Source organism: Drosophila melanogaster, chromosome 3L, assembly GCF_000001215.4.
Source record: "Drosophila melanogaster chromosome 3L".
NCBI lineage: Eukaryota > Metazoa > Arthropoda > Insecta > Diptera > Drosophilidae > Drosophila > Drosophila melanogaster.
Window position 1 is genome coordinate 24,069,018 of NT_037436.4, and position 252,701 is coordinate 24,321,718.

General features: G+C 39.1%; 1 protein-coding gene and 1 long non-coding RNA gene across 3 annotated transcripts, besides 6 other annotated features; one reads left to right on the forward strand and one right to left on the reverse strand.

The window, feature by feature from the left end:
• The first annotated feature begins 5,162 nt into the window (after positions 1–5,162).
• On the forward strand, positions 5,163–230,188 carry Snap25 (Synaptosomal-associated protein 25kDa). Of its 2 annotated transcripts, none has more exons than NM_001043176.2 (8): positions 5,163–5,293; positions 10,448–10,541; positions 62,179–62,220; positions 92,114–92,162; positions 141,004–141,121; positions 184,776–184,904; positions 189,475–189,619; positions 228,664–230,188. In NM_001043176.2, the coding sequence occupies exons 2-8, from the start codon at positions 10,449–10,451 to the stop codon at positions 228,724–228,726; spliced, it is 639 nt and encodes a 212-aa protein (NP_001036641.1). In that variant the 5' UTR covers positions 5,163–5,293; position 10,448; the 3' UTR covers positions 228,727–230,188. The 2 variants fall into 2 exon arrangements, with proteins under 2 accessions (NP_001036641.1, NP_001036642.2); NM_001043177.3 differs by lacking the exon at positions 92,114–92,162 and adding an exon at positions 98,746–98,794.
• Positions 63,886–69,034: a mobile genetic element.
• Positions 128,617–134,477: a mobile genetic element.
• Positions 203,131–210,740: a mobile genetic element.
• Positions 211,495–212,577: a mobile genetic element.
• Positions 217,125–218,230: a mobile genetic element.
• lncRNA:CR45159 (long non-coding RNA:CR45159) lies at positions 221,273–221,847 on the reverse strand. Its single transcript, NR_125058.1, has 2 exons — positions 221,594–221,847; positions 221,273–221,530 (listed from the first exon to the last, which is right to left on the reverse strand). It is a non-coding gene; the product is annotated as a long non-coding RNA:CR45159 (long non-coding RNA).
• Positions 223,018–224,030: a mobile genetic element.
• Positions 230,189–252,701: the final 22,513 nt, after the last annotated feature.

The window sequence follows — 252,701 nt, forward strand, 5'->3', positions numbered from 1 at the left end:
GGGAAACCGGCCCTATCATCGATGTCTTCGAAGCAGAGAGAGGCTACATCTTCGCGTTCCATGTAAACAATATGAAAATATCCCTAACTAACGGCTCTGAGCTCTGCATAACGGGGTCAGCCATCATCAGATATATTAATGAAACGATACAAATTAACGGTATCGATTACGATGGCACAGATGACACCTTTCCCGAACAACTGGATTTTGCCCTTCCACCTGTGCGCGAAATAACTAAGAATACCACCATTATGGTACTAAGCTTAGAGAAACTTCATCTCGAAACCGCTCAAACAATGGGTAAAATCCTGCCTGTCCATAACATTACAACACGACATACCTGGACACTCTATACTCTGCTTGGACTGGTAGCATCCCTGGCAATAATCTTATGGCTACACCGACGAACGAAACACATCGTCCACGTCCATGAAGACCACCGCCTACCGATCTACGCGCCGTCCATACCTTCCCTATGGCCGTCGCTTCGAACTGGGGAGGGAGGAGTTACCACCCCACCCCCTAAACCTCCACGCCTCTAACGTTGTCGGACACCGAACCGGGAAGGCGAACAACTAGAGCACCGCATCCGGCCAAGTGCTGACTTCGCGTACAAAGTTGCACAGCAACATTGTCTGCAAGGGACTCGGTCAGCCGAATGCTGAAGCGGCACAAAAATTATGTTTATGTTTACATTTAAGAACCTATGTACTCTTAAGAACAAAACACTTATGTACAAAACAGAGAACTAGAGGAGACTTCTCCAAAAGAATAAACTTCACTCTGGTTTTGAGCTCCAACAGACTCAGTCGTGTTCATCTTTTCCCCGTTTGCCAATAACTTCCATTTGTGCCTACATATATACATATATGCACAACTAAAACCCTACATACTTACCAACCATACACACTCATCAACCAAAGGACGTAGGACGCCCCACTGGCTTCCCCCTCGTGTCCACACTGATAACTCGCTCGTAATACCATTGAGCTAAGCGTTAGAAGGCAGTGCATCGCCATGGCTGTCGCAGATTTGCTTCGCTGGCATCACGTGGCCACAGTTTAAAGAACTGTTCATACAGCGATTCGTAGGGATTGAGACGTCGGCTGCCATCCTTATGAACGTTTTGAACGGATGTCCAAAACCTGGAGAGAGCTTTGCCCAGTATGGAAGTCGCATCGTCACCTTGTTGCTGTCTAATTGGAAAGCCAAGGATTTGGAGGAGATTGCGGTTTCGGTAGCGTTGGCTCACATGGCACAAATCGATAATAATTTGTTGCGTTGGGTGTTTACGACTAATGTGGCTACGCGCAATGAGCTTCAGCAACAACTGCAAGCTTACGCCTTCAAGAAACGTAACAACGAAGATGACTCTGGCCCAGAAAAGAAGTTAAGAATGCAGTTGCAGACCATGTGCCATTTTTGTGGGAAAGTTGGACACCACGCGGCCGAATGCCGCGCCCTAAAAGAAAGTACAACAAATATAAAAGGAAGAAGCTACAGCGGTAGCAACACAGGGTTAAAAGATCGTTCGAACATAAAATGTTTTAAATGCGACGAAATGGGACATGTGGCGTCTGTATGTCCCAAAGGCCACAACAAATACATCGAAAAGCGAGTTGACGTGTGCGAAACTAAGTGAGCCAAGTGGACTGTTCTTTCAATTGGGTGAGCCATTCGTTCTTATTTTTCGATTCGGGCGCCGAATGTTCTTTAATAAAGGATAAATTAAGTAACAAATTGTCTGTCAAGAGAATTGATAACCTAGTTGTTTTAAGAGGAATTGGTGACAATGTAGTTAAGAGCCACTTGTAAATACTATAAACAGTCCAAATGTCTCAATTGAATTTAGAAATTTTGTTTCATGTTGTAGTGGACAACTATTTAAAGTACGATATAATGATTGGCCAAGACATATTAAGGCTTGTTTTCGTTTTATTGATTAAATCTAATAAATTTAGTATGTACAAATCCAAAGTTATCAATGCCGTTCAAAATAATGTACCTGAGAATAGTTTGGAAGTACTTTTTGACATCAATACAGAAGTAAGCGATAATGATAAATGTGAATTAAGAAATATATTGGAAAAGTATGCCGATAGTTTCGTAACTGGGATACCAAATAAGGTGCATTGGAAAAAAAATAATAATAAAATAATAAAAATAAAAGTGTTCAAGGGCGCCCATATCGACTCAGCGCAGATGAGAAGCTTTCTCCATTTGCAAGTCCAGTCAAAAGAGAAGGACAGTTGTGACAGATTGTGTATTGATTATCGTGAACTAAACTTAAATACGATTTCTGATAAGTTTCCATTGCTACTGATTTTTGATCAAATAGATCGTTTGCGGTGTGGTAAATATTTTTCCATTTGTTTTAGACATGGCCAGCGGATTTTATAAAATACCGATTCATCCAGATTCTATAGAAAAGTCAAATATGTCTTTCCTTAGAGCTCCCAGTCGCATCAAAGTGGATCAAGGCAGAAGCTTTGTCAGCAACAAGTTCCGTGAGTTTTGTTCAACAAACAGGATTGAGTTGTTTTCAATAGCTACAGATGCCACATGCGAAACATGCGAAAGGATGTAGTAGTTCGGTATAAGGTCATGTGTTAAGTGAGAAGCATCATCGAGTGATTAATGTACTAGATGGTCATCGATACAATTTGAAGTCGTTAGTTATTAAGCGAACATATAAATTATTCGGATTTCGGAACGAAAATCGTCTTCTAGCACAACACGCACACATATACGCGTTCTCGTCTCTTGTTTTTACTCACAAGAGCAAGCAAATTCTATTTTTAGATTTCTTACGTTCTCAGCGTAAGCGAGCAGAAAGAGAGCAATTTTGGCCGTCACTAAAAAAGTGGCTGCATAGTGCCAAACCAATGTATGGCCGTTACGCATCTTGTTATTCTAGTGTCTTTGATTAAACATTAGCTACTGGGCATACGAGCCCCAACCACTATTAATCTGAACAGTAGGCGAATTTTTCCAATACTACTATAGCAGTTTGTTCAGCAGTTTGATCTAGTTTCAACAACAAAAATATGAGTTATTTACTCAAAAGGTAGACTTAAGAGATAAGAAAAAATAACCACTATTAATTCAAACGCTGCGTAATATAACAAATTTATTAATATTAGAATTGTATAACGTCGCCACACGTTTTGGCGTTGATTTTAAAAAGTTTTGGCAATGTCCTCGAGAAATCGAGTCTCACATCGCTTACAACTTCGTTTAAAGACCGAAATGTTCCTTTGTGGCTCATTTCAAAGATCTCTCTTTATTAGCCACCAAAATTGTTTATGGGACTTAGATCTGGACTATTTGATGGCCAATCTAAAGCGTAACTTTTGTATATACAGCTGCGTTTAAAACAATAGCACTACTGCAGGTGGAAAGTTGATTTCGTAAAAAAAATTATTAAATGTTTATTTTTTTTTTTAAGTCAGATTGTATGAATAATAAGTACCATATGTTGCATCTCTGAGCAAGAAATTTTTACTCTTTCAATGTAACGGTTCTTTTTTGTTTTTGGGCACTTGCTGCAAAAGTGCCCAAAATGAGGCGGTAACAAAAATAGCACTGACCACGTATTTGCTGAATAAAATTAATAGGGGTGATTACTTTGGTTTTTTTTCGACAAATTTTGAAAAACGGAGTTGCACTAAAGGTTTTAATTGAATTTTTTCCAAACGAAGACCAAAAATTCTCTAGTCATGGGTCGCGGAAAGCATTGTACCGTCGAAAAAAGAAATTTGATTAAAAACATGATCTCTGAAGGTAAAACCTACTCTGAAATTGGTCGCATTGTCGGTTGCTGAAACAAAATGATCCGCAAAGCACTGCTGTTTGTCGAAAAGAACGAAACATGGAAGAAGGAGCTTCAGATAGCTAAAAGCGTGGAAACTGTTCGCAAACGCTTAGGACAAAGCAACCTTAATGCGTGCAGCCCCAGAAAAGTCCCGCTTTTGACTGTTAAGCATGTGGCAAAGCAATTTGAATATGACAAGATACACAAGGACGGGCCTGTGGAGAAGTGGCGAAACATTTTTTGGTCAGATGAAAGCAAAATTGTGTTGCTTGGTGGGAAAGGCTCTCGGTCTTATGTTCGGCGTCCACCACGAACTGAATATAATCCTCGTTACACCTTTAAGAAATTTAAAAATTGTTTAAAAGGGTGGGCGTTTTGTTGTTGAAAGTGGGGGGTGGGCCACAGTGTTACGTTGCTGTTTGGGTTAATAGTTTCATGATACGCACTTTGAAAAATGGAAAAGTCACTGTCACTATCTATCTATCACTATCTATGTATCTGTAAATAGAAAAATATTTTATAAAAAGTCTTGAAACTATTAACCCAAACAGCAACGTAACAGTTTTTATAATTAAATTAAAGGACATTAACTATTACGCTGAATTCAACACATAAAGGTATCGAAAAAATTATACGAGTTTTTGAAAAAACCCACTATTTTCCCGACTATAATACATATATTCAAAAAATCATTGATGTTTTCAAAGTCTGCAATCTTGCAAAAACAGTACGTAGACCAACGAAACTTATTTTTAAACTCCAGAGACAAAAAACTGAAGAGAACTTTACGTTATTGATATTAATGCTAGACAATAAAGAATATTTATCCTGTATTGACGTCTACTCAAAATGCATCCCCTATAAAAACAAAGAGATTGGTTGGAGATTGTTTGTCTTTCAAATTTTTACCAAACACTGTGGCCACGTTCCTCCTTTCACCTACACAACGCCCAAAACGGTAACGCCCACACTTTCAAACATATTTTTTTAAATTTTTTCTCATTTCATTCCCCAATATCTATCGATATCCCATACAAATGACGAAATTTCGCGTTTGCATTCCCTCAAGCTGAGTAACGGGTATCTGATAGTCGGGGTAACCAACTATAGCAATCTCTCTTGTTCCATTTCCAGACTATTACATCTGTTTATTCGAATTCGGAATATCATCAAGAGTAGCTGGGAGTATCATATCATCAAGAGTACGGGTATTAATTAGTCACGGGAGTGGACGGTATTTGATGGTCGAGGAAGTGGACTATTGCGTTTTCTCCTGGTGGGAACAATATAAATAATACACTTAAACATTCGTATAAGCCCTGCGCGCGCACGTGTTTAAGGCTAAAAGTGTCATAGCTGAACCACCTGATTTTGTTTCAATTTGGTGTTTAATATTTATACAGTTCTGTGTGTTTTGGTATCAAAAGATACGGGAAAAATATTCGTTTTTATTCTTCTAACAGCTATTTAAAAAGTCAGGTACTACAAAAGAAAATGCATATATTTTTTTGTGTACATCGCAAGCAAAACACGGCCTAAAAATGGCATGGCATAAATTTAGCATGTCAAAACTATTTGTAAAAACAGTATGGACTAGTGTGATTTCGATGGTTTCTTTTATTTTTGAAATCTTTCGCAAGAAAATAAATCGATTTGTATAATGTTAAATGGAAATACAGTTTAATAATTGGTTTTTGATATATGACCACGAATAAAAGCTTACAATAATAATCAAAAACTAGAGAGAATGCTATAGTCTAGTTACCTGACTATCAGCTACCCGTTACTCAGCTAGTGTTAATGCGAACTCCAAATTTTTTCTTGGATATCGATAGATATTGAGGAATAAAATGAGAAAAAATTTTAAAATTGTTCCAAAGTATGGGCCTGACCGGTTCGGCGCCTTTAGGGCGTTAGATAGAAATTTACAAGACTAATAAAAACGCAAAAAATATCAACACATCCTTTAAAAGTTTCTGAGATCACGACATTCATACGGGCAGACGGACATGGCTAGATCGACTTGGCTATTGATCATCACTACTCGTAGAGTAATTTAATAATAGTAATATTTTAATAATTTTATTTGTCTGGTAAATTTCTATCGATTTGCAAAAAATCTTTTTGAAACGCCCACTCTAACGCCCTAAAGCCACCGAACCGGTCTTGGCCCGAACCACTTTGGACCAATTTTTAATTTTTTTCATTTTATTCCCCAATATCTATCGAATTCCCAGAAAAATGATGCAATTTCGGGTTTGCTTTCACACTAGCTGAGTAACGGGTATCTGATTGTCGGGGAACTCGACTATAGCATTCACTCTTGTTTTATTTAACTACGATAAATCTGTATTAATTTCAGTTGCTATGTAGGTATATTTTGGTTTCTTATATTTTTTAAGGAAAGACAAACACATGCAAGAAATACATAATAATTTAATTTAAATTACAAGCACTAGAAAATCTTAAAAACAATTTGCAAATTAATTACAGTAAAATAACATTGCTGTTAAGCTTAAATATTGGTAAAAATAAAATAGAAAGAAAGCGAAAAACGCATTATTAATGTAAATTTATACTTATTAAAAAAACTCTAATACAATCCCTCATAAGAAAGCCATTACTAAATATCTTAGATACCAGAAAACATTGACGATCGTAACGATCCTAATTTAAAAAAGACAGAATGCTAGAGCAGAGGTTAACGACCTCCAGATACCCGTTATTTAGAGTGCGCGCTTGAGTATGCGTGGCTAAAAGTTTTTTGGCATGGAAGAAAATATTAATCTATCACTAAGGAAATCAATTCACTTCGACGAAATCAAGGCAATCGCAAATGTAGGATCATCAGAACTGCAAGCCCAACTACTCAATGGCGAATGCCTTGTTATCTCCACCCCGTGGGAAATCACAACTTTCAATACAACAAGTATGACCACATCAAGCATATCCACTGCATATCCACACATATCCATTTCACCGATCTCCCCGGTTCTGCCTAGAGCATGCCAAGAAGTACGCCACAAAAGCGACTCCATTCTTTTCCCCAAAATAACACATGGAACACGCCTTTGCAGTCGCTAAAGGCTTATAAACGATTTGTGCGGTTATCGCCCTGCAGATAAGGATGCCCCCCCACTTCGCAAGCCGCGATCGATCTTGGCAAACTGAAGCCTGCAATAATTAATACACCTGCTCCCGGCGCACCCCCACCTACTCGCCGTCTACCTAAAGTACTGCGGATCACGGTCCCCGGCGTGGTCAACTTTTTGACGTTCTCCAGCGAGCTGGACGCCCTCATTGGAGATTCATGCACAATACAAATATTAAATTTATATATATAAAATAAATATTAGTTAAAGATTAGTGATTTACTGACGTGATCCTGCGGCCTCATGATATCCAAATCAAAGGAAACAAAACCGGCAAAGGTGAACGAATTGATGACGAAACTAGGAAATGATGAAATTGATACTGATGTTTACGAAATATTGGATCAAAACGCAAGCACAAGTATGCAAACTCAAATCAATGATTTAAAGGAGATGCGTGGAGTTGCAAAAACATGTATGAATGCACAGCAGGTATATCGATCATTCAAAATCATTCAAATCGGCATTCGCACTTGATTTTCCAAGTGTGATGAATACAGCCGATGTGCAAAGAGATTTATTGCGACGATAGCGACGCAATAGCGAGTCATTCATCGAATACTTTTATGCGATGTTATGTATCGGACGACGTGGGAGTCATCAATAAATTCATATATTTTCAGCGGACTTAATTCACAAGAACTCACGAAAGCCTTATTAGCAATGGACATACGCACTTGAACAAGGTAACAGCAATGAAAAGCAACAGCAAAATGAACGGTGTTCCAAATGTTCTAGGATTGGGCATAATGAACAGGATTGCAAGGTGAAAACATCGTCAAAGAATGCTCAAGTGCATGAGGCAAAACATAAGGAGTATCCGCCAATAGTAAAAACAGTTCTGATTGGAGATCAAAAGTTTAAAGCGTTCATCGACACGGTCAACTCAACGTTAATACGAACATTAACAATCTGTTAAAATCCTATGAAGAATGTTTTGAAAAAGATTGGATCGAAAATTGGCAGGTGCAAGACGACGACGATGGTTATAGTGGTATCCATTACGAGTGCCTATGCGTGGACTACCGGGCTTTAAACGCTCTATTTGATGCCAATCGTAGAGGAACAATTGGCCCTGCTATCCGGAAGCATATACTTCAAGACGCTGGACCTCTGGTTATTACCAGGTCCCGATGGACGAGAAAAGCAAGCATTTAACGGCATTTATGACACCAAGTGGACTGAATTAATTTTATGTGATGCCCTTTGATCTGGTGAACGAACCTATGGTCTTTCAGTATGATTGCTTATCCAATGAGCAATTTATTGAAAAAGGATGTGGAGTTCGTATGGGGAGAAGATTAAAGGAAGCCTTAGCAACGAAGCCGGTGTTCACCCAGTAAAGAAGTACACACTGATGAGAGTAAACTGGGAATAGCAGGAATTATGCTCCGACGAGAAGAAGACAGCACGAAGCCTGTATTTTATTATTGCTGGCTATGCAGCGATGCAGAGAGAAGATACTCATGCTTTGCGTTAGAAATATTAGCAATTAATGAGATTCCGTATATATTTACTAGGATCTCTTTTTCTGGTGCTGTCAGATTGCTACGCTGAAGGAATCAACAGAGCTACTGCCACCAATAGGAAGATGGTGGGTCAAGCAACAAGAGTTTGATTTCACTTGTAAATATCGACCAGAAGCGGATATGCCACACCTGGATGGCATGAGCAGACAACCAACACTGCCACAACGGGAAATATCTCTAACAGTAGCAGACAACGTTTCGATGAAGATTAGGCGTATGCGATGCACAGGGAAGAGCCAATACTGGCGCAGGTATTTGAAGCACGGCAACGGCAAGAAATTGGTTGTACTCCGCGGATAAAACAATCCAACGTATTCAATGGAAGTTTTGGTTCCCTCGCATGAGGAGTCAAAGAAATGTGAGAATTTTATAAAAGACCGAACTAACGTTATTAAATGCTTTAAGGAACAGCACAAAAAAGACTTAAGAATGGGACCCGAAGACATTTAAGATACAGTGGGGCATTAATTCACAGATAAATGTCACCACTAAATTTTCTCCAAGCGATTTAGTCTTCAAACTTTCACTCAAGAGACGTGACGAACAATCGCCGAAGAATCGACAGTAAGCAGAAGCAAATATTACAAACGAGCAGAAGAAGTGGAAAATTATGTTCGACGCAAAGATTTACCAACGACTACAGGAGTCACATAATTTTGATGCTGCTTATAAAGGACCGTATGTAATAACAAAGGTCATGAAAAAAGATCGTTATATTGTTGAAGATTAGCCAGACCACACTATCACTCAACGACGTTATTGTAACGTAATGTCAAGCGACCATATAAGGCCAGTGTTTCTTAAGTCCAGACCTGAATATCGACGACACGATATAACGATGATAACTGCAGAATGTCTGGAGAGGCCTGGTGTCACGAGGTGGTATTCGAGATGTCAGCGAGGGCGGACGTATGTTGGCTTGCTGCGGTATATTTTGTATTGTACTTCGACAAATATATCTCAAAGGGCTTCAGACAGCAAGTAAGAGTTCTTACTGAGCTTTTGTCTGACTATCTTTCGCTGCTCTTTGATCTAGACCAGGAGGCTCAATACTTTCAAGCTGCCTCTGCATGCAAATGTTGATATTTTTTTAAGACACACGTCGAGGATGCCGTCATGCTGAATACGCCTGTCAACGCTAGCGATGAAGTGTATGTTGAGTGCTTCACTGCTATTGTCGTTTAGGCTGGACGACGGGCTACGTCACCACCTCTCCAAGTAGGCCCAAAAACTATCTTTTTAACCTCGAAAGGCACCTCAGGAGGCAGTTCACAGCACCAGATGATCGGATGCTTGCCAAAACCGCCAGGAAAACAACCATGTTCGAAGGATCGAAATCTTATCTGGAGGGCCCATATCACAGGAATAAAGACAAAGTTTCTTCAAAAGCTACACAAGGTGGACTGGCTCCGGCGGTCAAGCAAACTTCAGGTCTCAGGTCTCAAACAAGTGCTGATCGGCGTGCGTTCCTTGGTATATCTCCAATTACATTACCTAAGGGATCTATAGACAACTGTGATTGGTGATCAGATCAACCTGCACAGCAGCCGATACGCAGATAGGCTGGCAACACACCCAAAAACATTGGCGAGTAGTCTCGCCAGTCCTCTTCCCGTCTGACGTCTGAAATGGACGTCTGACGTCTGAAATATTTAAGCGTTTAAATATTACTAAATAACTTTTAAATAATGTAATGTACTCAAGACTCGTTGTAACATACTTAAAGTTTGCATATTTTTTGCCTGGTTGTGTTCGAAAGGCACTGAATGATTCCGACGCAAATAGATTTGAAAAAAGGAACCAAAAATGATTAATATTTTTCCGCGACCTGACCTGTCCTTAGAGTTCATTTTTTTCGATTATATTGTGGCTTTTACCGATTGAAATGGAGCTTTTAGATTTGTCACTAAACTTCAATTAATTTAACTAACTGAGATTATGTGTATTTTTAGAATGCCAGCGGATCCATCTGAAGAAGTTGCCCCTCAGGTCCCGAAGACCGAGCTAGAAGAGCTGCAAATTAATGCGCAAGGAGTAGCCGATGAGGTAAGTACGACAATTAGTTGTACTCCGCTAAAGGTATTCGAAGCAGAACCACTTAATGCTGTTTTTTCCGAAAAAAATTTTAAATAATACTTTAGTATAATTGTTGGCCCTCGCAGCCGCCAGCAATTCCTAATATGTTTTTTGTTGACATGCTAACTTCAGAGACTCAGTTCAACTTTACTCCACCTCAGCTGTGTAGCTATATCATCGTTATTAAAGCAAATAAGTTGCGCGAGCATCTAAGCTCTCCCCTCTCTCGCGAGCTCTCTCTTGTACTCCCTGTCCCACTAACACTTTTAGCTTAGTGTCTTGCTGATCACCCTGCAGTCGCTCATGACCATTCGCTTTCGTATCATTGTATGTATGCATATAAGTTAAGACTAGCATCCAATCTGCCGAAATAAATACAAGCGCCCAAGCTTTCAAGATAAGAGTGAAGCCTTGATTCAAGGTGTAGGGATAGCTCGTGAGATAATAATTGTATTAGTCAGTTGATTTCTGGATATTAAACGCGCAGGTCATCGTCACGCAAAACGAAACTTGAATACTCATTTAGCGCAGACCGCGGTAATTATAATGTTTCATCGGCCATCGTCACGAACATAAATAACAATAATAGCATTTCATAATTGGCGCCCAACTTATTTTCGAAGCTAGGGTAACTAATTAATAATAAAAAAAATAAAATATAGAACAATTGGAGCAAAAGCACTCAGACAACAACAATCCAAATGCAACGCAAAACATCAGCAGCGGCTATACTTAAATTCATAAGTATAAAAAAGTATAAGTGCAAACACAAAATTTGTAAGACCAACGCCTATCGGTTTAATTAAATTTTCACTGCTAAGGTTATTGCAAGGTTATTGGTGTTATTTAAATGAGTGAGAGCGATAAAGCTTTAGAAAACCTCGTGTCACACAGCGATTCGACAATACAAGTGTAAGAAACGAAAATAGTGATGATTGGTGGGAAGTCAATCAGCTTGCAAGCGTGCAAGCTTGCAATATGCTTTCAGTAAGTCAATAGAAGGAAAAAGTAAAAAGTGCCGTTGCCGCTGCACTCAGCAGTCAAAAAGAATTATGTGATATGCAGTTAAAAAATATGACTGCAGTTCAACATATTATCAAGCTCTTGGTACATCCGAAATAAAGTTAAAAACTCTGCAAATTGTGTGCTGGCTTCATTTAACACACCGCCGAATTTTAAGGCAATCGTCTTGATTTTACGTATGCCGACAAAAGACCGATTTATATAATCGAGCAGAAGTTATCAACGTTAAGACAGGGCGACATGACACTGACCGAATTCTACGACGAGGTCGAGAAAAAATGACTCTTCTTACGAACAAAACATTAATGACATGCTATAGCGATTTGTCACTTAATTAAAAGTACAGGCTAAACGCATTACGTGTATTTATAACAGGAACTAAAAAGTAATTACGCGATGTCTTATTTGCCAAAGACCCAAAGACTTACCAACAGCCCTTGCTTTAGCACAAGAAGTTGAGTCGAATCACGAACGCTACCAATTTACCCTGAATTACTCCAGAAGCTTAGGAGACAGAGGCCAGAAGGCCGAAAACAAACTGAAAGAGATAGGGATACTAATATGCCTCAGCAGAAAAACAAAACCCTATTTTAACAAACACCAGTCTGTACCCAGCTATGGCAGACAAGTACGTCAAACAACAGCTGAAAGGCCAGTTCAGTCAGTGGAAACTGACGTATCAAGGCGATCCATTCGAACTGGCCACTCTTGAATCAGTGTACCTTACCTTTACATCAAAATATTTGGCCAAACCAGCAGTATCAGACTACCTGGCCAGCTTAGGTACAAATGAATAATGAGCATGCCGCGAAAAGACCGTATGGTGGTCCCATGTAAAAAGAAAGATAGCAGGGAGAACCATAAAACTTTTTATCGATACCGGGTCTTCAAAAAACTACATACAGCCCCTTTTACAAATAAAGTACATAATCGCTTCATGGTCGTTCTTTATTCTCCCAGACCTCTCAAGCTTTGACGCCATAATAGGACTCGACATACTGACACAGACAACGCGATATTCGATTTAATAAAAAAAATAATTTTAATAAAACTTTAAGGGTCGACAATCCTGTCGAACAAATTCAATGATATTAAAGATATGGTGGAACCAAAACAAATAACCGACAAATTCTATGCTATGCTAAGAGATCGAGCCAGAAGAGGCACTGCCTTATAATACGAACATTATTACTACCATACGTACCGAAGACAACCGACTCAAAACTTTATCCATACCCCAAGGGTGTGGCGAATTTTGTTTGGTTGGTAATAGATTTTCGAAAATTAAACTCAAAGACAGTTGACGAAAAATATCCAATACCAAATGTGGTATCCACCCTGTCTAATTTTAAAAAAAACCAGATAATTTACCACTCTGGACCTTAAGTCAGGATTCATCCAAAACCTCCTCGCCGAAAATGATAGGGAAAAAACAGCTTTCTCAGTTGCGAATGGAATATACGAGTTCCGCAGACTTCCCTTCGGTCTTAAAAACGCACCTAGTATAGGTGCCGTACTTAAAGACAAATCGGAAAATCATGTTACGTTGACGTAGACGACGTAATTAGTTTTTCAGAACGATTCGAGGACCATTTAAATCACTATGTTTGGGTGCTAGATAGACTGTTCAAGACCAACATGAGGGTGTCCAAGGAGAAATCTCACTTTTTCAAAGAAAAGGTCGAATATTTAGGATTCGTGGTATCCAGGGGTGGTATTACAACCAATACCAGTAAAGTAGAAGCTACCTATAGTTATGAACCAACAAATTTGTTTAATGTTAGATCGTTTTGGGGTTAGCGAGTTATTATCGGTGCTTTATAAAAGACTTTGCCTCTATAGTTAGACCGCTGAATGACATTCTAAAGGGAGAAAACGGTAAGGTTTCAGCCAGTCGCTCTAAAAAGATACCAGTTGCCTCTGATGACAAGCTTTTGAAAAACTTAAAAATGTCCTTGCGTCGGAAAATGTATTGTTCGCAGGATGACAAGCCTATTACTATGATATCTAGGACTTTAAAGGATAGAGAGCTTAGTTTTGCAACGAACGATCGGGAACTTTTGTCCATTGTATGGGCTTTGATGAACCCTTTGTATGGTGTTCAAAATCTGAACATTTTCACAGACCACCAGCCGTTAACGTTCGCCGTGTCAGATAGGAACCGGAACGCTAAAATCAAAAGGTAAAAGGCGTTCACAGACGAACACAACGCTAACATTTTTAAAAAGCCGGAAAGGAAAATTATGTTGCAGATGCACTATCCAGGCAGGCCCTTAATGCTTTGAAAACCGACCTTCGGTCTGATATGGCAACAATACATAGCGAATTTTCACTTTCGTATACCATCGAAACAGTCGACAAGCCCATCAACTGTTTTAATAACCAAATTCTTATAGAAGAAGGAACAGCAGTTCGTACTCGCCCCTTCGTTATATTTGGGAATAGGTCAAGACACGCGATACAATTCTTGAACAATGAATCATTAGTCGACAGAATCCGTGATGTAGTTAAACAAGGTGTAACAAATGCAATATACTGCAAAATGCCCATTCTGGCATTCAACCAAAACCATCTTGTAGAAGAGTTCCGAGCAACGACATTCCGACATACTAATAAAATGGTTACCGACATTTATAATAACGATGAACAGAGCACATAGGGCAGCACAAGAGAATGTTAAGCAAGTTTTACAAGATTATTTTTTCCCTAAAATGTCTCAGCTTGCAGCCAGTATTGTGGGTAACTGCTCGGTCTGTAAAAAAAGCCAAATATGATCGTCACCTGATCACTTTTATCAAATCAGTTCGAAGTTCAAATTGAAAATGCACCGCCACTCCATAGTATTTCGAATGGGCAGGTGGAATGTTTCCACACTGTTAAAAATTACAGCTGGAAAGAGGCATAATTCAACCTCATACTTCAGGCATCCGTAGAATACAACAAAACAGTTCATTCAGTCTTTAAAAAAAGGCCGATCGATATTATTCATAAAATACCTTCCGATCTTGCACAGGAAATCACAGGCAAGATTAATATTTCACAAGAGGTATAATTGAAAAGAACGAATGAATCGAGACGCAACAGATCCTTTCAGGTCTGTTATGGTAAAGCCAAAGACACAAGAATAATATTCTAGTGTCTTTGGTAAAACTTAACAAACGCCTTGGAAACAAACTCACCCCACGGTATAAAGAGGAAAAAATTTAAGCAGACATTGGGACAAGTGTTCTTGCAAAAGGTTTATAATTTGATCGGGATGGCACTGAAGGTCAATGCCGGTACTCCTGACTTAAACGATTGGGAAGAAATAAAATTCAATATAGACCACTTGCTAAAAACAAAAGAAAGCCAAACAAAATTAAATATCAAATTCCAACTTGCAACAGCAATAAATCAAATTTCTAAAACTGAAACAGATAAAGAACACACTTACTCGAGATCATTTTAGCTAAAAATAGAATTGTTATTAACCCTAGCAAAACTAAACTTTGTAAGTCCATCAATTTTAGACGAAACCGATATTGGCGAATTTAGAGACAGACAGCCTATTGACATTAGTCTAATAGAGCTACTAGAAGTATCTAACATAAGCGTATTCCAAAATTCAGAAATTAGAAAATTTTTTAGTTAAATTCCCTAACCCTAAGATTAAATGTAAGAAAATTACAATCTTCCCGATCCAGTACAACAGCAAGATCTTGAACTTCGAGGACGGAAATCTGGTGGCGGAATACAAATCCCGGAACATCAACATCGGGCACTGCAAGACGACGGTCGGCGCCACTTTCTAGAAAGAACTGCATAATGGCACTTGCCCTCATCAGATAATCTCCGGGGCCTTTGCACCTGGATTCGGTGACCAAGCCAAGGGAAAGACCAGAAAGTGTCGGGTACCGACCTGGTAACATACACCGAAAAGGTAGCCCTCAATGGGACTTGGTACATTAATCAGCTAGGATATTCAGATAAAAACCCTTCTGTGTCGGTCATGGCCGTTGTAAACGTCACGACTCATCAGAATAGGTTAAGCCTTCCACTTCCCCACGAACTAAGTCTGAGGAACCTTCACTGGTAGACTGCACGCGCACTAAACAAACTGCTGATCGCGTACTCCAGGTGCAATTGCCCGGAGCTCGCACGGAGCACTCGCGGAGCGAGTGATCGGCCTGACCTGGCGTTCTGCCAGCAGTTCTGCGAACCAGAGGCCTGGAGTTGCACTGGGACCGGATTCTAAAGTTAGTTTTTAATCATACTCCGAGGCTTACGCCTTGTAATTATAAATACCCGAATATTGTGACCCTTGCCCTAAAGCCCTAACGCCCTAACATGAGAGTGGGAAAAAAATATCATTAAATTAACCAACGACCTTTAATTTGCATATATATGAAAAAAGAATTCTTCTTATGTACTACGTGGCTATGTGCCTGCCTAGTGGCTGCTAGTGGCAATTTTTATTTTATTATAATTAAATATTTTATTGGTGATAGACTTTTTCACTTATACAAGACACTCTTTTTATTGATTTATCTTTCATTTAAAACTGTTCACGATCTCCACCCGATTCAGACTGATCTTCTAAATCTTAATCCTAATCCACTCAACCTCGGCCAGACGCTTTTCTTTGGAATTTTCTTGAACTTTCAAATATGTTTAGGATAAAATCTTTATAAAGTCGAATGTTAACAATCGTAAACGATGTTTTCGTAAAGGCAATTCTTGATCAATAAAAATGTGTTTAAAATGATCGGAAAGTGATTTTATCTCGTTAAACAATTTGAAAGTAATAATAAATTGTTCGTTATTGTTTTCAGTCATTTATTTTTTATTATTATTTTGTATTTAAAAATCATTTATTTATTCTGTATTTTAATAAAATCATCGTGATCCAGAGTTCCAGCGACTTCCATTTACAAACAGGACCTAACTCATTTATTCCCCTTTTTGATCTAGTTGATATCAGCTGTGACAAAATAACTTCTATTAATTGCAGTTCGTAAGTAATAATGAATTGTGAACTTTTATTTGTATCCTTTTTTATATATCCTGATTCTAGATCGATTATTTCTTTATAAAAAGTTAAATTAGTTACGTGAATTAAGTTGGAATATGAATTATAAGTAAGAACATTCTTTTTGTCTTTAAACAGGAAAAATTCGTGATTGCTGTAATCAATTATTTCTAAAGTGGCTATCATTAGGAATGGTGTTAAAAGTAATAAGTAATAAAATAATAATTTTCTGTAATTTTAAAAGAAATATAATATTTGTTAAAAATTAATGTTGTCTTTGTGAATAATTCTGTTTCTACTATTGATTATTATTTTGTTAAGTAAGTTTTCCTTAACAACCTGCTTCTTATATCTTGTTTTTAGCTTATTTCTTTCTCCATGTTTCTTTTCAAAAACCATTTGCCCTACATGATTTTTATGTGTTTCCATTTCTTCATTATGTCTTTCTAACATTTTTTCTTGAGTGTTATTTAGAATTTTTGAAATGTTTTTGTGTTTAGTTTTATTAAAAAGAACATTAAAAGGTTTTTGATTTATCGTCGAATGAATGCTCTGATTGAATTCTTTCGTTGCAAATGGTACAATTTTAATAATATATAATCTATTGATTTGTTTGTAATTTTCGACTAGTCCTCTATGAGCTCGACTATGTGTTTCTTCTATTATGATAGCCTTATCTTCATTATTCTCTTCGTCTTGCAGAAATATTTTGGTAAAAAGAAATTTGTTAGTACAATTTTTTTTAAAGGTAATATATGTAACATAGGTATGATCTTCTAATGTGCAATGAATTCCTACCGTTGTGTTTGGTGGTAGATATTCTCATAATATTCCTGTTAAATTTTCTGGCGTATCATATTCGATTATATGTCGTGTCTTATCAAAAACTCTCAATGACTCATGTATTGTATACCTCCCCGTTGTAAATAACAGTTGTTGTTTAAACTGACTTAACGGTTTACGGGTCTCATGTATTACATTTTCAAAACTACTTTCAGCAGAATGCTGTGTATTTTGATGTGAGCTTGATTGTTCTATATCGCTGCTTGTAATATTATATATTTTTATTCGAGGTAATGCGTCAGCTACGGCATTTGTTGTTCCGGGCTTACATATATTTCTTTTTTGGGTGAAACTTTATATGAAAGAATACAATCTTTTCATTTCTCGTTCGTGTATTTATCTGTATTGTAAGGGCTTCTACTTGGTCTTATAATTTGTTCTTTTAGCATTCTATCGATTTCATTATTAACGAAATCTGAGACTGACATAGCATAAGGATATTGTTTGCTATAAGTAGCCCTATTATTGTCAGTATTTATTTCTCCTCAAATATCTGTTCAAACAGGGAGTTGCATATTTATTTTAGAATGCTCCTTTTCAATTTTGTTCATAATCTTATTTTCGAAATCTTTTATTTGATTTGAAATTAATATTAGATTATACATTTTTTCTTTGTCGGAAAATTCGTCATGATTCTTTGATCCCAAGCTATATAAGCCTCTAATAAATTTTTTGAATGGAAGATCATTTTGTTCCCCAATCAAACACAAATCCGTTTTTTCCTCATTGTCATAATATTCGAGCTTGTATTTTTTTTCCATTATATTCCATAATACCCTTTTCTGCATCTATTTCAGCTCCAATTTTCCTAATAGTGTGTACGGATTCTAAACGTTCAATATTATAAAATATATGTTTTGTTTCAAATATTGTCAATATATGGTAATATTTCATAGTTGAGCATCCCTTTTTTAGTATAGCAAGATGTGGTTCCTGTGTCAATTATTATTTTTAGTTTTTTTGTTTTGTATTTTTGCCCCTTCTTGCTGTATGAGGCCATCCCCTGTAGACTTCTGATTAAAAAAATAATCTTAATTTATTTATTCTCATACCTTTCTGGGCTGCTGGACTTACGGTCCCAGTTGCCTCAATTTTTAATGGGATTTGTTTAGTTTTTTGTGCTAGATATCGTTTAAATTTATTTCTTTGCGAAAAATTATTATAATTCTTCCCGTTATAATTATTACTCTGACGATAGTAATTATTAATTGGATTTTGGTACCTTATGGAACTATCTACCTGCATTGGTCCTGGTGGTGGTTGTACAGTAAAATTGTTATTTGAATTCAAATTATTATTTTGTCCAAAGTTCCCGTTTGGTGGCCCATTATTATTCTCAAGATAATTCTGATTGATATTTAAATTATTATTCATTCTATGTGATGTATTATTATTCGGTCTATTATGTGCAAGAAAAAAGTAACGGGACAAATGCAACGGTAATTCGGAATTTAGCTTTCATCGTGAAATTCGCTCAATGTGTGCACTATTTTCATCTGAATAGGTTTTACACTTTTGACTTCAGTTTTTGTTTGATCGCGTGATTGTAAAGAGTTAAATTTTTTTGTATTCTAATATTTAAATCATTTTTTATCATCTTTTTCTAAAATGGGCCGCGGAAAACCTTTATCCGATTTTGAAAAAGGTCAAATCAAAGGCTATATTGAATCTGGCTTAAAACACTGTGTAATAGCCCAGAAAATCGGCCGAAGTCAAAACGTTGTAAGTAATTTTCTCCGTAATGAAGCCGACTATGAAAAAAAAAATGAAAAGACGAAAAAAATATGCAACAACACCATCAGAGAGGCGACTTATTCTACGAACTGCCTCAAATTCTGACCTTTCTGCTGGAATAATTAAGGAAAAATGCGGTGTAAATGCTAGTGTGGCCACGGTAAAACGAATTATTGAAAGTTCCAAATACTTGAAGAGATTAAAAATTAAAAAGAAAAAATTAATCTAAAATGAGCGCAAACGTGTATAAGACTGTGCTTCAAAAGGCTTTTCCAGAGTTTTCTGAGACTTATGGTCATATTCAATGGACGTACCAACATGACAACGCTTGGATTATAAAACAGTGGATTAAAGACCGAAACGTTAATTTGCTCGAGTGGCCGCCTTACTCCCCTGACATTAACATTATTGAAAACATTTGGGGACTTTTGTCCAGGAGAGTGTACGAAGGAGGAAGACAATTTAGTGACACTGGGACCCTAGTTGAAGCAATTAAAAAAGCCTGGGCAACAATTTCACTAAATTAAATTAAAAAATATTATGATTCCTTATCAAACCGTATGTTTGAAGTAATTAAAAACAAGGGTGGCCATACCAAATACTAAATAATGCTAAAACAGGGCCTTTTATTATTTAAACTATCCAGTGCCTTAAAATTTTTTGAGCCAAAAAAGATCTATTCATACATACAAATTTATTTCGCTTAAATTGGATTGCATACAACTAAGTTACAAACCTAAACAAATAGTCAAACCTATTCAGTTGAGCGGCACTGTATGTCCCAGGTGCAAGTACTCATCAATGAAAGCCTTTCATTGGGCCTTTACTGCTAGACGATCCTCTAGTTTTCTATCAAGAGATAAGAATCTTTCCAGAGCTTCCTGGTAGGACTTCCGAACAGATCTAAACTAAGCCTGGGTGGCAATCGAACATAATACTCTCCAGCCGGCAAGCGAGCAAAGTTTTTAACGAAGTGAGCTTCTCTGTGAAGCTCCTCCTTCGTAGCACGAACAATGGGCTCCGCGCAACCCCACACCTTCCAAAACCGCCGAAGCAGCACCTCAAAACGATCTGGTTTGGTACTCTCATTGGGAACAACCGAGCGACTGCAGCCTCCGGAAACAACCCAGCCCAAACGACTCTTTTTAATTTGAGGCAATCCCGGCCGAAAATGGACTTGACCAACGCACAGCAGGTCGTAAAATAGACTGGCGCCAATCAATAAACCTACGCCTGATTGCAATCTCCGCAAGCTTAAAGTGTTTGGGTATGATTCAGTTATAAACGTCGATGTGAAAGTTGGCTGTATTGGAAGCAATAACAGCAGTGATGGAAGTGAAGTATTCGAAGATTCGAAGTTGATTGGCAGACCATCTGTTTCGAAACTATTGAAGTTTATTCCCGCTTAAGTAAAAACACGTCCGCTTTGGTTGAATGATCTTTATTCGATACTTTTATTGACTGCTTTATGTACTATCGATACATGTTATGTGTTAGAAATTACAGTGCTATCTGATAGTTTCAACAGAATCTTTTCCTGTGACACAAGCGGATGATTTCATTTTCTTAAGTTTAAGCAAGTTTAGAAATCGGGACGTTACCAAGTGCAGCTGGGAGCTCTAGTCAAGTAAAGCACGACAAGGAACAAAGGTTCCGGAACAGTTTTTTACTAACACGGTATCAGGGGCTAACAGTACCATTTTCTTGCCTAAATCGTGCGCTATAAGAGATGACGGAGGGCCAGGCAATGCAGAGGGTTCTGTCGCATGATTAAATGAATCTGAGGTCATCGATGCAGTAAGCTGCGATTTATTGTGACTGTGGTACTTAGATACGCAGGCACGGAAATTGCCGGAGTTAAACTCATTTTATGCCTGGCGCATAGCTTGCTATGGCGAAAGCCATAGTCTCTAAAGTCCCTCATCGCTTCCCCACAAATTATATAGGAAAAGCTATAGCATAGTTGCCTTCCGAGTGACCTTTTGACCTATTTTTTTCATTTTTGCGCGAGAGTCCCATGGCCACACCTCCCGCCCAACCGACCGAGGAGGCGCGATATAGAAAAAAACACAGAAACGAGGAAAGAAATAAAATGTCAAAAAGTATAATAGTTTGGGAAGGTTAATCAAATAAAAGAAGTCTACTGGAATTAGGAGGTAATATAAGGCTTGCATCCCAGAAGAACACTAAGATCATCAACCCATGTTATTCTGTCCAAAGAGCAACCCAATAAAAACTTAACTTAACTTAAACATAACTTTACACTTGGAGTCATGTCATATAAGCTAGTCCACATATAAAAAATATATTCACTTGCGTAGCAAACGGAGTTTAATTAATTATATAAAATAAACACAAAGGTAAATTCGGAGAGCAGAAACGACCGTTCGCTGTGAAGCTGGGGAGGCGTTTTGAGGTTTTTTATATAAGACTTGAAAATGTCTATCGATTTGCCACGCCAACTCTAACGCCCTAAAACCGCACAAAACTGCCACGCCCACGCTGTTGGACAATTTTAAGTATTTTTTCATAATTTAAATAATCTTGTAAATTTCTATCGATTTGCCAAAAAACTTTTTGCCACGCCCACTCTAATGCCCTAGAACCGCACAAAACTGCCACACCCAAGCTTTTGAAAAAGTTGTAGGTATTACACTTTTGAACAATTTTTAAAATTGTTGTCTCATTTTATGCACCAGTATCTATCCATACACCAGAAAAATTTTGAAATTTCACGTTCGCATTTTCAATAGCTGAGTAACGAGTATCTGATAGTCGGCGAACTGGACCATAGCATTCGATCTTGTTTTTTTATTTTTTATTAGTCTACATAAGTTATTAGTCAAAACAAAATTCTGAAGGGGTCATGAAAGTCATGTTAGATCAGGAATGATTTTAGATTAGGGGTATATAGTTTCTAGTGACTCTGACAGCCCCAAATACTATAAACTAAACCACGAATAAGATTACAAAATTGGACTGTTTCAAGCATTTTTTTACGGAAAGCTATAGAAGGTAAATAAATTAACATTAGTCTATTGGAATAAGGAGATAATATAAGGCTTGGGTCCCAATTTAGGCGCCGCAAGGCAAGCCGTAGCGATGTTTTTTTGAACCGAGTGAACTACGTATTCCGGTTTGACTAAGCTACATATTGTGGACTCCAAACAGATGATCCATACTCAAGAATAAAATGTATTGGTGATTTAAAGATTATCAAATTCTATTGAACTCCTTTTTATAAAACCAAGCGCACCCCTAACCGATAGTCGCAATATGGAAATTGAAAATTTTAATTTAGAGTCTAGAAGAACGCCAAGATCAACACGTGTGTTTCTGTCCTAGGAACACCCACATAGAGTGAAAGCCGCGTGTATTGGGTTGATAAGACTAAAGGTCATCTCTTTACACTTGGAGCCATTTAAGCTAAGTACGTTATCATATTTGAAAGTTATATAGATCCGATGGTAAGTCCAAATGTCCTTATACTGACGGCATAATTTAATATCGCCTGCAAACATAAGTACACGCGAATTTTTTTTAATTTTTAAATGAGGTAGAAAGGTGGCTGCCTTATGGGACACCCGATGGGACTCGGGGAATACATATTCCATACATATAACTTCAAATCCAATTTAGAAGATTAATTGTAAAACCTAATCAAATTTCTATACTAGAATGAAACAATTAACTCAAATGCTTTACTGAAATCAGTTTAGATGACATCTGTTTGAATTATTTTTGAAGCCCTGTATTACTTAAATTTAGAGATTCCTCTCCAATATTGCATCCAATATGCTACCTTTTGTATGAAGAGGAATTATGAGGACTCCTTTTTATATAAGTGGGAACTGTGAAGATTCCAGAGATAAGGTAAAGGTTTTAAATCCTGGGCGAACTGGAACTTACAACGGATTAAATAGTTTTTGAGACTTAAATATTTACACAGGATAGTTTGAGAATTGGTATTTTTTTTAATTTTGTTTAACGTCTGGACATTAAATTTCTTATGTTTGTTAACTTTTTATTAAACCAAGGAGGTTTGTTAGAGATTGTCGGATAGATTGATAATTTTTTTATTTAGCCTCAGAACGTTTGCGTTGCGAAAGCAATGAAATATAAGCAATTCGCTTGGTTGACTTATCCGATTTCTCTTTCATTACGGTACCTAAGTCGATTGCCACCTCGAAAGTAGGATAATATGGATATTCAGGTTGAGTTAGTGGTGGTACTCTGGACAGAAACACACTTGCAGGACTTGTTACAAGATTATAATCCAATAATTGACCGATCGAAGATAGTTTCGAAAATAAATAACGTGCGACAACGATGAGTCGAGCAAGCCGTCAATGATGTCATGTGAAGTCCAGGAATTCAGAAGACGGCGGAATGTAAGAACAATATATTCTGATCTCTAATAAAATTACAGCTTTCAAATAGTACCTCTTCTGACGTGAGGGTAGACCTAACCGCATTGAAAACTCCACCTCCCCGCGTGGAGGGACCATCATACCTGTATATTGTGTATATACCTGGGAAAACTTCAGAGTTCGAGATCTCAATTACTACAAAAGCAAGAAAGTATCAGTATTCAGATTCAGTATACAGGTTCTAGAGGCATAGACGCAGCGCAAGTTTGTTGACCCATGTTGCCATGAACACTCTAATACGGAAAAACCGCACAAAACTGTCACGCTCACAATTTTGAAAAAATGTGTTGATATTTTTTTTTACATTTTTATTAGTCTTGTAAATTTCTACCGATTTCCAAAAAAATCGTTTTGCCCCGCCCACTCTAACGGTCTTAACCCGCCCTAAACCTCCACGACCACACTTTTGCAATATGTTATGTTTTATAAGTCGTGTCAATTTCTATCGACTTACCAAAAAACTATTTGCAACGTTCACTCTAACGCCCTAAAGCCGCCCAACCGGTCACGTCCACACTTTTGAACAATATTAAATTTTGTTTTCATTTTATTCCCCGATATCTATCGATATCCCAGCAAAATTATGAAATTTTGCGTTCGCATTCACACTAGCTGAGTAACGGTATCAGATAGTCCAAGAACTCGACTATAGCATTATCTTTTGTTAATATTAGCTTCGAACTCTTTTGCCATCAGACTATCAGACCAAAAAACACCATTTGCAGACACAAAATTTTGTCCAACAACGCACTACGCAGCAACAGCGATATAATTAAAATTAAAGCTTTAAACAACTTTGTATGAATTGCTATACTTTTGCAGCAATTGCCCAAAAACATAAAGAACCGTTACATTGAGAGAGTAAAAATTTATTGCTCAGAGAGACAACATATGCTACTTATTATTCATGCAATCTGACTTTAAAAAAATATACATTTAATACTTTTTTTTTAGGAAATCAACATTCCACCTGCAGTAGTGCAGTAGTGACAACAATTTTGATTATTGCGATTTATTATGCGACTATGCGCGTTCTGATGAGTTTTTAAACTAAAGACAGAAAACTTAAGCTTAATATGAAGTAGCCCGTCTTCTGAAGCAGCGCTTACGGCAGAATGCTGACATGGCGCTTCACACGCTCCGGGCAGTAGAATGTTGGAATGCAGGAGTCATATTTCGCGACTTAGTTGCAGTCGCGCTGACGTTACTGCGGCCGCGTCCGGTCTTATCGTGGAGTTAGCGATTTTGGCCCTGCGCGTGATAACTCCTCCCCGCGTTAGGTTAAAGTCGTCCTCGGCTTTACGGGAAGTTATCGTCATCTCGACGCTGGAGTCGGGGTGTCGTCTTTTGACTCGACAGTAACGGATGCTTTGGATGATCCCATAAACAATTAGGACCACGGCGATGGTGACGCCGCTGCTTAAAATGGGTCTCGAAATGATGTCAGATTTCAGACTACCAATATGTTGGAGGTTCTGCAGCGACAGCTCGTGCAAGAACGGCAAGCTTAGTTGATCTCGATGGCTAGTCACATTGATCTGAGAGGCCACTGCCGCAGCGGATTTCTTCTTTAGGACGCCTTGGTGGTTTTCGTAGTGGGTGCCGTTTAGAGATATACGATCGTCATATGTGGCTAAGTAGGTTCCCGAGATCATCTTACTGCTGCCTAGGCTATCTTCGACCCTGAAGGTTGCGTCGTTGATAATCAGGACACCTTCTTCAACAAGTGTCGCCGGATCCAGATGGCCAAGGAGAGTGGTGCACTGTGCGACGGTTCCAGACACCAATTGTTGAGCGCAAGTCGGGTTCTGCAATCTCTTGCAGAAGGTGGTACTCATGGCTGCGTTACATTCCTTGACGGCGTAGATTCGTGCACCGCATTCGGCTACTACATTATTATTCTCAAAGTCTAATATTATCTTATTATGTTGAACTGGGAAAACGTTAATTTTTTTACATACTGTTTCTGGTTTAGGATATTTGATTAAGAAATACAATAAGTCGTTGTTCTGAAAGGCTTTAACGCTAGATACTCTTAAAATATCTGCTAAGCTCGTATTTGTGAGAAGTTCATTGGCCAGCTCATGAATGTCAACACTATCCAAAATAAGGGGGCTTATTAAATTTATTTTAGCTAGAGTTACCGACAGTATCAAGTCTTCTAGGTTTGTAATAATTATTCCATTTTTAGCAAGTATACTTTCAAATAGGTGTTCTGAGTCCGCGTTGTCTGTTTTACTTATTGCATTCATTGACCTTGTAATTTCGTTTAGTCGAGATTGAAGTTTCGTATTTATTTCGATCTGTCTATTTGCTGAATCTATTAATAGCCCTTGTTTAAATTTAATCTGTTCCCTGTCGTCGAAGTCTGGGGTTCCGGCTATTACCTTGAGTGCTGTACCTAGTAGATTTATACTGCGAGCATGTCTATAGTGTACCCTAATCGTAGCTATTAGTGATTCTATGTGCCCCAAGTCAGTAGTTATTAAATTTCGCATATGGTCTTTTCCAAAGTAGTTCAGTTGCCGTCTGGTATCTTCAACATAAGTTTCATATGAAGTTATGTTAGAAGTGTGTCCGAGATATCCGTATCTGTCCCATATCGTTAAGTCACCGTCTATTATAGGTATGTAGTCTGCGTGTGTAGTCATTAAGTTTCATAGTCGTTATTGTCAAGGTGATTGCGGAAGCCAGCACACACAAATAATAAATAAAAATATTAAAATTAAAAGTACTATAAGCGATGAAATTTTTTATTTATTTATATTTGCTTTTAATTTTTTTTTTTTTTTTTTGGGTTTCCTTATGGACCACCCTCCCTTTTATTAGAACCGTCGTACCTAAGTCAGCATCAATGGCTTCTTCCGTGCACAGTGGTGACAGTTTATTACCCAATCGTTTGTTTGATTTTAGCCATACTTTTTCGCCTACTTTATACTTTTTATGGATTCTATCTCGGTTCATGTACCCAAGTTGTTTTTCTTGCGCAAGTACAATTTTATCCATAGTTTCTGTTAATAAATCCGAAGGGGCGGAGTAAATTAATTCTGTCGGTTTTCTGTTTGTTACTGAGTGAATTGACCTATTATACTCAATGGTCGCCAAAAGAATTATGTCCCTGGTTTCGTTAAGGTGTTTATCTATTTTTAGACAACGGGCTATTTCTGTAAGGGTACTGTGGAATCTTTACACTTGACCATTAGAGGTGCTGTGGAGTGGTGGGGCATTACAAATCTGAATATCAAAATTGTTTAGTATATTTTTTATTGTTTCGGAATTTAAAGATTTTTCGTTGTCGCAATAAATGATCCTTATTTTGGGAAACAGGTTTACCAGCTGTAAAATCGTTGCCTTTACGTCCACAATTGCGCGTGAAGTAATATATTGGACGTCCGCAAACTTTGAGAGTTTATAGACGCATGTTAAAAAAAATGTTTTGTCGGTACTAAAAATGTCAACATGCAATATTTCCCCAACATATGATGGGATTGGGGTCTCACCCATCGCTTGCTTGACCGGTGTCGATTATATTTACCCATTGAACAAACCTTACAGTTTACGACAATCTCTGTTGCCAGCGAATTCATCTTTGGGAAAAAATAGTCCCGGAGAATTTGCTTCACATTTTTCCTGCGCTGCTCGGTGCGCTCGGTTATGCTCTGCAATAATTATTTCTCTCTGTTCGGTACTACTTTGGCATTTACGACGTCTTGTACTGTTTGCAAAAGTGTGTTACGGTCAACAAATCTTATAACGTGCTTGGTTTTTTCCCTGAAGATTCTTAGATAGATTCTTCAATTACGATCTGGTTCCTAAAGCAATTTACAGGCTTTTCGGTCGTTTCGATAGTATAGGTAAGAAATTCTTCGCTATGTATTGTGGCAATATCAGAGTTTGGGCAATCTTCGAGTACATTTACATTCTGGCGAGATAGGGCGTCTGCCACGAAATTCTCTTTGCCAGGCTTGTAAAAAATATTTGCGTTGTGCTCGTCAATAAAAGCTTCCAGCGTTTTATCTTCGCATTTGGGTTCCTATCCGACACGGCAAAAGTCAACGGTTGATGGTCCGTGAAGATATTTAAATTCTTTACGCCATATAAATAATTTCGAAGATTTTTTAGGGCCCAAACAATGGCCAAGAGTTCCCTCTCATTTGTTGCAAAGTTTACTTCGTTTTCTCGTAATGTTCGAGAAATCAAGGTAATTGGACGTCCGTCCTGAGACAACACAGCTCCAAGACCGTGCCCTGAGGCATCCGTAGTTAAATCGAATGGTTTCTTAAAGTTTGGGTATGCTAAAATAACGTCCTCAGAGGCTAATACGTCTTTTAGTCTATTAAAAGCCTTTAGTTGATCTTGTGTTAATTCAAGGTTTACTTTCCTTGAATTGTTGGCACTTATTTTACCATTTTCGCCTTTTAAGACGTCCGTTAGGGGTCGTGCGATGTTGGCAAAGCCTTTTATAAAGCACCTATAATAGCTTGCTAGCCCCAAAAATGATCTGAGACTAAACAAGGTTTTTGGCGGTTTGAAGTCTTTTATGGCCTGAACCTTACTTGGCGAAGTTTGAATCCCGCCGCGGGATACCGTGAATCCCAGATATTCCACGCCCTTTTTGAAGAACTTGGATTTTTCTTGAGACACCCTCATGCCAGCCGTCTGAAGACTGTTTAACACCCAATCGATGTGTTTAACGTGGTCTTCTTTGTTGTTAGAGAAGATAATTACGTCGTCGACGTAGACATAGCAGGTTTTCCCTATCTGCTCTCTTAAGACATCATCAATGGCTCTTTGAAATATGCTTGGCGCATTTTTCAAACCAAAAGGGAGTCTACAGAATTCATATTTTCCGTTGTTTACGGAGAAAGCGGTTTTTCCCGGTCCCTTTCCGCTAATTCGATTTGATGAAATCCCGATTTGAGGTCAAGAGTAGTAAAGTACTGTGCCTCGCCCATATTTGATAATATGGTTGAAATATATAGTAACTTATGTAGTTACCGCTTTATTTAATTACTAAGTACAGTATCTTGTTGTTTTATGCCGTAAGCTTGTTGCGCGCGGAGCTGAAGTTCCAGTGTCCAGTCTGACGATATCAGAAGATATCGTCCTCCAGGAAAGGTCTTGGCGTTAGTACCTGTTTTCGCCGTGATGCCAGACCGGGCTTCAGTCTGGGCGCCACATCTACTCCCCCTCCAGTGACTTCGCCAGGTGGTGAAGGTAACGGTATAAATTATGGAGCTGCAGGTGCAGGGCTCGGCGGTTTAGGTGGCTGCGAAATCTGTTGGTCAGTCGGTAGATCCTCGTGGTGGTCTTCGCAAGCGTCAGCTTCAGCTAAGAAGGCAGGCTTGAGGAGATCGACTGATATGGCCTTCTCTTGTCCATGAATGCTGATGATGTAGAACTTGTCATCAACCCGGCGTATTACCCGATGAGGTCCCGTGTAAGGCGGCTCGAGTGGTTTCTTAACAGATGCCACTCGCTTGAAGACGTGCGTACAAGTTCTTAGGTCCTTACAAATGAAAACAGGTGGTTTAGCATGATGCGCTGCAGGAGTAGGTCGGGCTGCCCTGATATGTTGACGTAGTTGCTCCGTTAGTCGGTGATCCTTGCTGAAGGCGGTTGGAGTGTGCGATTCAAAAGATTCGTTGGGGAAACGAATTTTTTTTTTTTTTTTTTTTTATTTTACTTTGCTTTTATTTATTGAATCTTCTTGTATAAGAACTAACAATAAGTTTAAAAATCTTAACTATAACAAGTATTTTTTGAACAGTTGTATTATTTTTCCAACTGTTCTATGATTAAACGGCCCTAATAATTTATTCGCTGGGTTGGTAGGTCCTTTCGCCGGAGACGGGAACGGCTGCTGAGCTGGATTAGACCTCGCGCTAGGTGGTTGGGGTGCGTGTGAAGCTTGCTATGGTATTTTTCCTTAAGTTCCGTGATTGCGTTGGTAACTGATGGGATATTTAAGTCTCTATGGATGTCTTCACTCCGAACGTACCACGGTGCCCCAGTGATGGTTCTCAGAATCTTTGATTGTGCTCGCTGAATGATGTCAATATTGCTGTTGCTGGCATTGCCCCATAACTGTGAGCCATAGGTCCAGATTGGTTTCAATATAGAATTGTAGAGCAAGACCTTGTGATCTAGGCTGAGCGGAGAACCAGAGTTGATGAGCCAGTGTAAGTTGTTGGCTTTGAGTTTAAGTTGGGTTTTTTTGGCTTCAATGTGCCTGCGCCATGTGAGTCTTCTGTCAAGGTGTACTCCTAGGTACGTTACCTCGTCTGCTTTCGGGAGTGGTATGCTGTTCAACAAGAGCGGAGGACAGTCTTGTCTGTTTAGCGTAAACGTCACGTGTTTGCATTTTTGCTCGTTTACTTTTATTCGCCAGTCAGAGAGCCACTTCTCAATGTCGATGAGGTACAGTGCCAACTGTGCAGTAGCTTGGATAGGGGACCTTGAACGGCTAAGGATAGCTGTATCGTCGGCAAATGTGGATACCGTTAAGCGACTATTTGTAGGGATGTCGGCTGTATAGATGAGGTATAAGGTTGGCCCAAGAACGCTGCCTTGGGGGACTCCAGCCTCAATTGTATGAACAGTGGAAGTGGCAGTGTTGCACCGCACTGCAAACTTTCTGTCATAGAGGTAAGACTTTAGAAGTTTGTGTGTGCTTTCGGGTAGGGATGTTTTAATTTTAAACATTAGGCCGTCGAGCCAGACTTTGTCGAATGCTTGGGATACGTCTAAAAATACTGCTGTACAGTATTTGCGATATTCAAATGCAGTTCTTATTTCCGTTGTAATACGATTCACCTGTTCAATGGTTCCATGGCTTTCGCGAAATCCAAATTGGTGGGCTGGGATTATATTGTGGTATATCAGATGTTGATTAAGTCGGATCAGCAGGCATTTTTCGAATAGTTTCGAAATGCATGAGAGTAGACTTATTGGTCTGTAAGATGAAGCGACTGTGTGGTTCTTACCAGGCTTTGGAATCATTATGATCTTCATCATCTTCCATCGTTGTGGAAAGTAACCAAGTTTGGTGATGGCATTAAAGAGCTTGGTTATGTAGCGAACTGCAGAATGTGGCAGCTGGATGATCATTTCCGGTGTTATAAGGTCGTAGCCGGGGGATTTTTTCGGGCTGAGATTGTCTTTGATTATTTTAGTTATTTCTTTAGGACGAAACACAATTGGGGTGTGTTGCTGATGGCGGTTTACGGGATAGGACGGTAGCGCGAATGTGCTAGTAGCCTGGTTTGGCGTGAACACATTTTGTAGGTGAGCGGCAAATGTGTTGGCTCTGTCTTCATCACTACGGGCCCAGCCACCTGATGAATTCCTTATCGGCAAAACGGTTTCAGTCGGTGGGCGAAGAGTTGAGTGGGCTCGCCACAGTGACTTTTGTTTTGAGCCTGTTGGTGTGAGTTGCCTGAGGTGTGAGTTCCGTGTGGCTACTTTTAGCTTTTGTTTTGCAGTTGGGGATCTGGAAGATTGCCATTCTCTGCGTAAGCGACGTTTTACGTGGACGAGTTGCTCGATTTGTACGTTGGTCTTTTTTGAATTAATTGTATTATTTGTTATTTTGGGTGTTGCAGTAAGAGCTGCTGCAGTAAGGATGGATTGCAATGCACACGTGCAGCTCTCTATATCAGATTCAGTATTGAGTTTTGGGCTTAGCTCAATATGTGAACTTATATATTTTTTATACCTGAGCCAGTTTGTTTTGCTAGAGGTCAATCTGGTTGGTGGTTTCACGTTTTCTGCGTATCGGCGGAGGTGAATTAGTACAGGCGAGTGATCAGATGACAGATCCGGCAGACATTCAGCTTTAACCAAACTGCGGGAAATATTTTTCGTAACTGCGAAGTCGATCAGGTCTGGCAGCTTATTGAGGTCTGATGGCCAGTATGTAGGACTCCCGGGGGAAACATGGTCAAGTTTATTAGCGGCTTTTATTATAGTCTTATAAAGCTGTTTTCCTTTTGGGTTCACAAGTCGCGATCCCCAGTGAGTATGTTTAGCGTTGTAGTCGCCTGCTGCAATGAAGTGTGGCCCTAGTGCTTGGAAGAAATCCAGGAATTGAGCTTCTAATGAGCTTCTACGGCCGCTAGTGTAAGGAGAGTGTTGTCATCCAGCTGAATGTTGATAGATGTGGCCTGAAGATGATTTTCCGCAAATTCTTTACGGTTCCTTATGAGTATGGCGGTGCCACCGTGTGCTTTTCCGTCGGGATGATTTGTACCGTAGAAATGGTAGTCTCTTATTTGAAAATTGTATTTGCTTGTGAGATGAGTTTCCGAAAGAAGCATTACGTCGATATGCTTCTCATGTAGGAATTGAGCTAGCTCAAGTTTGCGCTGTGAAACGCCATTGGCGTTCCACGTAGCTATGCGTAAGGTAGCCATTATTTATTTGATTGTTGGGCTACAAGCATTTGTATCAAAAGGTTTTGATTACGCATCATGTCTTGAATGGTGGTCTTCATAAATGTCATAAATTCCATCATGCTCTGTTGTAAGGCTTGCATCATAGCTTCAGTTTTGGTTTCCTGCTGCGCAGCTGGGTGATAGTTTTGTTGTGTGTCTAATTTTGTGTGCACTTCATGTGGAGTTCGGGAGTTTTGGGTTGGAGGCGTCATACCTGATTTTAAAACGTTAGCAAATGTTGTCTTGTTAGTGTTGAATGTAGGCCAGGGAGCGAAACTTGCTGCTTTCGAGAAAATTACTTCAGGATTTGTCTCTGATGGTATCAGGGTAGCTGATCCTTGGTGTGCCCGCGCCGTGTTCATTCTTTTGTGAAGACGGATTTTCAGCTCTTTGTAGATTGGACAGCCTCTGTAGTTTGCTGTGTGATTGCCCCCACAGTTATTGCATTTTTTCTCGCATGCATTTTCTTTGTTAATTTGACACTGTTTGGAGTCGTGGAGATCTCCACAGACTACGCACACCGGGCGAAGTGTACAATATGACCTCGTGTGGCCATACTCTTGGCAGTTTGTACATTGTACAGGAGCGTTGCGTTTGTGCGGCTCTTCTACCGTGATCCTACGGTGCAAAAGGAGCTGGAGTTTGTAAATTGGGTGAACCTCGTTTTTTCTAGGAGGCTTGTTTTCTGGTTCAAGCTCAATCTTGAAGAGTGGTTGGGGCTGCCTGTTTCTGTTTTTGATATTGAACACGTTTTTGGCGTAAAATCCCTTTTCCTTTAGCGCCTCAGTTATCTCTTCGGGCGTTACATCAGACTCAATGCCCTTCAGGACTACTTGCAGGCCCTTGCTGCTTTTAAGCTGGTAGGTGTAGAAGCCTATTTTTTGTGCGGTAAAATAGTTTGTGACTTTTCTGTAGTCGTCCTCCGTTTTCGTCTGAAGTTTGATTTCGTTGATAGTACCTCTTACGAGGGGAATTATATGAAAGCTATCTTTCCCAATAAGGCCAATCAAAGTATTTACAAGACGGCTTGTGCTCTTCTCGCGGATGTATATTGGCGGAGGCTTTGTTTTCTTCGGTTCGATATCAACGGATCCCAGCGGCACGTCCTCAGCGCTATCTACCAGCAAGGCAAATCTGTTGGTATTTGCAGGGGCTACATTTTTGATCGAGGTAGAGTTGTCGCGTGTATTTTTCGGCTTGTTTCCCAAATCTGAATTTTCCGGGCTGAGCTTTCGCTTTATTGTAATGTAGCGGTCCATTCCAGTCTGCCAGGTCGACCCAGCTTTTTTGTTTACGTTTTCGTTTTGTTTTGCTGGCAGTGCAGCAGTACCGTTTATTGCTAGCGGTTTTGCTTTCGCTGACTTAGTCAGACCGTGAGCGGGTGCAGCCGATGACGAGGCAGAGCGGGCTGCCGGTCCCTCTCCAGCTGTTGTTGTTGGAGGTAGCGGGGCTTCTGTCGGAGCCAATAGAGCGGGAGAGCAGGAGCGCGCTCTTTCTTGATTTGTTGGTAGAAGAAGGTTTCCTGGGCTATGGGTTATTGACCGCTCGATGTCTGCGTTTGGGATTGTCGGTGAGACGTAGGAGAAGTACGCGTTGTTGCGCTGAATTGAGAGTCGGCGTTCGTCATGCTCGCGCTGACGCTGGGCGCGAGTGTCATTCTGACTCATAGTTTTATTATTTAAGATAACAATTCACTATGTATTTAAGCGATCTTGCATCGCATAGAGCGTCTCTTTCGCTTTCAGATTTTTTATTAAGTTTATTTTATTTGGCGTTCACTTCACTCAAAACAACCGATTTTGTGCGGAGCACGATAAAAACGTCTTCACACGTCGGCGATCGATTCAACTGTATACGAATAGTGGTGCGAAAAAGCATTTCGGCTGGCGATGACTGGAGGTCCGCCTTAAACGCCGAGCGCAGCCCCAACAGGACTGTAGGCAGGAGATCCGGCCATGCTATGTGAGACTTACACATCAGGGCGGCCTTGAGGGTTCGGTGCCATCTCTCCACGATGCCATTTGACTGAGGGTGATATGCGGTTGTACGAATCCTTTCGGCTCCCATTAGTTTAGCCAGCTCAGCAAACAATGAGGATTCAAATTGAGTTCCCTGGTCCGTTGTTATAGTGAGAGGGCAGCCAAACATGCAGATCCACTGTGTATACAGAGCTGTCGCGACAGTCTCCGCGGTGATATTGGATAGTGGAATAGCTGCAGGCCATCTGCTGAAGCGGTCGATGATGGTAAGACAGTAGCGTAAGTTACGGATTGTGGGAAGTTCAATCAGATCGACGTGAATGTGCTCGAAACGATTGTCAGAAACATCGATCTTCTCCACCGGGCTGCGTGTGTGGCGATGGATTTTGGCCCGCTGGCAAGGAACGCATTGTCGAGACCAGAGGGTGGCATCACGGTTAATTGCTGGCCAGACAAACCGCTGTTTAAGTAATTTTGCAGTTGTACGGCCGCTGGGATGCGCCAATCCATGTACTGCATCAAAAGCTTGGCGTCTCAGACTTTTGGGTAAATATGGCCGCTCGCGTCCACCCGAGATGTCACACCAGATGTCTAGGTTGTCGATGTTCCTAACTCGTAAACCCAGGGACGTGGTTTGAGAGAGCTCAGCCATTTCATCGTCGGTTTGTTGGGCCTCGAATATCGCTTGAGCACTGAAGCTAGACGGCATGCTTATGGTGTTGATGCGTGAGAGGGCGTCTGCCACTGCGTTGTTTTCCCCGGGATTGTACACTATCTCCGTTGAGAATTGGGAGATAAAATCCAATTGGCGGAGTTGTCGAGGCGATGCTTTGCTTGCTTTCTGCCTGAAAGCGTATTGCAATGGTTTATGGTCGGTTTGGATGATGAATGGACGACCCTCTAGAATGTGCTTGAAATGGATGATACCAACGAGGCTGTAGCCTTGCTCTGCCGGAGATAGTTTCCGCGAGAAAAACCCGATGGGACGCCAAATGTTGCCGACTAGTTGTTCGAGAGCAGCACCGATCGCTGTATCGGAGGCGTCCGTTTTTAGGGCGAGGTGAGCCGATGGGGAAAGGAACGAAGAGCACGTGGCACGTAAAATTCCTTACTTGCAGGCCTGGAATGCACTCTCCGCAGGGCCGGTCCAGGCTATTTCGCGCTTGTCATTTTTGGTTGCGCCTTTTAGGTAGTCTGTGAGCGGGATTTGAGCCTGAGCTGCGTTTGGGATGAGATGTCGGTAATAGTTGACCATTGTGATAGGTTCAACAAGTAGTACGGTATTTTGGTAGTTGATGAATAGACTATGACAAAGTGTCACAATGTATTGACGCTATGTTATACCCAATCACTTATTATATTCTTAGGGTAGATTAGTCCAATATGCTACACCATTCCCAAAAACCGGCGCAATTCCATGATAGTTTGAGGCTTAGGAAAATTGTTGATTGCTTGCGTGCGCTCAACACGGGGCTTGAATCCGCTCGCGTTGACTTGGAACCCTAAGAAAATAACCTCACTTTTACCAAATTGGCACTTTTTAGGGTTAATTTGGAGGTGGTTCCTCTGCAAAATCTCAAAGATTGTCTGGAGGTGCTTCAAATGCTCCTCATGCGTTGTGGAGAACACGATGATGTCGTCCATATAGCATCCTACGAATGGAATGCCACGAAGCAGGTTGTCCATGTGGCGCTGGAAGGTTTGCGCTGCATTGCGGAGTCCGGGTGGCATGCCGACAAACTCGAAAAGGCCGAACGGTGTAGTGACGGCTGTTTTCGGAATATCATCTGGAGCGACTGGGATCCTGGTGGTAGGCACGCACCAAATCGATTGTGGAGAAAACCGAGCATCCATGCAGACGTTGAAGAATGTCTTCCCCATGGGGAATCGGATAACGATCTGGAATAGTGGACGCATTAAGTTTGCGATAATCCCCAGTAGTACGCCATTCGTTGCTCCCCTTGGGGACCAAATGAATAGGACTGGCCCATTGACTGCTGGAGGGACGAATCACTCCTTGCTGGAGTAAGAGATCGAAATCTCGGCGTACCGCTTTTAATTTTTCGCCTGTAAGCCGTCTTGGCTTGTCGAAAACAGGTGGGCCAGTTGTTTGAATGCAATGCGCAACCTCCTTATGAATGCGGATTGCTAAAGGCACATTAGGACGTGTGATCTGCACAAAGCGACTAAGAAGATTGGAGTACGGGCGATCTAATCCACTGGAACTTTGCACGTTGATTGTAGAAACGTTGTAGAGTTTTGCTTCTGCAACTTCTCCTTTGGTCGAAACAGCTTTTGAGGGATCCATAAGACGTTTACCCTTGAGGTCGAGGATGAGGCCGTGGTGCGTGAGGAAATCTGCTCCGATGATTGCTGATTGGACGATCGCAACGACGGACGACCAGGTGAAGTTACGCCGTAAGTTGAGACCAAAAGTTAGATTTAGCGTGCCGTAGGTATCAATTATAGACGTGTTGGCCGCGTAGAGTTTGAAGTCGTCTTTGCGAGGATGCAATCCCTTGATTATCGAAACAGGTATAAGTGAGATGACTGATCCGGAGTCGATAAGGAATTTTATGTGGGTATTACGATCGATTATGTGAAGTCGGTACTCCTTTGAGAGGCGAGTGCTTGGAGGTCTGCTGTCACCAGTCGCCTGAACAGGTGACAGCTTCTTTAGTTTCCCTGCTGTGGCACCCAGGCACAGGGCGAGGAGCATTTTCGTGCATTAGGTCCGAATTTGGCATGATAAAAGCAGACACGTGGTGCTCGGAGTTGCTGCTGGTTGCGATCGGCTGAGCGAGAATGGCTGGGAGGCTGCATGTTCTGCAGAAGAGGCCTTGATGGCAGCGATGTCGCGTTTCAAGTCGTCCACGACACTTGTGCCAGCAGCCGGCGCGTATTCGCGGGTGTTACCTCTGAATTGTGCCGAGGAGGACCCAGCAGCCATGACAAAAGAACCCGATTCCTCTTCCATGAGATCGTCAGCGAGTGCAGTTTGCTCTTCCAAAGTTGCTGAGCGTAGGAGCTTCAAGCCCCGTTGTACGTGCTGCGGTAGCTGAGAGAGCCAGCGGACTCGCAAGGTGTCTGCAGACGCGCGACCATCAGAAAGTGTTGTCATTTGCCAAAGGAGCTGCGAGGGCTTCTTGTCCCCAAGGTCAAGCTCCAGTAAAGCGCGCTGCAACTGTCTGTCCGGCGATTCCGTAAATCGCTTGATAATAATCTCCTTCAGGTGCTCGTATTTGTTTACTTCCGAGGGTTGCGCCAGAACATCAGATACTTCAGTCATTATATCAGCATCCAAAGCACTGATTAAATGGTAGTAGCGCGTGTTATCTGAAGAAATGCGGCTGCATTGAAATTGCGCTTCGATCTGCACAAACCATAACCGCACATTTTGCTTCCAAAATGGCGGTAGCTTGATGGTGGCAACCGACTCAACGACAGGAATAACGGTGCCTGCGCTGTTGCCGCGTTGAATTTCACCAGAGTCAGGCGAAGTGGGCGGTGCAGGCAAACAATCTCCGGTGTTCTGCATTTTGCTTATTGCGGGGTCACCAATATAGTAACTTATGTAGTTACCGCTTTATTTAATTACTAAGTACAATATCTTGTTGTTTTATGCCGTAAGCTTGTTGCGCGCGGAGCTGAAGTTCCAATGTCCAGTCTGACGATATCAGAAGATATCGTCCTCCAGGAAAGGTCTTGGCGTTAGTACCTGTTTTCGCCGTGATGCCAGACCGGGCTTCAGTCTGGGCGCCACAAATACTTGGGATGGGGTACTTATCATCAGTCATTTTTTGGTTAAGTTTACGAAAATCGATGACCATACGCTTTAGCTTTTGGCCCGATTGGTCTACCCCCTTTTTATCGACAACCCAGACCGGGTTGTTGTAAGGTGATTTGGACGGTCTTATTATGCCATTCGCTAGAAGTTGTTTAACCTCTGCGTTGACAAACTCGGATACGCCCATTGGGTAAGGGTACACTTTAGAATATACTGGCTCCCCGTCAGTTCGTATTGTGGCAACTGTATTGATATTGTAGGGCAGGGATTCATCTGCATCTGCAAATGACCCTGTTCTTTTATTAATCATTTTGTTAAAATCATCTTTAATGACTTCAGGAACATCGCCATCGTCTATTTTAATGAAGTTTACGTTCTGGCATTTTGTAAACTTGATTGGCTCTGAACCGCGATCGTAAGTGATACAATTTTTTTCGAAATCAACATTGGCGTTAATCTTTTTTAGTAAGTCTAGGCCAATAATGCCGTGAAAATCACTTAGATTTTCTAAAATAAAAAAATATGTTTTAGTTTTAAAAAGTTGAATTTGGCACTTCCGTTCAATTCTTGTATTCTTGTCGACTGGCACAAAGTGTGGCAGCCCTAGAAGTGGCTTAATGTAATTTTTCGAAGTCCCTGTATCGATAAGAAGTTTTATGGTCTGCCCTGCTACTGTACGTGTGATGTGCGGAAGCAGGGAGTGACCCCTAAAAAATAACAGCTTTCGAACTCAGACAAATTGTCTTCAGCCGCATTTGCCTCGGATTCTGCCTGTTCCTCGTATTCGGTTTTTTGGTCTTGGGGCATGTGGTTCAATGATTGGCGACTTTTCGCTAACCACCTTTAAAATTTGTTGCTTGAGTGGGCTGTCTAAAGCGCGATGAGGGGTTTCATGGGTTCGGAAGTTGATTCTTGTGGCTTCTGGTTATTATCTCTGTCTAGCGCTACCTGAATGTTCGGCTTTTGACCGTTACCTTTCTGGTAATGGGGATTTTTCCTAAAGATAGTGGGAGCGTCGCTCTCTTGCTGTGGGTTTTGACGCGAACCTTGGTGGACCTCTGATTCCCAGATTTTTGCGCTTTTTCCTCAATGTGCCGAGCAAAGTTTGCGGCAAAAATGCTTCTCTCGTTACTTGATTCTGCCTCTTGTGCTAATGCCATGGCAGTCTGTAAGTCTCGAGGTTGGGCTGGAAAAACTGCCCATTTTAGAGATTTCTTCAGGCCTGAGATAAATGTGTGAAGTGCATCGTTTCTATATTTGTCATTTAACACAGCTGCCGAAGCTGCGTCGTGGGTCATGAGAGTTTTGTTAGTTAAAAGCGTCAGCTTTCTTTCTATTTCATCGTAATATTTCAAAAGGGGCTGGTCACCCTGCCTTAAAGTACTTAAATCTTGTTGAATTACGTGAACCGGAGTTTTGTCTGAATATGTGAAATCCAGTCTAGCAATTATCGCGTGAAAATTTAAAACTGTATTAAATGATGCTAAGATCGCATCTGCAGATCCCCTAACCTTGTTGCGTATTATGGCAACAGCCTGATAATGCCTAGAACTTCCGTCATAAGCTTCGAAGACTTTATATGCGGCGTTGGCCGCTTGGCGCCAAGAGATATAATGTTCTTGTTTGCCGTCGAACTCAGGAATAGATTTAACTATGTCTAGGGGCTCTTCACATCTAACTTCTGGTATGATTTCTATAGGCTTATAAGCTATCACCTCTGGCGCAGTAGCCTTTAAAGCGTTCAGTTGTTCTGTTAAAGTTGCTATTTTTTGGTCAAATATTTGTGCTTGCTCTGCCAGACAATTTCGTATGTGAAGGTCAATCTGTACTGATTCTTGTTGCGTCATTGTGCGGTTTTTGTATTCTCGGTAAGAGAGTAGTTGTATTCTAAACTACTGTCGCTAAATCTTTTCTGCATTTATAATGGCACAATGAACAAATCACTTACATGTATTTCATTTCTGGGTAACTGCTTAAACTACCGATGCGTGCACTTGTTGATTTGTTGATTTTTTCTTTACTCTCTCAACACTTCGTGTTGGGGTTCTATTTTTTTAACTTGTAACCGTTTTCTTCTTTTTAATTTGTATGTTGTTTTAACCGTTTGTTTAGCTTTTTTTATTTTTATTCTTGTTTTCACTTTGTTTGCTGGTTTGTTGTGTTCTTGGTCGGAAAAAATACTTCACTTTGCACTTTTTCGTTTATTTGTCACAGCTTTGGCTGGTGAACAAATATTCTGAGTTTTATAATTAGCTTTGCACTTATAATTTGTTTGTCACAGTTCGCTTCGCACTTTTTCGTTTATTTGTCACAGCGTTGGCTGGTGAACAAATATTGTGAGTTCTATAAGAGTGCCGTGGGCGCCAATTAACAGACAACAATTTTGATTATTGCGATTTATTATGCGACTATGCGCGTTCTGATGAGTTTTTAAACTAAAGACAGAAAACTTAAGCTTAATATGAAGTAGCCCGTCTTCTGAAGCAGCGCTTACGGCAGAATGCTGACATGGCGCTTCACACGCTCCGGGCAGTAGAATGTTGGAATGCAGGAGTCATATTTTGCGACTTAGTTACAGTCGCGCTGACGTTACTGCGGCCGCGTCCGGTCTTATCGTGGAGTTAGCGATTTTGGCCCTGCGCGTGTTAACTTATATACAATGCGCGTCATCAGATTAGCGCCCTCTCTTTGTTTCTTGTATTTTGCCATTGTACGAAAATTCCTCAGTGCTGTTGTTTTTTGTTTACTTATAGTCTCTCTCTCTCTCTCTCTCTCTCTCTGAGAATAAAAAAGTGGTCCTGAGGAGAACCGGGCTTTTTTTTAATTCTTAAAAAAAAAATGGAAAGAACATTGTTATCCTTGCAGGAAATATCCAAAATCTATCAATTCATAAAATTGCAGAAACAAAAGGCCAATTTTATTAAAAACAAGGAAGCTAATGGAAATAACTATAAAAGTGGCAATAATTGTCTCGTTACCGAGGCAGATAGCAGCCCCATACTTCAAATAGATTCCGATTCAAGGAATCAAAGGCTGATTAAGAAAACTGAAAATTTAAAACAAAAAAAACACCTCTTATAAAGTTGCAAAAAGAAGCACACCTGAGTTTTGCTCGAGAGCATATAAGCTGGAGTGGCATTATGTTGTGTTTTCGGACAAGAAGAAATGTAATCTGAAGGGACCAGGCGCCTATAGTCATTACTATCATGATTTGCATAAAGAGAATTACATTTTCGATCGCATACAAGTTATCCAACCCGTAAATTTAGCACTCTATCCCAATTTATAAACAAATTTCAAATTCCAATCTCGGCGGCATTTCCTTCGTCTTTGTTTTTGAAAATACTTTTAAAAAGTGTTGGCAAGGCAGTTTTGGGTGGTTTGTGGGCGTTAGAGTGGGAGTGGTAACACTTGGAAACTAGAATCTCTAGAATCTGTATGCTTAATATTCTGAACCTTCTATTTTTTATATTTCCTGAGATCTCGACGTTAATATGGACGACCAGTCGGACAGCCGGTCAAACGGACAGGGTCAGATCGACTTGTCTATTGATCCTAATCAAGAATATATAAAGTAAAATTAGTTGTAATACTTTTTTATTTGAGTCGAATAAATGTCCCTTCAGTTGACGCCGAGAAGAATTATTTTACGAAGGTTTGTTGTTGAACTTCTTTATTCGGATATCAGCTTAAGACTAAAAATCAAATGAAAATTGTTTCGAGGAGAAGCCTCAGCACTCTAACCACATTTGTATTGTATTTCGGGAGAGCCTCGCTCCTGGATTCTTAAGACTAGGAAAGGTTCAAAGAGAGCAGTCAAATCTGCTTAGGTCAGGCTTTAGTATGTTTACAAGAACGGCTGAGTGCCGCTGCCACAGAATTCTTTATTAGAAACGGATGCTGCGCAGCTGGGATACATTATGGAAAATCACTAAAGTGCATTACTGTTTTCTTTGAAATAATTCAAGTGGCCGGTTTGGACCACCCAAATACGTCACTTCCCTTCCCTTAAAGAAAAGCCAATACTTGGGCTGGGATTGATGGATATAGTATGGGAATTGGAGTTTCTTCTATTTCTATTTGTTGTGGTGAGTTTTTATTTTGATTTTTTCTTATTTTAAGTTTTGCATACAGCAACATAAATGGCTTAAATGATACATATCTTAAATATAAGTACAACAAAATTAGAAAAATGGTCATTAGTATGTAGTGTTCTCTGAAATCATCTCAACAATGTCGTTGAGTTTTACAATTTTTATTTTTGTTATATTAAGTGGTGTGTATGGTGGTGTCAAATCTATTTTTGACAGGTTTTAACAGACTTTCACTTAATATTATACTATTGACTTCTAATTTGCATTGCGTTACTTTTATCATTTTGTTTCCTTCTATTTTTATATTATTAATTGTATTATGGCAATTTTCGTAAGAATGGTTTGGGTTAAGTTCCAGGTTACAATTGTGTTTGGCTCTATGCATTTTATTATTTCGTTATTTTTTTATTTTTTTTATTTTCGGTACTGTAAACTTTATTTTCTTTTTTAAAATATGATTGTGTGTCTGTGTAATCCAGTTGATAGCTGGAGTCTTCTGGGTAAGGGATTATATTTATTGTGTTTATTAGTGAAAAGTAAATAGGTATGTGGGATATGATTAATAATTGGTTATAATTGTAGTTAATCCAAGTGGTTGTTTTAGTGTTTAAAATATTTTGGTTGTTTACATTCTCAAGTTTGTCATAGTAATTTGGGGTTAAACAGTCAAAGTCTGGGAAGCTGTATAGCCATTTCCAAATCTTCTACGTATTCTGTAAACTGCATTAGTTCGAACAAAAGACTGTCAATGATGGTGTGGTTATTTTCATACAATAGTTCTGCATATTTTGCATTCCGTCATTTATTAATCGTACAGCGTCGTTGAGTTCATGTCATTTTACTGAGTTATGGGGGTTGATATCAAGTTTTTTCTGTATTTCTGTTCGATCATTTTCATAAAGTGTGCGAAATAGGTATTTAAAAACTGAACCCACAATGTAATAAAACAACGTTTGTTTCTATGTTTCAGGGTTATTTCGGCTAGTTATCCTTTTATTTTATTGTATAAAAATTTAATCGGGGTGCACGGTAATCATTCGTAGTCTTTGCTCAAAATAGTCAACCACGATGTCTATTTCAGTTAAATTGATTTTTAAGCAATGATGTTCAAAGGACATCAGAAAAAAGGAGATATCAGTGGTTGGTGTCGTTATTATTAGTTTGAATTTGTTGTCCATGACCCTGTGATCAGTATAAGCAATAGTGTAATCGGTGCCTGTGAAATTGTGAGTTTATTATCTTTCTTTTGTTTTTTGAATAGTGTGATTATAATGATTTTGTAAAAGTAAGGGTCTGTCTGTTCTGCATTTTTTGTTGGTTTAATTGGATTTTCTAATTTTCTGTACCTTTTTTGTAATTAGTGTCAATATTAAATTCCTGTCGGTCTTCAATTATTTTATCTATTTTCTTCTCTTTAATTTTTTGAGTGTCTAATATTGGATGCACCGTATAAGAAAATTTGAGCAGCTGCCTGGCCAGTAGTGTCATGTTTAATTTTATGCTTGTATATGTAAAGGATTGTTTCTATCTTGCTTAATTTTACTTCTTCATCATCAGATGAATTCATTATACAAATTTTTTCATTTATTGTTTTGGGTAATCTTTCGACGTCTGCTATCCCGTTTTTTGCTGTATTGAGCTGTAACACGGAGAAAGCTCCGTGCCTGTCTGCCGTTAGTAATTTGGGATTACCTAATGGATTTAAAAGGCGCATTAATGCGTTTCTGCATTCTATCCAATCCTTAGTTTTAATTTTCTCAAGTGTAGCGAATTTAGAATAAATATCAATGCAACTTTTGTAATGTTTTCCCTCAGATGAATAAATATCTACTACAAATTTTTCTCGGCAATGTTCCGGTTTAGGTGTGGTTTTTAAAAGCATTTTGGTGTTTTGGCCAAATTGCATATGTTGCATTCGTTTATTATATTCTAAACTAATAGTTGGCTATTTGGAAAGAAGTGATTTTCTTTAAATAATTTTGTCATTTTCCGTATACCAGGGTGTAAAAGTTTTTCATGTGATTGAAGTATGATTCCTTTGAATTCTTCAATAGGAAAGGACTGCGAATTACTTTTGTGTAGGTGGTATTAATAATTTTGAGCTGTGCTCTTTGAAAAATTTAAAAATCTACATTGCTCTCAATATAAGTGGTAATGTTTCTATGGATAAAGTGATCGAGTAAAATTTTTTTGTCCTTTTCAAGTGTCATTACATCATATTAAATTGTGGTATATTTATCGGATTTAATAAAGATTATTTGTTTTTTAAATAATTTATTGGTATTTCTGTTAAATGAATAAGGTTGCTATTGACTTCTTCTGCAATATGTTGAGTAGCTTCACTATAATGATTTTCTTCAATTTTAATTCTCGATAATGCATCGGCAAATGAATTTTCCTTCCCTTTAATATAATCGATTTTAAATTGGTATTCGCTAAGTCTAACTCTCCATCTTTCTAACTTAGCATTCGGTTCCTTTAAGTTATGAAGCCATCTAAGAGGTTGATGGTCACTAGCAATGAGAAATTGTCGCCCTAGTAAATAACGTTAAAATGTTTTTGTGGCCCAAACTATGGCGAGCAATTCTTTTTGGATAGCACTGTAATTTAATTCGTAATCGTTAAGTGTTCTACTAATAAAATATATAGAATGACCTTTTTGAGAAAGGACAGCACCGAGGGCCAAGTTACTTGCGTCTGCGTCTATGGTTAAAACAAATTTCTTTTCAAAATCAGGTAATTGTGAAATTGGGTCTCGAATTATCAAAGTTTGCTTATCTACCTTTGCTCCGTTTTTAAGCGGATGGCCATGGGTTTTGCTATGTCTTCGTAATTTTGAATAAATATGCGATAATAACCTTTTAATCCAAGGAAAGCTCTAGTCACTTTTACTTTTGTCGGAATTGGGTATGAAACTATGGCTTTAACTTTAATAGGATTTGGTTTAATACCATCAGGAGTTACTATGTGACCAAGAAAGTTAGCTTCTTTTTTTAAGAACTCACATTTGTCTAGTTTCAATTTTAAATTTGCTTCTGGAACCTTTGAAAAAACTTATTGTATTGAATTTAAATGTTTTATAAGGGATGTTGAAAAAAATATAATATCATCCAGATACACCAAAGGATATTATTCATGCAACTTTGAAAAGTAGCGGGTGCATTCCCAAAGCCAAATGGAATTCGAAGGTATTCGTAATGACCGCTTTTGGTGGAGAATGCAGTTTTAATAATTGATTTCTCGTCCATTTCTATTTGAATTTGAATTTCTAGTGAAATCTTTTTGCCAGATCGATTGTTGTAAAATATTAGCTGTTTAGCTATTGAGCTTTTTCAATAGCTGTTGCGAACAATAAATAGCCAAAGAAAGTTTGTTTATTTTACGATACTGTTTATTTCGCGAATTGTTTACAGCAGCTAGGGCCGACAAAGAGCTATATCGAATGCACAAGTTTAGTCTCTTCCGACAGACGACGAAGTGGCAATTGGCGGGACAGACAGCCGAAATGCAGCGCCCAAGCTTAACGTAGGTAGATAACAAAAAGAACAAGGAATGAGCGCCGTACAGATAAATGCGTGCGAGAACAGCGGCTTGCACTATGGGCATCGCAACTGCTACCACTGACTACTTCGGCTTACAATATGAAAGAGTATGAGATTAGTCTAATGCACAGTTTTGACGGCTGCATGACCCAACATCCTCCCCCCGTTGGAAGCTTGGAATCCAACAGAGTCCTCAAGGGGAAGCAGACACAGCTTGTTCACAGCCCGCATTATTACTCCAGACGCGGTCCTCAATTCTGCAACTCGAGCGACGCCGTCTCTGCCAGGAATCAACTGCATGACTCTCGCCAAAGGCCATCTCATTTGGGGTAGATTCTCGTCCTTAACAAGAACGACCAAAATATTTGCTGAAGAAAGGAGATGCGCTGCCAAGAGTCAAGCAAATTATAGTTTAGGCCCGTTATATCTGGCTCGTCAAACGACGAAGGCGGACCGCCATTGAGAAAATGCGCCGGAGTGAGGACGTCCAGACCGGCAGGGTTCTCTGAAATGGGAACTAAAGGTCTAGAGTTAATAACTGCCGAGATGTGGCACACCAGCGTCCTCAGCTCGTCGAAGGTCAGAACCGCCGTACCCACAGCGCGGTAAAAATGATGTTTGGCCGTTTTAACCGCTGCTTCCCAAAGTCCACCGAAATGGGGCGACCGTGCAGGGATGAACCGCCAGTCAATCGTCTCCGAAAGGCAAAAATTCTGAACGGAGCCTTGATGCTCGCTGCTGAAAAATAACCTTCGAAGTTCCATAGGTTCACTTTTGGCGCCGACAAAGGTGGTGTCGTTGTCTGACCAAATTTGCTTCGGCTTCCGCCGGGTGCATATGAACCTCTTGAGTCCGCACAGAAACGCAGCTGTCGAGAGATCCTTGATCAGCTCCAGGTGCACTGCCTTGGTTGCAAAACATATAAATACGCAGACGTAGCATTTAACCGCGGGCTTGTTCCGAGTATCCGACTTCTGAAAGAAGGGTCCACAGAAGTCTATACTAGCAACCTCGAAAGCGTGAGATCCTTCCAAGCGCTCCTTGGGAAGGTCCGCCATTATGTGCTCTATCAGCCGCGGCTTAATCCGAAAACATCTGATGCACCTGTTCACGGCCTTGGTAACCATCTTCCTCCCCCCAATAGGCCGATATTGGGATCGAATTGCACCCAGAAGAGCTCGAGGTCCGGCATGAAGATTGCTTTCATGGTAATGCGAAATAATTGCCAGAGTCACCGGATGGGACCTTGGAAGGATTTTCGGGTGGCGGCCATCAAAGTCCAATGACGAATTCCGGAGGCGACCGCCTACTCTAAGAAGTCCAAATTGATCCAGGAACGGCGAGACCGAGGATATGGGACTAGACGAGGAAACTCTCCCCAGCGTTTTTAGGGACTGCAGGTCCTCCCATAACTGCTCGCGCTGCACCAACCGCAGCCTCATATGAGTACCCTCTTGAGTGTGTGCGACGGTGAGCCCAGGATGACGAATTCCATTACAAAATTTGTAAATGTATGCAAACACTCGTTGCAGTGAGGGGTAAGAATTTGCAAACTTGGAGCTAGCAATTACATCCACGTACGGCGACTTTACGATGAACACACTTCGACGAAGCTCAAGCACCGGTTTGTCAGGACAAACAGCTGTTGGCCAATCTCTTTAAGGCTCCGTAAGATAGGCGGGTCCATGCGCCCAGAGGGACGATTCGCTAAGCTCAGACGGCAGGGATCCTCTGGATAAGATGTCAGCCGGATTTAACGCTGTTGGAACATAACGCCAAGCCGTGACATCTAGCTCCTGAATGGCAACTGGGTGTGAGCGAAATCGAATTAGGATGTGAAATAGCTTGGGCTGGATGACCGGGCCAGCCATTAACACATCGTTAAGCGAGTAACCAGTGGAAGTGGCAGCTGATCCGTCAAAGACAACGCGAAGCTTGGTGGTAGTGCTATCCTCCTTCATGACGCAGTGATGTTGTAAAAAATATCGGCACGAGCTGACCTCGGAGGCAGGCACAGGCGACATATGTCCCGGATCACGATATTCCTTCATGAACGCCGCATATTTAACCCTCAAGCCAGGGTGCTTTGTAAGCTTCCTTTCCAGCGACAAGAATCTCCGCAAAGCTTGAGGATAGGAATCTCCTAAAGAGTCCAAATGGAGTTTTAGCGGCAACCGTACCGAGTAATCGCCAGCTGGCAGTCGGGTGTAATTTTTAACAAAGTGGGCCTCGCAATCTAACTCCTCCTTAGTGGCTTGAACTATTGGGCCGGGACAATTTTCTACCTCCCAAGAGCGCTGCAGAAGTGAATCAAGTTCAACATCAATGCTGTTTTCCTTGCTGGCTGAAGAAGGAACGCGTGAATCTATTAAGGCGCTACCGCAAGGGCGCTCGTAGCCTCCAGACACAACCCAGCCCAGACGAGTTTTTTGAAGCAGGGGCAGTCCTGGCAACAACTTTATCTGACCCACGCACAGCAGCTCATAAAACAGGCTAGCTCCTATTACCAGGTCAACACGCTGAGCTTTATGAAATTCCGGGTCAGCGAGCTGCAGGTTTTCTGGAATCATCCAGTCCCCAATGTTCACATTAAAACTTGGCTGGCGATCCGCGATATTGGGAGCGATAAGTGCTGTTATGATCGTTGAGAAATCCGAAGTGACAGACCGAATCGCAATTCCTACCGAGAATCCATCAGTCGCGAAATTGGAATCCCCGATTCCAGTGACGGAGCCGGACGACCTCGACCTCTTAAGTTGCAGTTGATTTGCAAACCGAGAGGTGACCAAGTGCAGTTGAGAGCCAGAATCTAACAAGGCCCTGCAGGAAAGGAACAGTTCCGACCGATTCTGCACTAGAACGGTTGCAGTGGCTAGCAGCACAAGGTCACTACCGAGATCCTGGGCAATTAGAGTAGAAGAAGTCGAAGAAGGCTCAGTGTGGGAGCTTGAAGACACCGGAACATGTGGCTGCGAGGAAGGCGGACCACCTAGATGGAGCACTATGCACTATGATGCAGCGATTTGCTCAGTGGTGCCCAAACCCTTCAACGCACGAATGTGAGCGATGCCACTGAACCATTCCGTACTACCTTTAAACCCAGAATCTCGGTGATGTGCGCCGATTATCAAACCTTTTTTGAAGCAACTCTAAAGCCGCTTCGTAATTGCTGTTTGAAATCTTCAATGATCGGATAGTGTCCAGTGCTGAATCCCTCAAACATGACCGCAGGCTGTCGATTATGCTCGTGAACACAGAGTAAAAATCCAATCAGTTTGCGTAGCCTCCGCCAAACGTTGGCAGCTGCACAGGCGGCAACGGCATCGGCCTCGGCCGCGGCTGCGTTTGAGGTCCACTACACTGGTGGGGCACACCACCTTCAGCAAGCGTTGAGTGCGTCGCGAAATGCACATTACGTTTGGCTATTTCCGCGCGCACACTGGCCTTGAATTCAGCGATGAATTCATCGAAACTCTTGCTCATTTCGCTGCCAATTTCGTCGAAATCCAATTCCTCCAGTTCTGTATGTAGAACATTGAAGGCACTTTGCAGCTCATCAATCTGCTCCAGCCTCACCGTAAGAGTGGGTTCGTCGTATTCGCTTAGCGTCTCATTAGACAGCGACGTTTGTAGCCTCTGCAACCTGCTGAACAGCGCATTGGCTTTGCGCTTTAAAAAGGTCACCCTGTTTTTTTCACCTTCAGCGGGCATAGCAACAAATCACCTTTAATTCGGTTCAGCGGGAAGATGAGCACAAAAGAAATGCCGAAAATGCAAGCGGAGTCAATGCACGTAACGATATATGTAGCTATGTATGTATGTATATATGTAATGCTAGCTCGCTTAAACACAGCCACTATCACCGAAATCACCACTCACTTGTCCAACCGATTGCGATTTAATGTATTTATATTTATTTATAAACGGGATAAGTGCATTAATTAATGCATGCAAATTAACACTATCAGGTCGGGCTCACCAACGTTTAGCTATTAAGCTTTTTCAATAGCTGTTGCGAATAATAAATAGCCGAAGAAAGTTTGTTTATATTACGATACTGTTTATTTCGCGAATTGTTTACAGCAGCTAGGGCCGAAAAAGAGCTATATCGAATGCACAAGTTTAGTCTCTTCCGACAGACGACGAAGTGGCAATTGGCGGGACAGACAGCCGAAATGCAGCGCCCAAGCTTAACGTAGGTAGATAACAAAAAGAACAAGGAATGAGCGCCGTACAGATAAATGCGTGCGAGAACAGCGGTTTGCACTATGGGCATCGCAACTGCTACCACTGACTACTTCGGCTTACAATATGAATGAGTATGAGTACAAAGAGTATGAGATTAGTCTAATACGCAGTTTTGGCTGCTGCATGACCCAAAAAATTGCCAAGAATTTCGTTCATATTTGGAATTGGATACCTGTCAGGTACGGTTATTTCATTTAGTTTTCTATAATCAATTACTACCCTGTACTTCATTATGCGAGAAACATCCGGTTTTTTTGGTACGACCAAAATAGGACTATTGTATGGCGAATTACTTTCCCTAATTAATCCCTGATTTAGCATTTCATGTACTTGGTTTTATACTTCAATTTCGTGTGTTTGCGCAAGTGGGTATTGTTTTGAATAAATTGTGGAGTTATGTGTTGAATTTAGTACGTGTTTAATGGTATTTGTAAATGTTAATTTGTGTCCTTCCTTATATTCAACACTTCTAAATTTATTTAATAAGCCTTTCCTTCTGATTAGGTGATCTCATCGAAACTGTGAAAAATCTTATTTTTTATTGATTCCTGATCTGAGTTTGCAATTGGTTCTGGTGTCTTTTGGATATACAAATTTCGAATTCTGAAGTAATTAATTTGTATGTTTGACCAAAAGGGGTAACTGTATTATATTAATAACCGATTCAGCATTTTTCAAAAATTTTCTTCTAGAGGGATATTGTAGTCGAGGGTATCTAAAATGTGCCATTTGGGGATTTTGGGCTTTGTTGGGATGTTGTTGGAAAAATTTTTTTTTAATAATGGGTTGTGTGTTTATGTATTGGTTGGGTCTGAAATATTTAGGTGCGTGCCACATTGGTGGGTTGTTAGTCATCTGCTGTGTGGAGGGTTGGGAATATTGTGGGTAACTTGGTCGATATTGAACTTGAACATTTGTATTGAATTTTTGTGCTTTCGAAATCTGATTAGAATTTAAATTTTTAATACGATATTCTGAGTTTTATTAAAATTCAAAATGAATGTGTTCTTCATAAATTTCCTAATTTTGTGCAATGGTAATTAAGGATCTTATGTCTGTAATATCGTGATGAGCTAAAATATTAAATAATTGTATTGGTAGTTTCCTTATCAGTATCTTAATAGAGTCTTTAATAGCCTGAATAAAGAAGAAAATCCGATTGGTTACCTTCCAGGTGTGGTTTTAAAATTAATAATTGACGTCGTCTTCGCGCTTCTTCGCAGAAAGCTCTTAGGTTTCCTCTGTATGGTGTTTCCCTGAAGTTCGCCAGAAGTTTGTAGTTTGGTGTTTGAGTTTTAGATTCCGCGATGAGTCTTGCTTTAAGGGTAGGCCGATCTGCGATGGTCGGAAGTCCCGAAGATCGTAACCTGTCCGTCCAAGTTCCTTTCGATAGCTCCAAGTAGAATCCTCTGTTGTCGGACATCATTGGTTTGGTAGAGCGAAATTACGTAATACACTCTGCTGACGAAGGTGTGAAGGGTTTCTGGATCACCCTTGAATGGCATAATGTCTTTTTAGCTGCCGACGGGCAGTAGCCAGCCTGAACAGTAATCACAATTATCCGGAGATCCCTTAGGATAGCGTTATTGGAGACGTGCCAAGGAAGCCCTAACGCACGTCGAGCAGCACTTGTTTGAATAGTTTTCAGCCTCTCCAGTTGGTGTTTGGATGGTATAGGTGACATGTGGGACGCAAGCATAGCTGTGTTGTCAGTGTTCGTTTAGAATTCGTTCAAAGACTTTTGAAAGGTTGGAAGCAGGCTTTTTAGGAGAAGCATAAGCAGAATTTGTACTAGGGCCAGAACTCCATTGCGTGGGAGGTATTTGGCTGCACGGTTGTCGATGTCATAAGGTCCTGATAGGCTGATTGAGTAGGAACATCCAAAAAGATGCAACTGCCTCTCGATGGGTGTCGTCCGTCAGATGCAAGGGGGTTAAGGTGGAGAACAATTGGACAACAAAACCTTTCGCTTTGTCACTATCCTTTTTGAGCCCTATGCCATTGTTTTCATATACGGGCGATTTGCAGAGCGGCTGCTTTTTTATTCCTGTCGTTAATTTACAGACTGAGAAGTCGCTGACCAGACCAGATCCTTCGAACAGGGTGTCGAGGTTTTCCTGGCGATTTTTGGCAAGCATCCGATGCAATCTGCTTGTGACAGTTGACAGGGACTGTTTAGTTGCAGGATCCCCTGGTTCTATGAACTGCCTACTGAGGTGCCTTTTGTGGTTTAAAGGAGCTTTTGCCTCAGGATTTAGGTGGAGTTTTTTAATAGTTCTTGGGCCTACTTGTAGCGGTGGTGGCGTAGCCTCAAAGACAATAGCAGTGAAGCAGTCAACATACACTTCATCGCTATCGTTGATAGGCGTATTCAGCATGACGGCATCCTCGACGTGTGTCTTAAAAAAAGAGCAATATTTGCATGTAGAGGCAGCCTGAAAGTATTGAGCCTCCTGGTCTAGATCAAAGAGCAGCGAAAGATAGTCAGACAAAAGCTCAGTAAGAACTCTTACTTGCTGTCTGAAGCCCCTTGAAATGCCAAAGTGCTGGGAGTGGTGGCCACACGGAATGCTCTCGTACGCTAAAGCAGAAAACAAAATCCTGCCTCTGGCACACGTTCTGTGGTTGTCCCATCACCTATGCTGAGCGTTCCAATCACCTCCAGCAAGGTATTTTCTGCCGAGGTGAGAGAGAAATGTCAAATGTGCCTCCGCCCACCTGTATGCTGGCGGTCAGTATACCGAGACAACATTTAATGATCCTCTGCTGCAGGCAGCTTGATGTCGACTGCTTGTATGTAGTCTTCCAAAAGTATAAAGGAGGTTTGTTGGGATATTGTAGTGTCAGGTTGTATTAAAATATGGCTCTCTTACCGCTGTGACACCCGTGAAAGATAATTTACGGCTGTGAAAAATCAAGCCAACTGTGACAACTAAAGCGTTGGAAGTCCATAATCGAAGAATATAATTGTATATTGACATACAAACCAGGGAGATCAAATGTCGGCGCAGATGCCTTGTCGCGATTGCCCTCGCAAATCACCTATCTTGTTTTCGGCATAGCCAACGCGCCTGAAGGCTATGCCGATTCCGTGGCTAAAGTCTGAACCCAGAATTCATTCGCACCCAATTTCAATCGAATACTCCCTCGACAGCCGGCTTGTAGACGTGTCCCACGCAATTACAACCCACACCTGTTACAACATATCCGTGTGAAATACTTTGCATTGATATCTTCTCATTGGAGGAAAAGGTGTATAAACAATTTCGAAATCTCCGGTAAATCTGCGCGAAGGCGTGGCAAAGGCTCTCCGCTATTTAACTGTCCCAAAATCGGTATTGTCGGACAACGAAAGGAGACTTTTGTGCCCAGTCAAAAGTTAAAAGGTTTCACTCCACCTTTTTAAAATCTACAGTTGTCTCAGACGCGACTAAGCAACCTGCAAGGATGCTGATCTAGTCCAAATAGCACTCTTCAGATACAACACTTCTGTCTATTCAATGGCTAACAGGTAGCCAGCCAGACACCTTCTTTGATATATCTAGCAGGGAAAACTACCAGGAATTGGTTGGCTTTAAAAGACAAACAAACAAATCGAAATTTGAATAAGGGAAGGCAGAACCTGCCACATAAAATCCAGTTGAAAAAGTTTACGTGGCCATTAAGGAGATTAAAACTAAGACGAAGCAGCGGTTCAGGGCCGAAGAGGTTTTAGAAAACAACACATTATCAATTAAAACAAAGTCCGGAAAAATGTTTCATAAGTCCGATTTAAGGCAGTGAATCAAGAAATCAGGGCTTTCACCAAATTTAAAAATCTTTTTTAAAAGGAAATAATGAGATACGTTTCAACAGCTTCATGTAACTAACTAAACCAACGAAGAAGAAATTTAACAAGGAACAAACGAACACAACAACATAATCATTCGAAAACGTGAGAACTCCATATAACAAAAAAAAACTCGGCTCACTGGAAAATTGAGACATTGGTCGAGTATTATCTCAAAGATGCAACTTATGGTATTAACCGGATAGCCAGTGCGCCCGTAACGAAACCTAGTTCGATAAACTAGCTGGGATCTGTATGGAAATGGGTCTTTTGACGCAGCTGACTGGAACGCGATACTGGCAACCCAGGAGGTAGCCTCGAAAAATAGTGACCAACAACTAAGAATCAAATAATTCAGCAATTCGCCCCCGCGATACTAACGAAATACTGGGCGGTTGGCTGTCCATTGGCGGAGTACGTTCATGACGTTAGTTTAAAATCTTGGAGAAGATATCTAAGGTGACCGGGGAGGCTCTGCTCATCTATTCGCTTTTGTACTTCCTGTAAAGGAAATTTACCTTTACCCATGGACTGCCGAAGCCCGGCAATATCACTGTGATCCCGGCCGTTACCTCCGGGCAGACCAAGGCTACTTAATCTGCACAGATCTTGAAGGGGAAGGAGTTAACACGCAGAACTGGATTCCCCCACCTCTAGCCTCTCTTCACGACATTTCGACCTGTTATTTAAAATGAAAAAGAAGGCTATATTAGTCTTAATCTAAAAAGATTCTTCTTAATTATCAAGTTAGATTCTTCTTCTTTTTCATATAGCATTCCTTGTCATATTTTATTTCGCCATTTTTCTTGCAAAACTAATATTAACTTTATTAAAATGTTAAGAGGCCTTCATTCTTTTCCACTTAACAATTCTAAAGGGCTAGGTTTGGTTACGACATTAATGGTACAATTAATAGCTATTTGTATTTCAGTCAAACCGTTCTAAGAAACTCATAACCCGTTCTACCTGCCTATTTGAGCGAATTGCGCTTGTTGCTATTAAGTGCAATTCTACACTGATCTGCAATGATTCGCGAAGGAATAAAAACAAATATTGATATTGCTGACTTTACAGCGTCTATACAGCTTGCGCAATAAATATTTATGTGGTATTAATAAACATATCAAGTTAACGCGTCTACTTGAACTACAACATATTCTTATTGGTCCTTGTTTGCCCCTCAGCTACCGGTAATATAGATATGTAAGTTAACAACTGAAAGAGTGCTCAATATATTTCAGTCAGCAGCTAAATAATTAACTTTATCGGCAACCCCAGCAGCAGAAGCACGTGTTGTGAGCAACGAGAGAGAAGTCCAGAACTCTGGCGCAAACAGCAAATAGTGATCTTCCAAGTCACTATCAGTGAAATCATACTGAAACGTAAACAATTTAAATAAAAAAAAGACACTGTAAATTTATTCGAGGTGGGGCTCCGCTGCCCAGCTGCCACGCGGTCGCACAAGCATTTTTTATAAATGTGGCAACCCCAGCAGCAGAAGCTCGTGTAGTAAAATTAAGGTCGCTAAGTGCTCCTCGCACTCGGATCCGGGCGAGATTAAACGCTAACCGGCTAGAAAAGCGCAAGGAGAGGACCCGGACGATAAGCCAAGCACAAGCGCAGCCCTTCGTAAAAAGCTGGACAACAACACCTTTGCCATCCTTACGAGCAAAGAAGACGATCTAAGAGTCATGATGCCAGACAAAGAATCCTACACAGCCCTACGTCAGCAACTTCGGGCCAAAAACAAGAGGCACCACACATTCCAACCAAAGGACGAGAGAGCGTATAGGGTGGTCATCAAAGGACTTCATCATACAACGGACCACACAGAGATCAAAGAGGACCTTCAGAGACACGGCCACACTGTAAGGGATCTGCATAATCCTATCGGCAGAAAATCCAAAGAACCCCTGGAGATCTTCTTTGTGAATCTGGAAACAGCGAGCAACAACACCGAGATTTACAAAATTAAGATGATTTGCAGGTCGGTTGTCACCGTTGAGCCTCCACTGAAGTTCAACGATGTACCGCAGTGCTTCAGATGCCAAGGGTTTGGACACACCCAGCGCTACTGCTTCCTCGAAATTCGCTGCGTTAAGTGTGTTGGCCCTCACGACTCCAGAGCTCGCGATAAAAAGGAAGACGAAAAAGCATGCTGCCTGCATTGTCAAGCCGATCACCCTGCGTCGTTCAGCAACCAACACCCCTAACCCCACCTGAAGCCCCACAACCCAGCCATATATAGGCTATGATCACCCGATTTGAAGGCATGATCGAGAGAATGATGGAGAAGATGTTCGCTCAGATGACCCAGCTTGTTGCTTCCATCCTCAACAGCAAGTCCTGCAAATAAGTCTCAACTTAGTCTTTTGGAACGCAAACGGCTTGCTGAGAAGCAAAGCCGAAGTTGAGCACCTCATTAAAACTGACAACATCGACCTACATTTGGTCTCTAAATCCCATTTTTGCCCCTGATCCCACTTCAACATCTGCGGATACGATCTGGTCAAAGCCAACCACCCATCTGGCAGAGCACGTCGAAGAGCGTCCATGCTCATCAAGAGTGGCATCCAATACACCGAACTACCTGCGATTCAGGAACACTGGGCACAGTGTGCCTTCAGTGTGCCTTCCAGCCTTCAGGCATCACTATTGGAGCAGATTGATTCCCCCCAGGCACGCGTTAACAGAGACACACCTGCACGAATTCTTCGAGTCCCTTGGATCTCGCTTCATAGCAGCCGGAGACTTCAACGCAAAGCATTCCCGGTGGGGGTGCCGCACAAACAACCCCAAAGATTAAACGCTTCACAAATACGTGCAGCGCAAAAATCTGGACTGCCACTCAACTGGAGAGCCCACACCCTGGCCCTCGGACCCTTCAAAGACGCCGGATCTGCTGGACACTGCCGTCTCCAAAGGCATATGTCGCACCAGACTAGTATGCACCACCCATGACAAGCTTCTCGCGGATCACAGCGCCGTCAACCTACTCCTCAATTTCCCTGTCCTCAGGAAAACACCGCTCAGAAGACTCACGGGGAATCACACCAGCGCCAATAAGTTCACGTTCTGGATGTTCTCCTTCCTAAACCTAGACCCAGACCTCTCCACACCAAGCAACATAGATGTGGCCATAGAAAAACTCAACAAGGAGATGCACAATGCTGCTAAGTTTGCAAACCGTCCCCCTCCTACGACCCCAAGAACTTTCGAAACAGACTTGCGCCTGTGGTCCCCAGAAATCGCAGCCATTGTGGCCGAAAAAAGCGCCTAAGAAGAGTCTGGTTCTTCTCGCGCAACCCCAGGGATAAGACCGTGCCACCAAGGAACTTAAGGACAAGTTAACCACCCTACGGCAAGACTCCTTCAATAGATTCCTTGAACAGCTGGAACCTGGAGACCCGCAGAACATCCTGTCAAACGTCCCGCGGTATATTAAAAGATCTGTCAAGAAGCTGGCACCAGTGCGAAAAACGGACGGCTCCTGGTGTCGGTCTGAGGCAGAAAGATCTGTCGAATTTGCTGACCTTTTGCATACTGCTTTCACCCCTTTCGACCGATGCACAGCTAAAGAGCAAGCTGCCACCATAAGGTCTGTAGAAAGCCCAAGTGCTCCTGGACCACTATTACAGCCCGTCGCACCAGAAGGGACCGCGCAGAATATTGCTTCACTGAGAAACGGCAAGTCTCCAGGCCCTGATCGCATCGACGCAATAGCTTTGAAAATGTTGCCCGTATTTTGCTCCAAATTGTTGGCCAACATTTTCAACAGCTGCTTCCGGCTTGGGTATTTCCCGAAACACTGGAAACGCGCCGAAGTAATCACCATCCTCAAGCCTGGTAAACTGATAAGTCTGCTGGCAAATACTCTAAAGAGTTTTTTCGCGCAGAGTGTTGCCAGTAGAAGAGGCCGGTCTGATCCCCGATCACCAGTTTGGATTCAGACGCTGCCATGGAACACCAGAGCAATGCCACCGGCATGTTGAGCGCATACTGGAAACGTTCGAAAGGAAGCAATACTGCTGCGCCGTAATGCTAGACATCAAACAGGCGTTTGACAAAGTCTGGCACCCTGGTCTTCACTTCAAAATAAAGATGCACCTTCCCAGTTCCCACTTCGCCTTCCTCAAATCTTTTACGGAGGGTAGAGAGTTCCAAGTCAGACGCGGATCAACAACCAGCACCCCTAGGCCCATAAGAGATGGAGTACCTCAAGGTATCGTTCTTGGACCAATCCTCTACACGCTGTACACAGCAGACCTTCCTATCACACCCTCCCGAAACCTTACAGTGGCCACATATACTGATGACACCGCCTTCCTAGCCTCCGCCTCAGACCCCCAAGAAGCATAAGCCATCATCCAAATCCAACTGGATGCCCTCGATCCATGGTTGAAACTATGGTACATCGCAGTGAATGCAGAGAAGTCCCACCCCACATTCCCCCAGTCATGCTTAACGGAGAAACCATCCCATCGTCAAGCTCCCCGAAATACTTAGGGCTGACCCTAGATCGCAGGCTCACATGGCGCTCTCACCTGATCTCCAAGCGACACTAGGATGGCCTGCGCCTAAAGCAACTGTACTGTCCCATCGGGAAAAAGTCCAAACTGAAGGAAAACTTAAAACTTCTCCTTTACAAGGTCATGCTGAAGCCAATATGGACATACGGGATACAGCTGTGGGGCACTGCAAGTGTATCAAACCGCATCCGTATCCAGCGCTTCCAAAAGTGCCTGAGGTTAGTCGCAGACGCTCTCCCTTACCACGAAAACTCCACAATACACAAGGAGCTTGGAATGCCATGCGTAGCAGCCTCAGTGAGAGATACACAAAAAGACTGAAGAACCACCAAAACCATTTGGCCATAAACCTCCAACAGTCAACAACAGACAACAGTCAAACCCTCAGACGTCTGCAGCGGAAACATCCCCTAGGTGCCCCCCACCAATAACTTATAATTATTGAACACTCCGACCCATCTCCATCTATATAATCTCTTAACTTAATGTCCTCAATCCAAACACTTGTCGAAAATGCCGTCAGACAGGCCATTCTTTTTGTTTTCAATTAGAGTATCCATTCGTTTTACTGCGTATTCAGAACACATGCCATTCAGTTGGTCGCGTTCTCTTTTCGTTCTCTTCGTATGTGTTCGAACTTTTTGGCGTCCAATCGAAATAAACTAACTGAATGTGTTCAAATAAAGCCAATCAATTTCGCCGACAAAAGCACAATTTTGGAAATGCCAAAGGAAGTCGTGAACCCCGAGGTCGTAAATGCGATACACTGCGATCTACCCACCCTGGCAAGTTTTCAACATGACTTAATAGCTCATTTCCCGGATACGCAGTTTCGATATTGTAAGAATATTGTAGTAGACGTTACCAATAGAAACGAGCAGTTAGAAATTTTCACGACATAACACAATCGTGCACACAGGGCGGCTCAGGAGAATACCAAGCGGGACCTCCGCGATTACTATTACTATATAAAATGAGCAGATTAGCAAAGGAAGTGGTTGCACATTGCAAAATATGCACCAAAGCCGAATATGAAAAGTGCCCAAAAAACAGGAGCTTGGAAAACACCCATACCAAGCTACACCGGCGAAATTGAGATCTTCTCAACCGATAAGAAACACTTCTTAACATGCGTTGACAAGCTCTCAAAGTTTTCATTAGTGCAACTAGTGTTGTCCAGAACAATAGTGGATGTCACAGGGCCCTTGCTTCAACATGAAAACTTGTTCCCCAAAATCAGAACAATATATTGCGACAATGATGCCGCCTTCAATTCGGAAACTATCTCCTCTTTACTTAAAAACAGCTACCACATTGACATTGTGAACGCGGTCCCGCTACATAGCTTGTCAGACAAAGTGGATCGATTCCACAGCACCTTGACAGATAAAAAAATCAGCGATACGGTAGAACTTATCTTGAGGGCAACGATAGAATATAATAAGACTCTACATTCTGTCACTCAGGAGAAAGCGGTCGAGATCCTCCACACGGGTTCCGATGATCGCTGCCTAGGCATTAATGACAGGTTGATAAAGACCCAGCAAATCAATATCGAAAGATGTAACCAAGCTAGGCGAAACCGTGTTTTTGAGGAAGGAGAAGAGGTTTTTGTCAAAAACAATAAAAAGTTAGGAAACAGAACAAAAAGTGCAGGCAGACCTGGGAACGTCTGTTCTTATTAACGGGAGGGTTCATAACGACAACCTCAAATAAATTCCCCCACTTTTAATTTGCTTTTGGTTGCAGCTCTCAAGGTAGTTGCAGGAACTCCTGATGCCTCAGATTTATCATCCTGAAATCAGGATGACAGAAGCTCAGCTAGTGGACTCAAACTCCTGGCAGAATAACATAGACTTAGAAAGTGAAAAACAAAGATAAACAAGCTGACCGACACAATTAATAAAATTATTAAGTCCAGAAATACCGATTTGGTTGACACCCAGCAGCTGTACGAGGCACTACTAGCGGGGAATATAATGCTGAAGACAGAAATACTAAATTTAATTAACAAATTAATAAATTTATTACAATTTTAATTTTAATAAAAAATAATCCATAACATTGGCTAGGCTGACAAATTTATTCCTTCTATCCTTAATCAAGCCGGTCTGAAATGACTAATTGAACAAGACACTGCAATAGTTAGTTTTTAAAAGCAGCTAAAATAAGGGTTCTTCAGTCCGATAAAATTATCCATATACTAATAGCCTACTCAAGAGTCAAGGTCAGATGTAATAAGTCCTCATATACCCGGTATCACATTATAAAGTAATCCTACGGCTCAACGAAGACACTTTGGCAGAATGTTTCGGTCACCGAGTGCACGGAAACCCCGCACAAAACCTTCTGCGAGCGGTCTCGACGCGAAGCCTGTGCCCGCTCGCTCCATGCGGGAAACGCAGCCCAATGCCATACTCAACCCATTTACCTGAGAGCAGTAATGCCTATAGATGACGGCATCGTTATCATTAACGAGGCAATAGCCCACGTCAGCACGAACGGCGGCCAAGAGGTACTCGTCAAAGGGACGCACCTGTTAACCTTAGAGCGGTCAGCTACCGTCAACGGATTGGAGTTCGTAAATTTTCGAAAAACATTAGACAAGCAGCCTGGCGTAGTCAGATTACCACTACTGAACATCGTCGGCCATGGCCCGGTACTGAGCATGCCCTTGCTACACTGCATGAACAACTGCGCCTTATCCAAGGGTTCAAGGACGAGGTTGACGCCGCGGGCTCCCCTAAACTTTGGTTTGTGGCTGGAGTAATCATGAACGTTAGTCTGATTGGTTCACTCATCCTTCTATTGGCATTAAGGAGAGAGCGAGCCTCCGTCGAGATACAACAATCCATCTATAAGCTTAATATAACCGAGGACGGTCATGATCTGAGGAGGGTGAGGGGTGTACTTAACAACAGAAAGGGCGCTCAATATATTTGAGTCAGCAGCTAAATAAGTTTACGTTAAAAATACCCTAGCAACTAAGTAGCTTCACACGAACAATGCTGATGCGCCCCAACTGAGTTCAGCGCTCTGCGCTAAGAACGGTCAGCAGCGGCAATCGGACACCCATTATCCGGGGTACCGAACTGCGCTGCATAAGTGCTGAGCTGGCTTGCCGACCATGGGTTTATGGCGTGATGCATTGAAGCTAGGGAAGATCCATATTTGCTCCATTGTATTTGTATTCAGTTTTAAGCTAGCACTTTAACAATAAAGAACAGCTACTCCGGCACTTGGTCGTAAAAATACTATTTGTTTAATTTGAACATTCTCTCTGAGCCAACAGGCCAGCGATCGACCAAGGGGGTTAAGTCACGCCCTCCTTAATAATCTCCATAAGAAGTCGTCACCCTCTGGCTTAGCAGCCGGACACACTGAGGACTCAGGAGGAAAACATTCCCAGCGTCTGGAGACGCAGAAGACATCCGGACCAGAGCAATAACTTAATTTGTATCGTAGGCTATGGAATGTCTGCTTTGTATGGGGTGGGGTATGGGGTGAAGCTCAATTACTAGGAGCTTATCGTTTAACATAACATGGACATAAGTTTCTGTAATAGGAGACAACCAAGCATTCCTGGGCATACTTTGGGTCAATTGCTTTTCCTTTTCACGTGTTATAATTTGCTTTTATTAAAAGTTGAATTTTAAAAGCAATTTTATTGTATTTTATTTTAAAATACACTGGATTTATTTATAAAATGTTCGCATAATATTTTAGTTAAGAATTTGCAGTAATTACCCATTAATTAATGAGAATATGCTGCTAATGGATATCAAAATATAGAATATATCTCGAAGAAGAAAAATGAGATGGTTATGTGTAGGTAGGCCGATATTAAAACTCCGTTTTTTGTTTCACATCACATTAAACTTAACGGGGTATAACGGGATTTAATTTAATGCATTAATTTATTTTCCGAATATGATTTCTATTTAATTCCAATAATACCCAAAATATATCATATCAGTCGTCTGTGTGCCCCCTCTAATGCCTATCTCTCATTCTATGTGTTTAGATGATTTGTGCACATTCTTAAATGGTTTACCGTCCTTTACGTATATATTATTATATATTATATTTTCTGTAAAACTGGTAACAAACTTATTTTTCATTTCAGTCCCTGGAAAGTACGCGACGTATGCTTGCTCTGTGTGAGGAGGTAAGAAAATATCATAATTTATATAATACGTTTTATTAAAACACTAGAAATAAGAAAGAATTACACAAAAATACTTATATATGTATTCTTGAGTTACCGTATTTGCCTAATTTTGAAATTCTTTAAAAGATGGTCTAGATATACCTGATGGTTAAGGCCATTTTGGATAGTTTTTGATGTCTACTTTTGCAGTCTACCTCTTATTATATTAATACGTCTATGAATTCATAAATCGTTTGATAAGCACATTTAATTATAATTTAATATCAATCCCACTTTATTTTGATATATTTTTCTTTCTATACATTGTTGTTCCCGGGGATAAAGGCCTTACGATTTCTCAAGACTATCATGTGGGATAAACCAGCAATAGCACCGTCTTAATTCTTGATAAAGGTTGATATAAATTCAGTAAAAATGGTGAAAATAATGAAGAATATGTTTCATGCTTTATAACGAACTGTTTTTCTTGGTTCGGCTCGCTACGAGTTGCAGCGGCTATCTCATAGAGTTTGTGTGTTCGCCCCACCAAATTTAGGATTTGTGTGATTGCCATACCAAGGAGCAGACAGAGCTTCGGACTTAAGAAGTAGAGTAGTGGAGTATTTTACAGTTCAAGGTCTGGCGCATAGCTTGCTATGGCGAAAGCCATAGTCTCTAAAGTCCCTCATCGCTTCCCCACAAATTATATAGGAAAAGCTATAGCATAGTTGCCTTCCGAGTGACCTTTTGACCTATTTTTTTCTTTTTTGCGCGAGAGTCCCATGGCCACACCTCCCGCCCAACCGAACGAGGAGGCGCGATATAGAAAAAAAAAAACAGAAACGAGGAAAGAAATAAAATGCCAAAAAGTATAATAGTTTGGGAAGGTTAATCAAATAAAAGAAGTCTACTGGAATTAGGAGGTAATATAAGGCTTGCATCCCAGAAGAACACTAAGATCATCAACCCATGTTATTCTGTCCAAAGAGCAACCCAATAAAAACTTAACTTAACTTAAACATAACTTAACACTTGGAGCCATATAAGCTAGTCCACATATAAATATAATATATATTATAAATATATATATAATTACAACTTCGCGGTTTGTTGGTTTATAAAAAAAAGTATTTTTATTGATCAAAAACTTAAGCGAATGTCGGAGACAAATTCACGTCTTACACAATTGAAGTATGAATAAAATCTAAATCTAATTTGCAAAGCGAACGCTTAGCAATCCCTTGGCTGAGCTTATTTACTTCTTCATATTGAGCGTACATAGGCTCTCATTTATGTTTACGTTAATTAGGCGCTCTCTTGAGTGGATTGTGCATGGATATAGATCAGCCGAGTTTGAGCTACGTGGGAAGTTTCGACCCTTAAAGCTGTGTAAGCAGTTTTGACCCTCTGGTGGGAGTCGCGAATGCGGCTGCGGATGTTTATGTCTGTTGGATTGGGTGCCTTCTTGAGTGGATCACTCATGGGTACTGATCAGCCGAGAACTTGAGCTGCGTAAGCGGTTTTGACCCTTTGGTGGGAATAACTGATTCGGCAGCGGATGTTAATGTTTACATTAGGGTAGGCTGCATTTGTTATTGTCACCAGAATTTGGGTTCTTATTGGATACATGATTTTATGACTTATATCCTAAGGCATTCTATGATTTTGTGTATGGCTGTTCCCATATACGGCAGGAAAATGAAATCTTCTAAAGATACCATCTAATGTCCTTGGATGGCATGCACGATTCATAACCCTCAGCTGAGGGCTTATGCCTACGTACTAAACAAAAACCTCCGCTCTCTCTCCTGTCCTTGTCAAGCTCACCGGGACTGCCAGTCAAGGTATTTCATCGGTGAGCAGGATGTGGTGCCAAGTTGCACACCATCTTCTTTTGCGGTGCACAGCAGCGCCTTTTTACGACCAACTGAGCGTACCAGTCGTAGAGTTCTTGCCCCGCCAACATACGGGGGTACTCCTTATCTATAGTTCCGATTGGCCATCTCGTCCTTACGGACACGCTTCATCATGGTGACGATGATCACGTGAGCCCCATCCCAAACGATTTTGTCCGCCATCATAGCAGCAACCAAGCCTCTCGGGCTGAGAGGTGACCCAGCGAGCGCCACGAGTTGCGCCCTCTCCTCGGCGAACCTGGAGCAGTGCAGTAGGATGTGCTCTGCGGTTTCCACTGCGTCTGTGCAATAAAGGCACTGGGCTGTATCCACGTGGCGGAACCTACATAGGTACCCTCGAAAACAGCCATGGTCCGTGAGGAACTGGGTCATGTGGTAGTCCACCGTTTTGTGCTCGCAATCAGCCCACTCCGTTAGTTGCGGAATGAGTTTGTAAGTCCAGCGTCCCCGTTGTGACTCTTGCCACCTGGTCTGCCATACTCCTCGAATCCACTCTTTGATCTCTAATTGAGTGTATCCCTCACTCGCAAGGTATTTGCCCTTTATGTCCAGGTCAATGGGTGTAATGCCTGACAGAGCGTGCGCTGCGTCGTCCGATATGGTTCTAAAGCCTCTGATTAGCCTGAGAGCCATTGTCCGTGATACTGCGCGGGCACTATCTAGATAGGTTTTCTTTGTGGAAACGCAGCTCCAGATAGGCGCAGCATAAAGCAGCGTTGCCTTTGAAACCGCCACTAACAGTCTCCTAGCCGGCAGTCTGGGTCCTCCCACGTTGGGCATGATTCTCGCCAAGGCTGCTGCTGTCATTGCCGCTTTTTTGCTGGCATACCTTGCGTGAGCCTTGAACGAGAGCCTTCGGTCTATTAGAACACCAAGGTATTTCAACGTTTCTGCTGAGGCGATTTCAACTCCTTTGACTTCTACACGCATGCACTCAACGGACTTTCTGCTGCTCAGCAGGACTACTTCGGTCTTATGCGCAGCTATTTTAAGTCCGACTTTCTCGAGCCATTCTATGGCCGCCGTGATTGCCACGTTACTTATGTCCTGGAGCTCCGGTATTGTCTTGGCGACCGCTGTTATCGCAACGTCGTCGGCGAAGCAGTGCAGCTCCACACCTCTGGGCTTGCTAATGCTCAGTATTCCATCATACATAATGTTCCACAAGATCGGTCCTAGTACCGACCCTTGGGGAACGCCTGCAGAGACTTGGTGGCTTCTTGGACCATCTTCTGTTACGTACCATAACACACGGTCCCTGAAGTAGTTGCCAATTACGCCTCGTATGTAGTCGGGAACGCCCAAGTTGCGCATAGCCCCGAGGATAATGGGCCATCTCGCTGTATTGAATGCGTTCTTGACGTCTAGCGTGATGATGGCACAGTACTTCTTACTGCCGCCTAACCATCGGTTACCGTCGAGTGCTTTCCTGGCAGCGTCTGTTACGGATTTGAGAGCGTCGAGCGTACTTTTACCCTTTCGGAAGCCATACTGTTGGCCCTGAAGGCCTGTAGGACTTTCAGTGATTAGCTCAATGCGCGCGTACAGTATGCGCTCAAAGAGCTTGCCAACAATGTCCAACAGACACAACGGTCGGTAACTGCGTGGAACATTTGCGGGCCCCTTGCCTTTCGGCAGAAGGACCAGCTTCATCTTTTTCCAGCGCTTGGGGAAGACTCCGTCCAGCAGACACTGTTGGAATGTATCCCTGAAGACCTCCGGTCTTGCGGTGGCGGCTGCTTTGACGATCACGCCCGGGATACCATCAATGCCGGGAGCTTTGTTCGGTCTGATCCTCTTTGCTGCTTCGACGACTTCGCATGACGTGATGCACGGGAAGTCAGAGGCGGGGGGGTCAACAGCGGGTTGCCATAACGTGTGTTGGCTTGGAAATAGTTCCGACACGATGTTGGCCAGGGCGGCTGGGTCCTGAGGAGATCCTGCACCAGCGGAATTGAGTTTTTTCCTTACGACTTTGTAGGCGAGACCCCAGGGGTCGTCGTCTACGCTATCAATCAGGTCCTTAAAAGCATTCGCCTTTGCTGCTGATATGCCGTTCTTAAGCTCAGTTCGCTTCGCTTTATATACCTCAATGCACTGGGAGTGGTGCGGTTGCCCTCTAGATCGCTGCGCTTGCCTCCTCGCCTTGATGCATTCCGTCCGAAGCTGGTGCAATGAGTCACTCCACCAGTAGACAGGGGGCTTTCGTTTCGTGTTCCTTTTTCTCGGCATCACCGCATCACACATTGCTCTAAGCCTATCCATGAGCGCTGTCACCATGGTCTCCGCGTGTCCAATTATGGACTCCATGCCCTCGATCTGGTATGCTAGCATGTCTTCATCCAGTTTCCTAATGTCCCATACCGGACCTAGCGCACATCTTCGCTGTTTGGGTGACGGCCTCATTGTTCGGGCACCGAACGTGATTAGGTTGTGGTCGCTCAGCGTTATGTCCTCATGGACCATCCAGTTCGAGCTAGCCACTAGAACTCTGCTAACAAAAGTGACATCAATGAAAGATGTACCTCTGTCATTATTGAACGTCGGTTTGAACCCGTCGTTTAGCAATACGAGATCTAGCAGGTTCATGGCATCGATCACTGCTCGTCCTCTTGTGTTAGAGATTCGACTGCCCCATTCTGTAGCCCAGGCATTGAGGTCACCTCCGATGACTGTTGGTCTGCGCCCACTTGCATGGTTAACCAGCTTTTCGAGCATGTCCTCGAATTGCTCGGGACTGTCGCTAGGTGGAGCATAGCAGCTGTAGAAGTGGATTCCTCTAATTTTGGCGTATGCTATGCCGCGCATTGGTACGGTATCCCACTCCTCTACCAATAACCTGGATGTACATTTAATGGCCGCCTTGCCTGTCTCATCGAGTAGCACTCCTGAGTTACCCACACCAGGTAGGTATGGTTCACTCAAAAGCACTACGTCCGCATGGCGCTCCTTCGCTGTTTGAGTCAGGAGGTTCTGTGCTGCTGCGCAATGGTTAACGTTGAGCTGGATGATGTTAATTTCTTCTGGCATCATTTTGACGGCTATTAGCTCCTTTGGTGTTGGCTTTGTAGGTGGGGCATGCAAAACCACCCGTCGCGTGGTTCTTGTCCACGTCACTGCTGCAGATCAGGCATCTTGGTGGGGCTACGCAGCCCTTTGCCTTATGCCCATGCTCGCCGCACCGTAGGCAGCAGTCAGAGCGATCGACTGACTTGCAGTAGGGAGCTCGGTGGCCGAATTCGAGGCATCTGAAGCATCTTATTGGGCGGACGTCTTGGGCTATGCGGCAACGCGACCATCCCACAGTTACAACGCCCCGGTTGATGACCGCAATGGCATCGTTCGCGCACATTAGCACAGAGGCTATCTGGGTCCCGTCACGCATCCTGCGAAGGCCTCTTACATCCTCTGGTTCCAGGCGGATGCCCTGAAATTGGGAGACCAGGGAATTGTGAAGGTCCTGAGCCGTCGTTGTCTCGTCTAGTCCGCTGCAGATTAGCGCAGTCCTATGCGCGCCCGTGCGAACCGAAGCAATCTCTTTGAGCGTCGCTTCTAGTTCATTTTTAAAGCTGGGGATGACCTCCGAGGCTTTACCTTCTAATTCAAGAAGTAGTTCTCCCTGTTGCGTCCTCCTTATTTTACGCACGTGCTTGCCGAATTCGGTCAGACTCGGTTCTGCTTTCATCTTCCGGAGCATATCCGAGTACGTAACCTCACCCGTTTTTTTCAGGATTAGCGCCTCAGGTTTTTTGCGCAGGCGCTTGGGCTTCACCTTAGCCCATTCCTCGTCCTTGTTAGCGTCCTTGGCGACAGACGCATAACTTTCCGGTTTGGAGTCAGCCGTCGTGGGTAACGCCTTCCCGGTGGATTTCGCGGCAGATCGATGGTTGTCCGTTTTGCGGACCTGCACATTCGGTAATGCCTGTCTGGGTGGCGCCACCTGGCTACGCTTTGTCTTTTCTGCCTCAGTCTGTGTGGCAGTACTCCTTGGTGGGGGCTTCTTGTTGATACCCTCCTGTAACTCAATCGCTCTGTTATTGAGCGCCGATAGGTCCACTAGCACGCCCCTATCCTCGCTGGTTACGTGACGCCTAGTCTCGAACGAGGATAGAATGGCGGTGATCTTGGCTTTCATCATGTCCAGGATGCCCTGCAGGTCCTCATTCTGGAGCGTCGTGGTCAGTTCTGGCGAGCGATGCGGCGATCCTGATGGGGACTTCGCTCCCGCCCTTTGGGCCGGCACGCTGATGAAATCCATTGTCTTCAGGCTTGTGGCTGTCGTGGAGACTGTAGTGGCCAGAGTCTCCACCTCCACAGCTGCACTGCAGTCGCTAGCTTTCGGCGGCGGGGGGCCTGCTTGCTCACCTCCCCCTCCCTGGATTTGGGTTCCGACTCCTCTTATAGGGGATCTCGATAGCCTACCACTCCTCCTAAACGGGTCGTTGGGGTCGGGGGCACTGCCCCCCCCTGTTCTGTCCATCAGATATAAAAGGGGGACTTTGGCTTGTTGGTCCCCAGCGCTCCGTGGGAAATAGAACTAGCTTCAGTTCTTAGGTTATATTTCAAATTTTTGTTCAACTTAATTAGTTCAAATTTGAATTTGAATTCGAATTTCGCGCCCAACGAGCGCGCGGCCGAATGACGATCGCACCGCTGATCTGGCAACGCCAGTCTTACCAGCTCGTCGACTGCGAAAGGTTGGCAATGCTATCAGCTGTATTGTCTGATGCAGCTGATCTGATTTATTACCAGTTTACTGGATCACTCGTGAATTCCGGAACGACACCGTGACGCTCAGAAACGCGGCGCAAACCCCAGAGTGGATTTGCAGGTTTATGTTGCAGTTTACGGCTGACCGGACTCGTATATGACGAAATTCGCGCAGCGCAGCAAAAAGACGTGCGAAATACGCGGGAACTCGACACACCCACACCCATGTGGTTATGTATGTGTGTGTGTGTGTGTAAGTATATGTGGTCTTATACTATGGCACATATGCTACTTCCCCATCCTTTAAATTTAGCCTGTCCTCAGGCGGATATTCTAGGATACAATACAGGATTAGTATCAAGTACTGTATTTATATTTTCTGTTGTTGTGTTATTTTGTTGTTCTATTTGTTTTGGATTCTCTTTTTTATATTTAACAATTAGTTTTTTGGGAATGCCTTTATATTTATAAATAAAATATAGTATAAGTGTAAGTATTATAATAGCAAGTATAGTTAATGTAATAATTTGTAATGTGTTGTATGTATTAGTGTGTTCTTTAATTATTTCTTTAGCATTTAGATATGATAATGGTTCTAATTTTGTTACATTGTTATTGATATAGACCGTTTGTGTGTGGTCTAGTGTTGTGCTTGTAAATTATATATTTTCTATTTGAACAGAACAATTAAAAGCTTTTATTATATTGTCTCCTTCTATTATAATTTCTCTATTAATTATACAGTTTTAATTTAATACAATTTTTGATAATTTCCAAGTTAAAATTATGTTTGGTTCTACATAAGTTATTCCAATATTGTTATGTGTTTTTGAATATCTGCATTCTGTTGGTATTTGATTTAATATTCCTGTAATACATTGGTTTATTATTGGTTTTCCTGAGTTTTGTTTGTAAACTTGATTATCTTGAATATAATATTTATCATTTACATTTTCTATAAGTATATTATTATCTTTGTCTGGATATGGTACGATGATAAAAATGTGCAGTTTTTATAATGTCTCTAGAAATATGGGAAATAATAAGTATTTCATTTGCATCTGATTTTAACCACGTAGAAGTTTTTATATTTAGCAATTTTTCGGAATTTACATGTGATAATGGATCATGTCTTAATAATTTGGGATTAAAAATACCAAGTCTTGTTAATTGCATACCAAGTTCTATATCTTCAATGTATTCGGTAAACTGTTGTAAATTAAATACTAAAAGTTCTAGTCTTCTGTCACCTTCACTTATTGCGCTTAAATGGTTGAATACTTCAATGCCTCTATTGACTACTTCTATAACTTCATTCAATTCATTAATTTGAATACTATGTTGAGAAAGATCGTATATTTTTTGTTCTAATTCTTCTTTGTCATTTTGATCTAAAGTGCCAAAAAGGTATTTATATGCGGTACCTATAATATTAATTAAACCACGTTTATTGCGTTTTATTATTCTTATTCCATTCATTTCTCTGTCTAATTTTTCAGTTAAATATTGGATTTGGGCTATAGTACCATATTCTTCAGCTTGTTTAATTAAATTTGCAAAAGTTTGTTCGGTCTTTGTTAAGTTTACGGACAAATAGTGATATTCATAGTTTATAGGTATATTAATTGATCCTGTTTTAAATATAAGATATCCATTTTTAGCTTGTATCGGGTTCACCTCTAGGCTTTGACCACGGACGGCACGGATGAAACATATTATGAGTGTTATTATAAATAACTGTTTAATCGGACCCCACTTGATTTTCGAGAGTTGAGCTGGAATTGTATTTACTTTTATTAATTCTCTTTTGTTTTTTAAATTTAGATTTATAATGTTCAACTTTTCTTCCTCTATTTCTTTCTTCGTAATGTTTCTCATCTATTTGTTCTACGTGTCCTGTTTTCTTAAATGGGTTAGTTGTTTTACTTTTTACCAATGGTGCTTGTTTATATCTAGTATCTACTTCATAGGTATGTCTATCTTTATTCAACTTATATATTTTTGATTGTTTCTCTTTTTGGGTGTCATATGCAGGTGTTCCTGCATAAAGGAAAATATCAGCTGGTGTTCTCCCAGTTGTATTGTGTTTAGTTTTGTGGTTATATACATAGAGAATAGTTTCAAATTGTGTTATCTTATTTTCTGGGTCGGACTCACTATTAATGATTCTTAACTTTTCATTGAGTGTTTTATGGAATCTTTCAATGTCAGAAATTCCATTTTTACTTGTTGTGATATTTATATTCACATTCTCGGACCTAAGCCATAAATGTAACGCGGAACATATAAAAGCTGAATCTTTATCGGCCTTTATTTCGGACGGTTTTCCCATTTCATTGAAAATTTTAAGAAGAGCTCTTTTTGCTTCCAGCCAGTCTCTACTACTGACTTCAATCAAAGCGGCATATTTTGAATAAATGTCAATGCATGACAGGAACGTTTTATTATTGATTAAATAAAAATCTATAACATATTTTTCTCTGGGATTAAAAGTTTCTGGTGTTAACTCATATCTTAGTTTAGTATCTCTATGTTCTGTTTTGGATATGTTACATACTTCGCATTCATTAATAATGTTCTGTATTAACTTTTGGTAGTCTGGGTAATAATATTTTTCTTTAAAAAGGTTAGTTTGTTTCTCTATTCCTGGGTGTAAAAGTTCTCTGTGACTTTTTATAATTATTTCTTTAAATTCGGAATATGTTTCAATGTCTTTTAATTTGATGTTTGATTTCATAACTTTAGTTATGTTATTCGGACTGACAATTTCTATGTAAGCGTTTTGAAATGTAAGGAAATCTATTTCGTTATGAAAGAAAATTACGCTTCTTTTGGTACATAAGTATTCTTTAATTAATTCCTTGGCATGGACATTTGTCATTTCTATGTAATGAATTTTAATTTTTGTTTTATGAAAGTATCTTTTAGTTTCTACGTTATTATTATTGTCTTTTATAAATTCTATCTGCCTGTTGTAGTAATTAATTGGTCTTTCCGTTAAGGAAATATAAGATTGGTTATCTTATCTCGTTACTGGAAGTTTCTCCTAGGAAGTTTTCTTCAATTTTTACTCTCGATAGAGCATCTGCTACATGGTTTTCTTTACCAGGGAGGTATTTGATATGATAGTCAAATTCATTTAATTTGATTTTCCATCTCTGAAGTTTCATGTTTGGCTCCTTAATTGAATCAAGCCAAACCAATGGCCTGTGATCACTATGGATCCCGAATTTTCTACCAAATAAATAGGACGTGAAATATTTAGTGGCCCAAACAATAGCAAGGAGTTCCTTTTCTATTACGGAATAATTAACTTCATGTTCGTTCAGAGTTCTGCTAGCATAGCATATAGGTTTATGCTCTTGCGATAATACCGCGCCTATAGCAAAATTGCTAGCATCAGTAGTTAATGAAAAAGACTTTTTAAAATCTGGGTGTATTAATATGGGATCGGACGTTATTAACACTTTTAATTTTTCAAAAGCTAAGTAATAGTCTGAATCTTTGATATTTATTATTGAGCCTTTTTTTAGTCGTAATGTCATTGGTTTTGCTATTTTAGCGAAGTTTGGAATAAATTTGCGGTAAAAACCGCAAAGACCAAGAAATGATTTTATTTCCTTAGTGGACTTTGGTATAGGGAAATTAACTACGGCTTTAATTTTTGCGGGATTTGGTTTAATACCATCTGTTGTAATTATGTGCCCTAGGAATTCAGTTTCCTTTTTAGGAATTCGCATTTATCTAGCTGTAATTTTAAATTTGCTTCTCTGAGCTTTAAGAATACCTTTCGCAAAGACATTATGTGTTCTTCCAATGAAGTGGAATACACAATTATGTCATCCATATATACGAGACAGTTTTTGTATATTAAATCTGCTAAGAGATTATTCATGAAACGTTGAAAAGTTGCGGGTGCATTTTTTAAACCAAATAGCATTCGAGTATATTCAAAATGACCATTTTTGGTTGAAAAAGCTGTCTTCGCTATAGAATTTTCATCCATTTGTATTTGATGAAAACCTTTTGCGAGGTCAATGGTTGTAAAGTATTGGCAATTTCCAAGCGTATCCAATATTTCATCCATTACTGGTATTGGGTATTTGTCATCAACTGTTATTTCGTTGAGGTTGCGATAGTCAATGACTATGCGAAATTTCGATTTTCCCGATGCATCTGGCTTTTTGGGTACTACCCAAACAGGAGAGCAATATGGAGAATTCGATTTTCTTATGATTCCTTGTCGAATCATGTCTTTCATTTGGTTTTCGACTTCTTCGTCGAAGCTTTGTGGGTACTTATATGGACGTCTGTAAATTGGGTCTTCGTGTTTAGTTGTTATGACATGTTTAGTTGTACTTGTGAAGGTCAAATTTTCACCTTCTTTGTACTGTATGTCACTAAACTCGTATAAGACACTGGTGAGGGCTTTCCTCTCTTCATCGCTTAGATGATCAAGTCGAAATTCATTTGTTTCATTGAGTTCGTTGTCAATTACATAATTGACATACTCAATATTTGGGGAATCTAATAAGTTTTCTTTTAAACTCTCTTTAGGTGTTTCCTCTTCTTCGTTAATATCTTCAAGTCGCAATTTAAATGTGTATTAATTTAAAGTGACTGTATTGGATGTATAGCATATAGTTGCTTTGGAATCTTCCAAATATTCCCTGCCTAACAAAATGTCGTATTTTTCTGAGAATTTATGTAAATAAAATGTTTGCTTTGTCGGACATAATTTACTAGGTTTTAATGTAATTTTTGATTTTAAAATAATGTGACCGTTTATTGTGTGTACATCTAATGGAGCTTTTGAGTTGATCGGACAATTGAAAAAATTTTTACTCATCAAATTTATTGATGAACCTGTGTCAATCAAACATTTGAGTTTGATATCGTTAATGGTTATTTGTATGAATGGGTATGTTCTTCTTCTACTTCTGATTCCGATCCCGATGCAAGTTGATGAAAATTTTCACTGGTATTCATTTTAGACTGACCACTAGAACTTTCACGCTGCCTTTTTTGGGGCTGGTTAGTAGTAGAATAAGATGTGGGTTTTTGAAAATTTAGAGCGTTTTGCGCTCTACCTTGTTCTAACTTTTGTTTGAACTCATTGTATGTCGCTTGGTTGCTTTCAACTTTTTTTGAATTATTACTTGTATAATTATTTCGATTTTGACTTTGCTGTGCTTGAATGTAATAAGGTTTTATACATTGGTCATTATTATTTCCTTTATTCTTCTGAGAATCATTATTTTTACTACTGCTTTGTGGTGTAGATGGACTGTTTAATTTAGCTTTAGCTTTTTCTGTATTTAATACAATTGTATCGTAAAGGCCTTCCCTTTGAGCTACTTGTCTTAATAATGTTGTTGTTGTAATGTCATATCTTGCTAATGTCATGAACATTCTGTCTGGAATTCTTTTATAAATTACATCTTTAATGGTATTAGCCATTGCGGCGGTATAAAGAGTTGTATTTGTATAATTATTTTCTAATGCTAATTTACTTGAAATTTCGAACATCTTATTTTCTAGTTCTTCTAGAAACTTACGAATACTACCACTCCAGTAGGTGTTGTAAAGTCTTCTTAGCAACTCTTCGTATGGGATTTGGGTTTTAAATTCATCAATGAGGACTGATCGTAGTTCAGCCCAAGTGTTGCACTGTTGTAGCTGGGATACTTCTTGTGCATGTTGGGACAGCTGCCTCTCGATGGCACTGTAGAGTACACTATGTTGCCTCTTGTCTGTTGTAGGGTATAGGGACATCACGAAGTCCACACGTCTCACAAATGATGCCAGTTCTCTTGTGGAACCGTCAAATGTTGAGATGTGACGAATCTGGCCCAAAGCCTGATTCAAATGTAATTCAGATAGAATCATAATTTGTTCTCTGGATTGTGCCATGTTGTTGGCTATTGTTGATTTTTCTTTGAATCACTTGGTAGATTGATACCGGGGTTTTAATTTCTTTTTTTTTTTAATTCGCACACCTTTGTAGCAGTCCAATCAATGCTAGATGGGCTACACAACACTGACCTGGTAACAGTCACACCTTTTATTTATTTTTGTGGGTCACACTTTAATGGTCACTTGCAGTTTTTTAATTTATATTTGTATTAATAGTATCCAACATCGAGAGTTAGATAACTGTTCACAAATATTTTGTCACATAAGTTCTTTTGCGGATCTGCTTTGTATAAACTGAAGCACAAGCGAAACTTTGTTCGTCACGAGTTGCGCTTTATTAATCTCGAACTAATCTATTAGCTCTAAGAGATTATGTTCACACGCGGATCCTACCGACTGCGCCAATTACAACTTCGCGGTTTGTTGGTTTAAAAAAAAAAAAGGATTTTATTGATCAAAAACTTAAGCGAATGTCGGAGACAAATTCACGTCTTACACAATTGAATAAAATCTAAATCTAATTTGCAAAGCGAACGCTTAGCAAACCCTTGGCTGAGCTTATTTACTTCTTCATATTGAGCGTACATAGGCTCTCATTTATGTTTACGTTAATTAGGCGCTCTCTTGAGTGGATTGTGCATGGATATAGATCAGCCGAGTTTGAGCTACGTGGGAAGTTTCGACCCTTAAAGCTGTGTAAGCAGTTTTGACCCTCTGGTGGGAGTCGCGAATGCGGCAGCGGATGTTTATGTCTGTTGGATTGGGTGTTGGATTCTTGAGTGGATCACTCATGGGTACTGATCAGCCGAGAACTTGAGCTGCGTAAGCCGTTTTGACCCTTTGGTGGGAATAACTGATTCGGCAGCGGATGTTAATGTTTACATTAGGGCAGGCTGCATTTGTTATTGTCACCAGAATTTGGGTTCTTATTGGATACATGATTTTATGACTTATATCCTAAGGCATTCTATGATTTTGTGTATGGTTATGTGGTTATGTATGTGTGTGTGTGTGTATATACATATATTATATAATATATAATATATATATATATAATATATATAAATATTATATAATATATAATATATTATATTATATATAAATATATTCACTCGCGTAGCAAACGGAGTTTAATTAATTATATAAAATAAACACAAAGGTAAATTCGGAGAGCAGAAACGACCGTTCGCTGTGAAGCTGGGGAGGCGTTTTGAGGTTTTTTATATAAGACTTGAAAATGTCTATCGATTTGCCACGCCAACTCTAACGCCCTAAAACCGCACAAAACTGCCACGCCCACGCTGTTGGACAATTTTAAATATTTTTTCATAATTTAAATAATCTTGTAAATTTCTATCGATTTGCCAAAAAACTTTTTGCCACGCCCACTCTAATGCCCTAGAACCGCACAAAACTGCCACACCCAAGCTTTTGAAAAAGTTGTAGGTATTACACTTTTGAACAATTTTTAAAATTGTTGTCTCATTTTATGCACCAGTATCTATCCATACACCAGAAAAATTTTGAAATTTCACGTTCGCATTTTCAATAGCTGAGTAACGAGTATCTGATAGTCGGCGAACTGGACCATAGCATTCGATCTTGTTTTTTTATTTTTTATTAGTCTACATAAGTTATTAGTCAAAACAAAATTCTGAAGGGGTCATGAAAGTCATGTTAGATCAGGAATGATTTTAGATTAGGGGTATATAGTTTCTAGTGACTCTGACAGCCCCAAATACTATAAACTAAACCACGAATAAGATTACAAAATTGGACTGTTTCAAGCATTTTTTTACGGAAAGCTATAGAAGGTAAATAAATTAACATTAGTCTATTGGAATAAGGAGATAATATAAGGCTTGGGTCCCAATTTAGGCGCCGCAAGGCAAGCCGTAGCGATGTTTTTTTGAACCGAGTGAACTACGTATTCCGGTTTGACTAAGCTACATATTGTGGACTCCAAACAGATGATCCATACTCAAGAATAAAATGTATTGGTGATTTAAAGATTATCAAATTCTATTGAACTCCTTTTTATAAAACCAAGCGCACCCCTAACCGATAGTCGCAATATGGAAATTGAAAATTTTAATTTAGAGTCTAGAAGAACGCCAAGATCAACACGTGTGTTTCTGTCCTAGGAACACCCACATAGAGTGAAAGCCGCGTGTATTGGGTTGATAAGACTAAAGGTCATCTCTTTACACTTGGAGCCATTTAAGCTAAGTACGTTATCATATTTGAAAGTTATATAGATCCGATGGTAAGTCCAAATGTCCTTATACTGACGGCATAATTTAATATCGCCTGCAAACATAAGTACACGCGAATTTTTTTTAATTTTTAAATGAGGTAGAAAGGTGGCTGCCTTATGGGACACCCGATGGGACTCGGGGAATACATATTCCATACATATAACTTCAAATCCAATTTAGAAGATTAATTGTAAAACCTAATCAAATTTCTATACTAGAATGAAACAATTAACTCAAATGCTTTACTGAAATCAGTTTAGATGACATCTGTTTGAATTATTTTTGAAGCCCTGTATTACTTAAATTTAGAGATTCCTCTCCAATATTGCATCCAATATGCTACCTTTTGTATGAAGAGGAATTATGAGGACTCCTTTTTATATAAGTGGGAACTGTGAAGATTCCAGAGATAAGGTAAAGGTTTTAAATCCTGGGCGAACTGGAACTTACAACGGATTAAATAGTTTTTGAGACTTAAATATTTACACAGGATAGTTTGAGAATTGGTATTTTTTTTAATTTTGTTTAACGTCTGGACATTAAATTTCTTATGTTTGTTAACTTTTTATTAAACCAAGGAGGTTTGTTAGAGATTGTCGGATAGATTGATAATTTTTTTATTTAGCCTCAGAACGTTTGCGTTGCGAAAGCAATGAAATATAAGCAATTCGCTTGGTTGACTTATCCGATTTCTCTTTCATTACGGTACCTAAGTCGATTGCCACCTCGAAAGTAGGATAATATGGATATTCAGGTTGAGTTAGTGGTGGTACTCTGGACAGAAACACACTTGCAGGACTTGTTACAAGATTATAATCCAATAATTGACCGATCGAAGATAGTTTCGAAAATAAATAACGTGCGACAACGATGAGTCGAGCAAGCCGTCAATGATGTCATGTGAAGTCCAGGAATTCAGAAGACGGCGGAATGTAAGAACAATATATTCTGATCTCTAATAAAATTACAGCTTTCGAATAGTACCTCTTCTGACGTGAGGGTAGACCTAACCGCATTGAAGACTCCACCTCCCCGCCTGGAGGGACCATCATACCTGTATATTGTGTATATACCTGGGAAAACTTCAGAGTTAAGTATCTTCGACTTTAACCAAGTCTCTGTAAACACAATGATATGGGATGCAAAGGAAAAGCTACGCAAGCCGCATTTTTATATTTAGAAATAAGTTAGAAATAGAAATAGAAATAGTTAGAAATAAGTAGAAGAGGCGGATGGGGCAGTGCACTATGGGGCATTTGGCCTGTTTTTTTTTTTACAAAAATTAATACCTCCTAAACTATTGGAGATATTTGGATGCATTTTTTTTTATGCGTTACACCTGCCTCCAGGAATATTTTGGAAAAGTCCGCCACAAAAATTTTTTTTTTTTTTTTTAAATATATTTTTAAAGTTTATTTTTAATTTCAATATTGTATAATTCATAACCGTCTTCCTCTTTACAATCAGCAGAGTCTGAAGAATTTTTATCAGGTTCAAATTCGCAAGCTAACATTTGAATGACTTCTGGTGGAAGAGATAGTCGCTTATGTTTTCGCCTCTTTAAATTTATTGATGATATTATGGGATCCGAAGTATCCATTGCTCTGTAAAAGACATCTGCGAAGCTACTAATGGTTTCTGCCTTGGTTGCAAGATCCCGCAGGCCGCGTTTAGGTGCAGCTTGAACCAAAAGATGTTCGTTGTGATTCTGCGCCCTTACGAGTTCATTTGCTTGCTGTCTTCGGCCACTCAAACTTTTTAAATAATATGACGTTTTCGGGAGTAAAGCTTATTGACTTTCCTTTTTATTTTTCTTTTTTAACTTCATGACTAGGTGTTCTTCTAACCAACTTGAAAAAACTTTTAAAAATTCATTTATTTTTCGATTGCATTTTCTCAAATTTCGCAAAAGATTGACTGAAATCATTCGTTATTATTATTATTATTAATCGTTCATTAAAGTCTAGCTTGCTATCAGAAAAATGCCCACTGATAAAAGTGCAAATAGAATTTTCCTTTTGACGAACACCCTTTTGCTTGCGCCACACTTCCAGCAGGGCAGCATTGGAAATCGAGATATTGCTCCCTAAAAAATGAAATTTCTCAAAAAACCGCAAAAAACGCACATAGAGACTACCTGATATGAGTTAGGAATTGAACACACTACAACATGGATATAAACACATACTGAACAAATTTGAACAAATTGTTGTAGCTCTATTCAAAGTTGAAAATTTTTTCAAACATCTACATGTTGACACCACTTGCTAAATGTACAAATAGTTGGAACTGGGCGCACACAATAAACAATATATTAATAACAACACATAATAAAAACCTAAAGATTGATTATCCATTTCAAATTATACTCTCCTTCTTCTTCTTTTTAAATTTTAACACTTTGAAAGTTAAGCTAAATTTTGCGCGCAAAGCAGCCACGTGGTATATGCTCGCAACAGCCGACTTTAACAGCTGTTATTATAACGGTGCATTGTTAAATTAACTTATGCGGGCTGTATCATAACAGTTTAACGTATTTCCAATGTATTAATACTAAAATACTTCAAATTTGCATACTTGTGAAAAACACATTATTGTAAAAAAAACAGGCCAAATGCCCCATAGTGCAGTGGTCTGATCACGGGGAATTTACTGGCACGTAGTGCAATAATAACACGAAGTCAGTGCTTATCCTCTACAGAATAAAGGTTTTCAGACCGGCAATTGTAGAGCAGGCGATCCCGTTTTTCCCCTTTCTCTTCCCTGTTCGACCGCGCATAACTTTGGACAAACATAAAGATAAGCGTTTAGTTGGCGCATTTATGGCTTACATATACAGTCTATTAATGAATTTTGCGTCCGGAAAATTAGAAATTGATTTTGTGAAACGCTGAGACATAGTTTTAAAATAATAACGTGTCTATTGCTGATGTGCCTACCTTATCATCGGCTTCTTAAACGCAAAACCGAAGTTTATATTGACCGGCTTAGGGGTATTGCCAGAGAAGTTAGTCAAGTTTGTTTTGTCACTTTGATTGATTTAGATGTGGGCTTGCATTTGATTGACTTTAAAACGAATTAAAACTCCATATGCAAACAGATTTGCATAAAGCTATCGATTTTAATAAAATCGACAGCCAACGAAGAGTTGAATTTGATGAAATGTCTGTACATCTTGAGTTTCGTTTCATCTTCGGCGCATAAACTTCGGGAGCTTTAGGACCTGGTCAACGCACACATGCGCGCTTTGGAAATATTAAGAACGCCTCAGAAAATTGCCGATTGCCGATTGCCTCAACATATTCCAGAAACTAGAGAACCTTCAACATGGCATGGGAAGTTATACTCGAACATCTCATGTGGGAAGAAGTAGTAGAATTACTTCTAACACCAGTAGAAGAAGGTTTGTGGCCCCGTTCAATATTGTTTAAATTATCGCTGCGCGGGCCGTGTGTGTCAAAGTAGGCACGTATGGTGCCTACATACGAGGCCAACATTTGCTACATTTTGAGGCCAACCCTTCGCAGCCAGCTATTAATACTTATTCGACCAATACTCTTAATATTAATTCTTGTGGCAGAATGTGTTGGGTCTCGGCGAGGCAGGTACACCTGCCGAAGGATTTACAGTCGTTATTTGCTTCAAATCTCGTAGAGGTATTTAAATTGCGTTGCCCTCCACCAGAAACCACCCAACGACCCAGGCGAGTTTTTTGAAGAAGTGGCAGTCCAGGAAAGAGCTTGATCTGTCGCACGCATAACAAATCATACAATATGCTTGCTCCAATCAGCAAGTCTATACGCTGCGGCCTGTTAAAGGCAGGATACACTAACCGAATGTTGGCTTCTGTCGCACCATTGAGTGTTGAAGCAGGATAGTACAACAATTAAGCCTCGCGTGGTGTTTCAATCCCTTAATAAGGCGCTCCTAGCAGGTCCTGTCATACAACCTAAGCTGACATTTTACATTTTAATGAAATTTTGATCATTTGCAGCTGCTCTCACTGGAGACATATGGAAAATGTGTCGCTGTGTCCGTATCATGGCTCGAGATAATTATTACCAAAGCATCGTGTGGAGAGACTCTCTTAAGGAGGAGTTAAGTGCGTTCAAGTTGGACCCAGGCACCAAGCCAGCTTCCTTCTTGTCGGAGTGGGTAATGCATCAGCTTGCTGAAGGCAAGAGGATTTTCTCAATTTCTGAGGTTATAAACAAAATGCAACAAACTTCAAAGATTCTGTTCTGTGCCAATTTTAAACTCCGCAAATGGTGTTTTGGAGAGCGTTGCTGGAGGGGACAAGGTGCAGTTTTATGACGAGAGTGACTTAACCAAACTAAAAAACCTAGTAAGCGTTCTATCTTATCGACTATTGCTCATATCTACGACCACCTTGGTCTCATTGGACCTGCAGTTGCTATATGCCAGATCTTCTTGCAACAATTGTGGAATGCTGAACTCAACTGGGACAAAAGTCTTCCTTTAGAAGTGCAATCGACCTGGATGGACATCCCCAGAAATTGTGTGAATGTAACCCGTTTAACCTATCCCAGATTAGTACTAAACCCAACGGTCAGCATGGAAGCGTGCGGAGCGATATGAATTACGTGCTAATTCATGTAGGGATACGCCTCGGTTGGCTAGACCGGCGGAGTTTTGTTTAGATCAAACGTGTGCTCAAAAGTCGACTGGTGTTGTCTGCATGATCTTGGCAACTCTGTTGGCCACAAACGTGTTCCAGTTGCAAGCAGGCAGCGGATATATAAACTGCCATTTGGCATCTAGGCAAGGATTTCAGTCACCATTACGGTTAACAGCATGGTACCACAGAGATCTAGTCAGGGAAGGGATACGGTTTTTACCGGAGCCACTCGTCTAATGACGAGTGAAGATCTTTTGCCCCACATCGGATGTAGATAGCCGCCAAATAGGCTTTCTGAAACGCGTCACAGAATCCGTGATGCTCTATGGTTACCTCCGGCTGATACCAGACCCATCGCGGATCGCGAAACTGCTTGAGGTCGGAATACTAATCTTAAAACGATTGCCACCTTTGCCAAATTTCGGTGGAAAGCTTATCGTCCCAGCCTAAGTCCTGTGACCAAATCTCCAATATAAACATTTCGGAACGGATGCTGAACGGAGCGAGTCAGCAGGCAGGATCAAACAACCTAGCGATTTGGGACAAAACTTGTCGCTTTGTATAGGTTGCACAGCTATTCCAGGAGGTACGAAATAGAATTCGACAGACCTTGCCTTCCGCCGAGCGTCTTGGCCGTGATTTCGGTATCGATGTGGTAAAACTCGATATGAAGGAGGTGCCCGGCCGGGAGGTCTTTCAGTGCGCCCTTATGGAAATCCAGTAGAACTTAGGATAGCTTGCAACTCTTGAATGGAACTTTAGGCTTTGTTCATGGAATTTTCTCCAGCTGCTTTATGATACGGCCGGCTTTTGAAAATGGACGACGACTTGGACGTCCTATGCCAGCTTTTTCAGTACTTAATTCTCCTTCCTTATTTCTGAACAGAATTCTGTTCCGAAATCGGGTCTACCCAGATCTGACGATACATTTGTGTAATTTCCGACTGAAGACGTGTTGAAAATACCGCCACTTCAGGATATGGATCGAAAGATCGGATTATAGGTCTGAGCCAGCATGAAGGATATCATTCAAGCTGGTTCCATTTGCCGAAGGACTTAAAAAATGGTTTTATATTTTTTCCTATGTCTTATTAGTCTTCTAAATTTCTAATAATTTGCCAAAAAACTTTTTGCCACGCCCACTCTTACGCCCCATTTTTTGGCCCTTGGCACTTACATCGCGGGTACCTAACCCTTAAAACAGTTGGAAGTGTTAATATATCCGTTTTAATAGATGATATTCCAATGTAAGTAGAATTTCCTTTGGTTCAAGATCAGGATATAGGTTTCGATGCTATTTTAGGAAGGACAATTTTGGACACTGTCGATATGAAGGTTACCAAAAGTGGTACTCACTTTATTATCAGGATTAAAACCGAAGATGGAGGTAAAATTAGGGATACACAGATATTTGATCGCCAGGTGAATGATGAATTTAGAAGCATTTGTGTGGAAGAGCTTATAGCAACTTCTAAGATAGATTTATCTCAACTTAGTCAGCCTGAAGCTAAAAAGGTATTGGAGATGATCGAACAATATTGTCCAATCCGTAACACAAATGCCCCTGTCGAGATGGAAATTGTTTTGAAAGATGATGTTCCAGTTTATCAGCATCCCAGGCGACAGTCGTATAGTCACCAAAACTTTGTCGATGAGCAGGTGCGGCAATGGTTAAAATTTGGTATAATACAGCCAAGTTCATCCGAGTATGCTTTGCCCGTAGTCCTGGTGGGAAAAAGCGTCGATGCTGCGCCTATCGCGAATTAAATGAGAAAATTATAGGAGATAATTTTCCGATGGCACACATGGACAATGTCTCAGACAAACTTCAGAGTGCAAAGATAAATACAACATTGGATTTAAGCAATGGGTTTTCCATGTGCCCGTAGAAGCACGTACACTTTGTTCGTGACTCAGAGTGGGCAATACGAACTTTTGTTTGTACCGTTTGACATTTCGAATTCGCCTGCAGCTTTTACTAGGTTTATAATATCCGTTTTACGAGAGTTGATGGCTAGTGGCATTGTTAAGTTAATGACTGGAGTAAATATGCGCGTTTCTGATAATAAGGAGCTAAAGGATTTAGTAACCGAATTCATGATTAGAGAGTTAAAAGAAAAGCGTAAAAATTTGCGGCAAGAAGTTCGTGAAAACATTAAGAATATACCGGAAGAAAATAAAAAAGCAATTGATTTAAAAAGAAAGCAACAGAAACAGTATAAAATTAATGATTTGGTAGCCATAAAAAGGAAAGGTAATTTTTTAAGCCCATATAAAGTGGTTGAGATCAAAGATCATGGGAGATATGAGGTTGAGAAGATAGGAGACCTGAAGGTCCTATAAAAACAATAACAGTTCCAAAGTATATGAAACCATGACATGATCCATTCGAGGCGAATGTCCTGTCAGGACGGCCGATTGTGGGAATTTGTTTGAGTAAGAATACTCGCAGTGGTAATAGGTATTAGATCTTTCCATACTTCTACATTGCAGCCCTGATTAAAATGCAACCCTAGACCCTAGATCGATAAAAATGGAGCGGGGGTAGAGTGAAGGAGAGTCGAGTGCAAAAGTTGCCAAGAGCGGTTGTTCGTAAGTCTAAATAATTAAATGTGAAATCTTGAAGAACATAAATAATTTGTAATACTTGTTTAATAAAAAGTACATAATCGAAGAACTATATATATATTATTAATAATATTTATACACTATTCTATTTCTACTATTATTGTTGCTTGATTTTTATCCAGTCAAAAAGAAAACTTATACATTTATAAAGTTAAATATGTGAAGCAAACATTAAGAACTAATAATATTATATATAAGAAAGGAATGCAAATTTCGTGTTATTTAAATTTTTTAAAAAGAAATCAAGAAAGGGGGTTATCTAAAGCTATCTATAGATATCTACTTCGTTATTCAGTAATTATGTTACCTTCTATGGTAAACAGTCTCTCAGCTGCTGCGCTTCTAACTGGTAAGGGTAACACTTTTCAAACTTTTCCACCAAGACACTCGAGTGCCTATGAGACACCCAAGTCTTAACGAGACACCCAGGTCATAACTGTATGATTTGTAACTCATCTCTGCTTGCGCACTTTCCTTTTTCTGACTGAGATTGCTGAGGTCATCGCCAAACAAAACCCCCCAAAAAAAAGCTCCAGGACATGATACTATCTGCAACTCCATCCTAAAGGCACTTCCGAGATGTGCGATCCTCTACATTTCGTTGTCATTCAACGCTATGGTAAGGCTGCAATACTTCCCTCCACAGTGGAAGCTCGGTATTATTTCCATGATTTACAAGCCTGGAAAGCCTGAAAAGAACCCTGGGTCCTACCAGCCAATCAGTCTCCTGCCTTCGATGTCGAAGGTGTTTGAGAGACTGATTGCTGCTGGGATGGTCAGGATTATGGAAGCGAAGGGTATCCTGCCCGAGCATCAATTAGGTTTTCGTGCTGGTCACTGTACGGTAGAACAAGGAGTACGTGAGGCGTTCGATCGAGTGTGGCACTCCGGTTTCCTGCTTAAAATTAAGCTTACGCTGCTTGCACCATACTTCGGCTTCCTGAGGTCGTATCTCGAAAAGAGAAGATTTGCGATACGATTCCACTCGGCCCTGTCAATTGACCATAATGTGGCGGCCGGAGTACCAAGGGAAAGTATACTTGGCCCGCTGCTTTAATGCCTGTACAGCGACGACATGCCTCGGCCAGACGTTAGCCTACCCGGGACGTCAATGTTGGCCACATTTGCTGACGACGTGTATCACCTACAGGTCCTACAGCAAATTATAGCGCCAATATAGAGGTATGGTTGTCAGATGTGGGGCTTGTCTTGCGACAGTCAAATTCGCCGCATTCAGGCTGTCCAAATCGATAAGGAACACAAAGACCTCATGCTATCTACTGCCTTTGAGGCAATAAACACACACTCCAGCCGGTACCAGGACAGACTAGAGCGGCACAGAAATCGACTAGTTAAGGCACTGTCCAGAGCTCGCCCACCAAGAAGGCTCCACAGAAGACAGCCGAAGGACCTCATCATACGGTCCCTTGAGGAGAACCAGGAGATGATGATATTCTCATAATTGTTATAATGTTAATTGTTATATTTGTATTATTGTTTGTACAGCTAACTCTTGTTAGCCGGCGCGCCTGCAAGGGCTGAATTAATAGAGACCAAGATGACAAAGGGGTGTTTAGCTACCCCGTATGCCTTAATAAAGTATAAATAAAATACAAAAAACAAAACAGGTTCTGTTGAGATAAATGTTTACAAGAGTGCAGTACAAGTACAAGTCGGCAGTTCTAGTATCTTTTACGAGATCTTTACGATCAAAACGCGGTGTCAGCATCGCAACTAAGTATTGCCATCAGCAATGCAACAAAGTATTGCCCCAAAATTGTGGTCCCACGGTTCCGTTTAATGACCAGAATTTCGGCGACGATGTTGTATTCATATAATAGTTAATTATTAATATTAGCAAAACGTGCGTGTGTAATTTTAATATTAAATGCATTTACAAAAGTGTGTGTGTTCAGTGTGTTACGCTTGAGATCTGGGCACCGAGTGCTCGTCAATTTTATTGATCTATATTCTCCCTGTTCTCACACGCTCCCTTGTGGCGTTTTTAAAGCCGATGAAAACTCCGCGTCTCTTGGCTCACGTGCTCTTCTGGCTTGTTTACGATTCCTACATATAAAGTCATATACTAACCATGTGCTCCCTTTTTCACTAATCCAAATAGTAGTAATAATAGTCATCACAAATTTGAGCTGGCCCAATTCTGTACGAGGTGCGCATGGGATTAATGCTTCTATCAGTTCGCATTTTACAAAGAAATAAAATTTACCATCACCTCGATGATAAAGCCCACGGCGGGACCGGCCCTCTTAAACTGTTTGAAGCACAACTTACACAAAGCGTTTGTTGATTGTCATCTTCAGACTCATCTATCAAGAGAAATAAATATAGTAATACGGAAATTAGAACAGCTTTCGAAAATCGAAAATACTGTACAGCAGTATTTTTAGATTTTTTCCACACATTCCACAGAGTCTGACTCAAGGGAGTTTTGAATCAAAAAAGTTCATACCTCTACGACAAGAAGTTTGGAGTCCGGTGCAACGCCGCCCCTTCTCCATCAAAGCAGCGTTCTTTGGTTAACTTTTATATCCTCTACACAGCTGAGGTCCCAAAAAAATATATATATGCCTTACAATATCCACTTTTGACGACGATACAACTTTCCCTGGCCGATCAAGGCATCCGGTCGAAACTACAAATCAACTAGCTTTGCACGTCAAAAACATTGAAAAGTGGATCACTAACTGATTAATCAAGGTAAACGAGCAAAAATGAGAGCATGTAACTGCAACAACAACACCTTGTTTTCATATTTATTCCCGTTATTTATTATTATTAAGTGGGTTTGTATGTGTACTGCGACTCAGTCGGATCTATTGTATTACCCCTTCATGACTCAAAGATCTCCCTGAAGTCCAATGCACTGTATAAATGCCAGAATTTTATTGGGGTTCTGGGCTGCAATTGTTTCCCGTGGGACTACATACATGCCCAGGAATCTGTTCCTGATGGAAAGCGCCATGCAGTCACATATAATATGTGCAGAGCTCTCCTCCTCCATGCAGCAGAAGCGACAAAGTTTACTGTCTGCAATGCCAATCTTGTGCAAATGGCTGTGAAGTCGGCAATGCCCCGTAAGAAGGCCAGTCAAAATGCGCACGGTGTTTTTCCCGTGTGTCATTAAGGTCTTGAACCTTTTATGGTTATATTCACGGAGGAGAATCTTAGGCTGCCTAAGTCCTGGTAGGTGTTCCCAGAAGTACAGACGTTTTTCTTCCCTTAGTGACTTTAGTAAGCCCAGTACTCTGTGGTGACCAACACCACTGAATGTTTCTGGCCCAATTAGAGGGTTCTCTGCCCCTTTCCTGGCTAGGTTGTCCGCTAGCTCATTTCCGGGGATGTTGTTGTGTCCCGGGACTCACCTTATTGTGAGAGGCGCCTTTATGGCTGCTTGACTATCAGACAGTTTAGCAATGTCCTTGCCACGATAGTTCCTTTGCAGACTAAACTCCGCACAGCGTCCAATAGCTCAGACTTCAGCTTGAAAAATGCTGGTGTATCGGCCCATTGATTCGTGGTATTTCAACCTGGGGTATTTCATTTTCAGCAACCAAAGTGTTAACTTTGGCAACAGAGCACTTATTATTTCGAACAGAGGGTCAGCATTTACATCGCAAGGCTTTGTGAAATATAATATAAATAAAGCCAGTGAAGACAACTACTGGGTTGCCAATGGGAAACGGACAGGTTAAGCGAATAAATTCTATTATAATTTCTGTACTCTCCAAGTTAAGTGTTGACGACCCCTCGAAATGATATCGCAACGTAAACAGAATTCAACAGGCGACCAATTCAATATTTACCAGAAGCATTAATACGACGCCATGAGCTACTGGTTGGTGTTAAAATAAGAACGAAAGACTATCTTCAAATACGAGACTTGATAAACAAAGAGGCCGCAGCAGTGTTCGATAAAGAACGCAGCGAGTTACGAGTAAAGGCAAAGGCTCAGATACTGTGGCTGCAGAACGAGAACGTGCGCGGCATACATGAAGCCATGGCCGATTGAAATAGGACGATGACAGCGATGAGGATGTTGCATTCGGGTCGAAAGCTTAGTTAGAATGGCCGAATGTGGGATTGGTTTCTGGATCTTTACCCAAATCCCACTAGCAAGGGCGTCGCCAGGGTAGGGCCCCTGGACCTAAAAGGAATGTTCAAGAAATTTCATAATTTGCTGCCTATCACGTAACTTCCCGTTGTTTATTTACACTATGTACTGCTCTTTTTCTCTTAGTCAATCTGCCTCCAATTCTATCGATTTTCTTCAAATACATAAGTTCTTTGATAAGTGCTTTCACTAAGTGTTTCCAGTGTTGGAAGATGAATTCAACTATCTGACCCCCTGGCTGATGGCCTGGCGACGCCCTTGACCACCAGACCACCTTGACGATAAGAAGAAGGGCAACCACTACATATGAAAAAAGTGTCGAATTAGCGGGATGGCGATTTCACAAACACGAATATCAACGAGAGCGGAGTTGTTGCCGGCGCATGGAAGAAGTAAGTTGTCCTTTCTGCCTCTGTGGCTAAGAGAGCGACAACAATACGACGACAAAGAAGAGGGTGAAGACCTAACCGTGACACAACGACGATCTATAATTTTCATATCCTATATTATTTGTACGAATAAAGGTAATAATATTACAATAAAACCCTACATTTGTTTCCATTCATGAACACGAAAAGCCAAAAAAAAATGAACCTCATTATGAACCTCATTATAAGCATAAACTTCTCTGTAGAGGAGGAAAATGCTATTATCCATGAAAATAATACCACTGAGAACAAACCCTAACGATATCGAACTGTGCCGCAAGCAAATATGATCAAGAACATTTTAAAAATGGAAATAGGGCGATGAGGTCACCTATCCATTTATCTATCCATTTCAGGAAATGGGAATCTTCACTTGCCATAGAGCAAAATATTAAGTTAGATGTCCAATGTACTATAGATATTGTATGGGTCAAAATAAGGGGTTAAGCTGAAATTTCATAGATAAGAATTATATAAGCCCCATAAATTCTTTCGAACCAACATCCTTAACAACAATTATTTCTGTCCAGCGGGCAATATAAAAATGACACTCCGTCTTACCGGACCATTTTTCAAGCCAATTGAGAACAAGACAGCTCTTGCCTTTTTTGTTTTTCCCGGGGAAAAGACCAGGCCATACTAATATTTCATTTGGACAATTGCACCTGAGGGCTCTGAACGTACAATAATTTTTGATTGCGACGCAACTCGGATCTGCAAAAGATAAACGCGCTTTTAAATTAATATTCACACATTTTTGAGCACCTCAGACTTTATGTTCACCAACATTTTTCATACCCTACCTACATTAGAGGAGAAGTAGATAAACAAATTGAATAACTATTGCGGAATGGAATATCAGGCCAGCAAAAACTCCTATAAGTCCCCGGTTTGGGTAGTTCCTAAAATACCGTTACCGAACGGAGAGAAGGAGAAAAAATAGTTTACTCAGTGGTCTATTGATGTTTATTCCACATCACCAGAATATCAATTTGCCACTTAGTTATTTTATAAAAAATTTGTTTTTTACCACCTCAAATTTGACAAAAAAAATTTACCGTCGGCAACAAAAAATTTCGATTTGGCAGGGGGAAACGTACGTCGACAAAAGTTACAGGCAGGTATAAATGCTTATAAAATATAAGAGAATTCATTAATTAATTTATAGGTGGCCAAAACAGTTGTTAGCAAATAATGCTATTTAATTTAATTACTTAAATGGTCGCTTCGCACCTAAAAACGAAATCGAAAGATTTTTCACAAATCGAAATAAAAAAAAAGACGATTACCGTAGTATGCCTGATTGTGGCAGTTTTGGACGGTTTGTGGGTGCGGCAGTACTCTACGAGTAACGGGTATACGACAAATTTCAAATAATTTTGGAGTATCGTAGAAATTGGGAAAAAAGAATGGGCATGGCAAAATGTTTTGTTTTCAAATCGATAGAAATTTGCAAGACTAATAAAAATATGAAAAAATATCATTATTGAGGGCGTGGCATTTTTTGGGCGATTTGTGGGCGTTAGAGTGGGCTTGGCAACATTTGAAAACAAACATGGGCTGCGTCTATGTCTCTGGAAGCTACATGCTTAATCTTAACCTTCAAGCTTGTATAGTTCCTGAAAGCTCGACGTTCATAAGGACGGGCAAAAAGACAGACAGACCAGATCCACTCGGTTATTGATGTTTGTAGTAACACGTTTGAGGATAACCCCGACATTTTTTTTTGCTACATCACAAAGCTGGCAAACACACATTTGACGATTGACCACAGATTTTCAATCGGACTTTGGGCAGGCCACCTCATTTAGTGAAACCCGTGCTTTCCAATCTATTACTTTATTTTGATGGTGTGCTTCGTGTCCCCATTATATTAAAAAACATTTCTTGCTCAGGATAGAGAAATTTTTAAGATTGGTGTGAAGAATTTAAAGATAGTCCTCTTTACGCGTAATTCCTTTTTTTAAAATGCCATCATGCCTTCACCGCCATGCCTAACACTTTTATTTACCTTATGTTTTAATCGATCTCCGGGTCTACGCCAACAGTATTGTTTTCCATCGGACTGAAACTTTAAAATTTAAATTTATCATCAAGGATCCATTTGTATGATTCATTGTGAATTTTAAACTATAAAAGCTAGAACTTGGAGATTAACCGTTCAGTTTCCAGAGACATCGACGAACATACACATACGGACACACTTTTGAAAAATGTTGATATTTTTTCATTTTTTTATTGTTATGCCTATGACTAAGGCACAAGCCACCAAAATGGCCATGACCAAATTTTTGAAAAAATTGTCTATAGAGTGGTCGTGTTCAAAATATTGTAGATATAGTTATACACGTTACACAAAGAGTAAAATGGTATACTAAATTCATTGGAAACTATGTATTCGTTTCCGATCAGGATCAATGGCCGAGTCAATCTTGCCATGTCCGTCTGTCCTTCTGTCCGAATGAACGTTGAAATCTCAGAAACTAGAAACATAGACGCAGCGCAAGTTTGTTGATGGGCCACGCCCACAAACCACACAAAACTGACACGACCACACTTTTGAAAAATGTGTTGATATTTTTCACATTTTTATTAGTCATGTAAATTTCTATTGATTTGACAAAAAAAACTTTTTGCCACGCCCAATTTAACACCCTAAAACCGCCACACCGGTCAGGCCCACACTGTTCAACAATTTTTAATTTTTTTCTCATTTTGTTCCCCAATATGGGTATATCTATGACGGGTATGATAGTCTGGAAACGTGACTATAGCATTCTCTCTGTTTTACATTTACATTACATTAGTCTTTTTAAATTTATATTCATTTGATAAAAAACTAGAAGGTGGACAGCCAATCAATGGTAAAAGTGTAACTTATTAAGATTTTTTGATTAAAGGTCATATACAATAGTTTTTTAGGTCACAAAGCATGTCGACTATTAAAATTTTTACTCCAGGTGTTTTCGTTTTTATATGTTGTAAAACGGAGTAAAAGTTTTGAAATGACTATTTCGAAAATTGTGAACCTTAAGAAAGTGTTTACAAAAATAAGGCGAATATATTTTATGTTTACAATTATATAACCCCTAAATGCTGGAATGTCTTTTTTACCGCTTTTTAATTTGGTATTCTATGCATATCAACAAAATAAAAATTCATTTACACATATATATCTATTAACCTGGTAAATTATTTTTTAACATATATAAACAATATTAACACATATATCTAAACTTATACACTCTTAAAAATTATTTACATTTCCATTTGCTGCACATCAGAGCAAGGAGGCAGGGATTCGAACACTTGTAGCCCTTGATGATCAAGGAGGTGAGTCCACAACTAACAGAACAATGTATCACAGTTTTTAACATACAACTGCATTATTTCTAATTAATATATATATTACTTAGGTATGACATTACACGAAACAATCTATTTTACATCTGGTTGCTGCGATAGAATATTCTTCTGTTATAACCCCTGATACCCAAATTCAATTATACGCCAAAATTATAGTTGATACAATTAAATTTACAATTGTATCGAATTATAAAATATAAAGTTCAATTGAAGTGAACATGATTACTGCAAATCTTTGTTAAATTCTCCATGATATGTATTCCCAAATCAAAGTGGTACAATATTTGCACATATAATCTCAACATATATATTGACATATTTCAGTAACATAATAAGTCTGTACATTTCTTTTTCATTTTGCGAGTAAGGAAATTTTTCTTTAGGTGTCTACAGTTAAAAACATTGATCTTTTTTTAGCGGGTGTAAGTCAGATAAGTTTCAGCAGTGTTTGCAATTTCTCTTAAAAAGTTGGAGCCCCAAAAATTTAAGCTCAATTAGTTGAACCAAAGACCCTAGAATAACGGCGATTTTAACAAACAAATTTAAAAAGCTTTAAAATTATAATAGTCAGGGCGCGAATTTTTAAAATTTTTTTTATTTTATCATATTGCTAGGAAATTGGCAAAAACTACCCTAATATGTACCATGTAAATTCGTTTCTTCGATCAGAATTGATTTCGGCCCGAAAATCGTCTTCTAGCACAACACGCACAAATATATGCGTTCTCGTCTCTTGTTTTTACTCACACAAGCAAGCAAATTATATTTTTAGATTTCTTACGCTCTCAGCGGGAGTGAGCGGAAAGAGAGTAATTTTGGCCGTCACCAAAAAAGTGGCTGCATAGTGCCAAACCAATGTATGGCCGTTACGCATCTTGTTATTCTAGTGTCTTTGGTTGAACGGTGATCATTGCTTACACTCTTGGCTGTCGATTTAAACAAAGCGTCACTGATCTGCGCTGAAATTATTTGTGAAATTTACGATTGCAGACTCTGCTGGTTGATCGTCATTTCCCGCTTTGAAAATATGAGTTCTAGTTTCTCCAAGGCGTTTGAGGCTCTTTCTCCACATGGTTGACCAACGTTAGAAATATTACATCACATTTGAGCTCAGAAGTTTATGACCAAAAGTCTTGCGTTGGTTGGCAGATTTGTCTTCTATGTTTTAAACGAGATCTGGCATAATAGAAAGGCGGCTGATATGCTAGGGTTTTAAAGGTAAGTTTTAAAGTACATAGTATTTTAATTCCATATCTTGTGAAGGAAGTTGTCATTAGGAAGAAAATCTATTACTTTCTTCTTAAGATTCAAAAGTTCGGTAATAATCAATTCTCTTTTCCATACTACTTGAACCGTTACATGTGAAATTGAGAAACAAAACAAGTGTAATGGAGTTAGTTGTTTGCAGTCGAGTCGGGCTTCAGCTTGTCGGCGAAAATAAGTGAAATCTTGCGCTGACTTCACTAATGCCTATCCATGTTTAATACTTATATATATAATTTTTCGTGAGAAACAAGCACAACCAAGGTCGTAAGTAGAGTGCCTATATAAAATCAGAAGGAAAAGACGAAATTAATTTCTTGTGAAGTCGATCACGGTCACTTCTTATCTTCGATGACGGTAGAGGTTTACTTTTGACCCGTCAAACTGTCAAACTGTGGCAGATAAATTAAACTCTGAGACTTTATATTTTTTTTTTCCGTATAAGGGGTATCTGATAGTCGTGTAACTCGACTATATCGTTCTATATGGTTATACCCGTTACTCGTAGAGTAAAAGGGTGTACTAGATTCGTTTAAAAGTATGTAACAGGCAGAAGGAAGTGGAATGATCGATTTCTATCGATTTGAAACAAAAAATTTGCAACGCCCACTCTTACGCCCTAAAACCTACCGAAACCACATACTTAACAAATTTTTGGATATTTGTTTTTATAATTTCATTGGTCTTGGAATTTTGCATTGATTTCACAAAAAAAAAATTTGCCACGCCCACTTTAACGACCACAAACAGGCCATACTTTTAAAAAATGTTTTGATATTTTTATTTCCGGAACCAAAGGCTTACAACCACGGCGTTCATATATGCGCATAAATGCGAATATTTCGCTGTGTGTTTAAATTAAGCGCTAGCCACCGCCCCCCAATGCGGTTGCACTCTTGTCGGGTAAGGCAACCCCCTTTGGTAAAGGGGATTCTTCTTGCTTAAGTAACCATAGCCACCATGAAACTCCCACAAGGGGCCTGCATCGCATGAGCGGGGCTTGGTTAAGCGTGCTTCAGGCATACTATGATGTGGTGTCCAATTAGGGTTTGGTTCGCCCCCCCTTTCGTCTCTGACAAGCCGGATTTGGAGACACCTGATGTTGTTACCAGTTTCGGCTTTTCAGCGCGGGACTGGAAACCCATTCTCCGCTCCATCGGACCGTATACACAGTCTCATTGTCTCTCGCGTCCGTGTCCCAGTCCACACGAAGAACGCGTGCCAATACCTGCACAACTCCAGTCAGCCGATCACGTAGCGACTTGATATGCGGAAGAACATTCAACCGCCAACTGTAATGCCAAGGTACCGGTATTTATCAACGTGCCTACTCTGGGCAAAATGCCCCTTCAGCAGCATGAACCCATGCTCCAACAACGGACATGAGCTGTTAGCCTTTCGACTGCATTACGATTTGGGTACGATCCTCAACGAAAAGCAACAAGTCGTCTGCAAACGCGCTGAAACCACACAGTGGCTCCAGACGCTGGAGAAGTAAGTCCATCATAAGGTTCCAAATAATTGAACCGCCGATGGATGCCTGACCTCGTGTTACCAGAACAGTCACTTCACCATATCTGCTGACTAAACTGGCACTCCTGCCAGAGAAAAAGCTGGCTTCTCGGCAGGCGGAGTCGATGAGTCGTCTCATCACGACATCCCACTTCACGTGGTCGAAGTCCACGAAGATTTGGAGCATATATTGTGCCGGGTCTCCAAGCATCCTCAACGCATCGTCCTTCTCGAAATCCAAATTTCCATCTGTTACCATTGCTCTTCAACCTTGCGACACAAGCGCCTACCTCAGAGGATTCAAGCGGTGGTGGAATCTCTTCAGGAATGACAGTGGGTGCCGAAAACTGGAGAATGGAAAAAAGGTCCGGAGAAGAACACCCGCGCAGTCGTGCCAGGTTACGTACTGCCTGCCACCTTAGCGAAGACAACCGAGTTCGGTTGTCCTTTTTCGGCCACGGCAAATCCTAAAGACTTGTCCCCATGAATCGTCCTCTTTCCTCTTTGACCTTCAGAATGAGCTCCTTGTACTGATCTGAGATTTCCCTCAACTCAAAGACAAGTAGCTCAGCATCGTTGCTTGCGCGCACACGAGCGGTTTGAGCGGCCTCAGTGTCCTGACTTCTTGGCGTTTAGAAGAAAGTTCGGCAGTCCACAAAACTATCTTCCTTGCGGTCTCGGGTCATCTGCGTCCCAGAACTTGATCGCCCGCAGAGTGCACGAGCGAGCGCACTGCAGAGACCTGGTCATCCATCGGCGTGTCAGCGAATTTGTCCGGGAGTTTTGAATCCTGTCTTGTCACCTCATCATCAAATGGTAAACAATGTTTGCTATTTTATACACTTGAGTGTTGAATAATAATATCTTAATGCGAAAGTTATGTAATATTTATGGTTTTAGGGTCCTAGTGCTTGGTTTGGTTTGATATAAATTGGCTTTAGCAGCTAATTTTGTTTTCTGACAGGATACATTTTGGCATTATGCATATTTTGTTCTTCAAATTTTTTTCTTTTATGCTCTTTATATGGTTGTATAGAACTTCTATATGTTGTTCGCTTCGCTTATGTATTGTAGTGTATATATTTCTTTGTTTTCGTAGTCTAAAGACTTGTATATATTGTTATTGTTTTTATACCCGTTACTCGTAGAGTAAAAGAGTGTACTAGATTCATTGAAAAGTATGTAACATACAGAAGGAATCGTTTCCGACTATATAAAGTATATATATTCTCGCTCTAGCCATGTCTGTCTGTCCTTCTGTCCGAATGAACGTCGAGATCTCAGAAACTTTAAAAGCTAGAAGGTTAAGATTCAGCATACAGATTCTAGAATTCACTCTCACTCTAACACCCTAAATCGTTTAGTCGTTTAAATTTCTATCGATTTGCCAAAAAAAAACTTTTGCCGGTCACGCCCAAACGTTTGAACAATTACCTCATTTTATTCTCCAATATTCCAGAAAAATTATTAAATTATATTATAAGTTCATCACTTTCTAAATTATATCTTATTTTATTTGCCAATAACTATCGATATCTAAGAAAAATATGTATGCAATCGCATTTCCACTGCTGAGTAACAAGAATCTGATTTTTGTTTGAAAATGTTATATAATTGGCTTATTTTCATTTAGAAGCACTTCTCTTTCGCCTTTTTTATATATCTATTGTTATTTTTTCCAATTCAACAACCACAAATTACTAACAAACGGAGCTCGCTAAAAACATTTCTTACTTCGACAAAAGTCATATGGTAGAACCATTTTGAAATTTCTCGTTCGCATTTCCACCACCTGAGTAACGGGTATCTGATAATCGAGGAACTGGACTACATCATATAGATAGAGATTTAACTCTAAATCTGAAAAAAAATATAAAAAGCAAGACACAGAAGACAAGCCATAAATGAATCGAACGGGGACCTCGGCCCACAATGTCAATTAGCCGGAACCAGAGCCAATCTATCGTTCTTAGAACTTCAAGCCGAAGGAAAAATTACATTGGTTCGCAGCCTACATTTATAGGTCCGAAAGAACTTCACTCGTCAAGAATAGTATGTTTACTATGTCAGTTTAAAAGTATGTATGTGTTGAAGTAATCGTTTCCGAGCCTATAATTATAGACATTCATGATCATGAACTCGCTAATGAAAAGAGTGGGGTGGTTTTTAATGAGTCATCTACACACACAAACAAATAGAAAAACTATTTCCGTGGCTGTTGTTGGTGATAATAAATAAAAACGATCTATCACTTAAATATAATTATGTCTCTGCCTCTGGCCACTGCAATTTGAAGATTTTAAGGAGTATTATAGTCAATAACGCTAACAACTGGTGAGCAATAATTCTCAATGCCGGTATGCCGGTCTAATATGCAACCTGAAAAGCTGTCTCTCTTTTTTTTAATATATTTTTGTCGCTGTACCATTATGTGCAAAAAACGGTACCAGGATATAGTCTTGGATGAAACGGTAAATCTTATTTTCTTTTTAATTTTGACTTCATTTTGGTCAATCGTTAAGTATTAAAACTTTAGGTACAACCATACTGATTACATTTGACTAACATGATTTTTGTTTGTATTTTTTGTCGTTTTCTTTGAGATAATTCTCAGTCGCTTCACTTTGATATGGTTGCCTTTACATTTTCAGCATTTTTAATGGCCCATTCCTTTTTTATTACTATCTCGGCATTAAAAAATGTGAATCCTTAACAATTCATCACCAAACAAAGCAGTGAGTCGGTCGTGCTTGTTCTGTTACCAACTGAAACTACGGCTTGTACTACTTCATAATACTAAATACAAATTTTCAGTTTTAATATAAGAAATTATACCACATCATTTTAAAATAAAGTATAAGTACTTTATTAACATATTGAAGCTTATACAATTATAAACATTTAGTATATAATTAGTATAAAGGAATTATAATAAAAATAGCCTAACGCAAACGACCTTAACTCACATTAAGCCATGATTTACAATGTCGGCTTTATTTTTGTGAGTACGCATGTACATTTTTTGTATTTTATTATTATTAAAATGGGGCCTCTTGTTTATATCCGTTACTCAAAGAGTATAACGGTATACTGTACTCTTTGAAAAGTATGATACATGTAGGAGGAAGCGCTTCCCATTAGCCAATAGCCAAGTCGATCTGGTAACGTCTGTGGCGCATACACTTCTGAAATACGTTTTGATATATTTATTTTATTATTCATTTAAATATTAGTCTTGTAAGTTTTTGCCACGCCCACTCTAACGCCCACAAGCCGCCCAAAACCATGCCTTTAAAAATTATTTGTTATTTTGATTAATTATGTAAATTTTTAAAGATTTGACACTTTTACGCCCAGAAACCGCTCACACTTTTGAGAAATTTGTTGTTTATTCATTTTATTAGTGTGGCAAAAATTTATTTGCCACACTCAAGTTAACCCTCAAAACTGCCAAGCCACACTTCTGAAAAGTGTGTTGAATTTTGTTAATTTTAGTTTTTGTTTTTCCAATTTTTATCGATATGCTAGCAATTTTTTTGACACGCCCACTATATTGATATTCTTACCATAATTTTTTTAATTTTTAATTTTATTATTTTTCTTGTCAATTTCCACCGATATGCCTAAAAAGAATGGTATATTTTGTCGTGTGCGCTCGCACTGGCTGAGTAACGGGTATTTGATAGTCGGAGAACACGACTATAGAATTCTCTCATGCTTTTATTTTTTGTTTGAAATTCTAATGATTTCAAAATGCAAATGTATTTCTATTTAGAGCGCGGAAGTTGGAATGCGAAGTATTGTTATGTTGGATGAGCAAGGAGGTAAGATAATTTTGGATATGAAGATTTGCATTTGTAATGCTATAAACAATAATTGAATTTTTGACACGGAGTCAGTTTTACAGGTATACTACGATCGTTTATAGATTATATGTACATACATACATTGCAGCCTTTAAGTTTTTATCTTTCAGTAAATTGAATCAGCATGGGATAATAAAATATTGTCGAGGTAGGATGTACCGATTGCCATACGGAAAGCCAAGCGGAACTTAACCCTACCCTACCCTTTGAATCGGCCACACGGTCTTTTTCGGGTTATATCTCAACTTTATTGTAGGCAACACGTGGCAAAGAAAGGGAAGAGAAAGAAAACATTTAGGAAAGAGTTCTTATTTTTCCGCCATTTATTGCCACCGGGTTAGTATTGAAAGTCCACTGGAATGGTGGCGCTAGGCTGGGCAGTTTTCGTTAGATTAGAGCAAAATCTCTTCTCCACCTGCGAATTCTACCTGACGGAATCGCGTGGAGGAAGGGAGCGCCGTAGCGTTTTCGCTGTTGTGTTGGGGATAGCGGTATAGCACAATATAGCGGTTCCCGAGTGCAGTAGCAGGCAAAGGATAAAGGACCCAAGTATGTCAATCGCAAGTCTTTCAAACGGGGTGCAATATGTCTGATTTTATCCACTGCAGTATCAGCGGTAAAGCATAATCCTGTTCCTGTACGTGGGCAATATCGGCTGGCTAGACTTTTAAGAACAATCAATTTGTACGTATGCGACTGACAAGGGCGGCGAGAAAGGGTGTCTGCTTTTCCGTGCTGCTTTCGGTGCTGGATCTCCCGCCTCTCGATAGTTAGACAGCCATAGGAGGCACTAGTGATCAGTGCGACTCGTGAATTTTCGACCAATTAGGTATTGATGAGAATGGTTAGTGGATAGCCCCACGGCTAGCAGTTCTCGCCGAGTGACACAGTAGTTGCGTTTCGCCGCACTAAACGATATGTTTTACATGCTTACATGCTTTTGGCCGAGTTGATGTAGACTCAGCACCGCGCGTGCACCATTATTGCACGAGTTACCGACCCATCGGTACCATACACCACCCCTCCCTCTAAGCCACCACGCCTACACAAGTAGAAGACATCGAACCGGGAAGCTTTGCGATACAAAGTTGCAGCATAAACATCAACAACGGGTCAGACGCCGACATCCGCCCAAAATGCTGACACCACATCCTTTTCGCTCAGACAGAACAACGCATACAATTCCATATACATACGTATAAACATACTCATACTTTCTGCTGTGTCAGATACTTTATTTCTAAGAACTTTAACATTGTAATACATACATACATATTCACTGTTAGCCTATTTAAGACGAAGAATAAAGACGACGACAGTCGAGTGCAAGCAGCAAACACTTGTAGACGTACATAATCTCCGATCAAAATTCTCCCAAGACGACCGTGGCTACGTTCTGGACCGCATAACTCCTCTATCTTCTGAGTGATAATACCTCCGCAAGACTCCCCGGAGGTAACTGGCGCAGCCGGAAAACTGGAATGGAAAATACTTTATTAAACCTTCTATTAGTTCTATTAAATTAACGCACAAGAAAACACACACACTATCCAACAACAAACAAGTAATTAAGAGTTATTAAGTACATTGTAAACTACATATTTTTATCTTAAATGTCAAAGAAATTAACACAAACTATTAAACAAACAACTCGCTCCGTGTTAGAATCACACACATTTCCAAAAAGAGTTACACGATCAGTTTCGAAAACAAACACCCTCCCCGTAATAAGAGAAAGCACCCCCTTACCGCCCCTTCAACCTATAAATATGGATTCGGGCAACGCCTCCGTAGGTAATTCCGCCCCCGTAACACCTACTGTCAGTGGCTTTAGCAGTATTGCTACGGCACTTAGTGCCACCGATATTTTAGCCTTCGTTAAAGAACTTCCGACCTTCGATGGTACTCCAGGCCAACTCGACAAATATATAACTAGCGTTGAGGAAATAATCATGCTCATTAGGGGTACCGACCAAACTCCGTACGGACTTCTGACACTCAGGGCAATTAGGAATAAAATAGTTGGAAGAGCAGACGAAGCTCTAAACCTAGCCAACACCAAACTTATATGGGACGATATCAAAAGTAACCTACTACGTTTATACTCTAGCAAGAAAAGCGAAGCTACCCTCTTAGGCGAGCTCCAATCTCTCCCAGATAACCTAACCCTAGGGCAATTGTTCTTCGGCTTATCGAGGATTAGGAGCCAACTTATATCCATTACTTCCAATAGTGGACAGTCGGCCACAATCATCGAAGCCAAGAAAACACTATATGACGAAGTCTGTTTAAACGCCTTCATCTCAAGAATTAGAGAACCACTTAAAACAGTCATCAGATTGAAAGACCCCAAGACTATCGAAACAGCTTACGAGCTATGTCAAAGAGAAAGGGCTCGTTACCAGAACAGAAACCCATATCCCCCAACACAAAACAACACCGAACGACGAACTAACAACTACAATAACAATAACAACAACAATCACAGAGACAACAACAACCGCAACAACCGTAACTCGTCTTACACCCAAAACCACTCAAACCATTACTCAAACCCCAATTCCCAATATCGTCAATCAAACAACGGCAACAGAACTAGTAACCCGTTTAAAGATAATAAAACAACAAATTATGGGCTACACAACATAGAAGAAGAAAAACTCACCCAACACTGCCCTACCAACCTAAATTTTCAGGCACCCGCCTCAGGAACCCAACAGGATACATAAATCCTACCACACATGCAACATCCCTTCCATACATAACTCTAAACCTCCAACAAAAATTCCCTTTATCATTTCTTATCGATACAGGATCCAATAACTCCTTCATTGACCCAGAATCTGCAAACCAACTAGAGTGCACAATTCTACCAACATCCACTTCAATTACAACAGCATTAAATAGTTTCAAAATTGAAGAAAAGGCAATATTCCCAATGCCACCCGAGTTCAAAACCGAAGGTCAAATTACCCTACTTAAATTCAAATTTCACTCTTATTTCAATGGCCTCATAGGAATGGACCTATTATCACACCTAGAAGCAAAAGTAGACCTAGTAAACTTACAACTAGTAACTTCAAAGTCTACACTCCCAATATTCTTATACACTAACCAGGCTTCAAAAATTTTTAACATCCCCGCCTACAGTAAAGTTATCTTACCACTACCAGTAAAGACTAATCATGGGGAATTCTATTGTTGTACTACACAACTAAATAATGAGTTATCGTTGTCAGAAGGACTATATAAATCAAACAATAATATTGCCAATGTCGAAATCTCTAACCAATCCGACTCAGATAAACTATTATACCTAGAATACCCCCTAGAAACCATTCCATACAATAAAAACGACCATATAGAGCTCTTTAATATATCAGCTACACCTCTTAATAACGATACCCCTCAAGCCCCATTACATATCCTCACAGAACACCTCAATCCAGAGGAAAAAACAGCCTTAACAACCCTATGTAAACAATTTCGCGACATATTCTACAACCCAGAAACACCATTAACTTTTACCAACAAAATCACACACTCCATCCCAACCATAGATAACACTCCTATCCACACAAAATCCTACAGATACCCTTTTGTCCATAAAACAGAAGTCAAAAAACAAATCGAATCCATGTTAGACCAACAAATTATTAGATCTAGCCACTCCCCTTGGAGCGCCCCGGTGTGGGTGGTCCCAAAAAAACTAGACGGGACAGGGAACAGGAAATGGCGACTTGTAATAGACTACCGGAAACTCAACGACAAAACCATTTCGGACAGATACCCCATCCCAAACATAAATGACATATTAGATAGCATAGGCAAAGCAAAATATTTCTCAACGCTCGACCTAACTAGCGGTTTTCATCAAATCGAGATGAATCCAAAAGATATCGCCAAAACAGCCTTTACAGTCGAAGGGGGTCACTACGAATTCACACGGATGCCCTTCGGCTTAAAAAACGCACCGGCTACCTTTCAACGGGTTATGGACAGCGTTCTTGGCGATCTCAACGGCACCATTTGCCTAGTCTATCTTGACGATATTATAATTTTCTCGCCTTCCCTACAAAAACACCTATTGGACATAAAAATGGTATTCGAAAAACTCAGAGCGGCAAACTTTAAACTACAACCTTCAAAATCAGAATTCCTAAGGAAAGAGATAGAATTTCTAGGCCACATAGTCACACAAGACGGAGTTAAACCAAACCCGAACAAAATAAGTGCGATCAAAAAATTTCCTTGCCCCACCAACAGAAGAGCTATCAAATCTTTTCTCGGTTTACTGGGTTATTATAGGAAGTTTATAAGAGACTTTGCACGAATAACGAAGCCCATGACTAAGCAATTGAAAGGGAAAAGACAAGTTACTACAGACAAAGACTTTGTAGACGCATTCGAACAGTGCAAAACTCTTCTGTCCAATGACCCAATACTCATACACCCAGACTTCGAAAAACCATTCATTCTTACTACGGATGCTAGTAACTTCGCGTTAGGAGCCGTACTATCTCAAGGCTCCTTACAAAACGATAGACCTGTATGTTTTGCCAGCAGGACCCTCTCCGACACCGAAGTCAACTATTCAACCATAGAAAAAGAAATGTTGGCAATAATATGGGCAGTAAAATACTTCAGACCATATATTTATGGCGTAAAATTTACTATTGTTACAGATCACAAGCCACTAATATGGCTTATGAATTTCAAAGAACCCAACTCAAAAATAATTCGTTGGAGACTCCAACTCATGGAATACAATTTTGAAATAATTCACAAGAAAGGTTCACAAAATGTAATTGCAGACGCCTTAAGTAGAGCGGACCCAAATTTAAACCACAACGAAACACTGACTGTTAAGCCTTGCCCCACATCCGAAAAACCTATTAACGAATTTAACACGCAACTCATACTAGAAATAGATACAAATACGTCTTACCAAACTACAACACCATTTAAACAAAAGATTAGGAAAAAATATTCACAGCCTTGCTTCGATTTCGATAATATTGTTAAAATCTTGAAAGGAACCCTAAAACCTAACAGGATTTGCGCATTCTTGGCGGACGATAATAATTCCGCATTAATCGAAAAAGCATTCTCAACGTATTTTGCACATAAAAAACACTTTAAAATTATCAGATGCAAATCACTTCTCCACGAAATCGTAGGAAACCCCGAACAAAACAAATTCATTCAGGAATATCACACTAACAGCAACCACAGAGGCATAGACGAAACATTCCTTCACCTCAAACGAGAAACCTACTTCCCCAATATGAAAAACAAAATCTCTGAATTAATTAGGAATTGCGAAACCTGTCTAAAACTCAAATACGACAGACAACCACAAAATATAGTATTTGAAACCCCAGAAACCCCATCGAAACCCCTCGACATAATACACATAGACATCTATACTATTAACAATAATTTTAACCTGACAATCATAGACAAATTCTCAAAATTCGCAGCTGTCTACCCCATCCCAAATAGAAACGGCATCAATTGCATCAAAGCAATCAAAAATTTTTTCAGTCAATTCGGACTACCCAAAAAACTAATACACGACCAAGGAGTAGAATTTTGCAACGACATATTTCGAAAGTTTTGCTCTCAATATAATATACTTCTCCATGTCACATCCTTCCAGCAATCTTCAAGTAATTCTCCAGTAGAACGTTTACACTCCTCTTTGACAGAGATTTACAGAATAATACTAGACACACGGAAAAAACACAAATTACCTACAGACCACGAAGAAATAATGTCAGAAACTGTAATAACATATAACAACGCAATCCACTCCACCACCAAACACACCCCTTTTGAACTTTTTAATGGTAGGACCCATTTATTCGAGAAAACAATAATACCCAATAATGAGCATGACTATTTAAATAAACTAAATACGTTCCAAGACAAACTATACTCCGAAATAAAAGAAAAATTGTCCACAAACACCCAACAAAGGATAGAAAAGCTAAACACAAGCAGAGTAGAACCAACAACAGTACAACCTAACAGCACAATTTTCAGAAAAGAAAACAGGAGAAATAAATTAACACCACGGTTTTCCTTACACAGAACAGCAAAAGACAAAGGAAAAACTCTAGTAACCACAAGAAATCAAAAAATCCACAAATCAAAAATTAGGAAAATATCCAAACCTCCAAATGACTTAAGCCTTTCCACCTGCATTCCAGATCTTGCCATGGGGCATACCAATCTATCTTCATCCACAACTTCAATAGCACCAACCTCCTAGCAAAAGTGCCGCTAGGGAAAACACTCGTGATAGGAAACTATAAAAAAATTAGCCACATAATCGATCTGTCCGAATACACCAACTGTATTGAAAAATTATACCACACCATCGATACCCTAAGACAAGATGAAACACTCACCGATTCTATATCAATACTAAATGCTAAACTGGCCCAAACTCAAAGTAAAATAGACGCACTAACACCCTTTGCACGCCACAAAAGAGGTCTTATTAACGGGTTAGGTAGTTTAGTCAAAGTCGTCACCGGCAACATGGACGCCAATGATGCAAAGAATATAGAAACAGAAATTAACCACTTAAAAAGCCAGTCCACCACTATCTCAGATAACTTCGAAATACAGAACTCGTTCAATGATGAAGTTCAACTACGGTTCAAAAACTTAACAAGACACATTAACAATGAACAGAATTTGATTAAAAACTTCTTCGAAAACACTCAAAATACAATTTACACAAAAATATACAACAACGAAGAAGAAATAAAGAAACTACAATATATAAATAGGCTTAACTACAATATAGATTTATTACTTAGCCACCTAAGCGACATTATAGAAAGTACACTGCTTGCCAAAATTAATGTTATCCCAAAACTCATCTTAGACAAGACAGAAATAACCAAAATCAAACAAATTTTTAAAACACAAAACTACACAATAAAATCCGAGCAACACATTTATAACCTCTTAAAAATGAACACACTCAATTACCAAAACAAAATAATTTTTAGTATCAAAATTCCTATTTTTTTAAGTTGTAACTACGAAATGGCAAGATTAATTCCACTTCCAATAAATTCCACACAATTTGTAATAGCACCTAAGTACTTAATATATAATAACAAAAGTAACAGTATGTTTTCAACTATGTATAAATGCCCTGTAATAGAAGAACAATTCGTCTGCGAAATCGACTCCATCAATAATCTTAAAAATAATACTTGCCTGGGACACCTTATCCAAAATAAGACCAGCTACTGCGACATAAAGGAAACGGGACTCACGACTGATGTGTTCGAACCGGAAAAAGGCTTCATACTTGTATTTAACGGGAACAACCTCCCAATCATCTCCTCCAACCAGACCATAACTAGTATCAATGGATCAGCTATAATAAAGTATAACAATTGCACATTAAAAATCAATGAAATAAACTACGACAACACGGCGGTATCAACAGAAGAGCACCCCGACTTCTTCCTACCACCAATGCGGAAACTAATAAAAAATGCCACTATCAACATACTCACCTTGGAAAGACTTCACCTGGATACACTCACAACATCCAATAAGCTACTGGTCGTCGCCGCAGGAAACTCTCGACACTCGACAACCTTGTATATCCTCTTCACCGTATCCCTAGTCGCCGTAATACTCACCTGGACACTTCGAAGGGACACCCACATCTTCCATACCGGGCCCGACCACATTCTTCCAATCGTCGCTCCACCAATTCCTCCGTTATGGCCTTCGCTCCAAGCTGGGGGGGGAGGAGTTACCGACCCATCGGTACCATACACCACCCCTCCCTCTAAGCCACCACGCCTACACAAGTAGAAGACATCGAACCGGGAAGCTTTGCGATACAAAGTTGCAGCATAAACATCAACAACGGGTCAGACGCCGACATCCGCCCAAAATGCTGACACCACATCCTTTTCGCTCAGACAGAACAACGCATACAATTCCATATACATACGTATAAACATACTCATACTTTCTGCTGTGTCAGATACTTTATTTCTAAGAACTTTAACATTGTAATACATACATACATATTCACTGTTAGCCTATTTAAGACGAAGAATAAAGACGACGACAGTCGAGTGCAAGCAGCAAACACTTGTAGACGTACATAATCTCCGATCAAAATTCTCCCAAGACGACCGTGGCTACGTTCTGGACCGCATAACTCCTCTATCTTCTGAGTGATAATACCTCCGCAAGACTCCCCGGAGGTAACTCACGCGTCTGTGTCAAGGATGAACAACCCCTCCAGGGCGGGGAACGTTAGAACAGGTGGTGACGAGAGTTTGACTTGGTTGGTGACCATGCAAAGGTTCGTTGAGCTTCCGAACCAAGTGATCCAGATAGCCTTGATGTCGTCTAGGTAAACCAGTGTGGATTCCAAGCAGAACCGGAGAAGAGACCATCCATTAGGCTCTCAAAGGCAGCTGGCGCGTTGGTTAGGCCAAGAGGCATCACATTAAATTCAAAGAGGCCCACGTAACATGTAAAGGCAGTTCGTAGCCGGGAACTCTCGTCTATTTAAATGGCTCCTTAAATGGCTTAAATGGCTCCAAGTGTAAACTTATGACCTTTTGTCGTGTCAACCCAATACGCACGACTTACACTTTAAGTGGGTGCCCTTTGGACAGAATAACACGGGTTGATGATCTTGGTGTTCTTCTGGGCCCTCTATTTCGACTGTGGTCAATAAGGCCATGGGTGTGCTGGGTTTTATAAAAAGGTGGTCTAAAGAATTTGATGATCCTTACTTGACTAAAACCTTATTTATTTCGTTAGTCCGTCCGATTCTAGAGTACGGATCACCTGTATGGAGTCCACAATACGTAGTCTATTCGGACCGCATTGAATGGGTCCAAAGAGGTAATACGTTTGTCCGGAGCTGGTCTTAATTGTTCGGACAAGCAAGACGAGCAAACCCTTATGTTCGAACTGCATAGCCTTGCCTTTGGCCAAGTCCCGATACAATCCATTTTTGAAAAAATCAGAACGACCCTCGCGGTATGGTCAATGAGACCTACAAACCTTCAGAAAGCCTTCAAGCAGAACGACCATAAGTCTATCGATTTCTATCGATTTGTAAGAAAAAAAATTTCCACGCCCACTCTAACGCTTTAAAACTGCTCAAAACTACCACGCCCACATATTTGAAAATTTTTGGGATATTTTTTCGTAATTTTATTAGTTGTGTCAATTTCTATACATTTACCAAAAAAGTTTTTGGAACGCCCACTCTAACGCCCTAAAGCCGCCAAACCGGACATGCCCACACTTTTTTTTTCATGCTTTGCTTATTTATTGAATCTTCCCTTTCACTTAAGAGTTTTCAAGTTTTCAATAAGTTTTCAAATTTATTCTAAACTAACTAAATATCATTTTATGAAATGATTCGTGCTGTGTGGACTAACAAATTTAACGCTGGGCTGGTTGGTCGTTCCGGTGCAGTCGGCTTCGGCTGCATAATCGAATAAGTTTTCTTGCAAGGGGATTTGGACGTGAGGTTAGTTTTTCATTGTATTTTACTTTCTTCTCTGCTATTGTCTCAATGACAAGTTTCATTTGTAAGTCTCGGTGTATATTCTCGTTCCGAAGATACCATGGAGCTCCAGTTCTGATTCTCAGAATCCTAGACAGTGCTCGCTGTACTATGTCGATGTTGCTTCTCGGTGCGTTGCCCCATAGCTCGTAGCCATAGGTCCATATGGGTTTCAAAACGCAGTTATATAAGAGGAGTTATATCTGAGGTGCGTCGTCTTGGCCTCTATGTGTGTCCGCCAGGTGAGCCGCTTGTCCAGATGAATAAAGTATGTTACGTTATCGGCTTGTGGGATGTTTGTTTAGGGTAAATGTTACCTGATTGCACTTTCCTTCGTTTACTCGTATGCTCCAATTTGCAAACCATTGTTCTACACAAGTTAGATGGCGTGCTAGTTGCATCGTAGCTTTTACTGGGCATATGGATCGACGTAGTATTGCAGTGTCATCAGCGAATGTGGATATCGTTAGGTGGTAGTTTGTTGGGATGTTCGCCGTGTATAGGGTGTATAGTATTGGGCCCAGGACACTTCCTTGAGGCACTCCGGCTTCTATAGTACAATCGCTTGAAGTGCTTGAACTGCATCTGACCGCGAACACTCTTTTATATAAGTAAGACTTTAGAAGCTTATGTATGTTTTGAGGCAGCAGTTTGATTATTTTAAACATAAGTCCATCCAGCCATACTCTATCGAATGCTTTTGCAACGTCTAAGAAGAGAGCTGTGCAGTATTCACGGTGTTCAAAGGCAGTACGAATTTCTGTTGTGATGCGGTTAACCTGTTTAATGGCTCCATGTTTTGCCCGAAAACCAAATTGGTGCGATGGGAGTGTGTTTTGAGTTGGGGGCTGATGCGTAGCAGCAGCACTTTTTCAAATAATTTGGATAGACAAGTAAGTAAGCTTATTGGCCTGTATGATGATGGCTGTGTTTTGTCTTTCCCAGGTTTAGGGATTATGATTATAATTGATTTCTTCCACTTTTGAGGTGAAGTATCCAATTTAAGTAATTGCGTTGAAAAGCAAGCAGATTCGCATTACTGCCCACATTGGGAGCTCGATGATCATTTTCGGGGTTATTAATGTCGTAGCCAGGCGATTTTCCAGTCTTCAGTTGCTCTTTAATGACTTTTGTTATCTCGCTTGGCCGAAATTCTACATGATCTTGTGGTGCTAAGTCAGATGCAGTTAAAGGTGGGAGAGTAAATGAGTTAGTGGCTGGATTTGGTTGAAATACTTTTTTAAGATGATCAGCGAAGACTCTTGCTCTGTCCGTGTCACTGCGAGACCGTTTCTGTTGGTGCTTGTACGTTCCTGTGGTCTTTCCACAACGAGTTCTTCGTGCCTGTGGGGGTGAGATTCTCGATGTACCTTAGTTGTGCGTCCGCTTCTTCTTTCTTAAGCGCTTTGGTAAGTCTGCGAGAAGATGCTTTTAATTTACTCTTTGCGTTAGGTGATCTGTGCTCCTGCCACTCCCTTCGATGTCGTCGTTTTGCAAGCACAAGCAGTTCAATATCTCTACTTGTCTTGTTAAACTTTATACTGCATACATGGTTGTCTTGTGGAGTTGACGCTTTTGCTGCTGCGACAAGTATTGATTCTATATCACCAGCAATCTGATCAATGTCTTGCTCGGTGTTCAGTAGGCTAGAAAAGCCGGTATGGGAACAAAAATATTGGTCCTATTGCTTGTAAGCCTACACGGTCGCTCGATGTGTTGTAGCTGGTACAAAAGATGAAAGAGCACCGGACATTGATCAGATGAGAGTTCTGGAAGTGCCTCAGCTGAAATCATTGATTGGGGTATCCTTTTTGTGATAGCAAAGTCAATAAAATCTGGAAGCTTCATGGGATCTGCTGGCCAGTATGTAGGCGCTCCCGGGGAAACATAGTTAAGTTTGTGTTGCGGTTTGATGATAGCGTTGTACAGCTGTTTTCCTTTAGGGTTCACTATCCGAGATCCCCAGTACATGTGCTTGGCATTCCAATCGCCAGCAGCAACAAACCTTTCACCAAACGAGTCAAAAAGTGTTGTGAATTTTTCCTCAGAGATTGTGAAGCGAGGTGGGCAATAGACAGCAGCCAGAGTGAGAGCACCGTTATGGCATTGGAGGTTTATAGAGGTACATTGTAAGCAGTCTTCTCGCCAATTACCAAGAAAGTGGTGCTTAATTCGCAATCGTATTAGTATCACAGTGCCTCCGTGGGCCTTGCCATCCGGGTGATTCGTAAAGTAAAATTTATATCCTGGTATTTGGAAGTTGTACTTTTCAGTAAGGTGAGTCTCTGAGAGTAGCATAACGTCAATGTTTCTGTCGACTAAGAACTGAGCTAGTTCTAGCTTGTGCCGCGAAACGCCATTAGCGTTCCAGGTAGCTATTATTAGTAGGGGAGTATTTTAATAAGATTGTTTTGGTTCCTCATAAGCTCTTGCATAGTTTCTTGCATGAAGGCCAGGAAGTCTTTCATAGTTTTCTGCATCGAGAGCATAATCGCTTCAACGCCAATAGGCTGCTGTTGCATGTTCTGTGTGTTTATTTGTTTATTTGTGTTTATTTGGTGAATTTTATGTTGGACGCTGGAGGTGACTGCTGTCGGTTCTCGGATCCCTGATTTCAGTACACTGGGAAAGGAAGAATTTGGCATTGTTCGGTGGCTGGCAAACGAAGAGATGTTAGTTGTAGTCGGTTTCATTGCTTTGTGAATTGTTGGTGTGATACGATCTCGAGCTGAATCTCTCAAGGAACTCTTGAGTTCCTTGTAAACAATGCATCCTCGCCAGTTGGCTGTGTGTTTTTCGCCACAGTTGCTGCATAACTTAATTGAATTGTCGTTTTTATCCTTAGGTCAGTTTACAGTACTGGGGGCATCGCTGCAAACGACGCAGATGGATTTTAGGGTGCAGTACGTTTTGGTGTGGCTATATTCTTGGCAGTTGGTGCGCTGCACAGGTTGCCTGCGCTTGTGTGGCTCTTCTACGGTACTGTAGCTTATATATAGGATGTACTTAATTTTTGTTGTTTTTCTCACTCGCTGGCGCCAGTTCGACTTTAAAGAGTGGCTGCGGCTCTTTGTTCCTGTTGAGAATGTTGATCACCGTTTTGGCGTTGAAGTTCTTCTCCTTTAGTGCCGCGATAATTTCGGATGCTGTCACTGATGACCCTATTCCTTTAATGACAACCTGCAATCCTTTGGCACTTTTCAGCTGGTAGGTGTAGTAACTTTTCCCAGCTTCGTCCAGGTACTTGGTCACTGATCGGTGGCGCACTTGATAATTTCTCACGTATATATATTGGTGGCGGCTTTATCTTCTTCTGCCCCTGCTCCTGCACTTCGCAGTCATCCAATAGTGCAAACCTATTTGATCTTGAGTCATTGGAGGCGTTGGCTCGATTTATTTTCGGCTGATTACCAGCCTGCTTGAGTTGTGGGCTTAGCTTTCGCTTTATTTGGATTTAGCGATCATCCAGCCCTGTTTAACAAAGTTATTTGTTTTTTTTTTTGTTCTTGTCCGCTTCCGCTTTCAAGAGTCGGTGTGAGTGCTCTCGTTCGTTGTTGTTGGTACAGCGGAATTGTACACCGTTGTCGGTTTTGAGCATAGAGTTGGTGTTGGTGCTGTTGCAGTTGTTATTGCAGTTATTGTTGCTAAAGGTGCAGTTTCAGTAGATATCGTGATTAGTGTGCTGGTAGATAAAGAACTTGACACCGTTTGGAATGGGGAGAGCTTAGAGATACGCTCTCAGTGCGTTCGGGTTCATTTCGTGCAGTCATAAGCATTGGATGCTTGGTCGCTGACGTGTGAAGACGTTCATCGAGCTCCGTATCAAATCGGTTGTTTTTCGTGAAGTGAATGGTTATTAAAATAATACAAACAAATAAATCGAAAGCGAAAGTGACGCTCTGTGCGATGCACCATCGCTCGAATACATAGTCTGTGTTTGAAATAGTATAAGCCAGTAGTTTAAAAAAAAAAAAAAAAAAAACACTATGAGCCAGAACGACACTCGCGTTCAGCGACAACGCGAGCAAGACGATCGCCGGCTCTCATTGCAACGAAACAACGCGTACTTCTCTTACGTCTCCGCGACTTCTGCGGTCAATCACCCATAACCCGACAAGTTTACCATTGCCAACAACTCAAGAAAGAGCGCGTTCTTGCTCTCCCTCACTACTGTCACAAAACCCCCAATCTCCGAACACTTGCGAAATTTCTTTACGTATACCTACGGTGCCTAGTACTGGGACAACAACAACCACTGCAACTGCAATCACAACAACAACTGGAACGGTATCGTCAGCTCGCTCAATTTCGTCGACGCAAGCATTTGCTCCTACTGAGCCAGCGATTAAAACAAAAACACAATTTAACCGTTCTGCTGCGCTATCAGCAAGCCAAAACGTAAACAAGAACGCCGGGTCCACCATACAGACTGGAATGGATCGCTACATAACAATAAAAAGAAAACTTAGCGCTCAAAATTACAAAAGTCAACAAACAGAAAACAAATCAAAAATTACACGCGACAATGCTAACATGCTCACTAACAAAACGCCAGAAAACACCAACAGATTTGAGCTACTGGCAAATTCTACTGATGAAAGTATACAACCGGCAAAGTCACCTAAGAAGGTCAAGCCTCCTCTAATATACATTCGCGAAAAAAGTTCAAGTGCATTAGTGAACAAAATAGCCACACTTATAGGAGAAAACTCATTTTACGTAATACCCTTAAGAAAAGGGAACATAAATGAAACAAAGGTTTAAACTGAAACCGAGGATAGCCATTGTCTACTAACCAAATTCTTGGATGAAGCAGGAAAAAACTTTTATACATACCAAAAAAGCATAAAAAGCGCAAGGGGCCTACAGGTTGTTCTCAAAGGGATTGAGGCAACTGTTTCGACCACTGAAATCGTAGAAGCGCTCAAGGAAAAGAACTTTAGTGCAAAAATGGTCATGAACATACTAAACAAAAATACGGAACCACAACCAATGTTCAAAATCGAGTTGTCCTACACTGCACCCCCCCCCCCCCCTACACATCGTACCAGTCCTAGCGTTTCCTTCGCTAGTGCCTTAAAATCGGGAATTAAATCTGTGAATCCGCTAACACAAAAGTCGACTTCTACTCGGGAAGAACAGAAAATAACTACCTTGAACGAACAAACGCAGCATATATCAACTGGCATTGAAACGATGATGATCTCACTCCAGCAAACCCTAAAAGAGTTTATGACATTCATGCGAACCACAATGCAAGAGCTTATGCGAAACCAAAATATGCTGATACAGCTTCTTCTGTCATCCAAATCAATATAATGTCTCCACTTCAAATATCTATGTGGAACGCGAATGGCGTTTCACGGCATAAAAACGAACTTGCCCAGTTCTTATTCGAAAAAAATATTGACGTCATGCTCCTCTCCGAGACACAACTAACAGACAAGCACAACTTCCATATCCCAGGATACTTATTCTACGCCACAAACCATTCGGACGGCAAAGCCCATGGGGGCACTGGTATACTTATCAGAAGTCGCATCAAACACCACCTTTATAACAGAACTGAAATGGACTACCTGCAACCCACTTCCATAAGCATGCAATCCAGCCGCGGCCCCGTCACTCTGGCCGCAGTCTACTGCCCACCTCGTTTTGTAGTTTCTGAGGACCAATTCTTGGAATTTTTCAACTCACTCGGTAAGCGATTCATAGCGGCCGGTGACTACAATGCCAAGCATACGCACTGGGGATCACGTCTTTTGACCCCAAAGGGCAAACAACTTTACAACGCGCTCATTAAGCCGCGAAACAAGCTCGATCATGTGACTCCGGGTAGGCCTACACACTGGCCAGCAGATCCAAATAAGCTACCGGATTGACTTCGCAATAACAAGAAAGATTCCAAGAAATAATATTACGGCCGAGTCACTTGCAGAACTATCATCTGATCACTCTCCAGTTCTACTTACTCTCTGGCACCGACCACATATAACTGAGCGGCCCTACAGGCTGACAGGCAACAGGACCAACTGGGCAAGGTACGCGAAATATGTTTGTACTCACATGGAACCAACTCAAACAGTATTCACCGACGAGGATGTTGATCGCCTGGTCAAATCGATAGAGGAAACACTTGTTGCTGCAGCCAAGGCCTCTACACCTCCAGACACACACAAAATGACAAATCATCGCAAGACAAATCGTGAAATCGAACAGCTAGTACTTTAAAAACGAAGACTAAGAAGAGAATGGCAGAATCATAGATCCCCAACGGCTAAAGAACATCTAAAAATAGCAACACGTAAACTAACCAGGGCACTTAAACCCTAACTTATCAAACAACTATCGCCCACCAGCAAAAGGAACCCTTTGTGGAAAGCACACAAAAGCATACAGCCACCGGCAGAAACAATCGTTCCACTGCGAGGTCCCTCTGGAAGCTGGATACGCAGCGACGAAGATAGAGCTAATGCGTTCGCCGATCACCTTCAGAAAGTATTCCAACCAAATCCTGCTAGCAACTCATTTGTCCTCCCTGTAGTAACTAAAAGCTTGCCCCCTATAAATCCAGAAACATTCAGCCAAAGTGAGATAAAGATAACAAAGTCTACAGTCAGAGCCGACTGAAGCGCAAAAATTCTCCAGCCCAGCAAAGAAATCCTAGGTCCGTCTCTAACTAATACAATTACTTGTAATTAATATAAGTTATATAATAAGATTTGAATAATTATTGTTAGTCTCACAAAAAGAGAAGATCCAATAAATAACGCAATAAGTTTGGAAAAAAAAAAAATAAGCATTGGTGAGCAAGACCGCGATCGTTTGCATTCTGCAGGTGCTAGGTCATTGACCGGGTGGATGATTTGGCACTCGCGGGCGTCAGATACGGAACTGGAGCTCCATGGTATCTTCGGAACGAGAATATACACCGAGACTTACAAATGAAACTTGTCATTGAGACAATAGCAGAGAAGAAAGTAAAATACAATGAAAAACTAACCTCACGTCCAAATCCCCTTGCAAGAAAACTTATTCGATTATGCAGCCGAAGCCGACTGCACCGGAACGACCAACCAGCCCAGCGTTAAATTTGTTAGTCCACACAGCACGAATCATTTCATAAAATGATATTTAGTTAGTTTAGAATAAATTTGAAAACTTATTGAAAACTTGAAAACTCTTAAGTAAAAGGGAAGATTCAATAAATAAGCAAAACATGAAAAAAAAAGTGTGGGCATGTCCGGTTTGGCGGCTTTAGGGCGTTAGAGTGGGCGTTCCAAAAAGTTTTTTGGTAAATGTATAGAAATTGACACAACTAATAAAATTATGAAAAAATATCCAAAAAATTTTCAAATATGTGGGCGTGGTAGTTTTGAGCAGTTTTACAGCGTTAGAGTGGGCGTGGAAATTTTTATTTTTTTTTACAAATCGATAGAAGTCGATAGAATTATGTGAAAAAATATCAACACATTTTTCAAAAGTGTGGACCTGAAAGCTTTGTGCGGTTTGTGGGCGTTAGAGTGTTCGTGGCATCATGGGTCTAGAAACTTCCGTGTTTGTCTCTAGACTCTATATGCGGAATCTGAACCTTCTAGCTTTTATAGTTTCCGAGATGTTGACGTTCTTACGGACAGGCGGACACGGTCAGATCGACTTAGCTATTGATGCTGATCAAGAATATTTATCCGTTATATGGTCGGAAACGCTTCCTTCTGCCTGTTACATACTTTTCAACGAATCTAGTTTACCCTTTTACTCTACGAGTAAGGGGTATAAACACAGTAACAAGTTTTTATACGACGAAAACAACGAAATATATCCACTACAATACATAATATATTGTATAATATAATATATTATATTAGACGTTTTATACAACCATATAAATAGCATAAAAGAAAGTGTTTTAAGAAAAAAAATAAACATAGTGCCAAAATGTATCCTGTCAGAAAACAAAATTAGCTCCTGAAGTGAATTTATATCAAACCGAAACGTAACAAAAAAACCTACAGACTACTAAAACTAGAAATTTATCCATAACTTTCACATTTATGTGTATAAAATCGCAAACATTGTTCATTGTACACAACTATATTTTGTATCACCAATACGGTCAAATATTATATTTTGAGAAAAGGTTCATTAAACATATCCGGAAATTAATACTCTACGATCAGTATTCTGCGACGTTAAGGTCATCTGCAAGCAAGAAATCATCAAAGTAGAACAATGCCAAATCTTTATTTTTAATACCAAGACAATCAACGTCACACCTGTGTGCCGGGAATCATTTGTAATCGGTCGGCCATAATAACTTTTGCCAACAGTATGATCAAAATTAATGGTTCCCGAGCCCAATATACAGAGTATATAAAATTCGGTAACACCCGCCTAGCTAACATGGAATGGTTTATCACCCACGTAAATTCAGGAACACGGCACATTGTTAAAATGCTGAGATGCTACTCCAACAGCGTAATACTACGTTGCAATGACTAGGCAGCAGAATGTGAATTGCAACGGAAATACCCCTACATGAGCACTACCGTATACATATATTGAAAACGAGTCTTGAATACAATTAGCGTACATTAAGTTTTGATTAATAAAAAGAATTCAGTTTAGTTCAAGAATCACCAAAGAGGAAGTTTATTTCTAAAGAATAATTTATTTTTTGAGAAATACCCCAAGCCGATCCCGCCCATTAACCCCAAAAAACCGAGTGCAAGTCAAGGTATTTCGTCTTATCGAATGTAAGACGCAACTCTGTATCCGAACCTTCCAGAATCACCCAATGTGTTGAAGGTCGCCGGTTGGACGCTGTGCAGTCGGCGTGGCTATCAGATAGTTTCTTCCACTAGGGGTGGGGTGCTGGCCAAATATTGATAACGTCGCGCCGTCGTCGTTGCAAACTGCAAACCCTCCGATAACTCCCGCACGATCACCCAGCATAGTCCGTTCGAAAGTCGACCACATTCGCTCGAACTTCTGCTTAAATTTGAGGTTAAGCGACTAATTTTTTGTTCGAACTAAGTATTAAAACATGTTATGCATAGAGTACTTACTGGGCAATAATGGATAACTACTGCCTCTGTTTATTAAAGATTAACTATACGATTTACTTATTGTCATACTTTTTTAAGACAGATTGTAAATAAAAAGAGAGAAAAAAAGAAATTGGAACGAGTGGTTAATTACGCGGTCCATGGCATCTCTCGTGGCAGTTTCGTTCTGCGACTCCGAGGATGCCTGACGGCGAAGGTGTCCAAAATTCCTGGGCATTTACGTAGGTCCAGGTCCAGGTCCGTAAACAACTGCTGACCCCACACCTTTCACCAATGTAACGCTTTGTCGGCCGAGGGAGTAGCGACTGCGCTAGGGAAAGCCGAGAAACTTTTTAAATAGGTGTGTGATCCCGTCAATGCCAGAACTTGAATCGGCTACGCGAGTTTTTGGGTTGTATCTCAACTTTATAGTCAGCAACACGTGGCGAAGAAAGGGAAGAGAAATAAAACATTTACAAGAAAGTTCTTATTTTTCCGCCACTTATTGCCATTGCCACTGGAAGGGTGGCGCAAGGCTGGGCGGTTTTCGTTAGAGTAGAGAAAAACCCTTTCTACCACTGCAAATTCTACCGAGTGGAATCGCAAGTCACAGAGAAACTTGTTTTTTTTTTACCATCCTCCACTGACAGAAGCTCGTGGCTAACTGGCTTTCCGGCAATGACAAGTCTGTCGTTGACTCGAGCGGAGGCCACAAATTTTTCAGCCGATGCTAGCTTTCGGTCGTTTAGAAGGGAAACGGCGGCACCTGCACTAGGATGCTGTTGAAGGTCGCGGAAAGGAATAAGCCAGTGAGTGTCGAAGCGGACATACGAGGACGACTTATTATTATTATTATTATTATTATTATTATTATTATTATTATTATTATTATTATTATTATTATTATTATTATTATTATTATTACGACTGGTTTTATTAACGACAATAAAGTTCGTTTAATATTTGATTGCTGGCGGTTTATGTCCTCTATGTCTTCATATTTGTTTGCTTTTAAGACTATTCCAAGCATCGTTCTGCAGCTAGCTACTGAAGGTAAATGAATTAAAAGTAGTCTACTGGAATAAGGAGGTAAAATAAGGCTGGCAATTCAATTTAGGCGACGCAAGGCAAACAGTAAGATTTTTGGAGCGATTCAATGCGGACCGAGTGGACTATGTATTGTGGACTCCAAACAGGTGATCCGTACTCGAGAATCGGGCGGAGTAACGAAATAAATAAGTTTTTAGTCAAGTAAGGATCATCAAATTCCTTAGACCACCTTTTTATAAAAACAAGCACGCCCCTGGCCTTGTTGACAATAGACGAGATATGGTCAGAAAATTTTAGTTTAGGGTCCAGAAGAACCCCAAGATTATCAACCCGTGTTATTCTGTCCAAAGAGCGCCCCCGCTAATGTGTAAGTCGTGTGTATTGGGTTGACACGACAAAACGTCATAACTTAACACTTAGTATGTTATCACGCCACCATATTTGAAAGCTTTATAGATCGGATTGTAAGTCCAAATGGCCCGTTGCGTCCTGCCATTCAGATAACTTAAAGTCCAAATCGCCTGATTTGATTCTGGCACTCCTTTGGATCTCATGGTTATAAATGGTCAGTATATTCCGGTAGGCATCCCAGTTCCCTTCTCTTTTTGCTTTGTTAAAGAGACGCCTGGTCGCTTTCCGTAACTTCTGCACTTGGTCGATCCACCATGGAGCATCTTTATCCCTCTTGGCTCGGCCAAGGGAGCAGTTTTCTCTAAACGCGTTAGTAAGACTCGAGTTAATATCTTCTACGGCGGCTTTCCAGTTCTGGAATGGTACGTAGCTTCTCGGTTACCCTAGTAACTGGATCTTGCAGTAATTGAACCCTTCCCAGTTCGTATTCCGGGGATTGCGCTTACCCTCGCTAAATTCTAGATTAAGCCCTATGTTAAAACTAATAATTCTGTGATCTGGCATTGACTCCTCAGGAGTCGCTTATATGCGAAGCCACTGATCTGCTGGACAGATCCAGAACCTCAGATCTTACCCTAGTAACAAATGTCAGAGCATTGCCGACATTTAGGATTTCTAGATTGTTATTCAAGATAAATTCTATGAGTGACTCACCTCTTTGATTCACGCCGTGATGTGCACTTGCATCACATCCAATGATGATGGGTAAGTCCATCTTCATACAGTGTTTACCCAGTGCAGTGATTTCGGGCGGTGGGCATGCCTCGTCACAGTCTTCTTGGCTGCTCCCACACCTTCTACCACGATCGGTACACAGTCCCGCGTGAAAAATTATGTAAGTATATAATAATGAATACTTCTACATGCCAGGATACAGGCTCTAGGGCTAGAAGCCCAATTGCAGAAGACCGTTGATCCCATATTACCTTGGCGTTCTTCACGTACAGTCCTTTTATTCCCTGATTATACCAGGGTTCCTGTACGAGGGCTAGCCCAAGATGTTGCTTGGTGAGCATCCATGCTAGCACGGACGCCGCCTTGGGGCGATGGATGTTCACCTGAGCTATTCCTGTACTCCCGACCATTAGATGATCGGCTCCATCGTCGGCGTTGCTAATTTGGAGATGCCCAGATCACCTTCCGCCGGTATCGCTTCTTCCTTACTTAGCAGGGGTAGTTCCATTCCTAGCTCCTGAGAGGATATAGGGGTCTAATCCCCCCTCTGGATGATGGTCGCATCAAGATCCTCATCATCCGCCAGATCCTCGCTGGATTCGGAGAGCAGAGACTGGTGAATTTCGAAGAGTCTCGACCCGTCTTGTGCCGGCTTTGATCGCCTTGGCCTTCTTAAGACCACAAACTAAGATGTCTTCAAACCTGAAGCTCAGCTTGTGGTCGCTAGAAATAATTTTAACACATGAGTTGTCATCAATTCCAAGGCTGAGGAGAGAGCCACCACCATTCTTCCTTGACATAAGACGCGTTCTCAGTGACCAAGTCATTTCGTTTTTTGATCAATTCCATGATCCACTTTGTGGTCTTGTCTCCTGCCCTGGGGCAGAAGATGGTGATGGTGTGATGATGGCATGTCGTCGCCCATCTTTACTTTCAGGGAGACACCGCTCCACTTCCTGAGGCTGAGGACTGCTACTTGCAGCCACTCAGCAGGTGACCCACCCTGGCCCATCCTCTAAACCTAATTGGAGAATCCCAACCAGAGAGGACTATCTCCTCCACTAGTGCGTCCTCGAGCTGTGAGAAGCCCTCACTGCTGAGGACGACTTTGGGGTACCCCTCTCGTACGACCGCAACTTTAATGGCCCCAGTTACGGCCGCATATGATGGCTTGCGTACCTCAGTTGCCTTTGCAGCCCTTGAGGTATTTGGGCCATCGAAAGGTGCAGTCAGTGGCCTGCTCTTTTCCACCTTCTGCCTCGTAGGCGTCATTGTGGAGTTTGCCCGCTAAGAAGCAGAGTTGGGCCTTTGCTCTAGCGGCTGCGGTGTCTTGGCCCGCGACAAAGCTTCCACAGGTGACTTGCCCTGCTGAAGGTAACGAAGATACCACTTTGTTCTGGACCCGCTCAGTCCCTTACGGTTAGGGTCAGCCCGGGCCCCAGGCTGACCAAGTTGCGGTAATGGGTTTTTAGCCCGACCCGCTTGGCCGGCTTTGACCGCAGTCGAGTGACTCAGTGTGGCTGCTCGATTCTTCCCTCCCTCATCTGGGCGTTCTTGTGCCGTTGGCAGACTCTGATTAGGAGCACACTTAGGATTAGGAGTGTTACCACCGAAGCAGGCCGCTTCCCGTCAACGAGACGGTCCTTGAACTGTCTTGCGACATTTCCCGCAGTCAAGGCCTGCGGTATTTTAGCATTTTTGGATATATTTTTCATGGTTCCCACGAGTTGCAGAGAAATAAGCGGTCCACACGGGCAGAGATCCGCAGTACGCAGGTAATGCTTACCAGACCAGGTGGACGCCACTTGCACGGACTCTCCGTTAGCGACTGGGCTAGTTGTTTCCTAGGCCCCCAGCCTGGCAGACTCTCAGCACGGGTCGAATGACAACTTAGTCCGGCCCGGAGATGTGGAAATTGAGATCTACCAGCTCCAGCCCAACTACGATTAGTCAGCACTCTTAGCAGAGACATGACCTAACTAGGAGCCTGTTTCCAGCCGCCTTCGCGTGGAGAATGTAGTTGCACTCCCAGTAGTGTGTCACAATTACGGTGCGCACCACCAGGTGATTGATCCCCTTGTGATACCTACTGGCATGGCGGGCAATTACTTAAATGGTTAAATCGGAATTAAGACAGTGAAAAAGGTGGCAGTTCTGTTGTCGGAAAACCTCTGCTTACTGTTAAATGCAAACAGTCTTGGATGCAATGCAATTTCTGCCTTTCTGGCTTCAAATCAAGAAATTGCAAATATAAACGACATTTTTTCACGTTTATTGACTTTGCCAAAAACGAAAAATTCCGATGACAAAACGATAGTTAAAAATTGCGAAAACCAGAGCACGCAAACCTAATATCGAAACATTTTGCCCAAATCGAAATCGAAAAAAAATACGATTACCGGAGCATGCCTGTATAAGAACAATCAAAACCTTCAATATCAATACAAACAATCAAACTTACTTCATCAAACTCAACATACAACGGCAACCAATCTGGAAATCTAGCAACGGAGTTCGGGTTTATTGTAGCTGTTCTTTAGCAAAAATGCTTTCTAATCGATCTTTGAAGTTAAGCGTTCTCTTTTTCGTAGGAGTTTTCTTCCTTTTAACTATCTTCCATTTTTATGCATTGTTTTATTTTAGCAATGTCAGGTCATTGTCACCAGGGAACAGTGCGTGGCTTGGTAAAGTTAATTTTTTGGTGAATGAGAACTTTTAGAACTATCTTTTTTATGTTAGCTGTCTCTTGTTTAATTTTAGATCTTAGAGTAAACCGTTGTAAACTGGTAAACTAGATTCGTTAAAACATATGTAACAGGCAGAAGGGGAAGGGCTTCCGAAATTTATAAATATTTATATTCCTTATCAGGATCAATAGCCCAGTCTGCCCGATGCCCGTCTGTCTGTATGAATGACGAGATCTCGGGAACTATTGAAGCTAGAAGGTTGAGATTAAGCATACAGATTCTGGAGATTTGGACGCAGCGCAAGTTCGTTAACCTCGCCCACTCTAGCGCCAACAACTTTTGAAAAATGTTTTGATATCTCTGTTATTGATATGTTTTGATAATAAATCTTTTTTTTAGTTCTATACATCTATTAATCTATTTATCTATCTATCTATCTATATCTAGCCTATCAATTGAAGTATTGGTAGCTGTTTTGATTAAATTTGTTTATACCCTGATAGACGAGTGTCAAACGTATCCAAGACAATATATAACTTTTTTTCTTTTCTATAAATAGACGCGATATAAAAAAGAGAACAGGAACGAGGAAATGAATATAATGTAAAATAACTATATTAAATATTACTGTTAGTAGGATCTAATTATGTAATAAAAAAGTTAAAATCGATTGCTTTAAGAGCGGCAGAGAGTCAAGATTGCAGATAATAGGATAAAGTCTATTATAGTCAGAACATAAAACTCAGTAAGGGTCATGCAACTCATAGTTCGATCTACAATGATTTAAGAAGATAAGGAGTATATAGTTTCTAGTGAATCTACTTGGAACTGAGAAATTAAGCCGACTAATCAAGTCGGGACTCTCAACATCACCACGAATAAGCTTACAAATAAAGACTGTTCCAAGCATAGTTCTACGGTTAGCTAGGGACGGTAAATTAATTAAAAGTAGTCTACTGAAGTAAGGAGGTAATATACGGTTTGCATCCCAGTTTAGGCGCCACAAGGCAAAAAGTAAGAAGTTTTTTTTTTGACCGATTCAATGCCGTCCGAGTGGACTCAAGAATCGGATAGACTAAAGAAATAAATAAGGATTTAGTCATGTAAGGATCATCAAATTCTTTAGACCACCTTTTTATAAAACCCAGCACACCCATGGCCTTATTGACCACAGTCGAAATAGAGGGTCCAGAAGAACACCAAGATCATCAACCCGTGTTATTCTGTCCAAAGGGCACCCTTTTAGAGTGTAAGCCCTGCATATTGGGTTGACACGACAAAAAAGTCATAACTTTAACTGAGAGTCATTTAAGTTTAATACATTATCACGGCACCATATTTGAAAGCTGTCTAGATTGGATTGTAAGTCCAAATGGCGCGAAAAGTCCTGTAATTGCTTGCATCCAGTTTGCTACATTTTTTATGAAGAGGAATCTCAAAGGACTCTTTTCATATATGAGGGAACTGTGAAGATTCCAAAAAAGATAAGATGAACAGTTTCAGTAGGGGCTTGCACACAGCTTTCGCACTGAATCTGAGCACACAGCCGTGGATTCCGTCGGGACCTGGCGAATAGACCGGTTTAACACGCTGAAGATCGTTAAGCAGTGAGCTTTCGCTTATAATGGGGCAAAATATTAGATTCGACTTAGATACCGCATAAGAGTATGGCTTTTCGTAATAAGGTAACGTAACATATGATCTTTGAATAAACTTGGCGAATACATCGGCTATTGCCTGAACCGATGTTACCGTAGAGTTTTCAAAGAATAGCGAAGAAGGGTAATAAATTGTTTTTCGCTTAGTGTTAACGAAATTATAAAACTGTTTCGGATCCTGTGCGAACTGGAACTTACAACGGCTTAAATAATTCCATTAGCACTGAGCATTAAGCACGGTAAAGTGCATAGTGGAGCCATGCTGGGCTGAGAATCGGTATTTTTATATTTTGTATAAAGGTTGGACTTTACATTAAACCAAGGAGGTTTACAGATTGACGGATAGTGCATCGGAACACAAGAGTCAAAAATGATTTAATACAGCATTTAAACATATTAATGACATCCGTCATTATGTAGCAGGAGTAAAGATCGGACCAATTATAGCCAACTATAAAATTGTTTAGCCTTCGAAAATTTGCCTTGCGAAAACAGAGAATTCGCTTTGTTGACTTCTCTGAATTTATTTTTAATACCGAACCTATGTCGATTGCCACCTCGAAAATAGGATGATATGGATCTTCAGGTTGAGTAAGAGGTGCAACACACTTTCAGGACTTGTTACAAAACATAGATCCAACAGTCGACCAAGAGTGTTTGGAATATAATTAACTTGCGACAACGATAAGTCGAGCAAGCCGTCAATAAAGTCATGTTGTGCTAAAGGGAGAAGGATATTCGATTGTTTTTCTGGGGACCACATTGTGCCAGGTATATTAAAATCACCTAGAACTACCAATTGGTCCTTGTCAGACAGTTTATTCAAGATGGATTGGATAGCGGACTGATAGCGGATTCTGATTTCCTGGGAATTCAGAAGATGGCAGAATATACGAGCACTTAATAACGTAATAATAACTGATCTGTCGGAAAATGACAGCTTTACACATAAGAATTCTGAGTTACGGGACTCATCAAAAAGTAACTCCTCCGACGCGAGGGTAGATCTAACCGCAATTAAGACTCCACCTCCCCGTCTGGAAGGACGGTCATACCGTCTATACTATACTATACTATATACCTACGTGAGGGAAGTTTAATTCCCACGGGCCCCTTTTTCCTATCCGGCCAAAAATCACCCGAACATATGGTCGAAAAAAGCTCGTTCGGGACAGTTATCTTGAAAGATGATATGTCCCTAGCGTAACAGAAGTTAAAATTTTGCACTTTTATATTGTTGCCTTATGTTTTGTCTTGTATATAAGACAATACATAAGATGATGTTTGATCAGGGGAAAGTCAAGAAACGAAAATTTGTTTCTTTAGTGGAACCACCGAGAGGGGTTTTGGCCTTGTAGATTGTATTTCTGAAGTGCCAACTTGTGCCGGTAGTCCGGACTCGATGTTCCCTTGTAGTGGTAAGCTAATCGGGTCAGGTTGTATCACTGGTTGAGAAACCTGTGCAGACAATTCGGAATCGGATTGATCGGATTGCTCCGAATCTTTTTTAGCTACCGTTCTTAGCAACATTTGCGGATTTGCTGCGATTGACAACTGATCAGTTCTGGAAGCCTGTTAATCATTTGCCCGTGGTTGCGGGGCGTTCGCCTTAGGCAGCCTTTAACCAGCGTCTTTTTTGCGCTTTGGAGATTCATTTAATAGCCCCAGCTATGAAGCTATTTTGCAGTAGGCCGGAAGCGTGCGTCGACTACTTCACACCTGCAATCATTGAAGTTGCAAGGCAGACTACAGCAAACCCTCACAGTCATAAGAAGGCCTCCCATTTTAAGCTTGGAGGCTGGGACTTTCTCAGCCACAAAAGACGCCTCATAAGACTATACATCGCGATAGGAGATCCTATCATTTACCGGCAATATTCAAGTACTACTAATATACAGCCCCGTCTGCTAGCCAATAACCGTAAAGCAAACCTGGATACCTTATTAGAGAGTATTGGTCCAGATAGTAATAGTGGATTCTCAATATAGAAACTCACGAGAGGCATAAAGAGACAGCCTTTGTTTCAATCACCAACTCAGAATCAAGGCATCTGGCAACTAAAAGCTTTGCAACCCAAAAAAGCCCTGCTTACGATGGCATAGACATCCGAACTGCGAAATTTCTACTACGCAAAGGAATGCTTGCTCTTGTAAAAATATTTAATGTCACGCTATGTTTAGGTTATTTCCCCAGGCAATTGAAGCGTGCGCGCATTGTAATGATCCCCCCGCAGGTAACAGAACACATCCCACAACACCAACTCGGTTTCAGAAAGTCTCATGGTTGCCCCGAACAAATTCATTGCCTTGTAAAGCACATCACGCATGGCTATGAGCACAAGCGTTTGATAAGGTGTGGCATGTAAGTCTGCTATATAAAATGAAAGATCTCCTCCCAGGAGCCTATTATGCCCTTCTCAGCTCCTTCATCGGTGATCGGACCTTCGATGTTGCAGTACGGGGCTCTCGGTCAAGCATGGAACACATTCATGTGCTTGGGCCCTTCCTGCATATCCTGTACACTGCTGACATGCCAACACCTGTCAACAACACCGATGAAGCGTCCCCTGCTCAGCTGATCCTGGCCACTTACGCTGATGACACCGCCATGCACCACCATGCATGACACCGTCGCACCTTTCAATTCGCTTCCAATGCAGTTCAGGAATGGCTGCATACAATCGAGCCATGTACTGCCAAATGGAACATAGCCATTAACTGCAATAAGCCGGCCTGTGACACATTTACCCTGCGACCTGAAACCTGCCTAGCTCTTCTCTTCGACGGAAATAACATTGAATACGTCTCATGCCACTGCTACCTCGGAGTTCACCTTAATCGGACGCTTAGTTGGAAGCCCATATCACGGCAGTTAGAGCCAAATTCTCATTGGAAACTAAAAAAGTGGGACTGGCTTCTCCACTCAAGCAAATTTCTCCATTTACCAACTAAGGCTCTCTTATTAAAAGCCATATTAGGTCCAACACTGACCTACGCCATCCAACTGCCTCTAAGACTCAGCTCGATAGGCTTAGAGTAATACAATAGCTGGGCTCCCCTGGTATGTGAGCAACCGAGTCATCGAAAGGGACTTAAAAGTTGTCCCACTGGGAGACCAAAAAAACTTCCACAGCAGCCGATATGTTAAGTTCAGAAGGAATTTAACGATTCCTAGTGACTTTAAGATTAATGAATAATAAATGATTTTTCAAAAAAAAAGGGTTATTTCATGTTGATTATACCAGAGTTATTCATGAACTGGTTATACAAATTATTATTATGTTCTAGCAAACATTAAAGATCAACAAAGCTTTACGTGTGTGGTTATCGATAACTTAAGATTTCTATTGATTAATGGTTTGTGCCTTTACTATGAGACTTTTAAAAAGTTAAGCTTTCCAAACAATCCGGGTGTTGTGGTAGTGATGAAATCTGTTGTTCAATATTTTGTTTGTCGTCTTTATCTAGTGTCCCAAAAAGCTATTTGTAAGTGGAACTTAGAAAGGTAAACAGTCCTCGTTTGTGTCGTTTCGTTGTACGTATGCCGTTCATTTCTCTTTTCATTTTTTCAAAAAGAAAGTTTGATAGAGCTATGTTTTTAAATTCCCGAGTTTCTTTAATAAGGTTGTTACATGTTTCTTCAATTTGTGCTATGTTAATTGTGAGACAGTGATGCATAAAAGTAGTAGAAAGTTGTATTGTTCCTGATTCAAATAAAACGAATCCTTGATTGTTTTTAATAGGGTTTATTGTAAATATTATAAGTCCAATGATTAGGTTGTGACAGTCGGCTGGTAATATTTGATAATATTCATCATCATTTTTTCTTCATAAATTTGCCTTTGTAATGTGTTCCATTTTGGCATCTATTGATTTCGTTATAATGTTTTTAATCTATTTGTTTAATTCTGCACGTTTTCCAATAGGGATTTTTAGATTTTGAAAGTGTTATGGGGCTTGTCTATATTTTGTGTCAATTTAATAATTATATCCGTTACTCGTAGAGTAAAAGGGTATACTACATTCGTTGAAAAGTATGTAACAGGCAGAAGGAAGCGTTTCCGACTATATAAGTATATATATATAGTGACATATTCACATACAAAACCACATAACGTAGAGTAAACATATTGAAAAGCCGCATCCAGATCATAACGTAAACAATAAGTGACCACCATGCTAATGTGGATCAAATAACAAAAATATCCACTCTGCATTTTGGTTTAATTATATTGACACCCCCATACTGTATGCCATCTGCGCAGTATGCATTCTAATAAACAAATTCTTTGACAGCGGCACTTAGCCATTCTTGTAAACAAATCTTAAAGTCTGCCTGCTCTCTCTGAGGCTTCTCCTCCACTTAAGAATCCAAGAGCAATGCTCTCTCAAAATACTTAAGCATCTAAGAGCAATGCTCTCCCAAAAACACTAACATATTCTTTAAGCACAGAGGCTTCTCCTCATTTTCACTTTCATTTGATTTTTAGTCTTAAGCTGAACGTTAATCAATAAACAACACAATCGATCCCGAAATTTTGATTCGTTTTATTTTGGCAAAACTCAATTTTCAGCGTTGGTCTTAGTTCATATTCGGAACGGTCCATTTAATAGACTCAAAACTATTTATTGCAACCATTGATTTGCAATTATATATATATATATATATATATAATTACAACTTCGCGGTTTGTTGGTTTATAAAAAAAAGTATTTTTATTGATCAAAAACTTAAGCGAATGTCGGAGACAAATTCACGTCTTACACAATTGAAGTATGAATAAAATCTAAATCTAATTTGCAAAGCGAACGCTTAGCAAACCCTTGGCTGAGCTTATTTACTTCTTCATATTGAGCGTACATAGGCTCTCATTTATGTTTACGTTAATTAGGCGCTCTCTTGAGTGGATTGCGCATGGATATAGATCAGCCGAGTTTGAGCTACGTGGAAAGTTTTGACCCTTAAAGCTGTGTTAGCAGTTTTGACCCTCTGGTGGGAGTCGCGAATGCGGCTGCGGATGTTTATGTCTGTTGGATTGGGTGCCTTCTTGAGTGGATCACTCATGGGTACTGATCAGCCGAGAACTTGAGCTGCGTAAGCGGTTTTGACCCTTTGGTGGGAATAACTGATTCGGCAGCGGATGTTAATGTTTACATTAGGGTAGGCTGGATTTGTTATTGTCACCAGAATTTGGGTTCTTATTGGATACATGATTTTATGACTTATATCCTAAGGCATTCTATGATTTTGTGTATGGCTGTTCCTATGTGGTTATGTATGTGTGTGTGTGTGTAAGTATATGTGGTCTTATACTATGGCACATATGCTACTTCCCCATCCTTTAAATTTAGCCTGTCCTCAGGCGGATATTCTAGGATACAATACAGGATTAGTATCAAATACTGTATTTATATTTTCTGTTGTTGTGTTATTTTGTTGTTCTATTTGTTGTGGATTCTCTTTTTTATATTTAACAATTAGTTTTTTGGGAATGCCTTTATATTTATAAATAAAATATAGTATAAGTGTAAGTATTATAATAGCAAGTGTAGTTAATGTAATAATTTGTAATGTGTTGTATGTATTAGTGTGTTCTTTAATTATTTCTTTAGCATTTAGATATGATAATGGTTCTAATTTTGTTACATTGTTATTGATATAGACCGTTTGTGTGTAGTCTAGTGTTGTGCTTGTAATTAATATGTTTTCTATTTGAACAGAACAATTAAAAGCTTTTATTATATTGTCTCCTTCTATTATAATTTCTCTATTAATTATACAGTTTTAATTTAATACAATTTTTGATAATTTCCAAGTTAAAATTATGTTTGGTTCTACATAAGTTATTCCAATATTGTTATGTGTTTTTGAATATCTGCATTCTGTTGGTATTTGATTTAATATTCCTGTAATACATTGGTTTATTATTGGTTTTCCTGAGTTTTGTTTGTAAACTTGATTATCTTGAATATAATATTTATCATTTACATTTTCTATAAGTATATTATTATCTTTGTCTGGATATGGTACGATGATAAAAATGTGCAGTTTTTATAATGTCTCTAGAAATATGGGAAATAATAAGTATTTCATTTGCATCTGATTTTAACCACGTAGAAGTTTTTATATTTAGCAATTTTTCGGAATTTACATGTGATAATGGATCATGTCTTAATAATTTGGGATTAAAAATACCAAGTCTTGTTAATTGCATACCAAGTTCTATATCTTCAATGTATTCGGTAAACTGTTGTAAATTAAATACTAAAAGTTCTAGTCTTCTGTCACCTTCACTTATTGCGCTTAAATGGTTGAATACTTCAATGCCTCTATTGACTACTTCTATAACTTCATTCAATTCATTAATTTGAATACTATGTTGAGAAAGATCGTATATTTTTTGTTCTAATTCTTCTTTGTCATTTTGATCTAAAGTGCCAAAAAGGTATTTATATGCGGTACCTATAATATTAATTAAACCACGTTTATTGCGTTTTATTATTCTTATTCCATTCATTTCTCTGTCTAATTTTTCAGTTAAATATTGGATTTGGGCTATAGTACCATATTCTTCAGCTTGTTTAATTAAATTTGCAAAAGTTTGTTCGGTCTTTGTTAAGTTTACGGACAAATAGTGATATTCATAGTTTATAGGTATATTAATTGATCCTGTTTTAAATATAAGATATCCATTTTTAGCTTGTATCGGGTTCACCTCTAGGCTTTGACCACGGACGGCACGGATGAAACATATTATGAGTGTTATTATAAATAACTGTTTAATCGGACCCCACTTGATTTTCGAGAGTTGAGCTGGAATTGTATTTACTTTTATTAATTCTCTTTTGTTTTTTAAATTTAGATTTATAATGTTCAACTTTTCTTCCTCTATTTCTTTCTTCGTAATGTTTCTCATCTATTTGTTCTACGTGTCCTGTTTTCTTAAATGGGTTAGTTGTTTTACTTTTTACCAATGGTGCTTGTTTATATCTAGTATCTACTTCATAGGTATGTCTATCTTTATTCAACTTATATATTTTTGATTGTTTCTCTTTTTGGGTGTCATATGCAGGTGTTCCTGCATAAAGGAAAATATCAGCTGGTGTTCTCCCAGTTGTATTGTGTTTAGTTTTGTGGTTATATACATAGAGAATAGTTTCAAATTGTGTTATCTTATTTTCTGGGTCGGACTCACTATTAATGATTCTTAACTTTTCATTGAGTGTTTTATGGAATCTTTCAATGTCAGAAATTCCATTTTTACTTGTTGTGATATTTATATTCACATTCTCGGACCTAAGCCATAAATGTAACGCGGAACATATAAAAGCTGAATCTTTATCGGCCTTTATTTCGGACGGTTTTCCCATTTCATTGAAAATTTTAAGAAGAGCTCTTTTTGCTTCCAGCCAGTCTCTACTACTGACTTCAATCAAAGCGGCATATTTTGAATAAATGTCAATGCATGACAGGAACGTTTTATTATTGATTAAATAAAAATCTATAACATATTTTTCTCTGGGATTAAAAGTTTCTGGTGTTAACTCATATCTTAGTTTAGTATCTCTATGTTCTGTTTTGGATATGTTACATACTTCGCATTCATTAATAATGTTCTGTATTAACTTTTGGTAGTCTGGGTAATAATATTTTTCTTTAAAAAGGTTAGTTTGTTTCTCTATTCCTGGGTGTAAAAGTTCTCTGTGACTTTTTATAATTATTTCTTTAAATTCGGAATATGTTTCAATGTCTTTTAATTTGATGTTTGATTTCATAACTTTAGTTATGTTATTCGGACTGACAATTTCTATGTAAGCGTTTTGAAATGTAAGGAAATCTATTTCGTTATGAAAGAAAATTACGCTTCTTTTGGTACATAAGTATTCTTTAATTAATTCCTTGGCATGGACATTTGTCATTTCTATGTAATGAATTTTAATTTTTGTTTTATGAAAGTATCTTTTAGTTTCTACGTTATTATTATCGTCTTTTATAAATTCTATCTGCCTGTTGTAGTAATTAATTGGTCTTTCCGTTAAGGAAATATAAGATTGGTTATCTTCTTGAGCACTGTGAATAGTAGCTTGTGTTGGTAACGAAATGTTACTGGAGGTTTCTCCTAGGAAGTTTTCTTCAATTTTTACTCTCGATAGAGCATCTGCTACATGGTTTTCTTTACCAGGAAGATATTTGATATGATAGTCAAATTCATTTAATTTGATTTTCCATCTCTGAAGTTTCATGTTTGGCTCTTTAATTGAATCAAGCCAAACTAATGGCCTGTGATCACTATGGATCTCGAATTTTCTACCAAATAAATAGGACCTGAAGTATTTAGTGGCCCAAACAATAGCAAGGAGTTCCTTTTCTATTGCGGAATAATTAACTTCATGTTCGTTCAGAGTTCTACTAGCATAGCATATAGGTTTATGCTCTTGTGATAATACCGCGCCTATAGCAAAATTGCTAGCATCAGTAGTTAGTGAAAAAGACTTTTTAAAATCTGGGTGTATTAATATGGGATCGGACGTTATTAACACTTTTAATTTTTCAAAAGCTAAGTAATAGTCTGAATCTTTGATATTTATTATTGAGCCCTTTTTTAGTCGTAATGTCATTGGTTTTGCTATTTTAGCGAAGTTTGGAATAAATTTGCGGTAAAAACCGCAAAGACCAAGAAATGATTTTATTTCCTTAGTGGACTTTGGTATAGGGAAATTCACTACGGCTTTAATTTTTGCGGGATTTGGTTTAATACCATCTGTTGTAATTATGTGCCCTAGGAATTCAGTTTCCTTTTTTAGGAATTCGCATTTATCTAGCTGTAATTTTAAATTTGCTTCTCTGAGCTTTAAGAATACCTTTCGCAAAGACATTATGTGTTCTTCCAATGAAGTGGAATACACAATTATGTCATCCATATATACGAGACAGTTTTTGTATATTAAATCTGCTAAGAGATTATTCATGCAACGTTGAAAAGTTGCGGGTGCATTTTTTAAACCAAATGGCATTCGAGTATATTCAAAATGACCATTTTTGGTTGAAAAAGCTGTCTTCGCTATAGAATTTTCATCCATTTGTATTTGATGAAAACCTTTTGCGAGGTCAATGGTTGTAAAGTATTGGCAATTTCCAAGCTTATCCAATATTTCATCCATTACTGGTATTGGGTATTTGGGTTTTAAATTCATCAATGAGGACTGATCGTAGTTCAGCCCAAGTGTTGCACTGTTGTAGCTGGGATACTTCTTGTGCATGTTGGGACAGCTGCCTCTCGATGGCACTGTAGAGTACACTATGTTGCCTCTTGTCTGTTGTCGGGTATAGGGACATCACGAAGTCCACACGTCTCACAAATGATGCCAGTTCTCTTGTGGAACCGTCAAATGTTGAGATGTGACGAATCTGGCCCAAAGCCTGATTCAAATGTAATTCAGATAGAATCATAATTTGTTCGCTGGGTTGTGCCATGTTGTTGGCTATAGTTGATTTTTCTTTGAATCACTTGGTAGATTGATACCGGGGTTTTATTTTATTTATTTAAAATTCGCACACCTTTGTAGCAGTCCAATCAATGCTAGATGGGCTACACAACACTGACCTGGTAACAGTCACACCTTTTATTTTGGTGGGTCACACTTTAATGGTCACTTGCAGTTTTTTAATTTATATTTGTATTAATAGTATCCAACATCGAGAGTTAGATAACTGTTCACAAATATTTTGTCACATAAGTTCTTTTGCGGATCTGCTTTGTATGAACTGAAGCACAAGCGAAACTTTGTTCGTCACGAGTTGCGCTTTATTAATCTCGAACTAATCTATTAGCTCTAAGAGATTATGTTCACACGCGGATCCTACCGACTGCGCCAATTACAACTTCGCGGTTTGTTGGTTTATAAAAAAAAGTATTTTTATTGATCAAAAACTTAAGCGAATGTCGGAGACAAATTCACGTCTTACACAATTGAAGTATGAATAAAATCTAAATCTAATTTGCAAAGCGAACGCTTAGCAAACCCTTGGCTGAGCTTATTTACTTCTTCATATTGAGCGTACATAGGCTCTCATTTATGTTTACGTTAATTAGGCGCTCTCTTGAGTGGATTGCGCATGGATATAGATCAGCCGAGTTTGAGCTACGTGGAAAGTTTTGACCCTTAAAGCTGTGTTAGCAGTTTTGACCCTCTGGTGGGAGTCGCGAATGCGGCTGCGGATGTTTATGTCTGTTGGATTGGGTGCCTTCTTGAGTGGATCACTCATGGGTACTGATCAGCCGAGAACTTGAGCTGCGTAAGCGGTTTTGACCCTTTGGTGGGAATAACTGATTCGGCAGCGGATGTTAATGTTTACATTAGGGTAGGCTGGATTTGTTATTGTCACCAGAATTTGGGTTCTTATTGGATACATGATTTTATGACTTATATCCTAAGGCATTCTATGATTTTGTGTATGGCTGTTCCTATGTGGTTATGTATGTGTGTGTGTGTGTAAGTATATGTGGTCTTATACTATGGCACATATGCTACTATATATATATAGACTTCTATATATTCTTGATCAGGATCAATAGCCGAATCGATCTAGCTATGTCCGTTTGTCCGTCTGACCGACTGCCCGTCTGTCCTAATACAAGTTATCCAACCAGCACTTAGCCACCCTATAAATAACCAAACTTAAACAAAACACTTGTCCGAAAATTTTAATTTCACAATGCTGTGAAATAATTTCAATATAAAGCTTTTATCCTACAAAATTTTGAAATTTCAAGAAAATTCTAAAGAAAAGATTCTGGCCGAGGTTGAGTGGATTAGGATTATGATTTAGAAGATCATTCGGAATCGGGAGGAGATCGTTCAAATTAAAAGATAAGCAATAAGAAGAGTAATAAGAGTATATAATTAAACAGTAACAATTTTAACTGGTGCCCATCGTGTACTTCAAAAGTTCTAAAAAAAAATACTAATGATAATAAGTTAAATATACAACGGATCTCGCGCCGCCAAGAACTCATATTTTTAGTGGATAAATCAAAACATCCACATTAATCCAACGACATCTAACTACGACAGTGATCATGGAAAAACTTAATTGGAAAATTATTAATGCAATAATCCAATTAAGAATTTAATATATAAAAAGTTCGACTGAATGCTTAATACAAAGACACTAAGAATAATAAGAATCGGACTCAACAACAAACACCATTAAAACCAAACCAAAAACTATAACCAAAAATAAAAAATTCAACACCAAGAAGAAAGGAAGAGCTGAGGGCAATCCCCCGTCACAGCTTAATACAAAAAATTAAAGGAAGACACAAGCAGATAATAATTGTCTTTAAAAAAATTTATGAAATAAAAGCAAGTTACAGGAAATACTATAAACCTTTAAAATTAAAAATTACAACATAAATTTTAACAATTAATAAAAAAAAAATCTGAAAAATTTAATAAATAGTTACAATGGCAACCGGAGGTTCAGCGCCAACCTATTCTGCCGTCGGGATATCCAGCGCCACCAATCCGACAATAAAATTAATTAACCGATTATCTGATAAGGTTTGTATCATTCATATCGGCTTTGAAGGACGAAAACAAGCGTTGCTTTGGGTCCCTAAGCTGTTGAAGGTTAGCGTTCCACCTTGGCACTTTGGCTTTGTGGATCACTCTTTTCGTTCAAGGAATGCTGCAGTTTGCAGCTGCTCGTATGACTTTCGTCATTTGTGCGACCTGCTGATTTAGGCAACCTATCGTCCAATATGCTGCTAATTTTTCGAAACTTTCATTAAGGCGTTTCCAGTTTGCTAGGTCTGTCCCGTATTTAGGCAGGAGGGGTAAGGTATTACCGGGACGGTGTAGGTGTGTTTATGTGGATGGTTATGGGAAAGTGGTCACTTCCATGAAGATTATATAATATAGACCATAGATATCTGTGGAGATATCAGTGAGATATCGATGTGAGTGAAAGTGTTGTGAGTTGAAAGGTGAGTCGGGGAACCGTCGTTAAGAACAATTAGGCTGTTTTCAAGAATTACGCTTTCAATTTTTTTACCCCTTGTGTTTGTGCGCGGCGAACCCCATAAAGGACTCCATGAGTTTAGGTCACCCAGGAGTATTGTGGATCCATTAAGGTTTTGTAGAATTTCTGATATGTCAGAGGATGAAAAGATTTGACTTGGTGGGATGTACGCATTAACAATATCAATGACCTGTTCAAACTTAAGCTGCAATGCGGAGCAGAGTATGCTGGAGTTAATGTTACGGTATGTATGTGGGACATTCCTTTTAATAAGATCACCAATGCCTTCGACTTCTCTGTTGCAACTTTTCTTACTTGACTTCTTGGCGACGACTCCCCTCTATCTTCACGATCTGCAACTTCTTCTTCGATCATTTCAGCCAACTGCTCTCCTGATCCTATCGATAGTTTCATGCAGTGCTGCCACCTGTGCTATCGCGCTGCCATCACTATCATTATTTACACTTGGTCATCCTGCTCATCATCGTCTGTCCCAGACGATAAGTCATCCTCATTGTTCTGAGCATACTTCCATACTTAGCTCAATGTTATCAGCACTTGTATGCGTCTTTTTGGGGCCTTCTCCTTGGACAGCTTTACGAACTCCATATCTGCCATTGCGTTTTGCTTTTATTACTTCAAAAGGTCCTAGAAAAGCGCTTGCCAACTTTTTCCCAGCAACAAACTGAGTACGTTTTACTGCTACAAGATCAGATCAGGTTCTTTGTATACAACTTCTCCTTTACGTTTCTTGTCGTGCTGTTTTTTAGAAATATCTTGAGCCTTCAGTATTTGTTCCTAAACCGCAATATCTGCCTCTCTTTGTCAAATTCTTCAAGCATTTTATTTTCCAAAAGTTCCAATAGTCTGGCGTTGGACTTATTCTGCATTTTTACTCCAAACATTATCTCAAATGGTGACTTCTTTGTAGAGCAACTTAAATGGGAATTAATAGCTCTTTGCACTTGTGATGTGAACTTATACCACTTTGAAGAATCTTCAGTCGACAATTTAGAAATAATAGATAAGATAGATCTATTTATTCTCTCTACCTGCCCATTTCCTCTGGGAACTCCAGTTGTTGTTAAGACATGCTCGATTCCATTTCTCTTGACGTATTCTTCAAATGCTCCTGGCCATTTCCATTTTTTTTTTTGCAAAACTTCGTCAGCTCCTGTTGATTTTGTAGTAAAAATCCACACGAATTTTGAAAATCCATCAACAAGTGCGAAGATGTACTTATATTGTTTCACAGACGAGTCCATCGGAACTAAGTGATCAGAATGCAAATGCAAAACGGCTGAGATAGTTCACGTCCTCACCCGCACGATGCTCTGCCTTGAAGTCGAATTCTGCCATATACAAAATCCATTCTGATACCTCTCGAGGAACGTCTTTCTTTTTGATGGTCTGTGTAAGCGCTATGTTGTCAGTAATAATGGCGAAATTTCTTCATAGCTAAATAAGCAGCCTTTACTTCCAAAATATAACTGCGCCTTCCTGATTCACTTGGACTCGTCCTTTTGCTCAAATAAAATATGGGGTGCAATTGATTTTCAATATTCTGCAGCAATGTGGCACCGAATCCGTCCTTTGAAGCATCTGTGTGCAGCTCCTTTGATGCACCTCTACAATTAATCCTTAAAACAGGTTCTTCACACAATGCACTCTTTAGATTCTCAATAGCTGCGTATTCTTTAGACTCCAATTAAAAAAAAGGCATGCTAGATTCGTTGAAAAGTATGTAACAGGCAGAAGGAACCGTTTCCGACTATATAAAGTCTATATATTCTTGATCAGGATCAATAGCCGAATCGATCTAGCTATGTCCGTTTGTCCGTCTGACCGACTGCCCGTCTGTCCGTATACAAGTTATCCAACCAGCACTTAACCACCCGATAAATAACCAAACTTAAACAAGACACTAGTCCGAAAATTTGAATTTCACAATACTATGAAATAATTTCAATATAACAAATATTTCAAAAAACAAATTTTTGAAAGTTCAAGAAAATTCTAAAGAAAAGATTCTGGCCGAGGTTGAGTGGATTAGGGAGGAGATCGTGAACAGTTTTAAATAAAAGATAAGCAATAGAAAGAGTGTCTTGTAATAGTAAAAATGAAAAAGTCTATCACCAATAAAATATTATATTATAATAAAATAAAAATTGTATGTAAATTTTGAGTAGACATACATACAGGATAAATATTGTTCATTGTCAATTGAATAAAATTCGATGTCGTAAAGGTCTCTTGGGTTATAGGTCTCTGAGGTTATTTGAAAAATGGGTGTCGTTGGTCTATGGTTCTGCTTTTGCAAGATTGCAGATTTCTCAATCATTAATTTTATTTTGAATTAATTTATTATAGTTGGAAAAATAATGAATTTCTTTAAAAAGTCGTGTCATTTTTCAATACCACGGTGCAATAATTTTATGAGTTGAGTAATAATAAATTCTTTGAATTCGGCGTAAGAGCTTATGTCTTTTAGTGTAAAATTGTTACGTTACTGTTTGGGTTAATAGTTTTTTCCTGATGCGCATTTTGAAAAATGGAAAGGTCGCTGTCATTATCTATGTAAATTGCGCTAGTGTGATTTAGAAATATTTTATTAAAATGTCTTTTGCTTGTGGTAGTAATTTCAGTGTACATATTTTAGGACAATTTTAGTTTTTGTGAAATATTTTGATATACGTATCTACTTGGCTTATGGCATCTGTTATAAATTCAATTTGTCTATTATAATGACTTATAGTTTTTTCAGTGATCGGAATATAATTTTGCGTTACTTTCTGATGCACTGCGCATTGTTGTTGCTGTTGAAATATTTTCTTCTTCGTTATCATATTTTCTTCAATTTTAACTCGAGATAAAGCGTCTACTACATAATTTAGTTTCCTTCTAAATATTTTATCTTAAAGTTGTAGTCACTAAGTTTTATTCGCCAACGTATTAATTTCATATTAGGTTCCTTAATGTTATTTAGCCAAACAATTCTGTTCGTGGTCGTTTAAAGTTTTGCTTGCAAACCTAATTGGTTTGTTATTTTGTGATAGCACGGCTCCTATGTCAAAATTGTTAGCATCAGTAGTAACTTGATTTATTTTTGTTTAAATTAGGGCAAATGAGAAGGGGGTCACTCATGGACAAGGATTTTTCATTTTTGAAAGTATTTATTATATATATATGTTGGGTTTTATTATATTATTATTAACTTTATTCGTACATTAAAACAAAATTTTAGATCGTCTTAGAATTATAGACCGTCTTTGTCTTACGGTTAGGTCTTCACCCTCTTCTTTGTCATCGTATTGCTGTCGCTCTCGTAGCCACAGAGGCAGAACGCACAACTTACTTCTTCCACAACTCCTTAGCTAACGTCGTTCAGCACTTCGCTCTCGTAGCGTTGCGCTCCTCGTTGATGGCGAAATCGCCACCTCGCTAATTCGCCTTTTTTTCATATGTAGTCTTTGCTCTTCTTCTTATCGTCGTTGTCTAGTAATCAGCTGCTTCATACTAGTGGGTTTTGGGTAAACTGCCAAAAACCAATCCCACATATATTTCGCCGAAAGTAAAAGAAAGTAGAAATAAAACGATAACGGTTCTTATCAGGACTAAACCCGTGCGTGTGTTTTAATCGGTTTGACTTTGTTGCCTGACTTGCGTGGGGTCAGCTAGGAAAGGGGTAGCAGGAGTGCATGGGTATACGGTTGGAGACGGGGTCAGGGGCAACAACAAGAAGGACATACAACGTAGCCAGTGCCGCCCGCAGCAGCACACACGGTCCCCACATCTTTCCTTGAAATATCCTTGCTGCAAACAGTGCAACGTTTGAGAGAGGGAATATCAGTGAACAAAAAACAACAACATTGATAGATTTTTGTGCAATGGAAAAATACAGAACATAAGATGGATCGGAGGCATACAGGTGGCGCTAATCTGATGACGCGCAGTGTATAAGTTAACTAAAATAAATACAAACAGCTAACTAATCAATAAATAATAAGGAAGAATTGCCTTAACAATAAGTAACACAATATATAACAAGAATGCAACCTATCCAAGCAATCCAACCTAAAAAACTGCAACAATGTAATACATTGTTTAGTTCAATAATCTAAACATCCGCTCAAGACGTCGCAAATGCCACCAACATCGTCCGCTGTGTGTTTTGCGTGCGCACTTTTGGCCCTTGATGACAAATCGCTGACACTGCAGATCATAATCAGTTCAAGCCAGATCTGCAGAGCTCTGCCGCGTCAGCGCCTAAAACCCACAGCTAGCAAAGGTATTCTAAAATCTTTTCTGTTCAGTCACAATTTGGAGTTGAATAAATTCACATCAAAATAAAATTCTATTTTTAAATTAAAGTGTAATATAATTTATATATAGAATTATTATATAATATATATTTAAATTTTTCTCCTTATTTGACGCAAGTTAATAGGGTGAGAGGTTTTGCTATTTTTGCAAAATATAGAATGAACTTGCGGTAATATCTGCATAAGCCTAAAAATGATTTAATTTCTTGAGGTATTTTTGGAATGGGAAATGTTTCCCAATCGGCTGAAACATCTTAAACATCATTGACTCAGTCGGGCATGTTTCGAATCGAATTCTTAAACGGTGTACGATTGCGATTTTAAAATCGCAAAATCAATGCTCGTAAAATTTTTGCGATTTGTAAAACGGGTATTGTTGTCTTAAAAAAATCTTTTTTTGTTAAAATTATTAATTAATTAATAATATGAAAAATTAATTGCGAGCATAGGTATTAAAACGGTTAAAAAGGTGGCCAATCTGTTGTCAGGAAAACAGCTTAAATAGCTGTTTACTGTTGATTGCTAGCAGCAAAATTCTGCTTTCTCCTGGATTCAAAACAAGTAATTGGAAATACAAAAGACATTTTTTCACGTTTATTGGTTTTGCTAAAAAATAAGTCAGCTGTTTGAGCAGCAAAAAACGATAGTAATAATGTTGCATATTTCGTAATCTTTTTATATAATAATTCTATATATATATTTTTTTTTTTTAGAACAACTGGATCGTATTGAAGAAGGAATGGATCAAATTAATGCAGACATGAGAGAAGCAGAAAAAAATTTAAGTGGAATGGAAAAATGTTGCGGCATTTGTGTTCTTCCGTGCAATAAGTTTGTATATTTTACATTTATATTTATTGCATATAGGGACTCAAAACATAATTAGATAAATTTATACAAGAAGGTCGGCGATATTAAACGTTTGTAAAGCTTGTAAATTTTAAAGTGACTGTGAGGGCACGGATAAATTTTACTGCACCTCAGCTGTGCAGCAATATCATCGTTATCTATGCAGATCAGGTGCGTGAGCATCTAAGATCTCCCTCTTCGCGTTCTCTCTCTCTCTCTCTTTCTCTCTTGTACTCTCAGACCTACACATTTGGCTTAGCGTTCTGTTGTTCGCTCTGCAACTCATTATCGCTCAATATCATTCGCTTTTGTTACCTATGCACGTGCGCCTTGATGCAGAATCTCTTTATCTGAAACCAATAAACTCTTATAGACCGTGCCTTTTCATTGCACAAAAATAGCTTAAAGAAAGCCTATTAGCTCAACACTTGGTGACCCCGACGTGAGTTCTGCATAAACAATAAATAATGCAAATCTTGCAAAGCTGTTTAAAAATAATTAATTAATTCGCTGTTGTCTCTGAGTGCGTACCTTTTAAATTATGGAAGGTAATCAAAACTGTATAGAGTGTTCACGTGACCACTTTTTTTATTCTCAAAGAGAGAGAGAATATAACTTAACAAAAAACAACAACATTCTCGAATTTTCGTGCAATGGCAAAATACTAGAAATAAGAAGAAACGGAGCCGTGCAGGGTGAGCTAATCTGATGACGCGCAGTGTATGTATTGTATATATAGCAAATCATATAGTGCTGTTTAAAGCTTTAACTTTAATTGTATGGCTGTTGATGCATAGTGCGTTGTACAATAGTTTTTTTTTTAGCCAAATAACGGAAGTTGCCGCTAATTCTTCTTTGCGCTCATCTTCCCGCTTGCACCGAATTTAGAGTCGCTGTTCCTGCTGTTTTGTTATTGTTCCTGTTGCCAATGCCTTCTGAAAATTCTGGTAACGCTGATGCAAACAGGGCGGCATTTTTGAAGCGGAAGACGGCTGTAATTTATACTCGAGTGGAACGTTTAGCGGACTCCATATCACGCTTTGCAAAATTTTCATTTGATGAGTCCGTTCTTTATGTGGGATTAGAGCTGATCGATGACATTTTAAAATGCTCAACGAGCTCAAAGAACAGGATTTTGTGCGAAATTTAAAGTAATTTGAGTGAGAAATTTTCTTAAAATCAACGGTTAGGGGAGAGATTTGAAAGCGCGTCTCGCAACTAAACTCCATCGCAGCGTTCATTTCGGCATAGGGCAACGTCGCCCCTCTTGAGCATCTAAAATTATCTAAAAATTATGTTTACGACCATAAAAAAGTAGCCATCCTGACCTCACAAACATAGAAAAGAGTTGATGCATCTACGATGTCTGAGGGACACTGCGCTGGTAAGCATTCGCTCACTTCAAATATATGGCAACTATGATATAGCACTGGACTTCTGGGACTAAGGGCAGTGCGCTAAATGAATCGGAAGAAATCGCTGAATGCATTTTCGGCCAAGTATTTGTCCATGGGAGGAACATTTGGAGGACCCAGTGTCCAAAAATTCAATTCCGACGTGGAAATCTATGGAATCGTTTCTTTAGCAGCGATGCAGGACGCTGGAGAGCATGAAGTTTGCCATGGCAAGCTTTGCGCCAGGTAGTCAGGAAGGATGTAGTAGAACATCTGATTGCGTAGGTCCGTCCTTCTTGCCACAAGGCTCAGTCATGCGACATGAGTCTTCTGCAATGCTTCTGGGCACTCAAGACTGGGCATCAAATGAGGCAGTGCCACTCCAGCAATTGCCATGTGTGCGGATCTAAGCACCACTTTGTGCTTCATCTAGGAAACTCGGCTCCGACTTCACAACATAAAAGATCACAGGCTGAAGAAACGCTTGGATCTGACCCGCATAATGCCGAAGAACATTTTTCATTCCCTAGAACGTCTGCAGCTGTTCTTGCACAGGATCTTGGTAAAGATGTTGTGCTCCTAGCCAACGTATTAGTGACGAACCGTACACGAATCTTTGTTCCTTGACGTGCTCTGCTCTACTCTGGATCTCAACTGCACCTCATAATATCCCGATTCGCAAATCAACTTCATATTAAGAGGACAAAATCGGCAGCGTGTGTCACCGAAATAGTTCATTTTAGTTTTGAGGCAGATGGTTCGCAGTAAACATTTCAATGCGATCTCGAACGTCTCAGTAATCGACCAACTTTACTGCTGTTATTGCCTGCAATATAATTGAAAGTTCTTGAATATAGACATTTGCAGCTGGAACATACCACAAAGCATTAAGCTCACGGACCAAGTTTTACCGTTCTTAACGCATTGATTTACTGATTGGCGACAGTCTCTTCTACGAACTGCTTTGCGAATGTCAAGTCAAGCTTCCGCCAGAATTACCACTAATGCAAGAGTCGCGGTTGGGAAGGATTGTTACATTAAGGAAGAAGCCAGTGCTAGAAATTCGTCAAAGAGCGTCTTTTGAAAAATATTTCCACACTGAAGGATCAGAACAGCCATCTAGCTCACGTGCCTCACTTGCACCCTTTGTTGACCAAGATGACCTTCGGCGAGTATATGGTCAGCTGGGGAAGTCTTCGTTGGATTCAGTGACCGAAACGCAATCAGCGTCCCGAAAGATCAAGGATAATATAGCAGCGGAATCTGCTGCCCGTTAGGAATTCTGTTCAAGACCACGCTTCCAAAAGGGGGAGTATGTCGCGTCACGCACGACTCCCACCAAAGGGCCAAAACCGCTTACGCACCTTAAATTCTCGGTTGATCAGTATCCATGCGCGATCCATTCATGAGAGCGCCCAATTCATATAAATACATAAGAAAGCCTCTTTACGCTCAACATATAAAGAAGTAAATAAGTCTCGGCCAAGGGTTTGCTAAGCGTTTGCAACTTACAATTAGATTTAATTATTTCGCTCTACAAATGAGACGTGAATTTTCTTCGCTTCCACACGTGTAATTTTATTTGAATAAAAATTATATTTTGTTCTTAATAAATTACCATATATATAAATATAAAATATATAAAATATAAAATATAAATAAATATATAAATTGTAAGCTCTTATTGTTTAATTATTATTATTAATTAATTATTATTATTGTTTAATTATTATTATTTACCTATTTTCAATAAAAATGTCTAAATTGTTACAATATTGATTAAGATTTTCTGGAGTTATCTTCCACGTTACAAGTATATTAGGCTTAATGTATTGAATGTAAAGTGGTTTACGATCTTTATGAAAAGTACACGTTGGTGTTTCGTGTCTAATTATACTTGATAAGCCATAGTTTTTGATGATATTCCTTCTTTGTGTATTTTAAACATTATTATTGTTTAGATAAAATTTGGCCTCTGTATTTTCATCTATAATTTTTCCATTATGGTCAGGTTAAGTGGTGATAAGGTAAGTGGCTGTTCAATTGTATTTATGGGAATAGGAGACATAAGGAATATTTCGTTAGTAGCGGTGCTATCCCAGGCATACAATTTTTTTTTTTCATTAAAGTTTTGTATTAAATATTCTTAGTCGTGTTAGTTGTAACCCGATTTCAATGTCTTCGATATATTTAGTAAAATGTATAATGTTAAATATTAAAAGGGAGATTTTTCGTTCTTTTCCTAAAGATTTTGAGTGGGAATTTACCATTTCATTTCTACTTTATTTAACGCTAGACTTAATGCGTTGCAATCCGTAACAATTTTAAATCTCTTTCCCTGATTCTAAATCTTCTTAATGCATACACGATGGCCAATGTTTCAAGTTCAAAACTATGATATTTGGCCTCATCCTTTGTTGTGGCTTTCGAGTAATAAAATATAGGGTGCCATTTCATATCCTCTTTCTTTTGCAATAACACTGCACCAAAACCTTGTGCACTTGCATCTGTATGTAACTCTATTTCATCCTTATAACAATATAACCCTAACACTGGAGCTTCCACTAACTTTTTCTTAAGTGTCTCAAAACATTCTAACTCTTTTTCTTCAAACGAAAATTCATTGTCTTTCTTTAATAAGTCATATAAAGGTTTTGCAATCGTTGAAAAACCCTTAATAAATCTTCTAAAATATGAACACAATCCTAAAAAGCTTCTGACACCATGCTCCTTATCTGGTACTGGAAAATCTCTAATTGCTTCTATTCCCTTGTCATTGGCCTGTATTCCCTTACTTGTTATTAAAAATCCTAAATATTGTACACTCGATTGCAGAAACTCACATTTATCCATTCTCAGCTCTAATTTGTTCCTCGTCAACCTGTCAAAAACTTCCCTAAGTACTTCCATATGTTCCTTAATTCCTTTGCTAGCTATCATAATGTCATCCATATATATAATATCTTTATCCTGCCTTATCATATCCTCGAAAATTCTATTAATAAATCTCTGAAAGACCGCCGGTGCATTTTTCAGCCCCATTGGCATCCTTAAAAATTCAAACTGTCCTAAAGGCGTCATAAAAGATGTATATTTCATTGATTCCTTATTTACAAAAACATGAAAGTAGCCATGTTTAAGATCTAAGTTCGAGAATATCGTTTTATTTACTAATCTATCCAACAGATCATCAATCAATGGTAAAGGATAATTATTTTTGACCATTGTTTTGTTAAGTTTTCTGTAATCAACACATATCCTTAGGTCTCCTGTTTTCTTTTTCACTAACACTATCGGAGATGCATACTCTGAATCACTCGGTTTAATAATTCCGTTTTTTAGATACTCATCTAAGATAATCTGCAGCTTTTCTTTTTCAGTATATGCTAATCTTCTAGGAGAACAACTAAACGGTTTTAGGTCATTTAATCTTAATTGTATTTCGCACCGAATCTCCGGTTCATTCGGTCTTTCTTTATTAACATAACAGTTTTCTACAAAGTCAATAAATTGACATTTTATACCATAATCCACCTGATCACCTATTTTGTAATCAATTGAGTCATCTATTACATTAACTTCAAACATTTCCCTCTCCACTTTGCTTATTTCAGCATTGACAGCTTTCTCTAATTTATTTTTAACCGTGTCACTACTCATTTGACTTTTACTACTACCTTGACTAACACTATCGCTAACTGTTTTATTATTGTTGTACATATTTTCTTCCTTTAACATTTTATCGCTTTTCTTGTTACATCGACTTTCAATTTTATCCACTGTAATCATTTTCAAGGTGTCCAGATTCAAGATTAAATTACATGCTTCCATAAAATCTCTTCCCAATACTACATCATGATTCATAGACTCGTTTGCCACCATTATTAAATTAAAGTGTATTTTATTCAAATTTTTCATAATGTAACACAATATTTTTCCATATGTTTTCAAGGGACTTTTGTTTAATCCGTAAAATGAACTTAAAACTGGTACTCCAATAACATCTTTGGGTACTTTACTAATTTTTATGAACGAAATGGGGCTTCCCGTGTCTATGAGGCATGCTGTAATAAATTTTGATTTAGCATTGTTCATAAAATTAATTTCAAAATATCTTACGTAATTGTTTTCATCCCCATTCTTGTTTTTTAGGCACTTTGCTGCAAAGTGCCCCATCTCACCACAGGCATAGCATGACCCTTTTTCGCGCTTTGGCTTCCTGCACTCTTTGGCCCAGTGTGCTGCTATTATTGTTCACCGATGCCACCTTCTTGTCTGCTTCATCCACTTTCGGTAGTTTCACTTCCGCAAATGCCTTCTTTATGTGCTGGATATCTTCAAAGCATTGGATACGGGCTTGGTTACGTAGCATTTGATTCGGAATACCTTCAATGAGGAGCGCCACCAATTCTTATTTATCCATGTTTATTCCATGTGCAAGCATCACCTTATCGTCTGCATAAGCAACAAAGCTTTCGCTCGCTGTCCACTTTCGTTCCTCAAATTTTCGCCTTGTTTCTAACTTCGACTTCCTCTCACCAAACATTGATATTAGCTCAGCCGCCAACTGCTCCGTTGGTAGCAATACACGTTCTGGATCTGCATGCAACCACATGCATGCTTTTCCTTTTATCTTACTGACAATCAACATCTTTATATACGGTTCCTTTATTCCATAAACGCTGGCTATGTTTTTCACCTGTAAGATCCATTTGCGCGCACATGTATCTCCCGAAAATTTATTTACTGCCTCGGTTGCCATACGCAATAATAAATCCATATTTTGCACAGCTTGTCCCACTGTATTTCGTTTATTCTTGCCACATTCATTGTTCATTTTCTCACCGCCGCCGTCTTCGCTGTCGCAAACTTCGTTTTCGTCGCTATTCCCGTCGCCGCTGTTGTTGTTGCGGGCGCCGTCTGCACTGTTGTTCTTGTAACTGCGTATCCCGCTCTCCAGCTTCGCTGTCACTTTCGTCGTCTTTATGCTCTCCGTCTTTTCCGTTATTTCTTTTTTCTTTTTGAACATTATTATTGCTGCTTCCGTCGAAATCTTCTTCCTCGCTTTTTAATAATAATTTCAATTGATTTCGCTTTTCGTTTTTTAAATTATTCAAACGCAAAATCAATTCTCTTTTTGTTCCCGTGGTTGGTTCTTTTACTTCACTCAACCATCCTTTCAATTGCGCCGTCGATGCATTGCTTATATTCATTTTTTTTTCTCTTTGGCTCGTGATCGGCCCACTTCTGATATTGTAGGGGTATTATATATCCTCTTAATTAACTAAAACACACAAAGACAGGAGTTGGACTCTTTGATTTATTTGTTACTTTCCGTGTTCAGCTTTACCATTCGACTGACTCCCTCTCAGTTTGCGATCTGCCTCTATGCTTGTTGCTACAGGGCCGATGTTGCGAAACAGAGAGAATGCCACCCGAAAGCGAACAAGTACTTAATGTTTATATACTATGTTGCTATTATGAACTGAACTTATGTATGTGTACCTCTAGCCTACTACAATGACATTATTAAGACTATTTAGACTGCTAATTTGTACCGTGTGTTGTGATAGGGATAAAATATGTTGTTCAATATTTTGTCTGTCATCTTTATCTAGTGTCCCAAAAAGCTATTTGTAAGTGGAACTTAGAAAGGTAAACAGTCCTCGTTTGTGTCGTTTCGTTGTACGTATGCCGTTCATTTCTCTTTTCATTTTTTCAAAAAGAAAGTTTGATAGAGCTATGTTTTTAAATTCCCGAGTTTCTTTAATAAGGTTGTTACATGTTTCTTCAATTTGTGCTATGTTAATTGTGAGACAGTGATGCATAAAAGTAGTAGAAAGTTGTATTGTTCCTGATTCAAATAAAACGAATCCTTGATTGTTTTTAATAGGGTTTATTGTAAATATTATAAGTCCAATGATTAGGTTGTGACAGTCGGCTGGTAATATTTGATAATATTCATCATCATTTTGTCTTCATAAATTTGCCTTTGTAATGTGTTCCATTTTGGCATCTATTGATTTCGTTATAATGTTTTTAATCTATTTGTTTAATTCTGCACGTTTTCCAATAGGGATTTTTAGATTTTGAAAGTGTTATGGGGCTTGTCTATATTTTGTGTCAATTTAATAATTATATCCGTTACTCGTAGAGTAAAAGGGTATACTACATTCGTTGAAAAGTATGTAACAGGCAGAAGGAAGCGTTTCCGACTATATAAGTATATATATATAGTGACATATTCACATACAAAACCACATAACGTAGAGTAAACATATTGAAAAGCCGCATCCAGATCATAACGTAAACAATAAGTGACCACCATGCTAATGTGGATCAAATAACAAAAATATCCACTCTGCATTTTGGTTTAATTATATTGACACCCCCATACTGTATGCCATCTGCGCAGTATGCATTCTAATAAACAAATTCTTTGACAGCGCCACTTAGCCATTCTTGTAAACAAATCTTAAAGTCTGCCTGCTCTCTCTGAGGCTTCTCCTCCACTTAAGAATCCAAGAGCAATGCTCTCTCAAAATACTTAAGCATCTAAGAGCAATGCTCTCCCAAAAACACTAACATATTCTTTAAGCACAGAGGCTTCTCCTCATTTTCACTTTCATTTGATTTTTAGTCTTAAGCTGAACGTTAATCAATAAACAACACAATCGATCCCGAAATTTTGATTCGTTTTATTTTGGCAAAACTCAATTTTCAGCGTTGGTCTTAGTTCATATTCGGAACGGTCCATTTAATAGACTCAAAACTATTTATTGCAACCATTGATTTGCAATTGGCGCAGTCGATGTGATCAGTGTTAAAGTTCCTTGATGCGGTAACCAGATTTGCCAATTCCTGTGTTCTTTTTGTTCACTGACAAAAGTACCACGCTAACGGGCACCCACGTGACAGTTAATATCGCTTTAAGTTTTTAATTAAACCTCGACAATAAAGTGAAACCGAAAAATCACAATTTGCCTAAACAAACCTGAATTTATTATCAGGAAGACGCTATTGAATTTGTGAGAGGCTGTAAATCCAATTGGTTACCTCAAAGACCCCAAAAAGCTATGTGCAACCCTTGTGAAAATCAAAACCTATCTTAAAAAAAAAAAATTTAAAAATAAGAATAATAAATTAATAAGCGAAAATTAAAACGTATTAAAAATAAGAATAATTAATAAATAAGTGAAAATTCTATTTGATAAAAATTAAAAATAAGAATAATAAATAAAAAGACAACATTTTAAATTAAACAAAATTAAAAAAAAAAAAATACACGATAATAATAATATAATAACTAAATAATAATAATAAAAAAAAATAAATATATTATAAAAATAAATAAATAATCCAAAAATCAAAAATGGCTCAAGAACCAGCAATTGTGCCACCACTATCAGACAGCAACATGACCCAGGTTGCCTACCAGATTGGCAATGTGGAGAAATTCAACGGTGATCCAGGCTCACTATACACCTTTGTGAGTCGAATTGATTACATACTGGCTCTTTATGCTACCGGAGATGAACGCCAACAGCAGATCATATTTGGGCATATTGAACGCAGCATCAGCGGAGAAGTTATGCGCTGCATTGGAGCCTATGACATGTACACCTGGCAGCAGCTTAGAAGACAATTGGTACTCAACTATAAACCCCAGACCCCTAACCACGTTCTTTTAGAAGAGTTTCGAAAGACCCCATTTCGAGGCAATGTACGAGCATTCCTGGAAGAAGCAGAAAGCCGCAGACAAACACTTACTAGTAAGCTTGAATTAGAGCAAGATCTTGAAGAAAAGACTTTTTATTTGAAATTAATAAAATCCAGTATAGAATCACTAATTGAAAAATTACCTACACACATTTATTTAAGAAAAAATAACCACAACATACCAGATTTGCGATCACTTATAAACCTTTTACAAGAGAAGGGCATGTACGAACAAATCATACAAGTACACATGTCCAAAAACAAAATTTCTCTGATAAGCCACAAAAGTCCTTTAATCAAAATACTAATCAGTCTAACAATATCAGAAAATATCCAACACCTTTCCTACATTATAATTCACCAATACCATATCAAGCTCCACAAATTTATCAAACACCACCAACTAATAACCCACTTTATCGTCATCCAATACCCTACCACCCTAATCCAAACAATGTTTTTCAACCAAGCCAACAAAACAATGTTTTTCAACCAAGCCAACAAAACAATGCTTTTCAACCAAATCAACGTACAAACTTTACACCTCGACCAATTTTTAACACCAATCGAAACAATGCATTCGATCAGAATAGGTTCGGACAACAACCCCAATATCAAAATCAACAATCAACACAAAATTCAAGTTCCTATGTACCCAATCGACCAATAAAACGATTAAGACCAGCTAATAGTGGACAGACTGGGATGAGTGTTGGCGAAACATTATATCAAGAGGACGCTTTTTATCAGCAGTGTGTTCCATATGACTATTTTTATTATCCAACTTACGACCATTCAGACTATTATCCAGAAAATCAATATCAAATTGACGAAAACAACCAAAATTTACAAAGAACACAACAGTTACAGCAGATTAATACAGACGAGACAAACAATGACAACCAAGAACCCAATGTTGAACAGGCCGAAAATTTTAAGCCACAAGCCTTGGAAAACCCCAATATATAACAATTAAATACAAAGAAAATAATTTGAAATGCCTTATTGATACCGGATCAACAGTTAACATGACATCTAAAAATATATTTGACATACCAATCCAGAATACTAATACTCTTATTCATACCAGCAATGGACCGCTCATTGTCAACAAAAGTATAACCATACCTTCAAAGATTTTGTTCCCAACAACAAATGAATTTTTATTGCACCCTTTCTCTGAGAATTACGATCTTTTATTAGGAAGAAAACTTTTAGCAGAAGCAAAAGCAACAATAAGTTACCGCGATCAAGAGGTAACTCTTTACAACAACAAATACAAATTAATAGAAGGAATAGCAACACATGAACAGAGTCATTTTCAAAATGTAAATATGATACCTGACACCATGCTCAGACAGCCAAATAAAATTTCACCCATTTTAGAATCAGACCTATACAGATTGGAACATTTAAATAACGAAGAAAAACAAAGATTGTGCGCACTCCTGCAGCAATACCATGACATACAGTACCATGAAGGTGATAAGTTGACATTTACTAATCAAACCAAACATACTATCAATAAAGGGCACAATCTACCACTTTACTCTAAATACAGTTACCCACAGGCTTATGAACAGGAGGTCGAAAGCCAAAGACAAGATATGCTAAATCAAGGTATTATACGTACCAGTAATTCACCTTACAATAGCCCCATCTGGGTGGTTCCAAAGAAACAAGATGCATCAGGCAAACAGAAATTTAGAATTTAATAGACTACCGAAAATTAAATGAAATAACAGTAGGAGACAGACACCCAATCCCAAACATGGACGAAATCTTGGGAAAATTGGGCAGATGTAATTACTTCACAACTATAGACTTGGCAAAGGGTTTCCACCAGATCGAAATGGATCCAGAATCAGTTTCAAAGACAGCCTTTTCCACCAAGCACGGTCATTATGAATATTTGCGCATGCCATTCGGATTAAAAAACGCGCCAGCCACCTTTCAACGGTGCATGAATGATATTTTAAGACCACTCTTAAACAAACACTGTCTTGTGTATTTGGACGACATAATTGTATTCTCGACATCCCTTGATGAACACCTGCAATCGCTCGGACTAGTTTTCGAAAAATTAGCAAAAGCCAACCTTAAATTACAGCTTGACAAATGTGAGTTTCTCAAGCAAGAAACCACATTTTTAGGACATGTTCTAACACCAGATGGAATAAAACCAAACCCTGAAAAAATTGAAGCCATTCAAAAATATCCAATTCCCACTAAACCAAAAGAAATAAAAGCTTTTCTTGGACTGACAGGATATTATCGTAAATTTATTCCAAACTTTGCAGACATAGCCAAACCCATGACTAAGTGTTTAAAAAAGAACATGAAAATTGACACTACCAACCCAGAATATGACTCTGCATTTAAAAAATTAAAATATCTAATATCAGAAGACCCAATTCTTAAAGTACCCGACTTTACAAAGAAATTCACTTTAACCACAGACGCAAGTGATGTCGCTTTGGGGGCAGTACTGTCACAAGATGGACACCCACTTAGCTACATTAGCCGAACACTTAATGAACACGAAATAAATTACAGCACAATTGAAAAAGAACTCTTAGCAATTGTATGGGCGACAAAGACTTTTCGACACTACCTACTTGGAAGACACTTTGAAATATCCAGTGACCATCAACCATTGAGCTGGTTGTACCGTATGAAAGATCCAAATTCAAAACTGACCCGATGGAGAGTAAAATTATCCGAATTCGATTTTGATATAAAATATATAAAAGTAAAAGAAAATTGCGTGGCGGATGCTCTGTCCAGAATAAAACTTGAGGAGACATATTTGAGCGAACAAACCCAACATAGTGCAGAAGAGGACAATAGTGATTTAATTTTTATTACAGAAAGACCTCTAAATACATTTAACAGACAAGTTATATTTTCAAAAGGACCACCAGACATTAAAGTTACGAAATATTTCAAAAAACACATCACCCAAATATTTTACGACATTATGACCAGGGAAAAAGCCGAACAATATTTGATAGACCATTTTTGTGGTAAGAAAAGTGCGTTGTATATTGAGAGTGACGCTGATTTCGAAGTCATTCAGGCCGCACATAAATTAGCCATAAACACCAAATATACAAAAATCCTGCGTAGCACGATTTTGTTAAAAAACATAACCACTTATGCGGAATTTAAGGAATTGATCTTGACTGCTCATGAAAAACTTCTACACCCAGGCATACAGAAAATTACTAAACTTTTCGGAGAAACTTACTATTTCCCTAATAGCCAGCTACTTATTCAGAATATAATAAATGAGTGCAGTATTTGCAATCTGGCAAAAACAGAGCACCGAAATACAGACATGCCAATGAAAACCACACCCAAACCAGAACATTGCCGCGAAAAATTCATGATAGACATTTACTCATCCGAAGGCAAACATTACGTTAGTTGCATAGACATTTATTCGAAATTTGCCACATTAGAAGAAATAAAAACAAAAGACTGGATAGAATGCAAAAACGCGCTTATGCGCATATTCAACCAGCTTGGCAAGCCAAAGTTACTAAAGGCGGACAGAGACGGCGCATTTTCCAGTTTAGCCCTCAAGAGATGGCTGGAGAGTGAGGAAGTCGAATTGCAGCTTAACACAACAAAAACTGGTGTGGCGGACATAGAAAGACTACATAAAACAATTAATGAAAAGATTCGCATAATCAAAACATCCGATGACGAAGAAACCAAATTGAGCAAAATGGAAACAGTACTTAACATATACAATCATAAAACCAAACACGACACCACTGGACAGACCCCTGCACACATATTTCTCTACGCTGGACAACCAATATTAGATACCCAACAAAACAAAGAAAACAAAATAAACAAAATAAATAATGACAGAGTGGAGTACGAAGTCGACACAAGATACAGAAAAGGTCCACTACAGAAAGGCAAATTAGAAAATCCTTTTAAGCCAACAAAAAATGTGGAGCAGACTGACTCTGATCATTATAAAATTACTAATAGAAATAGAATTACTCACTACTACAAAACACAATTCAAAAAACGAAAGAAAAATAATCAGCTCTCAATTTCACAGGCACCTGGCACTTGATAACATTGTTGCTGATGCTGATCACAACAGTTCATGGACAACAAATTGAAATTAATAATATTGACACAAACCACGGATATCTCCTTTTTTCTGATAAACCAGTCCAGATACCATCATCCTTTGAACATCATTGCTTGAGAATCAATTTAACTGAAATAGACACCATAGCTGATTATTTTGAGCAAAGACTACGTACCGACTACCATGCACCCCAGGTCAAATTTTTATACAACAAAATGAGAAGAGAACTAGCTGGAATAGCCTTGCGACATAGAAATAAACGGGGACTTATTAACATTGTAGGTTCAGTTTTTAAATACCTATTTGGCACACTTGACGAAAATGATCGAGTGGATATACAGAGGAAACTTGAAACAAACGCCCATAACTCGGTAAATTTACATGAACTCAATGACGCTATTCAATTAATAAATGACGGAATGCAGAAGATACAGAATTATGAAAACGACAGCAACATCATTAACAGTCTTTTATATGAACTCATGCAGTTTACAGAATACATAGAAGATGTGGAAATGGGAATGCAGCTTACCAGACTCGGTCTATTTAATCCCAAACTACTAAACTACGATAAACTTGAGAATGTAAACAGCCAAAATATTTTAAACATTAAAACATCCACTTGGATTAATTACAATGATAACCAATTATTAATCATATCTCACATACCTATTAACTTTTCATTAATAAATACAGTAAAAATAATCCCTTACCCAGACTCGAACGGCTATCAGCTAGAATACACAGACACACAATCATATTTTGAAAGAGAAAATAAAGTTTACAATAACGAAAATAAAGAAATAAACAATGAGTGTGTCACCAACATTATTAAACATTTAAAACCAATTTGTAATTTTGAGTCAATCCACACAGATGAAATAATAAAATACATAGAACCAAACACAATTGTAACCTGGAATTTAACCCAAACAAGTCTCAAACAAAATTGTCAAAATTCAATTAATAATATAAAAATAAAAGGAAACAAAATGATAAAAGTAACCCAATGTAAAATAGAAATCAATAGCATAATTTTAAGTGAAAATCTCTTTAAACCAGAAATAGATTTGACACCATTATACACACCACTTAACATAACAAAAATAGAAACTGTTAAACACAACGACATTAATGAAATGATTTCACAAAACAATATTACACTTTACATATTTATGACTACTGTCATCATTATACTTATTTTATTGTACTTATTTTTAAGATACGTATCATTTAACCCATTCATGATGCTGTATGCAAAACTAAAATTAAGAAAAAATCAAAATCAAAACACAGCACAACAAATAGAAATGGAAGACGTTCCATTACCCCTACTATATCCATCAATCCCAGCCCAAGTATAGGCTTCTCTTTAAGGGAAGGGAAGTGACATATTCACATACAAAACCACATAACGTAGAGTAAACATATTGAAAAGCCGCATCCAGATCATAACGTAAACAATAAGTGACCACCATGCTAATGTGGATCAAATAACAAAAATATCCACTCTGCATTTTGGTTTAATTATATTGACAACCCCATACTGTATGCCATCTGCGCAGTATGCATTCTAATGAACAAATTCTTTGACAGCGGCACTTAGCCATTCTTGTAAACAAATCTTAAAGTCTGCCTGCTCTCTCTGAGGCTTCTCCTCCACTTAAGAATCCAAGAGCAATGCTCTCTCAAAATACTTAAGCATCTAAGAGCAATGCTCTCCCAAAAACACTAACATATTCTTTAAGCACAGAGGCTTCTCCTCATTTTCACTTTCATTTGATTTTTAGTCTTAAGCTGAACGTTAATCAATAAACAACACAATCGATCCCGAAATTTTGATTCGTTTTATTTTGGCAAAACTCAATTTTCAGCGTTGGTCTTAGTTCATATTCGGAACGGTCCATTTAATAGACTCAAAACTATTTATTGCAACCATTGATTTGCAATTATATATATATATATATATATATATATATAGACTTCTATATATTCTTGATCAGGATCAATAGCCGAATCGATCTAGCTATGTCCGTTTGTCCGTCTGACCGACTGCCCGTCTGTCCTAATACAAGTTATCCAACCAGCACTTAGCCACCCTATAAATAACCAAACTTAAACAAAACACTTGTCCGAAAATTTTAATTTCACAATGCTGTGAAATAATTTCAATATAAAGCTTTTATCCTACAAAATTTTGAAATTTCAAGAAAATTCTAAAGAAAAGATTCTGGCCGAGGTTGAGTGGATTAGGATTATGATTTAGAAGATCATTCGGAATCGGGAGGAGATCGTTCAAATTAAAAGATAAGCAATAAGAAGAGTAATAAGAGTATATAATTAAACAGTAACAATTTTAACTGGTGCCCATCGTGTACTTCAAAAGTTCTAAAAAAAAATACTAATGATAATAAGTTAAATATAAAACGGATCTCGCGCCGCCAAGAACTCATATTTTTAGTGGATAAATCAAAACATCCACATTAATCCAACGACATCTAACTACTGTGACAGTGATCGTGGAAAAACTTAATTGGAAATTAATTAATGCAATAATCCAATTAAGAATTTAATATTTAAAAAGTTCGACTGAATGCTTAATACAAATTACAAGACACTAAGAATAATAAGAATCCAAAAACCAAAAACTATAACCAAAAAAAAAAATTCAACACCAAGAAGAAAGGAAGAGCAGAGGGCAATCCCCCGTCACAGCTTAATACAAAAAATTAAAGGAAGACACCAACAGATAATAAGCAGGACAACTAAACTGTAGGAAGACCCAAGCAGATAATAAGCAGGACAACAAAACTGAAGGGAGACTCCAACGGAAAGTATCGTAAGCAGAAAATAATATTTAATAAATAGTTTTGAAAATTTAAATGGAACAATGGCAACCAGAGGTTCAGCGGCAACCTATTCTGCCGTCGGGATATCCAGCGCCACCAATTCGACAATAAAATTAATTAACCGATTAGTAAATCTAAAATTGGGTGAAGAAGATTATAAAATCCAAACAATTGACCGAACTACAGAATGCGAAACTACCCTAGAGGTAGTTAAATATTTACCAAAGCTCACAGGTGAAATAACCCAATATGTAGGCTGAAGAGAAGCGGAAGAAACTGTCATGAGTCTATATAAAATTTGAAGCGAACAATATTTTATCGCTTTTAAAATTTGACGTAGTAAAGCCATGGGAGCAGCACATGATGATCTACTTAACCATGGTACAGTTTTAAACTTTCAAGCAATTCTTTCCAGATTGGGTTTTATTTATAAAGATAAAACTCCAATCCATATTTCCGAATCAGAATTAAGCATCCTTAGACAGGGACGCTTAAGCATTACAGAATTCTACAACGAAGTTAACAAGAAAATGACATTTAAAGAAAAGAAAAAAGAAAACGAATAAAACAATCAGGAGCAACGCTCTTAGAATTATTATTTCTGGATTCAACTGTCCAATCTCAGAAACACTATTTTCCCTAAACCCACCAGACTTTAGATTCTAACAACTTTCCGGCCCAATTTGCAAATAGGTATTATGGATTTATGGACTAAAATCAGGGAAAACACCTAAGATTTAATCAAGTAGACCTTAGACAGAATAATAATACATCAAATAGAATAAAAATTAATTTAAATAATACTCAGAATAATATTAAAAATAATAATTGGCCGCCAAACGGGAACTTTCGACAAAATAATAATTGGAATTCAAATAACAATTTTAATGTTCAACCCCCACCAGAACCAATGCAGGTAGATAGTTCCATAAGGTACCAAAATCCAATTAATAATTACTATCGTCAGAGTAATAATTATAACGGGAAGAATTATAATAATTTTTCGCAAAGAAATAAATTTAAACGATATCTAGCACAAAAAACTAAACAAATCCCATTAAAAATTGAGGCAACTGGGACCGTAAGTCCAGCAGCCCAGAAAGGTATGAGAATAAATAAATTAAGATTATTTTTTTAATCAGAAGTCTACAGGGGATGGCCTCATACAGCAAGAAGGGGCAAAAATACAAAACAAAAAAACTAAAAATAATAATTGACACAGGAACCACATCTTGCTATACTAAAAAAGGGATGCTCAACTATGAAATATTACCATATATTGACAATATTTGAAACAAAACATATATTTTATAATATTGAACGTTTAGAATCCGTACACACTATTAGGAAAATTGGAGCTGAAATAGATGCAGAAAAGGGTATTATGGAATATAATGGAAAAAAAATACAAGCTCGAATATTATGACAATGAGGAAAAAACGGATTTGTGTTTGATTGGGGAACAAAATGATCTTCCATTCAAAAAATTTATTAGAGGCTTATATAGCTTGGGATCAAAGAATCATGACGAATTTTCCGACAAAGAAAAAATGTATAATCTAATATTAATTTCAAATCAAATAAAAGATTTCGAAAATAAGATTATGAACAAAATTGAAAAGGAGCATTCTAAAATAAATATGCAACTCCCTGTTTGAACAGATATTTGAGGAGAAATAAATACTGACAATAATAGGGCTACTTATAGCAAACAATATCCTTATGCTATGTCAGTCTCAGATTTCGTTAATAATGAAATCGATAGAATGCTAAAAGAACAAATTATAAGACCAAGTAGAAGCCCTTACAATTCACCAGTCTTAGTAGTGCCCAAAAAGGGTTAAAATTAAGATGGAACGCTAAAACATCGACGAGTAATTGATTATAAAAAAAATAAACGAAAATACAATACCGGACAGATACCCGATGCAAGACCCGTCTGTAATATTATCTAACTTAGGAAAGTCAAAATATTTCTCAACAATTGATTTGGAATCAGGATTTCACCAAACTATAATGAAAGAGTTAGATATTGAAAAAACAGCCTTTTCTATTAACAATGGGAGATTTGAATTCCTTCGTCTGCCATTTGGGTTAACAAACGCACCTAGAATATTTCAAATGAAATGATGATATAAGTTAAGACTACCTCACCCAGCATCCAATCTGCCGAGATAAATGCAAGCGCCCAAAGCTTTCAAGATAAGAATGAAGCTTTGACTCAAGATGTAGGGTTAGCTTAATTGATAATGCTTGTATTAGTCAGTTGATTTCTGGATATTAAACGCGTTGGTCATCGCCACGCAAATCGAAACTTGAATACTCATTTAGCGCAGACTGCGCTTGTCAACGAAATTGTTAACGTTATATTTTTTCGTCGGCCATCGTCACAAAAATAAATAACAATAAAAGCATTTCATAATTTATATTAAGAGAACGAGTCGGAAAAACTTGTAATGTTGAAATGGATGATATAATAATCTTTTCAAATACAATTGAACAACATTACACTGATCTAATTAAAAAAATAATATTTTACAACCAGCAAATATGAAAATCTGTTTTGAAAAATTTTATTTCTTTAAATTAAATTTAAATTTAATAAATTAAGGACAGCATTTCTTGGTTATATTGTTTCTCACAATGTAAATAAAACAGATCCCGAAAAAATGTCCACAATTATGAAGTATCCGATTCCACAAAACATTAGAGAGCTTCCAAGTTTTTTGGACCTCACTGGATATTACCGAAAATTTGTCCGGAATTATGCCAAAACTGCAAAACCGTTAACCAAATACTTAGGAGGAGATAATGGTAAAATGTATAGGAGAATGTCTACAAAAATAACAATACAGTTAGATGACCCAGATGTAAAAGCCTTTAACGAACTTAAAGATAATTTAATATCACAAGTTGAATTAGTTTAACCAGATTATAACAAAAAATTCACTTTGACAACAAACGCATCAGATGTAGCTATCGGAGCGGTTTTATCACCGAACTATAAACCAATTGCTTTCATATCTTAAACTTAAAATAAGCCGAACAACTTTTCGTCACAAAACAAAAAGAATTGTTAGCCATAGTTTGGGTTCTAAAAAATCTCAGAAATTATTTATATGGAGTAATCGGTATAGAAATACGAACACTTTAAAAAAACTTTTAAAATCTCAGATAAATACACGAACGAGAAATGAAAAGATTGTATTCTTTCATATAAAGTTTCACCCAAAAAAGAAATATATGTAAGCCCGGAACAACAAATGCGGTAGCTGACGCATTACCTCGAATAAAAATATATAATATTACAAGCAGCGATATAGAACAATCAAGCTCACATCAAAATACACAGCATTCTGCTGAAAGTAGTTTTGAAAATGTAATACATGAGACCCGTAAACCGTTAAGTCAGTTTAAACAACAACTGTTATTTACAACGGGGAGGTATACAATACATGAGTCATTGAGAGTTTTTGATAAGACACGACATATAATCGAATATGATACGCCAGAAAATTTAACAGGAATATTATGAGAATATCTACCACCAAACACAACGGTAGGAATTCATTGCACATTAGAAAATCATACCTATGTTACATATATTACCTTTAAAAAAAATTGTACTAACAAATTTCTTTTTACCAAAATATTTCTGCAAGACGAAGAGAATAATGAAGATAAGGCTATCATAATAGAAGAAACACATAGTCGAGCTCATAGAGGACTAGTCGAAAATTACAAACAAATCAATAGATTATATATTATTAAAATTGTACCATTTGCAACGAAAGAATTCAATCAGAGCATTCATTCGACGATAAATCAAAAACCTTTTAATGTTCTTTTTAATAAAACTAAACACAAAAACATTTCAAAAATTCTAAATAACACTCAAGAAAAAATGTTAGAAAGACATAATGAAGAAATGGAAACACATAAAAATCATGTAGGGCAAATGGTTTTTGAAAAGAAACATGGAGAAAGAAATAAGCTAAAAACAAGATATAAGAAGCAGGTTGTTAAGGAAAACGTACTTAACAAAATAATAATCAATAGTAGAAACAGAATTATTCACAAAGACAACATTAATTTTTAACAAATATTATATTTCTTTTAAAATTACAGAAAATTATTATTTTATTACTTATTACTTTTAACACCATTCCTAATGATAGCCACTTCAGAAATAATTGATTACGTCAATCACGAATTTTTCCTGTTCAAAGCCAAAAATGATGTTCTTACTTATGAATCATATGCCGACTTATTTCACGTAACTAATTTAACTTTTTATAAAGAAATAATCGATCTAGAATCAGGATATATAAAAAAGGATACAAATAAAAGTTCACAATTCATTAGGTCCTGTTTGTAAATGGAACTCGCTGAAACTCTGGATCACGATGATTTTATTAAAATACAGAATAAATAAATGATTTTTAAATACAAAATAATAATAAAAAATAAATGACTGAAAACAATAACGAACAATTTATTATTACTTTCAAATTGTTTAACGAGATAAAATCACTTTCCGATCATTTTAAACACATTTTTATTGATCAAGAATTGCCTTTACGAAAACATCGTTTACGATTGTTAACATTCAACTTTCAAAACATAATTAATACAATTATACTGGCAAAAATTGATACGTCAATTTTATTTTACATCATTAATAATAAAATTCAGATATATTAAATTTGTAACCAAACAAAACCATAAATAAATATAGCACTCTGCCCAATTCAAACTCCAATCTCAGCAGCATTTCCTTTGTCCATGTTTTTGTCAACAGCACCTAGCAACACGATATATAACCAAACTTAAACAAAACACTAGTCAGAAAAGTTTTCACAAAGCTGTGAAATTATTCTAGTATAAAGCTTTTATACTAAACATATTTGAAAGATCAAAAAAATCCTAAAGAAAAGTTTCTGGCCGAGGTTGAGTGGATTAGTATTAGGATTTTGAAGATCATTCTGAATCGGGTGGAGATCGTGAACAGTTTTAAATTAAAGATGATCAATAAAAAGAGTGTCTTGTTACAGTATAAGTGAAAAAGTCTATCACCAATAAAATCATATTAAAATAAAAATTGTTATTTTAAATAATTAAACAGTAAGAATTTTAATTTGCACACGTATGCTCATGCATTGTAAATTTGACAAAATATGCCATCTTAGAAGTATTTAAACTTTAAATCTATATTATTTGTGATCAATTGGCAATGTAAAAATGGCATTGCATTGCCTTAACATCTATCTTCACGATCTGCACCTTCTTCTTCGATCATTCCAGCCAACTGCTCTCCTGATCCTATCGATAGTTTCCTGCAGTGCTGCCACCTGTGCTATCGCGCTGCCATCACTATCATTGTTTACATGTACATATGTTAATTCTTTTGTAGGGTCAGAATTTATTTCGGCCCGAAAATCGTCTTCTAGCATGACTACGAACACAATGTGTGCCACACATATACAAGTTCTCGTCTATTGTTTTTACTCACACTTATCACGCATGACTTTGAGCACAAGCTTTACAGAGTCGGCGTATTTTTGGAAGTGAACCAAGCGTTTGATAAGGTGGTGGCATGAAGGTCTGCTATATAAAATAAAATATCTCCTCCCAGCAGCCTATTATGCCATCCTCAGCTCCTTCATTGGTGATCGGACCTTCGATGTTGCAGTACGGGACTCTCGGTCAAGCATGGAACACATTCATGGTTTCAAGGGTTCCACAGGAAGTGTGCTTGGACCCTTCCTGTATATCCTGTACACTGCTGACATGCCAACACCTGGCCACCTACGCTGATGACACCGCCATGCTTGCGTCGCACTCATTCTTGCAATTCGCTTCCAATGCAGTTCAGGAATGGCTGCATGCAACCGAGCGATGGACTGCCAAATGAAACATAGCAAAGTCGGCCTGTGTCACATTTACCCTGCGACCTCAAACCTGCCTAGGTCTTCTCTTCGACGGAAATACCATTGACTACGTCTCATGCCACTGCTACCTCGGAGTTCACCTTGATCGGACGCAGAGTTGGAAAGCCCATATCACGGCAGTTAGAGCCGAATCCTCTTGAAAACTGAAAAAGCTGGATAAAGCATATGGCAACTAAGGCTCTCTTAATAAAAGCCATCTTACGGCCAACACTGATCTACACCATCCAAGTGTGGGGAACAGCCTCTAAGACTCAGCTCAATAGGCTCAATAGTAATACAATCGCACGACATGCATCTGGGATACCCTGGTATGTGTGCAACCGAGTTATTGAAAGGGTCTTAAAAGTTGTCCCATTGGGAGACCAAATGAACTTCCACAGTAGCCGATATGCCGGCAGACTTAGCGCCCACCCGAACACGTTTGCGAATTTTCTTGTCGACCCTATTTCCTTCCGACGTTTGAAGAGAATACATCCCCATTAACTCCTTACACGTAAGATAAGTACATATGTGTACACTATAATTAAGGAACAGAATCCATAATATCTTTTAAGTTACACATTAGGTTAAGTTCAGAAGGAACTGAACGATTCCAACTGACTAATGAATAATAATAAATGATTTTTTTTCTCTCTTTTTATTTACAATCTGTCTTAAAAAAGTATGACAATAAGTAAATTTTATAATCAGTAGTAGTTATTCATTAATCCCTACTAAATACTCTATGCGTGAAATCTTTTAAGTCTTCTGACGTTATTATTATTTACCAAAGGCAAGGCTAATTTATTTTCATGTGTTCTTCGCCTGTCTATATATTTTTTAATATGTTTTGCTATTTCTACTTTAACATAAGGGATTCCTAAGTATTTGTGGATACTTGCATATAAAATATAAAATGGAGCATTAACATTTTGTCTTAATACTTTTGATTGGTAGCGTTGTAGAATCTCAATATTTAAACTCTAAAAAAAACTCACACAAGCAAGCAAATTCTACTTTTAGATTTCTTACGCTCTCAGCTGAAGCAAACATATAAAAATAAATGGGACCTAACCCTATACCTGTGTAAAAGATACCAAACTGCTAATATACACTGTGAGAAATTTTCTAAATAATTATATCAGCAAATATTTGAATTATTTGCAATAATTCCTATAAATATCTACCTGGGAAGTATAATTTTATTTAATTAAATTTCCTTTATGATTTAATATTTTTTTTCTATATTATTTAATTTTACCTAATTTAATTATTTTTTCCTAAGATAAATACAGTTTTGAGGGTGCGCTTTTAAATTGTCGGGTTAAATTTGACCAAAAAAGCTTATATAAATTCTTTTTTCGTTCGGAAATTCGAGCGAAAGTATGTATTTGTATGTTTTCAAAGTGTTCTTGGAAAATGCCACGCTTTTAATTCTGCTCATCTGCGCCAGGAGATCGATCTTTCCGATGATCAAAATTTAGTGATTTTTATTTATAAGAATTCAGACCAAAAGTACGTTTTTATGTATTATTAAACGTTCTTATTAATTCCAATAAAGGAAGAACTAGAGCCTTTGGATTATCACTAGGTTGGATAATTGACTTCGAAGTTAAAGTGGGCTTACCAGGGTTATCGCGATTGATTGAGGCAGAACTGAATGGGGACATGTCTGGGTTTATATAGGCAGATTGGGATAGCTTAAGAGCGAAGTTTAAGAGAATAAAGTTATCAAGGTCTATTCTCACGTAAAGAGAGGTGTCTATTCTGCCGTTGGGAGAGAAGTAATTGGAGAATCCTGAGACGATTGTGTGGGCGGAAGTTTTTGTTATTTGTCGCCAAGTGATCGGATGTTTAGGGGACGTGGACGTTGTCTCGCCACAGCTACGCTTAATCAAAGGGCTCTCGATCTTTGATTACATTTCGAACTTAGACATTAATGTGTGTGTTTGATTGTGTTTTGTAGTTGGGGAGTTGTGGGTGTAGAATGAAATGGAATGGAATGCCCATCCTTAAGAAAAAAGCTTGTCTTCAGGCGTTTAGATTAGAGTACAATACATGGGTATTGGGGGTGCCGTATTGTCTGTTTCAGGACTTACAATATTTTCATTTTTTAGGGTTTGATTTTTAAATTTTACAATTTTTACATTACAATTTTTTTATTTATAGATAAAGAACAATGTTACAATAATATTATTATGATTAATGTATTAGATAGAAAGACATTATTCGTCTAATTGTGTTGTTCGATTATTTCTTTTGCCTGAATGTATTCGAGTGGTTCAAGTTTTGTTACATTATTGTTTACATAGATAGTTTGAGTATAGTCTAACATTGTGTTGGTAATTAATATTTCTTCTAATTGGGCAGAACAATTATAGTTTTTATAGTCTTGCGAAGGTTTCAAGTTGTGATTATTTTAGGCTCGACATATTTTATTTCAAAATCAGAATGTGTTTTACTGTATCTACATTGTGTTGGGTTTTGGTTTAGTATACCAGTTATACATATATTTACAACCAAGCTTTGAGAACTTGCCGTGTAATTTTGATTATCGTGTGAAAAATATTTGTCATGTATTGTTTCGGTTAATATGTTTTTTTTTCGTCTGGGTAGGGTATTATTTTAAAAACTGGTGTTTTGGTTATTTCTCTTGGAATGTGGGATATTATCAGAATTTCGTTTGTATAAGATTTAAGCCAAGCTGAAGTTTTAATATTAAGAAGTTTTTCAGAATTGACGTGGGTTAATAAATCGTGTTTTAAAAGTTTTGGATTAAAGATACCTAAGCGTGTCAGTTGCAAACCAAGCTCTATGTCTTCAATGTATTCAGTGAATTGTTGTAAGTTGAAAATTATTAAATTTATCATTTGTCCTCCTTCAAAGTTATTATTTAAATGATTAGTCAATTCGATTCACTGGTTAATGTTTTCTATTACGTGGTTAAGGTTTCTTATTTGTACATTATTTTTAGAGATTTTATTTGTTGTTGTAATTCTTCTTTATTTTCTTGATCTAAAGTACCGAATAATTATTTGTAAATTGTTCCCATAAGGTTAACAAGACCGCGTTTACTACGTTTTACAATTCGTATGCCGTTCATTTCTCTGTTAAGTTTTTCTACTAGATACTGTATTTGCGGTGAGTTATTAAAATATTGAGTTTACTTAATAAGTTCTTCATAAGTATTCTCTGTTTTAGTTAAGTTGATAGACAAATAATAATATTCGTGGTTTATCGGTAAATCTATTGTTCCGGTTTGAAAGATTAGGTGGCCGTTTTTGGCCTAGATTGGTGTTACTCTAGGTATTGTGTCTTAATTGTCGATAGGTGGCATAACATGAGTATCATGCTCGGGAGTAGGCCTGGAATTATCTTTATTATATTTACTTTTATTAAATTCCTTTTTATTTTTATACTTAGACTTATAGTGTATTATCTTTCTACCTCTATTTGTTTCTTCGAAATGTTTATCATCTATTTGTCTTAAATTTCCTGTCTTTTTGAATGGGTTAGTCGTTTTTGATCTTACTAGAGGGGATTCTTTGAAGTTTGTGTTTATATTAAAGTCGTGTCTATTTTCATTAAGTTTGTAAATTATGTTTACTTTATTTTGTTGAGTTTTATAGGCAGGGGTTCCCGCAAAAGAGAAGATGCCTGCTGGGGTTCGACCAGTTGTTTTTTTTTTTGTTTTGTGGTTGTAAATGTAGAGTATTTTTTCAAATTTTGTGAACTGGTTTTCAGGTTCAATTTCGCTTATTATTATTCTTAATTTTTCATTAACGGTTTTATGAAATCGCTCAATGTCAGAGATTCCATTTTTACTTGTTGTTTAAATATAAATATAAGTTACTCCTTCTGATTCTAACCAAAGTTTAAGTGCAATACACATGAAGGCAAAGTCTTTGTCGGCTTTTATTTCTATGGGTTTACCCATATCGTTGAATATGCGTAAAATAGCTCTTTTAGTTTCAAGCCAATCTCTACTGTTTACTTCTATCAGGGAGGCGTTTTTAGAATAAATGTCAATACATGATAGCGATGTTACAGATTTCACATTCGTTTATAATGTTTAGGATGAGTTTTTGATAATCAGGGTAATAGTAAAGTTTTTTGAACTGAAGTGTGAGTTTTTCTATAACAGGGTGTAATAATTCTTTATGTGTTTTGAGAATGATTTTCTTTAATATGTTTGAATGTCTATTAATTTACTATCTACCTATGATTCGAATATACGCATTTTGAAATATTTGAAAGTCGATCTCGTCAGGGAAGTAAATAACACTTTTCTTAGTGCAGATGATATTTTTAGCAAGGGTATCAGTCATTTCTTTATAACTGATTTTTATTCTGGCTTTATGAAAATATTTTATTATTTGGACGTCGTCAAAATTGTCATTTATGAATTCGAATTGACTGTTATAATAATAAAGAGGTCTTTCTGTTATTAAAATGTGATTTTAGTTGTCTTCTTGTGCACTATGCACGGTAGCTGCTGTGGGAAGGGAAGCTGGGTCATCTTCTCCTAGGAAGATTTCCTGAATTTGAACTCTAGATAGAGCGTCAGCTACATGATTTTCTTTACCGAATATTATAATCGTACTCGTTACGTTTTATCTTCCATCTCTGTAATTTTTTATTGGGATCTTATATGTTACTTAACCATACAAGTGGCCTATGATCGCTTAATATTTCAAACTTTCTACCGAATAGGTAGGACCTAAAATATTGTGTTGCCCATACTATAGCTAATAGTTCCTTTTTATAGCCGAATAGTTAGGTTCGTGTTCGTTTAAAGTTCTGCTTCCGTAGCAGATGGGTTTATGCTCTTGGGATAATACATCACCTATGGCTATATTACTTGCGTCTGTTGTCAGTGAAAATTTCTTTTCGAAGTTGGGGTATATTAGGATTGGATCGGACGTGATGAGTACCTTTAATTTCTCGAAGGCGAACATGTAATCATTATGTTTTGTGTTAATTACTGCTCCTTTCTTTAATTTGGAAGTCATAAGTTTTGCTATTTGCAAAATTGGGTCCAGGGAATTGGTCCAAGGAATGATTTTATTCCTATTTGTGGTTTTAGGAATAGGAAAATTAATAATTGCATTTATTTTGTTAGGGTTTGGTTTTATACCGTCTGTCGTAATAATGTGACCGAGAAATTCTGTCTCTTCAGAAATTCGCATTTATCCAGTTGCAATTTTAGATTAGCTGATCGTAGTTTATCAAATACGCTTTTTAGTGATATTATGTGTTCTTCCAACGAAGTGGAATAAATGATAATACAATATCAACTAAATAAAGTAGACAATCTTTATAAATTAAGTCTTCCAGAAGATTGTTCATGCAGCGTTGAAATGTTTCTGGTGCATTTTTCAGACCAAAAGGCATACGAGTGTATTCGCAATGTCCATGTTTTGTTGAAAATGCTGTTTTGGGTATTGATTGCTGGTCCATTTGAATTTGATGGAAACCTTTAGCTAGATCAATGGTTGTAAAGTATTGAGAGCGTCCAAGCTTGTCTAATATTTCGTCCATTACTGGAATTGGTCGTCAATGGTTATTTCATTGAGACTACGATGACTAATCGAAATTTTGATTTACCAGAAGCTTTTTGGTACAATCCAAATCGGAGAACAATAGGGGGGCTTAGATTTCTTTATTATTTTTTGTTCTATCATTTCAGTGATCTGCTTGTTTACTTCTTGATCAAACGCTTGGGGGTATTTATATGGTTTTTTGTAGACGGGGTCTTTGTGTTTTGTATGAATAGTGTGTTTAATCGTACTTGTGAAGGTCAAAGTTTCACATTCTTTGTACTGAATATCACTTTATTCAAGCAAAACGTGGGAAAGCTGCTCCCTTTCTTCTGTATTTAGATGTTCTAATCTAAATACGTTACATTCTCTTAACTCGTCATCTAAGGCTTCTATGTATGGGGTGATAAGAGGGTTTTCCTCTGAGTTAGATGATTCGGTGTACTCATTAGTATCTTTTGATTCATCTGATCTTAAATGGGGTTTCCATTTAATTTTCTGGAGATTTTTCTCCATTAGAGGGGTTTCCTCTGAATTGGATGATTTTGGGCACTTATTAGTAACTTTGGACTCATCTGTTTGCATGTGGTCGTACCACATTTTAAATGTATAGCCATTTATAGTGACTGTTTGTGTTGATTAGTTAATTTTAGAATTGGTTGGTTCTAGATAGTTTCTACCTAATAGTAAGTCATATTTTTCTGAAAAATTGTGAATACAGAATGTTTGCTTAATGGAACAAAGATTGCTTGGTTGAAATGAAACGCGCTGGTTTAATGTTATAATGCCATTTATGGCATTAGGTTTGACTGAGAAATTGAAGAAATTTTGTTTCATGATTTTAATTGACGAACCGGTGTCTACCAGGCATTTGAGGGTAATATTATTTATTGTGATTTTTAAGAAGGGGTTTCCACCTCCTCTGAATCGCTTTCGGATTCCGAGGCTGGTTGAAGAAAATTTTCGTAACCTGTGTCCATTTTGTATTGGGCACTAGCACTTTCTCTGTGTCCTTTGACAGGAGGGTTGGTGCATTACTATTTCTTTGTTGGAAGTTTAAAGGATTTTGGGCTCTACCTATATTTAGTTTCTGTGCGAGCTCGCTTGTTAACTTTGGATTTGGTTCACAGGGTCTTGGAGTAGTGCTTGGATTTGAATTGTGTGTGTTATGCACGAAATTTTGATATTATTCTTATATTTGGAAGTTCGAGGTTGGGTTGTCGTATCTAACGACGGAGTAGTTCTTCACATGGTGTTTGGGTTTTATATTTATTAGGGTTGGCCAGGATGTTGCTCCGGATAATTGGGATACTCGTTGAGCATCTCCTGCAAGGTGCATCTCAATTGCGCTGAAGAATATGCTTTTGTCTGGTGTCGGTTGATGGATCTAGCTGAAGTATGAACTCGATCCTTCGGACAAAGGCACTGAGTTTTTGGGCATTACCACTGAATGTTGGTATTTGCCTAATTTGGCTTAAGGCTTGATTCAGATGGGATTCCGATAACAGTTTGACTTTTAAACGTTTTTATTATATTCAATAATGGAAGAACTAGAGCCTTTGGATTATCACTAGGTTGGGTAATTGACTTCGAAGTCATTAATGTGTGTGTGTGATTGTTTACAATAGTGTGTGTGATTGGGGAGTTGTGAGTGTAGATTGGATATGTTACTACTATAATATATCCATACGTCCCTAACACTTAAGAACATGCCTACACACTAATATACACCCTACAATACTCCGGATGTACCCAACAGATACCAGATAAGAATAAGATAGTTATATGATCCTCGAGAATGGAAAAACACGAACTCTAGATAAGTCACCCATTGGTAGACTAAACATCCGTCCCCTAATTTAAACAACTCCTTGCTTAAGCCCTCACCCCATTGTCACGTTCCCACGTTCAAAGCTCGGACTCGCAATCCCGAAAAACAAAAGTATCGATTTCAATAAACAAATTATAAGAATCTAAGAGCACTTGCATCCAAGAGCGAAAGCACTTGAATCCAAGAGAAACGCAAAGCTTTTTCTCTTCATGATCAGAACCCTAAAGTCTAAAGTCCATACCAGAAAAGATCGATACCGAGGCTTGAACGTCAATCAAATCAGAATTTTTATCAGAGTTCAGTTTGAGACCTAATTGTAAAAGGTCGGTGTTCTTCTCAAATACAAATATTGTAATCATTTCGTGAAATTAACATTATATTTTTTTTTCACATATAAGTATTGCAAACATTTAATTATATATATATATTTAAATTCTTATATGGTTCGGAAATTCGAGCGAAAGTATGTATTCGTATGTTTTCAAAGTGTTCGTGGAAAATGCCTCACTTTTATTTCTGTGCATCTGCGCCGGGAGATCGATATTTATATTGGAAATAATACGCAAAACACAGTGATAGAAATTACAAGGAAAAGTCAATATGTTAAAAAGGATGCAATTTATTTAAAAATAAAAAGAAAAATAATTTATGAAACCAGAATATCGTGAAGAACAGCACTGAAAAAACTGAAAAATTGGAAAATTAAAATAAATAATATGTTTTTTTTTAGGATAGGATGTTCATTTTAGCATATATTTATAATTTTTTCTTTAATATATTGGACAAATCAAATTTATTTTAATTTATTATTCACTTTTTATTAGTTTTTATAAATATTGTTAGTAAATATTGTATTGTATTATATCTTTTATTATTATATTATCATTTATTATTACTTATACATTATATTATATAGAAATTAATATCTAACAATTTAAATACTGATGTTTTTCCGGACATAAGCCACATAAGCCTTGCTCCCTAGGAATGTGGTCATAGATAGGATAGGGCGATCCGCGAACACTGTGTTTCGCTAGCAACAAATTTCTTATGCTTTTCCTTCTCTTCTAGAACTATCTTCTTTTGAATATATTAATTTGCTTCCTTCGATTTTGTATACTAACTCCTTTATTCCTTTGTTGCAAGCACGTTCAATTCTCGAAGTACAAGCAAGACCAGCACCCCCAACGCCAATGAACTAGAGCCGTATTCTAAAGCTTGCGCCAGCCAGTGCAGGTTTCCTTGCCCTCAATAAATTTAGTTCGTTACACGTTCTGCGTTCACCAACTCAATAACTGCCGCCCGACAGCTAGTTATATTAAAAGACAGTTGTCAACAAAAACTATTTGCTTTGTCAATTATATGTGCTCTTTTACCCATTTTAAAAAATATTTTATATTGGTCCCATACATCCTATATATGTTAAGCGTAAGAAATATAAATATTTGGACTTAAGTCTGCTGTAGTTGTCCGATCATAACGAAAGCTCACTTAAAAACTAAAGGGTTCAGGAGAAAAGGAGTTCAATTTGGAGAAGTAAAATGTATAAAATATCAAAAAAAAAAAAAAAAAATATCAACAAATTTTTATTAAAAATTCATGCCAAAGATATTCCCAAGACATGATTTTGGTTAACTTTTCAAAATAAAAATTTTGGTCGGTTCTGCTACAAAACGCTATTTTAAAATCCTATAATGTTATGTTTCTGGTTAACAGCGCAGTATGACAGACTTCAGATCTATCATATTTTGTAAAACCCGCTAGTTTTGCTGGGGAACAGCTACAAATAGCTCAATTTCATACGCCAATAACTTAAATGCAATAACTTTAGTATGCTTTTCAAAAGTAGAAGGTCAGTGGTAAAATTTTAGTTTTTTAATAACGAAGTTGTGTATTTGGCGATGAATTTTGTTCAAGGTATCTTATATAAAATCTAACATATATTTTCCCATTAAAAATTTTCCCATCGAACAAAAACACCTCTTAACAAGGTAAAATCTAATGACTAATGACTTTATTCACCTAGGAAAATAACATCCATTACTAGGAAGCCAAATAAATTTTTTTATAAAGCGTGTAATATGTAATTTTGTGTAATATGTGTAATTTTAGGTAGTATATTATATATAAAGGCGAGTGCAGTCTAAATTGCGGTTAATCTCGAATTTCCGTTTATGGGCGTTATATGGGTCAACAAACTTGCGAAGTGTCTATGTCCCTATAATCTGTAATGCTTAACCTTCTAGCTTTTTAAGTTTTTGAGATCATGACGTTCATTTGGACGAACAGACAGATGGCCAGATCGATTTGGCTATTGATGGTGACAAAGAATATTGGTCGTTAACGCTTTGTTCTGCCTTTTAAATACTTTTTATAAACATAACTCGTATGTGCTTTTTTCCGTCTTTGCCGACATACTAAGACAAACAGCCAGGTTTAAGAGGCTCGGGTCCACAAACAGCAGGAGCGCAGATGTAATGGTAACGTACTTAGCGGTGAGAATATCGTTTATTTGCCGATTAAGAACAGAGGGGTAGGGGGACTGACGGAAAACGTAAAGCTGAGCAGCCGGCGAAGAAGGTCACGAGGCGCACGGTCCATACGCCGCAGCACGGTACAAGGCGCATGGTCGGCTTTCTGCCGCGACGCTGCCGGGTATCCGTAGCTTTGGCTAGGCTTCTAAATGTAAGCTCAACTCAATTTTAAGAGAACCATAATCAGATCCAAACGGATTACAATAATGTGTAAATAACTAATAACTTACTCTAAATTGGCGCCCAACCGACTCTAGAACTCCGTAACTAAGCAATTTCGTTAACATTAAAGCGCTAATTCTTGAAATAATAAACAAGAGAGAATGCTATATTCGAGTTTCCCGACTATCAGATACCCGTTACTCAGCTAGTGTGAATGCGTACGACAAATTTCATCATTTTTTTGGGGTATCGATAGATATTGGGGAATAAAATGAGAAACAATTTGTTGTAATTTATAATTTATATTTCCTTTCTTAATAAATAAATAAATAGTCAAGTTTATGTTTGAGTTTTATGATTTATATTTTAAGTTATTTCAACTGCAACACCAGCACCACGACCTACTCACAGCAAAAAACGTACAAGAAGGAAAGAAGGAATAAAAAGAGTGGTATTCTCTTACAATATGTTTTATGGCATAAAAGGTGTGGCCATTCATATCAAATATAAAGTAGTGTTGTTTAACGTTATTTTTGTAGGTTGAATAGTATATTCCAACACGCCCCCTCAAAAATAACGTCTATAATTAAAAACATAACAATAATATTCATTAGTAACTATCAAATGTGGGTGGTGTGCATTCTGGGAAGTGTTAACTGATCCAGCATTTGCTGCGAGGATACGGGGAAAACCCAGAAAAACCCGATCAGATCATTGTAACAAAATATGTTTACAGGAATTTAAATTTGAAAAATATATATAAAAAATTTCATTCAGCATTCGATTGGTCGTCTTGCAGCAAACCCAATTTGTCTCGTAACTCCACAAATCTCGCAGCAGGCAACGGTTTTGTAAATATGTCAGCCAGTTGATTCTCTGTAGGAATATACTCAAGACAAATCACATTATTCTGAACTTGCTCTCTGGCAAAATGATATTTAATATCAATATGTTTAGCTCGTTTATGACATGAGGGGTTGTTTGCTATGCTAATACAGCCTTGATTGTCTTCGTAAATTTTAATGGGGTTTTCTAGTTTAATGTTAATACTAGTTAATAAAAATTTAAGCCATAGAGCTTCTCTCACGGCTTCAAATAGGGCCATATACTCAGCTTCAGTTGATGAGGCTGCTACTGAGTTCTGTCTCTTTGTATTCCAACAAATGAGATTAAAATCAAACATTTTGAATAAATACCCTGTTGTACTTTTTCTATCAATTTCACTACCAGCCCAATCAGAATCCACATAACCAATAATTTTATTTTCAAATGCCAAGTTCTTTTTAAAAATCAATTTCATATCGATAGTGCCCTTCAAATATCTAAGAACTCTTTTTAAGTTCTGCCATAATTCGGAGTTATTTTTGCTACTATATCTGCTCAAGATATTTACTGCAGTAGTTAAATCTGGGCGTGTACAAAGCATTATGTACATTAAACATCCTATGAGGCTACGGCATGGGGTATTGCAGTCTTCATCTGAATTAAGTAATTCATAATTTATTTTACTAGGTAAAGGAGTACTAACTGCATTACAATTTTCCATGTTAAATTTACTTAAAATTTTTTAACATATGCAGATTGGCTTAAATAGATTTTATCTTCCTGCATCTCTATCCTAATTCCAATAAAATGTTTTATTTCATTTAGGTCAGTCATCCTAAACTTTTCCATTAAATACCTTTTGAAGTTATTCATTCTTGTCATATCTCCTGTAGCTATAACCACATCATCTACATATAATAATACATATATGTTTTCATTGATGTTACCTTTGTCTAAAATATATATACAGCGATCAACTGAAGAGTTTACAAACTCACACTCTTTCAATGCTTGCTCAAATACTTCAAACCAGCATCTAGCCGCTTGCTTGAGTCCGTAAATTGCCTTATTCAATTTACACACATTGTCACTATTACACGATATACCTTGAGGAAGTCTCATATAAATTTCCTCTTTTAACGTGCCATTTAAGAAAGCTGTTTTTACATCCATTTGATGGACTTTCAAGTTATACTGTATTACTAATGACAATATAAATCGGAAACTTGAAATTCTAGCTACAGGAGCAAATGTCTCTTCATAGTCTATTTGGTATTTTTGAGTGAATCCTCGTGCAACCAATCTAGCTTTGTATCTAATTGGATTTCCAAGTTCATTATATTTAACAGAAAATACCCATCTGCTATCTACAATATTTTTGTTTTCAGGCCTTTTTGTAATTGTCCAAGTATTATTAATTTTATGAGCATTTAACTCTGTATTGATGGCTTCTTCCCAAGAAGATTTATCATCCCTATATTGAATTTCATCAAATGAATTTGGGACATCGTTAAATATAGTGTGAGCATTTAGAACAACTTTATTTAGACTATTATCCTCTTCATTATAGGATATCTGAGGCTTAGTCTTTAATCTCTCACTTCTTCTATTAATAATTTCTATGCCATCATTTTTAGTTGGATTATCAATTCCAATTTCTTTTAAGTGCTCTGCTGTTTCACTTTCCCTACTCTCATTCGGGTTGCCTGATCCCTTACTTTCATTCAGGTGATCATCTCGCTTTCTTTTCTTACTCTCATTCAGAAAATATTTATTACTTTCCTTACTATCTTTCAGGAATTGTATGTTGTCGCATTCCTTACTCTCATTCGGGAATTCTGTTTGTATTATTTTCCTACTGTCATTCGGAAAATTTTTATTTTCACTTTCCTTACTATCTTTCAGGAATTGTATGTTGTCGCATTCCTTACTCTCATTCGGGAACTCTGTTTGTATTATTTTCCTACTGTCATTCGGAAAATTTTTATTTTCACTTTCCTTACTATCTTTCAGGAACACTGTTTCAAATTTAACAGCTCTAGAATTAACCATATTGGTTTCATCGACAACAACATCTCTTGCGACAATAAATTTTTCATTTACAGCATCCCACAACTTAAAACCATTGGGTTCATAGCCCACAAAAATACTTTTAAATGATTTATCATCAAACTTTCCTTGTTTGTTTTTAATATGCACATAAACAGTTGCACCAAACACTCTCAAATGTTTTAAGTATGGCTTCTTATTGTGCCACATCTCATATGGGGTCTTTGAACTATCAACAAGTGCTCTGCTAGGAATTCTGTTGATTAAATAAGTAGCAGTTAATACTGCTTCGCCCCAAAAGCTTTTATCTAGCTTTGCACCACTAACCATGGTTCGAGCTTTTTCCGTAATGGTTCTTATCATTCTCTCAGAAACACCATTTAACTGAGGTGTATGTGGCACTGTTAAGTGATAAGAAATTCCTTTCTTAACACAAAATTGTCTCATCTCATTTGACAAGTATTCTCTACCATTGTCAATGTATAAGTACACAACCTTTAAATTAAAATGAGCTTCACTCTTGGCTACAAAATCTTGAAACATGCTAAACACATCAGATTTATATTTAATTAAATAAGTTACACAATAATGTGTAAACTGATCAACAAAGATCACAAAATAATTTTTATCATCTAAAGTAACTGGAGTAATAGGCCCACAGACATCTGAGTGTACTACAAAAAGTGGTCTTTTAATATGGGTCTTATCTTTCAATTGTTTAAAAGGAAGTCTTGCCTGTTTACCATTTAGACAGGGTTCACAAATTTCACATGATAACTCTAAGTTGTTTAGAAGACTTTGATCACTAAACATGTTCTTTCGTTTTATTTCTAATAATTTGCCATCGCTTATATGGCCAAACCTCTCATGCCATAAACGAAAATTATTTTTATGCTTAGCATTTATAGAATATGCTTGAAAATTGATCACAGGTACATTGTTTAACATACCTGAATTTTTGACAACCATTAACCCATTTTTCGAAATGGTTACACCGCTTTTGTCAAATTCGATCGACATTCCTGCCTCTTGGAGACGCTTTACGGACATCAAATTACCAGCAGCTTCCTTACAAAAGAGTACATCCTCCAGTGTAATCTCATGGTCATTCCGTAGTCGGACAATACCACGCTTAGTGGCATAAATAAATTCGCCTTGCTTGGCCACTGCAATCTTAAGTGGAGGCACAACCTCCACACTGTCGGTATACAGCGACTCATCATTTATAAGATGGTCACTAGCACCAGAATCAAGGACAAACCCGCAGTTGTCCATCACTGAAGTATTATTCACTTCTTTTACCATAAACGCAATGCCGTGTGATGTTGCAGTTTGAACTTGTTTTTCATTTTCTTTATTTTTATTATTTAATATTCTTTTATAATGGAAACAATCTTTTTTAATGTGGCCTTCTCTGCCACAGTGGTGACACTTGACTTTATACTTTGAATTTCCCTTGAATATTTTCTTTGGTTTAGTTACCCGATTTTTAAACAAATTATTTTTATAAGTGTTATTATTGTTGTGCACGATCGCGTTCATAACTTTCTTGCTTGTATCGTTGTGGTCATTTTTAATTTTAATTTCTTGATCCAGCAATCTATTTTTCACAAACGCCAATGTCAAATTTTCTTCAGATAATGTCTCTATCGCTGTAATAATTCCATCGTAACACGAAGGCAATGTGATCAGTAGATGAGAAATTTTATCCATCTCTTCTATTTTTGCACCAGCTGCCAACAATTCACTTATAAGTTCGTCAAAAATATGAAAATGGCTTAATAGTGACATCTCACTCGATAGCTTCAGAGAAAGCAAACGTTTTCGCAGCGCCAGTTGCGACGCCAAACTTTTTCGTTCATAAACGGCGTCCAAATTCTCAAGAATCTGACGCGCCGTAATGTCGCTTGTTGCGAAATTTAAAAACGAGTCGCTTAGGTACTCTATTATTGTACTTTTTGCACAACGCTCTGCCATTTTCCAGGAGTCATCTACCTCGTTAGGCATTAAACCATCAACTACTTTAAGCACATCTTGCTCGGCTAAAAGAGCCCTAATTCTAAATTTCCAAATCGCGTACTTCTCGCCATCAAACGGCTTAATATTACGTTTAGCCTTGTCCATTTTTCACTCAAATTCTGAGAAGGAAATAATTTCACAAGAATGTGAAAAAAAAAACTATTTCACAAGAATGTGAAAAAATGCTATTTCACAATTTATTTTCACAATCTTTAATTCACAATTTAATTGTTTATTAGGCATGGACTGGGCCCATAACCTGTTGTAATTTATAATTTATATTTCCTTTCTTAATAAATAAATAAATAGTCAAGTTTATGTTTGAGTTTTATGATTTATATTTTAAGTTATTTCAACTGCAACACCAGCACCACGACCTACTCACAGCAAAAAACGTACAAGAAGGAAAGAAGGAATAAAAAGAGTGGTATTCTCTTACAATATGTTTTATGGCATAAAAGGTGTGGCCATTCATATCAAATATAAAGTAGTGTTGTTTAACGTTATTTTTGTAGGTTGAATAGTATATTCCAACACAATTTAAAATTGATCAGATTTGTGGTCGTGACCGGTTCAGCGGATTTATGGGGTTAGAGTGGGCAACATTTTTTTTGGCAAATCGATAAAAATTTACTCGCCTAATAATAAGTCTGACATTCGGAACGAAGTCTGAAGGCGGAGTAGACAGTTGGTGAATCACACCGCGTGCGGAAGTAGGAAGTGAGACAGAACGTCTAAAGAAGGAATTAGTGAGTGGGAACGCGCGGAGAAGTCGGTGAATACCAAACGGTAGAAGCGTCGGGCAGAAAGAGGCACGCAGTACGCGGAAGGACAAGCAGTACGTGTGAAGAGCGATCCTTGGAGTGGAGGAGCAAGGACCTGGCATGTTGGAAACGGTCAGTGGAGTCAGTGGTCGGAATAGGCGGTCCCAGGCCGAGCGTTTCCTTAACCAGTGGACGATACACCTTGCCCCATGACATCCTAAACACGTTTCAGTTGACAGGTCGCCTTTCGGAGGAGCCGACAAGGACCTGGCGTGTTTGAAAGGAACAGTGGAGTCAGTGGTCGGCAAAGGTAGTCCCAGGCCGAGCGTTGCCTCAACCCGTGGACGGTACGCACTGCCCCATAACATCCTAATCCCGCTCGAGCCAGTACGTGGTCCGTTTTCAAGGGATCGCATGCTACGAAGACATGGCGCTGCAGGATTATAGACGTAGGAGCAGCACGAGCACCGGAGGAGTCGGCCGTGAAAACTGTACAATAAATCGATTTCAATTAGAACATCTGCTTTTCCTTGGTCGGGCTATTACACAAATCATTAATTTGGTGGAACGAACGCACAAGCTCTCTGAGCTAGCCGTTGCAGTTCATAGCCAGCAGAAACAGGAAAATCAGTTCGTTACGCTCTAAAATGTATGCTGAATCTCAACCTTTTAGCTTTTAAAGTTCCTGAGATCTCAACGTTCATATGGACAGACGGACAGTCGGACATGGCTAGATCGACTCGGCTATTGATCCTGATCAAGAATATAGAAACTTTATATAGTCAGAAACGCTTCCTTCTGCCTGTTACATACTTTCCAACGAATCTAGTATACCCTTTTATTCTACGAGAAACGAGTAACGAGTAAAAACACTCAATGGAAAAACTGTGCCAGACAAAAACAATAAAATAAATAAAATTGCTACGTTCGCAAACGCTTCTTCAAGCTATTTTCTAGACAAAAAATTAGATTCATGTAATGCTAAATGTTATTACTCCTACAACTAAACCACTAAATATTCTGACGGTGAAGACGCATTAATTAGCTCGTAAATAGAAAACAAAATTTCTGACAAAATGACTAAACAAGACATAATTAAAGCTATGGAGACTGACATTCGCCTAGCGCTTGAGACACAAGCGAAAAAACTACAAGACATTTTCAATAAAAAAAACCGATGATATGGTTAGTGTTTTTCGCGGTGAGTTAGATACTTTAAAAAGTGACTAAGTATGACCGACATCCAAGAAAACAGATTTTGGGCGAAACGCCAATCCCTAAGCAGGAGAGCGTTTACACATTTATGTATTTTCTCAAAGTTTGCTGTGACTCAGCTAATTTGCTCAAGAGCAATTGTAGACGTCAAAAAGAAATCTTGCAACTGTAACGTGTAACGAAATGAAAGACTAAAGTAGCTATACTTGAGGGTGCACGCTTTAGAGACCGGCTCTAGCTGATGGCGTTGGGTGTAGTGGTCTTGCTTGTACAGATACCTCTTCGTTACATAATGAATACGATCAAGAAATTGACCATGCTTACAAGAACAACAAAAGGAAGGAGCTAATATACAAAATCGGAGGAAGCAAATTAATACCTTCGGAAGAGGACAGTTCTAGAACAGGAGAAGAGGTTCGAGAATTTTGTCGCCTGCGAAACACAGGTGGAATCGTGTTAGCGTATTGCCCTACCCTACCTAAGACCACATTCCTTAAGAGCATGGCTCTAGTGGTCCCTTAAGCACCCTACGTCCGGAGAAACATCAGCCGAGTCAGTATTTAGGTTTTTAGAAATTCATATTTTCAGTATTCAATGTTGCTTAAAAATTAATAACAATGTTTATAGATAAAAATAAGTGCATAATAAAGGAAGCAAGTAATTATGCAAATACAAACTAAAGTAAGTTGAGAGAATATAGGGAATATATATAGTTTTTTCTTGGCTGCGAAATCAGAAAAGAAAGGTGTATGCCGTTATTCAAGAACGTTATAATTAAAGAGTTGAAGTTACTAGCTGCTAAATATATTTAAGTGAATAAACAAAGCATTTATCTAAATCTTCTAAAATTTTTAGTGTGACTTTTCTTTATAATCTTGTTCCATGAGTTATTTTTTTTTTTTTTTTTGTTTTATTGTTATAAGGAACTATTAAAGAGAAGAGGAAAATTATTTTTTTTTTAGTTTGAGAGTGGGCCGCGAGTAAATTCGCGGTGTACTTTGTTGAATATTTACAATAATAAAATAAAGTTTTTTAAATTAAACTCACTCAACTTTTCACTCCTCGGCGAAAGATCGATGTGCGGCATTTTCTACCAATGCTTGGAGAAGGTATAATTTCGGATTACACGTCTGCGAACAAACTTTCATGAATTCTTAATCGAAAATACAAAGGAGCACTCTCAGAAAATGAACTCTTCTTACAAAAAAAAAAATGATTAGCTTAGATACTCGAGTTACTCGAGTTACACATACTTTTTACAGCTTATTGTTAAACCTAAAATACATCATGAAAACTTAACTTCTTACTTTCTACGCTCAAAAATGGCGGTTCGGGAATTAATACATTCGAGTACAGGTTAGGTCAGATATTTAGCGGTTTTTTGTTGTTTTTTTCGTATTAATTTAAATAACCCTCCTGTGGGTCCCGGATTAATGCCGATTCTGATCCTGCTGCTGTGGCTGGTTCTCCGCTGCCCCTCGCTGGGAAGGCGCTCCACTTCACGGCCTGTCTTAGTTATCGTCTCTCCTTCTGCCCGCCGGCGGCGGCCCGTGGTGTTAGGACAATGATGCGGAGATGTAAAAGCTGACCCTTCTGCCTTCAATTTCAGCTGTAATTGCCCCAGTTGAAACTTGGAGTCTGGCGACAAGGCGGCAGCGCGATGGCTGCGCCACACGACGATCTTTTCGGCAAAAAAAAATATTTTTTTATTGCCGGGAAACATGCGCCGGACTTATCTCGCGCAGCACTATTATCGAAGAAACGCAGTACGATAATATTTCCCGCGACAAGAAAATATTTATGCCCGCAAGTTACAACTTTCCAAAACGCACTTTCACAACTTGACTCATCCAACTGGAAACCCAAGCCGAGATGTAGGCTTTTTCCCCGATAACCGAATTATCCCAAACTTATCGGGTGCAACTTATAAGGGTTGCATCCCGCCTGGTATATCCTAGCTACAGCTGTGTTCAGAAAAATAGCAGTGCGAGGGAAACTTTGTAATACAAAGGTATTTTTTCATGTCCCTTTTCGGAATCGTTTTTTTATTCCACTTATTTTTGTTAAATGGAATGTGTAGATAAGGAAAAAAGAAAATCCGGTTAGTTTTTCATGTTATCCTTTTTTTATTTACATTCTTGAGCAAAATCACAACTTTTAGGCTGTTCATAAGAATAGCAGTGTCTGGTTTTGACCAACGTAAAGTCCCAAAATGATCAATATTTTTTAAAAAGTGAGTTTGGTTAAGTTAATTCGTATATTTAAAAGGGGAATAAATTATAAAAATAATAAAAAATTATATTTTAGTGGGTAGAGGACAGCACTGCTCCCAGCAGAAAAGAATGTAAATTCATAAGCTTAGAAAGGAAGGAAAAACATATAGGGACATTCAAAAAACCCTTGAATGTTTTCCAAAATGGTATCCAATGCCATTAAATATGAATGGAAGCCCGAAACCCGTGGTACCAAACAAAAAACCACAGATATAGAGGATCGACGCATTGTTTCTTACAGCGAAGTCTATCGTTTTGCATCCTTTAGGGACATAAAGTCTGAGCTGAACTTGGGAATCAGCGACGTTACTATTCTTAGACGACTACTGAATCAAAATTTCAGTGCGAGGAGTCCACGAAAGGTTCCTCTACCTAGCCCAAGGCATATTAAGGAAAGGTTAAGCTTCGCTAAAACCTACCTAAACTGGCCAATCTCCAAATGGCGTAATATCCTTTGGACTGATGGGTCAAAAATCATGCTATTTGGTGGAACTGGTTCACTACAGTATATCTGACGACCTCCAAACACGGAGTACCACCCAAAACACCCACTGAAGACTTTCAATCACGGTGGACCTAAAATCCTGGTATGGGCTTGTTTTTTTACAATAGTATGAGTCCATAACATATGATTTATGGTATTATAGACCATAACGCATATGTAAATATACTTAGTGATGTCTTACTGTAATATTCTGAATATAATATGCCCTTAAAATGGACATTCCAACAGGATAATGATCCGAAACGCAGATGCAAATCGGCTAAGAATAGGTTCAACCAAAATAGAATAGATGCAATGCCGTGGCAAGCACCATCTTCCGATTTAAACCCGATTGAAATCCTGTAGGGGGACATTAAACAATATGTGTCGAAGAAGTCCCCGACGTCTAAGGCTCAGATTTGGCAAGTTGTGCGGGTTGCATGGGCAAAAATTCCTCCCAAACGTTGCCAGGACCTGGTGGACTCCATGCCGCGTGGGTGTAAGGCTGTGCTGGCTAACAAAGGCTATCCAGCCAAGTATTAGGCCCTAATTAACATATTAAAAAGAAAAACCAAGTTCGTTCTAAGTCAAGTTGAATTTTGTTACAATTTTTTCATAGCACTGCTATTTCATTGAACACCAGAATTTCTGCCTATTATGTTGTTTTAATCTATATTTTCGAAACTGTTGAAGAAATAAAAGTGAAACATTTGTTAAATTGTTTGAAATTAAATACCTAATGATATTATAAAAAAAAATTTCCTATTAAAACTGTAAATCATAGGAATTTTTTATCTTAAACTCTCAAGTCCAAAGCACTGCTATTTTTCTGAACACAGCTGTACATCATACTGCATCTGGTATGACCTTACATTGGTGTGACCCAGCTGACCGCAAGCCCACTATCGATTATTCATCGAGACTTTATCACCCACTGCCTCAGTCGCCTCTACACAACTTATAAATATTTTTCCCAAAATTAACACTTTTTATTGCGACAATGAAAGGTCTCTAAATTCTCTTCGGTTGATTTGATTCTGCTTTCAACAGTCGAATATAAAAAAAATTCATTCGGTAACCAAAATGAAACCAGTTGAACTCATCAGTTCAAATAAATAGACTTGTGAAAGCACAGTCTAAAAAATCGAACAGGAAAATAAAAACGGAAAATAAGAGTTATCAAGTAGGAGATACGGTTAAATTAAACAAACGCTTGGGAAATAAACCAACTCCACTATGCGTTGAGGGCATGGAAGGAGACTTAGTTCTTATAAAAGTAGGGGTGGTCCATTAGAACAATATAAAAAATTGGAAATGGAATTGGATCCTAGAAATACTAGGAAATAAGAATGAAATTGGAATTAAATTTTGTTTACTTCTTTTAACATCAACAGTTGTAGCGCTTTTAATGACGATCATCACGACAGCCACAGTTAAATTGACAAATTACTTACTTGTAACAGACGGGGTCGTATGTATGTAACCATTTGGCAAGATTACGGCTTCTCAGGACACACAACGAATGTGACTACGTATAAGACTTACACGGACGAAACCAGACTTACTTACAAACTTACTCAAACAGGACCACATACGGAACGTACTGCTCACTGACCTCACTGACACATCGACACACTTATTACGACACTTAAGGTCAAGCGTAGAGACGCACGTAGTATAAACTTGCTGGGGACAGCTCTGAAGGTTACACTTTCAAAAAGAAACCTGAACAACGTTGAAGCTAAGGAGATGACATTTGAGTATTTTACTAATATTAGCATAACATATATATATTTTTAAAAAACCCGATCGCGTCTATTTCTGCAATTTCTAGCTATTAGAATTACATTTGACAAAGCAAAAATGTCACATAATTTCTAAGTTTACCAAAAGAAATATTTTAACCAAAAATAAATTTTTAATACTTTCAGAAGTCAATCATTCAAAGAAGATGATGGGACCTGGAAAGGAAATGATGACGGAAAAGTTGTAAATAATCAGCCACAGAGAGTGATGGATGATAGAAATGGCATGATGGCGCAAGCGGGTTATATTGGCAGGTAAGTTTACCTGTGAAAGCCTAAGCGCGAGTATGCAGAACGCTAAACCAAAGGTGTATGCGCGAGAGTAGGAAGTATAGAGAGAGACTTGGCAGCACATAAGCAAATGATTTTAGGAACTGCTGGCGGAATTTGGGGATCGCTTTGGTAATATTTTAGAAAGCGAGCAGCCTGTTAAGGATCAGCTTCTCCATAATTTTTCCTAGGGATGGGAGTAGACTGGTGCGATTTTAAGAGCCAACGTCTGTCTGTGGCCTTTCGTGCTTACGCACCATCCCAGATTTTGGAAAGTATCGCAATACATGAACAAGGTACTGTAATACTAATTCTATTGTCACGGAGATCTGCTCCTGGAGCTTTATTGGGTGAGTTTTGCTATAAGTTTCTTCACTTTTTTGCAGCGCCACTGCAACAGTGAATCCGTTGCATGCGTAGGTCTCCTGTTCTTTTGTTCCCTTCGTGCTCTTCGTTTTATCCGAAGCAGTGTCAATCTTTTAGTAGGAAATTAATGTGGTCTGGGCTCCTCTACTTCATGTGGAGTTCTCGGTGCAACAAGCAGAGCTGCCTCATTTAGTTTGCTCAGGAAATGGCTTATGCATTGTAAATATCTACCGTCGTCCAGATTTGTTTATTGACCTCAATTAATAATTCAAAAACTAATGACATGATACATAATGCTTGATGACAGGCATTACTTTTATATCGGGATCGCTGGGGAATAAACGAAGGTCTTCAGATACTCAGATTCCATACTCCGATTTTTAATGTTGGTTGGGTGTATTATCATTATGGAATTGATGGCCCAAATGGATGCGTGTCTATCGCATTGAATTTGTTGTTAGAAATATTGTCAAACGTTAGTATAATTCCAGCCAGCACAGTTGCACGAGCACTGGATCGACTCTTGTTTCGTCGATTTATAACAGCGAATGAGACGTTTGTACTTACTGACTCAGCTGAAATTAATCCGCTTGGAGAACGTTGAGTGGGTGTGGCATAGTTGTTAATTGGCAGCCTAGCCCTTGGCTTTGGTTTTGTAGCTTTTTCTGCTCTGACAGGGCAGCTATTGTCTTTCGAGACATGACCAACACCGCAGTTGATGTACAAACATTTAACGCTTGTGCACATGTAGGGACCACTACATTTGACACAAATGGGGTCTTGGGGGCAATAGTTCTTAGAGTGACCGAAAATTTGGCATCTTTGCATTGTAGCAACTCTTTTCTTTGCTCAATCTTGTATCTATTGAGTAAAGTAATTTGAAGACACTCTGAAGTATTCGGCCCGTGTTTTGGACTGACAAAGAACAAATTTTGTGTAGTTTTAAAACTTATCGTTGCTTCGTTATCATCGTCGTTAGCCGCATTGTTTTTTAACAAGGCTTTTTGGGCATTGCCTGTTCTATTTGTGAGCTACGAACATTAGCATGGATTCCTTTGATAATGAGTTGATGAGGCCAAAATTGACAATTTAACTTTACTTCTGTTACGGCTGTTCGGAACGAATTGGAACTGGTTGCGTAGATTCTGGACACTCCAAACTTAGAAGTGCGAATGTAGTAGTTTGAAGAACAAATACTCTCTTTAAGGGCAAGTTACAAGTTGTTTGGATTGCAATCACTTGATACGCATATTGATGAGGGCTTGCTGAATTTTGCGGATTGTATTATCACCATCTTGGGCTAAAATCTCTTTAATATCAGAGTCAGCATTCAACAGGTCTTGCTCCATATACTCAGCTTCAGTTGTACCAACATTTCTACAAACCTCAAAGCATCCAAAATAAATGCCAAAGCTCTTAACAAGAACAAGTACACTAACAACAGGGACAGCGAATCCATATAGAACCTTAAACTCTACACAAAACGTACAAATGTCTAACTATAATAAAATGGAATTTAAAAGGATGCGTAAACAATTACAGCCAACTCCTTATTCTAATCAAAAAATACTCCTCTCACATAATTTCCTTCCAAGAAACCCATATACACTAATAACATTCCTACCCCAATAAACTAAAAACTATTAACTAATATTGCCACCAACAGATTTGGGGGCGTAGCATAACTAGTGCACATGTCAATCCAATACACTGTCCTCAACATCATAAGCGATATAGAAGCAATAGCCAAATACAGAATCTAAACTTAAATTAAACATATTTTCCACATACATTTCTCCGACCAAAAACATTACTAAAAAAAACTCCAAAACTCCAAAAACACAACAACCACCCTCTCTAATTACGGGATATTTTAATGGATGGCACCCATCCTGAGGCTCCCCAACAACAACGTGGGGAAACAACTCAAAGGTTCATTGACAATACGCCCCTTATTCTGTTAAAATCTCCCACACACTTTTCAACACACAATACATACACACACATAGACCTCACACTCTGCTCTCCAATCCTAGCCCCCACGCCAAGTGGAAAATACTAAACGATCTTCATGGTAGCGACCATTTCCCTATTATCACAACACTATTCCCAACAACCAATCCGAAAAAAATTCAACAGACCCTTTTTTAAATTAAAAGAAGCCAACTGGAAACAGTTCATCGCACTTACCCAACAAACCAACAAGAAATACCACACCTCCCACAACGTAAACAAAAACCGCTCAAATCAAGAGAATTATTCTTTATAACACAGAAGACAAACACAAACCTCACCTAAAACGCATCCATAGAGGGTTCCATGGTGGAATAAACACCTCGACCAATTTCTAAAAAAAATTAAACCGCACAATTACTGTAGACAACATTATAGACTATAGATGCAAAAACGAAAATTTCTGTTCGAATTAAAAAAGAGATAAAAAGAAGCTTCCAGCTCTTTCACCTCCACTATCCAAACCACTCCTCCAAAATATGGGCCAATATAAGACGTTTCTGCGGACTTAACCCAGTAAAACAAATTCATGCAAAAACAAAACAATGAGACTACATTGGCTAGCAACGAAATTGCTAACATATTTGCACAACATTTTTCTGACTTCTACGGCAACTGGAACTTTTCAGAGAAGATCCGAAACAATAAATATAGAAATAATCTACATAACTATACCCCCTCTCCAATAGCCCAAGCCATAGAAGTAAACATAACATATCTCGAACTTAGCTCAGCCTTACAAACATTAAAAGGATGTGCTTCAGGACTTAATAGGATTTCAGATCAAATGATCAAAAATAGCTCCCCCACAACAAAAAACAGAATAACAAAACTAATCAAATCTAATCATCCCAATCCTCAAGCCGAACACCGACAAAACTAAAACTTTGTCATACCGACCCATCTCTCTCAACTGCTGTATAGCAAAAACGCTAGTTAAATAATAGCGAAAAGACTCTGGTGGCTAGTGACATATAACAATCTACTTAACGGCAACCAATTCAAATTTAAAAAGGGCAAATCGACTTCGGACTGTCTACCCTCCCTATGTACACCCTCCCTTGTCACTCTTGATTTTTCAAGAGCCTTCGATCGAGTAGGTGTTCACTCCATAATCCAGCAATTGCAGGAATGGAAAACGGGCCCCAATATAAAGTATATAAAAAACTTCATTTGTAACAGGAAAATGACTGTCCGCGTCGGTCAATAATTTCAATAAATTATCCTACATCATATCCTTACATAAAGAAATAAAACTTAATGCATACGCCAACGACTTCTTCCTTATAATAAATTTCAACAAAAACAGCTTAGACAACCTATTTAACGATATAGAATATTGGGCCTCCTACTCAGGGGCATAGCTATCCCTAGCCAACACCACATATGCAGAAAACACCACTGTGTATGCAAGATAAGCTGCAACAACATCCAAATTCCCACCGTTACTTCTTAATATTTCTAGGAATGACCTTAAGCAACGCATATAAATGGAACACACATATAAACTTACTTCTACCCAAACTACACAATAAACTAAATATAATAAAATGCCATTCTAGTCTTAAATTTAATTGCAACACGTATACACTACTTAATGTCGCAAAGCCAACAGTTATAGCCAAACTAGAGTATGGTTTGTTTCTGTATGTACAAAATGCTGTAATGCTCCCAAAAGCATTATGAGCAAAATAAAAACACCATTTACCTCCGCAATCCGTCTATCTCTCGGAGCTTATCGCTCTACCCCAGTAAATAACTTACTTTACGAATCTTTAGAAATAAAACGAGACCTTCAAATAGCCAAACTATCTCAAAACCTAATCTTCTCTAAAAACAGACCAATTCATAAGTTCGTTAAGCATAAAAAACTAAAAAGAAAAAAAACACCAATAATAGACCAAATAATCAAGCTTAGCCTAGAACTTAATCTACCCTACAAACACCGAACTCCTTTTCCCCTAACCTTTTCCTTCCCGTACTGTTATTGCTGTTCGCTAATATGTTGCATTCCGCAGCTTATATCTGAATTTGTGCTGAGTTTTTAACTCTTTATGATGTATAATGTCTATTTAATTGCATGGCCTTACCATACATTCGAACTTTTGAAATGAATTCTCTGTTATAATACTTACATACAACAATGAATTGACCAACAACACATTTTTTCATTTAGGATAACGAACGACGCTAGAGAAGATGAAATGGAAGAAAATATGGGCCAGGTAAACACTATGATAGGCAATCTCCGAAATATGGCATTGGATATGGGCTCTGAGCTGGAAAATCAAAATCGTCAAATTGATAGAATAAACCGGAAGGTATGTTGACATTTTATCCTAAACTTTAACAGATTTGCAGTTTATTCTATCTGTCAGATTAGGAAGTTAATTTAATGCAGAACCCCAAAACACTGTTCATAAATTTTAAATTTATTTTAAGAAGACTACCTAAGTAACTTTTACACTTATAGGTAGCCCCATTTTGTTTAGAAGTTACTTTATGTAAGTTTTAGTTATACTTATAAAACAACTAACGAAAACAGAACATTACACGTCGCAGAGGACACCGTCGCTGCTGAACTCCTGAGATTCCCCGGTAGCAGTGTATATTCGTTAGATTTCAAACATATGTATGTTCACTTTGGCTATAGACAATCATCATGACAATCATGTCATGTCAGAGGGACACTGCGTCGTAAAACATTTGCTCACTCTTTCTAAATACTTGACCAACATTACTGACTATTTTCTCTTAAACGACGGAAGTTGAAGGAGGGACAACGTCCTTCAGTTCAAAACTGGCAATACGGCCGGCCGATGAATTGATCGCCGATAATTATTATTATTAAGTGGGTTTGTATGTGTCCTGCGACCCAGTCGGATCTTTGGTACTTCCCCTTCATGACTCAAAGATCCCCCTGAAGTCCAATGCACTGTATAAATGCCAGAATTTAAATGGGATTCAGGGCTGCAATTGTTTCCTGTGGGAATACATATATGTCCAGGAGTCTGTTCCTCCTGATGGAAAGCGCCATGCAATCACATATAATATGTGCAGAGCTCTCCATGCAGCAGAAGCGACAGAGTTCACTGTCTGCAATGCCAATCTTGTGCAAATGGCTGTGAAGTCGTCAATGCCCCGTAAGAAGGCCAGTCAAAATGAGTCTTGAACCTCTTATGGTTATATTCGCGGAGGAGAATCTTAGACTGCCTAAGTCCTGGTAGGTGTTCCCAGAAGGAAAGACGTTTTTCTTCCTCTAGTGACTTTAGTAAGCCCCGTACTCTGTGGTGACCAACACCACAGAAGGGTTCGGGCCCAATTAGAGGGTTCTCTGCCCCTTTCCTGGCTAGGTTGTCCGCTAGCTCATTGTGTCCCGGGATCCACCTTATTGTGAGTTTGTTGACAGCTCCTAGTTTTTCTAGGGCTGTCCTCACTTCATTTACTAGCTTAGATGTTATCCTAGCTTTGCTGAGCGCCTTTATGGCTGCTTGACTATCAGATAGTATAGAAATGTCCTTGCACGATAGTTCCTTTACAGACTTAACTCCGCACAGCGTCCGCACAGACTTCAGCTTGAAAAATGCTTGTGTATCTGCCCATTGATTCGTGGTATTTCAACCTGGGGCCTACAACCCCCAGCCAACTTCCCTTGTCGGTGAGGGATCCGTCTGTGTATATTTATTGTCTGTGGTTTCATAGGGTGTACTTTCCCCAGGGATGTCCAACTGTTTTTATTATTGAGATGAGTGCTGAAGTTCTGAGCGAAACTATGCTCAACTGGCATAGCATCCCTTGGTTGCATTAGCAAAGGGATATTCCTTTTTAGGCTTTCAGCATCCTTACTTGTAAGGTTGCAGTCATTTCCTGCTCCCTCAATTCTTATTAGGGTGGCTTTCCGTTTCATTTCAATGACGATAGGAAGCGGCGTCACCTCTATTAGTACTTCTAGGGCTGCAGTGGGACAGGGACGTATTGCTTCTGTCATGCATATGCAGACCATTCTTTGCAGTTTATGGAATTTGACCTTAGTGGTGCTAAGGCGTGCTCTATCACCCTCGGCTATTGTCCCATAGGTTAGTATGGGTCTGACTACCATGAGGTACAGCCATCTTATTATGCGTAGTGAGGTTCTACATGTGAAGAGTGATCTAGTGCACTTATCAATTGTGTTATCGATATGAGTTTTGAAGCTCAGTTTGGAGTCAAGGGTTATCCACAGATACTTATTTTCATTGCTGACCTCTATGAGACATTCTGACAGGTTTATTGCCTTCATTCTCTGTAGCTTGTACCTATTTGTGAAAGGAACAATAACAGTGTTTCTAGGATTTAGGCTCAGGCCTACTTCCTCGCTGGTCATATTGAGGCCCAGTTGAATGATATCGCAGAGTGTTTCCTCATATTTACCTCTAGCTATAATGCCAATATCGTCAGCATAGCCTTGGCAAAGTATACCTCTGCGGGTCAGTCTGTCCAGCAGCTCGTCTACCAGCAAGCTTCACAGGAGAGGCGAGAGGACAACCCCTAGTGGTAGATACCAAAGACTCTAGAATAACAAGATGCGTAGCGGCCATGCATTGGTTTGGCACTATGCAGCCACTTTTTTAGTGACGGCCAAAATTGCTCTCTTTCCGCTTGCTCCCGCTGAGAGCGTAAGAAATCTAAAAATAGAATTTGGTTGCTTGTGTGAGTAAAAACAAGAGGCGAGAACGCGTATATGTGTGCGTGTTGTGCTAGAAGACGATTTTCGGGCCGAAATCAATTCTGATCGAAGAAACGAATTTAAATTGTACATATTAGGGTAGTTTTTGCCAATTTCGTAGCAATATGATGAAATAAAATAATTTTTAAAAATTCGCGCCCTGACTATTATAATTTTAAAGCCTTTTAAATTTGTTTGTTAAAATCGCCGCTCGAATTAGCTACCGTTTACACATTTATATTTATGTTTAATTCTAATTTGTCTCTCATCTGACAATTTTTTAAAAGCGAATTATTTTAGTGTCTTTGCTTTGTTCATATCTTGAGGCACGAAGTGCGGACACAAGCACTCAACAATCATTGCCTCATTAATTTTTCACACGCCGCAAGATGAATACTCTAATGACAAATATTCTTATATAAAGTCATTTTTTAAATTTATTTTTTTTGGCTATTTTTAATCTATTTTCAAATAATAATAACGTTAAGGCAATGCAAAACAAGAATTTTTCGCATGGTGCCAATTGATCAAAAATAATATAGATTTAAAGTCAAAGAACTTCTAAGGTAAAGGGCATATTTTGTCAAATTTACAATGCATGAGCATACGGGTGCACACATACAGTTGTCTGCTATCACTTTATGCGATAGCGCTCTCCGCTCTCTAACAAAAATTCGAGAGAGCCTGGAGCCACCTCTAGAGCCACGGCGAAAAAATCGTGTGCCAAAAAATCGTATGGCGTTACGCATCTTGTTATTCTAGTGTTTTTGTAGATACTGTGGACGACTGTCCTCCTATAGTGGCCATGGCTCGCCTAGATGCCAGTAGTGATTTGATCCATCTGCTGGTTGGTCTAGTCCTCTTCATGCCAGGGATGCGTTGACAGCCTCATGGGAGGTATTGTCGAAGTATGTCTAAGAAGGCACATAACGCCACTTCCTTGTGAGTCAGTGATCAGTTGGTCTGCCCGCCCTATAGGCATGCTGCGTCCGTTGGAGCGGAAGCTCCACAATCAGAGTGCTTCTAATGCTGACATCCACAAAAACGATGTCAAGCTGATGGGTCTGAACGACTTCGGATCAGTGATGTCTTTCTTTCCAGCTATACTCCAGGCAGTAGGTATATGTCCTAAAGCTAGGCTGCTGATCAGTATTTTCCTGACCGGCGCTGGGAGCTAACTTAGCGCTCGTTGAAGCAGGATTGGCTGAATGCCATCTGGACCTGGAGATTTGTAGGGCTGGAATGTACCAATTGCCCATCTTAATCTCTCCGTTGTTACTATTGATTTTGCTTTGGCCCAATCAGTAGCACGCGGTCTACTTTGTGCCGTTACCGGGGTATTCCAATCCGTTTGAAGCGTGCTTAACGGAAAGTGAGTTGCCAGTAGTAGCTCATGTTCTATTCTCTCCTATCGTATAGGAGTTATCCTCTTTTCATAGTGCCTGATTTGATTCTGGCACTCCTTTGGAGAATGCTATGTAAAATCTAGCGCCTTCACATGTGTTTACTATTGCCTCACAGAAGGTTCTAAAATTCCTTCCTTTGGTTTCCTGATCTCATGGTTATAAATGGTCATTATATTCCGGTAGGCATCCCAGTTCCCTTCTCTTTTTGCTGTGTTAAAGAGACGCCTGGTCGCTTTCCGTAACTTCTGCTATTGGTCGTTCCACCATGGAGCATCTTTTTCCCTCTTTGCTCGGCCAAGGGAGCAGTTTTCTCTAAACGCGAGTTTTCTCTAAAACCCGAGTTATTATCTTATACGGCGTCCTCCAGTTCTAGAGTGGTACGGAGTTTACCGGTTACCCTAGTATCTGGATCTCGCAGTAAGGAGGCATTGAACCCTTTCCAGTTCGTATTCCTGGAAATGCGCCTACGCTCGCTACATTCTAGATTTAGCCCTATGTTAAAACTAATAATTCTGTGATCTGACATTGACTCCTCAGGAGATACGTTCCAGTCGATTGTATGCGAAGCCACTGATCTGCTGGAAAGTGTAATGACCAGAACCTCACATCTTACCCTAGTAACAAATGTCAGAACATTGCCGAAATTTAGAATTTCTAGATAGTTATTCAAGATAAATTCTATGAGTGACTCACCTCTTTGGTTCACGTCGCTGCTGCCCCATATCCCGTGATGTGCATTTGCATCACATCCAATGATGATGGGTAAGTGCATCTTCAGTGTTTACCCAGTGCAGTGATTTCGGGCGGTGGAGATGCCCAGATCACCATCCGCCGGTACCGCTTCTTCCCAACTCAACAGGTTTAGTTCCATGCCTAGCTCCTGAGAGGATATCGAGGTCTGATCTCCCATCTCGACGACGGTCGCATCGAGATCCTCATCGTCCGCCAGATCATCGTTGGAGAGCTTATTGGGCTTTTCCTTCTCCGCAGAGACTGGTGGATTTCGATGAGTCTCGACCCATCTTGTGCCGGCTTTGATCGCCTTGGCCTTCTCTAGACCACAAACTGAGATTTCTTCAAACCTGAAGCTCAGCTTGTGGTCGCTAGAAATAATCTTAACACATGAGTTGTCATCAATGCCATGGCTGAGGAGCGAGCCACCACCCTCATTCTTCCTTGACATAAGACGCCAGTTCTCAGTGTCCAAGTCATTTTGTTTTTTGATCAATTCCATGATTCACTTTGTTGTCTTGTCTACTGTCCTGGGCAGAAGATGGTTATGTTGTGTGACAATGGCAAGTCGTCGCCCATCTTTACCTCCAGGGAGACACCGCTTACTTAGCCACTCAGCAGTGGTTGCGTTGCGGCAATCCACTATCAGGTGACCCACCCTGAAGTGGATTCCTCCAAACTTAATTGGAGAATCCCAACCAGAGAGGACTATCTCTTCCAGTAGTGCGTCCTCGAGCTGTGAGAGGTTCTCGCTGCTGAGGACGACTTTGGGGTACCCCTTTGTTACGACCGCAACATTAATGGGCCCTAACTGGGGCCTGCATATGATGGCTTGCGTACCTCAGTTGCCTTTGCAGCCCTTGAGGTACTTTCATCATCGAAAGGAGCAGTCAGTGGCCTGCTCTTCTCCACATTCTGCCTCTTAGGGGTTTCCGGTGGAGGCGTCAGGGTGGAGCTTGCCCGCTTCGAAGCAGAGTTGGGCCTTTGCTCTAGCGGCTGCGGTGTCTTGGCCAGAGACAAAGCTCCTGCGGGTGACTTGCCCTACTGAAGGTAACGAAGATACCACTTCGTTCTGGCCCCTCTCAGCCCCTTACGGTTAGGGTCATCCCGGGCCCCAGGCTGACCAAGTTGCGGTAATGGGTTTTTAGCCCGTCCCGCTTGGCCGGCTTGGACCACATTCGAGTGACTCGGTGTGGCTGCCCGATTCTTCCCTCCCGCAACTGGGCGTGCTTGTGCCGTTGGCACACTCCGATTATGACACCTTAGTCCGGCCCGGAGATGTGGAAATTTAGAGAGCTACCAGCTCCATCCCAACTACGATTAGCCAGCACTCTTAGCAGAGACATGACCTAACTAGGAGCCTGTTTCCAGCCGCCCTCGCGTGGAGAGTGTAGTTGCACTTCCAGTAGTGTACCACCGTTGGTGGCGCGTTGATCCCCTTGTGATACCTACTGGCGTGGCGGCTATTGATCGCCGATACGTGCACTTTTTGTTCTTGACCTCCGCTCCGACTTGAACCTTCACGAAATGAAATGTGTTCCTCAACAATGACGATGGGTTTTCACACAAACAAGGCCATTTTTGGCTTGTAAATCGCAACAGACATACAACACCTAAGGAGCTATCGTGAATTATGACACAAAGCATGTAACAAACTCTGAGCGGCTTGAAAACAACAACGGAAATTTTACTTCTTAAGGGATGTAAGAAATCCCCAACCGACCTCTAACTCGCTGCACCTATCTAATGTGTTCTCCCGGACAAATGGATATTCGTTAAAACCGCTTCCTGTTCAATACTGTTTTCGTCTCTTCGAAGTGCCACTTCACAGGTTTATCACGTCTAGCATTTAAAATATATTTTACGTTGTGGTTTGCGTACATATATATTTAGAGTACAATGTACTCAGAATACTTACATAAATCACTAACATAATTACATACGCATTGGCAGTGCTAGCATAAACAATAATGTTCAAGTGGAAGTGTTACATGATCGCACACGGCATAAGTGCATGGTCAGCATTCCCACGCTAACCAAATGCCGCTATGTACATAATGTGCGCACATAGCATTCTTTCTCAACTCTCTTAACATAAGTATATAAAATAAAATAAAGTATATAAAAATATAAAAATATAATAGCCGCTTCTCTGCCGCCTTCACCAGGCAGTGAAGGCGCACTTCATAGCCTAAGATGAATATTGTATTATCTTTAAGGGGAAGTCGAGTTTTACAACTGATACGAGCTTCACGATAAAAATAAATTGAGCTATGCTCCAGAAAAACATCTAAAGGATTTTATCTATAACATGGCGACCGTGACAGGACAGGGACCTAAGGCCTAAGGACATAGGGCCTAAGGACTACAATCACAATCAACACAAAATTTGTATTGGACTGGACTCGAAAGGCAGATGGAAGACAAAATTCTGAGTGAGTAGAGTAAGGCAATGAGAAAAAAGCCCGGCGGTGGGCGGCAAAAGTTAAAACCGAGAATAGCTCACCTAAGGTGGCTATTATATTCTCAAGCAGAGCTTGACTTCCTACAACAAGAATTAACAAAAGCGCCAATAAAAACCAAAAGGCAAACTCTCTCATTCATAAAAACAACAAATAATACAAAAATTAAAACTGTAACACCACCACCCAAAACCAAGCATACCAGTTTACAAGGAACAATGCCCGTTGGACTGCGAGGGACCATGGAGAGCCTATTGCAAATACACTTGCAAACATTGTAAGGACATCAACCAGCAGAAGGAGACCTGTGCACCGGCACCGCTTAACGCGTCAAGTTAAGCCAGTAAGGGCACCTCTAACCACCAACAACAGCAGCTTGGGCAGCAGGCACCGGCACCGTATGGAAAGGAAAAGGAAACCGACAGCGCTTCCGAGAGCGCAATTTTTTTTTTCTCAATAGCACTGCGTTGCAAAAATTTTTTTTAATGCACTACGATGCATATTTTTTTTGTCCTAACCATTAAAAAAAATTGTAGAATCGAGTGGAAATATTTCTGCCCGATGAGCCGTATAGCCTGTAAACCTATACAAAAACAATAGGCAGGAACATATGTAAAAATTATAAGCAAAAAATTTTAATAAATAATAATAAATAATAAATAATAAACATAAAATTCAAAAATAAAAATACAAATATTAATACACTTTTTAACGTAAATGTCAATAGTGACAAACAGAATATATAAAGAAGAAATTTATGAAAATACTGAAGAGATCTTAAAACCCAATATGGGCTTAGTTGATACAAAAACAGTGGATTCCACTGCAAATGGCATAAACAAACAATTTAAGCTATATAACAACAATCTTGTTAACAATTTTTATACTAATGATAATATTTGCACTCATAAAAGTGTATAAACTCCACAATAAATGCCTAAAGAAACGATATAATAGCAGGGCCGATGGCCTAGAAAAAATTTAATTTTTAAATAATGAGGTCATTAATGAAAGAAACATAATAATAAATTTTTTTTTTAAGTTTAAATCATTTATTATTATTCATTAGGAATCGTTCACTTCCTTCTGAACTTAACCTAATGTGTAGCTTAAAAGATATTATGGATTCTGTTCCTTAACGTGTTCGGGTCCAGTGTTGGACCTAACATGGTTTCTATTAAAAGAGCCTTAGTTGAATAATAAAATCGAAAAAAAAATTTTTTTTCTAAATACTTAAAAATGTTTCAAATAACTTATGGATTGGCAAAACTTAAAAGCCATCTTAAATGAAATAAAAGAAAATTTTGATTAGTCATATAAAAGTTTGTCTCAGAATAAAACAATCCAAAAACAAACTGCTAATAAGCATACAAGCATTCTGGTAGAATCCTTTAATCAGGTAAGATCCTTTATACATGACCAAAGAGGGAAACTAGACAAAAACAGTGCACTGCAGTGGACAACAGTGGCCAAATTTTTGATAAGACTAAGAAATAACCTAATAAATATCAAAGAACAACAATACTAAATATAAAATATAGAAGATCCGGAAATAAAATTAAGCAAAATGACAGACAATTCAGCCGCCATTAGAGCCTACATAAGGGAAGTGTCGAGCGCAGTACCGGAGTTTGATGGACAAAAGATCCATCTTCAGAGGTTTATTATGGCCATCAAATTAGTGGACCTTGCAAAAGCATCACATTGCAGTCCAAGTTATAAAATCAAAATTGATTGGCACTATTCTGAACCTGGCACTGAGCGAATCTACAATTGAAGCAATTGAGACATCCCAAAACATCAAGGCAAAATTATCCACTGTACAACAAAAAGGCAAAACAGCTACACAGTTCACAACCGAAGTTGATAATTTACCTAAGCTTTTAGAAGCCTTAGAAGCTACAATAACTATAATAACAATTACGGCAATAACAGTAACCAAAATAATGGTAAGAATTATAGAGGCGTTGCAACTCAAATAGAGGAAGCCGAAACAATCAGAATCTATATAATAACAACAATAATGATAATGCTAGTGTGAGAGTAACCCAAAATAATTCGGGAAACTCGCAACAAGCCTCAGATGCACGGCAATAAATAAAGCTCATGAACATTCAATCAAGTATAAATATATTCATTGCATTTGACCATGAAAAGAAAAGAAAAAAGATTAATTTTCTTAGTTGACCGGGCGCAGATATTTCCATACTAAAAGAAGAAGCCGACTACTTCAATAGTATACAAGATGACAGTATAATAAACATTCAAGGCATAAGCCAAGAGATTATTGAATCTAAGGGCTTAACCTCAATAAAGCTACAAACAGATAAATACATAATCCCTCACAATTTATATATTGTTAATCAACAATTTCCCATACCATGCGATGGAATAATTGTCATTGATTTTATAAGAAAATTTAACTGCCAATTAGACTTCAAACCAAAAGAAGATTGGTTTATCATTAGACCCAATAATTTAAAATTTCCGATTTATGTTCCAATAATATACAACTATGGTAATAATAAAATATAATTACCAGCAAGTCCACAAGTTATCCGAAAAATCAATACAACTTCAATTGCAAATACAAATATATTGATCCCAAACCAAGAAATAGAAGCAGGTATTAATGTAGCGAATACCATTTCAACATCAAACGATGTTAATATCCGAATATTAAACACGCATCATACTTATAAACTAGTAGATGCAAACAACTTAAAATACGAGCCATTTTCAAACTATGATGTAGTTCAACCAAATAAAGAGACCAGAGAACTAACTGTCATGTCTCAATTGTCGAAAAATTTCCCACCACAATTCAAAACCCAGCTGAAAATGCTTTTAAGTAAATACACTGTTATATTTGGTCTGACAACATAACCAACATTGGCTAATAATTTATACAAACAAAGATTAAGATTGAAAGATGATGAGCCAGTATATATTAAAAATTATAGAAGTCCTCATAGTCAAAAAGACGAATTTCAAGAACAAGTACAAAAATTTTACTTGTATTGATAAAATAGTCGAACCATCAGTATCGGAATACAATAGTCCATTACTATTAGTACCGAAAAAAATCTCTTCCAGGCTCAGATGGAAAGAAATGGCGATTAGTAATTGACTATCGTCAAATCAATAAAAAACTGTTGTCTGATAAATTTCCAATCCCTAGAATTGATGACATTTTGGATCAACTAGGTCGAGCCAAATATTTTGCATGCCTTGACTGATGTCAGGTTTTTACCAAATTGAACTTGAGAAGAGTTCAAGAGATATAACTTCATTTTCAACAACAAACGGTTCATATCGTTTACGCGATTACCATTTGGACTGAAAATAACGCCGAATTCTTTTCAAAGAATGATGACTATTGCATTTTCTGGCCTTGAGCCAACGCAATGATTTATCTATATGGATGATTTAATAGTAATAGGTTGTTCCAAAAACCATATGATTAAAAACTTATCAGATGTTTTGACAAATGCAGGAAATACAATCTAAAACTACATCCAGAGAAATGTTCATTCTTTATGCGTGAAGTCACCTTTTTGGGACATAAATGCACAGATATGAGACCATCAAAAATTACACAGTACCTCATGATGCAGATAGCGCAAGGCGTTTCGTTGCATTTTGTAACTATTATAGAAGGTTCATTAAAACCTTCGCCGACAATTCACGGCACATAACTTGTTTATGAAAAAAGAATGTTCCTTTTGAATAGACAGAAGTCTGTCAAAAAGCATTTTTACACTTAAAAACAAAACTGATGGAACCTTCTCTCTTACAATACAACTTAAAAACAAAACTGATGGAACCTTCTCTCTTACAATACCCCGATTTTAGCTAAGAATTTTGTATTACAACAGATGCTAGCAAAATGGAATGTGGCGCAGTTTTATCTCAAGACCACAATGGCCACCAACTTGCAGTTGCATACGCATCAAGATCATTTACTAAGGGCGAGAGTAATAAAAGTACTACTGAGCAGGAATTAGCAGCAATACATTGGGCAATAACCCACTTCAGACCCTATATCTATGGTGAACATTTTACAGTCAAAACTGATCATAGACCACTAACCTTCTTATATTCAATGACTAATCCTGGGTCCAAATTGACCCGTATGACACTTGAATTGGAGGAATATAATTTTACAGTACAGTATCTGAGAGGTGAAAACAACTATGTAGCTGATGCGTTATCAAGAATAACCATCAAAGAATTGAAAGATATAACCGGAAATATTATGAAAGTCACTAGAAGATTACAAAGTAGACAAAATTCCTGCGCAGGAGAAACAAAGAAATCTGAATTGCATACGCAATCAATAGAGAAAGCTTCAATGCCCAACGTATACCAAGTCATCAATAATGACGACGTACGTAAAGTAGTGACCTTGCAAGTAAAAAATATGATATGTTTCTTTAAACATGGAAAAAAGATTACTGCCAAATTATATCGATGATTTATATATAAATGGAGTTATTGATTTAGATCAATTTTTCAAAGGCTTGAAATGCAGGCGTTTATATATAAAATCAGTCATCTCAAAATGGCACCGTTGGAAAATATTTTTGAATACGTTTCAATAGATAAATTTCAGCAAAAGGGTAATAAAATATTAACAAAATTAAGAGTTGCGCTACTCAACCCGGTGACCTTAATAAACAATGAAAAAGAAAAAAAAAACAAATTTGACTACACTACATGATGATCCATTACAAGGAGGTCATACAGGCATTGCAAAAACCTTAGCCAAGGTCAAAAGACATTATTTTTGGAAAGGTATGTCTAAACAAATAGCAGACTACATTAAAAAAATGTCAAAAATGCCAAAAAGCGAAAATAACAATGCATACAAAGACCCCAATGACTTTAACTGAAAACCCCTGATCATGCTTTCGACAGAGTGGACACTATAGTTCCTCTACCAAAGTCGGAAAATGGCAACGAATATGCAGTCACTCTTATTTATGACTTATGTAGTATGTGCCTATGTAATGTTAAAGAACATTTAAGTATAATAGCATACCAACATATAGCAGCACTTTGTTGCTATGTTTATGTTTATGTTTATGCAAGCAATAAGGCCCAAAGCGGATGTAACATGATCGCACACTTGAAGGCTACAAAGTATAAGTGCATGGTCAGCATTCCCACGCCGATCAAATGCACAACACATAAGTCATAGCTCGCCAGCCTAGATATATAAGATATATATAAGAAAGCCGCTCCGCCGGTGGCGTATCCGGCAGCGCAGCTACGCAGCTTAGCCTAAGACGAAGTATATTCTTAACTCACAATTCAGACACTGAAAAGACGTTGAACTGGCAGAACCATTTCTGCCAAACAAAATAGCAAAGACAAATCAATAAAAATCTAAGTCAGCCTGACGGCTGCAACAAAAACAAAAAAGACTTGTGTTATTGATGGAACGACACTTTACACTTAACTAAATATTTAGTTGGAATTCCCATACCGAACAAAAGCGCAAAAACAGTCGTTAAAGCAATTTTCGAATCTTTCATTCTTACTTATGGTCCAATGAAGACGTTCTTTACGGACATGGGTACAGAGTATAAGAATTCAATCATTACATATCTTTGCAAATATCTAAAAATTAACAATATAACGTCTACCGCTCACCATCATCAAACAGTAGGTGTAGTCGAAAGAAATCATAGAACTCTAAATGAATACATACGATCTTACATATCGGTTGATAAAACTGATTGGGATGTATGGCTTCATTATTTCGTCTATTGTTTTAATACAACCCCCTCTATGGTACATAATTATTGTATTTTTGAGCTTGTTTTTGGTAAAACAAATTAATTACCCAGAAATTTCACTAATATAACTAGCATAGAACCAATAGACAATATACATGATTATGCTAAGGAAAGTAAATATAGATTAGAAGTAGCATATAAAAGGGATAGAACTATGCTTGAAGACCATAAAAGAAAAAATATGGAAAATTATGATTTACAAACAAAAAATATAGAAATAACATTAGGACATAAATTTATATTTAGAAATGAAGTAGGTTATAAATTAGATTTTAAATATACGGGACTCTATAAGGTAGAAAATATGGAAGAAAGAGACAACATAACAATATCAAACAATAAAAATAAAAAACATAAAGTACATAAAGATCGATTAAAAGTTCAACCTCGGCCAGAAGCTTTTCTTTGAAACTTTCTGAACTTTCGATAATGCTTTATGCTGAAATTATTACACTGCATTGTGAAATTCAATTATGCTGATCGATGCAGTTTTTGATTGAAGCGCAATAAGTTGGCCGTGGTTTGGCCTCCAAGCGGAAGCTGTGTTTACGTTAAGTTTGGGTTATTTATTTTAGCGGGTAGCTAAGCGCTGGCAAAGGCAATGACAAAAACAAAGACAAAGGAAATGCCGACGAGATTGAGAGTTGAAATTTGTTTATAAACTGTGGAAGGGTGATATGTTTATGGGTTGGATAACTTACATATATATTTAGAGTACATATAAGTTAAGAACCCTCTTCTTGCGCTCTTCGTCAGGACTCACCAGCGCTCGGCTCTCGTGTTTTCGGGCCCCGTCAGCAGGCGACTCGGGGCCTGTCTAGTAACATGTTCGTGTAAGTTAAGAACCCTCTTCTTGCGCTCTTCGTCAGGACTCACCAGCGCTCGGCTCTCGTGTTTTCGGGCCCCGTCAGCAGGCGACTCGGGGCCTGTCTAGGAACATGTTTGTGTATGTGTGCATTCGGAACAAGTGCCGTTGGTCGCACTCAGGGTGAGGGGTCAACGGGGGAAGCGGATATAAAAGCAGCGGGGCGGGAGAAGAGGCCCCAGTGTCGAACGGACACATAACGGAACCGCTAGCAGATCGCGAACTGAATCTTAAAATAAAGCTAATCGTAAACTCGAACCCTCTTAACTATCTTGACTATTATTTGGAGAACCACAGCATGTTGGTTGTCATATCAAGGTGAGGTATGCGGCAGCGAGTGCCGAGAACCCTGATGCAAGTGGAACTTGCGTTAACTGGCGCCCGAACAGGGACCGGCAATGTCCGGCCGATAAAAGTGATACGAAAAAATTGTGGAAATTTGTGCGTAAAAATAGTGGTGGTGTGCATAAGTCAGATTAAGATCTGAAATCCATAAATGAAAAAGAAGTGCTGCGTGAGCTGTGTATAAAATGATAAAATAGCAATTACCCGCTGCCGGGGGGAACTACGCCCATCCCGGGGCGCAACAAATATTGCATAATTCAATAAAAGGTGTAAAATTTCTAAAATAAAAATGTAAACCTATGTTGCGCCAAGACCTAATTTAAATTAATAAAACAACGACCCGCTACCGGAGGACGCCACGTCGCCCATGCCGAGCGCAAAAGTTGTACGATACCTATAACATAATTAAAACACGATCAACCCACTGCGGCGGTACGGCTTGTGGGAAAATTTTTTTTTTCTCTCCTTGCCAATTCGCGAGTGCAAAAGATTGTGTATAATAAACCAATAATTAACCATTGCAGCAGTTTACCTGCGGCAGTACGAGTAATATGAGCGCCCAGAGTGATAAGGTGGTGTGTGGCAGCTTGTTGGATACGTTAAGTGGTGTGGAATGCACCCAAAAAAAACCGCCCAACAAGTTGTGTGGCGGCCGTACCTTAGTAGGCAACCAGCCAAAAGGGATACTACGGAACCACCGTGCCCAGTGCCGAAATAAATTAGAGGTCATCAATAAAAAACTGTAACAGCACGCACGCAAGGAAAAAATATTGCAAAATGGAATAGCGCACAAAAATTGTATAAACACATGCACAACACCACAATTCAAAGGAAAACAAGTATAGTACAATTTCCCCAATTTCCCGAAACGAAATGAATAAAAATTCTCTACAATACACTAATTCACCTTTTTTTACTTATCCCAATAGAATATTCATGCTGTAGGGGTACAACCTAAACGACGAAAACTAATAAAGAGCATACAAGGGTGAGTGAAATATTTCATTAAACTTTATTGCCATATTTGCTAAATCTAGAGAAATAAAGAAAAAGCAAAGAAGAACAGATATTCTTTTTTATCGGGTTAAAACCGTTGTCTCACATTTCCGTAAAGTAATAACGAATTCTGTTGCCTTGAAAGCTTCCTGCATCTTTCCAACGCAAACTAAAAATCAAAATGGAAGAGACCCTGCGTGCTCTTAGCGAGTCCCTCAATGCCCTGACCAACGTGGTGACAGGCATTAAGGAAGATATTAAGAAAAATAATGATAGGTTGGCTATTTTAGAACAGGAGCGCGGGAACGCTGACCCTACGGTCGACCAACCGCAACCCCTGGTGCGCGCACGCACCGAGTATGAGCTGAGAGAGATATCGGTCCTCCCTGACTGCGTCAAAGAACTGCAGGCGTTCGAAGGACGGCAGGAGGCTTACCTGTCTTGGATAAACAGGGCACAGTCAATACTGACCGAATATGACTTGATTAAAACCAGACCCCTGTATAGGGCAATTGTCTTGCATATTAGACAGAAAATAAGGGGACACGCCGACATGGCCTTGGCGGCCTATGGCGTCCAAGACGACGATTGGGACGACATAAAACGAGTCTTGGCGCTGCATTACGCAGACAAACGAGACTTACGTACGCTTGAGCATGAGCTTGGCGCTATGTGCCAAGGTTCTAGACCACTAGATAGGTTCTATATGGACGTTAATGGCCATCTCTCGTTGATCTTAAATAACTTGAAGGCCAGAAACCACCCTCGTGAAGTAGTCAACGCTTTGATAGAAACCTATAGAGACAAGGCTTTGGATGTTTTTATCCGAGGAGTGGGGAGAGATTGTTCCAAATACTTACTTGTCCGCAGCCCGAAGAATCTACCAGAGGCTTACTCTTTTTGTATGGGATTGCAGAATGTAATGTCAAGAAATTTCACAGCTCAGAACTATCAACCGTCAGGTGCCCCAAGATTCGCAGGCCCATATCAACATCAGGCCAGGCCACCGTTCCGAACCCCTTTTTCTCCTGGTTCAGGCAGATTTTCGCAAAACTCCTACAGAACTCAGGGTCCTAGACAGGCCATAAAAATGGAATCCAATCGGTCGGGTCAATCTTACCAATCAGGATACAGTGGTCGCCAGGAAGAAGGCTCCGGTATTAAGAGAATGTCCGAAGGAAACAACCCATTCCAAAAGGCACAAAGATTGTACCACATGGAATTGGCACCACCCCCGCTAGCCCCGGCGGCTAGTGGAGATAACCAAGGACGTTCACACGAGGGTTACTATGATGACGAGTCTCAAGCTGTCGAGAGAAGCAACAATTATCCTCCGCAGAAAAACGTGGAAGGAGTTACAGATGCTCCACATAACCTTGAGACTGAGGGAGGGGCAAATTTTATGACCAACGCCTCTCCAGTGTACCGTACTTAGAGTATGCTACGGAGAGGGGAGAAAGGCTGAAGTTTTTGATCGACACGGGGGCGAACAAAAACTTTATTAGCCGAAGACTTGCAGCCGGGTGTACCACAGTCCGTAAACCCTTCTCCGTACTGTCCGCTGCGGGTAACATCATGATAACGCACCGCCTAGTTGGTAAATTCTTCAAACCACTAGGGAACGACTCGGATATTACCTTTTTCGTACTACCGAATTTACATTCCTTTGATGGTATCATTGGCGACGATACTCTCAAAGACTTAAAAGCCATAGTGGATAGGAAAAACAATTGTTTGATAATAACCCCAGGAATTAAAATCCCTCTTTTGGCGAGAGCTTCAATAAACGTTAACCCGCTACTCGCCGCCGAACACCCAGATGGTACACAAGAAATTTTGAATTCCCTTCTCGGGGAATTTCCCCGCATCTTCGAGCCCCCCTTATCTGGAATGTCCGTGGAGACGGCCGTCAAGGCTGAAATCCGGACAAACACACAAGACCCGATCTATGCTAAAAGTTATCCTTACCCAGTCAACATGCGCGGAGAAGTCGAACGTCAAATCGATGAACTGCTGCAGGACGGTATAATTCGACCCTCTAATAGCCCTTACAATTCCCCTATCTGGATAGTCCCGAAGAAACCTAAACCAAACGGAGAAAAACAATATCGCATGGTAGTCGATTTCAAGCGGTTAAATACCGTCACCATACCCGACACTTACCCCATCCCAGATATAAACGCTACGCTAGCCAGCCTTGGCAATGCCAAATACTTTACCACCCTAGATTTGACTTCTGGATTCCATCAAATCCACATGAAGGAAAGCGACATTCCAAAGACAGCTTTCTCTACTCTAAATGGAAAGTACGAGTTCCTCCGTCTACCATTCGGTTTGAAGAATGCACCTGCAATCTTCCAAAGAATGATCGATGATATTTTGCGCGAGCATGTTGGCAAGGTCTGCTACGTTTATATTGACGATATCATCGTCTTCAGTGAAGATTATGACACACACTGGAAAAATCTCCGATTGGTATTAGCGAGTTTATCAAAAGCTAACCTCCAAGTGAACCTTGAGAAGTCGCATTTTTTAGACACGCAGGTAGAATTTTTAGGATATATCGTCACGGCCGATGGCATTAAGGCAGATCCGAAAAAGGTCAGAGCGATTAGCGAAATGCCTCCTCCGACCTCTGTTAAGGAGTTAAAAAGATTTCTAGGCATGACCTCGTACTACAGGAAGTTCATTCGGGACTATGCGAAGGTAGCAAAGCCCCTTACAAACTTGACGCGTGGATTGTACGCTAATATAAAGTCTTCACAATCAAGCAAAGTGCCAATTACATTAGACGAGACGGCCCTACAGTCTTTTAATGATTTAAAATCAATTCTCTGTTCTTCTGAAATACTGGCGTTCCCATGTTTCACTAAACCTTTCCATCTAACCACGGACGCTTCTAACTGGGCCATCGGAGCTGTCCTCTCACAGGACGACCAGGGTAGAGATAGGCCGATAGCGTACATTTCCCGTTCATTAAATAAGACGGAGGAAAACTACGCTACTATCGAAAAGGAAATGCTCGCGATAATTTGGTCATTGGACAATCTTCGGGCTTACTTATATGGCGCTGGTACTATTAAAGTATATACTGACCATCAACCTCTAACGTTTGCCCTAGGCAACAGAAATTTCAATGCGAAGCTAAAACGCTGGAAGGCTCGTATAGAGGAATACAACTGCGAACTCATCTACAAGCCTGGGAAATCTAATGTGGTGGCTGACGCGCTTTCACGCATTCCGCCTCAGCTTAACCAGTTGAGCACCGATTTAGATGCTAATCCCGAGGATGACATGCAGTCTTTGGCTACTGCCCATAGCGCTTTACATGACAGTTCACGATTGATTCCCCACGTTGAATCTCCAATCAACGTTTTCAAGAATCAACTCATTTTTGACACAACCAGGTCAAAATACTTATGCGAGCACCCGTTCCCAGGTTATACTCGCCATCTGATTCCTCTCAAAGACGGATCACTTGCCGATTTAACCAACTCGTTACAATCGTGTCTACGACCTGTAATAATTAACGGCGTCAAAATCCCGGAAGCACATTTGCAACGCTTTCAGTCCATCTGCTTAGCGAATTTTCTTTTATACAAAATTCGGATAACGCAGCGCCTAGTGGCGGACGTGTCTGGCGCAGAGGAAATTTGTGAAATAATTGAAAAAGAACACCGTAGAGCACATAGGGGCCCTACGGAGATTCGTCTCCAACTTTTAGAAAAATATTATTTCCCGCGAATGTCCAGTACGATCCGTCTGCAAACTTCCTCATGTCAGTGTTGCAAACTCTACAAGTACGAGAGACACCCTAACAAACCAAACCTACAACCTACGCCAATTCCTAACTACCCATGTGAAATACTTCACATCGACATTTTTGCGCTCGAAAAAAGGTTATACCTAAGTTGTATTGACAAATTTAGCAAGTTTGCCAAACTTTTCCATCTGCAGTCAAAAGCATCTGTGCATTTGCGAGAAACTTTGGTGGAGGCCCTACATTACTTCACCGCCCCTAAGGTCTTGGTTTCGGATAACGAGCGAGGGTTGTTATGCCCCACAGTGCTCAACTATCTTCGGTCTCTAGATATCGATCTGTATTATGCTCCAACCCAGAAGAGCGAAGTAAATGGTCAAGTCGAGAGATTCCACTCTACGTTCCTAGAAATTTATCGTTGCCTTAAAGATGAGCTCCCTACCTTCAAACCCGTTGAGCTGGTACACATAGCAGTGGACCGCTACAACACTTCCGTTCACTCGGTAACGAATCGAAAACCAGCAGACGTTTTTTTCGACCGCTCGTCAAGGGTAAACTATCAGGGTCTGACAGATTTCCGGCGGCAGACTTTAGAGGACATCAAGGGCTTAATTGAGTATAAGCAAATTAGAGGTAATATGGCTCGGAATAAAAATAGGGACGAGCCAAAGTCTTATGGGCCGGGAGATGAAGTTTTTGTTGCAAATAAGCAAATAAAAACAAAGGAAAAAGCGAGGTTCAGATGCGAAAAGGTACAGGAAGACAACAAGGTAACAGTTAAAACCAGATCAGGAAAAATTTTCCACAAATCTGATCTAAGAAATTGAGACGTGGCTTTCACATTTAAAAAAGAAACGCGAAAAAGAATAACGAAAGTAATAAAAGTACGTTGTGGCAGCTAATGAAATATTCCACCCATGCATACCCTATATAAAAAAAACATTAATAAAAAAAAAAAAAAAAAAAAAAAAAAAAAAAAAAAAAAAAAAAAAAAAATGAGTTAAGAAATACAAAAAAAAACTATAAAAAAAATAATATAAAAAAATACAGATTATAAGAAATAAGAAATAAGAAATATAAAAAAATAAAAATATAAGTACACAAAATGTACCGTACCCCCACACACTACGTAGTCTTAGAACAACTTAGACGACCAGATATTTACGAATTGTCTTTTTGTAAGCGCGATTTCTGCATGCGGCGCAAATCCCGCTCACTGGACTGGCTGGGGTCGGCTTGGAAATGGGTAGCTGGATCTCCAGATGCTGCTGATTGGAACGCCGTCTTGGCCGCGCAAGCGACGGCTTCGAGGAACTGCAAAAACTGGAGGAGGCTAGCTGTATCCCTCGGCTACTGAGGTAACCAACGAGTGGTTAAGCAAGTCGACGATGGAATGCTCCTCCTGACCAACTTCAACGGAACTCTAAGAACGGCTGCAGAGAACTACGACCTGATCGGCTCCTTTATCATCCAATTCGACAATGAGACGATAATGGTCAACGGTCAAAACTATTCCAGTTACTCGGTCAGTCATCTAATGGCGATGCCGGCCGTGTTGAGCCACATAACGGCCAGCAACTTTCAACTTTCTCTGGAATACGTCCACGACGTGAGCATGAAGAATTTGGAAAAGATGTCCAACATGGCGAGTGAGCTACTAGCCTCTCTTCTCACCGAGGCGGCACTCGCAATCTGCATATTCCTAGGCTTTTATTTCCTATGGAAGAAGCTGATGTCCACCAAAGGCATGCCCGATGTCCGCGAGATTGCCGCAAACTTAGAAGCATTGGGCCAAACCGAGCTGAACAAGGCTCACTAATCTGCGGGACGCAGATCTTGAGGGGGGAGGAGTTAAGAACCCTCTTCTTGCGCTCTTCGTCAGGACTCACCAGCGCTCGGCTCTCGTGTTTTCGGGCCCCGTCAGCAGGCGACTCGGGGCCTGTCTAGTAACATGTTCGTGTAAGTTAAGAACCCTCTTCTTGCGCTCTTCGTCAGGACTCACCAGCGCTCGGCTCTCGTGTTTTCGGGCCCCGTCAGCAGGCGACTCGGGGCCTGTCTAGGAACATGTTTGTGTATGTGTGCATTCGGAACAAGTGCCGTTGGTCGCACTCAGGGTGAGGGGTCAACGGGGGAAGCGGATATAAAAGCAGCGGGGCGGGAGAAGAGGCCCCAGTGTCGAACGGACACATAACGGAACCGCTAGCAGATCGCGAACTGAATCTTAAAATAAAGCTAATCGTAAACTCGAACCCTCTTAACTATCTTGACTATTATTTGGAGAACCACAGCATGTTGGTTGTCATATCAAGGTGAGGTATGCGGCAGCGAGTGCCGAGAACCCTGATGCAAGTGGAACTTGCGTTAACTTATATATATAGAGTACAATGTACTCAGAATACTTACATAAATCACTAACATAATTACATACGCATTGGCAGTACTAGCATAAACAATAATGTTCAAGTGGAAGTGTTATATGATCGCAAACTGCATAAGTGCATGGTCAGCATTCCCACGCTAACCAAATGCCGCTATGTACATAATGTGCGCACATAGCATTCTCTCTCAACTCTCTTAACGTAAGTATATAATATAATATACATTAGCATATTATAATATTTATAATAATTATAACATTATATTAGCTCTGTCGGCTTCACCAGGCAGCGAAGGCGCACTTCATAGCCTAAGAGGAATATTGTATTAGCTTTAAGAGGGAGTCGAGTTTTACAACTGATACGAGAAATAAACGTAGCTATGCTCCAGAAAAACATCTAAAGGATTTTATCTATAACAACGTGAGACGCTCTTGAACACTTTTTAATCGAAAAGTTGAGCCTGTTGTCTTTCTTGATTATAACGATTTTCTTAAGAAAGCTGCAAACAGTTTAAGGTAAGCACAGTGTTTCCGCTTATATGGAGCGGTCATAAATACTTCCAGTATAGCTAGAAGCCTAAAGTTTTGTTCAGGCATCTTATAGAGCTTATAAAAACATGCGAAAAAGATTTTAGAGATTGGGGCCCTCCAACCGCATTTTTTCAGCAAACAAAATATTCTTCCTCCGAAAAAGTTTGAAGCATTTTTTTAAATCAAATACAACATGACCATACATCATACAAGCAAAGACACTAGAATAACAAGATGCGTAACGCCATACGATTTTTTCGCACACGATTTTTTCGCCGTGGCTCTAGAGGTGGCTCCAGGCTCTCTCGAATTTTTGTTAGAGAGCGAAGAGCGAAGAGCGCTACAGCGAACAGCTCTTTTCAACGCACAAAGTGATAGCAGACAACTGTATGTGTGCACACGTATGCTCATGCATTGTAAATTTGACAAAATATGCCTTTCGCCTTAGAAGTTCTTTGGCTTTAAATCTATATTATTTTTGATCAATTGGCACCATGCGAAAAATTCTTGTTTTGCATTGCCTTAACGTTATTATTATTTGAAAATAGATTAGAAATAGCCAAATCTATGTACATATTATCACAAAAATAAATTTCAAAAATGACTTTATATAAGAATATTTGTCATTAGAGTATTCATCTTGCGGCGTGTGAAAAATTAATAAGGCAATGATTGTTGAGTGCTTGTGTCCGCACTTCGTGCCTCAAGATATGAACAAAGCAAAGACACTAGAATAATTCTAGTGTCTTTGATATTACTTTTTACTTTACTTGCAATAAACAGTTATCATATTTAATTATTAAGTATATTTATTAAGTCATTTGACTTAATATGATGTAACATAAAAAGTGTTTCAAAAAAAAATATTTCGCTTTTAAAAAATGTCAGATGAGAGACAAATTAGAATTAAACATAAATATAAATGTGTAAACGGTAGCTAATTCGAACTGCGATTTTAACAAACAAATTTAAAAAGCTTTAAAATTATAATAGTCAAATTAAATTTTTTTTATTTTATCATATTGCTAATTGGCAAAAACTACCCTAATATGTACCATGTAAATTCGTTTCTTCGATCAGAATTGATTTCGGCCCTTCTAGCACAACACGCACACTTATACGCGTTCTCGTCTCTTGTTTTTACTCACACAAGCAAGCAAATTATATTTTTAGATTTCTTACGCTCTCAGCGGGAGTGAGCGGAAAGAGAGTAATTTTGGCCGTCACCAAAAAAGTGGCTGCATAGTGCCAAACCAATGTATGGCCGTTACGCATCTTGTTATTCTAGTGTCTTTGATATAACTCACTCAGAATACTTCCAAAGATGAAGATCGATCTCCGACGTAAGTCGCTGAAACGAAGTTAAAGGGTCCCTTTTCATTTTGCATTATAACGTATCGTAGTCTTACTTGCTTTATGGCCACATACATACCTGTGCTACTGTTTTCCATGACAAAACTTTTAACTTTTTTAATTCTCTGAGGAAATATAAACCACAATTTTGTCTTACGCATGTTATCGACAATCAGCTGTCTTTGAGAGGTCGACGATAAGCCAGTTTTGCGTAAAAAAGTAAAAATCGACTTTTTATCTAATAAGACTATCCTAAATATAAAGAAACCATACATTTTTTAATTCCGTTTTTTGACTTTCTGCCAAAAAAAAAGCACATAAAAAACCAATGTGCTCTGGTTAGAATCCACTTTACCAATTCAAATCCTGCTTTACGCAGTACCTGAGAATCATCATCTCGAAGGTATAGCAGGTTATGAACGTATCTACGTATTCAAAATATCGGCAACATAAAATCTTCTGAATACTCTATTCTGCTTTTTGATATGAGGCTTGCGCCATCTATCGAGTCAATTCGTTAAAAAAAAGTTCTCTGGATATTTCATAAGCTGCGGTATTTAGCAGCTTGATTATATTACACACCATGAGCTAAGCGTGATTGTCATCTTCGTCAACCATTGCTTGCCGATACGGATTGTCGGATTGCAAAATGTTTTGATAGTTTTTCATATTGTTATTAGTCTTGTAATTTTTTTTTTGATTTGATAAAAATAACATTTTGCCATGCCCACTATAACGCCCACTAACCGCCGATTTTTTGACGCTGTAATCTCCAACATCTATCGATATGCCAGAAAAAATGAAGAAATGTCGTGTTCTCATTTCTACTAGCTGATTAACCGTAATCTGATAGTGGGAAACTCGATTAAAGGATTCTCTCTGGTTTTATATAACTTCCTTTTCTATTCAATTTCAAATAAAATGTAGAAATTTCGTCCTAGCACTAGAGCGTTTGATATAGATAAATTCGTAACGGATCTTACCGAATTTCCCATATGTACTGTTATACATATGTATGTGTGATTATGTAACCGATTATGCTCCTTAAAACAAGATTTGCACACAGAAAGAAGATATGACGAAAATTGCCTGAATAAGTTACTCATGTTAATGTATCCATCCTGTAGGGACACATTTAACCATGGCACGTGTCTCTTTTTTCATCTTTTGGTGAGGGACGCTTTAGCCAACATACAAGCTTCCATTTTAACTATACGTCGTCATGTTAAAGAATTTGCTTCTGAACCGATTCATACTTTTGTTTTTCTTTTTTTTTTTTTGCACGCGAGTCCTTCGTCCACACCTCTCGACCAATCGACCGTGGGGCGCTGCCGTGTATCGTACGCGAGAAGATAGACAAGATATAGAAAAGAGCACAGAAATGAGGAAATAAATATAATATAAAAGAAGTATAACAAATATAAATATTAGTAATATCGAAGTATGTGTATAAAAAGTTAGAATTTAGCGGCAGAGAGTCAAGATTACAGATAATAGGCAAAAGTCAATTATGGTCAGAACATAATACTCTGTAAGGGTCATGCAACTCATAGTTAGATCTTATGTTAATGATCTTAGTTTAGGGGTTTGTAGTTTATAGTGAATCTGCTTGGACCAGAGAAAATAAGCCAACTTACCAAGTCGGGACTATCAACTTTACCTCGAAAAAGCTTAAAAATAAACACTGTTACAAGAATCATTATACAGCTATGGAAGTAAATTAATTAAAGAAACTCTACTGTGGACGCCGAAAAATGAATATGTCGGAGCACAATTATTATTTTCCATTTCGCGCAGCGAGTTTCGAACGCACCGAAGATCTACACACAATTAATTTGTGTCACTCACTTCTTCTCCGTGCTATCCTTCGAACCACACTCGGCGACAGCGACCACACGCTGCCGCCGCGCTGTAACGGGAGATGCCAAAGCTACAAAAATACAGCCGACCAATAGCAACGCAGTATGCAATACTGTAATATGACGAAATACCAATGATTTCCCGAAATGATGAAATTACTGTACTTCTGGAATATTCTAACACATAATACAATATGATGAAATTATTATTCTTGTGAAATATTCTAGCACATCCACCAGCTTACAAAAGTATGCGCCGACAAATACATGTACTCAATCCTTTAAATAATTTCACAATGCCTTTATTCGACTTTTCCCTTTAAGCACACGCCACCGAATGCCGCGTCTCGCGTATTCCTCTTTTCTTATGCTCTCTGAAGTGTGTATGCGTGTGAGTGAGCTAGGTGTACATTCTTATCTCTTAATGCTAGCTTATAAGTAAGAGCGAGATAACAATAATATTCTTATTCCTAACGGGGATATGATCGTATGCTTCTCTCTGCCACTATGGGCTTCATACCTAAGACTATGCTACTACATGGTACAGTGGGCCTTATGAGTGTTCATCCTACCACAACTCGGCCGTCCTGACTAGCTGATCCCCTGATCATGGTTTACATTGATTGCTTAGTTGTATGATGAATTCTTTTACCTTATTTATACATATGTACATACTATATTAATCTGTTATTATATTATTATTATTGTTTAATTGTGCCTTCGTTTATTTTTCTTGTTGCCTATCCAATGCTTAATATTTTGGATGCTCCAGACACCTTGGTATGGGTTACGAGATATCTGAAAACCTTCTACGTCTTTTAACAAGAATCTGTCGTTTCTTAATACTTTAGATATCACATATGGGCCTTTACACTTTGGAATCAATTTTCTAGAGATGCCTGCTGTACTGTCGAAATTTTTAACCATCACATAATCTCCTTTTTTGTATTCTGATGGCTGTCTGGCGGTCTTGTCATAATGTGTTTTATTATATGCTTGAGCCTTTTTTGATTATTTTAACTTCATTTCTAATTTTTACCAAATCCCTATCTTCTTCAGTATTTTCTAATTCCTCTAGTTTTTCTTTTAATTCGTCTACTATTTTTCCTCTTTGCTCTAAACCAAAAAGAACTCTGCTTGTAGTTTGTTTGATGCTGCGGTGCTGTCTATTATTTAAGACGTGCTCAACTTTATCTATTACTGTGTCCCAATATATACCTTTCTCTGGTTGTACCAGTTTCGCTATCATTGGACCTAGGCTTCTATTGACTCTTTCAACCTGTCCGTTTGCTTGGGGTGAACCAGTCGCAATCTTCATATGCTCAACATCGAACTCTAACATAAAGTCATCAAAATCCTTGGATGTAAAACAACTTCCCCTATCTGAAATAATGCATTTAGGCTTGCTGTATGTTCTAAAATAGTCCCTCAGGGCTGTAATGACTTCATTTGTATTAGTGGTCTTTGTGGCGTATAAACGTACGAACTTCGTAAAACCATCGATGACAACAAAAATATGTTTTTTGGATCTGCCTGAGTCGACTGGGCCGTGGCCGTAATGATCGATATGTATTAGTTCAAACGGTTTGCTGCCCTTCGGAATGCAGTGCAGAAATCCTTCCTTGCCTGTCTAAGAGGAGAACGCAACACATTTTAAACAATTTTCTATATGGCTCAAACATTTGTCTTTGGCATTGGGAAACCAATAAGATTTAGAAATAACATCTAACATTTTGTCTCTACCTATGTGTCCGATCTCATTGTGATATTTATATAGAATATGATCTTCCATGTCTGTGGGAACATAAAATGAAAGTCTGCCGTCGTTACATTTTCTATAAATTATTCCGTTTCTCATTTCGAACAACTTATGTTCATTTTTTTCCAGCAGTTTCTTGATTTCTTGAACTTTTTGATCCTTGCCTTGGCAGATTACTAAATTGTCTTCAAACGTATTTGATTCCACTATCAAAATATTCGTGCATCTACTAAGAGCATCAACATGCTGCATCCTTTTACCCTCTCTATGTATGAGCTCATAATCGTAGTTCTGGAGCTCTAACGCCCATCTAGCTATTCGCGGATTACGTTCAATCTTGTTAAGCGTCAAAGTAAGAGAATTACAATCAGTTATAATTTTAAAGCGTTTTCCGTACAAATATATTGTAAATCTTCGCAGTGCGTGAATAATTGCCATTGTTTCCAATTCGAAACTGTGATATTTTGCCTCAGCGACTGTTGTTCGCTTTGAAAAATAAAATATTGGGTGTAATTTTCCATCCTCTTTTTTTTGACATAACACCGCACCGAAACCAAGAGCACTTGCATCACAGTGCAGTTCTATTTCGTCTTTGAAATTATAAATTGCTAAGACCGGTGCCTGCACCAGCTTTTCCTTAAGAGTTGAGAAACAGCTCATTTCCTTTTCTCCAAATTTAAATTTTCATTTTTTCTTAAAAGGTCATATAAAGGTTTCGCTAATGTTGAAAATCTTTTATAAATCTACGGAAGTATGAACATAAGCCCAGAAAACTTTGAACGGCTTGTATTTTGTCTGGAACTGGAAAATGCTGTATGGCATCTATTCCTTTGTCATCAGCCCTAATGCCTTCACCATTTATATGGATATATCAAAGACACTAGAATAACAAGATGCGTAACGGCCATACATTGGTTTGGCACTATGCAGCCACTTTTTTGGTGACGGCCAAAATTGCTCTCTTTCCGCTCGCTCACGCTGAGAACATAAGAAATCTAAAAATAGAATTTGCTTGCTTGTGTGAGTAAAAACAAGAGACGAGAACGCGTATGTGTGTGCGTGTTGTGCTAGAAGACGATTTTCGGGCCGAAATCAATTCTGATCAAAGAAATGAATTTACATTGTACATATTAGGGTAGTTTTTTGCCAATTTCGTAGCAATATGATGAAATAAAATAATTTTTAAAAATTCGCGCCCTTCTTATTATAATTTTAAAGCTGTTTAAATTTGTTTGTTAAAATCGCCGCTCGAATTATCTACCGTTTACACATTTATATTTATGTTTAATTCTAATTTGTCTCTCATCTGACAATTTTTTAAAAGCGAAATAATTTTTTTGAAACACTTTTAATGTTAATGTTACATCATATTAGGTCAAATGATTTAATAAATATACTAAATAATTAAATATGATAACTGTTTATTGCAAATGTAATATCAAAGACACTAGAATTATTCTAGTGTCTTTGCTTTGTTCATATCTTGAGGCACGAAATGCGGACACAAGCACTCAACAATCATTGCCTTATTAATTTTTCACACGCCGCAAGATGAATACTCTAATGACAAATATTCTTATATAAAGTCATTTTTGAAATTGATTTTTGTGATAATATGTACATAGATTTGGCTTTTTCTAATCTATTTTCAAATAATAATAACGTTAAGGCAATGCAAAACAAGAATTTTTCGCATGGTGCCAATTGATCAAAAATAATATAGATTTAAAGTCAAAGAACTTCTACGGTGAAGGGCATATTTTGTCAAATTTACAATGCATGAGCATACGTGTGCACACATAAAGTTGTCTGCTATCACTGTATGCGTAGAAAAGAGCGGTTCGCTGTAGCGCTCTTCGCTCTCTCGCTCTCTAACAAAAATTCGAGAGAGCCTGGAGCCACCTCTAGAGCCACGGCCAAAAAATTGTGTGCCAAAAAATCGTATGGCGTTACGCATCTTGTTATTCTAGTGTCTTTGGATATATTTATATTTAATATTTGTCTGAAGGAACTCACATTTATCCATTCGTAATTCCAATTTATTTTGAGCTAATCTGATAAACACTTCCTTTAAGGATTCTAAATGCTCCTCCGAGTTCTTGCTAGCAATCATGATGTCGTCCATGTATACAATTACAGCGCGCCTGGTTGCGCAACGCTGGTGCTGGGATTCCTTCAATGATGTTTTCCAGGAGCTCCTCTAGATCGATGTTGATGTCGTTGGCATGCACCACCTTGTCCTCGAAGTAAACAGCAAATATCTCATCCGGATGCCATTCGCGTTTTTGAAATGCGTTCCTCAGTTCCCCTTTTGACATCTTGACCTCGAATGTCAAGATTAACTGTTCGCATAGCTGGTCGGTCGATTCTAGGATGCGTGTGGCGCTTGCGTGCAGCCAGCGCTATGCGTTTCCTTTTAGTTTGGCAATTAGCAGCATGTTCATGCATCCGTCGTCCAAATTGTAAATCTTTCCGATGTTCTGAAACTGCGTGACCCAATTGTGCGCACATAAGCTGCCGTCAAACTCCATCGTTACCTCTTTTGCCAAGGCAAGCGATGTTGCAGGAGATTCCAGAAGCTTGTTTACATTTCGACTCTGGTGCTGAACAACACTACCAGCGGTTTCTTTTCCAACACTGGTATGTCCCATATCGATGTTATCGGCGGCGATAGTCACCTTGGTGCTGTTAACATTGGCGTCGGTGCTGTTAGCGCATATGTTAACATTGCCGTGGTTTCCGTTGCTGTTGTTCTCGATGACGTCATTGATCTGGCATGAGCAGACTTGCTCTTGTTCGCGTCGTCGATATCCGCTTGGATATTCTGCAGCACAGCCATGTTTGCCTCTATCTCGTCCCGAAGCTTTTTTAGAGTGGCTCTCTCTGCATCCACCAACGATAGCTGATCCAGATCGAGGTTCTCCGGGGATTCTGATTGCAATGACTGCTCGTCGAACGGGATCGTGCGTGTGTCTCCACCCTGTGGCTCTCTCTGCCTTGGCCAGGCTGCAGCTCCATCCAATACCTCCACCTCTTCTGCTGCTGATCCGTTATTTAGCGGGGAATCGCCACGCGTTTCTGGGGAAATGGCCTGCAGATGCACTATTAGTTCCGCTTTTGTGCCGGAAGTCTGGCGTCCAAGAGCTTCCAACCACTTCTTTATTTGGAGCACTGAGAATTGATTCCATTTAGTGTCAGGCATAGTTGGTAATGACCACTTCTGATGTTGTGGACGCCGAAAAATGAATAAATGTACTCAATCCTTTAAATAATTTCACAATGCCTTTATTCGACTTTTCCCTTTAAGCACACGCCACCGAATGCCGCGTCTCGCGTATTCCTCTTTTCTTATGCTCTCTGAAGTGTGTATGCCTTTGTGAGTGAGCTAGGTGTACATTCTTATCTTAGCGAGATAACAATAATATTCTTATTCCTAACGGGGATATGATCGTATGCTTCTCTCTGCCACTATGGGCTTCATACCTAAGACTATGCTATTACAGTGGGCCTTATGAGTGTTCTACTACTTAGTGTGTTCTACCACACTACTGAAGTTAGGAGGTAATATAAGGTTTGCATCCCAATGGGTGCCTACAAGACAAACAGTAAGAAGTTGCAAAGAACTGTTTTTTCTATGTCTGCTCGCTACGAATTGCAACGGTTAGCTCAGAGAGGTTATTTGTTCGTCCCACCAAATTTATGATTTGTGTGATTGCCCGACCAAAGAGAAGACAGAGGTTTTGATTAAAGTCGTTTTATTGTAATGTTTTCACGGCTGACTCCTCCGGTGATCTCGTTGCTCCTGCGGCGTTGATCCTTGATGTTGATGTTATGGGGCAGGGTATATCGTCCACGGGTTGAGGCAACGCTCGGCCTGGGATCACCTTTGCCGACCACTGACTCCACTGTCCCTTTCGAACACAAGTCCAAAGGACCACCTGCCTGCTGGAACGGGCTTAGGATGTTACGAGGCAGGGTGTATCGTTCACGGGTTGAGGCAAAGCTCCGTCTGGGATCACTCATGATCTCCTTCTTCGCATGTTCTGACTCGCTGATTCCCTCCATGCGCGTTCTCGATCACTAACTTTCCACTCCTCCGCCTTTAGACTCCGTTCCGACTGCGCGGACGCGTCCTGACCGCGCGACTCGAGCTGGTACTCTCCTCGACAGCACTTGCGCCGTCCCTTTTTAAGCCGCGGAGATCCCGTTATTTCCCCTTTTGCGCACCCGCTCAGGTACAAGGTCCAACTAATGTACCGTTAGTTTACGGTGCGTCCTCCTTGTGCATGCACCGTTACCGGTCGACCTCTGTGCTCTTGGCCAGCTCGAGTCCAAGGTCCAGCGAGGTACCGTTAGTTCACGGTGCGTCTTCGTTGTGCAAAATCCGCACCGTTACCGTTTGACCTGACCGGCCTTGACTCTTCTTGCATCGCAGCCGTCTTCGCTGTTGCTAGGCCGCTCCCCTGCATCCGGATTTGTGGGAGTTTTAAGACTCCTCACAAAGTTTTAATTGGACCTGTTCAATGCGGTCCGACTATTTATTGTGGACTCCAAACAAGTCATCATCCATTCTTAATAATCGGACGTACTAAGGAAAGGTATAATACTCAACGTATTGAGAAAATACACATTTAGAATGCTGAAGTACGGGTAAAAGAAGAGATGCGTAAAGTTGTTTTGTTAACTAAGGGTCATTAATCTCTTTATAACAACGCAAATGCAACTGCTCCATTAATGCCAATGTGATTGAAAAGTGTAGGTTATGGCCCAAGCAGCAGTATATGGCCCCAAGGAATATCTTAACAGTAAAAGGTTTTTTAATAAAAGTACATTAAGATTCATTTTTGCGAATCCAGAAAAGTATGTTCTAATTACACCATGTACTAAGCTTTTTAAATCGCACTGCAATAGTAAGTAAGAATTAGTTGTAAGGAACCCTACGAATTGCAACGGCTAGCTCAGGGAGTTTGTGTGATTGTCCGACCAAGGAGAAGACAGAGTTTCAGACTAGTATACCTTTATTGTCCGACCATTAGAACAATGGACTCCTACACTCCTCGCCGTGCGCTGCGAGGCGTAACTACTTCGTCGTCTTTCCTTCGTTATCCCGCGTCGTCTGCCCGCTACGAATGTAGGGTATATCGTCTGTTAGGTCAAGGCAACGATCTTCTCAGGACCACCTTCGCCGACAACTGACTCCACTGTCCCTTCCAACAATGCCAATCCCTTGTCGTCTCTGCCAACCGACCACCTGCCGACTGTAATGGGGCTTAGGATGCTATGGGGGCAAGGTGTATCATCCGTTAGGTCAAGCTAATGCTCTTTCAAGGAATACCTTTACCGAGCACTGACTGCACTGTCCCTTCTAACCATGCCATGCCCTTATGTTCTCCTGCTCCGTGGATCTCTGCGTTGCTGCGTTCTTCACTTGCAGTGATCTTCCTTGTGTGTCCGCGTCGACAATAACTGGCTGATTCCTTCTGCATCCTGCGCGATCTCACGAACCGTTAACTTTTCAAAGGGCTTATCACTGTCTGATCTCACTCGCGGATCTCTTCTCGATTCGGTGGTATAGCTCTCAGCGTGTTCCAGTCGACTGTCTAACTGCGCGGCCCCGACTATTCTCGCGCACGGCCCGCTCGGGTACAAGGTAGTGCTGAGACATCGATACATCGATATTTTCGATGTTTTGACAGCACTCGAATATGTGCTAATAATAATAATAAAAATATTTGCAATTTTAAATGTTTTTCTCATATTTTATAAATTTTAATAACAAACTAAATGGGAGATCAACTTCGTAATATAATGGGTATAGCCAAAAAGAAAAAATTAAAGTCATTAGTTCTCATATTTTATAATTTAAATAATATAATAAACTTAAAGGAGAGATTAACTTCATAGTGGAATTGGTAAAACATAACATAAAAATTAAAGTCAATACTTTCTAAGGAACTAAATTACTTAATCCAAGCATTTCTTTGCAAAAACAAAACTATGTCAGCATTGTTTGCTTGAAGGGAAGCCCTGCGTCTACTAATAATAAGTCCAGCCTTGCTGAGCATCCGCTCCGACTCGGTGGATGTGGCGGAAACACATACAAATTTAGGTACTAAATTTTTAATATTAGAATCAATATGCTGAAATAAAGAAAATTTTATTTGTCTTGTCCTAATGGTAAGTGAAAATAGGTATAGTTACCTTCCAATAGATCTGTATTTTCCTCTGAGTGCTTCAGATTAAAATACATTAAAACATTTTGCAATGTCCTACGAGATGGAAGCTTATATCGCGGATCAAATGCTTTCAGTATGCCTCGAAATCCAGCAGCTCCATCGACAGCGACAAAAAACCATCGATAGTGGCTCAGAAAAGCAAATATTGGATATCTCGATAGTACCATCGATATTATCCCAGCACTAGTACAAGGTCAATTTAATGTGCCGTTAGTTTACGGTGTGTTCTCTTTGTGCTCGTCCACCGTTACCGTTCGACCTTCTTGCCCTTGGTCGGTTCGCGTCCAAGGTCAAGCGCGGTCCACGGTCTCTCCGTGGACCAAGGTCCACTATTTCCCTTTCGACCTGGCAGCCCTTGACTCTTCTCGCATTCCAGCCGTCTCATAACCGTCGCACTAAATCTCCTCTCTAATCGAGTTTGAATTAGCTAAATAATAATTGCTTGTAAATTATAACAAATACCGGATTTCATCGCGATTCATAGAGCACTTGTAAGAATTCGGTCGGAAGAGTAATAATAATATATAACCAAAGACCCTAGAATAACAAGATGCGTAACGCCATACGATTTTTTGGCACACGAGCGCTACAGCGAACAGCTCTTTTCAACGCACAAAGTGATAGCAGACATCTGTATGTGTGCACGCGTATGCTCATGCATTGTAAATTTGACAAAATATGCCCTTCACCTCAGAAGTTCTAAGACTTTAAATCTATATTATTTTTGATCAATTGGCACCATGCGAAAAATTCTTGTTTTGCATTGCCTTAACGTTATTATTATTTGAAAATAGATTAGAAATAGCCAAATCTATATACATATTATCACAAAAATAAATTTCAAAAATGACTTTATATAAGAATATTTGTCATTAGAGTATTCATCTTGCGGCGTGTGAAAAATTAATAAGGCAATGATTGTTGAGTGCTTGTGTCCGCACTTCGTGCCTCAAGATATGAACAAAGCAAAGACACTAGAATAATTCTAGTGTCTTTGATATTACTTTTTACTTTACTTGCAATAAACAGTTATCATATTTAATTATTAAGTATATTTATTAAGTCATTTGACTTAATATGATGTAACATAAAAAGTGTTTCAAAAAAAAATATTTCGCTTTTAAAAAATGTCAGATGAGAGACAAATTAGAATTAAACATAAATATAAATGTGTAAACGGTAGCTAATTCGAACTGCGATTTTAACAAACAAATTTAAAAAGCTTTAAAATTATAATAGTCAAATTAAATTTTTTTTATTTTATCATATTGCTAATTGGCAAAAACTACCCTAATATGTACCATGTAAATTCGTTTCTTCGATCAGAATTGATTTCGGCCCTTCTAGCACAACACGCACACTTATACGCGTTCTCGTCTCTTGTTTTTACTCACACAAGCAAGCAAATTATATTTTTAGATTTCTTACGCTCTCAGCGGGAGTGAGCGGAAAGAGAGTAATTTTGGCCGTCACCAAAAAAGTGGCTGCATAGTGCCAAACCAATGTATGGCCGTTACGCATCTTGTTATTCTAGTGTCTTTGATATAACTCACTCAGAATACTTCCAAAGATGAAGATCGATCTCCGACGTAAGTCGCTGAAACGAAGTTAAAGGGTCCCTTTTCATTTTGCATTATAACGTATCGTAGTCTTACTTGCTTTATGGCCAACCCAAATTGATTATTTATTAGAAAAAAACGTATAAACAACTATACTAGACTTAAAAGGCATTCGTTTTATTTACAAAAAAATAATTATCAATTAAATTTTTCTTCTAGGCTCTTCATTGCCTTAAAACAAATATATGCAATATCAATTTCTTTGATAGGTGAGATTGGACTTGATCAACGCGAAAATGGAACAGACCTAAGGTTATATTTAATCGATCATGGCAAAGCACTGCAATTCGAAAGTGGTTGCCTCCTGAGTACAGTCAAAGCTATCGATATTCTTATCGATACGGCAACGCTTTCAAGCTCCGTATCGATGGCTTTTCGATATGGCCACACTGATCCATGGTCGATCCGACAACGCCATTATCAGTGCTAAAAATTCAAATATTAATCAATATCGGTGTAAGTCTAGATAAAATACTAGATAAAATCTAAGCAAACTAATGTGGTACTCAGTATAAACTTAAGCTGAGTTAGACATTTTGCAGTCGCCACAACAACTAAACATAGACATCCATACAGTTATAATGTGGAACTGAATCCGCATAAGTCGAAGGAATCGGTACTTGATATACTGAAAACATTTCTAAAAATTAAATCAGCTCATACGATATTTCTATTATTTCCTGCTCTTATGCGACTTCTGACGTCCAACGAAAGGTTGTTTTTTTTTTTCGCTCAAAATTTATTTTTGCTTTGCCAAACCCGAGCGAGCCAAGCGGTGGTTTTTATTAAAATATTTAAGTATTTTGTTGTATACATTATTTTTATTATTTTCATTTGTGCACTATTTTAAACAAACTAAATCTTTTGTGTTTTATGTGCTGTTTACTTTCTCTTTAGTGCGTTGCTCTTAAAATGCACTGGGGTCAAGATTTCTCGCTCTCTCACATAAAATACAAAGTCCCAAGCAGCTCGCGTGCACGTTTTAAATTGGTTCAAATCAAAAAAAATGGAAACTAATGATGTCTGCTTCAAAACAAACGCCGTGTGATAAGAAAATCTAAAATACTGTTGTAATGCTTGACAAGGCGGTTCGAATGAGAGGGAGTCCAGCTTGGGATCGCAAGAGATTAGAATTTTGTCTGCTTTGGTAGTGATGCACAGTAATTTCCCGATTAGTTTCCCACCTCAAAGGAATATTAAGTCCGGACTAACAGGACATGTTGGCTCATCAGATACACAATATGCAGTGAAAAACTACTCACGGTAGTTTCATTAAAGAAATCAATTTTCGTTTCTCAGCTTTTCAAGACAAAAAAGGGGATAACATAAAAGAGGAAAAATTTAACTTTTCTTCCCTCTTTCTTTGACCGGAGAGTATAGTGTTGAAAGAGTTTGAAGCTAAGATCAAAAATAGAAACAATTGAACTTATGAATTAAACTTTCCTCACGTGGTCAGATCACTGCAACATACACCTCTTCTATTTGTACTCCAAGCAACACATTCTACATTACCTTATTCTGAACAGCCATACTCATACGCGGCATTAAAGTCGAATCTAATATTTTGTCCCACTCTAAACAAAAACTCACTGCATTACGATCTTTAGTGTGTTAAGTTGACAGGTCTCGACGGAATCCCTGGCTGTTTGATCAGATTCTGTGCGGAAGCCTTGTGCAAGCCTCTACTGAAACTTATCTCTCTCTACCTTATCTCTGAAATCTTCACAGTTCCCCCATATATGGAAAGAGTCCTTTGTGATTTCTTTCCAAACAAAAAAAAAAAAGCAAATTGGATGCAAGCAATTACAGAAGAATCTCTCAAGTGTAAAATGTTATCACTCCTTATTTGCAGCACCCTTGTAGGTGCTTTGTTTATATTACCATGTCAGCATGGTTTTAGGAAATGCCACCACTAGCCTGTTGGATCTAACTTCCTTCATAGTACAGGGCTTCAAAAATAATCTTCAAGCAGATGTCATCTACCCTGACATTAGTAAAGCATTTGACTCTGTTAATCATTTATTATATTATATTATTGATTTATTAGGTTTCCCTGTTGATCTTCTAAATTGGATTTTGAGTAATCTGAATGGCACAGCGTGCAGAGTTAAATCTGCAATAGTTCAATGGCAAGGACATTGCTATACTGTCTGATAGTCAAGCAGCCATAAAGTACGGAGCTTACTAAAGTCATTAGAGGAAGAAAAACGTCTGTCCTTCTGGGAACACCTAGCAGGACTTAGGCAGTCTAAAATTCTCCTCCGTGATCTCCTCATTGATCCTCCCTTCATGAGGTAGTACAATAGGTCCGACTGGGTCGAAGTACACATACAAACCCACTTAATAATATACAATAATAATCTGAATGGCAGGACGCAACGCGTCCTCTTTTAAAGCTCTCTTTCTTGTATTCTCCGAGTCACATCCAGTGTCCTACATGAGAGCCACCTTGGTCCAATCCTTTTTCCTTATTTATTAACAATCATTCCTCACTAATGAAACATTCGCGTGTACTTATGTACGCAGACGATGTTAAGCTATGCCTCCAGTATAAGGACAGTTCTTGCCATTTGGACATACAATCTGATCTGGATAGCTTTTAAAAATGGTACCCTGATAACGTACTAAGCTTATATGGCTCCAAGTGTAAAGCTATGACCTTTTGTTGTGTTAACGCAATACCCATGACTTAAGCTCTAAGGGGTTGCTCTTTGGACAGAAAAACATGGGTTGATGATCTTGATGTTCTTTTGAACCCTAAACTAAAATTTTCAGACCATATTTCGACTATTGTCAATAAGGCTTGGGGTGTACTTGGTTTAATAAAGAGGTAGTCAAGAAAATTTGATGATCCTTACACGACCAAAGCCTTATTTTTGAGTATGGATCACCTGTTTGGAGCCCTCAATACGTAGTTTACTCGGTCTGCATTGAATCGGTCCAAAAATACTTCTAACTGTTTGCCGTGCAGCTTCTAAATTGGGATGCAAACCTTATATTACCTTCTTATTCCAGTAGACTACTTACCTTACCTTAAATATTTAATCGTAGAACAATGCTTTGAACAGTACTTATATATAAGCTTATTCGTGGTGAAATTGATATTTTCGACTTGATCAGTCGGCTAAACTTCTCTGTTCCAAGAATATTTATTGGAAGCTACATAACCCTAATTTTACATCATTGTAGATCGAACTATGAGTGGGTAGTAGAGGAGGAACCGCTCCGACTACATAAATTATATATATTCTTGATCAGGATCAATAGCAGAGTCGACCTAACCATGTCCGTCTGTCCGAATGTCCGTATGGACGTCGAGATAAAAGCAAGAAGGTTGAGATTCAGCATACAGATTCTTGAGACAAAGACGCAGTTTTGGGCGGTTTTAGGGCGTTAAGGTGGGCCTTGCAAAAAGTTTTGTCCAGTGCAAATCGATAGCATAGATGGACAAATAAAACTGTGAAAAATATCAACACGTTATTCAAAAGTGTGGGCATGGCAGTTTTGTGCGGTTTGTGGCCGTTAGACTGGGAGTGGCAACATGGGTCAACAAACTTGCGCTGCGCCTTTGCCTCTAGAATCTGTATGATAAATCTCAACCTTCTAGCTTTTTTAGTTCCTGAGATCTCGCACATGGCTAGATCGATTCGGCTATTGATCTGATCAAGAATGTACTTTGTATAGTCGGAAATGCCTTCTTCTACCTGTTGCAAAATTTTCAACGAATCTAGTATAAACTTTTATTCTACGAGTAACGGGTATAAATATAAGTGCCAGAAGACGTGGTATCAGTAGCACTGGACCGCGTCGTCTAACTGGCTGGACTCCTTTACAGTGACCGCAAAGGCGCAGCCTGCTTACATCAAACACCTTCTTGGCGGCTGGTTCAAACAAGGTTAACAGATAACGTTGCTATTGCAATGCATTGGACATTTTGTTCTAGATAACGATAACAATATGTTTTTGTAATGCACGCCACAAGCATATAATAAAATCCAGCTAAGGCAATGTGAAAAGTTTCAGTTCAGTTTCTAGAATCAGTTTTCTGATTGTCAAAAACAAAATATTTTCACATAGCAAAAGGATCACTTAAAAAAGTCAATATACAGTTCTAAAGCGTAAAATAATATATGTAATATTTTTACATTCTTTTGCAAACCTTACAAAAACGTTTTAAAAGTACCAGTTTTAATTCTCGTTTTCATAGACAACGATTTTTGGGGATATAGTTTGAACTGTTGTTCTACTCTTTCGTAAAAATGAATATGAATGAATGAAAAATGAATGAATCAGTTTTCTGATTGTCAAAAACAAAATATTTTCACATAGCAAAAGGATCATTTAAAAAAGTCAAAGCGTAAAATAATATATGTAATATTTTTACATTCTTTTGCAAACCTTACAAAAACGTTTTAAAAGTACCAGTTTTAATTCTCGTTTTCATAGCCGACGATTTTTGGGGATATAGTTTGAACTGTTGTTCTACTCTTTCGTAAAAATGAATATACAAAGTTTATTACCTATATTATCTGAAATGCTTCTCTTTTTCTTTCCAGGGTGAATCTAATGAAGCGCGGATAGCAGTTGCTAATCAAAGGGCACATCAACTATTAAAGTAAAAACATTGCAGGGCGACTAGGATATACATAAACATTTCAAGAAAAGACATTCTGATACATACGTGTGCAACCTAGCCCTTTCTGTCTATGATTTAAGCCATCTATGTGCTCCAAAAAGTTATATAAAACTGAACACATTTGAAAAAAAAATATTTTCAAAACATTTTAAAAGTACTTAACTTTGTTGGTCCGAAATGTGTCGTATGAAATGTATATTTTTTTCGATATGCCACTGTTCATTTTAAAGGTAAAATCATATTAATGACGATCTTAACTACATATGCATACAGAAAAACGAGGGGTAATCATAAAAGCGCCAATAGTATTTTGTGACGCTTAGTTCAAAATCTATCCATAATACTAGCATTTTATTACGCATCTCCAAGGGATTCAATATGTAATATTTGTTTACATTACTTGACAAGTCGATATTAGTCATTTCCTTCACTTCTTATACTAATGGCGTTTTTTGCTTAAAGCTATTGATTAAAACCTGTACAATCGTAGCTAAAAGTTTGTTCATACAGTACCAAGGATGAAAATCACTTTGATCAAAGCCCTCGGTTGCTTATCACCCATAATAAAATTTTGATAATAAATTTAAAAATTCTTGCCATATCAGCTGATGTCTCAAATTCCAAATATGTACGAAAGTGTACGAGTATGTTTTAAAATTAAATTTCGCCTATCAAATATATATAATATGTATATAATATTATATAACATATATATAATGTTATTTGCGGTTTTTTTTATTAGAAACACCTCCATGCACACGATTTGCAGTATATAATAAAAATATGTAAATACATTAAATTTAAAGGGAAAGTAGCATCCCAAGTCAACGTAAATATACCCTTACAAGCAAAACGGTCCTCATGGTTTTAAGCTTAACTCGCATAAATTTGTATAGACTTCGAGTGAAAGAGTAAAAAAATCCGTTTATAATATGTAGAATATTAATAAAACAATATTTAAAATATAGGTACATTTTTCTTATTTAAAGGTAGGACTCTGTTAGGTATCTGTTGTTTGGTTTACCAGTTAATTTTATATCAAAAATTACATTTATTCTAATTGACGCAAACTGTTCATGGCTATATCGACAAGGTGTTTCATAAAACATGAAGTATTTGTTAAAATTATAACGCTTAGTAAGGCTATGAATTGCAAAAATGTTCTTTGCTGATTGTCGCTACGTAACTCATAAGTTATGTTCGTGTAAAAGCACAAGAATGTCGTAAAATTCACATTTTATTTTAAAACCTTTTAGACGATGAAGTTATTACAACTTAAAACATACCTCTAACATACATAAATTGTTATCCAGCATACTAATGTAGTCAGGGTTTTTTAACATTTTTTGCTCACTTTAAAATGTTAATAAATCCCTCTTATGAATGTTACAAACAAAAATGTATAAGTCCTGCAAAATTGAAATAAATTATTGGTCTATGCGCATAATTTTGATATCTTTTTTTGTCTTTTATTTTGGTGCTTTCTGTCTTTATACATATACGTATGTATAAGTATATGGTCCAAAGGAGGAACTTGTCAGTCGACCTATTGAGCCAAAGGAAGTACTTTAAATGCAATTATTGTAAGGACAATCTAAATAAAATACGACTGCAGTTGTTGATGTATAATTATACCCCTGAGTAGTAGACTAAAAGGGTTTTCTGGATTCGGTGAAAAGAATGTAACAGGTAATGTAACAGGAAACGTGTCCGACAATATAAAGTATATATATGTACGCACGAAACTATATAAGTAAGCGAAACGCTGGGAAGTCAGTCGAACTTCGGCAGCTGAGCGGAGCTAATTATCAAATTAAAAACTTGTACTTGATTAGTATTTCTTTTTTAATACGATCAAAACCCAAAGCAAAAAAACGAACCAAAAACGCAAGAAGTTTATCCAAGGTAGTATCATCCACCTGACATATGTATCCACCTTAACTTATTTATTACTGGTCAAGGTAATAACCGAGTCGATCTGGCCATTTCCATTTGTCCGTATGAACGTCTGCTGGGAGGAGTCTCAAAACTCCCCAGAAATCTGGGTGCAGAGGAGTAGTCTAGCAACAGCGAAGATGCGTGGAATGCAAGAAGAGTCGTGGACGTTCAGGTCGAACGGTAATTAATGGACCTTGGACCCTGGCAAAGCGGAGAGACCGTGAACTAACGGTATCGCGCTGGACCATGGAGTCGAGACAGCCAAGAGCACGCAGGTCGAACGGTGCGGACTATGGACACGCACAAAGAGGACGCACCTTGAACTAACAGGAAATTAGTTTGACATTGTACCCTAACGGGCCGTGCGTCCCCGCAGCCTATAAAAGGACGGCGCAAGTGCAGCTCGAGGCAGTCAGTCACAACACACGAGCAGCCGTACGCGAGGATAGTCGAGGAGAGTACGGCCGCGACGCGGCCGCGCAGTCGGACAATCGGAACGGAGTCTGAAAGCCGAGGGGTTAGCTAAAACGTGCGGAGAAGCAGACATACAGTGAGTTAGAACGCGGAGAAGTCACTGAAGAGCAAACTGTGAAAGTGTCGGGCATAGAAGGAAGGACGAACAATACAAGCGGAGAGATCCTTGGAGTGGAGGACTGTGTCACACCGGACACAGAAGCTAAAGCGTAGCAGGAGTCAGGTGTAAAATACTACAATATAGAGACATTAATCTGAAATTCAATCTTCTCCTTGTCCGGGCAATCACAGAAATCATAAATTTCTACATCTGGCGCCCAACGTGGGGCACGAACTCACGACCCTGAGTATCATGCTCTACCGTGCTAGGTGGGCGGAAGTCAGTGGGAGCAGGTCTGAAAGGCAAGAGTTTAGACACGAACGTAGGGATGGCAGTTTTGAAAGAAGGGAGCGGCGAGAAGCCAGGACCTATAAAAGCTATAAAAGTTGAGATTAAGCATGCAGATTCCAAAGACATAAAATGAGCCCAATGTTGCCACGCTTACTTTAACGACCACAAACCACACAAAGCTTACACTTTTGAAAATTTGTTTACTAACCGTCCAAAATTGCCATGCCCACACATTTGAAAAATGTTTTAATATTTTTTAACCCCGATGATTTGTCAATTTTTTTTTTAGAAGCGAACAAATGTTAAGAATGGTAAGCACTAAAAGAAATTCCCGATGATAACACAAGATCTTGCGATCCTGCTATAATAAATATAAAACAATTTAAAACCATTACCTAGAATTGCAACAGCTAAATAACCAAGATCACGGTCACTTTAAGCTAGATCTGCGTAGTTCTTCCGTGTTGCAGCTTAACACTCAAAGCTAGATTCTAAAATCTTTTATGTTATGTGTTTTGTTAAAAATCAAACAACAACAATTGGCGAATTTAATTTTGCTGACTGCGTGGTTCACAAGTCTTATCCAGGACGCCCGCAGGACACCCTATATTTTAGTAGAAAGCGAACAGGACAACATCCGGACCAGCAGGAGGAGTAGCCGCATCATTTAAATATTTCGAGAATTTCTACCAGAGAAAGGCTTAGTAGGAATTTATTATGAACACGTGAAATTGTTTGAAAAATCCCACGTGTGCTTTTGGAAATATTTCGTATGCATCGACCACTTAAAATTAATAAGATCGTTCTTACCATACCGACGAGCCGCAGGTCACAGCAAAGCAATTTGAAATTAAATATCTGTGGGTGAAATTATTAAAATTTAGTTTCACGTGAAGGTATTTATTTTCCATTATATTTGCTTTAGAATAACCGGGGTACCAACATAAAGGGCGCCGGGTATTACGTCGGAAGTCGGGAGAAAAATATTTCTTCTCGCCGCTGAAAATGTATTTCAAGTAAAAACTGTATTCGTTTTTAAGTTTAGAGGAATACTGTTTTTGAAAGCTTTTCTTAAACAAGTACAAAAGGATTACAGCGACCCACGTCGGAGATCGATCTTCATCGTTGGATTAATATCGAATAGAAATTAATTCTAGCTTTAAAAAATATTCTCTAAGATTAGTTAATTTCAACTAAATAAAATATATTCTTAATGCATCTAGAAAATTAAATTTATTACAGCTAGTTAGATATCTTAAAACTTAAAAAACATGAGAAAATGCTAGAGTCGAGTTCTCCGGCTATCAGATACCCGTTACTCAGGAAGTGTAAATGCGAACTCGAAATATCCTCATTTTTGTGGGATATCCATAGTTCTTGGGGAATAGAATGGGAAAATTTTAAAAATTATTCAAAGGTGTGGGCGTGACCGGTTTGGCGTCTTAAGGGCGTTAGAGTGGGCGTGGCAAAAAGGTTTTTGGCAAATTGATAAAAATTTTCACGACTAATAGACTGCGTCTTTGTCACTAGAATCTGTATGCTGAATCTCAACCTTCTAGCTTTTCCTTTCGTTCATAAAGACGGACATGGCTAGATCGACTCGGCTATCGATCCTTATCACAAATATTATTTTATTTATAATATAATAATATAAGTAATATAAATTAGGGTATTTATATTTAATTATATTCCTTAATTATAATCCTTTATATACTTTACCGTTCTGTGTTCTTAACCCTTTCGCGCCCATCGTTGCTTGTGAGCAATTTCTATGTTTTCAGAGCTAACTGTAAGCGTGCCTTTTGTTTTTATCTGCTCATTCTTTATGATAACGGAGCTTTGCAGAAAATATTTGCAATAAACAGCACGCGCATCACAATAATTATTGTTTCGATATACGGTGGAACTTTTGTAATTAGTAATTTACATTTATAATACTTTAAAAAGAACCTAAAGTATAAACAAATTATTATTTAGCAAAGAGTTAACTAGACAGTGATATAGTCAAACTTAGTTGATAGTGAACAATAAGTAAATAATTTTCAAAGTTGCTATGTTGCTTGTGAGCAACCTTGGGCATTCGTGGTAATAATTTTTGTTTGCATTTAGATATGAGACCGAAAGTGAAAGGTTTGTCTAACGAAGACAAACGGGCTTTAAACTTCGATTAGGATGTTTCTACTGAAAGTGGTGATGAGATGAAAGACATTTCTACGGTACTGGAGAAGAATTAAGAAGGAATTCTTGAAAGGGGAGAAAGTATCGAGATTGAAATACAGTGATTGAAGGATGTGAACCTGACTATTGTGTTGTTGTTGACAGTTGCTTAGAGAAAATTGATCCAAAGACGCTAAAGTGGTGAACAAGGCCGTTTGTAGTTCCAGAGAGTATTTGGGAAGATGACAAAACTTTTGATGTCGGGGAGATAAAGACGCCAGTGGAGTTCTTCTACACATTTTTTGATACTCAGCTAATTCATTTAATGGCAAGGCAAACTGATATATATAGTTTGCAGGAGCACTGTATTGAACTTAAATGTACTGATGAAGAAATCAAACGCTACATGGGCATTTTATTGTACTTGGGTGTTTTAAAACTACCACAACTCAGAATGGCATGGTCAAAGGATTTATAGCTTACCGCAATAACTGACTCAATGTACGTGGGAGATTTAAAAAAATAAAACAATGCTTACATTTCAACGACAAAGCCAAACAATTAAAAAAAAGGAGATTCCAACTATGATAAACTCTACAAGATCCGCCCTTTGCTCAGAATTCTCAAAGAAAACTTTGGAAAACTACTTCAGGAAGAGCATTTTGGAGAAATAGGACGTTGCAGACTGTGCAAAACTGCAACACCGATGACCAAATGCCTAAAATGCAAAGTCCATCTGTGTTGCAATAACAATAAAAACTGTTTTTTGTCATACCACACTTAAATTGTCATTATAAAGAAAAATATTTCATATTCTGTGAATTATAAAAAAAACAATGCTTACACACCACTACTGCCCAAAGGTGCTCACAAGCAACTTTCGCTACCCAAACTAATGGGCGTGGCATACTAAAATTTGTTGCTAAATTTTTCTAAAAAAAAATTTAAAAACATTAATGATAAAAAAAATTTAATTTCACCGGGAAAAAGTTTGGCGCAAAGGGTTCAGCTTAACAAAAATGAAAAAAATATTAAAACCATTAATACCAAAAACCCATCAATAGAACTCTGCTGATGTACCCGTTGATCATAAAGTATCAAAAAGGGTCACCTGAATAATGCCTCCAAGGAAACTGATCACAGGTTGAGCGGGCTAAATGCGACTACAACACCATCAATGGTTTCTTTTCTGAATGTTCGACTTCTTTCCTGAATTTATTTATTCCCTGCTTTCCGGTTTCGTTAATGTATATTCTCTTGTTACAATCTCTTTAATATAATTAATGTGTAGTTGTGACCAACTACAAAACCACCACCCCCAAAGCCCAGCTAAAGATATGTTCGGTACATCCGGAATCGGGGAAACCCAGTAAAACCCAATTAGTTCAATCAAATAAAAATTTAACAAGATTCACTTAAATAAACATAGTAATAGATAGACTAGTAATTGTTTTGTTTTGATTATGGGTATATATATATATATATATATTTAAAAGATTCAGACTTCATATAAAAATTCATTTTGCTCATTCAGATGGTCTCGCAGTGCAGTGAACCTGGCAGTTGGTAGTGGCCTTGTCAAAATATCAGCCAATTGTAAATCTGTGGAAAGATACTTAACACAAATTAGTTTGTTTTCAATTTGTTCTCTGGTAAAATGATATTTGATATCTATATGCTTAGTTCTCTTGTGGCAAGTGGGATTATTGGCTATACTTATACAACCTTGGTTATCCTCGAAAATAACTTTTGGACCATTTAATTATACTAATTCTTACTCCTTCGAATAAGGCCATATATAAGGCTTCGGTAGATGAAGCAGCAACAGATTTTTGTTTCATAGTACTCCAGCAAATTGAACAATTTTCAAACCTTTTAAATATATACCCTGTAGTACTTCTTCTGTCAGTCTCATTTCCGTCCCAATCAAAATCAACATACCCCATAAGAATTTTATTTACTTTCAAATTGAGTCGCAAATCTGCATTCATAGAGATCGGTTGTGTCGCGCGTATGCAAAAGTGATCTATTTTGCTTTATTGTTGCAATTTCTTGGGTGCTTAAAATAGCACTCACCAGGGCGCTGCTTCGTGCGGTGTCGGCATTTGGCCAATAACAAAAAGCGTTAATCGAAGTGCGGTGTAGCTACGATACCTGCCCTTCGGGCAACTTTTTCCCCTCACCCCGCGCAGAGCCGCTGAAGGGGGCAATAAAATCTATGCTTATCAGCAAAACTGATCCGTATTTGATCTGTTTTGTGGTCAGTTAAGCAAGTTATTTTGTAAATATTAAGAATTATTATTAAGACAATGGATGAGAACAATTCTGATGACACCCAGCTTTTAAATAAGCAGAGTAACCATAGAACAATGTTCTCAATAGCTGGCAAATTACCTCATGAGATTAGAAACGAGTGCCGTTCAGCAATTCAACGCTTTACAAGCAACGTAACTCAAAGCAGTAACGTCACCACAACAACGGTGACATTTACTAGTGCCAATAGCAGCACCATATATACAATGGCAAATGCCGCAATAAGCAGCCCGTGCCTTGGAACAAGATCCACTCACTATGAAAGTTCCACATTGATAAACTCCGGAATCGTAGAAGATAATCTCAGCGATGCTGCCAGAAGATTATTAAATGATCAAAATCAGAGAGCGGGTAAAAGGAAAATGGAAAGCCCTTGTCCCCCATCTCCAACCCGAAAAGAGGGAGTAGCAGCCAAGTTTTACACTCGCCCCCTACGACTAGCCTGAAGATAAGCTCTAATAATAGGTTTGCCATTCTGGACACGGATATTTCTACTAACGAAGAAAGCGTGGAAGGCATGATGATAGAGGGTGCTGATATTGACAGTGCCCATATGGATGATTCTCAACTTGATGGTTCCAATACTGGTCGAAACTTGCAGGAAACACACAATACAGCCAATCAACTTAATGATCACAAAAAAACACCACAAATTGTTGTAAATATAAGAAACTTGAATGATCTGTTTGAGCTTATAAAAGAAAAGATAAGCTTAGATAACGTTGTCGTTAAAGCTAATCGAGGGGAAACGGTCAGAATATTTCCAAAAGACAGCGACACTTACAAGAAAATAGTGAGCCATATGGATGACATTGGTATTCAGTTTCACACTTACCAAATGCTGACAGATAAACCCCACAGAATTGTAGTAAGGGACTTACATCACAGTACATCAAACAAAGACATAATCGCCGATCTGAAATGTTTAGGCTACGAAGTACTCCACATTCACAACCCTAGTTCTAGGACTAACAAGGACGAAAAACTAAACTTCTTTTTCATTAATAAAAGCCCTGTGCAAAAATTAATGAAATTTACTATGTCAAGACCACTTGCCGACAGAAAATACGGATTGAAAAGATGAGAAAGTCTTCTGAAATAGCGCAATGTCGTCGTTGCCAGGAGTACGGCCATACAGCTAAATACTGCCGCAGACACCCAAATTGTGTCAGATGTGGCGAAAATCACCAAACCATGCAATGCACCCGACCGATAGACGCACTGCCCACATGTTACCATTGCTCTCAAAATCATACGGCTAGCTTCAAAGGTTGCCTAAAGTATCAGGAGCTTCTTCGCAGATCTATGGGGCCTGCAAGAAATGGAAACAGATTAAATAAGAACATCCATCATCACTCTCCTAGAGACCGGCAAGAGCTTCCAGCCTTGCAGCCCAATTACCGCAAGAACAACACCCAATCAATAGTACAGCAGTTATCGACACAACCACAGCTTAATTTTGCCCAAAGCCAACCATCTATAGGCACTGGCGGAAACAGAGCAGTATCCTATGCTACAGTAGTAAAAGGATACCCAAAAATAGAGCCCTCCAAGGATGGACCAGCCCAGCGTCAACGCCTAAACAACCCACAAACGAAACAAATATTGCAGCAACACCGATCGAATACACAGCAGAATAACTCATCTGATGTGCAAGTATTCTTACAACAGCAACAACAACAGTTTCTGGAATGGCAACAGCAGATCCAACGACAACAACATCAACAGTTTCTTATGTGGTTGCAACAGCAGCAGCAAGAACAACTACAGTATAAAAGCCAAACCAATCAACGACTGGAAAAGCTTGAAAAATGGTTCTTGAACTAGCGAATATGTTAAAAGAATGGGCTGGGAGTGAACTTAACCACCAGCTCTTTAACAACGTCTCAGCCTCCCTATGAATCCAATAAAGATTCTTATTTGGAATGCTAACGGCATTTCAAGAAAAGCCAAAGATGTTGAGCTGTTCGCGCACAACAAAAAGGTAGACATTCTTCTTGTGATTGAACTTAGACTTAAAAGAGGGGAAACTGTGAAGATATATGGATATGCGTACTATCCATCATATAGGCCATCCCTTAATAAGCATCGAAGCAACTTTTTTGAGCAGAAACTAGCTACTATGGACTACACAGTGGATGCTGGATGCTCGCTATGGAAATGCACCAAGTCCCTTAAAAGACAGCCATTTAGACAGGTTCCTATAAGGTGTCCGGGAGGTGAACTTGCTAAAAATGAAGAGGAGCAGGCTAATTGTTTTGAAAATCATCTGGAGACAAGGTTCACCCACTTCCAATTCGCTACAACGGAGCAGTATCAAGAGACGCTTGATAGCCTAGAGACACCTCTGCAAATGTCACTACCTATTAAGCCCATCAGGGTTGAGGAAATTGTCGAAGCTATCAGGCCCCTTCGAAATATGAGACATAGTTGTAAGTCCTCACATGATTAGTGAGAGGTTTGGTTTTATCTTTTATATGTTAATTGCGCTGTTATGTTACTGTTACTACATTGTATGGATTCATCGCTTCTAAATAAATAAATATAAAAAAAAAACTTTCAAATTCCTTTTAAATGATAACTTTTAATTGATATCTTAAAATTCTTTTAAGACATTGCCATAATTCTCTATTATTGTAGTTAGTATATCGACTTAACATACTTATCGATGTACTTAAATCCGGTCGTGTACAAACCATAACGTACATTAAACAACCAATCAAATTCCTATATGGTGCTTCATATGACTCTTCTACTTGCAAAGCCTCATAAATTATTTTGCTTGGAGGAGGAGTCCCAACTGGATTACAATCTACCATATTGAATTTTTTTAAAACATTTTTAATATATGCAGATTGACTGAGACAAATTTCATCATTTTTTTTTTCAATTTGTATGCCAATAAAATATTGTATTTCATTTAGACCGGTCATTTGAAACTTATTCAAAAGATATGTTTTAAATTTAGACATTCTTTCGGAATCACTAGTAGAAATTATTATATCGTCAACATATAAGAGTACATATATATTCTTATGTATATACATAAAAATATCTAGAATATGTATACATCTGTCTACTTCTAGACTCCGAAATCCGAAATTTTGTAGTGCACTTTCAAACATCTCAAACCAGCATCTTGCAGCTTGTTTTAGACCATAAATGACTTTATTAAGTTTACATACTTTATTTTCATCATGATGGATTAAACCTTTTTGAATCTTCATATTAATTTCATCTTTTAGTGCTCCATTTAAAAAAAGCTGTTTTGACATCCATCTGATGGATCAATAAATTATATTGATTCGAAAAAGCTAAAAGATATCTAAAACTAGAAATTCGTGCAACTGGTGCAAAAGTCTCACCATAATCCGTCAATCTTGCCTTATATTTAAGTAAATTACCATTTTCGTCTTGTTTTATACTAAAAACCCACTTGCAATCTACTATGTTTTTATCCTTAGGCATTTGCACTAAGCACCATGTATTATTTACAAAATGAGAAATTAGTTCGTCTTTAATGGCATCCTCCCACAAGGTTCTGTCTTCACGAGTTTTAATCTCTTCATATGTATTGGGTATATCATTTAAACACATTTGGGTATTCATTTGGGTATTATCTTTAATTCTCTCACTGTATCTAATTTGTTCTTGATTTTTATTTTCTTTTATTTTATCACCAGTTTCAGCCACTGGATCGGTATTCTCGAGACAAGTGGAATTTTCATTTGGATTTTCATCAGACTTCGAATCCGTAGATTCACAATTTTCCTGCAATGGAAAATTTGACTCTTCATTCTCTTCAATAAGAGAATCACTGTATTGGTCAAAAACATCATGTTTTTTCACAAGGTCATTTTCATTTGAAGTCACCGATTTCATGTTTATTTCATCCACCACTACATCTCTAGCTGTCCTAAATTTGCTGGAGTTCTCATTCCACAACATACAGCCATTTGGCTCATATCCGACAACTATAGTTTTGATCGATTTCTCGTCAAATTTTCGCTGTCGCACTTTATTTAGTGCATAAGCTGTCGATCCAAATATCTTTAGATATTTCCATACTGGCTTATTTTTATGCCACATTTCAAATGGTGTTTTTCTTATATTTTTTAAAGCTCTACTTGGGGACCTGTTAATAAAATATGTTGCTGTCAAAACAGCTTTACCCCAAAAACTTTTATTTAGATTAGTACAGTTAATCATAGAGCGAGCTTTTTCAGTGATTGTTCTAATCATCCGCTCTGCAACACCATTTAGTTGTGGGGTATGAGGAACCGTTAAATGATAGCTGCTGATACCTTTTTCGCAAAATTCATGCATTTCATTAGAGAGATATTCTCTTCCATTATCGATATATAGATTAACCATTTTTAAATTGAAATGAGCCTAACTCTTTGCTACAAAATCTAATACAAAGAACACGTCCGATTTATAAGTTATTAAATACGTCATACAATAATGTGTATATTAATCAATAAATACTACATAGTAGTTTTTATTATCAATAGTTGAGGGCGTAATCGGACCGCATACATCCGAATGAATTACAAATAGTGGGCGTTCAATATTTTCTTTATTTTTGTGTTTTTCAAATTTTAGTCTTGATTGCTTTCCATTAATACACGCCTCACATAATTTACTACTATTTACTTGTACGTTTTTTATAAGTTCACTATCTTCAAACAAGCCATATCGTTTAATTTCTAAGAATTTTCCAACACTTATATGTCCCAACCTCTCATGCCACAAGCGATACTCTGCATCATTTGATATTGCAGATGTATATACTTTACTATTTAAAGTAAATTTTACAGTCGGTACATTATACTCACATACTCCTTCAAATACCAAGTTACCGTTCTTGATTACTTTAATGCCATCCTTATTACACTCGACGGACATTCCAGCATCTATCATCTTCTTTACGGATAGCAAATTGTGCGGGATTTCAATACAAAACGTTGTGTAATGTAATGTTGCTTCCAGAATTGTTAAGTATAACTTGTCCTTTTGCAGTAGCATAGACAAATTCTCCACGCTTTGCAAAGAGGAGCAAAGAGTACTTCCTCATGCTCACACTAGACATCAGGAACGCCTTCAACACAGCGAGATGGGACCGGATCCTAGAAGAACTAATTGGCTTCAGCGCCCCAGCCTACCTAGTCAGTATCATCCGCAGCTACTTTTCTGATCGGGTCCTACTGTGCGAGTCGTCGGAAGGAGTCTTCAGGCACCAGGTCACCGGTGGAGTCCCGCAAGGCTGGGTCCTCGGCCCGCTTCTGTGGAACACCATGTACGACGTGATAGTTCGCCTACCGCTGGTCGGGAGGAGCGAGATCGTAGGCTTCGCGGACGACGTGGCCTTGCTCGTGTAACCAAAACATCAGGGCCATTGAATATTGGCTCAGCCTAATGGAGTTAGAGCTGGAGCCGGAGAAGACTGAGGCTGTCCTGATAAGCTCAAGGAAGACAGTGGAGACGGCCACTGTCGAAGTAGGCAGTACCACGGTGTCCTCCTCTCGGGCAATTAAGTACCTGGGAGTCATGATTGACACCATGCTTTCGTTCCGGGAACACCTAGCCTGCGCTAGCTCGAAAGCAGCAGGAGTAAATCGGGCGCTATCAAACATAATGCTGAACACCCGAGGCCCAAAACAGGCGAGTAGAAGGCTGCTAAAGAGCGTCACCCGAGCGACAACGCTATATGCCGCCCCGGTGTGGGCAAAAGCGCTTGGAACCGAAAGCTACGCCCAGGGCCTAAATGCTAACCACAGACTGTCGGCACTACGTATCTGCTGCGCCTTCAGAACAGTGTCCAACGCGGCCGCATTGGTGATCGCAGGAATACCTCCTCTAGACCTGTTAGCGCACGAAAACAAAGTGGTCTTCAACAAAACCCACCGTCGAAGCCTCTCCCCCTGCGCTAAGAGGGCAATACGAGCTGAAGCAAGGCAGCACACCCTGGAGACATGGCAGCACAGGTGGAACAACGAGCTTAAGGGTCGCTGGACGCAGCAGCTGATACCCAACCTCAAACCGTGGCTAGAACGGAAGCATGGCGAAATAACGTTCCACCTAACGCAGCTGATCAGCGGTCACGGTTGCTTTCGCAGCTACCTGAAGCGCTTTGGACATGAGGAGGCGGATGATTGCCCATGGTGCGGAAGTGGACGGAGCGAAACAGCTGAGCACGTTCTCTTCTCATGCGATAAATACGCTAGGGAACGGAGCTCTCTGGAAACCGTACTTGTCAGCAGACTGAATGCGGACAACTTAGCCCCATTCATGCTGCAGGGGGAGGCGGAATGGCAAGCGGTCAACAGCTTCGCCGCAGCGATAACCACCGAGCTCAGAAGAGCCGAGAGAGCCAGGAGGGTCCACGAGTGAGCAAATCCTGATCGTCCTCGCGAAGAATTCTTCATGGGATTTGCCCTCCTTAATGTTGTAATGTTATTTTGTAAATAGTTATACATAGTATACTATAAATAGTATACATACATACATATACATACATATACATACATATACATACATATACATACATATACATACATATACATACATATACATACATATACATACATATACATACATATACATACATATACATACATATACATACATATACATACATATACATACATATACATACATATACATACATATACATACATATACATACATATACATACATATACATACATATACATACATATACATACATATACATACATATACATACATATACATACATATACATACATATACATACATATACATACATATACATACATATACATACATATACATACATATACATACATATACATACATATACATACATATACATACATATACATACATATACATACATATACATACATATACATACATATACATACATATACATACTACAACATACGCATATCTCCACGGTAAGTAGATTACTATAATGGTAATTATAAATGTTTTAAGTAAAGTGTTGTTTTAAATTGATGTTTTCTTAAATCTTTTTAGCAAATAGATATAAAAAAAATGTACAACGACCACTAATTAAGAGCAGATCAGAACGCCCTGATTTCGTCGGACATTTGACAATGAGGAAAATTCACAGATCGCGGTGGAACTTTTAAATAAGCGCTTCGTGGCTTGATCCAAATTGTTGTTGTATTGATATGAATTTCGGGGATGGGGGATGGCTATTTTGGCTACCCACTAAGGTAGGAGTTCATTAATTAACCGGCAACCTCCAATTTATAGCTGCATGGCGATCGTGGTAGCCAATAAGACCCGTTGGATCTGGATAAGCTAGCATAAACGTGTTGCCTAGACGAGGGTAAGCCAAATATTTACACCACACAAATTGTATCATGCAGAAAAAAAACCTTTTTATCGGCACCCAAATTAAAAAGAAAATTGTTTAACGTGGATTCCAATGCGATTTCGGTAGAAGCAGGTACGTTATATAATAAATATCAGCACTGCCACAGCCAGTAACTGAGTTTTTAACCAAAAACCATTGCGAAAATTGAAAGGGCAGTGTCGATGACAGAGCTGAGCTACAAAGAGGGAATGCACGGCACGAGCATGGTTCCCACCTTGCGGTATATACATATAGTCGGTGGAGGTTATAATAAAATTTCGCCGAAATTTTACTTATATTTCCGGTGCACTTTATGACATATTGTCTTAACGGCCATGAGGTAAAATAATGGGCCAAGAAAAAATTCTTAGCATCTCGAGAAATTTCAAAAAGGCCGCATCCGTTACTTTAATGAAGGCTATTAGAAGTAAGGCATAAGTACGTCAATTTAGAGCTGGGCTTATTAAGCAGAGCAGACAAAAAAGCTTGCTTTAGGAATAATTTCATATTGGATTATTTATATTTGATAGAGTTTAATTAGAGTTAATAGAGTTAATTCACGCTTGGGGTGCTTTCAAATTACTTTGTTAAGTTAACGTCGCTACGGCAAGCGTGTGTAATACGGCAACAACGGCATTCTGCAACGTAAGCATTAGACCGGATGACGTTACGTAGCCGGCAGACATAGCATATTTGCGTGGCCGCTACGAATATGAAACCGCAACAATGTGTTTCGATTTCATTTTATCTCTTACATGTGTGTATTCAGTAATTTTCCACACTCATAAGCAGCTCAAAGAGTTCTTAAAAGTTAAGTTTCTGAAAAAGTCGTATTTTTATTGTGAATCCACCGGCTTGCGGAAACCGACGTAAAATATTATAAACTTAACCAGGAAACTGGTTAATTGGCGCGCAGTGGTATTTGACAATGCGTTAGTCATTACCCACGAACGAAAAAATTAAACTGAGCCACATCAACAGGGCTGTAGCTTAGCTAAGCAAGCCACTGTCTCAGCAGCTGGCGGCAGCGCATATTACGCCGCCAGAGGTGCAAGCCTATGCACCCATAGGAATAAGTAATGATATCCGCTACGATGAGCCATAGGATGCCGTCAAATGCTTGCCCGAGTTTGCAGGCACACATGAATTATATGTTTAATGGAGACAGGCGGCTCTCGCAGCCTACCGCATTTTTAGGCCCTACGACGGCAGCTCACGCCATTATCAAGCGGTTATAATTATAAAAAACAAAATCAGAGGGGCTGCGGATGTTGTTCTGGCCTCTTTCGGCACAGTACCTTACTTTGACGCGATTATAACTCGCCTCGACTTCACATACAGTGACAAGCGTCCACTGCACGTAATCGAGCAAGAATTGGGCACGTTGAGGCAAGGCAGCATGTCCCTACTGCAATATTACAATGAAGTCAGCAAAAAACTTACATTGTTGACTAATAAAGTCAACATGTCATATGAGCCGGTCCTAGCAAGGGGACTCTGTGAAAAGTTCCGCGAAGATGCACTACGTGTGTTTGTTTCGGGACTCAAGCGTAGTCTCACAGATGTGCTATTCTCAGTAAAGCCAAGGGACTTGCCGCCAGTTCTGGCGCTCGCGCAAGAAGCAGAATCGTACCATGAAAGATATGTGTTCGCTGCAAGCTTTGCGAGGAGCGTGGAGGAAAAAGAATACAGGGCAAGTGCCCAGTAGCGGGTCAAACCTCCCCAACAAGCAGAAGCGCTGGCAAGCTGGTCAAAGAACCCACACTTTAGTAGGCAGCACGAGCAGCAGGGCCAATCCGACCAGAGAAATGCCGAGCAGCAAACTTGCGCCGGTGCACCAAAACCAATGGAGGACAATGGCTCAAATGGGGTACGGAAGTCGAAAAAATCTCCTTTTACAAATACGCTGATGTCAATTTCACCGATATGGATTGCTCAGAAGTGTCCGCTTCAGTGCGGGAAGCTTTTCGAAAATTACTAAGGATCAGAAAAGAGGCCTTTGTACACCCGAACGAGGCCCTGCTATACTTCGTTGGCATCTATGCCAATCTCTACCCATATCCCATTGGCGTAGCCGACCTCGTCAAAGATCCAAGATATTCTAAGAAACGGCATAATTCAAAAATCGGCATCCTCCTACAACAACCCCCTTATGAGTAGTATATAAAAAGGGCACAAGTGATACGGGCAACCACAAGCGCTTGGTGATAGACTTTCGCAAACTATCCTCAAATCCACATATCATCAGTTCGTGCTGGCGAAACGTGATCGCAAAAAAAACTTCTTTCTCCGTAAACGGGTGAAAATACGAGTTCAACAGACTGCCGTTAGGCAGTCTTACGGGAACAAATAGGCAAATTTAGCTATGTTTATGTTGATGACGTGATCATCTTCTCGCAAGACGAGGAGGCTCACATCAAACATTTAGAGTGGGTGTTAAAGAGCCTACAAGAAGCGAACATGAGAGTATCGGTCGAGAAATCGCGTATTTTTAAGAAAAGCGTGAGCTTTCTTGGGTTCATAGTCACCAGTAAATGTGCAACAACGGACCCAGAAAAAGTAAAGGCCATAAATGAATTTCCAGAGCCCAAGAAGGTATTCGAAGTCGGGTCTTTTCTGGGCCTCGCGAGCTACTATAGATGTTTCGTCAAAGACTTCGCTGTTATAGCAAGGCCCATTTCAATGGGACAGTTAATTAGCATAGATCGAGGAACATTGAGGTGCGATTCTCTGAGTCCCAGCGAGAGACGTTCCAAAAGCTTCGCAATATATTGGCGTCAGAAGACGTCATGCTCAGCTACCCGGACTATAAGAAGCCATTTCATCTAACGACAGATGCTTCGGCCTACGGTATAGGTGCGGTGTTTTCCCAAGAGGGCCGCCCTATAACAATGATTTCAAGGACACTTAAGGACAGTGAAGCCAACTACGCGACTAACGTGCGGGAGTATTGGCCATCATTTGGGCCCTGGCTAAACGGCGGCACTGCTTTTATGGAGTGAAAGATAAAAATATCTTCACTGACCTTTAACATTTTCTGTGTCGGAATCGAACCGAACCGAAGAGGTGGAAGGCTCGCATAGACAAGTTCAATGCTCGACTATTTTACAAGCCCGGTAAAGTAAACCTGGTAGCGGACGCCTTGTCCAGACAGCAGCCTAATGCGCTGGAACAAGAAGAGCCCGAGTCTTGCGCAGCAACGATGCACAGTGAGATGTCTCTCACCCACACAATCGAGTCGACAGACAAGCCGTTAAACTGATTCTAGAACCAGATAATACTGGAGGAAGCACGTTTCTCGTCTAAAAATACCTTTATTTTATTCGAAGTTTGCGAAAAGGTGTTGGGTTTCCCCCTTGATTACAGAACAGAAAAATCAATAATTTAAACTTTTACCCACAAGACCAATCTTATCCTTTTCGTGTATCTATCACTAGCATCGGCACACATCATTGATTATTCGCGCGCCAAATACATTCCCATAGTCGACGGTCAGATCTTGGTGTGGGAGAATTCTGCCTATGCAAGGCACTCCGCGAATCTCTCGGAGTACGGACGTGTGGTAGAGCAGACGGTCGGCCTGCTTGATCAATTTCCACAATCACACATGAGAAATCTACTGAGCGTCAATTCACCACACCTCCGAGATACGCTGGGTGGCTTCTGGCCACCCGATAAGCCTAGACTGAAGTATAAAATATAAAGTACAATATATAAGTATGGACTAAAGGTTATAGCCGGCACACCTGATGCCGGGACTTAAAAAAGAGTATGGTTTAACATACCAGGAAACTGGTATTACGAAGTACCCTTGTTCGTAAGTTGTAGATATCTTCATCACGTGCGGGTTGAGATTTCATAGTGGCCTTAGCTTTAGTTCTTAAAATGTCAAAAGAATCGTGACTACTAAATGTCTAGGGTCCGCAACAGTTTGTAGCTGCTTCCATTCGTAATCATATGTTCGCCCAATGCGAGTCTGTATGGGCTAGTATTAATGGCTATGTGAAACTCGACCGAACTGCGCTTAAATTTGCATTCCAATTACGTTACTTAGGGTACACGTATGCTTTGATGACTACAATCACGGATCTATTGACTCTTTCAGAAGCATTTGCCTGGGGAGAGTAGAACGCGGTATAGCTGTGAAAGAAGAATTAGGAATTAGAATTAGAAGAATTACCGCCACGCCAGTATGTATCACAAGGGAATCAACGCCCCACCAACGGTGGTACGCGACGTGACACACTACTGGAAGTGCAACTACACTCTCCACGCGAGGGTGGCTATGGTGTCATTCGACCCGTGCCGAGAGTCTGCTAGGCTGGGGGCCCAGGAAACAACTAACCCAGTCGCTAACGGAGAGTCCGGACAAGTGGCGTCCGCCCGGTCTAGTTAGCCTTACCCGGGTGGACCGTTTATTTCTCTGCAAATCGTGGGTACTATGAACAATAGACTTAAAAATATCAAAATACCGCAGGCCTTGACTGCGGGAAATGTTGCAAGACAATTTGAGGTCTCCTTGACGGAGAGCGGCCTACTTCGGTCGTAACACCAAAAAATGCTCCTAATTGGAGTGTGCCAACGGCACAAGCACGCCCAGTTGCGCGAGGGAAGAATCGGGCAGCCACATCGAGTCACTCGATTGTGGTCCAAGCCGGCCAAGCGGGACGGGCTAAAAACCCATTACCGCAACTTGGTCAGCCTGGGGCCCGGGATGACACTAACCGTAAGGGGCTGAGGGGGCCAGAACGAAGTGGTATCTTCGTTACCTTCAGTAGGGCAAATCACCCGCAGTAGCTTTGTCTCTGGCCAAGACACCGCAGCCGCTAGAACAAAGGCCCAACTCTGCTTCGAAGCGGGCAAGCTCAACCTGACGCCTCCGACGGAAACGCCTAAGAGGCAGAAGGTGGAGAAGAGCAGGCCACTGACTGCTTCTTTCGATGGCCCAAGTACCTCAAGGGCTGCAAAGGCAACTGAGGTACGCAAGCCATCATATGCGGCCGTAACTGGGGCCATTAATGTTGCGGTCGTACCAAAGAGGTACCCCAAAAGTCGTCCTCAGCAGTGAGAACCTCTCACAGCTCGAGGACGCACTACTGGAAGAGATAGTCCTCTCCGGTTGGGATTCTCCAATTAAGTTTGGAGGAATCCACTTCAGGGTGGCTCACGTGATAGTGGATCGCCGCAACGCAACCACTGCTGAGTGGCCGCAATTAGCAGTCCCCAGCATTTGTAAGTTGAGCGCTGTCTCCCTGGAGGTAAAGATAAGCGACGACTTGCCATCGTCACACAACATTACCATCTTTTCCCCCAGGACAGGAGACAAGATAACAAAGTGGATCATGGAATTGATCAAAAAACAGAATGACTTGGACACTGAGAACTGGCGTCTCATATCATGGAAGAATGAGGGTGGTGGCTCGCTCCTCAGCCTTGGCATTGATGACAACTCATGTGCCAAGAATATTTCTAGCGACCACAAGCTGAGCTTCAGGTTTGGAGACATCTCAGCTTATGGTCTAAAGGAGGCCAAGGCGATCAAAGCCGGCACAAGACCGGTCTAGACTCCTCGAAATCTACCAGTCTAAGCGGAGAAGGAGAAGCCCAATAAGCTCTCCGAATCCAGCGAGGATCTGGCGGATGATGAGGATCTCGATGCGACCGTCATCGAGATGGGGGATCAGACCCCTACATCCCCTCAGGAGCTAGTCATGGAACTAGACCTTCGAGTAAGGAAGAAGCGGTACCGGCGGATGGTGATCTGGGCATCTCCAGAACGCCGACGATGGAGCCGATCATCTAATGGACGGGAGTACAGGGATAGCTCAGGTGAACATCTATCGCGCCAAGGCGGCCTCGGCCGTGCTGGCAAGAATGTTCACCAAAAAAACATCTTGGGCTAGCCCTGGTAGAGGAACCCTGGTATAATCAGGAAATAAAAGGACTGTACGTGAAAAACGTCAAGGTAATTTGGGATCAACGGGCTTCTAGCCCTAGAGCCTGTATCCTGGCATGTAGAAGTATTAATTATTATATACTTATAGAATTTTTCCCACGGTACTGTGTACCGATCATGGTAGAATATGTGGGAGCGGCCAAGAAGACTGTGGTGGCATCGGCATACTTTGCCGTTGACGAGGCGTGCCCACCGAATGTAGCGAGCGTAAGCGCAATCCCAGGAATACGAACTGGGAAGGGCTCTATGCCTCTTTACTGCGAGATCCAGTTACTAGGGTAACCGGGAAACTGCGTACCACTCTAGAACTAGAGACCGCCGTAGAATATATTAACTAGTGTCTTACTAACGCGTTCAGAGAAAACTGCTCCCTTGGCCGAGCCAAGAGGGATAAAGATGCTCCATGGTGAAACGACCAATTGGAGAAGTTGCGGAAACCGACCAGGCGTCTCTTTAACAAAGCAAAAAGAGAAGGGAACTGGGATGCCTACCGGAAGAAGCTGGCCATGTATAACCATGAGATCAGAAGAGCCAAACGAAGGAATTATAGAACCTCCTGTGAGGCAATAGTAAACACATGTGAAGGCGCTAGTCTGCACATAGCTACTACTCGCAACTCACTTTCCGGGAAGCACGCTTCAAACGGATGGGAATACCTCGGTAACGGCACAAAGTAGACCGCGTGCTTCTGAATGGGCCAAAGCAAAATCAATAGTAACAACGGAGAGATTAAGATGGGCAATAGGTACATTCCAGACCTACAAATCTCCTGGTCCAAATAGCATTCATCCAAACCTGCTTCAACGAGCGCTAAGTTAGCTCCCAGCGCCGGTCAGGAAAATACTGATCAGCAGCCTAGCTTTAGGACATATACCTACTGCCTGGAGTATAGCTGGAAAGAAAGACATCACTGATCCGAAGTCGTTCAGACCCATCAGCTTGACATCGTTTTTGTGGATGTCAGCATTAGAAGCACTCTGATTGTGGAGCTTCCGCTCCAACGGACGCAGCATGCCTATAGGGCGGGCAGACCAACTGATCACTGACTCACAAGGAAGTGGCGTTATGTGCCTTCTTAGACATACTTCGACAATACCTCCCATGAGGCTGTCAACGCATCCCTGGCATGAAGAGGACTAGACCAACCAGCAGATGGATCAAATCACTACTGGCATCTAGGCGAGCCATGGCCACTATAGGAGGACAGTCGTCCACAGTATCTACAAAAACACTAGAATAACAAGATGCGTAACGCCATACGATTTTTTGGCACACGATTTTTTCGCCTTATTGAGGATTCACTGACTCAGAAGGAAGTGGCGTTATGTGCCTTCTTAGACATACAGCTTTCGACAATACCTCCCATGAGGCTGTCAACGCATCCCTGGCAAGAAGAGGACTAGATGCGACAACCAGCAGATGGATCAAATCACTACTGGCATCTAGGCGAGCCATGGCCACTATAGGAGGACAGTCGTCCACAGTATCTACCACAAGGGGTTTCCCCCAAGGGGTTGTTCTCTCGCCTCTCCTGTGAAGCTTGCTGGTAGACGAGTTGCTGGACAGACTGACCCGCAGGGGTATACTTTGCCAAGGCTATGCTGACGATATTGGCATTATAGCTAGAGGTAAATATGAGGAAACACTCTGCGACATCATTCAACTGGGCCTCAATATGACCAGCGAAGTAGGCCTGAGCCTAAATCCTAAAAAACTGTTATTGTTCCTTTCACAAATAGGTACAAGCTAGAGAGAATGAAGGCAATAAACCTGTCAAAATGTCGCATAGAGGCCAGCGAAGAAGTTAAGAATCTTGGGATAACCCTTGACTCCAAACTTAGCTTCAAAACTCATGTCGATAACACAATTGATATGTGTGCCAGAGCACTTTAAATGTGTAGAACTTCACCATACATAATAAGATGGCTATACCTCATGGTAGTCAGACCCATAATACCCTTTGGGGTAATAGCCTAGCGTGATAGAGCACGCCTTAGCACCACTAAGGTGAAACTCCATAAGCTCCAGAGAATGACCTGCATAAGCATGACAGGAGCAATACGTACCTGTCCCACTGCAGCCCTAGAAGTATTAATGGAGGTGACGGAAAGCCACCCTAATAAGAATTAAGGAAGCAGGAAATGACTGCAACCACACATGTAAAGATGCTGAAAGCCTAAAAAGGGATATCCCTTTGCTAATGCAACCAACGGATGCTATGCCAGTTGAGTATAGTATCGCTCAGAACTTTAGTACTCATCTCAGTAATAAAAACAGTTGGACATCCCTGGGGAAAGTACACCTTATTAAACCACAAACATTAAAATGGAATACAGACGGATCCCTCACCGACGAGGGTAGTGGGCTGGTGGTTGTAGGCCCCAAGTTGGAAATACCACGAATCAATGGGCAGATGCACCAGCATTCTTCAAGCTGAAGTCTGCGCTATTGGACACTCTGCATAGGAACTATCATGGCAAGGACTTTGCTATACTGTCTGATAGCAGTCTCAAGCAGTCATAAAGGCGCTCAGTAAAGCTAAGATAACATCTAAGATAGTAAGTGAAGTGAGGACAGCCCTAGACAAACTAGGAGCTGTCAACAAACTCACAATAAGGTGGGTCCCGGGACACAACAACATCTCGGAAAATGAGCTAGCGGACAACCTAGCCAGGAAAGGGGCAGAGAACCCTCTAATTTGGCCCGAACCCTTCTGTGGTGTTGGTCACCACAGAATACGGGGTTTACTAAAGCCACTGGAAGAAGAAAAACGTCTATCCTGCTGGGAAGACCTACCAGGACTTAGGCAGTCTAAGATTCTCCTCCGTGAATATAACCATAAAAGATTCAAGACTCATTTTGACTGGCCTTCTTACGGGGCATTGACGACTTCACAGCCATTTGCACAAGATTGGCATTGCAGACAGTGAACTCTGTCGGTTCTGCTGCATGGAGGAGGAGAGCTCTGCACATATTTATGTGACTGCATCTCGCTTTCCATCAGGAGGAACAGACTCCTCGGCATGTATGTAGTCCCACGGAAAACAATTGCAGCCCTGAAACCCAATAAAGTTCTGGCATTTATACAGGGGTATAAAGTACAATAGATTTGACTGGGTCGCAGTACACATACAAACCCACTTAATAGTAAAACAAACAAAAACGGCCAGAACTAGGAAAACCAAATACTGAGAAAGAATTTTTAACAGAATTAAGAGGTTTAAGCGAAATGCATAATGACGCGGGCACGTTATTTTAGAAGGGGGACAGTTATCCAACCCGCAAATATAGCAATCTGCCCCAGTAGATAAGCAAATTTTAAACTCCTATCTCAGCAGCATTGCCCTTACCCACCCTTGT

Excerpts from the sequence above, each read along its gene's own strand:
- Snap25 (NM_001043176.2), top strand. The coding sequence starts at position 10,449 with ATGCCAGCGGATCCATCTGAAGAAGTTGCCCCTCAGGTCCCGAAGACC. Across the intron at positions 141,122-184,775 it reads TGTGTTCTTCCGTGCAATAA|AAGTCAATCATTCAAAGAAG; the intron begins GTTTGTATATTT and ends TAATACTTTCAG. Across the intron at positions 184,905-189,474 it reads CAAGCGGGTTATATTGGCAG|GATAACGAACGACGCTAGAG; the intron begins GTAAGTTTACCT and ends TTTTTCATTTAG.